The 288,358-nt window shown below is 38.6% G+C and overlaps 3 protein-coding genes across 8 annotated transcripts; 2 read left to right on the top strand and 1 right to left on the bottom strand.

Moving 5' to 3' along the window:
• Positions 1 to 82,938: 82,938 nt before the first annotated feature.
• On the bottom strand, positions 82,939 to 220,926 carry OXCT1 (3-oxoacid CoA-transferase 1). Its single transcript, XM_047860143.1, has 17 exons — positions 220,672 to 220,926; positions 211,735 to 211,843; positions 210,564 to 210,654; positions 200,377 to 200,512; positions 196,650 to 196,799; positions 192,296 to 192,402; positions 188,900 to 188,960; positions 155,783 to 155,890; positions 154,393 to 154,507; positions 150,962 to 151,056; positions 149,182 to 149,230; positions 142,836 to 142,908; positions 142,151 to 142,226; positions 109,175 to 109,264; positions 99,423 to 99,503; positions 89,000 to 89,101; positions 82,939 to 84,083 (listed from the first exon to the last, which is right to left on the bottom strand). Exons 1-17 carry the CDS (start codon positions 220,747 to 220,749, stop codon positions 84,042 to 84,044), a joined length of 1,563 nt encoding a protein of 520 aa, XP_047716099.1. The 5' UTR covers positions 220,750 to 220,926; the 3' UTR covers positions 82,939 to 84,041.
• A 24,200-nt stretch (positions 220,927 to 245,126) lies between these two features.
• RIMOC1 (RAB7A interacting MON1-CCZ1 complex subunit 1) lies at positions 245,127 to 265,175 on the top strand. The gene is made up of 6 exons (XM_047859483.1): positions 245,127 to 245,280; positions 249,182 to 249,288; positions 256,295 to 256,438; positions 258,916 to 259,047; positions 259,941 to 260,055; positions 263,813 to 265,175. Exons 1-6 carry the CDS (start codon positions 245,181 to 245,183, stop codon positions 264,097 to 264,099), a joined length of 885 nt encoding a protein of 294 aa, XP_047715439.1. The 5' UTR covers positions 245,127 to 245,180; the 3' UTR covers positions 264,100 to 265,175.
• A 7,992-nt stretch (positions 265,176 to 273,167) lies between these two features.
• FBXO4 (F-box protein 4) lies at positions 273,168 to 287,734 on the top strand. Of its 6 annotated transcripts, none has more exons than XM_047859462.1 (7): positions 273,168 to 273,625; positions 274,849 to 275,084; positions 277,915 to 278,135; positions 281,659 to 281,734; positions 281,845 to 282,020; positions 286,147 to 286,237; positions 287,424 to 287,734. In XM_047859462.1, exons 1-7 carry the CDS (start codon positions 273,437 to 273,439, stop codon positions 287,449 to 287,451), a joined length of 1,017 nt encoding a protein of 338 aa, XP_047715418.1. In that variant the 5' UTR covers positions 273,168 to 273,436; the 3' UTR covers positions 287,452 to 287,734. The 6 variants fall into 6 exon arrangements, with proteins under 6 accessions (XP_047715418.1, XP_047715411.1, XP_047715400.1 ...); XM_047859455.1 differs by having other exon boundaries at positions 273,170 to 273,625; positions 286,147 to 286,217; XM_047859444.1 differs by having other exon boundaries at positions 273,170 to 273,625; positions 286,144 to 286,217.
• The last annotated feature ends 624 nt before the right edge of the window (positions 287,735 to 288,358 follow it).

Below are 288,358 nucleotides of genomic sequence, written 5' to 3'. Positions count from 1 at the left end.
CAGCCACTATGGGAAAACAGGATGGAGGTTCCTCAAAAAAAATAAAAATAGGACTACCATATGATCCAGTAGTTTCACTTCTGGGTAAATATCCAAAAAAAAAAAATGAAAGCAGGATCTCAAAGAGATATTTGCACAGCCATGCTCACAGAAAACACTATTTACGGTAGCCAAAAGGTAGAAGCAACCCAAATGTCCATTGATGGATGAGTAAATAAACAAAATGTGGTATACACATACAATGGAACAGTATTCAGCCATAAAAAGGAAGGAAATTCTGTAACATGGTACAACATGGGTGAAGTTTGAGGACATTATTCCAAGTAAAATAAGCCAGTTAAAAAAGATAAATACAAATGAGTCCACTTACATGAGATACCTAAAGTCCTCAAATTCACAGAAGCAAAAAGTACAATGGTAGTTACCAGGGGCTTGGAGAAAAGGGGAATTGTTTAATGGATATACAGTTTCAGATTTGCAAGATGAAAATGCTCTGGAGATATGTTTCACAACTACACGGACCCTAGTGAACGCTACACTTAAAAATCGTTGAGATGATAAATTTTGTTATGTGGGGTTTTTAAACAAACAAATAAATAAATAAGACACATACTCACTTAAAAGAACAACGACAAAAACAAATGGAAGGCTCCCTGGAAACAACATGAGCACCAATGAGCCACACAGAAGCACCCTATGCCTGAAAAGTTTAGGAAGGGTGACAAAGGAGGCCTGGAAGGGCCCCTAAATGATTTGTTGTTTGTGGGTGCTGAAGAAACTTTACTCATTTCATGGTTTTGTCTCAAACCAACCCTAAGCCTGGTTTTGCTGCTCTGGTCAGAAGTCAGTACTCTGAGTGGGCACATTCATACATTCTCAGTTCATTCATCCACTCAGCAAACAGTTCCTGAGGCTTGACTACATGTCAGGCACTGTGCGGGCCCAAAGAACGCAAAAGCAAGACAAGGTCCAGATTTGAAGAAGCCCTTAGATCAAAGGCTGAACAACATTCCCAGCTAAGAAATGAGGTTGGTCTCCTACGCAATTGATGGACAAAATAAAAATGGTGCTATAATCCAAAAGTGATAAAAATCCAGAAATCTGTTAACTCAGTCCTTCTCTGCTTGCTGCCTTCCCTACTTCTCCAACCCTAGAACAAAATGAACAAGAGTTGCTACATCTATAAACTTTTCAAGAAGCATAAAAGTTCAGAAGCAGCCATTTACAATTGGAATAGAGATACACAGAAAATGGCCCTGGAATTGTGTACAGTTGCTGCACTAAACAGATTCTTGGAAAGTCCCTACAACTGAGGAAATGGGACTTTCTGAAAGCTGTTGCCATGGAGGTTGGTCTTTGCCTACTGGTATTTTCTTTGCAGCTGGTCTGTGCAGGGATGCCCACACCCACCCACACAAGCCACTTTTCCATCAGCACTTCCATACTATAAATGTGACCAAAAGCTATAACTGGGAGATGGAGAAGACCAGCTCTATGAGGCAAATGTATCAGAAACCACTGTTTGAGGGGCGCCTGGGTGGCGCAGTCGGTTAAGCGTCCGACTTCAGCCAGGTCACGATCTCGCAGTCCGGGAGTTCGAGCCCCACATCAGGCTCTGGGCTGATGGCTCAGAGCCTGGAGCCTGTTTCCGATTCTGTGTCTCCCTCTCTCTCTGCCCCTCCCCCGTTCATGCTCTGTCTCTCTCTGTCCCAAAAATAAATAAACGTTGAAAAAAAAAATTAAAAAAAAAAAAAAAAGAAACCACTGTTTGAAAAGCAGTGTGGAGTCAACTTTGCTACTGACTAGGTAATCTACAAATCACTGAAAATTTCTGGGTCACATTTATTTGCCTCTTTTGAAAAAATAATTAAAACTTTTATTCATTGATCTCTGTTGTTCTTAGATTCTATGGTCCTAGAGAAATGATCCATGAGGTTCACTTGGTTAAAACAGTGATGTCGAAGCTCTGTCTCCTTCTAAAGCAGCAGTTCTCAAAATGTGGTCCATAGGTTGGCAGCAGCTGCATGACCTAGGAGCTTGCTAGAAATACACTTCCCCCTGCCCCGAGACTCATGAATCAGAGTTGCTGGAGTTGGAGGCCAAGGAATTCATGATTCAACAAGGCCTGCAGGTGATTCTCTGCACACTGAAGTCTGAATAGCCTAGCTCTAAAGCTTCTAAAGTAAAGTAGCATACTTTAAAAACCTGTTTGGGTTTTACACCTCGTGGATTGCTGCTTGCAAAACATCTTCTCTTGACAGCCGACCCCAGATAGAATTAATCACTTTCTCCATTTTACTTACTACACTACTCCCTGTACATGCAACTGTCAGAGAATCTGCTTCATTTTGGAGAATTTGTTAATTAATACACCTGTCTCCAGTAGACTGTAAGGCCTTCGAGGGCAAGAAATAAGTCGTTTTCAGCTTTGGAGCTCTAGGAACTAGGAGAGTGTCTGGAATATAACAAATGCTATGTTGAGAATGGATGGATGGATGGATGGATGGATGGATGGATGGATGGAGGGATGGATGGAGGGAGGGAGGGATGGATGGATGGATGGATGGAGGGATGGGTGGATGGATGGATAGATGGATGGATGAATGGATGGATGGAGTGGGTACATGCATGTATGGAGTAGGTACATGCATGTATAAATACATGCATATAAATTATGTAAAGTCTTGTTTGAGTAAAAGGAAGAGTTAATATTGGGCAGCAAGAAATAATGTATTTGCATTTCAGTAATACAGTTCCACTATTCCTGTTCTTGGTCCCAGATCATTTTTTTTCCAGCTAATAATTGTGCTGATGAAAGTATTAATTCTGGGTAAACAACTGAGTTGTGCTCCTAAGTCATCTAACCATCCTCAGAACAGCCTGGCGGTCACACATTGACTTCCAGTTCTCACATGAACAAGGCAGATAACACCACCTGCCCCATGCCTGTCTCACAGGGACACTGAGCATGCTAATAATGACTATAAATTGCTTTTGAGGTTCTGGGGGATGGCTGCTATGTAGGCATAGAAGATATTAATAAAAAGATCAAACATTTGGCAATATCTAAAATAAACCTCACCAACTTTGCCAAAGTCAGGCAGGAAGCAGAAGGGCTGTATTTCTTCCCCTTACATGGGAATCAAGAATAAGCTGCATTCTGTGTCTGCTTCTTTCATAACACACTTCATGTGTGGGACTCATTATAAACCTTTCCTTTAAAATATGAATGGAAATGTTAACACTGAGAACCTGAGAGGAATAAGAGAAAAGAAATTAAAACATACAATTAAATTATCAAAATGGAATCTTTCTCTGGCATGATGTGGTAGGAAGAAAAAATAAAATCAAATGTCCTCCCCTAGACTTATGACCACTTTTGAAAATAACAAACATAAAACCGGGGCGCCTGGGTGGCTCAGTCGGTTAAGTGTCCCGACTTCGGCTCAGGTCATGATCTCACGGTCTGTGAGTCCTAGCCCCGCGTCGGGCTCTGTGCTGACAGCTCGGAGCCTGGAGCCTGCTGCCCGGAGCCTGCTTCAGATTCTGTTTCCTTCTCTCTCTGCCCCTCCCCCACTCACAGTCTCTCTCTGTCTCTCTGTCTCTCTCTCAAAAATAAATAAACATTAAAAAAATTCGTTTTCAAATAACATAAAGTTGAACTATACTTAGCTATAATTCAGCTTCTTTACTTTACCAGTTTTAAAACTGGCAAAATGAAACACATCCCCTGGGGATGTTGGGATGATAACATGCTATGGCGGCAGGGAGGCTCTTTATCAAACAATACCTCTGGTTTGTATGTTTCACTTGTTGATACTTCTCTGTGATGGAAAACTGTCCGCAGTATGATACTAATAGCCCCTTGGATAGGTAAAACATATTACAGTTTCCTGAAAGCTCTTACAAACATATTCTTGATTAATCTACTCAATAATGCTTTCCAGTGGATACTAGCATTCTCATTTTATATATTAAAAAAGTGTCAGAGAAGTTTAATAAGTAGCTCAAGGTCATGATTGTTAAGCGAGAGTTGAGACTTCTGCCCAGAACTTTTGACTGACCTTCAAAGTCAGCTGTTCTTTCTCCACAACGTGGGATGAAGGATAGTACCAACAGAGCGAGCATTTCCTAACACCTCATAAACCTACATTTACCTAGAACCATATTGTCAGGTCTCAGGTTGCGCTCTTCTAAATCTGGGATATTTGGGATATCATTTAAATCCTCATATTCTCAACTTTGATATTATTCAGGAAAAACTATGAAAAATAATATTATCTTATTAACTGGGCAGCCCTACATAAAATCTTATGGAAGATTTCAGAATCCTGGCGTTCTTAAAACCAGAAGTGATTTGATAATCAGCCCGTCCAATTCCCTCATTTTGCAAATGCAGAAAATGAGACTAAATGATGTCAAATGCTTTGCCTAAGGACCTTGTCCATTAAGGGCAGAGTAGGCTTAACATCAAATCTGTGAGTTTTCAGTCTTTTCTTCAATCTATTTTCCTACAGCACCTCTCTCAACCTGTATGCTGGTGGTTTATGAGAGGAAAGAGGATTCGATGATCCAGGAAGTTTATAAAAAGACAGTTACAAATTGTCAAATTACCAAAGCATTAGTATCAAAATCATCAGGTTGGACTGTGTTCCTCTGTACTGGGGAGGAATTACCCCTAATCACATCTGTGTTCTGCATGCTAGGAGTGGGGCTGGAACATGAAAGAGATTTCATCACAAGAACCCCTTTCCACATTTGAATTTTTGACTTCCAAGAGGGCTGCCATCCTCCAGTACTGGGGGGGGGGCGGGGGGGGGCAGGACCCATATCACATTTAGAGAATGTGGTGCCTTTGGGTAAAAAAAAAAAAAAAGGTATCCCTTCCTTAAGACTCTTTCCTGCCACCTTCTGGAAAACTGTCAAAATAAATATAAAGTCTATGTGCACGATGGGAAAGGCACTCCCTAGCCTAGATATGCATAATGCCCAGTTTGCACAACCACACACAGTGTCCCCGTGTCCAGGACAGTACTTCTTCCTTAAAGATCAATGATTCTTCTTAGGCTCATCCTATTCAGGAGCTCTTAGCCCTCCTAGTAATCCTAACCTACTCCGTCTAAGAGGTAAATGCTTTTTTCATTATGAGGGTGATCTGTGACCTCTCTTCTGGCTCAATCTTACCCACAAGGCCATTGCATCAACGTTTCATCAAAAACATACAGAACTGCATGAAAAGGCTACCATTGTTATCAGACAATTCCGGATAGTAAAGAAGCCAAGAGAGTCCAAGCGAGTTAAGTATCGGGTTAAGTTAGGCTTAGTCTTGAGTTTTTCTCCTCTTTGTAAATTCTCACTGCCTAGGGGATCCCATTTGGTTCCATGGCTTTATTTTTCTTAAGGTATATTTGTTTATTTTGAGGGGGGGGGGGAGGACGTGCAGAGAGACAGGGAGACAGAGAATCCCAAGCAGGCTCTGGGTTGCCAGCACGGAGCCCAGTACAGCCCAACACCCACAAACCGGGAGATCATGACCTGAGCCAAAACCAAGAGTCAGACTCTTAACCAACTGAGCCACCCAGGTGCTCCTGGTTCCATGGCTTTAAATATGCACACACAGGCCACCTCCACACTTGTGGGTTCTGGACCAAACACTCCACTAAAGCTAGTGTCCTATATATAAATACCAATTCAAAGTTTCCATATGCACGCACAAAAAGCAACTTAAATTTCTTATGTCCGAAACTAAATGCTCTATTTCCCTCCTGCAAACCTCTTCCTCATACAATCTTTCATTTCTCAGTAAATAAAATTCCAACCTTCTAGTATTTAAGCCAAACAACTAAAGGTCATCTCTGACCCCTCTATTGATTTCCTGCCACATATGCAATTCCTCAGCAAATCCTATCTACTCTGTTTCAAAATATATCTAGAATGTGACCACTTCATGATACTTTTGCCCCTAACACCCCCAGGAGCCAGCCTGTCTCCTCCAGGTTATTACAAGGACTCTCGGTCGGTCTTTCTCCATCCACCTTGCTCTCCCCAGTTTATTCTTCACACAGCAGCAAGAGCAATGTTCTTAAAAATGCAAGTCAGATCATGTCACCCCTCTGCTCACCACGTAAACTAGCTCTGCATTTAATCAGAATAGATTCCAAGCCTTTCCCATGGTCTACAAAGGGCTCACCTCTCCGGGCTCCAACACCTCTTTGACATTGTCTTTATCACTCTCCCTTCACTTGAGTTTACTCCATTCATACTGGCCTCCTTGCTGATCCTTGGGGACATCAAAAATGCCCCCTGATCAGGGGTTCTGTATTTAAAGTTCTTTCTGCCAGAATTTCTTTTCTTCTATACAAACACTGGTCTTGCTCCCTTATTTTGACAGGATTTGGCTCAAGTGCACCTTTTCAGGGAGGCCTTCGCTGAACATTTACATAAAAAGGCACCACACCTTCATCTCAGCTCTCCTTCCAACCTCTTACCACGATTTATCTTCCTTCATAGTATTTACAACCACTAGACAATTCTTGCCTATATGCTTATTGTCTGTTTTCATCCTCCACATTGGCACTATCCGATATTTAAGCCGCTCACCACATGGCTACATAAATTTATATATAAATTAATTAAAATTAAATAAAATTTAAAAACCAGTCCCTTAGTCATACTACCCCTAGTTTTACTGCTGAATAGCCACAGCAAGCCTTGAGACAGCTTCAACCTTCTCAAACTTTATTTATTTTTTTAAGTTTATTTTTATTTATTTTGAGAGAAAGAAAGCACACTCACAAGTAGGGGAGGGGTGGAGGGAGAAGAAGTTTCCCCATTATCAGTGCAGAGCCCAATATGGGGCTCAATCTCATGAATTGTGAGATCATGACCTGAGCTGAGACAAAGAGTTGGATGTTCCACTGACTGAGCCACCCAGGCGCCCTAAGCTTCCCAAATTTTGTATATAGAGTCTCCATGACAGAGGAAAAATAAGAAGTGACAAAAAAGAAACAATGAAAGAATATTTTTATATTCAATTCCAACTAAATGTGCAAGTCCAAAATGTTCAATGAACCCCACGTACAAGAAACATAAAGAAAACTACACTAAGGCGTATCTTAATCAAATTGCTTAAAAACAGTGATAAAAAAGAAACCTTAAAAAGCAGGCAGAGGAAAACAAATACATATTATACACATAGGAATAAAAATGAGAATTACTCCAGATTTTCCATAAGAAAAGCCAGAAAAGGGGTGTCTCGATGACTCAGTTGGTTAAGTGTCCAATTTCAGCTTAGGTCATGATCTCATGGTTTGTGGGTTTGAGCCCCACATCAGACTCTGTGCTGAACACTTGCTAGGAGCCTGGAGCCTGCTTCAGATTCTGTGTCTCCTGTGTCTGCCCCTCCTCTGCTTGCACTCTGTCTCATTCTGTCCCTCAAAAGTAAATAAATGTAAAACAAAAAAACAAAAAACAAAACAAAACAAAACAAAAAACAGAAAGCAGTAGAGCAACATCCTAAAGCACAGAAAGAAACAAAACAAAAGCTATCAACCTTGAGCTCAAAAACAAAGGTGAAGGGGCACCTGGGTGGCTCAGTCAGTTAAGCATCCTACTCTTGATAGTGGCTCAGGTGGTGATCTCAAGGTCCTAAGATTGAGCCCTGAGTTGAGCTCCATGCTTAGCTCAGGCTCCCTCTATCTCTGCCCCTCCCCAGTTCTCTCTCTCTCATTCCCGTTCAAAATAAATAAATTTAAAAAACAAATAAAGGCAAAAAGAAGACTTTTTCAGATCCAAAAGCTGAAAGAATTTATCGCCAAAAGGTGTGTATTACAAGAAATGTTAAAGGAAGTCATTCAAAAAGAAAAAAGATGGTTCCAGATGTAAATCTGATCTATGAAATGAATGAAGAACACTGGAAATGGTAACTCCATTGAAAAAGAGAAAAAGATGTTTTTCTTATTATTTAAATCTCTTTGAAAAATAATTTTCCATTTAAAGCATAAATAATAACAATGTGTTGTGGAGCTTATGACATATATGTAAGTGAAATGCCTGCTAACAATAGGAAAACACCTAGAAGTAGGGAATGGAAGTATTCTGTTGTAATATCCTCATACTAAATGTAAAATATCACATAAAGGTAAACTGTGATAGGTTGAAGATCTATACTACAAACTGAAACAAAACTAAAATACCCAATACAAAGAGTTACAGTTAATGTACCAACAAAGAAGATAAAGTAGAATCATTACAATTTCTCAGTTAATCAAAGAGAAAGCATAGAGAAAAAAATAAAGATGAGATAATAGAAAAGAAATAACAAGATAGTATATTTAAATCCAACCATATCAATAATCACATTAAATGTAAATGAAACTAATTTCCTTCAAGAAAAAAAATGCGGAGATTCCTTTTTCCGGGGTTTCTTTGGCTATTCAGGGTCTTTTGTGGTTCCATACAAATTTTATGATTGTTCTAGCTTTGCAAAAAATGCTTGGTATTTTGACATGTGTGGATTGCTTTGGGTAGCATAGACATTTTAACAATGTTTTTCTTCCAATCCATGAGCATGGAATGTTTTTATATTTCTTTGTGTCCTCTTCAATTCTTTCTTACGTTTTCTATAATTTTCAGAGTACAGATCTTTTACCTCTTTAGTCAGGTTTATTCCTAGGTATCTGATTGTTTTTGGTGCGATTGCAAATGGGATCGATATTTTTATTTCTTTTTCTGCTGCTTTGTAATTGCACTATTAGGTATTTACCCAAAGGATACAAAAATACAGATTTGAAGGTGTATATGCACCCCAATATTTATAGAAGCATTATCAACGATAGCCAAACTATGGAGAGAGCCCAAATGTCCATCGACTGATGAATGGATAAAGAAGATGTGGTATATATACACAGTGGAATATTACTTAGCCATCAAAAAGAATGAAATTTTGCCATTTGCAATGATGTAGATGGAACTAGAATTCACTTATTATGTTAAGTGAAATGAGTCAGTCAGAGAAAGATAAATACTATATGATTTCAGTCATATGTGGAAATTAAGAAACAAAACAGGTGAGGGATAACTGGGTGGCTCAATCAGTTAAGCATCTGACTTTGGTTCAGGTCATAATCTTACGGTTCATGGGTTTGAGCCCCACACCAGGCTCTGCGCAGACAGCCCAGAGCCTGAAGCTGGCTTTGGATTGTGTGTGTGTGTGTCTCTCTCTCTGCCCCTCCTCAGCTTGTATTCTCTCTCTCTCTCTCTCTCTCTCTCTCTCTCCCCACCCAAAAATAAACTTAAAAAAATAAATAATAAAAAAATAAAATATACTGAAAAAAATAAATAAAACAGGTAAACATATGGGAAGGGGGGAAAAGAAGAGAGAGGGAAGCAAACCACAAGAGACTCTTAATGATATAGAACAAACTGACAGTTGATGGAGGGAGGCCAGTGGGGATGGGCTACATGGGTGATGGGTATTAAGGAGGGCACTGTTATGGTGAGCACTAGGTATTGTATGTAAGTAATGAATCACTGAAGTCTACTCCTGAAACCAATATTGCACTGTATGTTGGCTAACTAAAATTTAAATTTAAAAAATTCTTAACAGGGGCACCTGGTTGGCTCAGTTGGACTTCAGCTCAGGTCGTGATCTTGCAGTTGGTGAGTTCAAGCCCTGCGTCAGGCTCTGTGCTGACAGCTTGGAGCCTGGAGTCTGCTTCAGATTTTGTGTCTCCCTCTTTCTTTCTGTTCCCCCACTGCTTGCTCTCTCTCTCTCCCTCTCTCTCAAAAATAAAGATTAAAAAAAATTTTTTTAATAAAAAAATTTTTCTTAACAAAATGTTATCAACAAAAATCCAATAACATATCAAAAAGATAATATCATGATCAAGTGAAATTTACCCTAGGGATGCAAGTTTGTTTTAACAAATGGAAAATGGGTATAATTTAAAATATTATTAATATATTTTTAAAAATCAAACATATCATTCTAAGAGATGCAGAAAAGTACTTGACAAAAATCTAACATCAATTACTGATAAAAATTCCCAGCATACTAGCAATAAAAGCAAACTTCCTCAACCTGATAAAAGACATTTACAAAGAAATCTACATCCAATATTGTGCTTAATTGTGAAAGACCAAATGCTTTCTCTCTGTAATATTAGGAACAAATTGAGGATGTTTACTGTCACCACTTCTATTCGACAACTTCTATTCCTTTAACCTAGCCAATTCAATGAGGCAATAAAAATAAATAGCTACTCAGATTATAAAAGAAGTAATACTGTTCTTATTTACAGACAACATGATCACCTGTGTAGAAAAGCTTATGAAATCTCAACAAATCTACTAGAGTTCATCAGCAAGTTTGGGGAGGTTCGCAATACACGAAAGCCAACATTATTTCTATGCATTAGCATCAAACAACTTAAAATTGAAAATAAAAAACAATATGGCTTAGTCGGTTAAGTGTTTGACTCCAGCTCAGGTCATGATCTCACAGTCTGTGAGTTCAAGCCCCGCATTGGGCTTGGTGCTAACAGCTCAGAGCTAGGAGCCTGCTTCGGATTCTGTGTCTGCCTCTCTCTCTGAGCTTCCCCCGCTCAAGCTCTGTCTCCCTCTTTGTCTCTCAAAAATAAATAAGCATTAAAAAATTTAAAGAAAAGAAAATAAAAACAATATGGTTTATAATAGCATCAAAAATCAAAAGACTTAGGGATACATTTGACAAAAGATGTGCAAGTCCTTCAAACTAGAAACTATGAAATATTGTTAAGAGAAATGTCTTTACAACTTAAAAGATAGAGATATAGCATATTCGTGGATCATAAGACAATATTGTTAAAATGTCAGTTCTCCTTAAGGTGATCTGTAAATACCATGCAAATACAGTTGAAATTTTAAAAGGCCTTTTGTAGAAATTGACAAGCTGATTCTAAAACTTGAATGGAAATGCAAAGAATCTATGAAAGCCGAAACTTAAAAAAAAGAAAGAAAAGAAAAGAAAAAGTAAAAGAAAGGAAATTTTAAGGACTTATACAGTCTGATTCCAAGACTTATTATAAAACCACAGCAATAAAGACAATGTGGTATTGGTATCAAAATGGACAGACACATAAGTGGAAGAGAATAGTGTCCAGAACTAGGCCCTTATGTTTATGGTCAATTGATTTTTTTTTAATGTGCAACGATAACTGGTGAAAAAATATTCTTTTTGACAAATGGTATTGGCACAAGTGGGTATAGAGAGGCAAGCAAAGAAAAAAGAACTTGAATCCATATTCATAGCACATACAAAAAATAACTCAAAAAAGATCATAGACCTAAATGTAAAATCTGAACCTGTAAAACTTCTAGAAAATAGGAGGAAATCATTGTAATTTTGAGCTATACAAAGATAGCTTAGATACAACACCAAAAGTATGAGTTTGATAAATCAAACTTCACCAAAATTAAGAGTGCAGTTTGCTCACTAAAAGGCATGTCACATATTGGAGAAAATGTATCCAAGGACCTTATATACAGAATATAGAAAGAGTTTCTTATTACAATAATAAGAAAACACATGCATGACTTAATTTTTAAAAGGGAGCAAAAGTTTTAAATAGGCATGTTTCCAAAGAATATATTTAAATGACAAATAAATTCATGAAAAGTTGTTCAAACTCATTATTTATTAGGAAAGTGCAACTTTAAGCCCCAATGAGATACTGCTACCTATCTATTAAAATATCTAAAATTCAACAAGACTGATAATATCAAGATTTGTTGAGGATGTGTAGCAATTGGAATTCTCACATACTGTCAATGGGAGTGTAAAATGGTACTTACTATTTCGGAAAAACTTTGGAAGTTTCTTAAAAGCTAAATATATCTCCCATATGACGCAATGGTTCCACTTCTAGGTATGTAGTGGTAGTGAAATAAAATGATATGTTTATACAAAGACTTGCATGAAGTTCATAGCCACTTCATTATGATCGTCAAAAACTGGAGACAAATGTCCATCGACAGGTGAATGGAGAAACTGTGATATATCAGTGGACTATCCTTAAGCAACAAAAGGGAAATGAACTATTGATACAAGTGAATGATTGATACATAATGGATGGATCTCAAAAATATCCTGAGTTAGGGGCACGTGAGTGGCTTAGTCAGTTAAGCATCCGACTTTGACTCAGGTCATGATCTCATGGTTCATGACTTTGAGCCCCACGCAGGGCTGTGCGCTGACAGCTCAGAACCTTCATCCTGCCTCAGATTCTATGTCTGCCTCTCTCTTGCCCCTCCCCTGCTTATGCTCTCTCTTTCTCGCTCTCAGAAATAAATAACCATTTAAAAATATACATCCTGAATTAAAGAAGCCAGACAAAACTGAGTACATCCTACGCAATTCCTTTATATTAAATTCTAGAAAATATAAAAGTAATCAATGCTAACAAAAAGTAGATTCATGGTTGTCTAGGGATGTCAAAGGGCTAGGGGTGGGCGGAAGTAATTACAAAGGGGTGATAGACATGTTTATTATCTTGACTTTGATTATCGATTCATGCGTGTGAAAACTTATCAACTTGCACAATTTAAATATATGAATATTACTGTATACAAACTGTACCTCAAAAAGCTATTACAAAATAAATACAGAGACCATACGCAGTATGCAACTATGCCATTGATAGTTTTATCAGACAGTTTTAAGGCAGAGCAATAGAACTATATATAATCACTTCAGGTCACTTCCAATTTCTTGTCTAGATGATCTGTTCCCTTAAGTATTTTGGTGGACAAAAGTGGGTGATTTTCAGGGCTGATGAGATTAGCTGACGAATGTTGTTGAAAGAAGCTTATATATTATTTAAAGTAGGAAATAGCTGAGTCTATGAATAAATGGCAGGATGAAAACCTTCAGTGTACTCATTCCAGATCCTATACCTTATCCTCCATCATGCAAGAGTCAGCCACTGGGCAATGGAATGACCATGGGGTTTTCAATCAGGTCTAGACTAAAATCCCAGTCTGCTACCTACCATCTCTGTGACTTTAGTCAAGTTACCTAAACTCAAATTGTTTACATCCATAAAATGAGGATAATAATAAGGTTTACCTGGTAGGATTTTGATAATTAAATAAGATACCAGACATAAAGACTTAGCTCAGTGCTTAACACTCAACGTGGCATTTCCTTCCTCCTTCCCCACCCACTCCAGCAAGATCTATTTCCTTCCTGTTCTCCAGAGAAGCCACACTCATCTCTGTCTCGTTTGTTTATGGCCTGATCATAGCTATTCAAACAGGCACATTGTATCTGATTTTAACAGAATAGAATACAGTGTACAGATGACCAAATGTATACTTCCGCTAAATTAGGGATGGCCATTCATGTGACAAATTGGTGCTCACTTTACCAAGAAATTGGTTACAAGTTTCCTCAAGATATCCCAAATCCTCAGAGTACTTAAAATGCCACTTGCTTAACAAACTTTTATTTATATGGGAAATTAAATCTAATCAATATCTAATTTTCCAGGAATCTCTTCATTTCTTAATCAGAATAATATTTTTATTTTTTTTGAAATTTTTTTTTCAACGTTTATTTATTTTTTGGGGGGACAGAGAGAGACAGAGCTAACGGGGGAGGGGCAGAGAGAGAGGGAGACACAGAACCGGAAACAGGCTCCAGGCTCCGAGCCATCAGCCCAGAGCCTGACGCGGGGCTCCAACTCACGGACCGCAAGATCGTGACCTGGCTGAAGTCAGACGCTTAACCGACTGCGCCACCCAGGCACCCCAGAATAATATTTTTAAAAAGCAAAATTTGCCCTATGATATGTTGGAGCAACTAATAATTTGATATTTATAGTGCCCTGAAGATAAACTCCACCATGGGACTCATTTACACTTTGAATGCAGAAAATCTGATCCAATAGGAAAAAATAGTTTTCTCTCTCACTGACTTAAAATAGGAGAGAAAGGGGCGCCTGGGTGGCTCAGTCAGTTGAATGTCTGACTCTTGATTTCAGCTCAGATCATGATCCCAGGGTTATGGGATCAAGCCCCATGTCAGGCTCAGTGCTGAGGGTGGAGCCTGCTTGAGATTCTCTCTCTCTCTCTCTCTCTCTCTCTCTCTCTCTCTCTCTCTCCGTGCCCTTCTCCCCAGCTTGCACCCTCTCTCTCTCTCAAATAAATAAATAAATATTTTTTTTAAAAAATAAGAGAGAAAGATATAGAGACAGGGGCACAGAAGACAGAGACAAACCTCTTAGGTTGGAGAAAAAAGTCCTACGAATTCCATTTAAATCTTAACTATTATCAAATATATTTTATTCTGTAGAATTTTAATAACAGAGAGGTAAACATGATAAAATTTTTTTTCTTTAAAATTTTGCTTAAATACAATCTTTGTTGCAATGAAAGTTCTGGTTTAAAGTTCACTTTGTAAAGCAATGTTTAGATACATATTTTTACATCTTAAAAATTCATTCAACATAGTGATAAGATAGTGGCAAGATTTTCTGACACTTTGCATTTAGTTTGTTTTTGTTTCATTTTTTAAAATTCTAAAATGGAAAAAATAAAGTACATAAAAGCAATGAAGCTGAAAATGGATTCAGATATTATACAATCACTGATAACTCCTTAAATTCGAGCAGCAAAAGCTAAAACTTTTCTCACAGAATATAGGCTGAGGACTCCTGCATCATAATTTTCTTGGTTCTTATTTAAAATGCTCATTTCTAGACTTACTTCAGATTTCTTGAAGGTAGGTTCTGAGAACCCAGATAGTTACCAAACACCCAATGTGATTCTTCGCACTGGAAATTCTGAGAACTCTTGTTGGACTTCAAATTGGAATGAAGGCCAGGATGTAAGCAGGAAGGAGAAAGAAAAGAATTAAGAGAAAATTTCCTGTCACTAGACAAAAGAAAAATTAGATGAAGTCACATGAAGGACCCTTTTCCACAACTCAGGAGATGCTATACTGAGCCGATTTTAAAGGAGCTGTCGAGTTGGCTTTGAAAAAATGTTCCAGCCTGCTGGAACACTATTGCCATTGGATTACTGTCTCTGCCCAGTTGGGTTTATGGTGTTTACTACTGTCCTACAGAAGCAGGATGTCTGAAAGAGCTGCCTCGGTTTCTGGGAAGGATGAGCAGCCTCACAGGGTAAGCCCAGGGTACTTCTGTGTTCACTGCACCCTGAATGGGATGGAGAGGACCAGAGGTGGTACAGTGCTACTAGGAACCAATGGAAAGCCATGCAAGGATTACTCTGGATAGAGAAGTGCTAGTAAAGACCTTAGCCAATGGGATAGCCAGATTCTTGGGCCCTAAACTGGCCCTTTTCAGCTAAGTCTAGACCACTTCTTACTCATTCTTGGTTTGGGAACACTAAAAACATTTTCCATATAAATTAATAGTAATTGCTTCTTTGGTTTACAACATTTTGGCTTACAAAAGATGCCATAGGAATGTTCTAGTTTTGGATAGTGGGGGAAACTTTCTCTCTATTATTTACCTATAATATATAAAGAGTTTATTTATTTTAAGAAATTGACTCATGTAATTACAAAAACCAACAGGTCCCCAGATCTGCAGGGTAAGTCAGCAAGTTGGAGACCCAGAAGAATCAATGGTATAGTTCCAGCCTGAAGACTGGCTCAGGAAGAGCTAATGTTTCAGTTAAGTCTGAATGCAGGAAAAGCCAATGTCCTAGTTCAAAGGCTATCTGGCAGGAAGAATTTCTTTTACTCAGTGAAGAGTCACCCGTTTTGTCCTATGCAGTCCTTCAGCTGATTGGATGAGGTTCACCCACATTAGAAAAGGTAATCTGCTTTACTCAATCTACCACTTTAAATGTTAATCTCATCCAGAAACACCCTCAGAGACACACCCAGAATGTTTCCCCAAATGTCTGGTCACCCCATTCCCCAATTTGACCATAAAGTTAACCGTCACAGTTTCCACCAGCTTAGGAATTAAAGTGCATTAGTAAAGATCACAACAACCTCACTCTTTAACAGTATGAAATCCTATATCAGGAGGATCTCTGTTCACTGGAATTGTAAGAAAAATAGTTGCCTGACACACCACTGATCCAGAGGTCATAGCCAGGGTGACATTCTTTTAGGAGAATGGATTATTGGTTAAATGGTAAAAGCTTTCCAACTATCATTTAAATGGGAAGATGGGCCAATTTCCTTCCTAGAGGTATGTGGAATTGAGGAGTTTTCCTATTAGAATATCTTTCTAACACCAGAGAACTGAGCAGCCTCCAAGGGTAAAGAATGGAGTGATAGGCCCATCTGTCCATGTAATTCTTACATTCCATGGCTCCTAATTGATTATATTAAACTGGGAGTGTACCTCAGTTCAGGGTTGTAGTAGTCCCATAGATGGTTTTGTAGGTGAAAGTCCTCCGGACTTTCCCGTAATGGTCCTCTAGAGGGAATATTGATCTTCATGGGAACACTGTTTGCATCCCGATACATGCTGAATTTATGGCTTTTATTTTTATCAGTATCCCCGGATCCCAAGCCAATCAACCTTCACTATGCAAACAAGACAAATACACTTAGGCTCTTTGACCATTAGCTTTTCCATATCAATCTTGGAGAAAACCCATCTGGCCTTTATGCAAACTTTCAAAAAAATAGGATCTACTTTCAATGACTAAAAAGTATACACACATGGATCTCAAGTTCCAGGGAAAATGAACAGAGGGAGCCACTCAAGTGCTCCTTGGACCTAGAAAGGTCTAGGTCACTTGGATGGCTTTGCCTGCATGTATATCAAGGATGCCAGTACACTGGGGAGAAAGAGGAATCCCAGGCTGTGATGGCAGTGAAATTGTTTAAAGCCAGCTCTGAGAGCTAAGCTTAAGCTCAAGGAATACTGGAAGGCCTGGATTCTATTGCAGTTGCATAATAAAATGGCAAATTGATTTATTTAAACATTACCTCACCGGTAATAAATACTCTAATATTAAAAACATTATCCTGAAGAATGGCAATAAATTCCCTTCAGAGGGACATGTTGTGGCCTCTTTGTATCCTCAGTAACCATGCCTTTGCTGCTTAATGTAATAACACACACCCAGCCCCCATACACTTCTCCAGCCCCCATACACTTCCCCAGCCCCCATACACTTAAACTACTTTTGGAGGATCTGAGGAGCTTATCTTCAGAACACTCAGTCGATAAGATTCCACTTTGAGAATCATCAGCATCCAAAAGAGCAGCTCACCCCTATTGATTCAAGTTTTAGATATTTATAGAACAAGACAAAGATTCATTGCTTAAGTAGAGAGCTGTTTTTGGTTAGTTTTTTACCTTTTCCTTTTTACTCATTTAAATGACAAGTAGCCATCCTTTGACAATATACAATTTTGTTTTAATATAACTTGAAAAATAAAGAATTAAGAAGCCATGATGTTTCTCAAGGATATGGAGAAAAGGGAAACTTGTGGACTATTGGTAGGAATGTAAATTGGTACAGCCGCTATGGAAAACAAGTTTTCCATATTTTCCTCAAAATATTAAAAATAGAACTACCATATGATCCAGTAATCTCACTTCTGGGAATATATCCAAAGGAAATGAAAACAGTATCTTGAAGAGATATTTGCACCCTATCCAAAGGAAATAAAATCAGTGTCTTGAAGAGGTATCTTCACTCCCATGCTCAGTGCAGCATTATTCACAATAACCAAGGTATGGAAACAACTGAAGTGTCTGTTCTTAGATGAGTGGATAAAGAAAATAGATTAATATCTATCTATCTATCTATCTATCTATATGTATATATATATTATCATTTATATACATATTATATGATAATATACATATTTATATGATAATATACATATTTATATGATATTATATGATAATATACATATATATGAAATATTTTTGTTTGTAAAAAGAAGGAAATCCTGCCATTTGTAACAACATGGATGAACCTAGAGGATATTATGCTAAGTAAAATACGTTAGAGAAAGATAAATATGTAAATAAGTATAAATATGTAAATAAGTATGATCTTACTCATACGTAGAACAAAAAGAGTAGACCCCATCAAAATGGAAAGCAGAATAGTGGTTGCCAGGGACAGGGTTTGTGGGAAAAGGGAGAATTTTGGTCAAAGAGTACAAACTTTCAGCTATAAGAGAAGTAAATTCTAGGGATTTAATGTATAGCATGGTGACTATAGTTGATAATACTGTATTGGATACTTGGAATTTGCTAAGAGAGTTCATCTTAAATGTTCTCACCACATACACACAAATGGTAACTATGTGAGAGGATGGATGTGTTAATTTACCTGATTGTGGTAATCATTGCACAATGTATATGTATATCAAATCATTGCATTATACACCTTAAATACATATAATTTTGTTGATTATATCTCAATAAAGCTAGAGAAAAGGAAACCAAGATGTTTTTAATACTGTTTTGTTATTGGGCATCAGACAAGAAAAAGGAAAACTGCAGAAAGTCTGCAGAATAATGCAGAGAGCTGCGTGTGCAGTGAAGATGTGTAGTAAAAGTGTGGGTGTGGAAAGAGGGAGCACAGCAAATGAATTGGCTAGAATACGTCTATGGTGTGGTAGAGGAAGGCAGGGACAGAGCAAAGGTTATAGGGAGGAGAAGGAAGAATTATCTGGAAAAATGAAGTAAAACAACAACAACCAAGAACTCTAGGAAACACACACGCAGTGGTTGCCAAGTAGGGGAAAAAACAAGATTCAGAATAATAAATTAAAGTGATAGTTACTCCTGGAACACCTCTGTTAATAAACATTTACTCAAACACTTAAGTCAAGATATCTAGTATTTGATCAAATCCATCCAAATATGAAACTGACTCTAGTTTTTGTCAGAAACAAATGTAATTTAGAAAAAAAAAATCTGTCTTTCAGGGATAGTACTCTCCTAGCAATGTTGATCCCCTAAAATTAAAAAAAAAAAAATCATCAATAAAACCCAAATTGAAAATGTCATTGGCAATGAAGTCAGGTCAAAAAACATGGGTTGAGGGGCGCCTGGGTGGCGCAGTCGGTTAAGCATCCGACTTCAGCCAGGTCACGATCTCACGGTCCATGAGTTCGAGCCCCGCGTCGGGCTCTGGGCTGATGGCTTGGAGCCTGGAGCCTGGAGCCTGGAGCCTGTTTCCGAGTCTGTGTCACCCTCTCTCTCTGCCCCTCCCCCGTTCATGCTCTGTCTCTCTCTGTCCCAAAAATAAATAAAAACGTTGAAAAAAAAAAAAAACATGGGTTGAAAACCACTTAATATTTCTGTTTTAAGAAGGGCTCCTGGGTGGCTTAGTTAGTTAAGCACCAACTTGGGGTCACGATCTCGCAGTTCACAAGTTCGAGTCCAGCTTCAGGCTCTGTGCTGACAGCTCAGAGCCTGAAGCCTGATTTGGGTCCTATGTCTCTTCTCTCTCTGCCCCTCCCCTGCTCGCGCTCTCTCTCAAAAATAAACATTAAAAGAATTTTTTTAATAAAAATATTTGTTTTAAGAATGTATGCTATACTTAGACATGTTTGGAAAACAAAACCTAAACATGGCTGAGATTTTACATCTCATGTAAACATGAAACAGAAACATTTCCTCAGCTAGAAGGATTTTTATGTAAATTAAATGTAAACCCCAGGAAGGAGATGAGATGCTCTGAGACGTAGCAAAGGCATCCTGAGATCCTCTAGCAATAAAAGACCATCTCCATAATTATTTCTCAAGCCCTAATTCTTCTACAAATTTACACACTTCACTGGGTATGTAATATTTATTTAGTTTAGGTTAACTGTTTTAATGAAGGATTTAATATTTTTTTGGTTGAGACTTCTCATGTTCTACTCATCAATGTAACTCTAATGCAGCATATTATCTGGTGGCCACATACCTAAACCATAGGTTCTGTATTTTGGAGAAATGAGTACATTCATTCCACAAACTGAAGTCATTAAAACAAGTAATAGTAAAGCAGGCAAATATCCTAAAAATAAATGTTTGCATAACTGGTCTCGTTGTAATGAAGATTTTCTTCTCTGTTCTTTTTTAAAGTTTTATTTTTGTTTATTTTGAGAGCGTGCAAGAGGGGCAGAGAGAAAAGGAGAGTGACAGAATCCCAAGCAGGCCCCATGCGGTCAGCTCAGACCTCGATGCAGGGCTCAACCTCATGAACCATGAGATCATGACCTGAGCCCAACTCAAGAGTCGGACACTTAACTGACTGAGCCACCCAGGAGCCCCAATTTTCTTTTTTCTTTTAATTTGTTTTCAGCTTTATGGTTATATAACTAGCAAATACAATGGTAAGATATCTAAAGTGTACAATTTGATGATTTGATATGCACATACATTTGAAAAATTCCCCCTATGGAGTTAATTAACATATCTACCCCCTCACATGTTTACCTTTGTGTGTGTGTGTGTGTGTGTGTGTGCATGTATGTGCATGTATGTGCGTGTGAGAGAGAAAATATTAACTTCTACTTTCTCTTAGCTAATTTTAATTATACAATACAATGTTATTAACTATAGTCACCATGTTATGCATTAGATCCTCAGACCTTATTCATCTTATAACTGAAAGTTTGTACCCTTTTTGCCAACCCCCAAGCTCCTAGCAGCCACTTCTCTCCTCTCTGTTTCTATGAGTTCAACTGTTTGTTTCTATTCCACATGTAAGTGATACTGTGCAGTATTTGTCTTTCTCAGTCTGGCTTAGGTCACTTAGCGTGATGCCCTCCAAGTTGTAAGTTTGTGATCCCCTAATCGTAAAAGCATTTTTTTTGTGCTAATGGTTGGATCTCATAACCTTTCAGAAGTTGAGGTTTAACCAAGGATTGAATAAGCAATGCTTTTTACCACTCTGTCCTGATTCATATTGATCCACCAAAAATATAGAGATATTTGTTAACCTGTCTTATAAAACCCATTTCGGTATTATCTTCAAGGCCTCCGGCATCAGCTGAGGTCCATAGCCTGCTGGTTCAAAAGCCATCTAGTTCCTAAATTCCCCTGATTAGAATCATTCCTCTGATACGAAGTATTGGCCACTAAAAGAAAGAGACATGATTCCAATTATTAGACTAAAGACCATTAATATAAGGCACAGATCGGTTTATCACACAAATACAATAGGAAGAGTTGTTAGACTTAAGCCAAACACCAGACTTTGGATTCTTGCTCTACCATGCCCTGTGTGACTGGAAGAAAGCCATTTAACTTCATCAGACTTCTGATTCTTCTTCTGTGAAATACTTATAACTACCATCAGAATGCTATACGGATTAAATGAGATGGTATGTTTTAAAGCTTTTATAACAGATTTTCTGATGCCTTTTAGGGACCAAATTAGTTGTTTTAAGAACAGAGTATTGAGCATTCAGATTTCATGAAGTGTGTGGCAGGTTCTCCTATTTGCTTAACCAATAGTTATTTTCTCCTTTTTTTTTTTTTAATTGATCCAATTAAGGAGTGACAACAGACCCAGATTAAAATAATCTTATCAGCCATGAGCTACCTTGCTCTGGATGTGAGAAAATAAACCCAGACTCGACCAAGCTAATGCAGTGGAGTTTTCTATTACCTGCAATCAAATGTAGTCCTGACTGAAGGAGAAACAGGAAGCCAAAGGAAGCATCTGGAGTATAAGTTGTTGACTAGAGCATATAGGGTGATTAAGATAGGGTGCAAAAGGGCTAGGAAAAATGTAAAAGGGAAAAGGGAAAAGTTTACTACAAAAAAAGAAAAATCTTGATTGGGTCCACACTTGTCCCAGACCCAGCCCAACCCTTAGAAGGCCTGATGGCCACTGATCACAATTGGGATTGAAGACAGGCTTGCATAGCAAGGACACTCGGAGCTGCCTTGCCCTGTAGGATAGGTTCCTTATTTCTCTACATCAAAGTGTTCCGTGTTGCCATGTTTCTATTTTATTAGGTGCTAACTCATTTAATAACTCTTAAATTAATTTTGAACCATGTATTATATTTATGTTTCAAAAGAGCTTTTTTATTGCCAAGCAAGCAGAGGATAATAAAAATGACTGGATTAATTTCAATTCAAGAGCAATGGATCCCTTTTCTTTCTTTTTTTTTTTTTTTTTCTTTTAATGCTAAATCGACCCATGCCTGGGTCATAGAACATGAATGGGCTTGGTTTCCATTTTTAAAGAAATTCAATTGATTTTAACTAAATTTCATATATATAAATGTCCTTGAGGAGATGGCCAATGCTTAATAGAAACCAAAGCCACAGATTGTTGATTACCATCTTACCATCTCATCTAGGTATATTGGCAGTAAGTTTCTGTCCCATACTACCTAGAGATACTATTCCCTAAACTCTATGAGCACCCACTGAAGAAACATCAGTTTAGGCTGCTACTGTTTAAATCATATTTTACGACAAAGGGTCGAAACATGAAACCAAGGTAATGCAAGTGAGGCACTCAGCTCAGGCAAAAAATTTAAGGGTGTCAATAAAACTCAGCACTTAGGATAATTTTAAATAATTTCTTGGGGGCGCCTGGGTGGCTCAGTCAGTTAGGTGTCTTACTCTTGATTTTGGCTCAGGACATGATCCTACAGTTCATAAGATCAAGCCCCACGTCAGGCTTTGTGCTGTCAGCACAGAGCCCGCTTGGGATTCTCACTCTCCCTCTCTCTCTGCCCCTCTCTCTCTCAAAAAGAAATAATATTTGAAAAGTTCATTAAAGATAATATAAATACATAAATAAATATTTGTATGCAATGCTTTTTAGAAAAGCACTCCCCCAAAATTCCCCCAAATGCATGACAAATAAAATCTAAAACTTTACATAAAAACAAAGTCTGAGTCTGCACTTGCATGATTCACCTTACTTGCTTCATTTTAACCCCAGCCCCAATGTCATGTTACATTGGAAAGTCTTCTTTGGATCAGATCTGATCCTGCCCTGATCCTGTGGGACTGGGCAGTTGCAAAATAGAAGCACAGAGAGAGATGACAACAGCCACTGGGGTAAGACCTTGGGAGGACAACGACTGCTCATGGAGGCTCTGAGGCCCTTCCTGGATCTTGTTAATGAGCTTCCCCAGACAACCAGTGTCTTCCACTCCCATGGCCACATCTCTAGAGCCATGATGATGGCCACTTGGCCCCTGTGTGTTCAAGTATAGCCTGGGAGATTTTCACAATACTGTGCACTCCCTTTGGATGGGGGCATTTGCTCCACTGGAATTGATGTGTCCACATGGATTCTGGCTGGGACTGAATGACACCAAGTGTTCTCTGAGCCAGACTTTGGTCACATCCCATCATGCCTTGTGCTCAAGCCCTCCTGGTTCTGACAGAGTATGGTGAAAAAAACTATCAAGTCAGTAAACAAAAATAAGTTGATATGTTTCTATTTTTCTCTATTTGAAAAAAGTTAAAGTTAACACTAAGTTTTTCCTTTCTATAACCAAGAGTAACCAAGTAATATGACCTTCTGTTAATAGATTCTCCATTCCTCCCTTAGGCGTGGCTAGAACCACCCAGGCTGTATTGGTCTTCATTGTGAAGCCCTCATTAGTGCAAATGGCACAGTAAGTAAAAATGGATCTCCACACCCAGGCCTCATTTTAAATATCATTGCCATATGTGCTCATGAGTCATGCATTATGTTTTTAGGCAATTCTGCCAGCAACAATACTTGATTCAGGAAGGTGTCTGACCTGAGGCATTAACTAGAGAAAATAATTTATTCCTTCAATTCTGTCCCAGCAGAGTACTACATTTTGAAAATGGAAACAACTCATGTGGATCACACAGAGCAGCATGCATTGCTACAGAAGCAAATGTTTCCAAAAATCTCTCAGACCACATTGGAGATGGTCTTCATTATCTCCTGATAATGGTTCTGAATGACACTATTTGATTGACACTAATGCCATTTGATGTAGGCAAAACTAATCCTCCTAGCCCAGGAGAGCCAAAAATATTTGTGAAGTTCCTTTTTTTGGAAGTGAGACGCCATGATTTTACATCAATTCAAGTTGAAATGGACCCTTAATTTGTTGTTTTCCTCCTGTGTCTTTTTATATGAGGTTTCTTGGTGTCAATTATTGAACCATATGCCATATTTATAAGGACTTTGAGCACTTGTTTCGTAGCAGGAAGGGTTTCAGTGTTGGTTTCCTTAATTTTTTTATGACACAGTGTCTATTTACTCTTCTCATATTTCAATCATCTTCTTGCCTCTGAAAAATTAGACCAAACAGAGATGGATAGGTTCACCTAAACTAGCCCATTCCTCCCTTTTTTCCTTATTCTGCACCAGTCTTGTCTCCTACTAAAGTACTTCAAAGAGAGGCTGGCTCTGTGTATACTGTGGACATCAGATGGACAGTGACTCTGTGTATACTGTAATGGTCATTTATTAGCATCGGAGGAGAAGAAATCAGGCTTTGAGGCTCACTGAGGGATAGGCACTTTGCTTTTTCATCGAGCACTCCTAGGAACCTGACTGCCCTCAGTGATAGTGTTCCAAGGGCTAGAGGTAGCAAGATCAATCTTGAGTGTGTCTTTGTGGATGAGGGTAAAATCTTTCCTGAAGGAAATTTTGTTGTCTGAGGTCAAGGATACGAAGGAAAGAAGAGTCTTTTGTTTTGCATGGGACCTTGTTCTAATATTTGTTTTTGCCCCAGGTATGCAAGCCACTCAGAAACCTGCCTCATTGTCCATCCCTCCTTCTCCCTCTGTGCCATTTTACTCTTCGTTTCTTCATCTCTCCCCATCTTTATTTCTTCTCTTTATTCTCTCAGTCAATATGGATGGTAGGAGAAAAGGCCAGTACTCTCAGGATCCAAGTGAGATGAGGTGCTGAGGATAAAGCTGGGGTGGGGTTGAAGCAATGCTACTGTTTTCAGCCACTGAATCAGGTTCTGGGATTTGTTGTATGGTGCACTTGTTCTCTGTAACATTTTCAGCAGGAAGCTTGAATACAGAACTTGAACAAACCTCCTGCTTCAGAAAGCAGATCTGGCATCATGATTGTCTGAAACTCTCAGCTCCCTGAGTATGCTAACTGAAGATACACAGGCAGTCATTCAAGGTTTAGCTAAGGTAAACGCCTGCGTTCCACCGCAGTCAGCCTGGCAGAGGCTGATCTCCTCAGCTGGCATGAAACTATCCTCACAGGCGGTGTCTGCTCTCACCATGACCCAACTCTGCGATCAAATATTTCCCTGAAGCCAGCTTCTCATTCTATTCTCTCATTCAACCCTAGGATCCCCACTGATATCAAAGGGTATTCCCACAGGGCACGGTGAAAAAGGCCAGGCTGGCCCCTCTAATTGAGCTAGCAGGACCGCAGGAGTGTGGAAGTTAAGATTCCTTTGAAATGTGTTTGGAACATGAGAGAGAGCAGGGGAGGCAGGAGTTCCAGCAACACAGTCATTTGTGCCTTACCTTTGCCAGTTTCATTCCAGAATTTCGGCTCCAGAGAAGAGATATATAAACAAATTTATTTATTTCATCAGAGTTCGAATAAGGAAGGGCAAACATCTTTTTAATTTGGCATATCATAGAGTTGTAGGCGTTTCCTGGTTTTCTCTCCCCCTTTAATGAAAGCAGCTTATCAATCTAGTCATTTCACATGATTGTCTTGATTAGACAGATCCTGATGCTAATCAGGTCAAAGACTTCATGCCAGAAGGACCAGTTAGTTTCACCTCATTTCGAGGCTTCATTACTCATGAATCCCAAACAGCTTGGAAATGTCTGCCATTGTCACATGAGGGACAAGAAGATGAATAGTTGCACACTTATCTCTCATGGGATCCATACTATCACCTTCACATCTGAGGGACAACGTTGATTTGCTGTTGTTAATGTTGTTGTCATACTGCAGCATTACATGATGCTCTACAATGGCCAAGAGAGCCAGCAGCCAGAAGTAGAAAGTATGGCAGACCCAGAAGGCCTCAGTCCATTTTTTCTTCTGCCAATACCTTATTGTGTAACTTTGGATAAGTCACTTTCCCTCAATTTCTTCATCTGTAAAATAAGGATGATACAACTAATTCCTATACTACCTTCCACACAGGACCATTTTGAAGTTCACAATGGATCAAACATTTGAAAGTGCTTTAAACACTAATGTCTTTTAAAAATTGCTCAGTAGTTACTTCTGTTCACCATTCTGAGCTACAATCCCTCCATCAATCATTGGTAAAAGCCAGCTGGGCACATTCTGAGGTACTACACGATAATTTCACTTCACTACTAGGACAATGCCGTCACTGACTTGGAGTGAGGAGAAGGTGGTCTCTCTTATTACTGAGAATCACATGGAGACTAGATTCCAAGAGCCTACTCCCTCCCAAAGCAGGTGAAGCAGATAAAGAAAAAGAAATGGGCTCTCATCAGTGGTGTCAGAGCTAGGAAAAGAACTGATATAAAGAGAAGCATTATTACCAGTAAAGTCTTGGACCTGAGATGAAGGAGTACCCACTGAATTTGTGGCACAGAGAAAAGAAAGAAATACTGACCTGGGACAGACAGGAGTTGAGTAGGATGTTTGTGAGTGGAAAAACTTTTTTCCATCAGCAAACCTTTGTCACAGTACTCCAGAGGCTTTCTTGACTTCTTAGAGGAGCTCAAGCTGTCATCAATAACTTTCATTCTTGCATCACTACAGATACATATCACACTGGACAGGCAGAAGGATTCATGAAAGAGGTGTGAAATGACTGAGACCCTGGGATTCTGAAAAGCTTGTGCTAAAGCAATGATAGGTGAGACAGTGCCTATGGCCCACCAGCACCTCATAGCCTCCCCCATGAGCTGCAAATTCCAAACAATGTGTTCAACAGACAACATGCGTCATTCCCAGGAGTGAATTTGGGGAAGCAGAGGTAAATGAGGAACACTGAGAACTTCTGACTTTAGCTTAGAATATTTTTATGTTGTAGGTTTTTGGTCCATAGTGCTAATTCAGTGTGTCTGGAGGGGATACTCAATTTGCCATGCTTCATTAAGTATCTACTTACAACCTTACAAATAATAATTTTCAAATCTTTTACTAAGATATTTGAAAAACAAAACAATTAATCCACTTCTCTCTGGGTAATTTCAAAGCACTTATCTCCATAGTATCCAAGAAGCCAGACAAATACAAATCTAATAACAAGGGAGGAGAAAATATCCTTGGTGTCTCCTACAGAGAAACCAGGTGAATCTGAAACAATGTATGCAGTATTCGAGTACCCTTCTGTTTCCCAAATACAATACTAATATGGTAAGCCAAACACTAGGATATTAAGGTTCTCTATCCCTGGTTTTGGTTGTTTAAATACAATTCTTCTACTGAAAACATTTGCTAACTGAGTTATTTGAATCTGTTGTTAATTAGACTGTCTGAAGTTTACACAGATTGTGGAGTATTTATCTTCCCCACAGCTTACCAAATGGAGGTAACCAGTCAGGTGCAAACATTTTGTATAGAGGATAGAGACCTTTTCGTTGTTTTCTTTCTTTTTTTTTTTTTTTTTTTGCCTTCCTGTCCCCAACACCAACTCCAGCCATTAATATTAAATTTTATTGAGGCAGTTTTACCTTATGAGTATTTCAGTATGTCTATGACATCAAGATTGTATTAGCTGTACTCTTCAACTCTTAACCAGGTAACGCACCTCACTTATTTGACATTATCACAATGTCAAATGGTGTTTCACATAAATGAATTTCCCAGCTAGCCATAACTTATCCATTAGAGCCTTTGAATATGTTTTATTTAAGCTATTTTATTTGAAAATACTTCTAACATATATTGAATGCTTATCTGCCTCATAAACAGAGGTTGCCTGTCATGATTTTGTCTCTTTATTTTGCTTGACAATTCAGGGTCAACACCATGAACATCCTTTTATCCTGCAGGGTTGTACCACGGAAATGCTTTCCATTATGAGCGGAGAGGGCCATGTTTCTGTACAAAATGGCTCTGGGCTACTGTGATGTTTGTTTATTTGAAATTCTTGAAACTGCCTTTTCTCATTTCTCTGTATCCTCCATCACAATATGACCATCATCATGACTTCTTGCTCATTCTAATGAGTTTTCCCTTCTGATATATTGTTTCTAATATATTATGAACTGGGAAACCATACTCCTAAGCTTGTTAAAATTTTGCACGCAGCAAGAGCATACAGAGAACAAAGTGAAGATCAGAGGGACTATATAAATAAGCTATATAAATTTAATATATGGGTATTGAGAAATCCATTTTGTTGCTTATAGGCCTTCAAAAGTATTACTTTCTGGCTATTTAATATCAGATAGAATAAGTGACCAATGAGAAAGGGAATGTTGCAGCATTTAGATGTGTGAGATGGCTTTGGGTCATGTTTGTTCATGGCATATTTTTTGTAAAAACATAGTTCACCAACCAACCTGTAATTGTGAGGTTGAGGCAGATGTTGTAAGGGACTTCTGTATTAGAAAAGGTCTCTTAAAGTATGCTAAGCATGCTAAGCATACGCTAAGTATGCTAAGTCTCTAAGTATGCTAAGTCTTTTTTTTTTTTTTAATTTTTATTTATTTTGAGAGACACAGAGAGAGAGAGTTAGTACCTGTGCACACGCACATGTGTGAGCTGGGGAGGGGCAGAGAGAGAGGGAGAGAATCCCAAGCAGGCTCCATGCTGTCAGTGTAGGGCCTGACATGGGGCTCGATCTCACAAACTGTAAGATCATGACCTGAGCTGCAATCAGGAGTCAGATGCTTAACCAACTGAGCCACCCAGGTGCCCCTAAGTCTTGGTTTTTATCATTTGACCATTGACAATATTAACTTGGCCATATTTAGCTCCTAGAAGATCATTCCTGATTAGGGAAGGATTACAGTTCAACAAATGTCCAAAGAAGAAAGTGGCTTTGACCATGCCAAGCTTTCTCGTCTCCATGATCTAGATGGAATGACCACGAATGGCCACATGATCTGCGGAGACAGTATGGGGAGAGGAACTGGAACCCTGAGTGTCTGAGCAGGATTGTCACCAGCAGTCACCTTGAAAAGATGGAAATTTGTCCTGAAATAGGTCAGAAGCAGCTAATTTCAAAGCCGCTAAAGTGCGGGTTTCTGAACTATTAGATAAATATCTCTAAAAACATTATCTTGCCTTTTCTCTTAAACATCTGATACCACAGGAAGCTGGAAATGGGGGAAACTGAGTATAGTCAAAGGACTCTCACAGAGAAACCCAACAGAAAAGGAAGAAATGTCCTTGGCTTAGCTCCCCACCTTCTCTTACTAAATAATTAAGGGGCTCAGACCCCAAAGAGGACATTGTTTTACCTCCAGAACCTGGAAAGGATCCTAGTGAAAATGTTTGCAGTTTAGTCCATTGTATTTGTATTTTTAAGCAGGAACTAAAAACTTTAATAATAATAATTTTTAAAAATGTTCTTCTCAGTCTGTGATAAGTTGACAGGTTGCAAAAGTTTGAAGGGATATCTGAACCACACCCCAGCTCTCCTTTAGCTATTTTGTGGCCATCAATTCCACAAAAGTCCATTTTGTCATCTGACCATGAGCTTCCATCCTCTCATATTTCTATAAATCAGAAAGAAATTAAAGCTGCAAAGAAGTCCAGGACAGGCCACAGCCCAAGGCATATTTTTAAAACATGGCCTCAGAGACCACAACACATTTCTTTTGATTATAAATAGTTCTTACTTCAGGCCTAAAAAGAGATGTAGTCTTTAAACTATGTCACTGCTCTAGCAAGAAAGGGCTCTCTCATTGGGGGGAGGAGCAGGGGGCAGGGTAGATAACCATTCATCCATTTAGTCTATCAACAAACATTTATTGAGTATCTAATGCCTACTAAGACTGTGCCACGATTTAGGACCATAATGGGAAGCAAAATAAATCCAAACTAGGGACTTAAAGAGCTTGCATTCCAGTGAGGCAGACAAGCATTAACAAAATATTATACAAATTAATAATTTAAATATCACTGTGAAAAGGGCCCTGAAGGAGAAGTTCAGGTAATTCTATAACTGGGACCATATCAAAGGCTGGGAGCCAATACAGGCATCCTGAGGATGAGACATTTAAGTGGAGTCCTGAGGCTAAGTGGCTGTTGACAGTAACCATGTGCAGAGGGGGAGAACATGCCAGCCACAGAGAAGGACAAATATGGAGCCCTGAGAGGAGCTCTGTTTGTTCACACCAAGCATGTGAATCATAAGTAGACATGTTTAGAATCTGCATGGTCTTTAAGTCCTCTTGAATCTACAGCCTCTGCCTCCTCCCCAATCCCCCCGAGTCCTGGGAGTCTTATCCAACGACCACAGCTCCTTAGATGACTTTCTCCTCTCAAATATTTATCATGTCCTTCGGTTAGTGCTAAGTACTTACTGCCTTAAACTACTTTTTAAAATTATCTTACTTGTATTAGTCTGCTTGGTTATGACCACAAAATACCATAGACTGGGTGGCTTAAACAACAGAAGTTTACTCCTCACAGTTATGGAGGCTGGGAAGTCCAAGATCAAGGTGCTGTCAAGGTAGATTTCATTCAGAGGTCTCTTCTTTTGGCTTGTAGGTGACTGCCACATTGCTGTGTGCTTATTCAACCTCTTCTTTGAGGGCACAGGGGAAAGAGAATGAGAGCAAGAAAGCTCTCTGATGTCTCTTCTTACAAGGGCACTAATACCACCATGAAAGCCTCATCTTCATGACCTCATTGAACACTTATTATGTCCCAAATGTCCCATCTCAAAATACCATCACATTGGGGGTTAGGGACTTCAACATATGCATTTGGAGGGGACATAAACATTCAGTTCATAACATTCCTCTACGCATATATATCTTACCTCTACAACTACACCGAGTAAGAGAGTTGTTGTTGTTTTTTTTAATGCTTATTTATTTTTGAGAGACAGAGGGAGACACAGTGCAAGCCAGAGAGGGGCAGAGAGAAAGGGAGACACAGAATCCCAAGCAGGCTCCAGGCTCTGAGCTGTCAGCACACAGCCCAACAAGGGGCTCAAATCGAACCATGAGATCATGACCTGAGCTGAAGTCTGATGCCTAACGACTGAATCACCCAGGAACCCCCAAGTAAGAGAGTTTTGTGGACTTGTCCTACATATCCCCAAATTCCCAAAGCCTCTTGTACATATCAATTGCCTATAGCAGCTAAGTGATTGCCAACAAATTCTTTCTGCCCCTATTCAATTAATCAAACACATGGAACTAATTAAATAAACTGAGACTTATTTAAGTAACTCATGTAAGGCTAACCACATGTCAAGTGATTCAATATTTGACTACAAACATAAACTTTTTCCTTTGGCTTCTTCAGTGTGTGTGTGTGTGTGTGTGTGTGTGTGTGTGTGTGTGTTGGGGAGTATGGAGGTTTTTGTTTTTGTTTTTTAATGTTTATCCTTGAGAGAGAGAGAGAAAGAGAGAGAATGGGCAGGGGAGGGGCAGAGAGAGATTGGGAGAGACAGGACCCATAGCAGACTCTGCGCTGACAGCAGAGAGCTCTATGCAGGGCTCAAACTCATAAACCTTGAACCATGAGATCATGACCTGAGGCAAGTCAGCCACCCAACCAACTGAGCCACCCAGGCATCCTGGGGAGTGCATTTTTTCTACCTGATGTTTTTAGCTGTTACTGGCATATTCTATTCCTTGCTGAAATATTTATTTCCATACCTGGTTAGGATTAGAATAATGAAGAAAAAAACCCCTGCTAAACCAATGAATGCTGAAGACATAGTTAGAAACAAAACAAAGGTAGGAAACAGGAATGTATAACACTATTCCAACTTTTCTATCTATCTATCTATCTATAAAAATCAGTCCATAGAGCAGAACGGTAAAGAATGGAACTCAAACCAGAATGCCTGATTTTGAACCTGAACTCCACCATTCACTAGATATGTGACTCTAGACAAATTACTTAACCTCTCTTGTTTATATGATGGGCATAATAATAGTACCTACATCATAAGATTGTTATGAGAATTACTGAGTTAATATTTATAAAGCATGTAGACCAGTGTGTGACACATTGAAATCTTCACATATGCCTTCATACATAAAATGAAATAAACAGAAATACAGCAAAGTACATGTGTCATAAAAGACGATGAATGTATATGCAAATAAGTTGACAGAGGAAATCTCTGATGATAAAGTTTTTTGATTAATACTCTCTTTAGGGAGGGAGGGAGGGGTCTGTATTTCCAAATTTTCTATAATAAACATATTTTTGGAGCAAAACCAAGAATAAAAATATATTATTCAAATATGCAATATATGTGTATAAAGGTATACATATATACACACATACATACATGTGTATATATATATATATATATATATATAATTATTGCACTGCTTACACATCAGTTTCTTTTTACGAAAAACTGGAATAATAATTATCTTACAAGTGTGTTGTAGAAAGGAAATAGTTTCTGTTTGCCTTTCTGCATATACTCCCACCCTTCTGTACCTTGGCCTGTATGGACTATACAGCAAGAGGCTCCCTTGGCCTCTGGCTTCAGGTTGTGTTGGGTCACTATGGAGCCCCAACACAAGGTCATAGGATGAGGAGAATGAGATCATGGCTTGTATTTCCTGAGCCCCTCACATCAAGGTTGCTTCAAAGGCCCAATGCCCTCCAGCTGAGATCAGGTTTGATTCCTACAGCTTGGGATAGGCTTCTCCCATTCTTTCATTCCAGGGGTAATGGCCCCATTTTTACTAGTCCAGGGGTGCTGCATTATTCCTCTGTGGGTTCTCTACACCCTGCCCAAACCTCTGTGCATGTTCTTTTGTTAGACCTTCCATTATTTATTCTAACTGAGCTTGCCATCTATGTCTTGCTGGAGACTGTAACACAGGGCAGACATCACCTGACATAGGGTGACTGTTCAGTAAGGCAAAGTTGGGTACTATTGTAGAGGTAAGAAAATAGTGCAAAAGCTAAGTGCCTGGGGCTGAAGCCTAACAATCTGCCAGTAGTACAAGTTCCTTGTCCTTCCCAGAGCCTGATGACATGTTCCAAAGAATAGAGTGTATATAGAGTGCTGATTACACACTGGTCAATGGCCTGAGTTAGGTTAGGACCCACCTATGAAATACTTAGTTTATATATGAGAGAACAGTGGTTAAATGTGGTTAATTAACCAGGTTAATTAGGATTAAGTAATGTTTGAAGTGTCTGGCTCCAAAATATGTGCTCTTAACACAAATTTAAGTGGCTCCCTGAGGCCAGGACATACAAAGCCAGTAGCGACTTCAGCCTTTTGGTGGGCATGCATACAGCAATTTTCCAAGAATACTGGAAGAACCTGAACCCCTCCAGTAGCAACTGGCAAGGGCAATCTTGGTCTGGAAGGGGGGGGCCATGGTAAGAACATATTATAGGCCAGGTTTCTTTCCACCATACAGACTGACAGAAGCAGCCCTTTGCTGGTGGAGAAGGGTTATAATTCTTTGTCATTTTCCAAGCCAAGTTGGTCTTACTTTCATAGCCTACATAGTGTACTTTATGACTTTATGCTCTCAGCTCTCCAGGGCAGGAAGTGGGCTCTTGTCTTACATAATCTCATCTATTCTTGATCTGCTTGTTTCATCATGATGCTACGAATAAATAAACTATTCCCATTTAACATGATTTGTTAATCATGCACCAAGAAGGCTTCCTCCCCACATGTTTTTTTGGCCTCCCTCTTAACATGCACTATTACCTCATGAACTAGATAGTTTCCAAATAAAGAGGCAGGTGCTATAACCATCAGAGAGGCAGTTGGTCTAGTGATTAGGAACACAAACTCTGAAGCCAGCTATCACTTTACTACATGTGCCTGTTTCCTTATACGCATCAAGAGGATAACTCTGGCATATCACTCAGAGTGCTCGTAAGGATTGAAAAAGTGAATATATATAAAGACCTTACAACAGCCCATGACACATATGTGCACAATAAACTACATTTGACCAGGAACCATAAAAATGCTTTTAAAACCTTGACAATGCATAGGGATCAGAGAAGATGGTGGAGCAGCATGGAGACCCTCAGCTTATCTTGTCCCTAAAATGCAGCTAGATCGGTACCAAACCGTTTTTGCACATCTGGAAATTGACCTGAGGATTAACACAATAATCTGCATAACCTGAGCCACAGAACTCAGCAGGTACACAGTGCAGAGAAGTGAACTAGGGTAGAGAAAAGCCACAGAGGGTAGGCAGCTGTTTTTGCTGAGAGAGGACAGAGAAAGGGGGAGAGTGTAGCACGTCAGGAGAGTGCAGAAAAAACACTCCCCTGCTGGAGAGAAAGAGAAAAGAAGTGCAAACACTCACAGGGGACTGAACAAGAAATCTATTCCCCAAAATCACTGACAGGAAGAAAGGAGAGGATTTCAATACCACCAGGGTTCTATAAAGGGTGGAGCACAGAGTCTGAAGTTCCAGAGCTCAGTGCCTGGCAGTACTCTGGTGAGGAATTAGGGCGAATCCCCAGGAGCAGGCAGTGCGGTCAGAGAGGTCCATGTGCCACACAGGGAAAAGCGGTTTCCCTGCTTGGAGAGCATTTGGTAGAGGCCATAAGGCCTCCACGTAGGCACAGATCCCAGTGGACCCCGGACAGCAGCCACATTTGCTGGTATTGGAACAAAGAAGCCAACATCCAGTGAAACCTGGCGCTGGCTGTTTCTTGTGATTTGCCACAATCTCTGAACCTCTGCTGTTATGTAATCACATGAATGTTTTCTGGGGCAAGCCAGCACCCAACCATTGCTCAGTGAGACCCTCCCCCAGAGAGTTGGAGTGGATCCAAACCACGGGGGTCTCTGAAGTGTGGGATTTTGAAACATAACCCCATCTGAGATAAAACTCTGGATGGAGATGCTGCCTGGAAGGAAGACAGCTTAGACTTGGACAGGGTAGAGGTGGGGATTGGATGGAGGCTTGAGACAAAGGAGGGGTGCTTGATCTTGGGTTTGTGAGAGCACAAATTTCCTGTGCCAGAGACTAGGGAGCTGGGTGAAATCATTTCCACCTCTGCCATGCATTCACATGGGCACCACAGTGATCCAGCCCAGTAAGCTAAGGGAGCTTACTTATGAAGGGAGCCATTTCACCAACCCCCACCCAACTGCACCCTCCAAGCACATCCCCTAGAAGACCAGCACAAGTCCCTCCACCTGCTTAGTGTATGGACTATATAGTGCTTCATAGTTTCAGTTCTAGGGGAAACTGGATGTACCTTCATTCAGGTTTCAGTCTGTTTGACAGTTCATTTATTAGTTCAGTTTTTTTTTTCTTTGCTTCTGTTTTTGTTCAAATTGTTTTTGTTTTTGTTTTCCTTTCTTTTCTTTTTCTTGGATACAAAAAGAGAAAATTTAATTTTTATTTTCTTTTTTCTCATTTTTAAAATTTTTGCTTACTTTATTTCTTTTTAAAATTTTTATTCTATTTCATTTATTTATTTAATTTTATTCTATTTTATTATATATTTTTTAATTTTTAAATTTTTTCTTACTTTTTTTTCTTTTCTCTCTTTCCTTTCCCTTTTTTTCTCTATTCTATCAAGTTTCTTTCAACAAACAGACCAAAACACACCTAAGATCTAGCTTTGATTTTTTGTTTTGTTTTTAATTTGTAAAATATTTTTCTTCCTCCAAAATGACAAAAGGAAGGAATTCACTCCAAAAAAAAAATCAGGAAGAAATGACAACCAGGGACTTAATCAACACAGATATAAGCAAGATGTCTGAACTAGAATTTAGAACCATGATAACAAGAATACTAGCTGGGGTTTAAAAAAGCATAGAATCTCTTTCTGCAGATATAAAGGAAGTAAAATCTAGTCAGAGAGAAATTAAAAATGCTATAATTGAGATGCAATCTTTTTTTTTTTTTTCAACGCTTATTTATTTTTTTTGGGACAGAGAGAGACAGAGCATGAACGGGGGAGGGGCAGAGAGAGAGGGAGACACAGAATCGGAAACTGGCTCCAGGCTCTGAGCCATCAGCCCAGAGCCCGACGCGGGGCTCGAACTCACGGACCGCGAGATCGTGACCTGGCTGAAGTCGGACGCTTAACCGACTGCGCCACCCAGGCGCCCCGAGATGCAATCTTGAATGGATACCACGATGGCAAAGTTGAATGAAGAAGAGCAGCAAATCAGTGATACAGATGACAAAATTATGGAGAATAATGAATCAGAAAAAAAGAGGAAAACAAGCACAATACAAGTCTGAGAGAACTCAGTGACTTATTAAAAAGGAATACCATCCAAATCATAGGAGTCCCAGAAGATGAAGAGAGAGAAAAAGGGGCATAAAGTTTATGTGAGCAAATTATACCAGAAAACATTCCTAATCTAGGGAAGGACACAAACATCAAAATCCAGGAAGCACAGGGGCGCCTGGGTGGCGCAGTCGGTTAAGCGTCCGACTTCAGCCAGGTCACGATCTAGCGGTCCGGGAGTTCGAGCCCCGCATCAGGCTCTGGGCTGATGGCTCAGAGCCTGGAGCCTGTTTCCGATTCTGTGTCTCCCTCTCTCTCTGCCCCTCCCCCATTCATGCTCTGTCTCTCTCTGTCCCAAAAATAAATAAACGTTGAAAAAAAAAATTAAAAAAAAAAATCCAGGAAGCACAGAGTACTCTCATTATATTCAACAAAAACTGACCATAACAAAGGCATATCATAGTGAAATTCACAAAATACACAGATAAGGAAAGAATTATTAAAGCAGCAAGAAAAAATAAGTTCTTAACCTATAAGGGAAGACAGAAAGATTCGCAGGAGACATATTCACAGAATATTCACAGAAACTTGGCAGGCCAGAAAGAAGTGGCAGGATATGTTCAACGTGCTGAATCAGAAAAATATGCAGCCAAGAATTCTTTATCTAGCAAGGCTGTCATTCAAAACAGAAAGAGAGATAGAGTTTCCCAGACAAACAAAAACTAAAGGAGTTTGTGACCACTAAACCAGCCCTGCAAGAAATTTTAAGGGGGACTCTTTGAGTGGAGAAAAGACAAAATGAAACAAGACCAAAAGCAACAAAGACTAGAAAGGACCAGAGAACATCCCCAGAAACACCAACACTACAGGCAACACAATGGCACTGAATTCATATCTTTCAGTATGTACTCTAAATGTCAATGAACTAAACATTCCAATCAAAAGACATAGGGTATCAGTCAGAGAAAGACAAATGGAATTTGATACAAAATAGATGAACATAAGGAAACGGAAGCAAAAATAACACAAAAACAGAGAGGGAGACAAACCATAAGAGACTCTTAAACACAGAGAACAAACTGAGGGTTGCTGGAGGAGTGTTGGGTGGGGAGATGTGCTAAATGGGTGAGGAGCATTAAGGAGGACACTTGTTTGGGTGAACACTGGGTGTTATATGTAAGTAATATGTAAGTGATGAATCACTGAAATAAATAAATAAATAAATAAATAGTGTAGTTAAAAAAAAAAACCCTTGACAATGCAGGAAAGGAGGTGTCAGGAAGTGGGAGGCCTAATGACTTTCTTGCTTGTTTTAAAATAAATAAATCCTAAGAGGAATAGAATAACATGGTATCTCAAGCAATTCATTTATCAAATACTTTTGAACACCAAATATGTGCCAGATATTCTTTACTAAGCATTGCAGATATAGCAGTGAAGAAAACAGGAAACAGACAACATGCATGTTATACTCTTGTGGAGAAAGACCAGCAGTAACTATATAAGTTTCACATTGACTATAGTCAGTCAAGGTACTTTGCCAGTCCTCAGGATTAAGACATATAGCCCTTTTTATTAGAGATTTCAACCTCTTGGGGGAGCCTGGGCAGTTACATAAAACAGGCACATACAAAAGGCCAGTGACGGTTACTGATGAGTACTGTTGAGGATAAGAAATGAAAAGCCTGAGAAGGAGACCTGGATGCCATACACTCACAAGGGCAGGACTCAGCAGAGTCACCCTGCTCCAAGGTGTGGGCTTCACGTGGGTAGATTCAGAAGTTCAGTTTATTTATGGTGGCCAGGGATGATCAGAAAGTGGAGAACTTACTCCAAGTAACCATATTCACAAGAGAGTAATGCATAAATCAGTATATCAAAATATGTATGAGGATATATTCTTTTCCTGTGACAAAACTCAGTTGAATCAGAGAAGGCAGACTTCGAGGACTCAAGATACCTAAAAGGGTGGGAGAAGAAGAAAGGAACCTGAATTCATAATCAGATGTGTAGTTAGTGAGGTAGGATCAAAGAGAAATGAGTTAGACAGTCATAGGTCAATGGAGTTAAATAGTCTCAGGTGAGATTGCCACAGTGTGGGCCACTCCCTTCGAGAACATGCTGGCTTCCTTTCATCCTTCACATTCAAGTTCTCTCTTCCTGGGCTAGATATACTCTCTACTAATTTTAATTCCTTCTTGTCTTTGCTTTATGCAGACCTCTTCTTTTTTATTAAAAGGTTCTTTCTTCATTCCCTTGACTAAGCAGTTTTAGCCTGTTCCTAGGTCTTTTCCCTTTCAGATCTGCTGTGATCCTATCCCTGAAGGTACTGTCTGCTAATAGTTAATACCACCCTTTGGATGATCTTTATAATTCTTTATAAATTCAACATTCAGAAGGGACTCTTAGAATACCATACCATGTAGCCTTCTGTGGACCACCCACCACCAGAGGGTGGGAAGGAGTTGCTGATCACAGCGAGATGAATAGAGAATCTTGCATGCAGGAGGACCACTTGGAGCAAAGGATGGAGTCAGGAAAGAGCATCTGAAGAACGAAGTGAAGCAAACTTCTAGCAGAGATGGGATCATAACAGGAGCATGACTCAGGACGAAAGAGATGGCAAGGACTATAATATGGAGTGCCTTAAGCTCCAAGTCAAGAGTTAGGAATATACTATATAAGCAGAAGGGGATCAACTGAACATCGTTGAACAGGAAGGTTCAAAAAAAGAGTCCTTGGAAAATTAATTTGGCAATAATGCACAGGGAAGAGTAGAGAGGTGGATTTGGAAGGAAGAAAAGGTGGCAGCATATCACTTTTTGGGCTAGGACAAAGAAGAGGACAGGATACCAAACCCTGAGTCCCTTCTTAAGCCCTAGATTCTCATCACCCTAAATAACTGCATTAGGAGGAAGATGAAAATGACAATATCAAAAGTAAGACATCCCAACATCTCCTATCGTTCATTCACCTAGAAATTGTTAAAAGTTATGGAAAACTGGCTAGTGATCAAAGTGAGCTAGTCTTCCTATCACCTCATTCTCAATTGTCCTTCTATGAAGTTCCTGTTCCCCGGCTCCTTCCAAAAACACCCAGACATAAACCAACTCTTTTATTCCCAGGTAATTTTATGTGGAATAGACCAAGGTGCCCTGGGGAAAAAAGAGGGTGGGGGGCTCAATGAAGAACCTGGAAACAGGCAAGGAGTTCTGCATACTTTCTCCTAAACTAGCATACCAAACCTAATCAGCATCAGGGCACAAGGCACAGTCAGGAATGTTAGCTCAGTCATCAAGTTTAGGATATTATTATGACTTTCTGCATCAGTAAGATAAGAGAGTTGAGCTAAAAAGCCTATAAGTCAACTTCTACTGTCTATATTCTAGAGTCTAGATTCCCTTTATTTTAGGAATTCAGGTCAGGCCACACCAGCATAAACTGAGGTCAGGAAAAGAGATTCATTCATCAGGATAAGAAGAAGCCAGCAATACAAAGAGCAAGGGAAAAAATGTCTTGGCAGAAAGAATAGCATCTCTTAAAGACTAAAAGGAAAACATGCCGGCAAAGAGGAAGACAAATGAGGAGGAAGAGTTAATCATGGTTTATATTTACTAGACACTCTTCACATGCTCTACTCTAATTGTTTGCACGTATTAGCTCTTCTAGACCTCACAATTTTCCTATAAGGTAGGTGATATTACCATTCCCATTTTACAGAAGAAGAAACAGAGGCAGAGAAACAAAGTTCTTCACCCATGATCATAAAGACAGTGGTGGTGGAGCTAGGGGTGGCTCCCTGGATGTCTTGCTTTCATGCCCACACTCCTAACTGCAGTGCTTGGCATATTTATGGAACTGGAAGATGGTAGTGTGGCTGGAGTACAGGGAGCCAGAAGAATGGCATGAGGTGAACTTGGAGGGGTAGGTGGGGGGCCAGCTCATGAAAAAGCTATGATAAATAACTTGATTTAATTCAATGTGTAATGGGAAGTGCTGAGGAGTTCTAGGTAGGAGAGTGACATGACACAATTTACTTTCTAAAAACCCCTCTCTGATCGCTGGGTATAGATGGCTTTGGATTAACCATATGACCATCACCCAGGAGCTATTAGAGATGCAGAACCGTAGACTCCAACCCAGGCACAGTGAATCACCATCTTCCTTTTAGCAAGTTCCCTGTGTGAGTGTATGCACATTAATTTGAGAAGCACTGGCTTAGAGATTCCACTTTGTAATGATTGGAGAGTGGAGAGGCCTGTAAATGAGACTGGGGTGGTGTGGCCGTTAAGGAAAGAGAAGGATTGGGAACAGGTAGGGGCGCAGAAGCCAAATGAGGAAAATATTTCAAGAGGAAAGTGTTGTGAGTAGCATCAGTGCTGCTGAGATGGCAAATAAGCTAGACAAGGATCAAGTGGATTTGGCAATAAGAAGGTCCTTGTGACCGAGAAAGAATAGGTCGAATGGACGGCAGTGATGAAATCAGAAATTTGCCTCTAATCTTGGGCAAAGAAGAACAGGCCTCAGGAAATCAGTCAGGGATGCATAAGGCTTGATCCAAAAAGATGTATTAAGGTCAGAGAGAGCAGATGTTTGAGGTGGAAAGAGAGAATCCCATCATGTCAGGGTCAAGATTTAGAAGAGAAGAGGTCAGAAAAACTAACCCCTATCCACGAAAAGATCATTAAAGGGTCTTAAACACCTGCTGCTATATCTACCTCTCTTGACCCATGCAACATACATGACAATGTCAAGCACATGGGAAACACATACACACTCCTAAGGTAGAGTCCAGGTCAGAAAGTCACAATCGCCTTGGGAATGATCCAGAGAATTTACTTATTCAGCTGCTACTTTCCAGGCATTGGTCTAGATGCTGAGGATACAATAGTGAACAAGAGAGACTTATCTGGTTCCTGTTTTCGTGGTCTTATAATGCGGGTGGAGAGAGGAAATGGGGATGTCCAGGGAAGGATAGCAGAAAAATACACAAATGGATATACAAATTGATGTCAAATAGTAACAGTACCATAAATCAAAGTAAACCAGGCTAAGGGTATAGAAAGGCATAATAGGGCCTGGTGTTGTGGATAAAATAATCCATTTTTATGGTGACATTTGAGCATTTGAAGAGAGAAAGAGGATAAACAGCAACCAGATTTATTTTAAAGCACTATATATAGAACCTATACAGATTGTTCTGGAAATTCTGAAAATTATTCAGCAAGCCCTTAGGCGGGGAAGTATCTTCCAAACTGACAATTACTTATAAATAATAAGGACCAAACCTTTAAGAAATTGTAGCAAGCCCCCAGGACAGTGGCTTGAAGATCTTTCTATTCATGTCTGAGGCAGGGCGAGGCCAGTGAAATCTGGAGGCTCAGGCAGGATGAAGGGGACAAACTATCAATCATTTCAGTCTAGACAGTGCAGAGTTGTGGGGTTTAGCAAGGCTGCAGGCTCCAGGTCGCTCCTGCTCTCATAAACCTCTTCTTTCTTCCTTCCCTATAATGCATCATTATAGCATTTTCTCCCAGCTGGTTCTCAGAACCACAGTGCTGCTCCAGTACTGTTGTAGCAATTCTCTCAGCAATGGCTTCCTCACTGCTCCACCAACCCTGCAAAAAAACCCTACAAGGCTGAAGAAAGCATGATCCAGCTTCTGTTAAAAGGGCAGTCTTTTTCCATCTGTTGGCTCCATTGCAAAAAATTCTTCCACCTGAAACCCACACCTAACTATATAAAACCTCCACTTAGTGGAAGCTGAAATTTTCTTCATGGAATGGCTTTTCCACCATCAGTTTTAGCATACCTGAAAACTCTCTCAGCAACTAGAACTCTAAGTCACTGGGTTCTTTCCTATTATGCCGCAGTGAGATTCTATTACAAGAAAATGCAGGCCCATTTTGTGAATCTTGAAAGCCAGTAAGGGAGTTTGGTTTTCTAAATTACGTACCACTATTTGGGCTTTTTGAAAGCAATTCCTTTCCTGGATTATGCCTTATTTTGAACAGGTGGCCTTCTTTATTCAGTTCATTATTACACTATTCCCAAATTGGCTAATAGAGCCCTTGATGCCCTTCTTAGATGTAACTGGCACAAATGTCTGCCTTAATAAAGCTGAATACCTAGAGGTGGGTTATTTTTCCCTTGAAAAATGCCATGTCTATGCTGAGTGCAACACATTTACTCCAAATTTCCTTTTTCAGCCAGCAGAGATTTGTCACATTGTGACATTCTGTACATTTCCTTATAGCATATCAAGACTATCTGGAAGATATATTACTTCAATTAGGTGTGTCAAACCATCTGCCACAGAAGATTCAAAATGCCCTCTCTGCCACCTGATGGAACACAGTTGATTTATTCAGAAGGTAGCTGGGAAGTTGGCAAAGGCTCAGTGCTTCGTGGAGGGAAGAGGTGCTGTCACGAGACACAAAAACAAAACCTCGCTCATTATAAAAAAAAAAAAAGGAATGCCTGCCGAAGGCACAGTGGAAGGGAACATAACAGATGCTCTTACTAAATTAGTTTAGTTTATACTATATTGCAGATCCCAGGTTGACTTAATATGAATGAATCTTGACATAATCCTTGGAAGTCGATCAGTTATTTGCAGCTGCTTTGCCACTCCACCTGCATATTTTTGTGTGCAGATGATATGCAGCTCCTAAAAGCCTCCTCATAAAGGCTGACATGCTAATTGCCACATATGAACAATTTACAATCCCTTGTGTATATGGATTGGGGGTGAATATGAATATAATGGCAATATGGTATGTCATGAATTTCTCTGGATTTCTTTCCTGCCTGAAAGATTATCAAGAAATGGGAAAGTAAATATTGAATGCCTTACTTTAGAGAATCAGCAGTGAACTGTAACAGTATTAATGTGGTCCCAAGAGGAGAGTTGGGGGCCTCACGTAGTTCTCAGAACAGGAATGTTCTGAATCATACTTTATCACCACCAAACATGACTTTTTTTCACAAATAATGTGGAGTGGATCAGACCCAGTCTTGTGGTTCTTTCTCCCTGTCAGCTGTCTCTGAAACCCTTTACCTTGAAACCTTTAAACACAACATTTCTCAGTCTCAGCACTATTGATATTTTGTACCTGATAATTCTTTGTTATGTGTAGATGTATATGTGGGAGGAGGAGGTGTCTTGTGTGTATTGTAGGATATTTAGCCACATTTCTGGCCTCTACCTACCAGATGTCTACAATCCCTCCCCAGTCACAACAATCAAAAATGTCTCCAGACATTTCTAAGTATCTCCTAGGGTGAGAGGGTTAAATCATTCCTGGTTAAGAACCACCTCATTAATGGCTTGGAGGAGAAGAGATGCCAGAGTTCCCCATGGCAAGTCACATGACAATTTCCAACCAATTGCAGATCGTTGGCATGGTCAAAGTGGTAGCTGTCTCAGTGACTAACGCGTGCCCATTGTGTCTTCACGCTAGTAATGGAACTACCAATGGGACCAAATTCTTGGGCATACGTGATTTGTGGATATAACACTATTAAAATCCTTTTCCCTAGCAGTCATGATAGAGATAAATATGCCACTTTCACAATCTGGAGTAAATTGTCTAAGGTCATGAAGTATCTTGTGGTTCTTCCAAGGAAACCAAGGCAGGGCAGATCAAGAACTCATAACCTTCATTTCTCATTGTCTAGTTAACCTCAACAAAAGCAAAGCACTATTCAGCAGTTTAGACTTCAATTATGCCTCCTGTGTGAGTGTGTCAGGAAACAGTGAGATGGACTTCCCACAAGCCCACAGCCCATAAAGGATGTGGGCTGTAAATACTATGACACTCAGGATAGGAGGAAGTTCACATGGCCAAATGATAATGTAAACTGACATGTGGAAAATGCTTTATGCTTTAAACAAAAAAAATAAAGTTTAAAGAAATTGGTATTTATTTTTGACAATCTCTCTCTCTCTCTCTCTCTCTCTCTCTCTCACACACACACACACACACACACACACACACACACACACACACACAGTTGTTCATGGCATATTTTAACCTGAGGTTTGGATTACTTTACTCAACAACAAATATGACCCTGGGCCCTAAATCACTGGTGTTTGTTACCTAGAAGCTGTCCTTTTACTATTATTCATAAAACTGATTAAAGACACTTTAAATACATACATACATACAAACATACATAAAATATTTTCTACAGTTCCACTTCACTCTTTATGAAGTTCCAAACATATTTCTCCAATGCAGAGGCATCCCCTTCTTCCATGCCTATTGGAGCTAAATTTTTATAATACTGTTCATATAGCACTTAGCACTTCTCGGCCTATCATCTCAAGTAATCCTTACAAATACAACTGTCCTCATTTGACAACTGGGAAAACTGAAACCGAAATTATCTTCGAGATCATCTGGGGAAGCGTAGAGTGTGGAGGATTAAACACTGCTCCTCTGGTTTTCATCAAAGACAGCTTTAACCACTTGCATTTGTTGAAATGTAAAAGGGACACACTAGCTGCTAAAATGCCATAAATTTAGATGTTGGCATCTGAATGGTGAATGACAAAATATTTAAAGAAGAAATGGTAATATCACATTCTAGACTGGCTCTTTGAGAAGGTAAAATGCTTGGTGGGTCATAGTCTTGAAGTAAAGCAGTACGGGTGGGCAGGTACAATTGCAAGGGGATAGGCATATCACACATGCGTGTTCCTCTTCCTTCATGAATTTACTCAAGTTAAATCAGAGTAACATGAACACCAAAGGTAGCCCTACAGTTAAAGGAAAATCTTAGAAAGATAAGGGAAGATAGGTTATATGACTAGAGAAGGAAACGGTCTCCATTACTGTATCTTGGAGATAAGAGGGTGTGTGGGCAATTGACACCCTGTCACCCTGAGGTCTTTTTCAGTGCTACCTTCTCTTTTCTCTCAAGCCAACTGCCTTTTTAAGTCATGGTCTTTTTAGCTGAAAGCCCAAGCCAGCCCCTACACATCACCCTACCCTCCTCCCAACCACCGATCCATGGCAAGTGTGCTTACCTTGAGATAGCCCTGACAGAGGGAGTAAAAAATTTAAAAATTGCTTTCTAGTTCAGCACTTAGGGAAGAATACGCAACAAGAGTTTCATGGCACCATACTCTCCTCTTAGGAACTAATTTACTCTAAGCTATGTTTTCATGTTCAGTGGCTTATAGGAAAATTGAAGGTCATCCTATGAGCCAGCCTCTCTAAGGTGATATGAATAGCTTATAACAAAACAATTTTGACTCAGCCAGTGTGGAGCACATAGTCATGAAGAATAGGGCCCAGGTGATGGGCACTGTAGAAACCTGAAACAGAACAGATTTAGGCATTAAAGCATTCAGAGCCTGTCAGCTGCTCCCCACGTATTAACATGTAGTCCTGCCAAACAGCGTGTTGTCCACGCTTGTTGTCCTTTAGCAGTCGCTGTGCACCAATTATCTCTGCAATTCATCCTCATTATCTCTAATTATAATAATGAGAATCTAAATTTTTGTGGAGCCTTAAGTTACTTTCTGATACTAAGGGAGGAACATTAACTCTTTCAAGTCTTTAAGGTGTCATTAAAGGCACAGCAACAATAGCATGCTAAATGACACCTACTGTCCCAGGAAAAAATTAATCTGCCTATTTCAGTGTTTGGCAGAAAACCATAAACTCTGTGCAGACGATAACATAAAATAGTGATACAAATAGTGATCCTAATCTGTGCGTTGAGTTACAATGAAAAATAATCTTGGGAGGCCTACCTGGTACAGTTGATGGAGCATGCAACTCTTGTTCTGAGGGTTATGAGTTCAAGCCCCACGTTGGGTGTAGAGGTTACTTAAAAACATTATTTTAATTAAAAAAAAAGTGTTATTTGTGGGCATCTCCTTGGGTACAGCTACAATTTTAATTTCCCCTAAAATGTTTTCACAGTTCAGTCAGAGTCAAGCTGGGACTTTGTTTCTTTTATACTTAATTCCATGACTGTTGCTAAATAATAAAGGCGTGGGCCCAATAAGTCAGAGTCTTGAATCTGATAACTCCAGCAAACACATTTTAAACAAGTCCAAGGCCTCCAAGAAGCCTGCCATGGGTCTAGGAACCAGTTTCAGTGAAAAGTTATTAAACAAAGAATCAAAACAACACCCCTGTCCTTCCAACAGGATCACCTGCCTTTTTTTTTTTTTTTAACCCCTCTGGCTTCTTTCTCAGTGCTGTGGGAATTCTAGTGTCTACATAAACTCAGCTTGTATCAGGGACCAGTTGTGTTCAAAACACTTTTCCTTGTGCCCAATCCTTTCAACATAGCAGATGTCATTCCAGTTTGTCTAAAAAACCCCGTTAGAGACTATGTATTTGCTCAGGAGACCCTGATATTTTGGCATATACACCATCACTACACTGTTGCTTATTTGTCAGTGAACCAGCCCCCCTCCTGTCCTGAAAGGGGGCGTGTGCTCGTTGTCTCTCAAACTTGATGCCTATGTACCAGCTGATAAAATGCAAATAACAGGATGGGAATTTTCAGCTTTTTTTTTTTTTTAATGTTTATTTGCTTTTGAGAGAGACAGAGTATGAGCAGGGGAGGGGCACAGAGCCGGTCGCGGGGCTTGAATTCACGAACCATGAGATCATGACCTGAGCCGAAGTCGGATGCTTAACCGACTAAGCCAGCCGCGCACCAACTGGAATTTTCAGCTTTTTAATTCAGTTTCTGACCATACTTCTAACATAAATGATTATATTCTCATTGTTGGATAAATGAGAATGTTTCTTCAACAAATAATGCCCTCGCATAGGTTAGTGGGTTTTTTTATACTATTATTGCAGTATAAAGTTGTATTTCTTCTGAGACCACTTCACATTTCAAATCGAGAAATGCACCTATCATATATACACAGAATAACTTCCATAGCAACTCTCCTGTCCTTTAAATTTTTAGTATTGTCATTTTTAAGTATAAATTTCCTGGTTGTTAGGATGTAAAGTCACAGGCCCCGAAAAATTGAAGTCATTAAAAATGGGCATAACATTGTGGACTGATGTCTTTAGAAATGAAAAAATAGTCAATAAAAGCCCAGTTTTTCATTGTCATGTAGATGTGTGCTATTCTTTGTCACAGCTTTAACCTCTGTCCTCTTGCCAAGAACAAAGAGACAACAACAAAAATCTACAAGAAAACAGGAGCCAGATGTAACAATTACTTTCAAAGCTGACCCTATCAGTGAGGTAGTTAGTTTCCATTCCTTTTACCTTACTTTATTGTAGGAGCTGAAGTGGGCTCTGGAGAGCTTTTCTGAAACTGCTTCCTAATAGATTCTAAGAGAGTTTCAGGTTATTGGAAGAATCCTTGACAGATATTGATGAAGAAAAAACACTCCATGAAACATACCATACACTTCCAATCTGGAGAGGGCCACGGGAACAATTACAATTCTATTTCAAAGTTTATTGGTGTGGAAACCTCACAAAAGAGTTGCACCTCCAAATAACTCTTTTTCCCCATCTCTGTTCTCATCTACCGCCCCTTATCACTCAAACCTTTAGGGAACAAGCCCTCCTAAGGCTTTCTTCCTGGGTGCCCTCGTGTTTCACTTGTCCCTGACCCCACAGGTCATCTGTGAAAGTTCTTTATGCAACACGTGTGTATTTCCCAGCGGCTTCTAAAAAGCCAGATTCAATGATTCTGCAATTCTTAAACCCCTTGTCAAAAAAAATTTTAAGACAAACTAATTTGTCAAATCCTTCCATTCAGGTATCCTGAGATGCAGATAGCAATACATTCCTGCAGAATAAAGCATCATTTCCCAGTAGTGCTGAACATCTTTTTTTCTTGCTCTTCCTTGTCTTTCAATTCATGATTCCAGAAATATTCACAGATAGGAGCAATATTCACAACAGTTGTACTTGGCTGAGGAATCCTTTGCAATATTAAACAATACATTGTTCCCTTAGATCTGTACATCTAGGCATAACATCAAGAAGCAGGATACTGTTTCTTTGCATTGGCAAATAGCTGGAAGATGAACAATATGATTGCAAATACTTTCATAAGAATATTTAGTAAAATAGAATATTTTAAAATATTTTAAAATTTCAGCTTCATTTCTTTTTATTTAAAATGTGGTATTTATTAGCTATAGTATATATTTTGCCTTTAAATTTAATTGATGTGAATTTCTCTTCTAGGCTCTTTGGATGATCTAATAATTAAATTGATCTAAGGTTGATTAGGAGGAGAAAAAGAAATTTAATTTCATACATATGGGAACTCATAAAATTAGGAGACTCAAGGAAGTGACCACAGCAGGCAGCTTTTATACCTTTTAGACAAAGAAACAATAAATTTGTGAGGAACTGACAAGACAAAGAAGTTTGGGCTTGGAGTAGCAGGTTAATGAAGCAGTAACAAGGTTTGTTTGTACAGCTTTCTTGACCCTGAATTCCCATCTCTGATGCCTTTTGCCCTCCAGGTGCAAGGAGGGTAGCCTTCACATGGGAAATTTATTTTCTGCTCTCAGGGGGACAGAGGAGGGTCAGAGTGTCCTTATTGCACTGGCCATTTCTTAAGTAACTTTAATTCAAAATAATCAGCATTCCCAAATGGCATATTTTGAGATGCCCTGCCCTGCCCCTATCATGGTACCATTTCAAGATAGGAAGATAAAACAAGTTTAACCATTTGTCAACTGATTTATAACTTACAAATTCCCAGGCCACATAAATGTTAGGGGCAGGCCTGTTTGCCTTTTCTCAAGAATTCCCAACTTTGGGGCGCCTGGGTGGCGCAGTTGGTTAAGCGTCCGACTTCAGCCAGTCACGATCTCGCGGTCCATGAGTTCGAGCCCCGCGTCGGGCTCTGGGCTGATGGCTCAGAGCCTGGAGCCTGTTTCCAATTCTGTGTCTCCCTCTCTCTATGCCCCTCCCCCGTTCATGCTCTGTCTCTCTCTGTCCCAAAAATAAATAAACGTTGAAAAAGAAAAAATTAAAAAAATAAATAAATAAAATAAAATAAAATAAAAAAGAATTCCCAACTTTGTGTTCAGTTTCACTTTACCTGGATGGCCTCTCACCAGGCTCTTCTCTGCAAACTACTCTTCTAGAGGTTTCTTGAACTCTCAGGTGGACATACAGATGATGCTTCTCCAGCTGCCACCCAGGATTTTATCTTCCATGTTCTCCCCTTTCTTTCAGCACTCATCAGTACACAAACGCATGATCTCAAGGCTCAGGGGAATGAACGCCATCAAATTCTGAACAGAAAGTTGGGGAACTACTCCCAAGTCTATCCCAGAAAATGTGTCCAAATGAAAAGAGTTTCCTTCCTCCCCTTCATCTTATGACTTTGTGACCCATTCCAAAGCCATAAAAGATTTATTCACATCAAGTATGCAATGTATATTCTGTGAGCAAAGCAAAATTTTCTGATCAGTGAGTCATTCTCTCAAAAAGAAAAATTACTCATGTGGGCTACAATTATTTGGTGAAAGTTTCTGGAATATTACTTTTTAACAATCCTCATATTTTTAGATCTTTGCCTTATGGTCTAAATTTAAGAAGTTCAACACTTTTTGAACTTTATTTGGAATAAACTACTCTTATATCATTACTTTAGGAATGTCCAGGATCTAGCTAATGCAAGGAGGACACTTCACAATCGATGCTCTAAAGTCTGCAGGGATCTGTCTCTCAAGATATAATACATGTGTAAGCTGCTATTAATAATAATTTGTCGTGATTAGAGAAAAAATTAGGTAGTCCTTGACTGTCAGGCTGTTATCCTAATGAAAAGCTGTCAAGATAATTTTATTTTACTCTGAAATGTCTCCATCAATTAACTTTAGCTGATTGCCAGAACATTAACCTTGATTTGCCTTTCAGATCTGCTGTTCCCAGAATGCTATGTAAATAAAGATATGGTATCAAATATGTCACTGTTTAAAGTTGATTTGTTGGATTTTTTCTATGCTATATAAATAAAATCGAACGTCCTAATCATGAAAATGCATTAAGTATTTTCCTGGGATTAAGAAAATCGGGGCGCCTGGGTGGCTCAGTCAGTTAAGTGTCCGACTCTTGATTTTGGCTCAGGTCATAATCTCACAGCCGTGAGATGGAGTCCAGCAGTATGCTCTGCACTGGGTGTGGAGCCTGCTTGAGACTTAAGATTTTCTCTCTCTCTCTCTCTCTCTCTCTCTGTCCTCCTTCCCCCTGGACACACATGCACATGTGCTCTCTAGAGAGGAAAGAAGAAAGGAAGGAAGGAAGGAAGGAAGGAAGGAAGGAAAGAAGAAAGAAAAAAAAAGAAAAGAAAAGAAAAGAAAAGAAAAGAAAAGAAAAGAAAAGAAAAGTATACCTAAATGTGTCAAGTGAACTCTAAATCTTATTGCAGGTGCAGGTACTCTGTGGGTTTTTCAATGTTCATAGAACTATTTTATGCTCATATGATCTGTAAAATAATGACCCCATGAGTGATACCCATTGTTATGATTAGTACTGGAAGTGACATCTATAAGATCTCCTTTACAATTTCGGTGATAGCAGGTTCCCCCAGAAGGGTATACTCAGGGTTCACAAAAGAGAAGCAGGTTCAGATGACAGGAGAGAACAGAACATATCAGCATTTTAATGGCCCCAACAAACCAGAATTTAAGCCAGTGGTAATATCCTTAGAACCCCCATAGCCACCCCAGTTCTGTTCTTCAGTCCACCCAGTTGTTCCTGAGTCCCCTTCTAGTGGAGCTCTGTTGTCTCCAGGAAAAAAAGGGGGGGGGGGTGTTGGTATAGAGAGTAATGATTCACAGGTCTCTCGCTACAGTGCTGAGTTCTTAATTACTCCAACTGCATTTGAGGAAAGCACAGGGATACTGCATTATGCACAATACTGAACTCCTCAACCATTCAGCAAAATTTTACCTTAAGTAGTCTTTATGCACTTCCTCCTGTACTTGATTGCAAGCTCATCAAGGACGGGAATAACATACAGGGCATTAACTGCCTCCCTCAAATATCCAGCATGGTAGTAGATGTTCATAGATGTTCAAATATTGTTTGTTGATTGAGAGAAAAAATGAATGGACTTCTGTTTCTGATCAAATGTTTGGTCAGGTATCCAACTGAAAACAACTATGAAGACCGAAGAAAATATTTGTTAAGCTTTATTAATTGCACTGAAGACCTTGCAAGATTGTGGGGATTTTTCACGCCAAATTCTATCCATAGGATAAAACATAGAAGTTTTTCCTACTAGGAAGCAAACTACAAGAAAAAACTATGGGTTGCTGGAAAGAAGTAGGTGGGAGATGAGCTAGATGGGTAATGGGCACTAAGGAGGGCACTTGTGATGAGTCCTGGGTGTTGGATGTAAGTAATGAATCACTGAATTCTACTCCTGAAACCAATACTACACTGTAGTTAACTAACTAAAATGTAAATTAAAAAAAAAAAGGCTTTCCTTATAAGAAGAAATCACTTTTCTTCTGAGAAAACACTGAGAGCGTTTGCTAAACCTGGCAAACTTAAACTTCAGTTTGCACAGCCTCACTGGTACAGGAACAGAAGCCATACTCAGAACCTGCCAGACGGGGACTTTAATCAGAGGACACTTCAAAGAAAGTTGCTTTGGTGCTGAACTAAGATGGGGAAAATGTCCCTAAAAAGTTATAAACAAAAGCTGGCCATTATGACAATCTACAAGCTAAATTTAAATTCACTAAGGAGGGGTAACAAATGTACTACACAGGTGCAGGATGTAGATAGTTGGGAGGTTGCATGTGGTGGGAGAGGGGATATGCTGGGAACTCTGTACTTACCATTCAGTTTTGCTGTGAACTTCAAAATGCTGTAAAAAATAAAGTCTACTAATTAAAAACATTATCCAGGGGAGTCCTCAAAAATATGAAACAGGCTTTATTTTAAAAAGGTTCCAGGGGCGCCTGGGTGGCGCAGTCGGTTAAGCGTCCGACTTCAGCCAGGTCTCGATCTCGCGGTCCGTGAGTTCGAGCCCCGCGTCGGGCTCTGGGCTGATGGCTCAGAGCCTGGAGCCTGTTTCCGATTCTGTGTCTCCCTCTCTCTCTGCCCCTCCCCCGTTCATGCTCTGTCTCTCTCTGTCCCAAAAATAAATAAAAAAGGTTGAAAAAAAATAAAAAAATAAATAAATAAAAAAAAAGGTTCCAGACTCAATGCTTCATGCTCCTCTCTTCAAGTCCTCTCTGAAAGAATTCTCTCTGAAAATTCCCACAAATACCCCAAAATGCACATAGTCAAAACCCCAAAAATGCCCAAGGAAATAATTCTTCATAGTAAAATTCAACAGAAATGGAGTTGTTAAAATTTCAAGTGATGAGGGGCGCCTGGGTGGCACAGTCGGTTAAGCGTCCGACTTCAGCCAGGTCACGATCTCGCAGTCCGTGGGTTTGAGCCCCGCGTCGGGCTCTGGGCTGATGGCTCAGAGACTGGAGCCTGTTTCCCATTCTGTGTCTCCCTCTCTCTCTGCCCCTCCCCCGTTCATGCTCTCTCTCTCTCTCTCTGTCCCAAAAATTAAAAAAAAAAAAAAAAAAAAAAAAAAATTTCAAGTGATGAAATAAGAAGACTCGTGATTTAAAATAAATCAGAGGCACCTGGGTGGGTCAATCAGTTGAGTGTCTGACTCTTGATTTCAGTTTAGGTCATGATCCTAGGGTGGTGTGACTGGGCCCTGTGTCAGGTTCCATGCTGAAAGTGTGGAGCCTGCTTGGGAGTCTCTCTTTCTCTCTCCCTCTGCCCCTCTCTCCTGCTCATGTGCTCTCTCACTATCTCTATAAAATAATAAAAAATCCAATAAATCAAATCAAACACAAGCTTGAGAATATTCTCAGGAAATAAGAAATATAAAGTATGATATATTGGGAATGCAAGCTGGTGCAACCACTCTGGAAAACAATATGGAGGTTCCTCAAAAAACTAAAAATAGAACTACCCTACAACCCAGCAATTGCACTACTAGGCATTTATCCAAGGGATACAGGTGTGCTATTTTGAAGGGACACATGCACCCCAATGTTTATAGCAGCACTATCGACAATAGCCAAAGTATGGAAAGAGCCCAAATGGCCATCAATGGATGAATGGATAAAGAAGAGGTGGTCTATATACACAGTGGAGTATTACTCGGCAATCAAAAAGAATGAAATCTTGCCGTTTGCAACTACATGGATGGAACTGGAGGGTATTATGCTAAGTGAAATTGGTCAGTCAGAGAAAGACAAAAATCATATGACCTCACTCATATGAGGACTTGAAGAGACAAAACAGATGAACATAAGGGAAGGGAAACAAAAATCATATAAAAACAGGGAGGGGGACAAAATACAAGAGACTCATAAATATGGAGAACAAACTACAGGTTACTGGAGGGGTGGTGTGAGGAGGGATGGGCTAAATGGGTAAGGGGCACTAAGGAATCTACTCCTGAAATCACTGTTGCACTATATGCTAACTAATTTGGATGTAAATCTTAAAAAGTAAAAAATAAAACAAGTTATAAGCATAAATAAAAGATAATTTAAGAGAGTTAATTTGAAGCCCAAGATAAATCAACAACGCAATTTTGCTGCTGAGAAAACAAATTCTATCCTAGGGTACGTTACTAGAATATAATGCCTGAGAAAAATGAGTGGACAGATTGTAGTTTCTGCAAGTCCATCAAACCATACCAGAAATATTGTGTTTAATTCCAGCTATGGCTTTTTGATATGGCCATTGACAACCTAGAAATGTTCCTATGTTGAACAGGGCAAGGGAAGAGTTCAAATTTACTGTAACTGTTATTTGTAAGAGGGGACTATGATGCACCCTCTGCCCTGTTCACCTACCTCTGCCCATGGATAGATAAGTAGGGAAATATGATAGATCTCTTAGAGTCAAACCATAAAAGCCAGCACAAACTGGATGAGAAGAGAGAGATCCTAGGCTTCATGAAACAGTATATAAAGTGCTACTTACATAGTATTAATATGCATTAAACAAGCCTGAGGAAGCAAGCATCTATTAGCGAGGTGGGAACATGGGAAAAATGAGTCATAGAAGAAACCATGAGGTATGCCTAGCCAAGCCCAGTCCAAGACAGAAGGGGTCTAAAGTTATGGAGTTTTGCAGATAGTCAAGGGCATTTCTATTGTGACTGAAGAATATAACCAGCTCTCATTGTTTGATGCCATTAAACATTCAAATCATCTAAAAAAATAAAATAAAATAAAATAAAAAATAAAATAAAATAAAATAAAATATGATGTAAGAGATTTGAACAACAATGAGAGAGCACCTTCAGAAATGATAAATCTAATTATTGCAATAAACAATTTAATAAATGGATTTATCAGCAGATTAGATACATGTGAACAAAGTCACTGTAAACTGGAAAAGAGGTCAAACAAAACATTTCAATATGTAGCACACACAAAAGAGAGGCAGAGTATGAATGAGCAACTATGGGGCAGAGAAGATGAAGTAGGAAGTGTAACCTACATATAACTAGAGGTGCAGAAAGAGGACAAAAAGGAAGAGACTGGGGCAAGATTTGAAGAGATAATGGCTTGCGTTTTCTACAACCGAAAAAGGACACTGATTCATGGAATTGGAATCTTAAGGAATCCCAAGCAGGATAAATACAAAGAAATTCATATCTAGTCATACCATAGAGACACTGCCCAACAACAAAGACCACTGAGAGATTTAAGGTCAGAGAGAAAAAGATGAATACCATCAACGGAGGCACATTTTGACTACCAGAGACCATGGAAGCTATAGGAGAGTGGAATGATATCTTCAACATGCAGAGAAAATGCTTGACAACGAAGATAAGGGAGAAATTAGTATATTTTCAGAAAAGAAGAAAAAAATGTTTGCCAACAGACTTTCACAGAAGGAAATTCTCAAGGAAGAAGGAAAGTGATCACATATCTATGATGCAAGAAGGTATAGAAAGCATAGAAACTGAGAAGTGTAAGCACATAGAAGTGAACATATTTAAGCATATGTAAGTGATAATAGAAATGTAAGCACATCCTGTTCAGACTACATAGATATTTTGACACTTCTCGCCACTTCCATCACCACCACCCTAAGCTAAACCAACATCATCTTTTGCTTGGATTGTTGCGATAAGCCTTCTAAAATGTCTTTCTTCTTCTTCCCTCAGCCAGACTGACTGGTTTAAAATGTAAATCAGTTGATGACGCTTCTCTGCTCAAAACTCTCCAATTGCTCCTATATCAGTCAGAATAAAACAAAGTCCCAATAGACCTACAAGGCTCACATGACCGGGCCCCACATAATTGAGCTCCCCACTTTGTCTCTGGCTTTATTTCGTGATGCTCTTTCTCACTATCTTTATTCCAGTGCAACTGGACTCCCACTGTCCTTGAACACACCAGAGTTGCTGCTGCCTCAGAGCCTTTAAAGGTTCTCTCCCTCTGCCTAGAATGCTCTTGCCTTAGAAATACATAGCTCTCTCCTTCACCTCCTATGGGTCATTACTCAAAAGGTACCTTTTCAGTGAAACATGATGGGACAAGGCACTCAGAGGGCATGATCTGGTAATGTTATATTCCTTGTATTACTTGGGTCCTTGATTTATAAGCATTCTTAAAAGTCATTACATGTGTTTTATACACTCCTCTGTGTATTTCAACATTTTAGAAATAAAAAAGATGGGTGCCTGAGTGGCTCAGTTTGTTGGCATCCAACTCCTGATTTTGGCTCAGGTCATGATCTCACGGTTTATGAGTTTGAGCCCCACATCAAGCTCTGCACTGACAGTGAGGAACCTGCTTGGGATTCTCTCTCTCTGCTCCTCCTCTGTCCTCTCTGTCTCAAAGTAAATGAATAAAAATTTAAAAATAATTTAAAAATGTAAAAGAATATTCAATGAGTAAATGAACAAACAAATGAACAGCCTTTTCTAGGAGAGCTCTTAACCTGGGCTTCCTATGACATTGCTGCTCACATTTTGGGAAAGTTAGTGGAACCAGACTCCTATCGACCCTCTTGAAATTGCTATCAGTCTCATGCTTCTTAAAAGAACACAAAGTTTTTCTTTTAAAAAATAACAATGACCATCCTTAGAAACTCATTCAATAGCATTTTTAAACAATCATGTGCCCCTTTTTAAAAGCTTTTTATCTTCAAAGTCGTTGCTAAAGCTTTGGATTTTGTTTGCTTTTTGTTCCTAAGCCGGGCAATCTGCATAACAACAGTATTTCATTTGAAACTCCCATGCAGTGTTTAGAAACCAGCTGCCTGACCACTATTTGTGACTTGTTATTGGTACAGCTGAGGATTAGCCAGCTAAGGTGATAGTTTTAATTATTTAGGGTATATGAACTCCTACTCCTTTCTCAAGCTTATGACAGGCTTTGGAACTAAACATGTCTGGGGTCAAATTCTATCTTTGCCATTTACTAACCAGTCTTGAGCAATTCCATGAACTTTTCTGAGCCTCTGCTTCTTCAAGTTTGTAGGATTGATGAAAAAATATGAAATAAGGTAAGTAGGATATCTCCCACCAATATCTGATGCATAACAGATGCCTACTAAATGGAAATAATTATTACACCAGAGTACATTTAGCCAATCCAGAGGTGAGGAATATGAGAATGGGGGTAGAGGAAGAGTTTAGGAGAGAGACAAAAATCCATTTCTTTCTACAAATGCTTTATTCAAAATGGAGGTTGGATTTAGGTCATTAGCCAGTTTTCATAGGGAACAGAGATTCATCTGTGATCACAGGTACACAGGAGCTAAGATAAGAATGCAAGGTTCCTGAGGGATCATCAGGCAAACAATCTTTCAAATAAAGCTCAGTGCCTCTAGAAAATCTAGCTATATTCTAGAGCTCTCCTGAAAAAGTGTGTTGTGTTTTATCTCCGTCCGAACCTGCAGCTGTGTCTGCAGCTGTGTCTAGGTGCCAGATCCCCCATATTCCCCAGGCCTGTCCATTGGCTCTGCCTTTAAGCCTAGTTCTCTTTCCGACTCCAACAGAACTTCATGGTCAAAGTTTCCCAGGGAACCCCAAATATCCCTTCAAATGAATAGCCATAGTTCTCTCAGCTGCTAGAAGTTCCTCATTTTTTGGTCTTATATTAGTCTTTTATTCTGTCACATACCTGTGAAGTTACACATTGATACTGGCCATCTCCTCCCTTGTATTAATTTAACCTCAGAACTAGTCCAGGTTTCTCTGTAAGATCGTGCTCATAATTTTTCTTTGACCTTAGTTTTGCCTATTTTTGAAAAATCTGATTTTTACATTTTCTAGGAGAAATAGGGCCATGAGCTGTGTTTCACAAATTATATAGTGCTTATATGTCCTATGATGTTTTGTTACTCCAACAGCTTCTTTCCAAAAGTTCCCTTCCCCACCCTTCGTGCTCTGTTTTCTGTCCTTTCTTCATGCAATACTTGCTCTGCTGTTATGAAAGAATGGGCGTATTGTGACATGAGTAGGTATGAATAGTGCAGTAGTTTCTCTCTTTCTCCAAATATTCTGCTTACCTAGAATAGGACCCTAATACAAACTTAGTTCTGCAAATTTTTACAAGAGAAGATGGAATAATGACATAAAACTGCTGAGAAGCAAAAGGAAGATCCTTCTGCAACAAAAAGATCCTTCTGCAACAACATTACTCTGCAACAAAAAGAGTAAATGACTTATGTCCGGAATTGCCTAAACTGAAGTAACTAATATTTAATTCATATTTAATATTAAGTTATTATTTAATTTTCTCTACCCTACCACATACAAAATTTTTTTTTCCCTGGTGCCTGGGTGGCTCAGTAGGTTGAGCAACCAACTCTTGATTTCAGCTCAGGTCATGATCTCATGGTTCATGGGATTGAGTCCTGTGTTGGGCCCTGTGCTGACAGCACTGAGCCTGCTTGGGATTCTCTCTCTGTCTCTCTTTCTCTCTGTGTGTTTCTAAATAAATAAATAAATAAATAAATAAATAAATAAACATTAAACAAACAAACATTTTTCCCATATAGATCTGAAACAGTGATCTCCTCTCCTGGCCCTTTCTATTTCCCCACTCCAAACAGATTTTGTTTTTATTCCAACCTATGAGAGGGGGATATTGTGTATGCCCTTAATAGTGCTATAGGGGACTTAACATAATTTTTATTGTATTTATGTCATTTCCCTAGCAGAACTCCAGCAGAACAGATTTATAAGTGAACACAAAATTTAAGATTATACAATTATTCTAAACAACAGGAGAAAGTACTCAATAATTTGAGGCAAAAAAAAATCACTTATTTATCTATGCCTTTAAGAAACTCATTATGTTACTGGAATAAGAAATAAACATGAGTGAGGATTTAGCAGAGAAAGAGATAACCCACTTTACAGAAGAGACACCATTGAGCTAGACCTTGAAGGATAGGCAGGATTTAAACATGTAGAAAGACATTCCAGAGAGGAAGAGAGAGAACAGCATGAGGAAAAGTTAATTTAAGTGGAAAGGGATCAAGACCATATGAGTACCAGTACGGTGTTAGTTGTTCTGCTCTCTCATCAACTACTCAACAAGTGCTAACACAATCCTTATTTCCAAAAGAATTTTCATTTCCCAAAGATTTACTTAAAACATCGAAGCCATATCACATTAGGAAATTATCATGTAAGCTAAAATTATGAATGCCATTTCGATCAAGTACTAAAAAAAAAACAAAAAAAAAAAACCCAAAAAACAAAAACTTTTTCAATTATTTCAATACATTTTTTCTACCAATTACTCATATCTTTCTTGATAAAGTAGTGAAGAAAGAGGCAGCAACACAGCTTAATTTCCTTTGCAGGTATTTCTGATTATCTGAACACTCCAGTGACCGAGAGTGCCTCATGCAGCCTGTAACAACATCAGGTTCTGTACTGTGGGAGGTGGGGATGGATTTGGAAGGAATCAAGTTGGCTGTTGAGGGTCTTGACTATCTGGGATGCAGGTTCCTTGGTCTAGCTGAACAGTTCCATGATATTAGAGACTGTGTCTGTCCTGTTCACTGAATGTTTCCAGTTTCTAGCATAATGTTTGGCATATTTGTTGAAAACATAAAATGTTTACTGGCCAGGTGGTCTCTTGAAGTTTGGTTTCTATGGTTTAAAATGAGGAACTGAAGACAGAATCAGGTATGATCTTCTCTTAACGCTCTCTTTTGATGGTATACTCTAAGGTTAGAGTTCACATAGTGACCCACAGACAGGCTTTGTTTGATCTGCACAATGATCAACAATTTTAAATTAAATACCCCAAATCTAAAGATCCACATATACAAATATACTTGAAAAAGCAAATGACATTATATTATTGTGCCAAGAAATTGGCTTGCCTAATGCCAGTTAGCTTGTTTAAGCTGGGCCTGATCTCTCTAATGTGCTACACTCCCCATCACTCCCTATTACTTACTCATTACCCTATTACTATAGCTCATTTTATCCATTTCCTTTAACTCTCTGGTCCCTGTAGACATTTGACTTTGTAATCTTTTAAATCTTTCATAAAATATTTTTCCCACTTAATACATGGGAATATAGACACACAAAAAATTGCATAATTACATTCAGGTCCCCATTAAGTATCAAAACCTGAAAATGGCAGTCAAATCTAGTGAGATTTGCATCCAAGCCATTACACACTTCTAGCTTTGAATTTCTCCTCACTGCCAAGGCTTTGCTCTCTCTCTAATGTAAAAAGCTTTCTCAAGAGAAAAAAATGTAACACTATATAATTGTAAACTAGTTTTTGTAGAAACTGTAGGAGCATCTATATTTTACAATTCTGAATCTGTAATTTTAAAGATTAATTTTATACTTACTCATGCTACTAAATTAATTTCCTTCTCCCTGACCCTAGATTGTTTTTTGTTTTGTTTGGAATGACCACTGTTAAGAGTCTGAGAGGCTTTCTAGTCCATTGTCAAAGGCATCTTCTATTGTGTATAGGGAGCTTGCTTTTAGAGGATAGTGGATGTCTCTGTTTTTATTAAGAGAAGAGGAAAACAGGCTTCCAAGATTTGGGCACATGCTAATGGTCACAGAGCAGGTAAGTTATGGACAAAACCAGAAGGGGAACTTAACTATATCCCTTAGCCTCCATTTGAACTGTTTCATTATATCATGCTTCCTGCACCTCCCCTCTTCCGTTTTCAATGCTACAGGGAGAACTGTTACTTTCCAGAACAATGGTGGTAATAAGTCTAATCAGGGCCCATTCTACCAAGCACAGAGATGTCAACACACTTGTGGAATTTCACAGTTTGCATAGCTCTCTGTTTATTTCTCTAGAATCCTTCCTATCTAAAAATTTAACTGTCACTCCTTGAAAAAAACACTGGTTAAAAATGGAATTTCACTGGAAAATTCCACTGCTTTAATATTGTCCAAAGCTAAACTTCAGTCGATATTGGAGAATGGTCAAATTGTCTCAGAAGCTCATCATTCTGTTATCAGTCTATTGACCAATTAATTAAGATTGATCACCACATTATGGACCCTGATTGTGTTGGGGGGGAGGGGGGAGGCGAGCATTATAGGGTCTCTAAAAGAAAAACAAGGCCTAGGGAAAAATTATTTTCTGTGTGAGACTAATTGAAAATACCGTAGGAATTCAGTAATGAGACTAGTAGAGTGCTCTGTATTAAACTGAGCAGGCTACTTGAAAGAGATGGGACTGTATCTGGGCCTTAGATGGGACTGTATCTGGGTCTTAATCTGGAGTAGATTACAGGTAAGTGAAAAGGAAGAGAGGTAGTGAAAATGCATGATAGGGGTGCCTGGGTGGCTTGGTCGGTTAAGCGTCTGACTTCGGCTCAGGTCATGATCTCACTGTCAGTGAGTTCGAGCCCCGCATCAGGCTCTGTGCTGACCGCTCAGAGCCTGGAGCCTGTTTCAGATTCTGTGTCTCCCTCTCTCTCTGCCCCTCCCCTGTCCATGGTCTGTCTCTCTCTGTCTCAAAAATAAATAAACGTTAAAAAAAATTAAAAAAAAAAAAAGAAAATGCATGATAATTTATACCCAAACAGGGGCAAGCATAGAGTGTCTACAGACTGCAAACAAGTGGCTCCTTAATTACTATAGGAGTCTGTGGGAAGTAACAAGAGAAAAAAGTCATAGGTAGGGTAGGACAAGACACTGTATTTAGGACTGAATGATTTTCAAGGATGTGTCTGAGTATCCAAATCTACAAATAACCAAATCAAAAATAAAAATAAAATAGAATTGGAGAAGATATTTGCAAATGACATATCAGATAAAGGGTTAGTATCCAAAATCTACAAAGAACTTAATAAACCCAACACCCAAAAACCAAATAACCCAGTGAAGAAATGGGCAGAAGACACCAGCAGACACTTTTCCAAAGAAGACATCCAGATGGCTAAGAGACATATGAAAAAATGCTCAATAACACTTATTCCATTCTAGGATAACCACTCCCTCCATCCCACCACGCCTACATGCTGTATTTGTCATTACAAACCTCAGTAGTGCTCACCTAAAAGAAGCTGTTTCCTATAGTAATTTGTTTACTTTCCAGGCTTTGAAATACAAGATCCAGGGATTTAACCTGAGAACTGAATTTCACTCTTAAATTCTTTCATGACATTTTGTGTCTTTCTGTTGACTGGGCAATGGTGAAATGGACCTTTACCCCATTTCAAGTAAATCACCTGCAACTTGCAGACTTGTTTTTAGGGCAAGTTCCCTTATTTGGTTTATTTTTAAAGGCTTATGATTTATGTTTATCAGTAGTGACATTTTCAGGAAGGAAGAAACAACAAATTCTATATTTAAGAAGGAGAGGAAAGGTGAGAGGAATAAGTAGATAACCAGCTCTTTTTCCCTGTTTCCCTTCCTCTCTTTCTTTCTGGCTTTTTTCCTTATCTATCTATCTACCTACCTACCTATGCATTACCTTATATTTGCTATTTAAACCATAATTGATTATAGTGGCTCTATTGACCCCTAGGGGAGAAGATGGCTTTTTGCTTGGTCAAATACCTTGATCAACTAGTTTGGGAATAAAACATGAGGTCCCCAGATAACAATCTGGAAGGAAACAGATAGGTAAAGAGAGAACCAAACTGTTCCACAAACCCAAAATAAAAAGGAATTTGAAGATAGAGCAAAAAATGGGGATTGGAGGGGAATGAAGGGAAGAAGGAGCTGATCATCATAATGGTAGGAGGGACCTCCAGAGCAATACCACATACAGAGAGACTTCTGGGGGCAGGGATAGCCAGATGACCATTCAATATTGCTAAACATCTCTTCTCTGTCATCCTGAACTTAAGGTTAATCTTTACACACAAAAATTACTTATGTGGGTGGAGATAAGGGGAAATTAAGGAAAGCAAGCTGTATTCCATGAATGTACCAACAGAAGAGAACAGCAGGTGAATATGAGGCATGAGTGAAATGAAGAGCTCAGAAGGAACAAGAAATTACAGCAAGAGCTGACCATGAGAATGTAACCCCCCTGGAATTTGAAGAAACCTCGGAGAGTACATCAGCATTTCCATTTGATGAGAAGAGGGGCTTAAAGCAAAGTTAATGAAACTCTCAGGATAAGGTAGTGTCATTGGACATATAGGAGGTATCTAACACTCAGCTATATGTCCACATCTATGTCTTTATCCAAAGATAGATACACCATCTCCTTGTGTATGTTCCTTGTAAGTTAGATCATGGTTTTATATACTTGTCACAAAATTTAAGTTATTAATATATTAATCGTCTCAGAGCTATTTACCTTGCAACTTTATTTAATTCTATGTTTTTAAATACCTAGAGGTCATCTCTACCTTGGCAAATATAATATCTCATAATTGTCCCCTCTTCCTTTCTTCCACATTTTGGTCTCCGGTTATATCATTCTTCCAGTCTAATTAATAGATTGAAGACTTTCCCTAGCTCCTCCTTTTTCTGCACATTCCTCAAGCAAGCCTTTGGGTATTTCCTTTATAATATATTCTCTATGAATGCACTAGTTTTAATATTCTTATTTACTAATAATTATATGTTCCAATTACTTTTATTCTAATGGTTAAAATATGTTAACTACTCTCACCACCTTGAGTCTCCCTTCTTCAACAACCATCTCTGGTTCCAGACCATCTGTGTCAAGTTTCTATTTAGCTAAACTGGAAGTATATTTCCCATAATTTCTTTCCCTGCATGCTTCTGGGTTAGCAACAAGAGAAATTTGTGTGAGGCTGGGAAAATGAAAGTGAGGCAGCTGACATTACATTCTGAAAGCTGGTGTATAATATGAGGTACGTTGTAGCTTGTGAAGTTGTCACTGATCTGCTGGTTCACATTACAGTGTGGAGAAGTGGCCAGGCCTCCAGGGGCTGCTGGATTTCCTCTCTTTAAGTTTTGAGTCCTGGACCAGATGTATTTGTAGCTCCACAATGACAGGTGTAAGCTTCTTCTGCAAGCCAATGATATTATCAGATTGGAAATGGTAAGAGACAGGTGCAGATTCCACTTTGTCCTCATAGTTGCCAGTTTGTCCTTTCTCTTTGCTGTTTAATGTCCAGATGGTCTTGATTACTGACTCTGCTGACCTACAGTGACTCCACACTCATTACCAGATGCAGAGGTAACAGTCTTCTATAGGATTCTTCACCAGCTCCCCCGTTGTTCCCATTCTAATTCCTATAATAAATTCTTTATTCCTTATCACTCAATATGGTTCTGCTCCCCTAATTGACACAGAAATTGGTACCAGAAGTAGTTCTAGGAGAATAGAACTATAAGGATGGGTTTTCTAAATTAGTTCTGGCAAATCTGGAAATGGTTTTTTGATTTGATTACGCTTAAAGACATTAATGGTTGTGTTTTCCAGAGGAAAAGGGAACACTGATGGTACATGGCAGGCAATAGCAGAACAGTCATTCAAATGATCACTCTTAGACACCTATAATTGAGTGCTTATAGAAAGTAAGGCATGGGGTGACCAACTGATGCAGTGATAGTGATTTGCGCTACATTGCCATTCAACTTATTTGGCTTGTGCAGACAACAGATAGATCTTGGAGAAAGACAACAGATTATCTTAATCAGATGGTGACTCCAATTGTAGCTGTTGTTCCAGATGTGGTTTTGTTGCGGGAGTAAATCAATACAACCTTGTAATGCCCGAAGTTCTGAAACCTCCCACAAAAGACCACCAGAGTTGTAAGTCAAAGCCAAGCGGCAAGGGTCGTTTATTGCAGGTTCGAACCTGGACCTCCGCGCATTCGTTGCCGGTGACGCTAAGAGGCCTCTATCAGGGTTGGTACAGCGTTTTTATAGACAGAGACAAATAGCACAGGGGAGGTTTCAAATTATGAGGGGCCTGATTAGTTGGTTTTAAAGTAAGGACATTTGTTGTTCTCTGATTGGGCGTCCTTTGTCTGTCCTTTGGCGGGAAGGCTTTGTCTGTTACTTATAGTGGGAGAAAAAGGGGGAAGGGGGAAGGGGGAAGGGGAGAAATGTGTTAAGCAAGCAGGTTTACAGAAGCGAGAAATGCCGGTTAGTTCATGTACAATCACTTATTCTATTACATACCAGACAACATTTAGGAAGTTTTACAACTTACTCTATTACATAGCGGGTTACATTCAGGAAAGGTTTCACAACGCTCGTAGCAAACAGCAAGTAAAACAGACTTCTCAGCAATTGTATTTTTTATCAAAGATCTATAATAAGCAGAAAAGAGAACTTAGCTTTAAACTAAGGCAGGGCTGTCATCTGGATTTAAAGCTGTTCTTTTCATTGGTATGATCAATGGCCAGGACTGAAGCTTTTGTAGGTTTTGTTCCATGTTGTCCTTCAGCTTCTCCAAGTCCTGAATCAGGTGTGTATGTCACTCCAGGGTGAAGGATGTTGGCTTCTCCAGGCCACACTTGTGCTCAAAGTTGGAGGAGAAATGCAAACAAGGGTTCTAGTTTATCTGCTTGAATTCCATGTTGTCCTCGTTTTCCCCAGCTTCACATTCAGCTTTTCTTCCCAAACGCCTGCCTTGCTAGCCTACTTTAGGCCACCACAAGACAGAGAGGTAACGTCTTTTCAGAAAATTCTACATTAACTCCCACATTAACTGTATAAATTTTAATTCCTATGGAAGTCTTATTCCTTTTTTCTCCTAGTGGTTTTGCTTCATTGAATAAACCCTAATTGAAACACTACCATTTTACTTTCAAACTGTATAGATCTTTTTAAAAAAACTTATTTAATTCAAGTACATTTAACAGACACTGTTATATTATTTATAGGTGTACAATATAATGATTCAACAATTTTATGTGTTACTTAGTGCTCATCACCATAAGTGTACTCTTAATCTCCTTTACCCATTTCACCATCTGCCCACCTGCCTCTCCTGTGGCAACCACCATTTGGTTCTCAATGTTTAAGAATCTGGGTCTTTTTTATATCTTTTTTTCTTTTTTTCATTCATTTTGTTTCTTAAATTCCACATGAATGAAATCATACAGTATTTGTATTTCTCTTATTTTGCTTAGCATTATACCCTCTAGATCCATCCATATTGTTGCAAATGGCAAGATTTCATTCTATTTTTATGTCTAAATAGTATCCCATTATATATATTTATATAAATATTATATATATAAATCTGCCCTTCAAACAATATGAATTGGACTTGCTAAATGGGAAGTTGAACGGTGAAGCCATTTATTACTGAGACCACTCCTGCTTTTGAAACCTGACTGGATTGAATGGAAGCCTACAAACTTGAATGGCCTAGCTCTGGGAGACATTTTCATATGATACAGTGCTAAGCTGAAGAACCAACCATGTCATTAGAGGGTTCCCAGACCCCTGGGGAGGGGAAGAGGGCTGGAGGTCAAAGTAATTGCCAATGGCCAAGGATTTAATCTATATAATGAAGCCTCCATAAACACCCCAAAAGAACAGGGTTTGTAGAGCCTCTGGGGTTGGTGAACACTTGGTGATGCTGGGAGAGTGGTGTGCCTCAAGAAGGCATGGAAGCTCATTCCCCTTATTCCATGCGTCTTTTCCTTCTGGTTGCTCTTGAGGTATATCCTTTTATAATAAACTGGTTATCTAGTAAATAAACGATTTCTCTGAGTTCTGTGAGCTGCTCTAGCAAACTAATTGAACCCAACGAGGGGGATCTTGGGAACCTCTGATTTACAGCCAGTCAGAAGTACTGGTAGAAGTTTGGGTTTGTGACTGGTATCTGACGTAGGAGAGTGGAAGCAGCAGTTTTGAAGCAACCTTTAACCTGTACAATCTAATGTTATGTCCAGAAAGATAGTGTCAGAACTGAGATGAATTGAGTTGAATTCTTTGTGTTGTGTGGGAACCCCTTCCCTATCCCCCCCCCCCGCCCCCCCGCCGCCGCGCACGCGCGCGCACACACACGGTGGAACTGGGTCCCAGAACCTAATACATTGGGGGTTTTTTTGTTTTGTTTTTTGTTTTTTTAAAGAATTCACTCTCCAATTTATTCTTCCCTTTTTAACGTTTATTTATTTTTGAGACAGAGACAGAGCATGAACGGGGGAGGGTCAGAGAGAGAGAAGGAGACACAGAATCTGAAACAGGCTCCAGGCTCCGAGCGGTCAGCACAGAGCCCATCGCGGGGCTTGAACTCACCGCCGGCGAGATCATGCCCTGAGCTGAAGTCGGTCGTTCAACCGACTGAGCCACCCAGGTGCCCCTATTCTTCCTCTTTTAAAAATAATTTGTCATTTGTTCCTCTGGTTGCTTTTAAGATTTCTCTGTCTTTGACGTTTAGTGACTGGCTGCTCATGTGCCTGGGTTTTTTTTGTTTTTAATCCTGTTAGGTTCAGTGGACCTTCTTTAAACCTGTGGTTTAAGTACTTCTGACCCTCTTGGGATAGTCTCGACCAATATCTTGCCCATTAAAACTTTAGCCCCATTCTCTCTCTTCAACCTTTTTCAGATATTAGATCTTTTTACTGTGTTTCATAGGTCTCTTATACACTTTTTAGTATTTTTCTTATCCTTTTATTCCTTCTCTGCTGCAGTCTAGATACTTTATCTTGTTCTATCTTCCAGTTTACTGATCTTCTCTTTCACCTTCTTGATGAGGGAGCATAAGGCAAGCTGACAGGTCACAAACATCCCCCTCCCTCCACGACTAGGTGGGATTTGTGTGATATTCTTTGGGCACTCCTGGCTGCCCAAGAACAAAGAAAAGGGGGAAAACAAATGGTTAACTGATGAGGATCATAGTCCTGCAGGACCTAAGTTTCCATCACCCTTCCATAGTGAAGTGGGAAACAAAGGCAGGCGGAAATGGCAGATAAAACTCAATTTTCTTATAACCTGCAGCCCATTGACAAATACTTGAGGCTGGCAGAGTAAAATGTTTCTTCTGAAACCCCTTACTGTCTTAATGCTAATGCTTTGCTAGAGGGAAAAACAACCTTAACTTGACAATAGCCAGGCCTCCAGTATCCTGGGAGTCTTCTTTAGCATATGAAAACCTCACTGGAAACTTCCCCTGGACTCTACCTCCCTCCCCCCATAAAACCAGTCTCCTCATGGTCCCAGGGCAGTTCTTCCTTCCCGTGCTTTAATAAAGTCACCTTTTGCACCAAAGACGGCTTCAAGAATTCTTTCTTGGCCATCAGCTCTGGACCCTATGAACCCCACTATCACCCCCCCAAAACCTCATCATTTTCATCTGTTCTTACACTCATCTATTGAATTCTTAATTTTAATTCATAAATGTTAGAATTTCTCTGGTTAAATTCTCAATCTTATCGTCTACTTTTCTGAATATATTAACCTTTTTTTAAGCCTGTGTCAACAATTCCAACATCTGGATTACCTGTCTGTTAAAACTTGTGGCAATAATTTGAGGCTCTTTCTGAGGTCCTCTTGAGAGCAGTTTTTTCTTTCTGCTGAATAGTCAGATCACCTTATTTCACTCAGGGACTGAAATGTTTTGAAGATGGGTTTTTGTCCTTACAAAGGCTTGTTTACTTCTCATCCATTCTTACTTCTTAGGTATAGCCCTTCTGGGGAACTAATTGGAATTTTAAGGTATTTACTGGTGATGAGGCAGCCAAAGACAAGATGAGGGCAAAGCACAAGGCAACAACACCCCTTCCCCCAGGTGGGATGTGTGTGTCATTCCTCAGACACTCCCCAGCTGCCCAAGAACAAAGGAAATGGAAAAACCAATGGTTTACTGATAGAGATCGCAGTCAAGCTGGACAGGAGTCTCCATCAGTTTACAAATGTCTTAGTAAATTACAAAAAAAAAAAAAAAAAAAAGGCAATCTTATCAATAGCCTAATCTCCGGAAACCATAGACATTTTCTGAAGCCCTAACATCACCTTCCCCTCCATGATGATGTGGGGAACAAAAGCAAAACAAAACAAAACAAAACAAAACAAAACAAACCCAAAAGCGTAGATAAAACTAAGTGTCTTTATAAGCAGCAGCCCATTGACCAACACTTGAGGCTGGCAGAGTAAAACATTCCTCCAGGAACTCCCTACTGTCTTAATGTTAATGCTTTGCTAGAGGGAAAAGTAACTTTACTTCAACAGTAGCCTCCAGTAGCTTATGAGTCTTCTTTAGCATATGAAAGTCCTTTTGGAAACTTTCCCTTGCTTTTAACGCCCCCACCTCCAACTCCAAAGCATATAATCAGTCACTCTTCATAACCCCAGTGCAGCTTTCTGACCACATGTCCTGTCCCCATGCTTTAATAAAATCACTTTTTTTTGCACCAAAGACGTCTCAAGAATTCTTCCTTGCCCATCCTGTTGTCTTGGGACCCCATCACTCCAAACCGCATCACTAGGACTTTTCCTCTTCAGCTGGCCCTGATTTCTAATTTTTGGCTCTCCAACTTCATGAGGCACTGTTAGCTCTTCAAAGCTTTTCAGACTCCTAGGCTGTCATTTTATATTTACTTTCTCAGTGCTTTGGACCCACAAATCTTATAAATTAGCAAATACCTCAAAGGGGAAAATGCCATGGAATGTCAAAGCTTACGAATGTTAAGACTAACTGCACTGTACTGCTTTTTTGCTCCAGAAAATTATGGTGCATTGTATACTCTTTGATAACCTCAGCATTTTTTTTGTTTGGCAGTGGTGGTGGTGGGGCGGTGAGGGTATCTTATTCAGCTTTCCTGGTTGCCTTCTGTGGCCAGTTTTATCTATGGCAATCTATACCATCATTACTAGAAGAAGAATGTTCCTTGCTTGCTTTTTAAAAGAGTAATTTTTTCATTTTACCTTCAAAAGAGGTCTCATTTTTGCTTTTTCATTGTTTGCTTCACAGAAGTATGTGGACTCAGAATGCACATAATTACCGATGGTGCAATGCTGGTTTTTGATCAGTTCTAATTACAAGGCCAGAACAAATTCTCAGTGAGTACTTTTACATTTTTAAATCAACAGGTGTCCTTGGTGATAAATGCAAACTGATGAGAGACCATCATGCAAATTTACATTCAACTTTAATGGCTTAATTGTTCAACACTTTAAATTGCCATTTAATTTCAATGCCAGTAATTCTTGATTTCATATGCTATACCTGGCCAGGAAGAGAGTAGATCATTCAAGACCACAGATAATCCAGTATCTCTTTTCTGGCCACTGATTTTAAACTTTCTCTCCAAACTCAATTTTCTTACACAAAGAGTTTATTGTACATAAATATTTTTCATGTTCCAGAGGACACATAAACACATAAGAAAATTTCCAAAGACGAAAGAGAGCCCAAAGAGAAAAGCAGGGGTCATAAAAAAAAAATCTAAAAATGAAAAATGAAGGGGAAATTTCTGAGTGGCTACTATGCACCAGGCACTTAAAATATATTTTTAATACCAACAACAGCCCTGTGAGGAAAATATGTCCATTTACATAGTAGAAAACAAGACTCAACGAAATTAAGAAACTTGTTCAGAGACATCCAATGGGTGACATTCCTAGATAAAACAAAGTAAATCACTACTTCCTATTATTAATAGGATGATAACAACTTTTTCTTTATTCTGAATGGAAAAAAATACGGAACATTCACCAAGGTTTTGAGCAAATTAAAAAGGCAGTTTTTGAACATTTAGTTATTTTTGCACTTATTTTTTCTTTGAAATTTTTACTGAGATGATTTTAATTTCTCATTCAGTTTGAATAAATAATATCGAGACATCCAAGTCCCTGGTACATGTTTTCCTCCAATGACATCCTCTTACAAAACCGTCTTACAATATTGCATCCAGGCTAATGACAATGCAATCCATCAATCTTATTCGCATTTCTCCAGTTTTACTTGTGCTCATTTGTGTATGGGTGTTTGTGTATATTTGGTTCTATATCATTTTATCACATATGTCATAGTCCGTACAGCCACCACCACAGGTAAAATACAGTTCCATCACCACCTGGACCCCTCAAATGATCCTGTTATGACCACATCCACCTCCTTTCCACTCTTCCTCCTAGGTCCCTAAGCCTTGGTAACTTCTATTCTGTTCTACATTCCTAAAATTGCATCATTCCAAATATGTTACAGAAGGGAAATGATATAGTATATAATCTTTTGGTATTGACTTTTCATTCAGCATAATTTCCTGGAGATACACCCTAGCTGTCACGTGTTCATTCCTTTTTAATGCTAGGTAGTATTCCATATTTGGGATTTGCCAGCTTGTTTTACCATTCACCCACTGAAGGACATCTTAGCTGGTTCCAGTTTTTGGCTTTTATGAATAAAACTTATAGACATTCATGTATGGGTTTTTGTATGAACATAAGTTTTTAATTTTCTGGGATAAATGCCCAACAGTATTTGCTAGGCCATATGGTAATTGCATGTTTAGTTTTAAAAGAAACTGCCCAACTGTTTTCCGGAATGGCTATATTATTTTACATTCCCAACAACAACGTAGGACTGGTTTAGTATGTCCACATCCTCGGCATTTGGTGTCGTCACTGGTTTTTATTGTAGTTATTCTGATACATGTGTAGTGGTACCTCATTGCGGTTTCAATTTGCATTCCCCTGATGGCTAATGATGTTGATTGTCTTTTCATGCTTTTTGCACTTGTTTTAATTCAATTAAGCACTGAGATCTGCATTTTTGGTGATTGGAAGAATAAAAGAAAACAATTTTTAAAAATCCATCCTCATATTGTCTCCTCCATTGAGACTCCAGTTCCTCTTGATTAAATTTCTCGTCCAAAATCCAGGAGACCATCACTAAATCTCCTTATTCAGAACTGTAGCTATGATAGGGGCGCCTGGGTGGCTCTGTCGGTTAAGTGTCCGACTTCGGCTCAGGTCACGATCTCGCGGTCCATGAGTTCGAGCCTTGCGTCGGGCTCTGTGCTGGACAGCTCGCAGCCTGGAGCCTGCTTTTCGATTCTGTGTCTCCCTCTCTCCCTGACCCTCCCCCATTCATGCTCTGTCTCTGTCTCAAAAATAAATAAACATTAAAAAAAAAAATTTTTTAAAAGAACTGTAGTTATTATAAAGATACTGAAATGGATATTCATTTATATACTTCCTTTGAAAGCCTTTTTAATATGAAAAATTCCATATAATTAAGTGAATAGTATAATGAATTCTCATGTACCCATCATGCTCAGCTTCAGTAATTGCCAAAATTTTGCCATCTGTCATCTCTTTCCCAATTTTTATTATTTTTGCCAGAGTATTTTATTTTAATTAAAAAAAATTTTTTTTTTTTTATTAGAGGGAGCGAGTGAGCGCACCTGAGTGGGGGAGGAGCAGAGGCAGAGAGAGGGACTCTCAAGCAGGGTCCGTGCTCAGTGTGGAGCTTGACTCCATGACCCCAGGATCATGACCTAAGTCAAAATAAAACTCAGACGCAGGGTGCCTGGGTGGCTCAGTCAGGTGTGTCTGACTCTTGATTTCAGACTGGGTTATGATCTCACGGTCATGGGACTGAGGCCTGTGTGGAGCCCCACGTTGTGCTCATAGCCCAGAGCCTGCTTGGGATTCTCTCTCTCCCTCTCTCACTGCCCCTACCCCTGCTTGCAAGCACTCTCTGTCTCTCTCCAAATAAATATTTAAAAATAAATAAATAAAAGTGAAACAAACAAACAAAAAAAAAGGTTTGGACACTCAACTGGCTGAGCCACTAAGGTGCTGCTTACCAGAGTATTTTAAACCAAATCCTTGCCAAATAACTCCACCCATGAATTAATACTTTTCCTCATGAGGTCAAGTCATAAGATTGTTTAAGCTAGAGAACATAAGTAGAATATGGGGCAAAGGTTCACATGCTTTCTTCTTGCACTGATGAAAAAAAAAAATCTGTGCTTTCAGAACATGATCAATCAGGCAGGTATATTTCTTGGACAGTCTCACTGAGTTATTTTTAATATAGTTACTCTTTTTCTAGACTATACAACCCTGTTCTATATAGATAGGTAGATTAACCTTTTTACTATGGTCTTGATAAAATGAAAAAGATGTTTCCTTATTAAATGGAAAATCATAGGAGATAAACATATGCATCTACTCTATGTATAGGGCCCTGACTTTAAACCCTCATTTTTTTTCCTCCCATAAAAAATGACTTTTAAGTTTATGCCTGAGTTAACTTTTGTAAAGATGTCCACTTCTACTACAAGCTCAGCTGTTCTTGGAACATTTCTGCTTCTCTGTGATACTATAGATGACAATGAGGTCATTTCACAATTGCTTCTTTTCTGGAGAACACAGCTGGTTCAGTCTGGTCAGCAAGATTCTCGTTGCTGCATTTCCTGAGTCACCACAGTATTTCAATTGACCCCTTTTCAGAACATATTACATCCATGTCATATCCTTCCACAATAAAACATCTATAATCAAATGACTACAGTAGCTATTGAGTGGTATGCCCTTTACTCTGGTCCAGAATTGTTTTGGTTCATAACTTTTTTTTTCTTTAAAAAAAAAATTTTTTTTTTTACATTTATTTATTTTTGAGAGACAGAGAAACAGAGCATATGTGGGGAAGGGCAGAGAGAGAAGGAGATAAAATCCAAAGCACAGAGCCCGATGAGGGGCTCGAACTCACAAACCGTGAGATCATGACCTGAGCTAAAGTCGGATGCTTAACCAACTGAGCCACCCAGGCGCCCCAGTTCATAACTTTTCAAATATTATCACACTGAAATTTTAAACTCAGATTTTCTTAAACCAAGCATAAGCAATGACTGATTTTTGTCTTCCAGCTGCTCCTTACCAAGAGTACTGCATTATTTGTGGCAGAATTCCTTCTGATTTTGTACAGATCATACCAATTTATGAGTTACTTTAGCTCTCTGTTTTTTGTGGAGTTTGTTTTGGTTTTGATTGTTAAGAGTCACTTTAGCTTCTTTTTTCCAAACACGTTTACACATTTTATTGAACAATCTGTGGTATATTTTAGGATGTGCTGAACAGAGGCAGGCAAGTATGAAATCTAATTTCAAGATCCCTCTAAACAGTCTCCCATGGTACACATACTTTTCCTCCACAGAAAAGGGAAACTCAGCACAATTATAACTTTACTCTTAAGTGTGATTATTTGATTAAGAGCTATATCTCTACATTCATTGCTCTAACCCTAGAACCTACTGCACTGCTGGCTCTCAGCAGGTACTTATGTCAGTTATGAATTTATTGCCTTTCAGCTCCAAATTCACCCATCATTGTCTTCTCCAAGATAATGGGAGCGGGCCCTGAAAATAGTATTCCTTTGCCAACTAGGATGACGTTAAGCTTTGTCAATACAAAGTTTGTAAGAGACACTTGAAGAGGAAGAGGTTTTTCCTCCTGGTATGATGTACTTCTCTTGTCAGCGCCCTGCAGCTCACTCTTTTCCCACTGTCCAGGCCCCTGCAGTAAACAAAGCTTCTCCAGAATCCAAAAACTGTGATACAACTGGCTTACCTAGTTCCTGACGCCTGCAGTGTGGGGTGGCCAGTGGGGCCAGTGCCTGCAGCTTCCCCTAGCACTACTTCAGGGAGTGACACAGGACACTTCCCTGTGAACATCCCTGTCATCTCTTCAGGTGGCTTTGTGGCAACTTCTGAAGTGTGGCATTCCCCTTAAGGACAGCTTCCTCTGGCTCCTCAAAGGCAGATTTCTAGCAAGGTCTGCTGGCATGGCACCAGAGCGACTTCTCTGCCATCTGTGAGCCATAGCTATGCACTTTCCCACAAGGTCTGGATCTCAGTCCTGTAAGCCTCTTCCTCAGAGGTTCCATCTCAAACCCAGGGTTATGGCGGTTCCTTAAATCCACTATTCACATGTTGTAGAGACTTCTCTTTTCTTCTAACTAGCTAATTCCTCAATTCTCAAATTCCCTGTTACAGTTAATAATTCTTTACGTTAGAATTTCTCTGTTCAATTTACCATGTAAAGTGTCTACTGATTGGACCCTACCTGATAAAGTGCTCAAAACCACCTATTGAAAGAACAGAAAAAAAAAAATTAAAAGGAGGGAGAGCATAAGAAATTTAAAAGACCCCCAAATTATTACTGTCATATCCCCAAACCAGTTGTATATTTATTTGCTATTATTTGGAGTTAGAAATGTATGATCCTGTGTCATTGGAGAAATTATTTTCCAATAATTCATCCACTCTGTGTACTCCATCACTAAAAATTTATTGAGCAACTAGTTTGCTGAGCATATGCCAATACATTTCTTGGGATAATGAGACAGTTGGTAAGTCTACAAAGAGAATCCAGACTATAAAACCCACAGAAATTTCCTTGAATATCAAGATTTCAGGAAACTAGATTTAAGACTGCCTTTAAATCAGACTACACAATATTTCCTCTGTTCTCTCCCTCCAACTCCCACCAATAAATAAATGAATGGGCAAATAATATGGTAAGTAATTTAATTCCTGTTCTTTAAAATCTCACTGTCAGGAAATGTGGTTAATGTCTAAACTAAATTCCTCGCCCCTCCTTTTCTTCTCTTTTCCTTGACCTAGGGCATCTTTCACCAGTTATACACAGTACTTAAGTTATTAAATAACTCCTTGAGCTTCTGTAGTTCAAGTTAAATATTCCATGTACTTAATTTTTTCCCCATAGTTTGAGTCTTTTTAAATTGTCTTCCTGAGCACTTTCCATGTTGATCACATGTGTCTTAGTTCAGGCTGCTATAACAAATACCACAGACTGGGTGGCTTAAACATGAAACATTTATTTTTCACAGTACTGGAGGCTGGAAAGTCCAAGATCAAGTTGCTGGCAGATTCTGTGTCTGGTGAGGGCCCTTCTCATCATTTGAAGATGGCTGGCTTCTTGCATCCTCATATGGCAGAGAGAAAATGGGCTCTTGTGTTTCCCCTTTCTTAAAAAGGCACTCATCCCACCATGAAGGATCCACCTGCTTAACTTCCTCTAAACCTAATTACTTTTCAAAGGCCCTATAATGGGGTTTGAGGTTTCAACATATGAATTTTGGCTGGGGAGGGGGGACAGAAACATTTATTCTATAGCAATTTCATCTTAAATGCCATTGTTCTCTCTTTGGCAATCTCATAATCTCATATAGAGTTTGATACTATGGACTTAAGTGACTCCTCAAATACTTTGGTCTTCCACATGTGTGTATCTGGGTAACTGTTATAAATTAAATGCCTTTAATTACAATAATAAAAACATTTCACATTTAGAGTAAACTTATGTTTACTTAAGACAGAAATTATGTTTATGGAAAGGATAAGAGTTGGGGGGGGGGGAGGATAGAAAGACAGAGAGAGTTACCTGGAGGGCAAATCATGACTGAAAGATTACATAATAAGCACTTAGACTGCTTCGAAGAACTGTTTTAAACACCATTTACACATGCACTAATATAATCACCAACTCTTTCCTATCCATAAAGCAGACATTATGCTCACTGAGAAAGGCCTTAGACAACCCCTTCCAATTCACTGCTTCTAAAATGAAGGATTTCCCACACTTTAACATCTTTGAAATTGGAATGCATTTCACAAATGACAGTATCCTACCATTGCCTTGGCTCCTTCAGCTTTTGGTAGCCCAACTGCTCTGGAAGAAGCTGAGGCAGGCACCTCAGCTCCCTCTCATCCTTCTTCTGACCTGACTCAACACCCCAACCTGTCTCCTGGACAATCCAAACCCTTATCAGTAAGAAGCACCTAGACTGTAAATACACAAACTTCAAGGCAGGTGGATTTCCTTGGGCCGTTTACTGCTCATGATGTCTATCAGCTGAATAAAGCCTCCATTAACAGTCCTTCTGTTTTCTAAATACAAAAAGGAAATACTAGGCAAACTTATCTGAGACTGAAGTCTAAAAATTCTTAATATGTATACAATAACATTTTATAAACGATAAAAAGCAATCATAGTGCATTTTAAAACTGATGGTGTTCGTGCTCTCTCTGGAGCGTCTGGGTGGCTCAGTTAGGTGTCTGACTCTTTATCTCAGCTCAGGTCATGATCTCAACGTTCATGGTTCAAGCCTCACATTGAGCTCTGCACAACAGTGTGGAGTCTGCTTGGGATTCTCTCTCTCTGCCCCTCCCCTGTGTGCACTCTCTCTTTCAAAAATAAATAAACATTTAAAAAAATAAAATGAGGGCCGCCTGGGTGGCACAGTCGGTTAAGTGTCCGACTTCAGCCAGGTCACGATCTCGCGGTCCGTGAGTTCGAGCCCCGTGTCGGGCTCTGGGCTGACGGCTCGGAGCCTGGAGCCTGTTTCCGATTCTGTGTCTCCCTCTCTCTCTGCCCCTCCCCCGTTCATGCTCTGTCTCTCTCTGTCCCCAAAATAAATAAACGTTGAAAAAAAAATTAAAAAAAATAAAATGAAATAGAATAGATGTTGCCTTCGGATATTTAGACCAACAGAATATAATAGCCCAGAAATAAATCCATGCAAATATAGTCAACTGATCTTCAACAGGGGTGCCAGGAATACACAATGGAGAAAGGACAGTCTCACTCAACAAATGGTGTTGGGAAAACTCGATATCCATATGCAAAAGAACAAAATTGGACCTGTATCTCACACCATACACAAAGATCAGCTCCATTCAAGATTTAAATCCATAAATCTATAAAACTAGTTTTATGAATCTATAAAACTCCTAGAAGAAAACATAGGGGAAGATCTTCTGAACAATGGTTATGGCAATGACTTTTTAGATATGACACCAAGAGCACAAGTAACAAAAGCAAAAATTGACTAGTGGGGCTGCATATTATAAGGAACTCCACAACTCGATAGTAAAAATTCAAATAACTCAATTAAAAAATAGGCAAAGGACTGAAATAGACATTTTTCCAAAGAAAAGATACAAATTGCCAACAGGTATATGAAAAGATGCTCATCATCACTACTCAAGGAAATGCAAATCAAAATCATAATAAAGCATCACCTCAATAATAGCTTAATAAGATAACTACTATTAAAAAAAAGAACAAGTATTGATGAGGATGTGAATATATTAGGACCCTTGTATATTGTTGGTGGGAATGTAAAATGTTGCAGCTGCTATGAAAAGCAGTATGGAGACTCCTCAAAAAAATTAAAAATAACCTATGATCCAGCACCTAAATGTCCACTGACAGATAAATTGATAAAGGGAATATGTTATACACATACAATGAAATACTATTCATTCATAAAAAGAAGGAAATCCTGCCATGTGCAACAAAATAGATAAATCTAGAGGACATTATGCTAAGTGAAATAAGCTAGTCACAGAACAAATATTGCATGATTACATTTAGATGGAAGTATCTAAAACAAACTCATAGCAACAGAGTAGAATGGTGGCTGTCAGGGACTGGGGCTAGGGGGACATGAGTTGCTGTTTAACGGGTATTAAGTGTCAATTACGTAAGATGAGTAAGTTTAGAGATCTACTGTATTACACTGCACCTATAGTTAACGATAATTTGTTAAGAGGGTAGATCTCATGGTAAATATTCTTACTACAATAAAAAAAAATGATGGTATCTTATATTCTAAGAAACAAGATAGTAACAAATGTTCTCATACTGTATGTGTCTTGATGGCCCTAATGCTTTCCCACCCCTATACCCCCCAAAACTCCACAGGCTCCAGTACTGTGACCAATTTTCTTCTCATGGACCCTTTCTTCCCCAGTGAATGGCACTAGATCTCACTGAGTGATGCTTTCTCCGTGTCACCAATAATATTTATTTTCAGGTTGCTAATGTCAACCTTATTCCTGGAGTTCAACTGAATGGGTCTGAGCCACAACCCTGACTTTGAACATGTGTTAGGTTAATATAAAGGAAACCAAATTTCAAAAAGGAGTTTAGTCACAGAAATGAAGCAATGCCCATCAGCCCCTCCTGTTGATGTCAGTTGAGCATTCTTACCTGCAGTTGCCTACACAAAGCCTTTCAGATGAGCAAACTCAGTAATTTCAAGTCTTCCACAGGGACATTTTGCCTGGTGGGTGCCATTATCCTTTTTATTTTGGCAACTACCCATTTCCTCTCAAACTGGGTTGTACACAAGAGCTGTGTGGACAGGGGAACAAAGCTTCAAGATCTGTCCCATTAGGTTTAAAGGTTTTGTACTCTGTTTTATAGCTTACCAGAGAGCAACAAATCTAGTTCTATTCAGAGGATTTAATTCACATCTCATTAACTACCTTGGCAAAACCCAACATTAGCTTTGAAAGGCTAATTTGATTAAAGAATTGATGGACATTACTTCTCTCTGACTAATGAAGTTAATTTTAATGGAGGTAATAATGTCTCCCTGGAAGATTACTGGGAGAATAAAAGAAGCCAGCTAGCATATTCTAGGTGTTTTGTAAATTACGAAATGCTAAACAAATGTAGATGATTATCACAGGTCTCTATATTCCTTTGTTGCAGTTTTTAGATTCTACCTCTTTTACCTTTCCCTTTCTTTCTCTAACTCTTCCTTAGAAGACTTGCTTAATTACTTAGCTGAGGGAAATCCTCAAGCCTGCAGGACTACCAACTCAGGTTTTCAACTAGTAAATTGGTTTAATATTGTATTTGGAAGCCTACCATGGACAAGTTGTTATACAAATATATAAGGCGTTAAACACATACACGATACATACTACGTTCCAGTGAGGCCATTATACACACATTATGAAGCAGTATCTGGCTTAGAACCAGTTAGACAACTCTTAAACCCTCACCCACATTGAGCACCTACAAGGGTTGGAAACTGGAGATTAGAGGAATATTTATGGAGAAAATCTGGAAGGAGCCGTTGGGGCACTCTAACTCCAAGAAGGCTAGGTGGGAGATGCTACCTCCTGTCCCCAGATCAAGAGAGAAGGGCTTCAAGTGGAACATCACAGAGTGTGTGTGTGTGTGTGTGTGTGTGTGTGTGTGTGTGAATCCATATCTCTGTATCTATAACTGTATCTATATCTGTATCAGACTGGTATCTGATTTCTTCTTGACAATTTTAAAGGGTAAGAGATGGAATGCCTAGGAATGAGCCAAAGAAAGAAAATGACTGTGTTGGGTCCTGCAGTTTGTCAGGGGAAATGGGAGGGTTTCCTAGGGACCCATGGTGGGTTATGCTACAGAAGGGCCAGGATAATTGCCTGAGGTAATTTCCAAGTGGCCATCTGGAGTGGCACCTCATTAAAGGTAATAATGACCATGATAATCAAGCACATTTAACCTCTAAAACCAAATATATTTTTTGTTTGATTATGGTTTTGAGGGAAGGAGCAGTCTTATCAATCAGTTACCTGGATTGGTATAGGTATCACTCTCATGGGACTTGGTACAGGGTCCATAAAGGGTGTCTTTGGATGATTTTACACAGACGTGTCTAACATAATGGAAGTAAGAGAATTCAAGTGTATGCCATACAGACATGCATTCAGATCACGTGACACTTAGTGATATTTATGCTTAAACCTACTTTGATATTTAGTACAGTCTTAGGTGGGAAAGCAGTGTAGATATTAAAAAATAAAAGGATGGGAACAATTCTGTCCCATGGTAATATTATGACATGGCATTTAAAAATGATCTGTCAGTATTTTGGCAACATTTTTCAATGTATTGATTTATACACTGCTATGTGTTCATTTTACAGATATATTAACTATGCCTTATAGAACCGTGCTGAAAAGCAGTACATTCTGCTTATTTTAAAGATGGGAAAATCTGAAAGTAAGTTTAAGAAACCGAAGATCATAGTCTGGTTGGAAAAGATTAGTACTAAGAAACCCATCCACTGAATAAATCTCTGCTTATATTTCCATTGGAATAATTTTCAAAGCTATGTTGAATATACTGGCATTGTCAGAAAAAGAACCTCTACCCACAACCTTCCTACCCACTGGTAATACCTATAAATGCTCTTCTATGTGTTCTCTGGGACCAGCTGCAGCAGTTTTACTCATATTCTGCATAACTTCTGTAGGAGACCCGATCCCTCCTGAGATTCATGAATTACAAAAGCTGTTTGAGTTCACACTTTGGTTGCAGATGAAAAGACCCACAAAGACCCAGCCGAAGGGAAATGGGAGACTTGTGGGCTCATGTACAAGCACGGCTGGAGGGAAGGTAGCCTTAGGCACATCAAGAACCAAGAACGCAAATACCACTAGGAAGCTCCTTACTTACAACTCAGTGTGCTTGTGTTTCAGCTTGTTTTGTCCAACTGGAACTCAGCTGCTAGGGTGTGCATGTGTGTAAGTCTGTATGTGTGTGTGAGTGAAGGGGGAAAATGGGGTGTTGGTGCCAGACTCACATTCTTATGGCTCAGTGACCAGAAAGGAATAGGAAAATTAGCTTCTCTTTCATCTCCAGTTTTTAAACATGGGAGAAATGACCTTACTGGTATATCCTGGCTCATAGCCCCCCACCCCCACCCCCCGCCGCAGTGTATGAACACTGTGGACAAAGAAGAGCTATCAAAACAGGCATATTCTGGGCACACACCCAACCCCTTGGCCAGGGCATGAGTCTGTCACCAGAGGAACAACACAGATGCTGGGCAGACTATACTAGAGCCACTTCAAAATGCAAGCAAACTCAACACGCCACTGGGAAGCTAATTAATTAATTAATTAATTCATTCATTCATTCATTAATATATGTCCTAAAAGAATGTAAGATAAAAGCAAAAAAAATACATATTAATACATGAAGCCTGGTAATCAATATTTATAGATAAATGACTGGTTCTGACAAGGAGTAAAATCAGAATTCATTTAGGTAAAAATTTCATTTGTTCTTTCATAAAAAACAGTATTTACTCTTTGGTAAGATAGAAAGAAAAGCAACAACTTGATTAGAAGCCATAAAGTATATAAACTATTTATTGTTGGTCTTTCCACCAATCTCTAGTGTATTATTCCCATGATTGGTCACACCATTCCCAAACAAGAAAGAAGACAATCACACTGATCTGTATCAATTCAGGATATTTACTGTATTTCTTATTGTGTTTTTATCCATGGCACCCTTTAATCAACAATATAAAGTCATCTACTTAGGTTTTACCATTCAAAGTTGGGGACACTCTTAGAATCACATTATCTTAAAGTAACGAAATAGAATAATAAGCAACTAAGTCTCAAATATAGCAACTGTCAGTAACATACATTTTACCAAATTATAATTCTAAGATATGTATTATTCTCTGGACCTCACAAATTCCAAGAAGAGGCCTTTTTACCAGTATTGGGACAGTATGCTTTCAACCCCGCAGCCAGCAAGACTCTTTTAGATAGAGAGTGTGATACAAAAAAAGCCTCTCTCCTCTAATACCATACATGACACAATTGTAGTTGTACCTAAACAGAAAGGGAGCTTCGATGCTAACTATCACCTAAAAATACACATCAATTCCTATATATATCTGGTGCCAGAGGAATGATATATTGCACTGTACTATGCCTACATCTGCCTGGAGAACAGCTGTCTGACCTGTCTTCAGGGTACCTGGTCTATTTCTCCCATTTGATACCTAGGATGCCTGGGATGCCCACAGGGTGACTATTTGGTAGGGAGGATACTTCTGAGGAAAAGTTCCTTACAAAACCCACTCTACCATGTTTCTTTTCTTTTCTTACGTTTATTTGAGAGGGAGAGAGAGAGGGAGGGAGAGAGAGAGAGAGAGAGACAGCGAGCATGCATGCGCACAGACACACATATGTGATCAGGAGAGGGGCAGAGAGAGACGAGAGAGATTCCTAAGCAGGTTCCATGCTGTCAGCACAGAGCCCCATGTGGGGCTTGATCTGATGAACTGCGAGATCAAGACCTGAGCTGAAATCTAGAGTCAGATGCTTAACTGACTGAGCCACCCAGGCACCCCTACCATGTTTATTTTCTAACACTAAAAGTTCCCTGCTCTTCAAATCCTAGATTTACTTATCAGTATTTCCTTTATTTGGATAAAGCTGAATTAAAAGTAGTTTGTTCAAGGAAGTAGCCTTGGCGGAAGAAAGAATAGTGCTCTGTAGAAAAAGGCATTCAATATTTAGAAACTTTTCTGAACAGGGGTGCCTGGGTGGCTCAGTCAATTGAGCATCCGAATTTGGCTCAGGTCATGATCTCACGGTTCGTGAGCTCGAGTTTCACGTCAGGCTCTGTGATGAGAGCTCAGAGCCTGGAGCTGCTTTGGATTCTGTGTCTCCCTCTCTCTGCCCCTCCTCTGCTTGTGGTCTCTCTCTCTCTCTCTCTCAGAAATAAACATTAAAAATTAAAAAAAAAAGTTTTTCTGAACAAAAATAAGAGATCCTGAAAAGAAAGACAAAAATATTTTAAACTCTGTTGTCACTGTGACAGGATTCATGATAAATTATCCCACAGCCCCTTGTGGCTTAAAAGGAAGTCTTGAAGGAGTAGCCCACTGTACCTCAATCACATAGAGAAAGCCTCTTAAGGACCCCTCTGGATACACAGAAATACTGCATTATTTTAAAATGAGAAAACTGACTAGATCAGTTAGGTTTATAGCCCTCTTCTCACAATAAACCTTCGTCTTTGGCAAAGCACAAATGGTTGCTTGGTTTATAAAGGTAACTTGTTGGTGAGACGTCAGCACCAGCAGACCCTACACCCTCTGGTCTCTCCCACGAACCAGTTACTTCTCCCACACAGAGATGTTCCTGTTTGCCTTACTGAACATCGATTTAGTTGTAGAAAGTGTGGGAGGAGAAGGGATGCTTTAGGGAAACAAGATGCAATCACAAAATCAGAGGCTCTAAAAGAAAAGTCAGAGGAGGCCAAAAGAAAAACATAATCATTAAGACAGCATTTCTCCTACTCAAAATTCACACAGATGTTATCATTCAGCACTAGTGCAATGCTGCCTTGGGTATACTCTGGGTGGAGTTCTTTATCTCCCTCATTCTTTTTTTCTATACGTCATGATTTAGTTGGGAGGGACAGCACATCAGTGAAAGTCTTCCTAAGGAACCATCTTGGTACAATTTTGTGTACATATCACAAAAGGTAAAGATAAATCCAATGTGAGCACCAATTGTAAAGATAAGCCTTCAAAGCAATCATAAAACAAGTAAGATAATTATTTATATTATATATATATATATTTGTCTTTCATTAAAACCTTATAGCACACTAGAGAGAATAAAGACTACATGGCTGCTACCGTGTAAAATGCTGGAAGAAAACTAGTCAAAACTGCTTCTTAGATATACAATTATGATTACTGATGTCTTTTCAATGAAATCCTATGTGGTTAAAATGAGAAACACACAACCTGGGAGAAATGTCTATTCCACATTTCAAGTTGTGATCTGCTGCATTGGTATGAGTTTTGGTGAAACCTGGTAAAAGAAAGAGAAGAAAAAATGACCAAATTGTACAAAACTTCATGGCATCAACATCTCTTTTCTGAATTTCCAAACCTGAATAATGTTGGCAACAAACAGCCTTGCCACAGACATCACCTAGACTTTCCTCATTATTTTCCATTCTAAACCAATGAGACAGAAAACTCTTTCCTGTTTACGTTGTGGGTATATAGTTCTCAACCTTCTTGCACGTTACAGTTCCTAAATTAAGCATCAGTAAGACTGGCAACAGCAAGAGGGTGGAGGAACAGACAGAGACGATAAAGGGTCCAGAAAACCAAGCTCTCGGAATGGATCACTGAGCTCTGAGATTGATGCCTCTGAGAGTACCCAAAACAGAGACACAGAGGAAGGCACAAGTCTCAAAATGCTCAAAATAAGTCTAGTCAATTCCCAATGTCGTTGACACAATGTAGTCTTTGGATTAACTGGGCCCATATTAATGAAGAGATACATGATCGATGATGAATTTTATCAGAAATATCATAATCAGAATGGAAATGATATGAAGGCAGTAAAAAGAATCCAAGTTATTTTTAAAAAGGAGGTAATAGCATTAAAAATATTAAACGTTGACTAGGTTTATGTTCAATATACAGAACAATACATGCATTCCTAGAAGACTTGAAGTAGAGAAAAATGAGGACAGGTCTACATTTAATGGTAGAGCTGGTGGAAGAATAAAGTTAAATGTAAGTGATTTGGCTTAATTATGACTGGTCCTTCAAGGCAATGTCAGGTACAGATGTCTTCATTCAGTCTGGCAAATATCCATGGAGTCCTATTAAGTAACAGTCCCCATGGAAAGCACAGTGGGGGCATATTAAAATCTAGATGATTTTTGAGCTCTTCAAGAATGAAGCGATTGAAGTGGGCCTAGCCTTCCAGAATAAGCAGTTAATATTTTGTTAAATTAATGAAAAAATGAATGAATAAATGGATTAAATAAGCCTTAAAGAATTAGAAGAAAGGTTTTAATAGAGGTTAAAACAGTATTAACAATAGGAGTAGACAATTATTTGGGTTTGATGAGGTTAAACATTTTTAGTTCACTTATAAATTGTTTCTGTATTAGCTCTTCACAATGTCAAGAGCTAATGCCCCCTTTTCCATTTTTCTACTAAAAGAATGACACGATCAGAGTAACAAGGATCGGTATGGCTTGGTATACAGCTTAAAATAAATGACAGCTCGTTCAGACCTGCCAGTTCCAAGAGCAGATATATAATAATAGACAAAATAATAGACATATAATAAATAGTCAAAAATCACAGCCCACATGTGCATAGATCTTCAACTCTACTGAAAAGAACAAAAGACATATGGGCTCTGAGTATTTAGAAAGTGTGTCTCACAAACAACCCATTTTCTTTTTTTAAACAACAGAGCATCTGTAGATGAAACTCTATTTTTCGGGAAACAGATCATTTCCAATAGATGCTTTATAGCATTTCCTTTAAAAGGAAACTGGACACTTTAATTTTATAACCTAAACATCTGATCACTTTCCTTGGCATACTGACCCTATTTTGAGCTCTTAATGTCATTTATATCCTCAATGTGGACTCTGACTTATATGAAGAAAGAAAGAGATGAAGCTTTATGTAGACTGACTTGGCCCGCCTATTTTTGTAATGAAAAACACCTACTAAATCACCATTTTTCATCCTGTTCTTGCTCAGTCTCATCAACATTTTAAGCCCATGCAGGCTGAAGCAGATCATCCTGCCAAGGTGATCTACAGGTAACACAAGACTATATGATTTAGGTGTAGAATATAAGCCAACAATTTGTTTTCCCAGTCCATTGAAATCCCAATGGTATACAATTTAATTCTGGTTATAATGCCAGTTCATAATAGATACGGAGTATAAATTTATTCAACTTAGCAAAGAATATGTACACCTGGCCTCTTCCAAATTTCACTGCAAACATATAAATAAGCTGTATTCGTACTTAATTTTTGCCAATGGTGGTTTAGATGTATTCCTGCCTGTAGAATAAGACCAAGACCCTTGGGAGTAGGAACTACACCAATTTGTTCTATTTTATTCACATTTCATAGCTCAATGTGGGACACAAATGGGCGTTCAATAAATAATCATGGTTGACTGGAAGTTTATTTTACCTCTGGAAGTTTATTTTACCATGTGATTTTCAAATATGGATTCAATTTTTTTAAATCTAATTAAAAAATAAAAACAGAAGGAAATAATGTTGTTTCAAAAAAGGTCCACAGACATATATGGTAAAGAAAAAAATATTTTATGTAACACAAGCATGCATTAGAAAAGAGAGAAATGAATAACCATTTGAATTAACTACTCAGTGGAAAAAGAGACTTTGGAGATAATGCAATTTAAGTGATGGCATATCACTTTTCCCTTTTCTTTCTACTTTGGCCCATCAAGTAACTGGCAGGAACACACTGAGTGAAATACAGGAATCTGACATTTTCATTAGCTTGTCACAGCTTTAATAGGAGAAAATGTTAGCCAACACATTTTCAAAATTACTCAGACCTAGGTTTTCACCCTTTTTTCTTTATTATGCAACAACCTGGTTGTCTAACTATTCCCTTCTAAAATGTTTATTTCCAGGTATACATTGAAGACTGAGTGGGCCTTTTCTCAAAAAGGAATTTTGACTAACTTGTATAAAGTTATATAGAGAGTAAAATGGTACCTATCCATTAATAACCACATGGAATATCTTCTAAATTATGATGTGAAACACTTATTTGAATTATCAAATTTGAATTTGAATTATTTAATTATTAATTTAATTTGAATGATCAAATGAAGAAATGTTACCCTCAATATAATTTTATTATTGTATGTATTTTATTGATAACCCAGCTATTACACAGAACATATTAATTAGAGCATTCTAGTCCCTAGCATTACAGAAAAACAATCTGCTACATGTGATTTCACCCATCAGAATCTAAAGAGATGCCACTGATCATCAGATCCTCAAAAACTAGCTCTTTTGTTGAGATGGTTCAGCTGATACTACACCTTTTCATTTTCACAACACTAATATGCAAATTCACATCTTATCTCAATAGCCTAATTTGGAGGAAATAAGATTACATGTCAATGTCAAAAGAGAAAGAGGGTGATATGGTATTAAATAAGAAACCACAGGGGCGCCTGGGTGGCGCAGTCGGTTAAGCGTCCGACTTCAGCCAGGTCACGATCTCGCGGTCCGTGAGTTCGAGCCCCGCGTCGGGCTCTGGGCTGATGGCTCAGAGCCTGGAGCCTGTTTCCGATTCTGTGACTCCCTCTCTCTCTGCCCCTCCCCCGTTCATGCTCTGTCTCTCTCTGTCCCAAAAATAAATAAACGTTGAAAAAAAGAAACCACAAAGATATTTTTCAGTGCATCAACACAGGGACACTAGCACTTAAAAACAAAAAGCAAAAAGCAAAAGCAAAAAGCAAAAACACTAAAACACCTTTTTCATCCTGACTTAACTACATAAATGGGAAAAAAAAAAGCAGATAACAACAAGGGTCCTTTCTTTGTATATCCTCTTTCGTGGCAAAGAAATGAAAATCATGAGGATTCGAAAATATTACCTGACGAAGAAGAGGTTAACTTACCCACAATGGGGAAAAATACAAAGAACAGCTGATAGGTAAGAAGAATTATTTGGTTCTACCACTGAAGTAAGGGATTCTAAACAGTGAAAAGTATAAACAGATCTCATTTATTCTCCCTAAGGTTACTAAAAAGCTAATTAAAGAGGTGGGTATTTTTTTGTTGTTGTTTTTTGGTTTTTTTGTGCTAGGTATTGCTGACAGACTTTTTTCCAAAGGGAAATTCAAAAAAGGTTAATAGACAAAGACCCTCAGACAGTACCATAAACAGTTATATGTGGATAATGAATTATGCAGCAAAACTGTTTTTATAGAAATTTGTTATGCATTAACAGGTACCAGCCAAGCATGTAGTACCTAAGGAAGAAGCGTATGAAATATATAACTGATTTATCAAATAGGTTTTGTTAAATTACTTTCTCCAGGATGGGTAGCTGCAACATTTCTTCCCCATTATAACTGTATTTCATTTTAACTAGTAAATCCCTTCTTAAAATGTATGTGAAAAGGAAATTCTTCTCCTTCAGCTTTTCAGAGACATTTCTCCTTTATTTTGATTAACTTCAAACAGACTGAACCATCCTCTCGACCCCCATTAGATGGGTGATCAGTGATTTATAAACAAGCACTTACGTTAAAGGGTGACTATATTATAATATTATTATTTTTGTTTTGAAAAGTGATTTGGGGATTTGTTTAATTATACTCCTCTGGCGTATTATGTGCTTTGTAAGTCTGAGTTTTTATGCACTACGTTTTTCTTTAAATGCAGGATATACCTCTTTTGTGACTGTAACTCAGTGTCAGAGCTCAACGTTCCAACATGTTCAATGGATGGAATAATCAAGCATCGAAGTTAATAAAAGAGAAAGCCCTAAGTCATAGGTGGATTAAAAAATAAGGGAGCATCATTTCTCCATGTGTGGCTCACATCTTGGAGTTAACAGAGTCTAGCCACAGCTCTGATAGGTAACCCAAGAACAGAAGATTTGCAAGGGACTTTACAGAAAGTAGCTTTGTGTTCAAGCTCCACCTTCTGTTTCCAGCAGCCCCTGGTGGTTCCTCCCCCTCCTGCTTCTGACTCCTGAGCCAAAGGGTGGCCGTGAGTCAGAGCCCGTTCCTGCTCCCACCTGCTCTCATCTGGAGGCACCCTTCCCTTCACTCCTGTTCTCTGTAAAGGTCAACTCCAAAAATGATCACAAATTAATGGTTCATGTCCTGTAAACACCCATTAATCAAGCTCATGATATAGGACAAGTGGCTGGATTTATTCACAGAAACACTTACTGCAAAATCACACCCAGTGCTCTTTTTGATGTCATCCACGGTCAGGCCTTCCCAGAGTTCAATCAGAGTCAGTCCTTTCTTGTTGTCCACGTCAAACACAGCCTGTCGGAATCAAGAAAACGACAATGACAATTTCCATCACAGTAATTATTTTACAACACAAAACAGAAACAACCTCTCAAGTTCTTAAAGGAGAGACAAGACCGAGGACAAAAGACTCTGAAAATCAGCAATGAGAAAATGTCAACTCTAATGGTTATATTTTGGTGAGAATAAATGCCAGCTCTCTAATCGGCAATTAGTTGTGGAGCACTGTTGATGTCAGAAGATAAATGAATGTTGACTACTGATGGCACATGCTACTACTGTAACCAGTTTTGGGTTTTTGTTTGTTTTGTTTTGTTTTGTTTAACTACTTTCCTTTAGTTAGGTCTAACACTTCTGGTCAAAATTTCAGTTAGAAGAATAATGATGATTTGAAGGAAAAAAGGAATGAAGAAAGGGAGGGAGGGAGAAGATATTTGGAAGGTGAATGTACAAGGATGGTGGGGGAGAGCTGATCAATGCTGCTAGGTAAAGAGTTACAGGAAATAAAAGAAAGCACTTCGAAATGGTTATGAGTAATTACAAGGGGATAGCTGTCCTGATCCTGAAGGCCCCCCCCCTCCCCAGGTAAATATTACAACTTTCCCTTTTAAGTCCTGCAAAGACACACAGGTCCAAGAGGACAGCATGAGAATCTCCCCCTTGGTATGAAAATCAAATGAAGATGCTCGTGTTTAGGACAAGCATGAGAAGGCTAACCTCACCTTAATGTTCCTTTACAACATTGTGGTTGGTAATGCCACATTGTAATGCCCATTGTGATTGTATTGGTACACTCACACATTGGTAATGTGATGGTAATGCCCATTGGTACAGTATGACCTCAGCACGAAGACTCAACTTGTTGTACCTGACTTAGGATACCTGCCATTTGTTACACTTAGCAATATGACAACCTGAGTGGAAGGGACTGACAAAGTCATTTAATATAACCTCCCGCTCAGGAATTCTTCCATTCTGAGATGGTCGGCTCTGCTGAGAGGCTTCCGATGCCAGGAGGCTCACTTGTCTCAAGGCAGATTAGATGGTCTATGAATGGGCAGCTCTAACTATAAGAGCCCAAAACTGCTTCCCTCTTTCACTTGCTGATTCTACAAGCAAAAGGCACTGTTCCCTCTCTTGGCTTTCACTACTAGTTTCCTCTCTCTCTGACTTAAAAATTATGCTCCTCATATCCTTCCCCTCTTCAAGGTTTACCTTACATTCAACTATTATTCACAAGCTGATCTTTATTTTCAGCTAGTTTGGAACTCAAACCCAAAATTTCCATTTTAAACACTCTTGTGGATAGGAGGCTAATATGAAGACACAGCAACCTGTAGAGGAAAGAACCCTGGCTTTCGAGCTGGACGGGAATTTCGGCTCTGCCACACACTAGCTAAGTGATCTTTGGTGAACCTGCCTTTGCATGTGTACATGGATATCAAAAAACCCTACTTCCCAAGACTGTTATACAGGACAAATATAACGAACATTATCTGGGCACCTGGCATCATGCCTGAGGCATAACAGGGGCACCATATACATGCATGTTCTTTCTCCTTAATAGCTTAACTTATTGTCACTTGTGTGTGAACTCAAATCAAAGCCCTAAAACGGTTATTAGTCTCCCGTTAACTGATTTTTCCCCCTTGAGCAAAACATTAAGAGGACATGATACCTGAATTCTATGTTTGATGAATTTACAGATTACCTGGTTGATTTTACTGGAAAAGATGATTTAAATTTTAGAGGAAATATTCCAGAAAACTTCCTTTTTGTTTGCACATTTTTATGTTCCTAAAAAATAAAAAAAACCTGTTTTTTCAGTAAAAATATGTGTTTTGAGAAGGAAGAAAATGGTCATTTAGGAATGTCTGTATGCTACATTAGCTTATTTGATTCCAAAATGACAATTAAAAAAAAATTTTTAATGGACACTTTTGCTTTGTAGAAAATGTGTCTGGAGCATTATTCATACTGATTTTCTTTTCCCTGCATTATGAACAACTGTAAATTTATCAAAATAAAACAAATTAAAAAAAAAGAGTCTCTAGATTATATTATTAAGAACAGGAAGGGAAGGGATTTGGGGAAAAGATAACTGTAGTGTCATGAATATAAGCCTTCAGTGATCAGGGAGAGAAAATCTATGGCAAATCTACTTACTGCTTTTAGAAAACTTTTAACACCTTTATCAAACTCTAATTAGCTCTCAAGGTCATATACTGGAAAGCCAAGCATCTATTATTAAAATGAAGGAAATTTACTTTTGAAATATTTAGGAAGATTTCCATTTAGCAGTATAAAGTATAAACAAAACCTTGATAAAAATGGAGACCACATTATAGATAAAGCAGTTAATCATAGCCCAGCTGCTGGCGAAGAAAGCATCTTTCATAACCTCATTCTAGCAGTACAAAACTAGGAAATCAGGGTCAAAAATCTCCAAAGCCTCTTTCAAAAGGCAAACTAATGGAATTTCTTTAAAAGTTGAAAATGGAATTCTAGGGGCATATCTGCAATGGCAGGGTGAACACATTTATTGCCCTAATGGCACCGCATTCTCATTCAGTCATTCAACAAATATGCATTAGAGCACCTACTATGTCAGAGCCACAGGGGTAAATGTGCACCGTTCCCTTCCTTGGGGTTCCCACAGCTGTCTTTCCCTTTGCCCATTTTTATCTATCCAAAGTCATCTACGCTAAAGGCTTCAATTATCCTTTACTAGGTTAATGACTTCCACAAGTTTGGTCCAATAGTGACTTTCCTTCTGAGCTCCACATCCACATCTCTGTTTATCAGAAATTTGACTGGACGTTCAGGATGTTAACATGTTCAAGAATATCAAACTGGGTGTGTCAAAGCTGAACCCAATCTTTTACTGCCTCCCACCACTCCTCCCTGTCTCTTCCTACCGTCTGGACTTCATTAGGAAAACTTAGGAAGCACCTCTGTCTCAGCAGCCTTGTCCAATTCATCATCTAGCTAGGTTGAGTCCATCTGGGTCTCTCGAATCTCTCCTTCTAACCTGTGGTTTAGAACCGTGATGCTTCTGGCCTAAATCACTGAACGAATCTTCTAACTGAACTCTGTCTCATCTCTTCTCCCCCTACTCTGCATAAAAGCTACAGCATTCTTTCTAACATGCAAATCTAATCCATCTAAAATCATTGAAGGGCCTCTACAAGCAACATAATGGCAATAAATTCATATCTTTCAGTACTCACTCTAAATGTCAATGGACTAAATGCTCCAATCAAAAGACACAGGTTAACAGAATGGATAAGAAAACAAGATCCATCTATATGCTGTTTACAAGAGACCCACTTTAGACCTAAAGACACCTTCAGATTGAAAGTAAGGGGATGGAGAACCGTCTATCATGCTAATGGTCAACAAAAGAAACCCAGAGTAGCCATACTTATATCAGACAATCTAGACTTTAAAATAAAGACTGTATCAAGAGATGAAGCAGGGCATTATATCATAATTAACCGGTCTATCCACCAAGAAGAACTAATAATTGTAAACATTTATGCACCAAATGTGAGAGCACCCAAATATAGAAATCAATTAATCACAAACATAAAGAAACTCATTGATAGTAATACTATAATAGTAGGAGACTTCAACTCCCCACTCACAGCAACGGACAGATGATCTAATAAAAAAATCAACAAGGAAACAATGGCTTTGAATGACACACTGGACCAGATGGATTTAACAGATATATTCGGAACATTTCATCCTAAAGCAGCAGAATATACATTCTACTCCAGTGCACATCGAACATTCTCCAGAATAGACCACATACTGGGACACAAATCAGCCCTCAGCAAATACAAAAAGATCGAGATCATACCATGCATATTTTCAGACCACAATGCTATGAAACCTGAAATCAACCACAAGAAAAAATTTGGAAAGGTAACACATACTTGGAGAGTAAAGAACATCCTACTAAGGAATGAATGGGCCAACCAAGAAGTTAAAGAAGAAATTAAAAAGTATACGGAAGCCAATGAAAATGATAACACCACAATCCAAAACCTCTGGGACACAGCAAAGGCAGTCATAAGAGGAAAGTATATGGCAATCCAGGCCTTCCTAAAGAAGGAAGAAAAGATCTCAGAGACACAACCTAACCTTACACCTTAAGGAGCTGGAAAAAGAACATCAAATAAAACCCAAAACCAGCAGAAGACAGGAGATAATAAAGATTAGAGAAGAAATTAATGCTATCGAAACCAAAAAAAATAGATCAATGGTAGAATAGATCAATGAAACCAGAAACTGGTTCTTTGAAAGAATTAACAAAATTGATAAACCACTAGCCAGTTTGATCAAAAAGAAAAAGGAAAGGATCTAAATAAATAAAATCAAGAATGAAAGAGGAGAGATCACAACCAATACAGCAGAAATACAAACAATAATAAGAGAATATTATGAGCAATTATACGCCAATAAAATGGGCAATCTGAAAGAAATGGACAAATTCCTAGAAACGTATACACTACCAAAACTGAAACAGGAAGAAATAGAAAATTTGAACAGACCCATAACAGTCAAGAAATCGAATTAGTAATCAAAAATCTCCCCCAAACAAGATGGCCTTCCAGGGGAATTCTACTAAACATTTAAGGAAGAGTTAACACCTATCTTCTTGAAGCTGTTCCAAAAAACAGAAATGGAAGGAAAACTTCCAAACTCTTCCTATGAGGCCAGCATTACCTTGATTCGAAAACCAGAGACTCCACTAAAAAGGAGAACTATAGACCAATTTCTCTGATGAACATGGATGCAAAAATCCTCAACAAGATATTAGCCAACCAGCTCCAACAATACATTAAAAAAATTATTCACCACGACCAAGTGAGATTTATACCTGGGATGCAGGGCTGGTTCAATATCCACAAAACAATTAATGTGATTCATCACATCAATAAAAGAAAAGACAAGAACCATATGATCCTCTGAATAGATGCAGAGAAAGCATTTGACAAAATACAGCATCCTTTCTTAATAAAAACCCTCAAGAAAGTAGGGAATAGAAGGTTCATACCTCGAGATCATAAAAGCCATATATGAACGACCCAATGTTAATATCATCCTCAATGGGGAAAAACTGAGAGCTTTCCCCCTAAGGTCAGGAACAAGACAGGGATGTCCACTCTCGCCACTGTTATTCAACTTAATATTGGAAGTCTTACTCTCTGCAATCAGACAACACAAAGAAATAAAAGGCAACCAAATCAGCCAGGAGGAGGTCAAACTTTCACTCTTCAAAGGTGACATGATACTTTATATGGAAAACCCAAAAGATTCCACCAAAAAACTGCTAGAACCGATTCATGAATTCAGCAAAGTTGCAGGATATAAAATCAATGCACAGAAATCGGCTGCATTCCTATTCACCAACAATGAAGCAACAGAAAGAGAAATCAAGGACTCGATCCCATTTACAGTTGCACCAAAAACCATAAAATACCTAGGAATAAATCTAACCAAAGAGGTGAAAAAATCTATACACTGAAAACTACAGACAGCTTATGAAAGAAATTGAAGAAGACCAAAAAAAAAAAAAAAAAAAAAGGACAAAGATTCCATGTTCCTGGATAGGAAGAACAAATATTGTTAAAATGTCGACACTACCAAAAGCAATCTACATAGTCAACGCAATCCCTATCAAAATAACACCAGCATTCTTGGGGCGCCTGGGTGGTGCAGTCGGTTAAGTGTCCAACTTCAGCCAGGTCACGATCTCGCGGTCCGTGAGTTCGAGCCCCGTGTCAGGCTCTGGGCTGATGGCTCGGAGCCTGGAGCCTGTTTCCGATTCTGTGTCTCCCTCTCTCTCTGCCCCTCCCCCGTTCATGCTCTGTCTCTCTCTGTCCCAAAAATAAATAAACGTTAAAAAAATAATAATAATAAATAAATAACACCAGCATTCTTCACAGAGCTAGAACAAACAGTCCTAAAATTTTATGGAACCAAAAAGACCCCGAATAGCCAAAGCAATCTTGAAAAAGAAAACCAAATCAGGAGGTATCACAATCCCAGACTTCAAGCTATATTACAAAGCTATAATCATCAAGACAGTATGGTACTGGCACAAGAACAGACACTCAGATCAATGGAACAGAATAGAGAACCCAGACATGGACCCACAAATGTATGGCCAACTCATCTTTGACGAAGCAAGAATGAATATCCAATGGAATAAAGACAGTCTCTTCAGCAAGTGGTGCTGGGAAAACTGGACAGTGACATGCAGAAGAATGAACCTGGACCACTTGCTTACACCATACACACAAATAAACTCAAAATGGATGAAAGACCTCAATGTAAGACAGGAAGCCATTAAAATCCTCGAGGAGAAAGCAGGCTAAAACCTCTTTGATCTTGCCCTCAGCAACTTCTTACTCAATATGTCTCTGGAGGCAAGGGAAACAAAACCAAAAATGAACTACTGGGACCTCATCAAAATAAAAATCTTCTGCACAGTGAAGGAAACAATCAGCAAAACTAAAAGGCAACTGACAGAATGGGAAAAGATATTTGCAAATGACATATCTGATAAAGGGTTAGTATCCAAAATCTATAAAGAAATTATCAAACTCAACACCCAAAAAACAACTAATCCAGTGAAGAAATGGGCAAAAGACATGAATAGACACCTCTCCAAAGAAGACATCCAGATGGCCAACTGACACATGAAAAAATGCACAACATCATTCATCATCAGGGAAATACAAATCAAAACTACAATGAGATACCTGTCAGAATGGCTAACCTTACCAACTCAGGCAACAACAGATGTTGGCGAGGATGTGGAGAAAGAGGATCTCTTTTACATTGTTGGTGGCAGTGCAAGCTGGTGCAGCCACTCTGGAACACAGTATGGAGGTTCCTCAAAAAATTAAAAATAGAACTACCCTGTGACCCAGCAATTGCACTACTAGGTATTTATGCAAGGGATACAGGTGTGCTGTTTCGAAAGGGTACACGCACCCCCATGTTTCTAGCAGCACTATCAAACAATAGCCAAAGTTTGGAAAGAGCCCAAATGGCCATCGATGGATGAATGGATAAAGAAGATGTGGTATATATACACAATGGAGTATTACTTGGCAATCAAAAAGAATGAAATCTTGCCATTTGCAACTATGTGGATGGAACTGGAGAGTATTATGCTAAGCGAAATTAGTCAGAGAAAGACAAATATCACATAACTTCACTCATATGAGGACTTTAAGAGACAAAACAGATAAACATAAAGGGAAGGGAAAGAAAAATAATATAAAAACCAGGAGGGGGACAAAACATAAGAGGCTCTTAAATTTGGAGAACAAACAGAGGGTTACTGGAGGGGTTGTGGGTGGGGGGATGTGGTAAATGGGTAAGGGGAATTAAGGCATGTACTCCTGAAATCATTGTTGCACTATATGCTAACTAATTTGGATGTAAATTAAAAAAAATAAAACTAAAAAAAAGTCTAAAAATAAAAAATAAAATCATTGAAGGGCTCCCAACTGCCTTCCAGATCAAATTTCTTAACAAGGTGTTCACATTCCTTTACAATTTAGCCCTTCACTGTCTTTTCAACTGTAACCTTCATAGTCCAGTCCTGCCCTCGCTCTACATTGCTCCGCTGGCAGGTCCTTGGGTTGGCTGTTTATTCCTAATAGCTCCACAACTCTGCCTATTTCCTTTCCTTAGCCCAGAAGGGCCTCTTTGGTCTTATTCTAACTTGTAAAACTCCTACTTACCTTTCAAGACTCATCACTGAATCTATCAATTTTCTCCATCAAGAGAAGTGTACTACATTTATTCAACAAGCATTCGCTGCGTATGAGCAAACATCATGCAAAGTACTGGATAAACATTGACGAGTGAGACAGGCAGAGCTGAGAGGTTATTTCAATACAGTGGTCAGTGCTGAATTAGGGTAGTACTAGGATTCAGGGAAGCACCCAGAAGACTTGTGGAGAGAAAGGAAAGACTTGCCAAAGAAAGAAACATATAGTTGAGACTTAAAAAAAATGAGCAGGAATTAGCTGGGAAGGGTGAGAAGAATATTCTAGGGAGGGAAACAAGATGTGCAGAGTCCCAGAAGAACATGGAGGGTAGGGAAGGCAACATCATTCACAGCATTTTAACAGATGAAGTGGGGAGAATTTAAAAGCAGAAAGAGAGAAACTGAGATTGGAGGAGAAAAGGTAGAGTCTGTGAATTGCCTTGCAAAACCCACTACAAGTCTGTATCTGATACCATTCGAACCTCTCCTGACACTCTCCCCAGGTTGTTAGGCAGACTTCTTCTCTCCTGTGTTCCTAACTCCTCACCTGGCATGGCTCTTCTCACATTTATTACCCTAGCCTCGGGTACTGCCAGATGCACGCTGTCCAGCCCTCCTGAATGTGCTCCCTGGGGGCGGAGACTGATCTCTTTTCCGTAGCACACTGCTGGTAATACTCTAGTTCAGACAAGATGCTCGCAAAATCCTTATTAAATGAATAAATGCATAAGACAACAATGTGAACAGGGAGAAAGGATAGATACAAGTTTTTATAAATGGCAGTAAAGTTAAATAATAGTCTGTTATATCATAAGGAAATGTAGGTATGAGATGACAGGTGTCCAAATGAATGGTGCATGACTGAGGATGAGGCACAGGCAGGAGTGCGAAGATGGCCAGAAACTTCTTCGTGATCAGGAGGAAAATTGCATGAGGCCTAAAGGATGGATAGGATTTGGGGAGGCAGAGTTGAGTGGAACGTATTGCAGCTAAGAGCAGTGAACTGGTAAGAACTAGGCCAGAGAGCACATGTAGTGGGGATGGGGGAGAGGGCTTACTTAGGGAGAAGAGGAAGATCAATGGGAAAATGTTGGTGGAATTATCCTTAGAAGGTCTACCACTTCATTAAAGAAAACAGGATTGAGGACTGCTTTGTCGTTATTTTCAAAGTAATAGAATCTTTTCAGTAAGTCCTGTCACCACAATTTTGTAGGGGTTCAAGAAGCGGTAAGACTCAGGGAATGAATGGTGAAATAAAATATTCTGTAGTTTTATCCAATTTCTATTCTCTACAAGTCATCTTTATGGAACTCCACATAAACAGTCCTAGGGGAAGGCAACATTTACAACACAATGCTCTTTAAAATGTGGGGGCCCCCAGGTGGCTCAGTTGGTTAAACATCTGACTCTTGATTTCGGCTCAGGTCATGATCTTACGGTTCATGAGACTGAGCCCTGCGTCAGGCTCTGCACTGACAGCGTGGAGCCTGCTTGGGATCCTCTCTCTCCCCACATCTCTCTCTGCCCCTCCCCCGCTTATGCATTTGCTCTCTTTCTCTCTCTCCAAATAAATAAACATTTTAAAAAATGTTTAAAAAGTAAAATGTGGATCTGTCAAGTACTATGAACCTCTGAACCTACTTCAAAGGGCTGCGTTAGGGTGCTTCTTACCACACTTCAGTGAGAGACAGCAAACCAGACTAATGCCAAGATGCTGTCCCTGTGGCTCTTGCAAAAAGAACAGCATCCAAACAAACCAACCCTGATACAGATAATTTTGTTTTTTGGTTTCATCAAGACACTGAATCAAGAAAACGGCACCCTCCTAGCTCACTTAGGAGAATTATGTCATTCCAACATTCTAGGTTCAAGTCTGGGTCAGAAAGATGACTGTAGACAACTGCCAGTGAGGCTTCTCTCAGATGTGAGCAGCTTTCAGTCACATCATTACCAACATTTTCCATCTAAGAAGAAAAAAATCTAGAAGAGCAGTAAAACGCCTCATGTGTTCTGAAGTTCTTTTTATAAAAGAGCTGAAAGCATGCAAGAACCACAGAATAGATTTCTTGGCTCACTGTGGGCCTTTGAACCCAAATGATGAAAACCCCAATTTTGACAGAGTTTCCTAAAATGAAATCAAACAATTTGTACTTGTGAGTGGGAAAGCAAAGAAAGGTAGGAATGATTAATATATTCTTAACTTTATATACATCATCCATCTTAGACATGTTAATAGTCCAAGTAAAAGGATGAATAAAACTTCTCTTTGATTATATATACTGTCAAAGTTACTAAGGACAGTAGTGCAATTGTGTATATGCTGCATGGTATACACACCAGAGAGGTGCATGTCAAGGATTCTACATATAGAAACATTAAATTGACAAATTTTCCTATTCAGTCTACCCACGGATTAACTTAATCCTATGACTACCAACATACCCTTTTAGAGGGTGATGAAAAAAAATCTAAGAATTCTTATAAATAAGAAAAAAAAGTGCTGGCTGACATTAGAGGAAATGAAAAGAGGCACTGTACCTTTTCAGTAATGATGCGGTTGACGCACTGCTTTCCAGTCAGTGGCAATGTACATTTCTCCATGATTTTATGTGTATTTCCCTGTTTTAAAAAGAAGGAACATCAAAAGAGTAGTTAGGGACCAATTCTTACTTAGAAGTGGAATAATGATAGGACACACAGGAACTATCAGAGAAAGCATCTCCTAAGTACAGGCTGTTTCAAAATCTTTGCACAGTCACGCTTTTGCTTTCTTTCTGGGGATAGCTTCTGTTCCTAACATAATTTAGGGAGAATACCAAATGGATAGCAAAAGCCAGAAATGATTTAGTTGGGAAACACCTTGTCATAAATTTAAACTCTCAAGTCTCAGTCCTTATATATAACATAAGAGAAATTTTACTTCTAGTATCCTGCTTCCTTTTCCTTTTCAGGGAATGGTCTCCTCGACAAACACGAACTATTATTCACCAAGGATAAGAAGCATGTACGAGATGCGAATGTGTAATACCTTTCTTAAAATTAATTTTGTTAGAAAAGTAAAACATACATGAAAACACCAATGCCTAGCCTCCTTTACTTACTTTTGGACCTGCTCTCAACAGGAATCAATTTTTTCTAGCATTTTCTTTTGTATCTATACATTTTCCTATTACCCCTTCTTTTTTACAAACTGGGTTCCATGCTATTTGTTTCTTGATTAATTGATTTTAGACACTATGTACTAACTTCTTATTGTGGTACATGAAGACTTAACTCTCTTATAAAACCCTGTCCTCCGTTGTCATCTGCACTTCTTCATTAGAGCTAGGCTGCAAACTGTAGTTAACTCAATGGTTAGAATTTACACCATTCTGCCTCAATGACCATGTAAAACTGTTCATCGCTGAGCCAGGCAGTATAGTATACCATGGTTTTATTTACTTTCTCATACCGCTGTTTGCTGTTCCTGGAGTTTGTCTGAGCCTCAGTTTGCTCATAAGTAAAATGTATGAGCTGTCCTAAATCTGTATTTTTCCTTTTAACTACTGTACCCTTTCTTCAAACATAAAATAAAAAGGGAGTAAGAATAGATAGAAAGCAGAGTATTTATACAAAGAAAAAAAACCCACGAATTCAGAGAGATGTATGAACCCCTATGTTTACTGTAGCCTTATTTACAAGATATGGAAGCAACCTAAATGTTCATCAATAGATGAATGGATAAGGAAGATGTGGGCACACACACACACACAGGAATATTGTGCAGCCATAAAAATAATGAGATCATGCCATTTGAGACAACACAGATGGACCTAGAGAGTATTATGCTAAGTGAAATAAGTCAGACTGAGAAAGACAAACAGCATATTTTACTCATTTTACTCATAAGTGGAATACAAAAAACAAACAAACCTGAATAAACAAACAGAAAACAGAACGAGACCTATAAATACAGAGAGAACTGATGATTGCCAGAGGGGAGGGGGTGGTGTGCTGGGCAAGGCTGGTGAAACAGAGAGGGAGATAGATGCTTCCAGTTATGGAATGAGTAAGTCGTGGGAATAAGAGACACGGCACAAGGAATATCGTCAATGATATTGTAACAGTGATGTATTGGGTCAGATAGCAGCTACGCCTCTGGGGATCACAGCATCATGTACAAATCTGCTGAATCGCTATGCTAAACACCTGAAACTAATATAACACTGTGTGTCAACTATACTCAAAAAAAGAATGGAAAGCAGGTTTTCACCCATTATACCCCTTCCTCCAGCCTACATCCCAATGTAGACATGGCCTCTGGGCACCTGTACGGAAACACAATTGAAACATTAGCTCTGATGATCTGATTATAATTATCATTAAGCTCCTTTCTAAGTATCAAGCAACAGGAGCCTAATTTAGTATTTCCCTTGAGGATGAAAGCTACTTCATCATATTCTAGATCTTCTACTAAAAAATGGAAAAATGCTTCTACTGATTCTTTTTGGGGCCTAAAGCCACCATACATGGTGGCTCAGTTGGTTAAGCATCCAACTCTTGATTTCAGCTTGGGTTGTGATCTCACAGTCATGACATGGAGCCCTGCTTAAGATTCTCTGTCTCCCTCTGCCTTTCTCCCTGGCTCATGCTCTTACCAAAAATAAACAAACAAACAAATGAATAAATAAATAAATAAATAAATAAATAAATAAATAAATAAAATTAAAACACCACACATGATGTCATAATCATCTTTCGACATCTTACTGTTTTACCACTAAAATAAGCACCTGCTATCTGGCTTATATCTCTCTCCAATTTCTGTCAGATCTACTGTACAGTCATAGGCAAGGAATTTCAGATAACTAGGTTTAATTAAAAAGATTTTGTTCCTCGCAATAAACTTTCAACTCTCCAATGCACCAGTAATTAAAAGGCTTTAGTGTACTTCACCCAGTGCATGGCACAAAAAGTATTATTTTTTGAATAAATGAATGGGAGGAAAATGAAAGGTCTACTGGAAATCCCAGATGGATTTCAAAAAAAGACAAACCCTACTATTTTAATTTAATCAAAATGAGTGCCAAATACATATAAAATGGATACACATTACGCCTTTAATAACAAGTTATATGCTTCTGGATCTTACTGTATAAGAAAATTTATAATTGTAGAAATAAAACCTCATTTTCACTTCATTTTTAATGCTCTACTTTCCTTCCCAGTTTCAAAGGAAGTTTGCACGTGTCACAGAAGCTTAATTAAGGAGCTGAAATTAATGATGAATATTCAAGCTTGTACAATTGTCAGGTCTCCTTACATTGAATATAACTCAAATAAGGCATGTCACAGTGAATTCCAGGCCTGCCTGGGTACAAAGGGAGCAATCTGTGGGCCTCTGAAGAACATTTTTTGCAGGGAGCTCTTACTTTGTTCTCATTATTTGAGCAAGATCCACATCTGGTGTGAGCAAAACTACTTGGATTTTAATGAACAACGAACTCCATTTTAGGAGGAATCAGGAATTTCAACTGACAGGACTAACAGAGACCTTTCATGGACTATCTGCTATATAAACAGGATAGCGTATGGTTAAGAGTGTGGGCTGGAGCCAAAGGGCCTGAGGGTAAAGTCTGGCTCTGCTCCTCCCGGGCTGTGCAAAGTTCCTGGGCCTGGGCTTCCCCAGCAGCCCTCCCCCCATGGGGCTACCACAACGGTTCAATGAGATCCAAGTGTCCAGCACTTTGCAAGCGCTCAATAAATGTTAGCTACCATTTGTTTACACAAAACCTATTTGACAATTCCACAGTCTACCAGGAATTCTTTAGCTCTTATGTCCCTATAAGAAGTTAGACATGTGATTATGCAGAAAATGGCCTAAACCCAATTGCTGAGACCCACAAAACTAATGAAACCACAAGACGTTTTTGGGGACACACCATACGGCTGGCCTAGGAAACTGGCACCGGGTGTATTCTTGCAGTGAGAACAATGTAGCTAGATGACTCCATTCACATTTAGCTCTAGCACATAACACAGATAAAGGAAAAAGAGAAAATGAGAGGCAAGAGATTAAAGAATGTCACAATTTCAGTATTCAACAATAGGTTAGCTATGAAGCCAACATATAACTAACTCCCACTTCAGGGCTCTATTCTAACCATGCCTGGCTGAGCCTTCCAATGTGGCATGGCGGCTGCATAGATTAACGATTCACAAAGGAGGAACAATTGCTGAGTTTTCAGCATTTAAAATTAAATCCTAAAAAAGAGAGGCAGTGTAGTGTGTGTGGCAGCAAAGAACACTGTACGAAGAGTCTAAAGAGCCATTTTTTTTCATCTTATTATCTGCCATTTAATGGTCATTTGATGCCTTCAATTCTTTGTGCTGTAGTTTTCTGTATGGTTGCCTTGTCTTCCTCACCTGGTCACCGTAGGAATCACACAAAATGTTCTGAAAGTGTCATAAACTAGGAGAGGTAGAATCTACACACAAATATTTAGGGTCCGTGAGATCTGCTTCATCCTTACCATTCTGCTTCTTTCTTTCTTCCCCAAGAAGAAATGCCAGAAAAGGCAGAGGAACAGATACCAAGTACAGCATTAAAAATGCTTTGACTAGTCCCGAGGGCTCCTGATTTCACTCGGTCCTTATTTGTGAACTTCATCAAAACCTTGATGAATCGCTAAATCTCTTCCTCTACCTGCCTCTCCACTTTTTCTCTTCCCCCCCCTTGATCACTTACAGGCCTCATGGCAACACCGAGGAATTTACCTTTTTCTTTTTAAATGACTTAGGGCCATAGTACTTTGTATTACTTGCTTCGTGGTGATCTCTCTTTAATTCTTTTGATATTTGTGTAAAATCCTGGACCTAAATTCTTCAGTAACGAGTCTGGTTAAGTGATAATAAATCCCCCTGGTTATCACTACAGTAAGCTTCATGTTATCACAATAAACTTAATCCCAAATAACAAGCTCTCTGTTTCACAACATGATGATTTTTGCATTTGATGTCAGCATTTATTCACCTGAGGCAACAGAGCATGCATGTAATAAGATTGTGCTTTACATAAAACGCTATTGCTCATCTTTTCTGTTAAGTGCTTATTTTAAATGTGGCTGCAACATATTTCTTCTTTTAGGAAACTTCTTTGGGGAAAGCCCTAATGACCAAGTACAAAAGAAAGCAAATTCTAGAAGTTGGTTGTTCCTTAAAGGACCAAGTCTTTAAGCCTTCATTCATGCTACCCAAAATACACACCACCACACAAGCACCATATTCAAATGGCAACACTCTCCCTGTTCTTCAGGACTTGCTGTCTGAATATTATAATTCTAACTGAAGGAACTCCAACAGAGCTAGAGCTGTAAAATACCATGTGACTGAGTATCTAAGGACCACTACAGGCTGCTTTCTAGTCCCAAGATATGTACTTACACATTCCCAACATCGGTGAGCTCACTAGGAGAAGCACAGCGAGCAGAAGTATGTGAAGGGACTTACAAGACTTTGGGGAGATAAATAAAGGCATGATCAAAGGGAGAAGCAAGACATCTCAAGACTGCAGAATGAAACACACACATTTATAAGTCAGGAGAGAAGCAGAGTGAATTATGCCTGCTCCCTCTTAAAGCTTCAGGGCTTCCAGTAACTTGCTGAAAAGATGGGCTACGTAGGCTGAACTTTGTAAGAGAATATTCAGTACTTTGGAAGCACAATGAAACCTATGACAGATCTCTCTTTGGGCTTTTGCCAAAACATCATAAAAGCCTGAATGTCACTGCCACTTGCCTTTTCTTCTTCCCACTGGTCTCAATTCTTAAACCAGGTGAAAAAGCTTCTATACACACACACACACACACACACACACACACACACACACACACACACCCCACACACCACAAATACAAACTATTCAGGAATGCTGTATCACAAAACACATGACTGTCCAATCACCATTATGACTGGTGAGGTACACAGAACAGAAAAATGGGACTGGCTAATGAAAGACAATCAAGGTATGAAGGGTAAAAGGTCAAGATGATATTACTCACACTGAATTCATAATCATGGGATATTTTGGCCTTTACACAGCACCTATTTGCTAGGGATTCCAACAATCCACAAAGGACTCGAACAGAAAGACTCAGCTAGCTCTGAGAACAGTTGCTATTACAAATGGTGTTTCTATGTGGATGTAATAACTGTTTGTGGCTACAGGCACATTCTCAAGGGGAAGACTAACCAAATGAGATGATACGCATAGCATGGCATTTTTTCTGAAAACAGCCTTCAGGGCTTTGAGATCTTAGAATACAAGGCCATTTTTCTGAAATGTAATATAAAAATCTTTATCATGGCCTTTTATTTTCTCTCCAAAGACTGCATCCTATGATCTCCAGCCTAAGGATGGCACAGCCCAGGTATGAACAGGAATGATTTTCTCTTTCCATTCATGAATTGTTGTGGTACCTCAGAAAGCTTCTCTGTGAGTCAGTTTTCCTTTGAAGAGCCACGGACAAAGTCTCAGAATTTAAACTTATTAGCTTAATTAAATTCTATAAGACATTTTAAAGAGCTTTAGTTGGACTGTGTTCTGCTTTTTTTCCCCCCATTATAACATTTTTTTTTGGCAGGCATTTCTATCATTAATGAAGAAATAAAAAGGCAAAACCATGTAAGCATTTCTATTTTTTTAAGGTAAATATTTTTTCTAAACAGATCCTAGCCACAAAAGTCTCATTAGCAAGTTATAAAATATTGACAAGCTTTTATAAATGAAAAAATATTACACCAGCTGAAACTGTGTTAATTATAAATTATCCCAACAAAGAAATACTTTATTTACCTTGGGATACTTTTCAATGCTGTTGAAAAGTATTCTAAGAATGTTTCCCAGGGAAGAATTTTTTGTTTAAAAAAATCTTTCACATTTGTTGGCTTTTGGTAACACATTTGGTATAAAATAAATAGGACTAAGAAATCTCATTTACTTTTTATAATTCCTCCCCACAAAAAATAAAGACAATGTAAAACTACATTCAAGATTTCTATATGATACCTTTGCTATCAGATATAGATTAGACGTTATCGAAAGATATTCACAAAGATTTATTCCCAATGTCATAACAATGATGGTTCCCTTTATCCCTTCAGAATCCAGACCTCCTACTGTAATAAAAATAAAATCTAAACCTCTTTTAGAAATAGAGCTTTCGTTTATGTTCTCTAAAATAGGTACCCAAGCTTTGCTTGTTTCCAATAAATGACAACTATGACCGAATTTCCCTGCTTTTGTGCTTTGAAAGTTTTACCCTTAGGAAATATATCCAGTACACAATATTGAGAACAAAGTACTTTCTTTTATGTTGTTAGCGGTGATGGTACCTGCCAGACAAAAAAGGTTATTAAAAAAAAAAAAAACCCAAAAAAACAAAAACGGAGGCCCAAAGGCAGAATACATGGGTTCTTGGCTTGCTTTTGCTCCAAATTTTCAACTTGACTTCTATCAGAATATTTAACCTCTAGGAAATTGTTTGTTTTTCTTTGCAAGGGAAACAATGAGACCTACCTCACAAGAGTATCATAATGATAAAATGTGGAGGCAGTAATCTTGCAACTGCTTTGAAAAACTTAAAGGTGCTCTACGTGTTCAAAGTATTATTATTTGAAGAATTAATAAATTCAACAAGTATTTATTGAGTCCTAATGGGCATCAGACATGATTCTCTTCACCTGTTATAATTGATGGAGTCCCTGCCCTCATGGAACTTACATTCCAATGAAAAGGGGGATGAAGGTCAGGAGAGGGGGGACTTCTGTTTTATAGAACAGTCAGGGAAATGCTTCTGTGATATTGAGCAGAGATGTGCGTGAACTGAGGGAGCAAGCCATGCAGGTATCAGTGGAAGAGCATTCCAGGCATAAAGAATAACAAGTATTCTGCTTTGACTCACCAAAGCAAGGAGAGCCTTAGGGAAGATTTAAAAAGGGAGAGTGATCCTTGTGCAACCTGAAGCTTTCAGAAAAGGGCTGGTTTTAAATCCTGGTGCGGAGATGGCTCTGGTGAGGATGCGGTGCGGTGTGGTGTGATGAACACATGAACTGAGTGAGACTCCGAACTCTATAATACACCTGGACAAGTTTCTTAACCTGCCCACATCCCAGTCTTACTGAAAAGGGTCCCTGAGAAGCTAGCGACATGAAGTATGTACAATGCCAAGCACAGGGCCTTGTAGCTAATAAGGACTCATACTGCTACTGCTTTCCTTCATTTTCTTGCCATTCTTAGAGGGCAGAAGAAGGCCACGTCAAGAGATGAAGAGAAGCCTAAGAACAAAGGTAGTCAGACACCAAGAAAACTTTGCCTAGAAAGAAGAAAACAGGAAAAATGTCTGCTTCTATAAAAAGCTTTAGTTAGGAATTTCTAATGAAAAGTTTAAAGGATGATTTCTTTTCCTCTTTCAGAAATTTTGGCTGAGACAAAAGACTTGGGAAAAACAAAAAGAGAGAGAAAAAGAGTTTGTTAAATACAGGCCTAACACTTTGAAAACAAATGCATGAAAAAAATCTAAAATGAGTCGGACTTCAGCATCTGTGCACCAACATTAAAGTAATAACAAAAGGGAAGTCAGAAATGTCTATTTATCCAAATAGACATTATGTTCCAGAAAAGATGTGGATTTGATTTGCATGCTTGGCATCCTTTTGCCTCTGAAACGAAGTATTTTGGATGCTTTCACAAGGCATCTCTCAGAAGTCACCTGTGTGGGTTTCATTTCTATTGTTCCGTATTTACGCTCTACTGCCTAGTTTCCACTGTTTACAAACCAATTTAGGATATTTTCATATTTATTACACTTTTCACAACAGAACAATTTCATGGCACACTTCACTCTGTAACAGAACTCCCTCATGGGAAGCAAGCTCCGTGCTCTCCCAAGATGCTGATGCTGCATCTCTAAATTAAAACAGGGCAGATGAACTAACACTTCCATTCAAATTAACAGGTCTCAAGGTGAGAACAGGTAGATTTTGTTTTAAACCTAAGAATCAGGGCCCCTTGGGTGGCTTTGTCAGTTAAACATCTAACTCTTGATTTCAGCTCAGGTCATGATCTCATGGTTCGTGAGTTCCAAGTCCTGCGCTGGGCTCCATGCAAACAGTGCAGACCACTTGGGATTCTCTCTCTCCCTCTATCTCTTCTGCCCCTCTCCTGCTCACTCACATGCTCTCCCTCTCTAAGTAAATAAATAAACATTAAAAAAAAAAACCCTAAGAATTATTTGATAATGAAGGGAGTACCACCCAGGATCAATTTTGCAAATCATCAGAAACCCACGGACTCAGCTTAGGAAAGCAATTAAGCTCAGTTAGTTTAAAGACACTGAGCTGGGAACAAGGAACAAAGTTGTACTGATTGCTCTATAGTTAGAACACTAGGCTTTGGAATCATAGATACCCAGTTCTAATCTCAGTGCCACTAGTTTAGTGACCTCAGGCAAGTTACTTAACCTCTCTGAAGCTGTTTTTGAAACCATAAGAAAATACCTGGATTAAGTTCATTAAGCTTATACATGCAAATACACAGAGAGGGCTTAATATACTGCCGGAATACAGGAAGCTCGATAAATGGTAGTTATCATTATTGTAGGATGATGATATATCATCATCATCACCACGACCACCACCACCAAATGTAAGCTCCACGAGGTCAATGATCTTTGAGTAGTTTTGGTCATTGCCAAATTATAGAAGTACCTAACATTATAATCAGCACTCAGCAAATATTCAATGATACATCAAAATAAAGGTATCATACTTTACAGAATAAGGATACTCTTTATCACCAAGTCCACCACTTTCTAACCCTTCCCAAAATGGCATCTCACAGCTTTGGTAAGAGACCACACCATGCATTTTAAAATAACTGTTGTTAAAAGGCCACATTCTGTTGTATTTTTCATTTTGCAAGCACAGAGCAACCATTATAATCATCTTTAAACCTAAATCAAAACATCTGCCCTGACATATTTTCACTGAGTTTGAAGACTTTATGGCTTTAACTTTTATTGTGTAAGCAAAGTAAATAAAGAACACCCCCCTGTTTGTTTCACTCAAAGTTAAAGAACTGTCTAGCTGAATGACAATAAGTAACTACTTTTATTTGCAGCCTTTCTCTCTAAAATATAAATGCTATCAATTTGAATGATCCTGAGAAAACAATAAAAAAAACATGATTGCATGACCTGGAGTATGTACAGGATCTTGGCATACTGTGAATTTCCAAAAGCAGCACACATTACCTTTGCAGAATGCTCCATGGTGACCACCACTTTGGTCTTAGCACTGGACACGAGATCCATAGCCCCTCCCATTCCTTTCACCATCTTCCCCTACAAAACAGAAGTGGGAAATGAGATGTAATTCTCTTTCAATCCTTTAGTATGTGGCAGAATAAAATTAACTGGTAAGAATAAGTCACTGGAATAAATGAGCGAGAAAACCTCATTGATCTTTACTGCTTAGTACTAGAAGCTTTACAATATTAAAATTCTGTTACTGTATCATTCTGTGATTGAAAGATAACTTCCGGACAAATATTATGATGTCAGTTTTATTACATTGTGGCTAACATTATTTTGTTGATGATATATTAGCAATAAGACAATCAGTGGATGAGAAAAATATTAAGAACCTTTTCAGAATTCTGGCACTTTATTATGATTATAGTAATAGCAGACTGAAATCCACATACCCCTGACATCCACTTTCTTTTTAAACACAAAATCAGCACCACTGAGTCTTCAATTACAAACACTTTCTAAAGCACTCTCTTGGATTTCCTGCAGATTAAAATGCCATTACGTAGTAGGTTAAGACACTCTTGGTGTTTCCCTAGTAATGATTAATATGAAAAGGTGGGTCTGTCTTTCTAAACTTGGCATTTATCTCACTCTTAGAAAAATAAGCCAAACAAAACAAAAAATATATTGCTGTCAAGCAAAAACAAAACAGAAGCAGAGTTCAGGGCCTCTCGCCGTTCCCATTCTATTTTTGTTCACCTGTCCATCTCCTCATTCATTAAACATTTACCAGCCACCTTCTGCACGCCATACACTCTGAATATTTCCCACTGTCTGTTCTGTCTCCTGGTTACAGAGTTTGGGAAAAAGCAGGTGTTTCCAGAGATGATGAAATAAATTCCTCCTCAAGTACATGGAAGAGAAATGTCATCTAACATCAAAACCTCCTTAAAATTTTATTTTTAATCCGAGTCCTCTTGCTGATTTGACGGTAAACTCTTAGCTCCTTCCCCAAAATTTCATAGCTACAAGGAGATTAGGCAATGTACTCATACCTGGCTTTAAAACATAGAGGGCTCAAATCCTCTGATATCAAGAACATTTTAGAGGTCAGTGCAACACTGCATGAACATGAATTCGATGTGCATTATGTAAAGGAAAGGATCAAGTGGTCAGGATGTCTTCGTGATTTGGAGCCTGCCACTAAATGAGATGGGTAGCAGCTGGCAATGGCTGGAGGGTGGCAGCGGGGAGCGGAGATGGAGAGCAGGAAAGACGCAGAAGGTACAAAGTCAGTCCGTCTTCAGACATGTAAGTTTGAAGTGAAACAATATCTATGTGGAAATGTGTAATATTATACTTCAGTGAGCCATGCCATCATCCTTAGTTAGCTGCAGTTTTAATAAATTAGGTATATTATTTTCATAATATTTCTGTAGAGAACACCAATACCTTATGGGATGAAATATGAGTAACATTTCTGTAGAGAAATATATTTTCTCTATTATTATGGGATGAAGTATGAGTAATTTGGAGACAGAAGCAATGAATGTCTATCATTAACTCCAACACTAAGGAAGCTTGAGATTTTTAGAGCATCAAAAGACACTAAAGCAAGTCCATTACAGAATGTATTAATCTGTTGTGATAAGAACATCCAGCAAGTCTCAGCTTCCAGATAGTGTCCTTAGGAAGACTGTAAGGGTATAAGTGTTGGTAGAACGAAGAAGGCAAAGAAAACCAGAAGCTAGCTTTTAACAAGCTAGCATGTTAAAAACTTCTTGAATTAAAAAAAAAAAAAAAAAAAGAAAAGAATCCTTGAATTAGAATATACCAGAGGCAAAATTTCTCACCTGTGGCACAATGATTATAGGTAAAAGCTTATGCCAGTCTGTTACAAAAAGCTTGTCCAATTCAGGTGAATCTAATTTAGACATTTTTAATCATTGTCAATTATTTAAGAAATATTTATAGAGCACCTACTGAGTACAAAACACTGTGCTGGCAGGGATATAAAGAGCTATAGAACATGGTAGAAGAACCGTCTCTTTGTCTTAAAAAGAACATTTCTTGGGATCTCATCAATATAAAAAGCTTCTGCTGTCCAACTTCGGGTCAGGTCATGATCTCACGGTTTGTGAGTTCGAGCCCTGCATCAGGCTCTGTGCTGACAGCTCAGAGCCTGGAGCCTGCTTTGGATTCTGTGTCTCCCTCTCTCTCTCTGCCCCTCCCCACTCACGCTCTGTCTCTCAAAAATAAATAAATGTTAAAAAAAAAATAAAAAAAAAAAGATAAAAAACTTCTGCCCAGTAAAGGAAACAATCAGCAAAACTAAAAAGCCACCAACAGAATGGGAGAAGATATTTGCAAATGACATCAGATAAAGGGTTAGTATCCAAAATCTATAAAGAACTTATCAAATAATCCAGTGAAGAAATGGGCAAAAGACATGAATAGACGCTTCTCCAAAGAAGACATCCAGATGGCGAACAGACACATGAAAAAATGCTCAACATCATTCACCATCAGGAAATACAAAGCAAAACCACAATGAGATACCATCTCACACCTGTCAGAATGGCTAAAATTAAAAATTCAGGCAACAACAACAGATGTTGGTGAGGATGTAGAGAAAGAGGATCTCTTCTGCATTGCTCATGGGAATGCAAACTGCTGCAGCCACTCTGGAAAACAGTATGGAGGTTGCTCAAAAAGTTAAAAATAGAACTACCCTATGACCCAGCAATGGCACTACTAGGTATTTATTCAAGGGATACAGGTGTGCTGTTTTGAAGGGACACATGCACCCTAATGTTTATAGCAGTGCTATCGACAATAGCCAAAGTATGGAAAGGGCCCAAATGTCCATCAACAGATGAATGGATAAAGAAGACATGGCGTATGTATGTGTGTGTGTACACACACACACAAACACACACACACACACACACACACACACACACACACACACACACACACAATGGAGTATTACTCGGCAATCAAAAAGAATGAAATCTTGCCATTTGCAACAAGGATGGAACTAGAGGGTATTTATGCTAAGCGAAATTAGTCAGAGAAACACAAATATCATATGACTTCACTCATGAGTGGAGTTTAAGATACAAACAGATGAACATAAGAGAAGGGAAGCAAAAATAATATAAAAACAAGGAGGAGGACAAAACATAAGAGACTCTTAAATATAGACAACAAACTGAGGGTTAATGGAGGGGTTGTGGGTGAGGGAATGGGCTAAATGGGTAAGGAGAATTAAGGAGGGCACTTGTTGGGGGGCGCCGCCTGGGTGGCTCAGTCGGTTGAGCGTCCAACTTCAGCTCAGGTCATGATCTCACGGTTTGTGAGTTCAAGCCCTGCATGAGGCTCTGTGCTGACAGCTCAGAGCCTGGAGCCTGCTTCAGATTCTGTGTCTCCTCCTTTCTCTGCCCCTCCCATGCTCATGCTCTATCTCTCTCTGTGTCTCTCAATAATAAATAAACATTAAGAAAAAAAAATTTTTTTTTAAAAAGGAGGGCACTTGTTGGGATGAGCACTGGGTGTTATACATAGGGGATGAATCATTGGAATCTACTCCTGAAATCGTTACTGTACTATATGGTAACTAACTTGGATGTAAATTTAAAAAAATTAATAAATGGGTGTGGGTGAAGGGGGAACGGAAGGAAGGTGGTCAAAAGGGCAAACTTCCAATTATAAGATAAATAAGTACTACAGATGTAAGGTACACATGATGACTATAACTAATACTGCTGTATGATATATAGGAAAGTTAAGAGTGTAAATCCTGAGTGTTCTTATCACAACGTTTTTTTTTCCTTTTCTCCTTTCTTTATTGTGTCTATAAATGATGGATGTTAGTCTGAAAGTACTGTGGTACTCATTTCACAATATATGTACATCAAATCATTGTGCTATATGCCTTATACAGTGATGTATGTCAACTATTTCTCAATAAAACTGGAAAAAAAGAAACTTAAAAAAGAAACAGTCTTGTGGACTCAATGTAAAGGAGTAGCCTTTATCACTCAATGAGATTCTGATGTTTTATCTTCAAAGCAGCACATGCTACAAATTTCAAAGCACTATTTTGATACTGAAATATCTGTTTCCAAGAGTGAAGAATACACCAGATTTGGCGCAGAATACCTAAGATCTATTCTATTAACCCGCTGTACAACATTGGCAAATTCTCTTGAATTGTCTCTGAATCCATTATCTATAAACCAAGACTAAGAATATCCATCCACCCACCAATCATAAAGCTGTTATGAGGAGTGCATGAGACAATGCATGGAAAATTATGGAGTAAATAAAATTTACAAATTCATTGACTTATCTTGTCATCTAGTCTATTCGGTTTACTGAGTGTCTAGTATGAGCCTGGCACTGTTCTGGGTACCAGAGTTAGAGATTATCATAACAGGCCTTTTTTCCTCATAAATTTCATCATCTGAGGGAGGAAGAGCATTGGGAGTAATTATGGGGACTTGGACCAAACTTCCTTCCTCTACAAGAAGGAGTACCACGGTTCCCTCATCCCCAAGAACCTAGTGCTAATCTCCTCTTCCCTGCATCCTTGCTATCTAATATATAACTGTATCACAGTGAATTTCAACCTTGTTTTCATTATAGGTGCTTGGGTGAGTGAGGAGCGAATGAGTTAAACTAACATGGGCATGTTCAGGTCCTAGCAGAGCACTCGAGGATACAAATGCTAACTGTGCCTGGCTGGGGAAGCAGAGGCGGGAAGAGGCAGGCAGCTCAGGGGGATTTCACAGAAGAGATGTTTCACAACAGCAGTCTTACCAGATGGCAAAAAGAACAGCAGCATCGCCTAATAGAAAGCATTTCTAGCAAGTTAACAGGTAAACCTTCAAATATTTGGCTTTCCTATTTTTTAAAGTTAAGTTCATTGTATTGGAAAAAGAAAATAACATATTTCCTTCCATTTCAACTCCCAGATGATTTCTGAGACAGAGTCAATTACTAAATGAAAACAATTCGTTCTGTCTATACCGGCAGAAAGAAACAGGGTTATATGAGACATGCTCTCCAATGCAAGTGGGAAATTCATCACCGTCCTTCAACCTACCTTAGCAGCCACTCTTTTGGGACTCAATTACTTGCGTTTCCTGGTTCTGTACTGCAGGGAGGGGTGTCCATGTGCCTGAGCTCTAGACAGTGGAAGGAGGGAGATGATATCTATGGTTTCCAGCCTCTGGCCCGTAAACACTTCTCACATGAAAGCCCTCATGCCCTTTTGCCTTCTGGAATCTGGATACTGGCATCCAAGGCGACCTTGGAAGATGCTAAGCTTCCTTCAGGGCCCTTCAATGACCGCGTGCAGCAAAGCCCACTTACCCAGAAACATGCTGCACCGTTCAATATAAGTGAAAAATAAATGCATAGGGTGCTAAGCCACTGAATTTGGGAGCCCTATTTGTTACAGCAGCTCGTGTGACTAATATAATGATGTGGTGACCAAATGAATTCTATAGAGGGGATAGAACTGAGTATAGAATTAGAACTGTTTCACAGCATGGAGGTTCCTCAAAAAATTAAAAATAGAACTACCCTATGACCCAGAAATAGCACTACTGGGAATTTATCTGAAGGATACAGGAGTGCTGATGAATAGGGGTACATGTACCCCCAATGTTTATAGCAGGGCTCTCAACAATAGCCAAATCATGGAAAGAGCCTAAATGTCCCTCAACTGATGAATGGATAAAGATGTGGTTTATACCACAATGAGATACCACCTTATACCTGTCAGAATGGCTAACATTAACAACTTAGGCAATAACAGATGTTGGTGAGGATGTGGAGAAAGAGGATCTCTTTTGCACTGCTAGTGGGAATGCAAGCTGGTGCAGCCACTCTGGAAAACAGTATGCAGGTTCCTCAAAAAGTTAAAAATAGAACTACCCTATGACCCAGTAATTGCATTACTAGGTATTTATGCAAGGGTACGCTAGGTATTTATGCAAGGAGCACATGCACCCCAATGTTTATTAGCAGCACTATCAACAATAGCCAAAGTATGGAAAGAGCCCAAATGTCCATCGATGGATGAATGGATAAAGATGATGTGATATATATATATACATACATACATACATATATATATATACATACATATATATATACATATATATATATGTATGTATGTATACACACACATACACACACACACACACACAATGGAGTATTACTTGGCAATCAAAAAGAATGAAATCTTGCCATTTGCAACTATGTGGATGGAACTAGAGGGTATTATGCTAAGCGAAATTAGTCAGAGAAAGACAAATATCATATGACTTCACACATATGAGGACTTAAAGATACAGAACAGATGAACATAAGGGAAGGGAAGCAAAAATAATATAAAAACCAGGCGGGGAACAAAACATAAGAGGCTCTTAAATATGGAGAACATACAGAGGGTTACTGGAGGGGTTGTGGGAGGAGGGATGGGCTAAATGGGTAAGGCGTACTAAGGAATCTACTCCTGAAATTATTGTTGCACTATATGGTAACTAATTTGGATGTAAATTTAAAAAATTAAAAAAAATTTTTTTTAAAAGAATAAAAAAAAAGATGTGGTTTATATATACAAAGGAATACTACTTGGCAATGAGAAAGAATGAAATCCTGCCATTTGCAACAACATGGATGGAACTGGAGGGTATTATGCTAAGTGAAATAAGTCAGTCAAAGAAAAGACAGATACCATGTTTTTACTCATATGTGCAACTTGAGAAACTTAACAGAAGGCCATGGGGAAGGGAAGGGGAAAAAATAGTTTCAAACAGAGAAGGAGGCAAACCATAAGAGACTCTTACATACAGAGATCAGACTGAGAGTTGATGGGGGCAGAGGAAAGGAGGAAAGGGGCGATGGGCACTGAGGAGGGCACTTGTTGGGATGAGCGCTGGGTGTTGTATGTAAGCGATGAATCATGGGAATCGACCTCCAAAACCAAGAGCACACTGTATACACTATATGTTAGCCAACTTGACTAATATAATTTAATAAATTATATTTTTTTTAAAAAAGAGCTAACTGATTCAGCTACACAACAGAGGAGGGAGCAGGCCTTTGAGGGGGACGTTTTACCACTGCTCCTTGAAGGAGGGGACTAGGCAAGATACTGAAATTTACTTCTGTATCCAAATGTCCAACACAAGCTTGCCATTTTACAGAGATGAGATACAGACCTCACTGCCATCTCTAGCTCCCTCCCCCAAATCCGACATCCTATTCGACATACAAAACAAGAAGCTGCTAAGCAGTGAAGTTATGAAGCTAAAAATGTACCTTTAAATAAATCACAAGAGGGAAAGTGATTCTCCGAGAAAAATAGGCCTATGCTGAAGAAGAGACTCTGGGCATGATTGAAGCACGGGGCCAGGGTGACACAAAGTACGGCTTTCTTAAAAATCTCATCAGCAAACATACATTTCTTGAATGGTGCAACTTTAGTTCTGAAATGTATTCTGGCTATCATAATGGAGAGATGATTGCTGGATACTCATTTCATGGCCAACTCATCTTTGTGCAGTTGAAGACTGGCTCCGGTATCAAGTATGCGAAGAACACAGCAGTATGATGACTTAGAAATGCTGCATGCTATATTATGACACACTTACAGAACTTTTCTGAAAAGACACTAGCTCAAGTATTATCCTCAATTCATGAATATTTGCTCAAAATCTATTACAAACTGGGTACCAAAATAGGAATTAGGAATAGAAGAAGAATGAATATGGTTATCTACCTTTTTTCTAGAAAATAGATTTAAACTGAAAGCAATATTTTAAATATATTTTACTTACTTTAATCCTATTCCCTAATATGAGAATTTGAAAGAAAGTAAAAGAAATGTTAATAATATAACATTAAAAAATAAACCTCAATGCAACAAAGTACAAATATTAAATTGCACTCCCAAAAATACAGTAATTCAAGTTCTACATGTGACATTTGGTGATGTTTTAAGGTTTTTACAAAAAGGTAAAACGAATACAGTGAACAGTTGTGTGAAATGCTGTTTAAAACACAATATAAAACATACTGAAAATGATTCTTGCTACCTTTACCATTAGCGTGTGTGTGTGTGTGTGTATATATACACATATATACGTAGTAATGGCTGATTTGCAGATTTGTTGCCTATATTCTGTTCTTAAGTGAGAAACCAATGTACAATATACAGAAACAATTTTTAAAACCTCTTAAATTAATGCTATGTGCCTCACTGGAAAATGTTAATTGACTGGAAGAAAAGGGAAAGATAACTGTAGAGTGATTTATTAATAAAACTAGGGCTTGCTGCTCAATATTAAACACCAGAACATTAAGTACGCACCTCAATCCAAATGTAAGCCTCTTTATTTCTGTCTCACTTCCCCATTATTAAAAAAAAAATGTTCTAAGAAAGAAAAGGACTTCTAAAAATGCTCCTTGCTAAAGAGTATAGGAGTGAGGGAAAATAAATATAATATCAGTATTTGTTTAAACATAAAGGAGAGGTTATAACTCGGTTTTAGAGAAAATAAAAAATACATAATTTGTCTTAGTTTTGCCTACTTATAACAAAGTTACAGTAGTAATATTTCTCTTTTCTGTACTATACTTTGTATTCAAAACCAAGAAAAATGTGATTTTCCTTTCAAGGATTAACTGTATTTCCCAGGGTGGAGTGGTCATGTAAACCAGCTAATATGGAGCTAGAAATATAATTACAGTCTCTATTGCCAGGTAAAGTAACAAAATTGCTCCTAACAAATATCAGTTATCAATCATTGTATGGGCTAAAAAGAAGAGCATGTCAAAAAGCAGCACTTGGACAAACTCAAAACTTCATTTTAGTAAGCTCTCTTATTCCTGTTCTCTCGGGGACTTTGCTTCATCAACTACCCCCTTGCTCTGATTTTTCCATCCCCAGCCCTTCTCTAGCTCCTCTCTGTTGATACCTCAATGCACTAAAATCTGGTTTCTGCCTTGACTATGCCTTTGAAATGAGAATTACTCAATCAGGTCTCTAACATTTAACCATCTGATGCCTTATGGGTTTACTTTACTATATTCTTGGACCTGTCGACTACATTTTACACTATTTTTCACCAACTTCTTGAAATGCTCTACTCATGGGTTTCCATGATACAATATTTCCCTGGTCCTCCTACTTCAGGGTTTGTCAAGCTCCTTTTTAGCATCCTTTTTCCCATCCCAGCTTTGTGTGTTGGCCAACTTAAAAGCTCTCTCCTTGGCCTACTGCGCTTGTCATTTTCTCTGAGAGTGACTTCATCTGCTCTTATGATATAAACTGCCCCAATTTCTGATGACTCCTAAAGCTCAAATTTTCAGCTCAAATCCTTCCTCTGAGTCTCAGACTTCAATATCCAAAAGTTTCCCAGTTATCATGTGGCACAATCTGTCAACTGATCCCCCAAATAATTTCCTCTTGTTCCTGGGCTCAGTTAGGCTACTTTTTCCAGCCTTCCTTGAGGTTAGGGTTGGTCATGTGAATAGGTTCTGGCCAACAGAAAGTGGGTGAAAGTGACAAATAATAATTCCAGAGTCGGACTATAAATGCTTGCAAGAATTTGGGTGCCTGGGTGGCTCAGCTGGTTAAGTGTTTGACTTTGGCTCAGTCATGATCTCACTGGGCTCTAGGCTGTAAGCACACAACACTCTTCAGATCCTTTCTCTCTCTTTCTCTTTCTCTCTCTCTCTCAAAACTTCCAAAAACTATGGTCCATGTTCTTCCCCTTTCTGCAAACTATCTGTTGAAAATAGTAGAGCCACAGATGGAAGGAATGTCAGTCCCCAAATTACTGCATAGAAGAGAGCTTCTTGCCAATCAGAGATACTAATCTTGATTCTGTTAGTAAGAAACAAAAACTTCTTTATGTTAATTATTACATACCTCAGCTCAGTATGGTCCATGTTAAATTAAGTATTTTTATCAAAGCAAATCTTATTTACCTACTAAGTCCTGATCTCAGTTACTGGCCAACCATCCACATCAAGGTCCAACCAGAAACTTCCTTATCTCTTGCCTGTCCTTCGTTATCTATGTGCAATCAGCCATTCAATTACAAAGAACTCCAATTTTTCCAGTATTTCTTGAACTTGAACTTTTCTCACCCAAGATTCTTGTGATTTCTCCCTGAGTATTGCAATAACATCTCTACTGCCAGCCTATGTCCAGCCTTATCCCTCCCAAACCTTTCCAACCCACATGAAAATAATCTCTCTCAAATGAACGTTTTATGTTACTCCTCTGCTAAAACCTTTCACTAGTTCCCCAGTGTGCCAGGATGGAGTCTAAGCACTTCAGTTGGGATACAAGGCCTGTGACAACCTGGCCTCAACCCTCACTCATTTCCTCACACTCTAGTATCCTGTTTCTGTGCCAGGAATAGTGAGTTGCCTGTGCACAGCACATGGCTTCATGCTATGCCATAAGGTCCCACCCTCCTTCTATAAAGTGTACACCAGCTTACTCTTTGTGTGTCAAATCACGACTACTTCTTCGAGGAAGTATCCACATGCCTCTACCCTAGCCCACCAACTTGGTGTGATATGGGACCTCTCTTGGGTGCTCTCACAGCATCCTTCCTTATCCCTATTGTAGAATCTGCCAAGTGATCTGCATTAAGATCAGGGTTGGTGTTCCACTGGCAGGTAGTGGCCGGGCCATACAGGTAGTTATAACTTACATTCTTCCTTATGAGAGGCATGCTATCCCCTCTCTGAGCAAGCTCTCCCCAACTCCACCACCATCTAGCAACTGAAAATACAACAGCGGGCCTCCAAGACCCTATCTGGCTATGACTACCTGCTGTTCTGATTGAGCACATGTATGCAGATTAATCAGTGCCTCTAACACTAAGAAATCAATTAAACCCAAATAGAAAAAGTGAGTTCTGTTTCTAGCTATTAACTACTCTGAATTTCCCATTTTGTAAAAATATAAATACCACTCAGTAGGGTCTCCATAGTTCACTTATGAAACCTCATCACTCCAAGTGAAGAAATAAATCGCAAGCATATAAAATCGATTGCAAGTCGTTAACTACACCTTTGTATAGGAGATTAGTAAGCATTTATTAGGTGAATAGTTAGAAGTATGAAACTGTCCTATTTTCTTTTCCTAAGTTATAAGAAATGTGTGACTAGGTTTCTTCTGGTTATAAATGAGGCACTTTGGATAGGTTAACTTCTTTGTACAAGATCAGATAGACTAACAGTCCATTCTATTTTTTGGATTAATAAAATGGATTGGAGAAAAACTGTGTTATTCTTAGCTCTGCTTTGAAGCTATAATTTCAGTTTTCACAGAGTCAATTGGTAATTCTACAGAGATGAAAACATCAAACAACCTGGTTAAGTGAGTTCACCTTGTTTTATCAGGCCTCCTACAGAAGACATCGATGGAAAGAACTTGAGCAAGTGCTCTAGGATACATATAAGGGAATCTGCTTTTACTTAAAATGATAAAGGATTATTACATATAAATAAGTTATTTAATTGAATTTATTAAATACAACTAAGTACTGGAGCTTCTTGTCTTGTACATTATCCAGAAACAGAATAAGTGCAATATTTAAAATCCAAGGATAAATTATTTTCTGCATTAACAATACTTCCTTCCCTTGGGTCACTGACAGAATGGTTTTAGAATCACATGGAATTGCCACATGTGACTACGTGTCACCTACAAACACAGGAATTTCATATGGTTGGTTCAAACTAATGTTATAATGATAGGAAAACAGATTTCATTTACTATCACACAGAATTTATTTCAAAGGCTTATATTATTTTTAGGAGATCTCTAGATTATCACAACAAATATGTCTGCTAAAATACAAATTAAAAGGTAACAATCATTTTTATTTACCTTCAAGTGATGAAGTATGTCAATTCCTTCATAACTCATTCACATGGAATACAAAACTATTACTGTTTCTTTGGGAAATAGAAAATGGGTATTCTCAGAAATTTTACTTTCTGATTCTTGAAATGGGACGTGGGTTAGTTGGGATGAAGGGGAAGGTGTGCGAACAAGAACCGTGGGGTGAAGCATGCTTGCTCAATCGCCTCCTCCCACCATCTGCAAGCTGTAAGGCATAGAGTTACAGAGTTATTGTAATTACACTGCCATCTCTCACAGCTGGATGGAACTCCCAGAGAGACATATAGTGACTGAAGGAACATTATTAAGGAATACATCAAAATAATTACCGTGGTTTTAATCCACAGTAGCAAAGATAAAAAAAAAAGTATGTAAAAGATCATTTAAAAGTAAAAAACAAAACAAAAAACCACTTAAGAGCAGTTGTGAAAGAGTATGCTATGTATATTAAATGTGGATGCCCTATTAAGCAAGCATTAGAGGGTTAGATGGAAGAACATAAGACCATTTTGACTCTATTAATAAGTACTCTGTTTATCCCCAAGATGTCCTCCAGATTCAGCTGATGACCCAGTTCAATGACTGCCACATACCTCCTGGGAGCTAACAGCTATGAACATTCATAGCGAACTGATAACCCTTTGGTCATTAGTGAAGAGTCTTTTAAGTTTTTTCCTCCTGGGCAAGACCTGATCTGTAACATGGGGACTGGATGCCTCTGACATGTGAAGAAAAGTCTCACCTCTGGTTTTCTCAGAAAGTATACTCCACCTCAGGACTAAGGTAACCATGGGCAACATCATTCCACAGAGATTTCAATCCTAGGACCAGTATGAGGTCTGACCCGGAAAGGGAGAAGCACAGCATCTTTGTGAGAATGACCCCCCTCTAGGGATAGAGAAAGCTAAGAAGCCATGCCCCTGTGTGGGTGGGTGGGGAGAGTGGTCCTAATATCTTAGGCATCAGAAATCAAAAGCACAATTTTTCCTTTGAGGACCCTAGATCTGAAAGTACATAAAAGGTGAATTGGCTCCCCCTTGAACTGGGGAGAATCAGGTGGAAACAAAACACTTTTTCAAACTCTAAAATAGGTCAAGAGAGCTACTTCAAGGAATTTGCCCAAAGTTAGTATTCTTGAAAGATATATAAAAGGTGATATTACAGGAGCATTAATTTCTACCTTCTATCTTTTCAAGCCAACTATGCCAGAGCCAGCTCTTAGATGACTAAAAAAAAAAGAGAGAGAAAGAGGGATGACAGATGAAAAATAATGCCGAGAATAAAAATGAAAAGTGAGGGGTGCCTGGGTGGCTCAGTCAGTTAAGCATCTGACATGGGCCCAGATCATGATGTCACGGTTCGTGAGTTTGAGCCCGGCATCAGGTTCTCTGCTGACAGCTCAGAGCCTGAAGATTCCCTCGGATTCTGTGTCTCCCTCTTTCTCTGCCCCTCTCCTGCTCCTGCTCTGTCTCTCAGTCTCTCAAAAATAAATAAATGTTAAAAAAATTTTTTTTAAATGAAAAGTGAAGTGTTTTAAAGACAAGTAACAAAAAAAAACCTTTTGGGGAAGATAGTGGTAATGTAGAAATCAAAATACTGAGAATCAAATAAAGAATAAAAAACTATTCTTTTGAAGTACAATACAGAGAAAGAGCAGAAGAGGTAGAAATAGAAACAAATAAACTGTAACTCATTTCTTGATATGCCAGTGTTTTAACTCCCTAAACTGCATAAGTTGATGTTGTGATAACTACTTGTCCATAAGACTAGAGATGATATTACATACATGACAAAACAGTATGAAAAACCAACGTGTGAGTAAAAAAACTTGATTATTTCAGACACACTTTATATGGAGCCTCAGTTGAGGGGTGTTTTAAATCTAGTACATTCTCTGGAGAGTAGCAAGAGCCACAGTAAGTGAGAAGAATTTCATTGCTTTTATGGTTACAACACCCGGTGGCAGACATGACTTCATTCACATTCACCTGGAATTCACGCATGGCAAACACTTGGAGCTGGGGTCTACCTGCTAAAAATTATTTTTATTCCCAAGAATGCTGTTTCTTAGGCCCAGTATTTAGAAGGAAATAGTCTCTTGATAATCACCTTGACACAGAGCTATTCAGGAAGGAGTTGCTTTTTTCCTCTAACCTCAGGGAAGCAGTTTATCTTTATTATTCAAAACTGTGTGAGTATGGTTAGTACAAGCATACCTCATTTTACTGCACTTTTCACATGCCGTGTTTTTTACATAGTGAAGGTGCATGTCAGGCCTGCATTGAACAAATCTACTGGAGCCATTTTTCCAACAGCATTCTCAGCTTGTGTCTGTTTCACATTTTGGTAATTCTTGCAATACTTCAAACTTTTGCATTATTGTTATGGTGATCTATAATCTTTGATGTTACTATTGTAATTGTTTTTGAGATGCCATGAGTCCTACCCACATGAGATAATGGCCTTATTTAATGCTGTAGGTGTTCTGACCGTTCCACCAGCTAGCCATTCCCCCATCTCTCTTCCTCTCCTTAGGTCTCCTTATTCCGAGACACCACAATATTGAAACGAAGACAATGAATAACTCCACAATGGCCTCTAAGTGACCAAGTGAAAACAAGAGTCACACATCTCTCACTCTAACTCAAAAGCTAGAAATGATTAAGCTTAGTGAGGAAAGTACGTTGAAAGCTGAGACAGGACAAAAGCTAGGCCTCTTGTGCCAGTTAGCCAAGATGTGAATGCAAAGAAAAAGTTCTTAAAGGAAATTAAAAGTGCTAGTCCAGTGAACACACAAATATGAAAGTAAAACAACCTTACTGCTGATATGGACAATGTTTTAGTGGTCTGGATAAAAGATCAAACCAGCCACAACATTCCTCTTAAGCGAAAACCTAACCCAGAATAAGGCCCTATCTCTCTTTCATTCTATGAAGGCTGGGAGAGGTGATGAACCTGCAGGAGAAAAGTTCGATGCTAACAAAGGTTGGTTGATGAGACTTAAGGAAAGAAGCTGTCTTCGTAACATCAAAGTGCAAGGTGAAGCAGCAAGTGCTGATGTAGAAGCTGCAACAATCCAGATCTAGCTAAAGATAAAAAATGGAAGTGGCTACACTAAACAGTAGTCAATGTAGATGAAACAGCCTTCTCTTGGAAGAAGATGCCATCTAGTACTTTCATAGCTAGAGAGAAAAAGCCAATGCCTGGCTTTACAGCTTCAAAGGACAGACTGACTCTCTTGTTAGGGGCTAACACAGCTTGTGAATTTAAGTTGAAGCCAATGCTCATTTACCAATTTCAAAAATCCTAGGGCCCTTAAGAATTATGCTAAATCTATTCTGCCCGTGTTCTATAAATGGAGCAACACAGCCTGGATGATAACACATCTGTTTGCAACATGGTTTACTATGTATTTTAAGCCTACTTTTAAGACCTACTACACAGAAGAGAAAAAAGAAAGAAAAAGGTTCCTTTTAAAATATCACTGCTCACTGACAATGCACCTGATCACCCAGGAGTTCTGACGGAGATGTGTAAGACAAGACTGGGACACATTCTACAGGACATCTGGCCAATACTTCTGAAAACTATCAAAGTCATGAAAAACAAGGAAAGACAGAAAACTTCACAGAGAAGTCTTTCTCTCAGAAGAAACTGTCTTCTCCCAGAGGAGACTAGGGAAATGGGACAATTAAATGTAATGTGGTACACTGAATTGTATCCTAGAAAAGAGAACGCTAATAAAAAAATTGATAGTAATGTACCTGAAAGATTTATACAATGCAAACTATAAAACATTGATGATGAAACAAATTAAAGACACAAATAAATGGAAAGGCATGCCCTGTTCATGAATTGGAAGTCCCAAAGCAATCTTGAGAAAGAACAAAGCTGAATTTGTTCTCCTGAAATCCCTCCCTGATTTCAAAATATATTACAAAACTATAGTAACTAAGACAGTATGATATTGGCATTAAAAACAGAGAGAGCAATGGAACAGCATAGAGAGCACCAAATAAATCCAACTGATTTGAACAGCCAACTGATCTTCAGCATGGGTGCCAAGAATACACAACAAGGAAAAGGCATACTCTTCAGTGAATGGTATTGGAAAAACTGGATTATCCACATGGAAAAGGATAAAATTGGAATCTTATAAAGTGTAACAAAAGGGGACAAAAGCAAAAATAGACAAGTGGGGCTACATTAAACAAGAAAGCTTCTTCGCAGCAAAGGAAACAACAAAATGAAAAAGCAACCTAAGGAATGAGAGGAAATATTTGCAAACCATACATCTAATAGGGAGTTCATGCCCAAAATATGTAACTCCTACAATAGCAAAAATTCAAATAACCCAACTAAAAAATGGACAAAGGACTTGAAAATATATTTTCTCCAAAGAAGACATACAAATGACCAACAATTGTATGAAATGATGCTCAATATCACTAGTCATCAAAAAATGCAAATCAAAACCACAATGAAGTATCACCTCATACCTATTATCCAAAAAAAAAACCAAAAAAAAAAAAAAACAACCCACAAAAACCAAAAAGATGAGTGTTGACAAGGATGTAAACAAACTGGAACCTTGTACACTACTGGTGGGAATGTAAAATGGTATAGCTGCTCATAAAAAATAGTAGGGTAGTTTTCCCCAAATTTAAAAATATTACCACCATGTCATTTAGCTATCCCACTCCTGAGTATATATCCAGAAAAACTGAAATCAGGATATCAAAGGGATATCTGCATTCCCATGTTCACTGAAGCATTATTCACAACAGCCAAGATAGAAAACATCATAAATGTCCATTGACGAATGAATAAAGACAATGTGGTATGCACACACAACAGAAAATTATTCAGCCTTTAAAAAGAAGGAAAGCCTGCCATATACTACAACATGGACAAACCTAGAAGATACTACACTAAGTACAATAAGCCAGTCACAGAAGAACAAATACTCCATGATTCCACTTACATGAGATGTCCAAATAGTCAAACTCATAATAGCAGAGAGTAGAACCATGGTTGCCAGGGACTAGGGAGAGTGGGAAATGCAGAGCTGAGTATAGTTCAACGAGTACAGAGTTTGAGTTATACAGGATGAGAAAATTCTAGAGTAGAGATCTGCTGCACAAAACTGTGCCTACAGTTAATAATACTGTATTGTGCAGCTAAAATTTTAAGAGGGTAGATCTCATGTTAAGTGTTCTTACCACAATTAACAACAACAAAAAAAAGACAAATGCCCCCCCCACCCCAAAACAGTAACATATCAACGTGTGTTTCTTAGTTTTGACAAATGTACCAAGGTAGCAGATGACTGTAATAATGAGGGAACTTGGGTGAGGGAATACGAAAACTCTTTGTGCTGTCTCAGAAACTTTTCTGTAAATCTAGTTATTCCAAAACACAGTTGTTGTTTTTTTTAAATCTCAGTATGTGGTTCGTTCCTGTGGTTTTTATTTCTTTATCAAAATAAAAACAAAACGGAGATTAAGTTCTCAGATTTCCCTCTGTGAGGGCCTCTCCTAATAGCTCTTCCAGCTTATTGCTAAAAAAACTCTGCAAATACTAACTCCCTAAAAACAAGTAAATTTATGAGAGTTAAATGAATCTGTGCTTTGTTTCTGGCTACAATCTGTTTTCCTGTTGTAAGTGAACGTTATTTCTTTGCAGAACCCAACACTTAACCAATACGGAGTATACTAGCATAAAGAAAGTCACATTAGTACCTGGATAAAGATTAAGATGGTTCTGAGAACTGCATATGTGGGCTTTTCCTGTTGTTGTTGCTGTTACTGTTTTTTAAATTTTACTTTTTATTTTTACCTTTTGACCCTCCTCACCCATTTCTCATAGTCCCATCAACCACCTCTGGCAACCACCAATCTGTTCTTTGCATCTATTAGATTGCTTTTTGTTTCTCTCTCTCCCTTTCCCTTCCTTCCTTCCTTCCTTCCTTCCTTCCTTCCTTCCTTCCTTCCCTCCTTCCTTCCTTTCTTCCTTCCCTCCCTCCCTCCTTCCTTCCTCCCTCCCATCCTCCCTCTTTCTTTCTTTCAGTTCCACATATAAGGAAGATTATACAGTATCTGTGTTTTTCCTGTCTCACTTATTTCATTTAGCATAATGCCCTCAAGGTCCACCCATGTTATCACAAACAGCAAGATTTCATATTTTATGGCTGAATAATATTGTATCTATACCACAATTTCTTTACCCATTCATCCATCGATTGACACTTAAGTTGTTTCCATATCTTAGCCACTGTAAATAAAGTTGCAGTGAACATGGGGGTACATATATCTTTTTGAGTTAGTGTTTTTGTTTTCTTCATTTAAATACACAGAAAGAGATCTGCTCATTTATATGGTAGTTCCATTTTTAAAGTTTTGAGGAATCTCCATACTGTTTTCTACAGTGGCTGCACCAGTTTGCATTCCCAACAACAGTGCACAAGGGCTCCTTTTCTTCCACATCCTTGCCAACACTTGTTATTTCTTGTCCTTTTGATAGCAGTCATACTAACAAATATGAGGCAGTATCTGACCGTGGTTTTGATTTGCATTTCCCTGATGATTACTGATGTTGAGCATCTTTTTACATGAGTGTTGGCCACTTGTATGTCTTCTTTGGAAAAATATCTATTCAAACTTCTGCCCATTTTTAATCAGACATTTATTTATTTATTTATTTATTTATTTATTTATTTATTTGCTATTGAGTTGTAGAGGTTGTTTATATATTTTGGCTATTAACCCCCATCAGATACATAATTTACAAATACTTTCTCCCACTTTGTAGACTGCCTTTTCATTTTGTTAAGTTTCCCTTGATATATTTTATTTTTCCCAATAAAAAGACTTTACTATCCAAGTAATCATTTTGATTAGCTTGTCCTACTGATAGCTTAGATTTCTGAGAAAGTACTTTTTTAAAAAAAATCAAACATGGTAATGGAAACCTTTTAATACAATGTTCTGCAACCATATTATTACAGGTTTGTAAAAATTAAGAATACAGACTGGACCTTTGTTATATAAGCTATCGTTTCTATCTTTTGCTATTGTTATTTCATTTTTCTCATTATGGTTTACTTTTTCCATACTGAGCATCTTTTCATAAATACAATTTTATGAAGATAATTCCTCATTACCTAAACAGTACTTGCAGAAAGTAAGGAGATAAAATTCAAGCTTTCCTTTACAAAGAGAGAAAGACCAACAAGAAAAAGTTAAATAAATTACCTAAAGTTATAGAACAAGTCAGAAAAAGAACTGGATAAAATCTTTCCCTAGTTTCCAGAAAGAGGTAATTGAATCCCCATAGAAGATGTATTCTATTTAAAAATATCCATTATGTTGAATTTATTGCACTATTTTTCTTTCTTATTGTTCCTAATGTGCTGGACGGTGTTAATAGATTTAGTTAAGAAGCAGACAGCAAGCCCTATGTAGCTTCAGTTTAAACAACTTCTAAAGATACAGTCAGATCCTTTAGGATTGAAATTACAAAACTTTCTAAATGTTCTTCTAAACAAAATGTGCATCTTTTTAGCAACCTGAAAGCTATGATTTAAAAAATTAAATTTCCTAGAAACTACATGATTATGAGAAGTCACATTCAAGATGGAAATATGTTAACCAATAAAGTTTCTCAGTGCCAAAGTAATACATTTATTTTTCATAAAGTTCTGAGAGTAAGAAAAGTGATTTTTTTAAAGGAGCTATTCCTATTTTATTTGTGGATTAGCTTTTTGGGGTCTGATTATTTAGATGATATGCTATTTGTTTTCATGCTAATGTGCATTTATTTGCCCCTTAGTATTTGATAATAAGCACATGATCTTTACCAAAACAAAAGACCTAAATCATAGTAACGACACACCAACCAGAAATTCCTTATCCAATACTAATATTAAAGAGGTTATAACTATAATCCCAAAAAATGCAAAACAGATAACAAATGGCTAAAACATGTCAAATCTCATGTCCCTGGTTTAGAGATTATGAGTCTCCCTCAAAGAATTCTGTACCAGGCCTTCGTGCAAAATATATTTACCCAACTATAAAAAAGTCAGTAGTCTGTTTTCCATCCAATTTTTGTTGAATTTATTGGGTACAATAAAGTTTAAAAACACTACCTGTCTTTTAGTTAGGGAAATGCAATTATATTGACTGAAGAGGAAAAAGAAAGGAGAAGGAAAACTCCATGTAAAATGCTGCTGATTTTGCTTGGCATTCTATTTAGATAGGGGAGGTATAAAAAGAGGATAAGATGTGAGATGGGAAACTGATATTCACTCAGTCTCAACTCCATGTGCCTTTCACAATGTGAATTTACCAAGGTAACTAACTCTAGGGTTTAAAGATATGTTGTTATATCTTATGACCTCCAATTAGAAGCCAACTGCTCTATCTAGTTCTTATAGTTCTTATAGTTCTCTATCAGATCAATATCCATGATCTGATCTGGCACTGTTCCTGAGGGTCTTATCAATACACATGCCAGTGCTAATATGATCAAAAGCTGGAAGTCTTTCTAAAAAATTATGGAATCATGGGGCATCTGGGTGGCTCAGTTGGTTAAACGTTCAACTGCACAGGATGTAGTTTATCCAAACCTGCATAGAATGTCTAAGAGAATTCTAAAAAATATATATACTAATAAGAGAATTTTAAAAGTGAATAAATATAAGATAAATATACAAAAACCAATAGTTTTACTTTGTATTAGCAAGACCACTTAGAAACTGAAATGAAATACCCAGCTTGAAACATTGGCAGAAACTAAAATATAATTAGGAATAAGTATAATGAAAGAGGTAAAATGAGACTTGAATAAATGATAAAATCTGCCATAATCCTGGACCAGAATTACAATAGTTAAGTTACCAGACTTACAATAGTTAAGTCTATTAAGTATTCTTAAGTCAACATATTTAATGTTTAGTGTACAGAAGGGTTTGCACAGTACCATCATTCACCCCTATTTTTACCATATTCACTACAGAAAAAAGATTATTCAAAAGGAGGAAGACTGTACTGAGTTTGTTCACCACTCTACTCACAGTGACTAATATGCCTAATACCAAAAACAAACAAACAAAAAACTCCTAATGAATTTGTTGAATAAAACCCATCTCATTCACCACACCTTAAAAATAAAGAGCTGAGGTCTAGAAAGGTTAAGACACTTCACAGAGACAAAAGGATGCATCAAAGTGTATTTGAAAGAAAAATGGAAGGTTCTTTATATTTGGATGTTGTATTTCAAAAGTAAACTTTTCCTCATGTCATGGAAACAATTATTATACTATAAGACAGGAGAGACAAGCTCCAGGATTGGCTTAGTTACTAATTTTACGACCTGAGTAAGGTCACTTCATTTTTCTGGATTCAAGTTCTCCATCAGTAAAATTAGGGTGCTGTATAGCTGGATGTTAAAATTATATTCTTAATTCCTTACCATTAATGAGATAACAGATTTGTGGTTCATAAAAGGAATCCTTACCTTTTAGTGATAATACTAAAATATCAGGGTATAGAATAATATATGTGGGATTTGCCTCAAAATAATCTGGGGCAAAGAGGAAAGTGAATAGGAGTATAGATGAAACAAGATTGGCCACAAATGGATAATTGTATAAACTGGATATGTGCATTTTACTATTCTATATTTGTATATATTTTGATATTTTCTCTAATAAAAATTTTTTGTTAATAAAAGTGCCGACCAAAAATTATTTCTAAACCAAAAGAGTAAAGTAAGAAGTAAAGATTTCATCAACTAGAAATGCCAAATCCAGTTATTTAGTAAAATTTAGTCTTCGAGATTCATTTGCCTTTGGTGGCAGGGTCATATTGTCTTCAGCCTTTTAGCTTTATTCCCTGCTAAGTTATATCAGCAGCACCACTATTTATGAAATTACTAATAATGGGTTTCTAAGAGACATCATCTATCATTTTTAATGTTTCATCCCTTTCTTTTAAGTGGGCTGTTTAATGAGAAGGGGCTGTTGAGTCATACAAATACATCACTAGCCAAAGGGATAATAATTGAAAATATCAAACTTATTCATTGCTCATTCTCTCTGTAAAGAGAAGGAGAGAGGAGGAGGAGGAGGAGGAGAAGATGACAACCAAACTCCCATTCTATGCATATTAATCCGCTTTCTGACACCAAAGAATATGGAGGGTATATGGTCAAATTCTTACAAGAGCTGCTGGGAGGCTCGGTAGCAACATGGCTCAGAACCAGTCAGATGTTTAGCTCATCTTCTTTTCAGTCTCTGGTTTGAATACATAGAGGAGTTCCAGTACACAAAGTTCTTAGGACTAAGCAGTTGTTCACAAACACATCATATGCATCATAGCAAGGAGGGAAATATTTCCTTCCTCCAGAGCCAAAAAAGACTCAGACAGCAATAAAAAGACAAAATATATTTAAGATCCCTGAGAATTGGTATTTCCAAAAAGAAAAATCTATTTCACATTCTCATATCTCTTTGCCTACTCACAAGATTGACACTGGGGGCTGGGACCTAGGCTGAGTTAGCTGATTTGCCAGTGAATTTGCTATTGCTCCTTTCTGATCTTAATTTTTCTTAACTTCTATTTAGGATTTCTGTTTGCAATGATTCCAATGTTTCTACAGTTATGTTTCAACTTTTCCATTTAAGAAATATTAAAACTAAAACTATAAAAATCCTAGTAGAAAACCTGGACTCTTCCAAAGGACTCCTCAGTTGGTACATTATAAAAAACAAAATGGTAAATAAAATGGATAAAATACTTCATACGTGAGATTTATGTTATTTATATGTGATTAGGTAGTGGAGACTTTAGAGATTGAGTGAGAACTTAAAATATGATAATATACAGAAAACAGAACATGCAAATGCTCAATGCAGCACCTTTCAAAACCCCGGCTTGAATTAATATCATATATACAACATGCATCCTTCCTGTTGCAATAGGTTTTATCCCACACAATGAAACAATAATTTCTTTAATCAAGTTTACATAAATGCTGTAAGTATATTTATTTACTTTGCAGTTTTTGTTTTTGTTTTGTTTTTGTTTGTTATTTATTTACTTTGTAGTTTTATTTCCATCATGAAAGGCATTAGTTAATGCACTTCCCAAATGAACCTTGTGGTAGAATACATAATACATAGATCAAAGGAAACTATGATCAAATCCCCACTTTGTAACTTGGTTACAGATGTAAACTCGAATAGTTAACTCCTGATCTGTCTCTTTATCTATAATAACATATATTTAATTGTCAATATTCTATAAGGATTAAATTACAATAAATATACAAACAAATGGTACCTGGCCAATGGCATGTACTTAAAGCTATTAGTTCCTTCCTTCTAAAAATGTTAGATTTATAATTTAGCTGTGGCTTTTAAACTTTAATCATAGCTTTTAACCACCAACAATATCCTCCAAGTAAGAGGAAAATTCCTTATAAAACTAATGTATCAAATAGGTTAGTCTATAAATATACTTTTAGTCTGAAAAATACTGGATGTAAACAACAAAACTAGGGATTAATTTTCAACATGTTTTCCAGATAGTCACAGATAAAAAGTATTTTTAAATAACTAAATATAGTACCCACGTAAAGAGCAATAATAAACAGCTTATGTTTCTAATAAATTTCACTAATATTAACTTGTCTTTTTAAAAATGTATGCTCATTTATTAAATGGCTGTACCAGAAGGAATCATTCTTTGCTCTTGGAAATTCTGCAAACATTAAATGGGTCTTTAAATTGGCATGGGAAGTAAAGGTCCATCCGCTGGGTCAGAGTAGTTTTGTTTTGTTTTTTGTTTTGAACACTCCTCTCTCCCCCTTCCACTTCCTCTTCTCCTCCCCTGCCAACGAGGGGTCAGTGCAGTTTTTATTCCCCAGTTAGAATAAACAGAGCTGGGCTAGGTTCTCCCATGGTCCTCTCTTCTGTCTAGGGCAGCTGGGAAACAGAGTAAGCTGGAGGACCACCTTAATGTACACGATGGAAGAAATCCCTGCATGTATGAAGGCTTAGCTGAATATGAGCTCAGAGGAAGGAAACTGTGGTAGTAACCAGATATTAAACTGGGACTTCTTTTATCTTGTTTTGATGGATATACAAGTGTGACAGTTAGGAGATACCAGCATGTAAGATAGATCTCAGAAGCAGAATTTACAGAGAAAATGGTCAATAACAAATTCCAAGATTCTTGGGATGCCTGGCAAGATCATGGGGTACAGCAGGCCATAGCAGAGAACTGTGTGTGAAGGACTTCGAAGAAAAGCATGGTGTGGTCCCACTCCCTCTGCCCCAGCAACCAAGGACAGGGTCAGGTGTATACCTGCCCCTCATTCAACTGACCACATAGCTTGTATGACAACTTCAGAGCACCTTGCCTCCAGGAGAAGAGTCAGGACACAACTAGGGAATGGCACACCTAACTTCTACTAGAGAAAGTTGAAGTGACTGTTTGGGGAAAGTAACTACATGACTACCACCAAAAGTGGACAAGAAATGAGTGAGAGCTTCCCAGGTGTGGGTCATAAGAAGGCCAGACTAAAGATGCTTTAACACTTTCTCAACAGGATGCTACGCGAGGGAGGATGTGTGAAATGGACCACAGGAAAACCAGGAGCTGCAAGGGAAGCATCCAGCCACTGTTCTTCAGGATGGATGCTGACCCAGAAAGGGGTCTCCAAAGACCACCCCCCCCCCCACACACACAGAAAAAGGAATCAGTTTTGTCTGCAAGGACCAGAGAGCAGGGAACCAGCTCATAGCATTACTAGCCACTTAAGACCTTTCCCACCCTATTTCCTCTTTTTCCCATTCCCCTGAATTTCTACCTAGGTAGGTGCCAAACAGTGAATTGGGGGAGGAGACGAGTGAAGAAAGAAGCCGAAGAACACCACACAACCTTTCCCAAAGGCAGGTAGCCAGTCCTGTCTATAGTTGGAGAGCCAGAGAAAGAGGAGATGTACTGGTTTTAAATGTATCCTAAAGCAATGGTCACTATTTTTAACTGGACTGTAATTCTCGAATCAAAACAGAATTGGTGAATTAAACTGATCCAGTGACAGTTATTATATTATTGGAGAATGAGCTGAAATATCATTTCAGAAGGAAAGCTTCCCTAACTAAATAAAGTTAAAGACACCACAGGAGATAAAAATAGCTCTGTTTTTATTTCATCCCACATGTAGAGCTTGTTCAACATATTGGATACAGAAAACACACACACAACACACACACACACACACACACACACACACACACTTCTCACAGCTGGTCTGTTAAGACACATTCACAAACACTGAGAACAGCCACCATCAATGTGATCTTTAAAATTAGCAAAGATAGCAGCATTGGAGCAATATTGGATAAGAGGTAATAACTGCTAAAAGCCAAAAGGAAGGCCTCCAGAATAAAAGAGAGGAGGAGTAAGGGCTCCTTCAGAGGAGTAAGGTTCTGCTGGCTCTTTAAACAGTCACAGATGGCAGTTTTTAAAGAAATGAAAAATGAAACAATAGAAAAAAATACCAGCTTTGGTAAGAGAATGAAAACAGTATGAGTGTGAATTAGGAAAGTTTTTCTGGACCATAATTCATTAAGCATCAAAACTGTAAAAAGTTGGCCAAGGTATTCTACTTCTGGGGATTTATACTAAGAAAATCATCCAAGAAATATATAAAGACATAAGTTCAAAAATATTATTAATGGTATTAAACAATACAGGAAAAAGTAGCTTTCAGATATTAGCAAAAAGGCAGTACAGGACTGTCATCTCTGACAGAAGGAAAGCCAATGAGGTGGGCCAATAATTGCCCCAGCCGACTGCCTGGAGAGAGGAACCCAGTGCAGGGAGAGAGACTCAGGTGGGATCCTGTAGTCCTGCTGGGTTCAGAGAGACCAAGTCAACTAGAATTTGACTATGTATCTCAAAATATCAGAACAGAGGTTGCTACACAGAGAAAGAGCTCACAGATTTGCAGAAAGGATTCATCTCAAGCCTTTGGTAGAGTACTGATGTGTGTATATAGGAGAAGAAATTAGTCAAGGCCTGGAAAAGAACCACTAGGAAATATTAAGCAAAAAATGTCCAGTACTCATGCAGGTTTGGGAACAATTCACATTCCTACTAGCCAGAGGGGAAAGGCCTCATAATACATGGTAGAGCCCTCAAAAGGAAATAACTTTAGTAGTGGGGCTAATTACACTGAAACTAGAGGCTTCTCTCAACTAAATTTAACAAAGTTGAAAAGCAAATATTGAAAGAATCAACTGGAGTGACATCCTTAAGATTTGCACTGTAAGAAACATCAAAGGATGTCCTTTAAGGGGGAGGAAAACAACATCAGATGGCAATTTGGATCAATGTAATGGAAAAGTGCAGGAAAGAGCAATATGTGGGGAAATATGCAAAATATAGAACTTTTATATATAAATTATATTATATAATAAAAATATAAAAAACACACTGTTTTTCTTATTTTCAATCTCTTTAAAAGAGAATTGGCTATCTGGAATAAAAATAATAACAAAATATCATGAGGTTTAAAACACACGCAGAATAAAATATATGACCAACAGCAGCAAATAGGATAAGGGCAGAGAAGAAAAGTTTACAGTTGTATGGTTCTTACATTATATGTAAAGTGATAATAAGATAATACTTAAAGTAGACTGTGATAAATAAAAGATGTGTATTGTAAATCCTTGAGGACCCACTGGGGAAAAAAAAGAAATCAATAGTGAAGATAAAATGGAATCATAAAAAATACTTAGCTGATCTAAAAGAATGGAGAAATAAAAACTCAGATGGACAAATGAGGAGAAAAAAATTGTGCTGACAGATTTAAGCCCAACCAGGTTGATAATCACATAAATGTAAATGGCCTAAATCTCGAATTAAAGGTCACAGATTATAAAACTGGATAAAAGAACAAAACCTAACTATATTAACTACAAAACTCACTTGAAGACATTAATAGGTTTCAGGTAGAAAAATGGAAAAAAATATACCATGCAGAGTGAATATATTAATGTCAGACAGTAGACTTCAGAATAAGAAATATTACCAGAGATAAAGTACAATATAACAATAGAAGTTAATTTGTTAAAAGAGCATAACAATTTTAACTGTGTACTAATACAACTAATAATGGAGCTCTAAAATCTACAAGCAAAAGGTGACACAACTGAGTTGGAAATTAACAAATGCACAATTATAGCTCAATATTACATTACTCCTCTCTCAGTAAACTGACAGGACATAGAAAACATGAATGCTATCTACCAACTTGACCTTACTGACTGATAGGACACTCTCCCCAATAAGAGCAGAATACACATTCTTTTCTAATACAGCTGGAACAGTCCCTAAGTCTATCACTAAGATAGACTATATTTTAGGCCATAAATAAATCTCAAATTCAAAAGGATGGAAACTATATAAAGTATGTCTTCTGACCTCAAGATAATTAAACTAGAGATCAACACAAAGTTTTGTGTTAATGGATCATCACATACCTGAAATTAAATGACATACTTCCAAATAACCATTAAGTCACAGAAAAAAAAAAAATCACACGAGAGATTAGTAAATATTTTGAAGAGAAAATGAAAATGAAAACACTATATATAAAAATTTGTGGATCTCACTAATAGTGTTTAGAAATTTATAGCATCACATGCTTATATTAGAAAAGAAAGGTTTCAAACCAATGATCTACGGCAGGAGTTGGCAAACTCTTCCATAAAGTGTGAAATGGTAAATGTTTTAGACTGACAGGCATACAGTCTCTGTTGCAACTACTCAACTCTGCTGTTGCAGCATGAAAGCATCTACAGGTAATACATAAATCAACAGATGTGGCTGTGTTCCTGTAAAACTTTATTTCAAAAAGAGGAAGTGGGCCAGATTTGGCACATGGGCCGTATGTGCTGACCCCCACTAGAACATCAGCTACCTGAACACAGAGAACTTCATCTGTTCTGTTAACTGCCGCATCTTTAAGAGGCAAGAACAGTCATGCCCCTTAATACGTGCCTAATAAATATTTGTTGAATGAACTAATTTAATCCCCATCACAAGCATATGAGTTAAACATTATCATTTTATAAAAGAGTATACCAAGATAAAATGATCTGCCATACCACCAGTAAGTGACAGAACCAGTATTTAATTAAGCATAGATCTGTCTAATTCCAAAGTTCTGTATACCTTTCACCTCATTACACTGATATGGCAAAAGCATTACTGAATAATTATATAAAAGCATAATGCCACACATACATATTTTCTCCACCATTTTCCTTACCCATAGTTTGTAGTTTCCTGAGCCTTAGGGCCAAATAAGACAAATATGCGTTAAATCCATATCTATATCTGTAAGTTTATATCCTTATTCTTACTTTAATCTTTATATTTTTATATCTGTATCTATGGATTTAATATTTGGACTACATTTGATGCACTTAAACCACCAGATTGAATCTTTTTTTTAACTTTTAAACTTTTTCCCAGCTGTAATGAGATATAATTGACATAACATTGTTTAAATCTCGAACACAAAATGCCTTAGTTGTACAAGTCAGAAGACTGGAGAGTTAGCTTATTTAAAAAAGACACAACTAGAATTATGAAACCAATTTTATGCACTCAGATATGTAGCATACATGAGTACACCAATTTGTATTTCTTCTTTTAAAATGCATAAAGAAAGTTAAAAATGTGAGGGAAAAACAAACATAAAACATCCTGTTCTCCTTTGCCCTAAGAATCCCTCATTAAAAAAAAAAGAAAAAAATCCCTCATTTCACTTCTCCCCACACAGAAGCAACCTCGGCTGTCATTTCGCTCACACACAGCAACGCTGTCCGGCAAGCCCCTGTTGCAGGCTTTCAACAACCAGCTCCCATCGCTGCTCGTACACACCTGCTTCCCTTCACAAGTCAATAATCTATGGCAGCTGTTTTCTAAAAATAGGCACTAGGAAAGCCAGAGAGGTTCTGAATGCAGATTCAACGGGCTGCACATCTGTCCACATTTTCGTAGCTTGCCTGGGGTTTTACCATCATCACGATAATCAGGGAACTCGAAGGAGCCAACTACTATTCTGTCGCATTTTCTCTCTTCAGATGCTCAGGGCAGAATTTTTCAAAATCTGTGTACAGGAGATCAACACTGCATACTAAAAAGCTATTAAAGGATAAGACAAACAGCATCCATACAATTTGCCTGCCTTAAAAGCTTAATGTTTATTGTAATCTGACATCGTGATGATGGATGGGGATGCCATGATGCAGAGAATCTCAACGCTTTACAACCATTGAAAGATTATTCAACTCACTAAAAAGATAAAAGCAAATGAAAAATGATATAATAAAGCTGAACTTTTCAGCTTCTTAACTGCCAGATCTTGCAATAAAAATATATCTACATTTTAATAATCAACATAAATCTTTGAGACAAATAGAAATAGATTGCTCCCTGAAACTATAAGAAGGATAGACTGTACCTTATCCATAACCAATAAGAGCCAGAAATATGTCCTCAAAGGGCTTAATTTTGGGCACCTGAACATGAACTGAGGATAAGCAGGTAGTACTAGTTACTGTAAAATATAGTCTTGCTTACATCAGTGTAATTTAAGGCAAATATTCCCTCTTCAATGTTAAGCAATAGAGGAATGAAAGAGATAACAGTAATAGCCACTATTTAGTGGAATTCTTTTAGTGGCCACTTTAATTTTCTTCTCAATTAATCCTAACAAAAATATGTACTCCAAATTGTATTTGTTAGAGGGAGAACTAAAATTCAAATCAAATTTATTACAAACTAAAGTTCATGGTCTTGACTCTTAAACTCTTCTGCATTTAAAAGAAGCAAAAACATACACTATGCATCACATATAAAGAATCCAAGAAGTGATTATGAGTTATTAAAGGAAAAAAAGAAAAGCTCATCAGAAATGACATTACCATTTCTATTACCAAATGAGTGGAACCAGACACAAGAACATTTTTTATGCTTAGTTTCTGTTCCTTCAGAACTCCAGAGTTCTCCATCACTGCCCCACTAGGTCCAGTCATTTGGAAATGCATGAGCTCCAATTGTATTAAGACTATTTATAAAGTTAACAAACACTGATATTTTTTAATCACTCACAGGAATCTTCACAGGATATATAAAAACGTGATACGTGTTGAAAAATCTTTCCTACAAATGACAACTACATAAGGTATACTCTGTGCGAGCTTCCAGCCTCACTGGGTGCCAAACCATAATATAAACAAGACATACACTGACTTTTTAAAGATGCCTATGTTCCTTAAAGACAATAACGTGTTGAACATATTTCTGCTCCATACTCGGGACCACTGTGCAAATTGATTTCAAACTTGTTAAATTTTGTTTCAAACTTGTTATCTCTAGACTTAGAGATACAGACATATTTAACACTCTATTGTTTCTGTTCATAGTAACTAATTCTATTCCCTTCTCTGCCAGGTACCTCCAACTTTTCCTTCTTGTCAAATAATAACAACCCATTTATTTAGCTTGTACTATGTTGTCAAGCTCTATGATATGTACTATGTATATACTATATCATTTATTCCTTTATATAATCCTATAGAGTAGGTAGTATTATATCCTTCTCATTTTACAGATGAAGAAAAAGTAGGCAACTGCCTCAGTTACACTGCTAGCAAATGACAAAAATTGGATTTCAATGCAGGTCTATCTCACTCCGAGGCCCTTGCTCTCATCCATGGAGCTAGGAGAGCCCAATGAGACACCAAAAATTAGCTAATCTCAATTCTTCATTTTATAGATAGGGATGCTTTAACCCAAAGAGTTTAATTGACATGTTCAAGGTCACACCTTAATTAGTAGAGTCAGGGTAGAGTCAGGGCTAAAACCCAGAGCTTACTTTTTTATGCTCCTTCTAACTATCCCATGTGGCCTTTTTCTAAAAATTTGAGAACAGAAATGTATTTTGATTTTCTACACAAGTAAGTATTCCCATAAACTGTCAATCTGATTCACTGTACAATATTCAGGAGATCCTCCCTGATTTCTCTGAAGCCTCCAAAAGCTGCCAACTCTTATAACCATGGCTGATTTAGAATGATGAACATTTTTAAGCTAAAATAACAATACACTCCCTAATATCAGTAGTTCAATGATGTTTCTCCCTTACATTTTATTTTTTAATTACTTTTAATTATTTTTTATCACTTTAAGTAAACGCTATTCCCCAATGTGGGGCTCAAACTCACAACCCCAAGATCAAGAGTCACATGCTCAGGGGCGCCTGGGTGGCTCAGTTGCTTAAGCGTCTGACTCCGGCTCAGGTCGTGATTTCACAGTCCGTGAGTTCGAGCCCCACATCAGGCTCTGTGCTGACAGCTCAGAGCCTGGAGCCTGTTTCAGATTCTGTGTCTCCCTCTCTCTGACCCTCCCCCGTTCATGGTTTGTCTCTCTCTGTCTCAAAAATAAATAAAGGTTAAAAAAAAAAATTAAAAAAAAAAAAGAGTCACATGCTCTACCAAATGAGCCAGCTCGGTGCCTCTCTGCCTTACCGTCTAACTGTGATTTACGATCATTCTTTAATATGCTGGTTCACAAACCTGGCTACAGATGGTAATCATCAAAGTTGCTTTTAAAATGCCCAGTGCCTAGGCTACATCCCCTATTAATTAAATTGAAACCTCTGGGAGTGGGATCCAGGCATCAATAGTTTTTAAAATACTCAGGTGATTTTAATATGCAACCAAGTTTGAGAACCAGGGTCTTAATTATTCAAACCTTAAAATAATATTTCACAGTATATTAGATCAAAAGAGCTAAAGACAATCTCTAACACTGTCATCAACTATATTAATCCACCTCCTCAAAGATTACTAGAGGAAAATATCTAAGTGATTTCAGAAAAACTCTCAAATCATAGAACACCAGCATCAGTTACTTAAACAAATTCCTTGTAGCTGATGATATAGAAAAACACACAGAAATCCTGAAGTACACATCCAGAAAGAGTAACCTGAGCAACCAGCCAAAATGAGTTCATAATCATGGACATGCACTCATTATTGTTCCCACAAACACATCACAAAGCAACAACCTGGTTTGTAACAAACCACACTCATAAATTAAGTCAACTGATTATAGTCCTTTTTCCAAAGCTAATTCTATGCTTTCTTCCCTGATTTAGGTGATTAGTAAATAAAACTTTGCATTTCAAATACATGTTTAAACATCACAAGTTTTGAATTCCATAAGAGAAGACAATGTGACTGATTACCTATGAGGTCACATGACCAATTGGGAGGGTTTTTTTTTTTAATCACTATGAATGAGAAAATACAGAATTAACATAAAATTAATAAATTTATTTTTGCTCTTTCTAGTTATAAAAACTTAGCTATAATATTTGTATTTCTTATTTTTATCAGAATTAGCCCATTTATTTTTATTTTTTTAATTTTTTTATTAAAAAAAATTTTTTTTTTTTACATTTATTTATTTTTGAGACAGAGAGAGACAGAGCATGAACGGGGGAGGGTCAGAGACAGAGAGAGACAGAATCTGAAACAGGCTCCAGGCTCTGAGCAGTCAGCACAGAGGCCGAAGCAGGGCTCGAACTCACGGACCGCGAGATCGTGACCTGAGCCGAAGTCGGACGCTTAACCGACTGAGCCACCCAGGCGCCCCAGTGCATTTATTTTCAATCTTCCCCAATTCTCTGTTCCTCATGGAAAATTGTGTTTTAGCCCTGATCCTGCCTTTTTAGTCCTCTAGCAAACAGGCAAAGCCAAATAGTTCTCAGTAGCTGTTTTACCAAAATTTGACCAAAATATTAAATGTTATGAAAATGTTTCATTTTTGTAATAATTATATTGTGCTCTCATAGCAATTCAACAAGACTTTTCTTAGTATTTCAAAAATAACTCTCTGACCCAAGAGTAAGTCAGAAGAAAAATGTGTACTTACAGGTATCATCCAGTTAGCCAGGTCACCATATTTGGAAACCTGCATTGCTCCTAGCATTGTTAGATTCACATGGCCCCTGAGAGAGAAAAAAGGAAATATAAAGCAAACTTTGTAAGCTTTATGTCCCATTTGCTTGAAACTGCCAGCAATTAAAATAATTCTGTAGCCACCAAAATAAATTTGCTTTCTCCTACCCAACACCTGATTTCAAAATCAACCAGCTCAAGCTGATATACAGAAATAACCATTAAGAGTTCTTTTTAAAAAATTATAGTCTATATTGTCTCCAAAAACAAATAAAAAACAGGTGTACACAGTGAGTCTGTTTCCTTCAGTAAGGGAGAACGTGGCTTGATTTGAAGGCAAACGCTAGCTAGAAAATGAAAACAATTTTGTAGAAAATGTTAGGATCCTTACAAAGAACTTTAAAAATATTTACTTTGGTATACTCAGCACACAGATATAAATTCCATGGGGGGGGGGTTCTTTTAATAACTGTGAGCTGAATGTTCCAATTCCCAACATTCAATGTGAATAATTTCACATCTTGGTGCAACTGAACGAGCCCATGAACATTTGCTGGCTGGGAGACGTGGCTATGTTTCGGAGTCTTGCTAACACGCTCAGAGGATGACTCAGTTCATTCCACGCCATGTAAAACACGAGGGGCTCCATTGTTACATACCCTCTAATCATTGCAAATGATTCATCACTGGAGAAGTAAGAGGCTCCTGGAAGAACAGTAACTGTTTCCTTGCCTAAACACACATACACAAGAAAGGAAACAAAGGAAAGAAAAGGCTATTAGATTTCTAAGAGTGGAAATCATGTAGAGAGAGGTCTATACTTTCTCCATTTCCTAAAGAACTAAGACCTCTTTAACCAAACAGCAGTGGCAGTGGGGTTGTGGGAGATCCACTGGGAACTGTCACCCTGTGAAGAGGAGTATTTTGTCACAAGTATTGTTCAGATTTGCCCTTGCATGGTGATAATAGAAAGACCAACTTTGAATTTTCTTATTGTTTTAGTAATTCTCTACAAAGCACCCCCTATCACCTCTAACCATTTCTGCCTCTCCCCAACCCCCACTCCCTCCACAAGCCCCTGCTAAATGCTGATGACCGTGAGGGAAAAAGGAGCCCCTGGGATGCATCTAGCAACACTCTAAGTCACTGGAGCAAAGAGATTGTGTGCAAAGATATGCAACTTGGAAGGAAATGACACAAGAGATGCTCCTCAGATATTTCTTAAAAAAAAAAAAAAAACAATAAATAACCTAGAAAGTAAGGTTCCCCCCACCTAATTCCTTAACATCATCAGGCCTGAATCTCTTCTTTTAATCTCTCTCTGTCTCATATTTCAACTCTCTTGTTCCTCTAAGTTTCTGTTAAAATCATAGGACTTTGATGAGATCAGGGAATAACATCCTAATACTGGCTCATGTATTTTAAATAACTGTTTTTTTTTAAGGGTAACTTCTAAGAGGTCCTCTTGGAAAGATCTCAATCAAAATGTACACCTCATAATTAAAGAGCTGAAAAGGATCTTCAAGTTCATCCTGTCCTCACACAACCAACAGTATCACCTGACTTGTATTTCAGCTGCTTTCTTTTTGTGCTCTATTTCCTGTGAGTACGGTGCCCAGGAGAAGAATCTGGCCTCAACCAGAAAAGGACTCACATGCCATTTTGCCAAACAGAAGTCAACTGTATGAGAACACCTCATGCATTATCCCAGTGTAATAAAGTAGTCAAATAGAAGGGGAAGAAAAGTTATGATACCAGGGTTGGAAAAGAGAAAAGCTCCCAGACACAACAGGACTAGGGTGGTCAGATCATGCCCAGCTGTGCAACACAGCTGTACCCTCAGCTTCTCAAGCCTTGCCTGAAAGTTAAGTTCTCCATCAATATCCCTCTCTATTTGAGCTTGAGTAGAGAGAAACAGTCTATTTATATCGTGCTGAAATATTTATTCCCAAAAGGAATCTGATTCTAAACAAGGGAAACATTTTCACATCTTTCAAAATACTGTAAGATGAAAATCTTTGGAGAATACTTTCTGGTGTGGTCAGGAGGGGCTTTTTGGTTTAGGATTTGGAGGATTAAATGAAATAAGGTATGCAAAGTTCTTACTCTGGTACCTGGCACAGAGAAAGGACTCCATAAACACAAGCTTCATTGTTGTCACTACTATTATATTCCTCACTCCGAACCTACTTGTAAAAGAGATAATGCCATCGCCCCTCTAGGGATAAATGCTACTCAGCAACTGGCTTACGTGGCAGAGTTATACCGCCAGCCTGGGAACTCTAAGCTTCAGGATAGGCATGATACAACTAAACTTCATCCTAACACAACTTCCATATCCAGTATATTTGGTTCCTGACCAGTCCTATGAGGTGCAAGGGGCAAGAATGTATAGGACAAAAAAGCAGAGAAACATAAAAATCTCAATTCTTTGTTCTTCACGTGCTAAATCACAATGACTTCCAAAGGGCAATCTCCACCAGCTGACAGTACGTAGAAGGCATTATTTATCGCTCACAGGAAAGTTGGAGATCAGTGAGAGAGTCTTGGCTCTCCCCATGTGATTTATGAAGCACAGTTTTATTTAAGAGCCCAGAAAACAACTCTCATAAAATATAGTTATTGTCAGGCACCTGCTAATACATTCTGCAATCTTATAAATTACATTCTCTGGAAGCCAAGTTAGTTGTCAGTATTTTTAAATATCTAATATCTAAGTAAAAATAGATATCCTAAAGTTGAATCCATGCTTTCCAAATACAATGTCCAAATTTGGTCAATAAGTAACTGTTATCAACAATACAATCAATATTTTAAAGGAAAAGAACTTTCTTATTTGCCTATTCCTTATTGACTTCTGTTTCCTCCAGTTTTTCTCTGCACTTGTCTAGATCCTTTCATAATATTCGAGCAAACACAGTTATTCAATTTCACAGTTACTGAGTCCTGGGGCTCATGATTTAACGTGTTGTTTATTCAATATCAAGTAAAATGTCTGCTATGTGCCTTGAATGGTGTTACAAACCAAAACACAGACGTCGTAAGCTAATGGTTCTCAAACTTTAACACCAATTAGAATCACATGGAAGGCAGATCTCTGAGCTAAACTCCCAGAGTTTATAATTCAGTGGGCTTGTGATGAGTCCTGAGAATCTGTTTCTAACAAGTCTCTGGTGATGCTGATGCTGATGCTGTAGGTCTGGGGTCCACACTTCGAGAACCACCACTTAAAGCAAAAGGAATATACTATTCAGCTAGAGAGACAAATATACACAAATAATTATAAGGCAAAATGAAAGACACTAGATGTGTTACAGGTTCAAAGCAGGGGCATTTCTGAGGATTTGGAGAGGACAAATGAACTGGAGCTTGAAGGACAAGTGTAACACATTTCAATAGGAAATTACTGATAAGGAGATGGGGATGCAGAAAGAAGGGGACAGAACAAATGAATCTGATGATGCATGCAGGAAGAGCAAAGGCATGGAAAAGGGAAAGCATGAGGCATGATCAGAATAGACCACTTGGGGGCGCCTGGGTGGCCCAGTCGGTTAAGCATCCGACTTCAGCTCAGGTCACGATCTTGCAGTTCATGAGTTCAAGCCCCGCGTTGGGCTCTGTGCTAACAGCTCAGAGCCTGGAGCTGCTTCAGATTCTGTTAACTCCCTCTTCCTCTACCCCTCCCCTGCTCATGGTCTGTCTCTGTCTGTCTCTCAAAAATAAATAAATGTTAAAAAAAATTTAAAAAAAAAAAAAAAAGAATAGACCCATTAGTCCAGTATGGGTGGACACAGAAGTCCTTGAAGGGTGTAGTGGAAGATGAAGCTGGAGAGGGCAGTCCCAGCCATTAGATACATCTTGAACGCTGTACTATTCGTTCCTTAGTCTGCAGGCCTACGATTCTTCAGCTGTGGCACGAGGACCTCAAGAGAAGGCACTACTGACATCTGGAACTGGGTAACTCTTTGAGGGGAGCTGTTACATTATTGTAGGATAATTAATAGCATTCCTGGCCTCTACTACTTGCCAATAATACTGGCAATCGAAAATGTCTTCAGACATTGTCAATGTCCCCAGGGGAATAAAATCCCCCACTTGCTCATTCAGAACCACTGCGCTAGAAGCACATGACAGGGGCCAAGGATATTTATAGGCCATGGGGTTAACATGGTGGTTCTTTCTAAAGGAGTTTTAATCAAAGGTAAGTCATTTAAAACATTATCTGATACTAAAATAAGAAAACTTGGGGTGCCTGGGTGGCTCAGTCAGTTAAGTGTCTGACTGTTGGTTCTGGCTCAGATCATGATCTCACAGTTTCGCAGGTTCAAGCCCTTCACAGAGCCTGTGTGGGATTCTCTCTCTCCCTCTCTCTCTGACCCTCCCCCTACTCATGCTGTCTCTCTCTCAAAAAGTAAACTTAATAAAGGAAAAATTTTAAATTAATTAAAATAAGAAAACAATTAAGAAGTAGAGAAGAATGTGAAATGTACATTCATACGAAAGCTAAGGGGCACCTGGGTGGCTCCATCGGTTAAGCATCTGACTTCTGCTCAGGTCATGATCTCATGGTCTGTGGGTTCGAGCTCCACATTGGGTTCTATACTGACAGCTCAGAGCCTGGAGACAGCTTCAGATTCTGTGTCTCCCTCTTTCTCTCTGCCCCTCCCCCACTCATGCTCTGTCTCTCTCAAAAATAAATGTTAAACTTTTTTTAATTAAAAAAAAATAAAGCTAAAACATGAGACTGATTGAAAGTTGCACAACTGCATTGGAATATTGCAAATCTTAACAGGACCTCTGAAATGCTGCTGTCAGCACTGCCTTCTGAACCTTTGTAAAACTCAGGTTAGGAGTGGGTTCAACTCAATGTGTAGAGGAAAAGGCCAGGGGCCAGGACAGCAGGCTGTGTGTGAGTCCAGTCCCTAGCAATGGGATCTTGAACACATCACATCACTTTTCTGTGCCCCAGTTTCCCAATCTGTACAATAAGTTTTTACTTAAGGCTCAAATGGTATATAACACGTGTGAGAAAGTATGCCACAAACCAAACAGTGCTATGCAAGTGGCAATCCATTTTTACATAACCCATGAAGTCATTATTTAGAAAAAGGGATCCTTAGAAATAGTTATCTAAAAATTTTAATACACTGATTACACCCAGAAATGTAACTCTTGGTATTCATTCCAAAGGATTTCTGTAAAAATCCTTTCAAATTAACACAAACAATGGCTCTTGCAGGTAACTTCCAAATCTGAAGAGTTGAGGAGACCACAAATATATATTCTGGGTTCTTTAGCTCAAACTATTTCTTCCCTAAATTAGGCAGCTCCAAAATCAAAAGCAACATAAATCCCAAAAAGAACTTTGATGAAGGAGCTGAAATATTATTAAACTGATTTGCAGCTTGGCTTCCCAAAAGCAATGAATTATTGTTTTACAAAGCAGTCAAAGATTATACAATGTATTTCAGAAATTAAATAATAAAACTAGTGGCTTCATTAGGGTTGAGCTACTCTTAAGCTCATGGAATCAGAAATAGGGCTACTGTCCAAGAGTCACTGAAAAGATTAACTACTTTTCCAAGGGAAGTGGGTTTTATGAACTAAGGCCTAAAATTTGGAAAATGGGAGTTATTCATTTTGCAAATAACTCACTAACATCATAAATTAATTAAACCAAGCAGCAAATATTTTCACAGATCAATGAGCTATTGCTAAAGGGTACAGTACAATTAAATTACAGCCTTAGTTAAATGTCATTGCTTTATCACAGTGGGCCTTTCAGGGTTGAGTCGTGTTAGCTAATTCAACTATTCAACCAGAAGCAGTTTTACTTCCAAAAATTCTAAGTATCAAACATCAATTCTGCTTGGCAGCTGGCCTTTATGTTCAGCTAATACTGCTTCTCTTCTGAGATATACATGTACTATTTTTGAATGTGAAATAATACGTTTGTGGGGGTAGAGTGAATAAGAGTAAAAGGGCAAAGAAAATCATGCTAGGATATAAAAATCAGCTTCTTATGAGCAGCCCCAATCTAAGGATAATCTTCAGCCCCAACAGGGTGGCAGTGTTACCTTAAGCATGGGCAGTGACAATGACCAGATGGTCTGGCTTGTTTCTTCTCCTCTAGGCTGCTACCACATGCAACTCTATGTCACAGTCAAATTAAAAAAAAAAAAAAAAAAAAGGCAAAGCATATGCATATGGGAATAAAGACAGGTTGAGTCCCAGTTCAAAAAAACTCCATTACGCACATCACTGGGTCACACTGAGTGGCAGAGTACATCATTCAGCACCCTTGAACTCTTGAAGAATGCTCTCCTACTCCAATGACAACTAGGGGGACAGTAAATATTGCTCAGAACAAAAACCCCAGTGTGCCAGATCTTTCCTTTTGCCTAGATGGATCCACTTGTCATCCCATCATAAAAAGGCAGACATATTTCAACCTAGGATTGGCCAATGGAAGGCACAAGCAGAAGATTCCAGAAGAAGAGCCTCCATCCCTCACCCAGATTTCTGCAAGATGGCTGTTTCTCTATCCAAGACCATTGCTCCTATTAGGTGGCCCTCTCCCACTACTGTCCCTTAAGGCCTCGGGGTGACAATAACTCCCTGTGGTGCTTCACCATCCTTTCCTGGTTTCCCTCAGTCTTGTTCATACCCTTGTAAACTGTTCTTTCCTTTAATTCTATTCGTTACCCTATTTGGGAGTGCTCTATACATACAGCCAGGACCCTGACTGATCTACCCACCAAAGCTCTTGCCACTATATGTAACCCCACCTACAATTTCTCCCTTATCTTATTCTTCCCTAAACAAGAGACGATAAGCACACCAGACAAAGAAAAGATTAGGAAGTCCTCTCTCCCCTCCTCAGTGAAAAACACAGTGGAGCACTCTCCAAGAAAAGATAAAGAATCAAGCCCAACTCCTTACTCTTATTTGCCAAAAAAACCCTAAATTAACAACATTGGAAAATCACGTAATGAAGGAGTTTACCTGCATTGATTAGATCTGCATCAACTTCATTTTGTAGCGGGTATGGACCCTGTCAAAGCACAAGTTCAATTAGTAAAAGAAGTTCTTCACTGAATCATACACTAAAATTGTAATATAAATGACTTCTCTAAAAACGTTGGGAAATTACTATCAAAAGACTCGAGGTGAACCTTTTAAAAATAATTCCAATGTTTTCATGGCTGTTTCTTCTATTGATTAGTCTTTCCTACACTAATAACTGTGATAAACAAAAACTATTTCCTAAAAATTACCAAAGTTTGAAAGAAATGTTAAGCTATTAGAAATATAGGTCAGTAAAACAAAAAGTAATTATTTAGTACCTATTATGCAACCGATGTTATCCATAAATCTTCCTGGTAGTAATCAGTGACTATAAACAAAATGGCTGCCTACTGGACTGGAAGTATCTGAGGCAAAGTTTCATATTTTTTGGTGTGCAGCATCTAACAACCCTAATTTGGAGTCCTAACCTTATCTCTCACAACACCTAAGTTGTGAAGCTTTTATTTTTCCTTTGCCTGATTACTCTCAATTTTGCTTTTTAATTTTGTATGTGTTTTTACAAGGCACCTCTATATTACTTCAATCGGGTGAGTACTTTAATAACATAACATATAGTAAACAAAAGAGGAGGAAATAGAAATAGGGGAAAAAGGCACAAGACAGAACCAAAAATGAGGAAATTCTAACATACTTTCAAAAAGAGGGACCAAACATATATCATTTAAATAAACTGAAGTGGCAACTAATGTTTTAGGACTATGTAAATTTTCCTTCAAACATTGACCATGGGTAATATACACCTTGTCTTCAAAATGAGGGAACTAGTCACTCTATAAATAATCACATTTTGAAGATATGTGAGTCTTTGATGTAATATGAATCTGCTTTTATTCAGACTCATGTAAGTTTTGTGCTTTTGAAATTGGTCAAGATTACTGCCTCGATTATGTCAACTGTATGCTCATGATCATTATTCATGTTTTAAAGACTGGATATACATCTTATATATGGACAGTTTTTATTGCACTAACAGTTAAGATCTACTGAGAACAGAAGATTAAAAATCTTATAAATTGGCCAAACTATAAATAACCTCTGCCACAGTTAATATTATATACAAAAAATGTCATCCAGGAAGCAAAAGTATTTCTTAATATTATAATAGTGAATAAAAAGTATGCACAAATTCTATGAGAATATTGAGCTCATCTGGAAGATTAATCTTGAGGAAGAGAAAAATTCTTCCCTTTCGAACAACCTGACCTTGAAATGACAATTAGGTGAGATGAATTTTTGAAATTCATCAACTGTCAAAAAATGTCCCCGTTCCTCAAGTAAAAACCTTACTTTTCAGTTACTCATCCAGAATCTTATTGATCATTATAATAATACAGAATTTTTAATGACCTTCATTATCTTGTCCAACCACACAAAAGTTAGAAATAGTTATCTAAACTGGACACTGTGAGGTCTCTCTGAGGCAGGTACACTAGGGGAGGTAGACAATGACAAGCTAACATAAGAGGAGCAGTCAGAAAGCTCACATAGTCAGGGAACTACCATCTCCTACATGAAATACAACACTACATGCTCACAATTACCACTGTTTTATGGGGGGAAATATTTTATTATGATGTTAAAAATATAAAAAATAAGGTGGGGAACTTTAAGCTAACAACTCTCAGAAGATTTCCTTGTATAGACTACTTCACTCTCCATCGAGACTGGATAAAGAAAACTTTAATTTTGGTCTTACCAAACCCAGGATTCCATTTTCACTTTGCAGATGAACTGTGATATTTGGGCTGATAAAGTTGCTGGCCAGAAGCGGGATTCCTATGCCCAAATTAGCTGGGGAAAAAAGATGTTAAGGTCCACTGCAAAACAGGTAAAGAGATTATGCCATAAATCTCCTACATATATAAACCTGAACTTCTCAATTCTAAAGGCACTTGCTCTGAATATAATCACTGACTACATTCTCCCATCATCCTTGAGGCACTATTTTCTAATTTTTTTTTTTTTTAGCGTTTATTCATTTTTGAGACAGAGAGAGACAGAGCATGAATCGGAGAAGGTCAGAGAGAGAGGGAGACACAGAATCCGAAACAGGCGCCAGGCTCTGAGCTGTCAGCACAGAGCCGGACGCGGGGCTCGAACTCAAGGACCGCGAGATCATGACCTGAGCCGAAGTCGGACGCCCAACTGACTGAGCCACCCAGGCGCCCCTCTAATTTTTTAAAAAAAGAAAATTTCTAATTTCAATAACATTAATATGCTTTCCCATAAAGATAACAAAGTAGTGGCTTCAGAAGACTAGCCAAGAGGTCATTTTTATTGTAAGGCATATTTTATATTCATTAATGTGCTTAGCAAACTTGAACTGATGTTATTACTACTTATTATGACTGATATATTATTAAACATGGCTTGACCTTTGTTTAAAAGCAATTTTCACTATTTAAAACTCCAACTAAAAATAATGATTTAATATTCTCAAAAAGGGCTATCATTTTTAAACTAAAAAGAAGTTTTCTGACAATACCAATGTCTGCCCAAAACTGTAACGATTCCTTTGGGTCACTGAGATAACATTCATTGTTAAGTGAATCTTCTCTAGGACATAAAAGAAGGGGGAGGCGTGTAAGTTTTAGCGAATATAATTGAGACCATATAAAGAGTAGCTGAGTATTGAATCTTCTTCCTCAAATGACCAAAACTGGGTCCCGATTTGTATGTGATGGTGTAGATTTAATCTTGCCTCTCAACACAAGCAGGCTCCTCAGATCAGAGATACACTGTGCCTGGAACTGCTGTCCATGCTCTCCTCGACCACCACACGCAAGCCAGAATTAGTGCAGAGGATGACAGCACTCTGATGAGATTCCAGTAACAGTGAGATCTTTGTGAATCAGAGCCGGAAAAAATAAAGTTTGTATGTGCTGCTGTGTTACAGACTGCGAGGGGGGCAGGATGACTCCATGAACCAGGTCACTGCTCACAGACACAGGAACTCGATGAAGCTATGACAATAGCTACTTAACTCATCTACAAATCACAAGCTAGCATAGTTTGTACTTTATTTCTCACAGTGATGTACAGACCACATTGAGATATTATTTCCATTAGGAGTGAGTATTTTCAGATAAAGGCAACCTACACTACAATGCTTCTACGTAAATGCTTTCATTGTATTCTATAATTTTTTCAGGACGTGACACAGGAGGAGTATTCTTCAATACTTTTTAGTGGGTCGAATGCCAGGGGTAAAGAGGTCTATGTACTCTGGGTTGAGAAAGAGCAGGTGATATGGGAAGACCATTTATATGAACTGACTTGCAAATATTTTTCATAGGTAATAGAGTAACGGTGAATAAAGAACACCTAGAAGCCATTAGTATCTAAAATTAAGTGTTATCATACAGGAAGTATTTAAATATCAATGGGTAACCAAATGGCTGGAGGGGAGAAGAAATCCCAGGGCCTATGGGGTGCCTGGGTGGCTTGGTCGGTTAAGCTCAGGTCATGATCTCATGGCTCAGGTCATGATCTCACAGTCCATGAGTTCGAGCCCCGCGTCGGGCTCTGTGCTGACCGCTCAGAGCCCGCAGCCTGTTTCAGATTCTGTGTCTCCCTCTCTCTCTGCCCCTCCCCTGTTCATGCTCTGTCTCTCTCTGTCTCAAAAATAAATAAACGTTAAAAAATAAATAAATAAATAAATAAAAAAAAGAAAGAAATCCCAGGGCCTAGCTTTTACCTGCTAAGTTAACTTGGTTGGCTCTATATCCTGCTGATAGAGGAGCTGAAAAGGAGGCACTATTATATTCCACTCTCCTATGTGAACTCTCACCATAACACAGGGCATCAACTGGAAAACAGAGAAAAATGAGGTGGTGGGGGTAAAAAGAAAGTTTTCCCAGTCAGTATCAGTCTGAAAGATGATATTCATGGACAGGGAAGCTCGCAGAATGTAGACTCTTGTCATGTTTCTAGTTCCTCCTGTCCTAGGCCTTTAAGTAAGGCCATTCAACAAATACTAATTTTATCAAACACTATTTGTTTGTAACTGTAACTGTATGAATTATATAGTTCAATGTTTGATGTACTGAAAACTAGCAAAATGGTGAAGAGGCTCTCACATCCAAAATATGAATAATAAGGGACACCTGCGTGGCTCAATCAGTTGAGTATCCAACTTCAACTCAGGTCATGATCTTGTGGTTCGTGGGTTCAAGCCCCATGTAGGGCTCTGTGCTGACAGCTCAAAGCCTGAAATCTGCTTCGGATTCTGTGTCTCCCTCTCTCTCTGCCCCTCCCCTGCTTGCACTCTCGCTCTCTCTCAAAAATAAACACTAAGCAAATTTTTTTTAATCTGAATAATAATTGTACTACATTATCTCAACCTATCTCTTTTTTTGACAAAGTATCTAAAGCAGAATTTGCACTGTCCATTGAATACCCTTACAAAGCATTAGACATAAAAGGGTACGCTCATGGGATCTTTGCAAAGGAAACAAGCGGTTGTTAAGAAGTTGAATCTTATGTTTCAATGAGTATGCAAATGTCAGAACACAGAAAAAGTAAATAGCACTGTTATAACTAGTACTTCAGAGATTTGAAACCTTCATCTTGGGTAATCTCTTTTCCCAATAACCTTTAGCCAAATGCCAAATTGTACTGAAATCCATTGTATATTAGAAAAAAGCTAAGCAAATTTTAGTTGCCATTTTGCTTTAAGAAGGCAAACAGATCATAATTCTAATTTCATATATCTTGATATCTTTACGTTATATGCCACATTTTGTAAAAATTTATCCATTGTTTTAAAAATTACAATGGACAAGAAAAGAATCACTATGCAGGAGGCCTAGGCACCTGATGAATATAGAAAAAGTGAGGGAGGTGCTTCTGAGTGGATCAGTTGGTTAAAGGTCTGACTCTTGGTTTCAGCTCAGGTCATGATCTCATGGTTCGTGGGTTCCATCCCCACCTTGGGCTCTGTGCTAACAGCACTGAGCCTATTTGGGATTTTCTCTCTCCCTCTCTCCATCCCTCCCCTGCACATGTGCACTCTCTCTCTCTCCCTTTATTTCAAAATAAAAAAATAAACATTAAAAGCAATTTTAAAAAAAGACAAGAAAAAGTGAAGGCTAGGTCTCTGCCCAGTCCCAGAAAGAGAAAGGATACCATACATGCCATCCTCAAATTCAAGAGCTGCCCGCTTGATGATACGTTCCCTTACATTATCTCCAGGTTTACCGGATTTGGCTTTTACATCTTCCTCTTTCCGGACTGATAAACGCTTTAAAATAAACAGAAATTATTCATGATTGAGGTATACCCTGTATTTTATCACTGCCGAAATCTAAAATTTTATTGGGAAAAAACGTAGGTCTCTCCCTTTACTAAAACTATGAGGCAAATCTACAATAGAACAGAGTTGGTTTTTTTTTTTTTTTTTAAAGAATACCATGGGTGGTATTTGATTTTAAGAAGTGAAAGAGGCCAGATCTGTTTGAAGAGAAAGATGTATCGGTTCTGTCTTTTTGAAGCAAGTAATCCCTCTGTTGCCGTCACACTGACTGCTACTACTATTAGTCTTAAGACTTCTACAGCTGAATTCTTCTCAGGTGCTCAAGGATTGAGCCAGAGCAAAGAACAAGGAACAGACCTTGGGACTCTGTTTTTGCCGGGCTGTCAGAATGTGTTTACCAGGTGTCGCTATTGCCAATTGCGTATTTCCACCTGAAGAGTCTGGACTGGTTTTGCTACAAGCGCATCAAAGAAATCATAAAAACATCCAAAAACCAGCCAGGAAACTATTTCCATTACTAAATCTTCTTGACATAGACTCTGGTTTGCTATTTGCAAATGTCCCACATCCTCTCTTCTTAGTCCCCTGAACTTAGTTTTAGATTGCAAAATGTCTTTCTGTTTGATGCAAGGTAGAGGGTATCTCTGATTCCCCAGTATCTCCCGCTGCATGTCTATTCTGTTGCTGAATCCTAAATAATTATGAATTTTGATACCACTTTTGGTCCAGCTGAGCATTCTTCATGCTCTCAGTAGCCTTAGAACATCTCCAATGCCCCTGATGCCTACCCCTTGCCTACCCCTTGCCATGATCTCATATCCACCCAGCTGCCCAGAGCCCAACACTGAGGGGAATGACTTTCTGGACTTTATATACTGCAAAGCAACTTTAAGATTGATAGACATTTCTGAATAATCAAACACTAAGAGTCCAGCAGGGCTAAAGCCTTCCCTACCCTGTAGAACGGCCAGCCAAAACTATGCAGTGTAATAAATTAGGACAGTTACAGAAGCCTGGAAGACACAGCCTAGAGAATCATGTACCTTGGTGATACACACTTTCGTAAACACAAGGCACTAATGGGCTGGACAATAACATAGATGATCATGTCCCCTTAGGATGGACACATGAGAAGCTCCTACTAAGATCCAAAGCAGGACTTTCCATTCAGCTTTAATTTCCTATCATCTGGAATGGCCCCAGGGGCACATAATCTCTGATAATCAGATTCATAAATTCTAACAAAGAAACTAAGTCAATTACCTCAATCCTTTTCTCATATTTTTCTCCCTTTATAAGGCGATGTACATAAATCTTAGGAATATGGATGTCTTCTGGGGCAAATGATCCAATATCCACAATTTCTTCCACCTAGGCCAAGAGAAAATAAATTAATTAGTGAGAGCTTAAACTGAAAAATTTTCCATTTTGAAAAAAGTCCATGCATCTTTATCTCCAACTTAGGTTGGATATACAATGTAAAATACACATACACACACGCATATGTGTATGTATGTAGGTGTGTGTGCATATATATGTGTGTATGTATGTAAAAGAGAACATATATGTATAAACATACATATATATGCATGTATACAAAAGAGAGAGAATACACTACACACAGACACTTCTGGACCCACAAAAAAGAAGAAATTCAAATACATGTGTCTGAACATAAAATACAGAACATAAAGCTCCAGAACTTAGTCTCTGCCTAAAAGAGCCTCAGTTACAAAGTTGTCAAATGGTTTCCCAGTACAGCTGCTTGAACTTTCACAAATTGCAGCTCAACTATGGAAAACTTGAAAGCACATCCCTTAAACCCTGATTTCCAAAATTAATGGGAGATTTATCATATCAAAGACAAAAATCTGTAACAACATCTGCTTGGTCAATTGAAAAGCTTTTTAAATATAGATACAAATGCTATCTGTAACAGTTTTTAATTATTTGTTATTAGCATCCTAGGATCGTGATAGAACTGCAACTGCTGAAACAATTTTAAAGACAGATCATTAATTTCGATATGAAAATTCAAAAAGGAAAATATTAACTAATGACTAGAAATGCTCAATGTGATTAGAATTAAAGTCATTTACAGAGCAAAAGGGCATTATATAGCAGCATGAAACGCTCCTAGTTAGTCTGCTACTTTATAATTCATTTTAAAAAGGACAAATGAAGGGCACATTGTATACACTGTATATTAACTAATTTGACAATAAATTGTATTTAGAAAAAATAAAAATAAATAAATAAACATTAAAAAAATAGATGTCAGCTGGGGGAAAAAAGGACAAATGAAACAGTATCTTTACGTCAACATAAAAAGAACCTCAGAATAACCAGGATCAAGAAAAACTAAGGTCAAACTAAGGTCAATGTTGTTGGGGTCAAAGAACTATCTTTCTGGTGCCAAGAAAAAATATTACCTTGAAGACTGTTGGGTGCTTAGCTTAGTAGATGTCATATCCAAAGCAAAGAACGATTTCCTTAAATGAACTAACTTGCGCAAAGTGACCTGTATGAAACGTGCCTCCTGAACTAAGAACTGAACTCTCCAGAGGTCTTTGAGGTCAAGTAGCACTCTTTATGCTATTCTACCCTGTATGCCCACGCCACACTCCTCCTTCCAATGAAAGCAAACCAGGAATCACAAGAATCATTTTGGTTATTACGCACTGCTCCCAAATAGCTGAGAAAAACAGAACGTGGTAGATAAAAGCTATCTTTAATGATAATTAGAAGGATCTTAATAAAAATCAAACAAAAACTCCAAGGAGGAGTCAGTAAACATATGGGCATCCAAGCTGAAATAATGGGTAGAGATGCACAACTGCATTCATCTGAAAATGAGTTAGAGGGAGGCTAGGGGACTCCCCATCACTGTAATCTGTACCTTCCCTCAAAAACTTCTCTATGCTCCGGTAGTTCCCACTCAGGGTGGTGACCAGGTAAAGAGGAGTAGATACCGGAAATGCAGAGCAGCTAAGCATTATGCTACTTCTTCAAGTACTTGGAACTTTTAGCCGTTAGGGCTAATTCACATCTTTATACTTATTCAACTCAAGCCTTCAAAGAGTTTTGGGACTTAAACAATTTTTTTTATACATTAACCCATTAACCCTGAGGATATATATGAAGACTTAGTATTCAATAAAATATTGGCCATACCACTTGTTACAGTAAGAATGAGCTGGAAACAACCTAAATCGTCAACAACAGGATAACGGTAAAATACATAGGGTACATCCACATGATATATCAATATTACGCTTTCATAATACTTAATGACATGTCATAAGTTAATGCTTAATAAAAAGTAAGATTTTGTATAAATAACTATTTATAGATATGCTCTTTGGCATAATTGTCTCTCTACCCACAAAAAACAGAAAGGAAATACACAGAAATGTTAATAATTATTATCTGAGTAACAGTACAAGTTATTTCTTTTCATTTTATTTTGATAATCAAGGGGTGAAAAACTTAGGTTTTTAAAGATACAATGGAAACTAAGTAATTAGTTTCCCAAACCAGAGAATACATAAATGGAGGATGTCATAAATCCCTTAATTAGTTAGACATGTACCAAAAGGACACATTAAAAAAAAAAAACAAAAAAAAAACAGGGAGACTCAAAAAACAAAAATAAAACAAAACTGTGATTTCTAAACTCTAAAAGCACTTACAACTTTATGAAATGAATTAAGGAAACTCTTTTGTCTACTTTTTTAAAGATAATGCCAATTATTCTCCACGACTAATGCTGTTCCAAAAGTCCAGACCCTCATATCTTGTGCTTGAATTATTGTAGCAGCTTCCTAATTGGTCTCCCAGCCTTTATCCTTCAGCAGGAACAAGAAACATAAAGGAAAATAATAACATTTATCACTTAAGCTAGAAATGCTGATGGGAACCAGTCACTTTTCTTCTGATTCCAATAAAGAAAGTTTTGACAAAAAACATCAAGGTAAGACAAAGTTTCTTTACCAAGGGTAACGACATCATGACTTTCACAACAAATAGGATGAAAGAACGTGTTCTGGTAAAACAACTGACGAAAAGCAGGAATCTGGTTGAGTGTCATCAGTTCTATGCTTTGTCATCCTAATAGAAGTGATTTTCACATCGTAGAAAATGCAAGTACAGCATTTGTCAAAACAGTATCAACACTCCACAGTACTGAAAATTTCTATACAAAACTCAAAGCTTTCTTAGAGTTGGTTAGCAGAGTTAATAGCAAAGGAAGAAAATATTTGAAGTACAAACCAAAAGAAGAAAACATATGTTTTCAGACAATCTGTGAAAAGTTTTAAAAAACTGAAGAGGCAGAACTATCTTAATGCTAGCTATCGAAGGGACTGAAGCCTTCTGTGCAGGCTTTGTGTGATTTTGAGAAAGAACAGTAAGGAAGAACCAAAGTGGGGGAAACAAGTCTAGTGAGATCAGGTGATAACATAAGAGCTAAAAGAAATCTGAAAAGAAAGAGATGAATAAAATGAGGCTGTAAAGAAAAAAAGTAAAAAGCTCACAAGAACACTCACTAACAATGGCAGAAATGTTCCTCCTGAAATCAGAAGTGGGGAAGACAGAAAATAAAGAACAAAGAAAAAGTCTCAGTGCAAAGCAGTGAGCATATTTAAGTTTAAATATGCTCAAGATGGAGGAAAGGTAGTTAAGAACAACCCAGACCTCTGGCTGGCGCTAAGCATAGTTCTTAGGCAGCACCATCTGGTTCATCTAGAAACCCAGACACTTGAGGCTTCTCTAATTAGTACATGTCTTCAGTCATTAGCAGGAAAATAGAGGCTAGGAAATGTTATTATTGATTTGAACTTTGTTTTAAAAGGTTGCTTTCTCTGCCCTATACCCTTTCTACTTTATAATTCTGAAAACTTTTATTTTAAAGCTCAGACAAGGATAAGAACTCATCCTTGGGTGACAATGTCTTTGTTTTCACTTGGCAAATATTACTTATATCTCAGGTAAGGGAACAGAGGAGCTACAAGGCAATAACTTTCTCATGTATTTATTTTATTTTAGTGGCAACCTGAATCTGTGATAGCCACAAAAAAATTGGGCCCTACGCTGCAAACCTCACAGTGATACTAGGTGAGAGCTATTTGATACTAGGTAAGGGCTGAAGGGAAGGGATCACACTGAAGGTGTTTTTCTGGAGTCATTTTAACTTTCAAAACAGGTTAGGATGAATTTCTTCTGGCAAGAAAGAAAAAAAGCCAACAACAACAAGCATTAATGTCTAGAATCATGAAAAACACGAAGTGATCCCAAATTAGGAAAACCTGTGGAAGACTAGAAAAATGGAAGAGGGAGGCAATGAGCCATAAGAGAGAACATTACAAGTTAGATGCAGAGGTGCTCTGGATGTCTCTGGGTCAGATGAAGAGAAAATGTGGAGAAAAAGGGAGGTCAGCATGCAGGGCATACTTCCCAAGAATCCAAAGGAGCAAATCAAACAAACAAACAATAACAATTAAAAAAAAACAATTAAAAAATCCAAAGGAGCAAGAAGGTGCATATTGTATTAAGCTTCATGCTAAGAGATGATAAAATCAGTACAAAAAATATAAGATAAAATGGCATGGAAGCTAAAAGGACCTGAAACAAATTACAAATGGTCTTAGATATCTATATATAAATGCACAGACTGAAAAGATGAGTAGCTAGGCTATTAATGAATTTTCAACCTTAACGACAGTGGTAAATATGATTGTGTAGCCATGACTGAAACCTTGTTGACTGGATCTCATACCAATAGATACTCTACAATGCCCAGTGAAAATAAGCTCACAGAACATGTTATGTCAAGAAAAATATGCACATGCCTGGGAAGCCACAGACCTAGTGATGAAATGTGGTATATTTACTGTGAGTTTAAAAAGATATAGAATATCGCACTAATGGCCATATAATCACAGTGTTCTCCAAACTAAAGATGTAGAGGATGTATTTTTAGTAGGAATGTCAAAACTGGCTCAGAAATAAGACAGTCATATCATGAGAGACACTAATTATTTGAATATCTCTGATCATCACATTCCTCTGAAAATTTCTATAATGCCTTCTGACAAGTTCTGTATTTTAGAATGAACAAGTGAGAGAAATCATGATTCTGGACCTCTACCAGATAAGGGTAACCAATAAGGATAAGCTTGGTAAAGTAGAAATGATGGAATCCCTGAGAGAAAGTGACAATGTAAAATTGGAATTTGCAGTGGCCTGGGAAGTGAATCCTGGACATAAGCAGAAATGTGTCCTGGTCTTTGAAGAAAAGCAGACTGGAAAAAGTTGAGAGGAAAAAAAAAAAGCAGAATCAAGTGGTCAGAAACTCTAGAAGACAAAGAGACTTATGAGGCTTTTGAAACCCCCATTCTGATAATACAAAAACGGATCGCCTTGATAATGAAGAGAATAGCATATAAAGAAGAGTGTAAGAGGTATAACATGGCTAGATATGTGTTTCCTCATATCTTACAAGGGCTCATACAAAAGAGAGACCAGCGTGGTCTAGAGCAATGGGAGTCACATGAAACTCTGAGAGGTGTGTCAAAAGGTACAAATCGGAATGAAACGAGTCATGTCCAAAATGTTACAGATGATGAAAGTGGTTTCTGGGATGATTTTGCTGTTGCTGATGGAGAATTCAGAAATGATAATCACCACTGCTTGAGAGACGACAGAAAAAAAGTGCCGTAGTTCAATTCCATTTTGCTCCTGACTTCCCCAGTAAGGAGAAGGAAAGGGCAGTACTAACAGGGCTAAGGAGGAATTGAATTCCAAGAAGAGATAGATAGATTCTCTGAACTAATACTAGGCTGCAGACCCACAAAAATTATAACCCAGGATTCTTAAAGGGCCTGAAAATATGGTCAGAGAATTACAGCCAAGTGAAAAATGGTAGCAGTGTCAGCAGATGGAGAGAAGCATATAGACTTCTTTCTGAAAGAGGGGCTCAATTCACAACAGTATTCCAAAATGGATTATTGCACAGATAGTCTGTAAGGTTATTAAACAGAGAAAAGACTATTGTGAGACAGCAGTACAAGTTCCCCCCAGACCACACCATGCAGAATGAACTTCATTAACTTGCAGATCAGGCTAGCACACTGGAGAGGAGAAAAGCAGAGTGTGATTTCACAAAGAACCTAACCAAGTTCGTCACAAAAGTTTTATAGACTCAGCAGGGAAATAGGACTTGGATACATTCACTTAAAATCAACAAATACGAATTAAGCACATACTAGATACAGCAATGAAGAAAATAGATAGGAAGCCTGCTTTGATGTGCAAATAGTAGAGAAGTACTTGAAGAGTCACAGAAGTATTTGCCGGCCTGAGAAATCCTTAGACATCTCTAATGCTGTAGTTTTAACTCTGGGGGAAATGCGTAGTTCTTTATGAATCCAATGAAAGCCACACAAACTACAAAATCCTTCATGAGATTTCAGGTGTTTGGTCCATAAACACCACCCTCCCGGCCCCTGCTCCTACTCTTCAGTGTCAGCTAGACCCCAGATCAGAAGAGAAGCCCTAATCTAATGGGCTGAGGTCTTTGGTCCTATCCTGTTCAACATCTTTATCAAGGCCTTCAATGAAGACAGGGAGCACATTCTGAGTCCACTGTGGTAAGAGGAAAGGGTCTGGGTGCAACAGGCAATTCTGAACAGATACATTTCCATCTCTGTAAGAGAAGACAATCTCAGGCTTAGGACTTCCAAGTATGTTGCAAAAGTCTGGGTGAGAAAAACAATATTCAAGGAGTCCAAACATTCTTTTTTTTTAAATTTATTTAATGTTTATTTACTTTTGAGAGACAGAGCATGAGCAGGGGAGGGGCAGAGAAAGAGTTCAGACACAGAATCTGAAGCAGTCTCCAGGTTCTGAGATGTCAGTACAGAGCCCAATGCGGGGCTCGAACTCACAAACGAGGAGATCATGGCCTGAGCTGAAGTCAGACGCTTAACCGACTGAGCCACCCAGGCACCCTGTTTTTTGTGGGGTTTTTTGTTTTTTGTTTTTTTTTTAATGTTCAAGGGGGTCCAAACATTCTTAATGCTCCAAGAAGAGTCTGCCCCTGGGGCAAACCAATAGCTTTACACCATAGTTACAAAGAGTCAGTTTCTCCCTCTTACAATCAAAGGAGTTCTTTCTTGCAATTAAAACACAATGCCTAAGATAAAATTCTGTCTAGTTTTCTTAGCAAGAATAGTTGTAGTTCGCCTGATCTGATTAGTTTCTTTTATATGGTATGTACTATATTTTTACTTGACATCTTGTATTCATTCATGTTTGCCACGACAGTATGATTTTTCAGTCCAATTCCACCTCCATTTTATTTTATTTTTTTTTTCAACGTTTATTTATTTTTGGGACAGAGAGAGACAGAGCATGAACGGGGCAGGGGCAGAGAGAGAGGGAGACACAGAATCGGAAACAGGCTCCAGGCTCTGAGCCATCAGCCCAGAGCCTGATGCGGGGCTCGAACTCACGGACCGCGAGATTGTGACCTGGCTGAAGTCGGACGCTTAACAGACTGCGCCACCCAGGCGCCCCTCCACCTCCATTTTAAAGCCCTACCATTGCTTTTCTTTCTTCTTATAGCTGTGCTTTTTTTTGTTGTTTTGTTTTTTTTTAATGTAGGCTCCACATCCAGTTGGAGCCCAACCCGGGGCTTGAACTCACAGCCCTGAGATCAAAACCTAAAATGAGATCAAGAATCACATGCTTAGTTGACTGAGCCACCCAGGTGCCCCTAGCACCTTAATTGATGTTATGTTTGTATATATTCTGTGTCTTCTAAGCTACTTTATTATCATTTCTAGAACACAATGGGTAAAAATTAAACAGTGCATTGATCAAATTGGTGAATGATACAAGGCCAGAAAAAAGAGCTGATACTATTAAGATAGAAAATGGTCTCTACTGGTTAGGAAAATAAAAAATGATATTCAGCAGGGTACAAATGTTGCAAAAGAATACCTGGTCTAATAATTGTTTGAAGAGGAAATATAAAAGGGCTTACCTAAGCACAGGCACAAAGACTATACCCAAAAAACCCAGAAGAATCTTCCTTTCTCCCCTTGCTGTCCAATCTCAGAGCTCATAACCACCTTCAACCTGATGTCCCTCATTGCAAAACAAAAACAATCCTTCCTCTCTATGATGTCTCATTTGAAACATGGGATGAGAAGGAAAACAGGTGTAGCAGCTTGAACTTTTTAGAAGAAGAACTTTTTAGAAGATTAATTTACTAAAACTATGATTAGCAGCAAAATATGCCATATTGATCCAAAAAAAGTAGGAATATTACTTTCTTCGTGAACTATCCCAATAGTTTTTGAAATGGAGAAGACTATTTTTTTTTAATTTATTATTTTTTTAAAGGTTTATTTATTTTTGAGAGAGACAGAATGTGAATGGGGAAGGGGCAGAGAGAGATGGCGACAGAGGGTCTGAAGCGCACTCTGCGCCAACAGCAGAGAGCCCAACGTGGGGCTCGAAACCCACAAGCCGCAAGATCACGATCTGAGCGGAAGTTGGACGCTTCACCGACTGAGCCACCCAGACGCCCCTCAAAAGACAAATTTAAAAGCAGTTTATGGTAAGTGTTATTTTCATTTCTACTGACTCTAATACTATATCCAAACAGTCTAGTCCGTGCTGGTATTTTGCTAGCATTTTTTTTTAATTGACCAAAAATGTCAATCTTCACTAAGTATGTGATTTAATAACATTCAGGCAGTATTACAAATATCCAAATTTTATTTGTCATGTCTTCTTCGGAAAGGAAATTTTATTAGGGCTGTAGCAAATCCAGAGAAGTAATTAAAAGGAGTACATCTACCCAAAGGAATTAAAACACTTCTAACATGTTCATTCAAAGCACCAGTCTTATCTACAACACTAAGGAAAAAAAATTACACCATTATCACATACCCCAAGGAAAACAAGGAGACATGATATAATTAAAAGAATTAAACTAGGAACATTTTTCAATGAAGAGAGTTATGGAGAAACAGGAAGAGAAAGAAAGTCTGTGTTGGGTTTTTACAGCCACCAAAAAACTGCCTATTAGTGACACCAACTAGAACTTTGAAAGGTTACTCTTTTAAGACTGTTTCCTTTAATTTCGAGCTGTTAATCGTCCTTGGAGCTTTTCATAATGTAAGAATCCAGTATTTAACACATAAACTGCTAACTAGAATTGGGTTAATCTCTAGCATTTCCAGAACACAGCTAATGGCTGCTTAATCTAACAGAAATTGCAACTAGAATTCACCTTGTGGATGACTCAGTAATTCCTAAATTTAAAACCCTTCACCATGTGGGATAGAACAAGAGCTTTCTTTCTTCATTTTACCTTTTAAATGTTCTCTGTACATTTCATTTCTATAAAGCAGTAACCGATGTGGAATCTTATTAATTTCATTAAGAACATTAAAATGCCATGTTTCTTTTTCCTGATTTAGTATAAGGTAGACATACAATGCAAAAATAAACTTCAAAACAAGATGCCCTTCCCACCGCTCAGAGTACCATTTCCGAAACTAGATCTTTACGTCCTAAAGAAATTCAAACATATTCAAACATTCTCAGCTGTGATGTTAACAGTAAGAGCAAATGGCTGTTCCCTTCATACAAATAGCAGGTACACACGAACGGTTTTGTGGCTGGCATCACTTGGCTCCAGTTTTTCCCCACAAACTGAATTTCAGTCTCTGGTCATCACTAGGAAAGCAGGTCGGTCCAGACTCTGAGGTCATCATTCACAGCAATGACTGAAAAACTTACGGTGAATGAAGCGGAAGTCTCACATCTAAAATGTCTTTTATGGCATATACAGCTCATCCCTAAAACTTAATGCCATATTTGAAAAATGAAGAATGACAATTAAAAGACGTACCCTGGTCTTTCAGAATTTCCGCCATTAAAGACAAGTGGCTATGGGCGATGGAAAACAGTAATTTGTTGATGCCAGTACTTTGTAAGGGAGCAACTTTGCCATCTGACTCCAATGCCATGTATTTCACCTATGCTTAAAAAACTGAGACAACAGAGGATAATACAGAGCACTGGATTTGGGGTCAGAAGATGCGGATTCTGGTTTTAACCCTAATGTCATCTAACACTGTGTTCTTATGTGTACCATTTAAGCTCATTTCATCTCTAAAATGTGAAAGTTGAGTTTTAAATAATGCCTAGTATTCCTTCCAGCCCTTACATGTTGTAAGTCTACATTTGTTCCTCAATGTGCTATAAAAAGACCTTAAAGTATGCAAATTAATGTATCTTTTTAATTACTCTAGGTTGTCGAACACTACATCATTCCCCTCTTATGCAACACATGATTTTAATTCCATACCTTCAATACTCTTCTGTACTTGCGTATTTGCTATGCCAGTTCTTGCCTGAGTCAACAGGCCATTGCTTTTACAAGGCCAGTTTATTTGCCACCATTTGATAACCCTCTGCATATCTAGTTAACTACCATATGGCTTCTTCTGCTTTAACTGCATAATAAAAGCCTATTGAATGAAACACACTATCTATTCCAGCCAGCATTAAAAGGCACACCTTGAGATAAAATGATCCCAGGGAAGTCAGAGGAAGCTAGTCACAGTAATAAGGAAAGGAATTATAGAACAGCTGGCAGCAGATTATCAAGTCTCTCAATTCAGGGTCTGACAAAGGCCTCAAATAAATATAAAGCTGTCAGGAAGAACCACTGAGTATAAGACATTTTTGCTTCCTTAGACCATGGCAGGATAATGACGCCAATCAAGTAGAATGGGCAGAACATTTCTAAAACTGCAAAGCGATGCTTATATTTTAAAATTGCTGGCTCAGTGAATCAAAGAGCATTTAATGATCATCTATTATGTGCCAGGCATTGTGCCAGATGCTGGGGATACAAAGATGAGTAGGACAAGGTCCCACGAAGTGCTCCCAATCTAATGGAGGAGATAGGCAAACAGCTAATCACAGTACCACGTGGTGATAAATGCTGTAACAGAGGAAAAGCTCCCCTCAGAAGGCAGAAACAAAAAAAAAGGATGGGGAGGGCATTCCGGGCAGAAGAAATGGTAAGGGCAAAGTGCTGGAGTCAGGAGATCTTGTGGTCTGGGGGGATGTGGCAAGAGGGTACTTGTGAAGAGATTTAGGGCATGCAGGAATGGGAGCGGCGGAAAGAAGTCTGAGAATTTTACTTCATGAAATGAGGAACCTCACTTTGGAAAAGCTATCAGAAATGGCAACAGCTATCCTGAACCAAAAAGAAATGCGTTTTCCTTCATATTTCAAAAAACTCACAGGAGAGTTCACCTGAACTAATGCTGCTAGGGCAGTTTTTGATTACTGTGGCTTCTCTCTAGAAAAGAAAATTTTAACAACCGAGCAATTACATTCTCTCACCGTTACTAATTTTTGGTTGTGCACCTGGATTTTCTAGGGGCCTAGTAAAGGCCACTGGGAAATTTGAATATATTCTAATTTTAGAAGGGTGCCATATGCTATGTGCTAAAACTATAATAATGATACATGCTGACATGTGTTCATAAGAAATATATACAGTAACACAAAGGGGGTCAATGAGTAATGTTTATCACTTTTCCTCTCACACATTTCTTACTTAAATCATTTATGTAAGTTATGACTTTAAAATGCCTTCTTTCTAAAGCTATATTCTTGAACAAGAAAGATTTGGAGAGTTAACTCCTTTAAAAAAAAAAAAGCAGCTAATTTTTAAAATGAAACAATCTTGCATAAGCCCTAATTATCACTTCAGTATTTGTAGACTAGATCTATATTTGAAGTGGAAAAAATAACATTTTTTGACAAGGTCTCTGGAAGGAGTGAGGAAAGCCACTATTATTTTAATAGGAGTGACTTTAAAATCACAAGCTAAATTCTTAACACCAACACGGAATAAATCAATAAGTAGGTCAAAAGATGTTAGGTAAACTAAAGGAGAAAGTAAAATTAGTAAAAGGAATCTTTGTCCTTTTTTTGCAACGAGATAGTTTTGTAAGAGAGTATCGTTGATTTATGTTAGTCACACCATGGCTTACTATTCGGTAGCCTTCAGGAGAGAATATCATAGGTAAAGATTCCCAAATCATCATATTATGTTAGAAATCCCCCCTGGCCTTTTCTTACCTTCTCTTTCTCAACAGAATATATGCCCTCATTTGCAATGAGACGCTTTTGTGGGAAATCACAGGCATAAGTTTTAGAGAGCTGTCTCAAAACAGTGAATCAACAGAGCACTTGACTCACACCTTATTTTAGGAATAGGTTCTGTGGGTAGAGCTGCCAGTCATGGCTACGTCTGAGAGCCTTATCCATCTTTACTTCCATAATTAAGTCACTGCTATGGGTTCAAGATTCTCTTCCTTTTCTGGTCTACTAGCTAGAGCCAATCAAGTTTTCCCCCAAGGTGGGGCAGCTAGGAAGATCCTCCCAGAAAGCTGGGTTCAAACCCATAAGCCCAGCTCCAGAGTACACATCAGCTTCTCTCTTTTATAATTCTTCATCTAAGTGGGAGATTCAAGAACACCTAGGAATGAAATGCTAGAGACATTCCCATTAAAATAACGATAGTATTACCTACAACAACACATAAAATCACAAAGGAAATATAAATAGCCAATAAATATTCAACTTCCCTTGTCATCCAAGATACACAAATTAAAACCACAGGACAGCATTTTTCACCTAGCAAATTATCAAAAAAATATTAAGTATAATATTCATGTTGTCGAGAATGGTTCAAAGCCATGCTTTTACATATCACTATGGGATTATAATTGAAATTATATATTGTTCCTAGAGAACATTTTAGCAGTATTTATACATAATTCTAGGAATTTTGTCAAAGACAATAATCAGATATGCACAAAAACAAGGATACTCATTAAAGCACTATTGACAATAGTGAAAGGTGGAAAACACCATAAAAACCCAACAATAAAGAGTTATTAATACATATTTGAGTATAACTATGGAAATAGCCTTTTGGGGAGAGGGGATATTAATGAACTGCAAAAACACCCTTAATGTTTTGTGTAATGAAAAACATATATAATATGGTCATAATCTTACAATATATATGAACAGGAATTAAGGAAATCAAGCCAAGAGACATCCAATTCCCTCGTTGCTTCAAGGCCCTTGGTTCCATGCAGGAAGGGTCTCCACATCCAATTTTGGCCCATTCACACCTTAGACTGTGAGCCAAGAGTGAGTGTGTAAAACACCTGGAGTCCTAACCTTCCTTCACAATCCACCATATACAAATATCTGCAGAAACTAGTCCAACAAACAGAAAGAGGTCCTGTGGGGTCAGAGGCACAACCCCACAGCCCACAACAGCAGGCAGGATCCCACAGCAATTACTATCTTGATCGTTAAATTTAGAACTCACTGGTCTAAATATCTAGGTGAGCCCTATCTCATCAACTAGATTGTGAGACAGTCTAAGATAATCACTGTGTCTTATGTGGCAGATCCCTATCATATGTGAACTTATATCTTTTGCTCTATTTCCAAACAGCTCTGAAGGTGGCAATTTGTTGATTTGGTAAGCTATGAACTTAACTGAGTGTTCACTTAGAATGGATTTCTAGCTGACTATCCACTTCCCCACTTAAGTGAAGTATTGTTTTTATCTCTACATGGTCACACATCCAGCAGCAACTTCTTCAAAGAATAAAACTTATATTTCCTTATGAAAGTCTGCACACAGGACCAGAAAAGCAGTGCTTGGATATTTGGGACACATACAGGAAACCAAGTATCAAATTCAACAATGGCTCACATTGACCACGTAAACAAGCCCACTATACATTCTATAAGGAAACAAACAAAAACAGGCAATTTATGACTCTTTCAGGAAGAGTTCAACCAGTAGAATGGGTTAGCGTCCAGAGCGCAATTGTAAGAGGATGTTCAGTTTTGTTAGAAACTGACAAACTGTCTTTGAGAGCAGCTGCTTGACTGATGTTAAACAGCTACTCCAGGGTTAGGTTGATTAGTGCTGGCATAGTCATAGTTTTTCTTTCGCTACCCTTTTACTTTTAGTCTATCTGCATCTTATATTAAAAATGTTTTTTTCAGGGGCGCCTGGGTGGCGCAATCAGTTAAGCGTCCGACTTCAGCCAGGTCACGATCTCGCGGTCCGTGAGTTCGAGCCCCGCGTCGGGCTCTGGGCTGATGGCTCAGAGCCTGGAGCCTGTTTCCGATTCTGTGTCTCCCTCTCTCTCTGCCCCTCCCCCGTTCATGCTCTGTCTCTCTCTGTCCCCAAAATAAATAAACGTTGAAAAAAAAATTTAAAAAAAAAAAATGTTTTTTTCAGAGATAGAATGCTGGATGGGGGAAATGAAAGATTTTAGTCAAAGTGTACAAAATTCCAGTTATAAGTTGTACAAGTTCTGGAAATTTAATGCTTATCACGGTGATTTATAGTAAACAATATTGTATTATATATGTGAAAGTTGCTGAGAGTAAATCTTCAATGTTCTCATCATAAAAAAGAAATGTAATTATATGAGGTGATCACAGTATTAGCTAATGCTACAGCAGCAATCATTTTATAATATATAAGTGGATCAAATCAACAGGTTGTATACCTTAAATTTATGCAATGTTATGTCAATTATATCTCAAAAAAGCTGGAAAAAAATAAAAGTGGGTTTCCCATAGATGACATATATTTGGGTCTTGTATAATCCACTCTTGAGAGTCTGTCTTTTAATTAGCATATTTAGACCACTAACTTTTATTATTGTTTTAACAGTGCAAACAACAATCTTTTTTTAATCTCCAGTTTTAATTTACATTCTAGTTAACATATATGGTAAAATTGGTGTCATGTATAGAATTTAGTGAATCGTCACTTACATATAACACCCAGTGCTCATCACAAGTGCCTTCATTAGTGCCCATCACCCATTTAGCCCTTCCCCCACCCACCTCCCTCCATCAACCCTGTTCTCTATAAAGAGTCTCTTATGGTTTGCTTCCCTCTGTTTTATCCCTGCCCTTCCCCTATGTTCATCTGCTTTGTTTCTTAAATTCCATATGAATGAAATAATACAGTATTGTCTTTCTCTGACTTATTTCACTTAGCTTAATATAATCTAGCTCCATCCATGTCATAGCAAATGGCCAGATTTCATTCTTTTTCATGGCTAAGTAATATTCCACTGCATGTATGTGTGTATACATATGTATAAATATACATATATGTGAAAAACATAAATACATATACATACATACATATACACACACACACACACACCACATCCTCTTTATCCACTCATCAATTGATGGGCACTTGGGCTCTTTTCACAGGACTCTTTTCATAGTTTGGTTCTTGTTGATAAGGCTGCTATAAAATAAACATTGGAGTGCGTGTATCCTTTCAAAATCAGTATTTCTGTATCCTTTGGGTAAATACCTAGTAGTGCAATTACTGGATCATAGGGTAGGTCTATTTTTAGAACCTCCATACTGTTTTCCAGAGTGGCTGCAACAATCTGCATTCCCACCAATAGTGTAAGAGGGTTCTTTCTCCACATCTTTGCCAACATCTGTTGTTTCCTATATTGTTAATTTTAGCCATTCTGACGTGAGGTGGGATCTCATCGTGGTTTGGGTTTGTATTTCCCTCACGATCAGTGATGTGGAGCATCTTTTCATGTGTCTGTTAGCCACCTGTATCTCTTCTGTAGAAAAGTGTTCATATCTTCTGCCCATTTCTTAACTGGGTTATTTATTTTGGGGGTGCTGAGTTTGGTAAGTCATTTCAAGATTTTGGATATTTACCCTATATCAAATATGTCATTTGCAAATACCTCCTCCCATTCCATAGGTTGTCTTTTAGTTTTGTTGATTGTTTCCTCCACTGTGCAGAAGCTTTTTATTTTAATGAAGTCCCAATAGTTCATTTTTGCTTTTGTTTCCTTTGCCTCTGGAGACATTAGATCACTAACTTTTAAAGTGATTATTGATATAGTTGGATTAATATCTACCACAGTTGTTACATTTTCTATTTCTTGCCCTTGTTCTTTCTTTTTTTGTGTTCTACTCTTTTTCTGCCTTCTCTGGCTTTAATTAAGCTGTCTGATTCCATTTTTTTTTCTCCTTTCTTAGTGTATCAATTATATCCTCTCTTTTTCTAGTGATTGTGCCTGAATTTGTAATATACGTTTACAACTAAGCCAAGTCTTCTTTCAAATAACACTATACCACTTCACAGCAGTGTAAGTACCTTTTAACAGAGTATTCCCACCTCTCCATTCTGTCCCTTGTAACAGTGCTATCATTTACTTACCCACAAACTATAACTATGGGTCACATTAATGTTAGTATTATTGTGAACAAATGATTATCTATTAAGAAAAACAAAAGATCTTATTTTACTTTCACTTATTCCTTCTCTCATATTTTTCCTTCCTTACTGTTGACCTAAGTTTCTGACCTATATCCTTTTCCTTCTTCCTGAAGAATTTTTTACAACATTTCTTTCCAGGCAGGTCTATACTGGCAACAATTTCCTCAACTTCTGTTACTCTGAGAAAGTCTTCATTTTTCCTTCACTTTTGAAGGATAATTTCACTGGATACAGAATTCTGGGTTGGTCACCTTTTGTTTTCAACCCTTTAAGTATTTAACTCCACTCTTTCCTTGCTTGCTTGGTTCTGAAGAGATATCTGATGTAATTCTTATTCTTGCTCCTCTATACAGAGGGTGTTTTACTCCCCTGGCTTCTTTCAAGACTTTGTCTTGGATTTTCTGCAGTCTGAATAGGATATGCCTAGGTGTAATTTTTTTTTTTGTACTTATGCTTAGTGTTCTCTGAGATTTCTGGATCTGTGGTTTGGGGTCGATCATTAATCTGGGGAAGCAGTCATTATTGCTTCAAATATTTCTTCTATTCCTTTCTCTTTTCCTTCTCCATCCAGCAGTCCCACTATACAAGTTACACCTTTTATAATTGACCCAGTTCTTGGATATTCTGTTCTATTTTATTCTTTTTTTGTCTATGCATTTTAGTTTTGGAAGTCTCTCTTGACATTTCTTCAAGCTCACGAATTCTTTCCTTGGCTGTATCTACTCTATTAATGAGCCCATCAAAGGTATTTTTCATTTCTGTCACAGTGTTTTTGATTTCTAGCATTTCCTTGTGAGTCTCTCTTAGAGTTTCCATCTCCCAGCTTAATATTACCCATAAGCTCTTGCACACATTGCCCTCTTTTTCCATTAACATTCTTATTAGTCATAGTTATTCTAAGTTCCCATTCTGATAATTCCAACATCTATACCATATCTGAGGCTGGTTCTAATTGCTCGCTTTCTCTCTTCCAACTGTGTCGTTTGCCTTTTATATGCCTTTAATTTTTGTTGAAAGCCAGACACATGTATAGAGTAAGACAAATTAAGGTAAATAGGCCCTTAATGTGAGGTTTTATGCTCATCTAGCTGGGGTTTAGGCTGTGCTTACTGTTTGCCGTAGCTACAGGTATCAGAGGCTGAATTTTTCTGTGGTGTCCTTGTTTTTGTCTCCTTTGTCGTCTTTGGATTTCCCTAGAGACTTTTTAAATAAGGTGCAAGACAAGATCTCTCAGCTGTGTTTCCCAATTATGATACAGGAACTCTACTGTGTGGTGGTCGTTGTGAAGGTGGGGAGGACAGGGAAGCATCCACAGTTTTATGATTAGGTCTGTCTTCTAGTGAGCCTTCCCCTACCCCACCCACTATCGTGACTTTCACTAGTACTTCTCAGTTTTGTTTTCTCCCCACTTAAGTGAGACAAGAAGAGGAGAGGAGGGCAGGGCTGGATATTCTCCTTCCCCCACCTGAAAGGCTAGAGAGCTGGAGTCGGGTATTTCTTTTTCCCCAGGTCAGTTTGGCTCTGGTGAAAAGGTTTCTCTTGAAGGCAGACCCTGTTAAGAAGAAGAGAATGAGAATGCTCTGGGTGTATTTCAAAATGGCTACTTTCCCCTCCTCCTGTCAGAAGCGCAAGGAGATTTCTCTCTAATCTTCCTTGAGAGAATCTGGTAGAGATCCTGGCAGTAAAACCAATGAAAGTATGCCCCCCACCTACCCAAGATGGGGCCACCCCAAAGTTTTTCACTCTCAAGCTTGCCCACACTGAGCTTCCAGCAATTCACCAATGAGTTTAGGGTTTCCTACTCCAGTGTTGGTTCCCACAGAGATGTCTGCTCCTGGGCTTGTTCTCCAGTATGCTGTGATTCTCTGGATCAGCCTATCTGTCTGCCTAATTTTGGAGGCAATGGTTTCCCTCACAACCTCAATTCCCTGATAGTTCTCTAAGAAGCACTGTTGATTTTCAGTTTGTTCAGTTTTTTCTTATTGTGAGGACAGGCTTGGTGACTTCTAGGCTCCTTAGATGCCAGACCAGAAACTGGAAGTGCCCACAGTCATCCCTTCCTATCCATGAGGATATGCTTCAAGACCCCTGGTGGATACCGGAAACTGACAGTAGCACCAAACCGAATATACACTATGTTTTTTTCTATACATGCTTACCTATGAAAAAGTTTAATTTATAAATTAGGCATAGTAAGAGATTAATACCAATAATCAAACAGCACTATAACAAAATACTGTAATACAGGTTATGTGAATGTGGTCTGTCTCTTAAAATGTCTTAATGTACTGTACTCACCCTTCTAGTGAAATGAATGATGTAGGCATTTTGAAGTAGCATTAGGCTACTACTGACCATCAGAAGGTGGTCATCCACTTCTGAACTACAACTGACTACAGGTAACTGAAACCGTGCAAAGTGAAACCGTGGATGGGGGGAGGGGGAACTTCTGTACTCTTTAATCATTGCCAATATTTATTACAGAGTCCTAAAATTTCTCAGAATCAAACTACTATATAACATGTTTCACCTCATTTTTAATTGGAGAAAAACCATTCTAGCTTCCCAAGTGTGAAGGCTCTCATTTTATAGCTTTTAGGGGGTTATCTTATTTTATAAGCTTTAAGAGGTTAACGTTACTGAATGATTTCTCATTTTGTGTTCATGGACGTATTACCTCTGTCCTACAGCTACATTTAGTTAACTGAAAAATTCAATTTGCTAAATAAAGATCTAAGATTCTGCCAGTATGGAGGTAGTAAATTATAAAAGTGGTAATACTGCAAAGTATAAAGCAAATGCACCTTAAAATACACCTTCTATCCTTTGCTTCTGGTTAAGTATATACGCTCTGGAGGCAGAAAGAAATTTGTTTAGATCTTAACTGTCCCCCTTACTGGCTTTGTCATCATAAAGTTTTTCCCTATCCTCATTTTCTCCCTCTATAAAATAAGGATAATAAAACTTAATTCATTGGATAATTACAATGGGTGACGTAAAGTGCTTTGCACTTAAGTGCATAGTATAAATAGTACTTGCTTCTGGTGTCATTGCTATTTTTATTATTACAAGGCTACAACTCCTTCACCTGCTATTGTCATTGTTGAAAATATTTCAATTATAGAGTCTACTGCACTCTGTGTAGGGCATACTTTAGCTGTATTCATTGTACTTAGACCATTATATTGTCCCTTCTACTTCCTAGGAATAAATTTCTTGAACAAAAGTTTTCCATTCTATTTTCCTATATCCTTATAAAACCTAGCTCTCATCAATCTACTTGTAAAATGCTACTTTGTACATTAAAAATAGGAACCAACAGGGGCGCCTGGGTGTCTCGTCAGTTAAGCGTCCAACTCTTGGTTTCAACTCAGGTTATGATCTCATAGTTTGTGGGACTGAGCCCCATGGAGGGCTCCATGCCCACAGCACAGAGCCTACTTGGGATTCTCTCCCTCTCTCCCCTGCTCACACACACACACACACACACACACACACACACACACACACTCTCTCTCTCTCAAAATGAATAAATAAACTTTAAAAAAATATATGAAACAAGAAGAAAAATAAACAAAACCTTTTGGGTAAAAACATAATGCCAAAAGCATCGGGGAAAAAAATCTATTAATAAATCAGCAGCTAAAATACTTTTTATAGCAAGTGTTGATTTATGGAATTGCTTTTAAAATTCTATTTCATACTTCCTATATTTCTAAAGGTCTAGTTCCACTTCTGAGATGCCAATTCTCAAAATGAATGAGGGTTGTAAATTCCTCAAACTGAGAGAAATTTAAATTAGACCAAAACTTCCAAGTTCAACAGCCTTAATCCTGTAGCGTTTTATAGTCAACCTGTATTTGTCTGAGTTTGGTAATGATGAATTTTTCTTCCCTGAGTTTTGTCTATGCCAGCTGAGCTTTTCCAAAAGTTAAAATGAAATTCTAAACTGAAAAGAACTTTTCACAATACAAGGCAAAACTTGTATCCTTTCCCCCCAATTATTAAAGAAACTAAAATAGCTTCTTTAAATGAATAACACAGCTCCTTTTCACAGGAAAGCACATAAAAGGTACTAGGTTCGTCACATTCCTGTTTAACTTCCCTCCCATGGGATTTGGATTTAATATTCTCTTCAAAGCAATGAAATGTGGACTTAGTTATTCAGTGACAGAACCACTAGTGTCCCAATGTCAAGATTCAGAAGCTGAGTGGAAGAAGTGACCTATATTCTTGGGCATGAGTGGTCCTGGTTTCTTCATGGAATGCACCTCAGAGTAGAAAACCGCTACTTTCTAATAGTTCAATCATTCTTGTTTTCTTTTTTAAAATTTTTTTTTTTTTTCCAACGTTTATTTATTTTTGGGACAGAGAGAGACAGAGCATGAACGGGGGAGGGGCAGAGAGAGAGGGAGACACAGAATCAGAAACAGGCTCCAGGCTCTGAGCCATCAGCCCAGAGCCCGACGCGGGGCTCGAACTCCCGGACCGCGAGATCGTGACCTGGCTGAAGTCGGACGCTTAACCGACTGCGCCACCCAGGCGCCCCGAATCATTCTTGTTTTCTAATCTTTCATGATTTCTCCCAAATTAACCAACTGTTTCAACCCTTTTCATCTAAAAACAAACAAAGTAAAGCATACTTTTTTCATGAGTTTGTGAAAATTCAGTAAGGCAGAGCTTTCATAAGGAAGCAGTGAAAACATACCTGCAGCCTAATTTATTTATATGTAACAGTGTGCTCCATCCTAAGGAATATGGAAAAAATCTACTTTGAACATTTTGTCCCTCTAATGTTTGCAGGCAGTGGTGTGTCCATGGTTGAACATAAATCATCCATGAATATCTGAGTCCCTCTTTATTCCTTTTGTTTCTCTTGCTCCCAAAAGAATAACAAATGTTACTTTCATTCAAAAGAAGTCAAGATGGAGAGTCAGCACAAGCAAGTTTCCTCAGGGAACAAACTTCAGTTTTCAACCCAAACCAAAATATCTGAATCTTTTGAACAAAAGTATAACAAGATAAGTAGGTCATTGACTAGTGATCCATTTAAAACATGACAGCTAAGAGAGGTCATCAATATTTGAGCATATGCAACTTAAGCTAATGAAATGACAGATTCGTAAGAACCTTCCTTTCTTCAAGGTGTCCATGGTGGGTGTTCCTCTTAAAAGTCATCATAGTTTTTGAATGAAAGGATCAACATATTTAGATTGACTTTAATGAACCTTAAATATCAGGTAATTTACTGATGATTAAAGCTAACAATATATTTGAAGCATAATTTAGGTTAGTTTTTTTTTTTGTTAACTCACTAAGATTTTAGAAATTGGGAGTGTTATGGAATTTTCATTCCCTTGCAACTCAAGAATTTTGGAAGACATGGAAAGGGTAGGGAGGGTGAGCCATGCCAGGTGTCACCCACTGCATAGAGTTCTAAAGCCATCATCCCTGGGTCAATGAGAACAACAGCAGTCATCTGAGGTTTATTAACTAAAGCAGCAGGAGGGATCAAGGTGAGAACATAGCACTTGAGAGCTTTACAAAACATATTCAAATGCCCTGTCCCACTGGTGATCAAAATAGACCCATGAAATGGGCAGACAGGAAATATTATAAAGAAGCTGGGATTCTTTTTTTTTTTCTTTTTTAAAATGTTTATTTATTATCGAGAGACAGAGAGACAAGAGCATGAATATGGGAGGGGCAGAGAGAGGACAAGACACGGAATCCAAAGCAGGCCCCAGGCTCTGAGCTGTCAGCACAGAGCCCAATGCGGGGCTCGAACTCAGAAATTGCGAGATCATGACCTGAGACAAAATCAAAGGCTTAACTGACTGAGCCACCCAGGCGTCCCAAGAAGCTGGGATTTTAAAGTAATTTGTCCAAGGTCACAATGCTAGTGAGAAACAAAGATACAATTCTTAATCTCAGAGTCTGTTTATAAAAAAATAAAGAAAGAAAGAAATATAGTGAGACTCCTAAGGGCTTAGTCCCAGGGCTTCTTTCCCTAAATGGCCTTTTCTATTCCATGACTGATTTATCAAATATATGTAGATTATTCCCAATAGTAAAACTCCCTTCCAGAGGATACTCGATACAACATTGCTCGAGTCAGGCTAAGGAGTTAATCTCTGCCTTTGCTCTAACCAGCACACCATATCCAATGCATCAGCAAGTCTGAAAGATTCCTCTTCCAAAATACTGTTTACCTCGATTCTGTCAGCCTTCCCCACCTATACTCCACCATCACCTCATGCATGGATCAATGCAACTGTCTCCTTACTGGTCACCCTGTCTCCCTTTATGCCATCGTAAAATCCATTCTATACACAGTACCCAAGCTACAAGCATGACCCTTTCATTTGCACTTAAGTCCAACCTTCTGTAAAATCCCACATATCTACCTACCTACGTTTTCAATTCTACAATTCTTCTTATTGATGAGCATCTCAAAAATAAAGCCTTAGTAGTTAACGTCTTGCCAGAGGCAGATGGAGCATGCAAAGTCAGGACCAAATCTTCCAAGTGTCCTTTTCATTAAGACCATTCAACTTCCTAGTGATCTACTCCCAGGAACCTACTCATGTCTCAGTTTTCTCATTTGTAACATTATAATAAAACTGCTTCTTCTCCTATGTCACTTGGTGATTAAGAGGATCAAATGAGTTAATATATGTGGAAGTGCTTTGAAAAAGCATTATACAAACAGAAAGGGATATAAAATGCATGCTACTGCAGAAATGGTGCTTAAGTACAGAGTTTAGCTTCTGCTTACAAGAAAGAAGAGTTAAGAAAATCTAGCTAAAATAATTGACTTTTGCCTCTTGTCACTAAAATACATTAGGCTGGTTCCAGCCTTTTCTTTTGCTTCAGAGGACTCGTGCTATACAAGAAAGCACATGGCTTCCTGATTTCCATTACCTTACCAACAAATAAGGAATAACCAGATAAATCTGTTTCTGACTGAAAACAGGAAGTTTAAAAGCCACAGTTCAGAAGGCTGAGAAAATCAGGCTCATCAGGCCCAAAGCCTCCCTGCTCCTCTCCTTCCTCCTCCCTCTCTGCAGGATGCGGAGGGTATAGCTCCAGAGGAGAGTAATAGGGCCCCTCCAAATGACAGGAACACAGAACAACTGCAACTCCAGACCACTTCCACAGCTCCTGGAAACCGCAGCTCCTGCCAGCCAGCAGGAGCTGTACCCGCATGGGAGACATGGCTCAGGTGGCAGAAGTCTTGAGGTACCGACATTCACCTGGCTGTGCATCTGTGTACCCAAGAAACTAGTCCTCAAGTACGAAACAAGTGAAACAGGCAGGAAAAGGCAAGATGCTTCTAATAAAATCAGTCCATCAATTCATGCTACTATTAAAGTCAGATTTACTGACAAAAGCACTGGGATTTTAAAGAAATGGCACCAACTGTGGATGGATACACAAGTTGTTGTATCTGATCTTCCTTTCTTTATGGTTGCTCCCCAAAGGGTCTGCCAAGTTGCACATTCATTTCATTACTACACAAATTCTTGTGATTTAATTTTTTATTGATTCTTCTCAAACCACTTGCTATTGTTTCAGTTCTATTTGAGCTCATTGGTCTTTTAAGAAAAAACAGAGTGGGGCGCCTGGGTGGCTCAGTCGGTTAAGCGTCTGACTTGAGCGCAGGTCATGATCTCACGGTTCGTGGGTTCGAGCCCCGCATCAGGCTCTGTGCTGACAGCTCAGAGCCTGGAGCCTGTTTCAGATTCTGTGTCTCCCTCTCTCTCTCTGACCCACCCCTGCTCATGCTCTGTGTCTCTCTGTCTCAAAAATCAATAAACGTTAAAAAAAATTAAAAAAAAAAAAAGAAATAACAGAGTGACATTTAACATATTTGGACTACAAAAATAGAAATTATACTGTAAATTAAGGGCTGCAAACTTTTTCTGTGAAGTCCAGTTAATATTTTAGGCTTTGTGGACTCTGTCACATATTCTTTTTTTAAATAGCCCTTTAAAAATATAAAAAATTCTTGGGGCACCTGGATGGCTCAGCCAATAGAGCATGTGACTCTTGATCTCAGGGTTGTACGCTTGAGCCCCACAATGGGTGCGGAAATTACTTAAAAAAAATAAACTTTTAAAAAAATAAATTAAACAAATAAAAATATAAAAACATTCTTAACTTTATGTGGTACAAAAACAGGCCATGGGCTATAGTTTTGCAATTACTGTGAGGGGCGCCTGGGTGGCGCAGTCGGTTAAGTGTCCGACTTCAGTCAGGTCACGATCTCGCGGTCTGTGAGTTCGAGCCCTGCGTCAGGCTCTGGGCTGATGGCTCAGAGCCTGGAGCCTGTTTCCGATTCTGTGTCTCCCTCTCTCTCTGCCCCTCCCCCGTTCATGCTCTGTCTCTCTCTGTCCCCAAAATAAATAAACGTTGAAAAAAAAAATTAAAAAAAAAATAATTACTGTGAACTAATAGTATATAGAACATATATGGCCACACACAACGTAAATCAGCCTTTCATTTAAAATGAATCATAGCGGTTCCACAGGTTTCCTTTTCCTGAAGCAGGCACTAAACTAGGAATTCTTTACATTAGAGAAGGATGAGGAATATACTCTGATGATTTTTCATGAGGCAAAAAATTCTGCCCAGATAGTTTTTTCTCCCCTCCTTAGGTGGTCATGGATAAAAGATGCTCACCAAGAATTAATGAAGCTTCCCTTATAATGTCGTACCTTTATAATAAATGTAAAAGCCTAGGTTTATACAGTTGATACACATTGACAAAATGCAAATTTGTGAAGCCTCAAAAATTATAAATAGATACAAACTCAAAAACCTAAAAATAGAATAAAATTCACCAGCCCATCAAAAAAAAAGGGAATGTGTTATTAAATGACTTTCAGGATCTCTGCACTGACAATAAAAAACAGCACCTAAATTTTGTAAGGATAATGGCACACAAATGACTTGCTGTAATTGGTACTGCTACCCCACAATGCAGTGAAGTCCATTGTACCCGAGATAATGGAACTCTCTCACATAGCTGCTGCATTGTTACCAAGCAACAAGAAATAAAATGTCAGGATTAGCACTTGATTTAATATATTTTTATCATCAATAAACCATGTTTCTATTCTGCTATTCTTCTGGATGTAAATGGTCATTAGTCTAAGAATTATATTTAGTAATCTATAAGAGTGTGCAAAAAAAAAAAAAGTGAAGTTAACACCAGGCATTCATCAAGTCCATACTTTTTTAATATTTACTGTTTCCTTGGTAGAAACAGCAGATATTAATGTAATAGTAATTCTACTACTGAGAAGGTTATTTTGCCAAAATACTCAACTCGTCTTCATTAATACAATTTGTCTTCATTAAATACATCTTCATTAGCATTCAAATATTTTCAAACCAATGTAGCATTTCATGAAAATTCAATGGCCTTTAATAGCCACGAATGGTCTTTAAATACTTTAATACTCTGAAATAAGTAAAGTCAATCACTTCAGTTAGTTTAGTGGTGTGAAGAAATTATCTGTCAAAGCACTGTTTATCTGGCTGAATTTGTAGCATAAGAAACTTACAGATACCTCTTTCAGAGTGATTTAGTAATAATTATAAAATGAAATATAAAGCATGAATAAAATCTTGTCACTAAAAACCTGTAAGAAAAAGAAATGTAAATTAAAAGATATAAATTAACAGGTCTAACAACAAAAATCAATGTAAATGATATCCATTGCTTACCACATCCATCCCGAAAGTTAACACGTGGGCAAGTGACTTCATTCTGCCTTAGGATCAAGGGTCACCAGGGTTCATGGGGGGGTTGGAGGAAAGAAGGTATTTGTTCTTTTTGTATTGTATCAAACAGCTCTCTTACCTCCTCTCACCTTTTAAAAAGAATTTGTGTCGAATGTTCAACTCAACTGGCCCATGTAGATGAAGTAAGGAAGACTGGAATAGTTTCTTGCTGTCCTCATTCTAGTTAACTAACTGAACCAGGGCTTTACCAGGTAAATACTTAAGGGCAGTGAAAAATACTTAGCATATTATGCATCACACAGTGACTATCAAATTTGACATTCTAGCCAAGTTCTCATAAATACCACGTTTCCATAGGTCAATCAGAGAAGTGTGTGTGTGAATGAATTCCATACAGGCATGACCAGTAGTTGCCTGGGTATGGATGTGTGTGCTTGACACTGAATCTGTCTAATGAGGTCTCTTAACTGATTAGAAGTACTTGTCTTATGTGGAGAGAAGTTTTAATTTTTTCTATTTATACCCATGTTTTTTCTTTTTACTATTTCTTGTAAAAATTGTGAGTTTCACTGCTTTAGAAGCTGTAATATCATAAGGCATTTGCAATGTCAAGATTAAGAAGAAAAGACACTTAGGAGGAAAGGACTTATGTTTATCCCTGGGGCATTTCTGTGTTCTCTAAAGCAGGAAGGAAGATAACCAAAGTCTCTAAACCACGGATACATTAATTGGCCTGCTTGGTAGAGATTAAATGTTCACAGAATCCACTGAAGTGATTAAGTCATGTCATTAAAATCCACTGTGTTCCCACCTTCTATTGTAAAGTAAAATAACAACCAGTTTGATCACTTCTGCTAAGATAATTCACGGGGTGTTATCAATGCAAAGTTCTGCAAACAGGGCCAGAGAGTCATAAGAGCCAAGAGGTTCCAATCGCAAAATCATCCTCCATTCATCTCAGAGTTTTTTTTTTTTTTTTAATGTTTATTTATTTTTGAGACAGGGAGAGACAGAACATGAACAGGGGAGGGTCAGAGAGAGGGAGACACAGAATCTGAAACAGGCTCCAGGCTCTGAGCTGTCAGCACAGAGCCCGACGCAGGGCTCGAACTCACGGACCACGAGATCATGACCTGAGCCGAAGTCAGACGCTTAACCGACTGAGCCACCCAGGCGCCCCCATCTCAGAGTTTTAAGGTCAGATTTAGGCCTAATCATCTCTCGGGGACTATTATGAAACGAACTAAAAATACAAATCCTATTTCACATAGCCTCTGAAGGAAACCCGTTGCTCTCAAGAAAGCTGCCCTCATGCAAGGCTCCTTGGGCTGCCTGCCGTCCAGCACTGAACAAGAGAGAGTAGGTCTTCCCTGGTCTTCAAACCCACCAGGAATGTGCTCCCCCTACCGCCTAGACGGCTCCTCCTCACAGGGCTGCCGAGCTGGTGCCCTGACTTCCTGGGGAGTCTCTACTCAGGAGTCAGCTCACTGCGGCCTTTTACTGCCCACCTTCTCTAAAACTTCAGTTTCGTCTCCTGGCATTTCAGGTTCCTTTTCATGCTTTTTGGTTGTCTTTTCTCCTTAACGTTTATCAATAGATAGCACACTGCCTGTGTCCCTTGGGTATTGCCTGTCACGTCTTAAGCATCAGAACGTAAGCTCTGTGAGGGCAGGGGTTTTTTGGTTTTGTTCACTGCTGTGCTTCCAGAACCTAGAAAAGTGCCTGGCACCCTAGGATTTAGGAGCTTTTTTGAATTCTCTTTAGAATGTGGTTGAGGTATAAAATCTGGTGGTTCTTCCCAGATAAGAAAGGAGGAGAAAAGGGGAGACGGGGATGTAGAGGAGGCAAGCATGAGCGTCACTGCAGCTGAAGGATGAGCTCGGGGTGGGGGTGGGGGGGGGGCTTCACTATACTCTCCTGTTTACTGCTGTATATATGTTCATTGTCCTTCATAATAAACATCAGAAACAAACATTTTTTAATATCCTTTATACTGCAATCACTCTCTGCCCTTCCTCACCCACCAGTGTGTCTGCTGGGCAGGATGGCAGATGTGCCTCTAATCTTTTCCTCTAGTTAATCTCCTAAGGAGAGATGGCACGTGCCAGCCATTAGGACAGAACGCAGAAGTCACAGTTCCCAAAGCCTGCCTCTTCTGACACAAGTCTTAGGATAGCACTTTGGGAAATAAGTTTCAATATGTCCATACCTTATGACTTAGAACATTTTTTTTAAAAGCAAGGAACTGATAAACACAATATCCCTGACAACGGTTATGGCCGCAGTGGATGCAGGCAGACGAAAAGGAATATGAGCAATCCGCTAATTCTTACCTTGGGTGGGTTCACAGGTATTCAATTTATTATTATACTTCATAACCCACACAGGCTACACATCTACAATATTTGTACGCATCAAGTATTCTAGAATATAAGCAATTCTTTCATAAGCAAATATAGAAATACGCCATGATGTGAACAAAATAAAAATAATTTTATTCAAGTCGTGATAATAAATATACTATTTTCACTAAAAGCTGAAATGAGCTAAAATAGAAGAGGCCCTGTATAAACCTAACACCAGCCATGGCACAACCCTGATGAAACCAGCTGGGCTATTTTGGTCTCAGGCAGCTTGAAGAGCCTTCGGTGGCTGAGTCAGACGACCTTTTCTGACAGAGCAGGCACGCCAGGCTGCTTGCAGGAGACAAAAGCTTACCAGTCTCCTGAGTGAAGCACTCCAAATGCTCCCCCTGAGTTTTCTATTATAAGCTGCTTTTGAAAAAAAATGCAGAGACAGGTCACTTCCAAGAAAAAAACGCGGGGCGGTGGGCTAAGCACTGGGGAGACTGGCAGAGGGATCACAGGGAATTGAGGGGATAGCGAGACCCTTCCAAAAGCCAAATGAGTTCCCTCAGGAAGACGCGACAGTCCTCACTTCTCCTATTATACACGCAGAATGTAACACCAAGAGTCATTCCCTGGCTGGTTTTGCACTTAAACGTGTGAAGTTTATCAGGGAAGACGACTTCACCCACTCAAAGAGAAGGAGGTCCAGAAATAACACTGTCTGGGCCCAAAAGAGAAACATCTTTCTGGCATGTGTGCCAATATGTGCACCCACGTGCACTATTTTTCCCAGTAGCTACCCAGTTCCTTACGGGGGTGAGGGGGAGGGACACAGCCAGCATTCACTATATCACAACTTGGTGGTGAAGTATGCAAGTGGTTACAGGTTTTAAGAAATATGAATGCAATATTCATATGGATTGTAGTAAAGGGGAAAATGACCTACTTGGTCACCTCATTGGCTTTATATAACTCACGAGCTTGTGCAGAACACATGTGAAAGGGGAAACTTTTCTGAAAAAGAGGATTATTCCCCTTTTAGAGAAAGTAGAAAGAATTCATATTGAGGGCAAATTTGATACTCTCTTTAATTCGAGATAAACACACTGGTTTGCTTCTTCACATAAAATATTTACTGTAAATTAATAAAAGAAGAAACAAACAAACAAAAAGCAAGAAGACCACCCTGCTTCTAAGTCCAAAAAACAATTTTGAGCGGTCTAAGGGAACCATCATTAATATTATAGACAGTTATAGTTCTGCCCTCCTTAAAACTCAAGTTACAGGATGGAAACAGGGATAAAGGCTGCAGAGATGCAGCCATGTGGAGCGACACGGGGCTTCGGAAGAGAGGCTCTAACCCAGATGCTGAAGCTGCTGCTGAAGAGTCCTCGATTTCCTCCTCCATAAGAGACAGGACACGAGCTGAGAGCTCTAAGAAATAGCTTCTGACTGTCTGCAAGTACCACAACAGACATTCAATCACCATATTTAGGGAAATCTGTGAAAAGTTGCAAGGTTCAAAGAGGCTACAAAATAGAATGAACTGAGTCTAAGAGAAAGACTGAATGGACCCCATACAGCTACTGACCACAGGGTGAGGCTTTTCTAAAGCCAGCTCCAAGGCATATGGTAGTGGAGGAAAAAGGGACCACGATCAGAATAACTGGCAAGGAAGAACAGAATAGAGGAAGAAATTAGCCAAAACACTCTGCTCGATTCTAAGAGTTAACATTGAAATGGTCTACTTCCAGAGATTCAGCATCTTTCACAAGTTTGAAAAACCATCCATTTATGACAGTTTGAGAGTATTTCATAAAATAATGGAAAAGGGCAGACACCCTGGAATCAATATCTCTATTGCTCTGTTCTAGCTCCACCTAGCTGTGTGACATCAGGTCACACACAACCTGTCTGTGCTTTAAAGTCCTCATCTGTAAAATAAGGATAAAAATGGTTCCTACCTTATAGGACTATCTTGAGGATTACAAAAATAATAACGTAAAGAGTACAGCAGTGACTAATACATAATAAATATTTGATTAACAGTAGCTATTACTGTTGTTAATAACTAGCAGGCAAGAGAAAATATGGGTAATTTATGATCTCTGAGGATTCCTGTTAAATACAGCACTTCAGTGGCCAGCTTGTAATCACCCATCCCACTATGATCACCATAAAATAAAGTAGGGCAGGACTAGGGAAGAATTACAGAATCCTGGAGGTCAGTGCAAGTGAACAGAGTACACAGAACTCTGAGGAGTTGGAGCTGGAGGTCAGGGTACTCACTAGACTCAGAACAATACAAAAATCCCAAAATCAAAATGGACTTTTCATATCAGAAAATACCCAATCTACTCACCATCCCCAAGTCCAAATTATTTTCCTCTTTCAAGAACACAGTTCTTCCAATTCAACTTATGAGCATGTGGACTTCTACTATTGAGCATGCCGAGGAGATAGGCTTATAATAATCCATTATCTACAAGCTGTTTTGCTTAATGAGAAAGAACGAAATATGGCCTTTTGTAGCAACACGGATGGAACTGGAGAGTGTTATGCTAAGTGAAATAAGTCACACAGAGAAGGACACAGATCCCATATGTTTTCACTCCTATGTGGATCCTGAGAAACTTAACAGAAGACCATGGGGGAGGGGAAGGAGAAAAAAATGGTTAGAGAGGGAGGGAGCCAAAACATAAGAGACTCCTAAAAACTGGGAACAAACTGAGGGTTTATGGGGGGTGGGAGGGAGGGGAGGGTGGGTGATGGGTATTGAGGAGGGCACCTGTTGGGATGAGCACTGGGTGTTGTATGGAAACCAATTTGACAATAAATTTCATATTAAAAATAAATAAATAAAAGCTGTTTTGCTTAGATTCCTAAACTAGAAGGACAAATTAGATTTCATCTTGATCATTATAAATAACCCTGTGCAATAAAACTTTTCACAGATATCTATGTTGATCAAAACAGTAGTTGCTAGTTATATGCAGCTACCAAAGAGAAAATGAATTTTTATCTTGTTTAATCTTAATTAATTTAAATTTTAAATGTCACATATGGCTAGTGGCCACCATGTTGGTCATTGCAGACAGAGTCAATTGGGAGTGGCTGTCTACAGCACGTTATTGAAAAGTATCCCAATGTGAATCTGAGTCTAGCAGAAATGTGTGCAGTGATAGATCAGAGACGTCTGTTCCCAGGCAAGGGAGGCTAGCCTTTATCATATTTTCAGGATCAGTTAAAGGATTTTATCTCCCTTTTCCTTATGCCAAAAACAAAACAGAACAAAACCAAAGAAAACCTCTCTTTTCTAATATTTACAGTGATTCTCAGACACTAGAAGGTCATTTTCTGTTCTTAGAAGAAGACTGGCTGAAAAGGACCAGATTATAAAGGAAGAAAAAAAAAAGAAAAAGAACTTCACCCAGGACAATGTATAATATCTCCTGGTATTCGGAGAAGGAACACTGTTGCAGGAAGTTTTATAGAAATATATAAAATGAAGAGAGGGCTAAACTACCAATTATTTTAAGCTATGTTATATATAGGCTTTTATTCAGTAATATTATGTATCTGTGTCACAGACAGATCATTAAGATGATTCCATAAATAAAAAACCAGATTACACAGAGTCAACCACATTGTCCATTTTAATTTTTTTTTTTTTAACATTTTTATTTATTTTTGAGACAGAGAGAGACAGAGCATGAATGGGGGAGGGGCAGAGAGAGAAGGAGACACAGAATCGGAAGCAGGCTCCAGGCTCTGAGCCATCAGCCCAGCGCCCGATGCGGGGCTCGAACCACAGACCGTGAGATCGTGACCTGAGCTGAAGTCAGACGCTCAACCGACTGAGCCACCCAGGCGCCCCAACACTGTCCATTTTAAATGCAGAATATATACTGAAGTCATTGCAAAGAAACCACCAGGCCTGGGGTGAAGGTACTACATCCTCCAGAACTTTAAAAATAAAAATAATACACTTCACTTTCCAAGAGATGAACTGAATTCTAACATTTGATTTTTTAAAAATACCACCGTACTGATTCCATGAAATACCATCTTGGCCAAATGTATGCAGAAGTCAAAAGATGCCACATACAACACTACCATCATGAGAAAAACCCAGAACATATATTCTCATTTCCAGATCCCACGATGGGTTCCTATAAAGCTCTCCCAAGGAAAAACTATCTCAAACTTTTGTGAAAATTTGGTTCCAAGGCGATTCTCAAAGCCTCAAGTTAAGAATCATTACAAAGTCTCCTCTCAGGTTCAAATACATGTAAATAAAATGGGTCATTATACCCAACAAAATGGGTGTAAGTACCTATTTCTGTCACAGAGTGTTAACGCTAGCAATGGTCTCCCACACCTTGAGATGTCCAAAGAAGAGTCAGTCAGTTCCTTAATTCAACTGTTCCAAACAGCCACAACAAAACAATTATTTGTACTACCCCCTCTTTCTTCCTTAAAGAATTCACAGTATCTAAGATAATGAACTTCTGACACAACTTACTATATTTTTGGGATTCTGTATATAAAAATTCATCTTGCAATTTTACCCAACATGGTCTATTTCACTCAAGTACCAAAGGACTTTTATAAGCTGGTCAGTCTCATAGCTTGATCTCAAAGAGAGCATTCTAGTGAGACCCTAGCTAACCAGAAAGTTGCTGTTACAGTAAAATTTCAACTACTATACATCGAAATAGAATTCTTCGATATCCAAAATTTTAAACTTGTCATTGTTTATCCTCCAGAAAACAAATGAACTGCTGTACATTTTCTGAACTAATACATAACATCAAGTTTAAAAAGTAACCTCTGGAAAGCAGAAAAAACCTCTTCTCTTACCTCCACCACTGTGGTTTCTGCCGCTTTGCACATCGGCAAGTTGAAATTCCTTGCACTTTTCCTATATTAGGAGTGGGGGAAAGTGGGGAAAGAAGACCAAAAATAAGAAGAGCCTCTCTCAGCTTTCATTATAAATTAAAATAATTTCTATAAACTAAAACTCTGTGAATTTTTTAAAAGAATGTATCAGATTTTCCATAAGTATTAAAACTATTTTATAAATAAAAACAATTTAATGGTCACTTCAGTTATATAGCTTTTATGGAGGAGAAGAGGGACTATTTTTCATGTTCAACATATGATTATACACAGAAAGATAAAATAGATATTAATAAATCTACTCTATTTCAAACTGTTTGCCTGAATCTTTTAACTGAGATGCCACTTTGTTTCTATAGTTATGGATTTCGCTAAACTTGGTCTTGTTAAAATATTAAGAAAAGTAGCAAGTGCTTTATATGAGAAGGTATAGTAATTATATTCTCTGTTAAAGAGAAACTTACTGCTGAATTTAAACGAAGCATTCACTGGTAATGTGTGAATCATCTATAAAGATCATTCCAGGGAACCAATTTCTAATGAAATTATTTGAAGTATGACACCCACATCAGACCCTGAGGTGTAAAAACTTCAAGAAAGTGCCAATTTTGCTGACGGTTTTGCATTCCCAAGTTCTTAACTTAATGCACCACCACTATCCATAAAAAATTTAATGTATTTTTTGTTTCTGAGAAGGTAAGTTGGTAGAAAAACTCATTTCATAAAGGGAAATGAGTTACAGCTCTCTTTTACTAGCTCTTTTAGGCCACCAATGTTTATCTCACTGGGATTCAAGGATAAATATAAACTCAGGCATGTCCCAGAGAGAGAGGTCCTTGGGTACTTCCACAAGTTTCTGTGTTGGATTCCACTAGACGTCAAAACAGCACTGAAAGCTCCAAGAGCAGTGTGGCCAGAGGCAAAGGCAGGCAGGGCTGTTCTACCAATGGCCTAGACAGACCTCTCACCAGTTGTCCCACTAAACAAGAGGGTCATCCTGGAAGCCAGTATCCTAAGAATCTAAGTCACTTGACTATTACTGATAGGCGGTCTCATCTCATATCAAATCTCAAGAGCCACAGGCATAAATAAATGCTCAGAACAGCCCTTGTGCAGTCTTTAAGATAGTAGAGCCAGGCAGTGAATCACAGGACAAACGCATGGAAATATTTTAAATCATTCATTTCCATTTGCTTCTATACAATTTCTTTAATATCTTCTTTAATTTTTTAAAGTTTATTTGTTTTGAGAGAAAGAGAGAGAGAAAGCACAAGAGAGAGGGGATGAGAGAGGGAGAATCCCAACTAGGCTCTGCACTGACAGCACATGGGGCCAGAACTCACAAACTCTGAGATCATGACCTGAGGCGAAATCAAGAGTCGGATACTTAACCGACTGAGCCCCCTAGATGCCCCAATTTCATTAATCTCTTTAAAAAAGCAACTAAACTTTGCAAACATTTTACCAAGGTGTCAAATAAGATAGGATGCAAAATGTGTAACTTCCAAAATTAACTGGTTGAATTCAAGAAATCAAATATATGGGAATACAAGCTGGTGCAGCTACTCTGGAAAACAGTATGGAAGTTCCTCAAAAAACTAAAAATAGAACTACCCTCCAACCCAGCAATTACACTACTAGGCATTTATGCACGGTACACAGGTGTGCTGTTTTGAAGGGACACATGCATCCCCATATTTATAGTAGCACTATCCACAATAGCCAAAGTATGGAAAGAGCCCAAATGTCCATTGATGGATGAATGGATAAAGAAGATGTGGTATATATATATACAATGGAGTATTACTCAACAATCAAAAAGAATGAAATCTTGCCATTTGCAATTACGTGGATGGAACTGGAGGGTATGATGCTAAGAGAAATTAGTCAGAGAAAGACAAATGTCATATGACTTCACTCATATGAGGACTTTAAGAAACAAAACAGAAGGGGCGCCTGGGTGGCACAGCCGGTTAAGCGTCTGACTTCAGCCAGGTCACGATCTCGCGGTCCGTGAGTTCGAGCCCCGCGTCAGGCTCTGGGCTGATGGCTCAGAGCCTGGAGCCTGTTTCCGATTCTGTGTCTCCCTCTCTCTCTGCCCCTCCCCCGTTCATGCTCTGTCTCTCTCTGTCCCAAAAATAAATAAACGTTGAAAAAAAAAAAATTAAAAAAAAAAAAAAAGAAACAAAACAGATGAACATAAAGGGAAGGGAAACAAAAATAATATAAAAACAGGGAGGGGGACAAAACATAAGAGACTCATAAATATGGAGAACAAACAGCATTACTGGGGGGGGGGGGTGGATGGGCTAAATGAATAAGGGGCACTAAGGAATCTACTCCTGAAATCATTGTTGCACTATACGCTAATTTGGATGTAAATTTTAAAAAATAAAAAATAAAACAAGTTATAAAAAAAATCAAATATAGTATTAATATCATATAAGGTCTTCAAAAATCAACAAAAATGACATGAGAATGGTCACTGAGAATTTAATTGTGATCACACCAGTGTTGCATTTGGTAAAGATAAAAAACCGCTAAAACAGTAAATGACCATATTATAAAAAAGAAACTATTTCTGTAACCTAACAAGTGAAGTCTTCAAGACCACACATCTTGGAAAATTTGCTTATGTATATTCAAAGGTGGTACAATTTTCAAAATACAACCACATAATGTATAAATCCAAGATACTAAATACTTAGTATTTAGTATGCTTAGGGTAATCAAAAGATCTTGAAATCTATTAAGCCTGTGGCTTAATATCTGTGGCTATCCAGATAACAAGAATGAAAGTTCAGGATTATCAAGATTAAACAACTTTTCATTAGAACCTACATACGTATTTCCTAGTAGACACCAACAGGACTGGAAAAGAACTGATCTAAATGGTTAGGAGCAGTATCTTTCCAGAATATCAAAATCACATAGGCTGTTTAAGACAATGCATATCAATAACAATATCAAAATTAAATACAATTGTGTGTTTTTGTCACATTTGCTAAGCATGTCTCAACACTGTACCTTTCCTGGCAACTAAAACACACATGGAAAAATCGTTTGTATGTAACTATATACAAGGGTATATAGATTCAAATGCCATTCAATGTGGGCACCAGCCAATCAGAACAGATTCCCAGAAGCACACCACATCTCAGCAAAAGCAGTTGCCTTGCACACACACATACATCACTGACCTGTGGGTTGGTTTGATTGTAAGCCACTTTTTAAATGAATTTTTAAACACCAAATACGCCAAGATATTTATTTTGTAAACATAATTCAGGAAATGTAAAGTTGCTAAAATGCAACTTTGCATTAATTGCATTGCTTTGCATAAAACCATCATACTACCTGAAAATCACATTTCCTGCTTGGTCTGCCTTCCAGGCTTTCACCAAAGCAAAATCTCCTGTAATTGCTTCCTCCAAAATAAAATGCTGGCCATTAAACTCCCTCACCTGCAGGAGACAAAGAGGGCACTGTCAGATATTTGCAGAAGTCTTGTTTGGCTGTGGTATGTGCTCTGATAGAAGCAGATAATAAGGATACGAGCCTAGTCAGGGAAGGTTTCTCAGAGGGAGGACAATCTGAACTTGAGGACTCAAGGGTGAGGAGTGGTAGGCAATTAGGATTTGATCAAAGTGGTGGAAGGGGAACTGGGAACAGCATGTGCAGAGACTCAGCAGCAAGAGAGAGCTTAGTAAACTGGAGGAACTGCAAGTTCTATATGCCAAAGGCACAGACTGTGTTAGCACTCATTATTTATGTGCATAAGTTATATACGTTGAACATTTCCTCCACCCCAGGAAAAAAAACTATATAAGCCTCATAAAATCGTCAATGTATTTTGTACATAAAATAGTTATAAAAATCCATTCATCTCTAATTAATCTATAACCATCTGTTGAGATATTAATTGGAATTCCCAGAACCTGTAGATGACATTGGAGAACTGACGTGCCACATCGTTCCACCCGTGAGTTAAATACACGCCTATATTTTTTGAAATCTCCTTTTACTTGTTTGAATTGCTTGATAATTCTTCCCCCAAAAAAACTTTGTATACGTTTTTTAGGTTTATTCATAGGTACTTCATGGTGTTTTTATGCTACTATGAAAGTTCTATGTTATTCTATTACACTTCCTTTTCTATCGTTACTGTTTAATGGAATGCTACTGACTTCTGTATTGTATTGCCTTTTAATTCTACTACACATGGAAAGGGGAGCGGGAAGAAGCAGCATAAAGTAAAACTGTGCCATGGCATTTTGTTCCTTTTTTCTTCTTGGGTGTTTAGCTCTGGGAATTGAAACAAAGAAAAGAAGAAACAACGTCAATGCTGTGCCCCATTCTACACGGGATTGGAGCCATAGGAAGGCAGAGCTCCACTCTCGCTCATACCACACCCTCTAGTGGACAAACTGCATGCATATCACAGAAAACTTCAGGAGAAAGTTCCGTATAGTTACTTTTCTTTATGGTTTAAAGCAGAAATCCCTTCTTAATCAACAGCTTCTTTAAAGGTTTTATCCCACTTTCTGCTAGAAAATATTAATGAATTTCGAGGATCACTGATGGAGGATCTTATTAATATGAAACTTAGATAAATCATACAAAAGCTATTTATAAACTGCACATCAACATACAGCTTTTTCAAGAGCCTTGTGTATTTCAAAGTCATTACTGTAAACACTAATGATAATAGATGAGAGTATGTTGCATACAGATCTGGAAACCTACATACAGATCTAAATATATGCTAACCCAGGGCAATGTGAAAAAACCGACTTTTTTTGCCTTATTCCAATTATACAATTTTCTGATGGGTCTACAAACCAGCAGTTACTGAGTGCTGACATTCTAAAATTTTAAAACAGGGAAGGGATTGGTTTTGCCACACTATTACACTCACTTGAAAGAGTTCTGTGGGCCCCGGTTGCCACTTCCTCTTTTTTTAGCCCTTTCTCAAATCCACTCTGATCAAATTTCTATCATTCCAGAAAAATCCTCCCATCCAGAACAATCTTTTTTTTTTCTTTTTAAGTTTGTTTGTTTATTTAAGTAATCTTTACACCTAATGTAGGAACTCATGACTCCGAGATCAAGAGTCACACGCTCTTCTGACTAAGCCAGCCAGGCACCCCTAGAAAAATCATTCTTTAAGGTCACCAGGGCTCAATGCCCCCTCCTGTTACACCACCTCTTCTCAATGGGACAGTGCTGATCACTCCCCACTTTGTAAGATCTCCCTTGTCTTTCAAGTTGCCACACTCCCCTTGATTTTCTCTTCACAGACTAGATACTTTCCCCTTCTTTGCTTCTCTTTTCGCTCTTCCCACCCTTCAAATGCAAAAGAGTTTTCTCTACCTGCACTCCAGCCCTAGACACTCATCCAGTTCCACAGATTTAACTACTACACGCTGATGGCTCCAATCCCCTATCCCAGCTCTAAACCCTCCCCAAGCTAGAGACTACCGAGCAGCTTCTGCTGGAGCCTAAAGGACATGTCAAACGCACCCAGTCCCAGACAGGGCTCTTTGATCACCCCCGTACTTCGTCCATCTCAAAAAGCAGCAGGCTTGGTTCTTGTCTTTCCTCATAGCCCACAACCAATCCATTGGTAAATCCTACTAGCTCTGCCATCAACGTATGTCTGGATTCCAACCCCTTCCCTACAAGTTCCATCGTTTCACCTCAGTCTAAACAACTTCCACTCCCACCTGGATGGATACAACAGTCTCTTAAGCTCTCTCACTGCTTCTGCTCTTGTATCCCTACCAGAAAACTACCCAGCAGCCACAGTGATGCTTCCAAAATGGAACTTGGACTACATTACTCTCCCACTTCGGAACCTCTCATTGCACTCAATAAAACCCAAACTCACGATCTGGCTGCAGCCTCGTTTCAGCCTCCCATCCTACCACTCTCTGCCTCATTTATGCTGTTCCGGTCTCACTGTCCTGCTGTTCCACAAACTGGGCTATCCTGCTGCAGGACCTTGTCTTCTCTCCTCCTCCTGACCAGAGCACAACCCTATAATCCTCGCCCGACTCATTCTCTTGTTTTATTTCTGTATCTACCAACTGTCACTTCCTCAGAGAGGTTTCCCTGGACCCAATCTGGAACACAACCTCCCTGGCCACTGACCATTCTCTCTGCCCTTACACTACGGGATTTTTCTTCACAGCACTTTCATCACTGACATTACGTGTTTGTTAATTCATTCCTTGTCAGTTCTTCCACTAGAGGGGGCCTGGGTCTAGATCATCGCCTTTTCTACCATACTTAGGCTAGTGCCTGGCAAAGAGTAGGACCTTAATAAATGTCACTGAATTAAGGCATTTACTCACCTCCTCTTTCTACCACAAGTAGGGGAAGTAAAGAGCTAACAAGAATCATTTCAAGAAATTATTTGTCACATTCCTAAGTAATTGAGACAAAAGTACAAAACTATTAGGTTTGTGAACCTGACTCCAGGCAACAATGAACCCAGGCATTCAGGACAGACTCTAGTCTAGCCTGTGTTTTCCCAAGGCGAGTTAATGCTGTAACTTCTAGCAAACTCTCGAAGTATTAACCCAATTTTTCTGAGCATCATTATCTACATCACTAAGATCCCTTTTAATAATTAGACTCCTGTCTTACTTTGTCAAAAACTTTTTAAACCTAATTAGGTAGTAAAGGAGCAAGATAGAATATAAAAAAAAAAATGTTAATCAAAGCTTTGAGTCAATATAGGTCATTCTAAGCAGAAAGGCAAAGCTCCAGATGGAGGACACTGCTAGAGACAAACAGTGAACAGCAAGAGGCATGTTCAATGACCTTTTATCTTCTCTCAAAATATGGAGGTGCAGAGCTAACATCCCTATAAGCAAAAAAAATGTTTATAAAAATCGCCGTAAGTGATAAGAGGTCCCTTGATTTACTAAGTTGTCACTTCCTTAGAGCTAAGCTGAGCATTTCTGCAAACCGGTGTTACTGCTCTTGAGCCATGTGGCCAGAAAGAAGCAAGACGTACTGAAAATACAGTAATGGAATACCGGCCTGTGTAATTTTTAAAACTGGCTCAAATCTAAGTATCTCAAATTCCTATATCTAGAGTTCCATTCTTTTCTAGTATGTGAGTGAAGCTACCTAGCGTACTCCATCCTACCCAGCACTGTAAATATAACTGAAGTACTCTATCAGCTCCATATGTCCACTATACAAAATGAAGGATAAAGGAGACGGTATAAATGTTCTATTATGTAATTACAACTGCCCCCTACTTTTCAATATTGCATGCAAACATACGATGTCTTTTTTTTTTTTTAATTCCTTCATCCACATTCAGTAGGGGCTTGAGCATGAAGAGTTTGCTATGATATATATCACACATCTACTCTATCTTCCACATACGCATAGTCAGAAGTTATAAATGCTCTTACATTTGTTAAAACTTATCAGAAAACTAATCTTGGCTCACACATCTTATGTAGATTACAGTTTCTTTTCTTCTCATTTATTTATTCGAGTTTCTCTATGTAATTTTAATTACTAGAGGATGCTCAATTTTAGCTAGAAATGTTACCTAGCGTATTCACATAAATGAAGGACAGTGTCTTCTCACACCGAAGTGATTCAATCCTTATCTACCCACTAAGTCCAGTTGGAATCCTACACTGAAAGAGAGTCCCAGCGCTACCTGGACCAGAGTCCTTCTTACCTCTCTTGGCTTACTGGCAATGGCAATGCTGCCATCCTTGTTGTATTTGATCGGTGACCCTCCTTGTTGCACCAGGGTCCCGTACCCGGTGCTGGTGTAAAATGCAGGAACTCCAGCCCCACCTGCACGAATCCGCTCCGCAAGCGTGCCCTACGAGTGAGCAATCGGCACACCATAAGAAGTTCATTAAGCACACTTCTGTACGTGGAAACAGAAACATGTACAGACATGATTCCTCTCTCTAGAAGTTTATCATCCTAAATCGGACCGAGCATTGTATATTGCTGTATTTCACGAACACTGTATGCTATATTAATTTAAAATAAGTACTGCACCTCTAGACAACAATCTCTCAGTTCTTTTTTTTTTTTTAACATTTATTCATTTTTGAGAGACAGCGTGAGTGGGGGAGGGGCAGAGAGAGAGGGAGACAAAATCTGCAGCAGGCTCCAGGCTCTGAGCTGTCAGCACAAAGCCTGACGCGGGGCTTGAACTCACGGATGGCGAGATCATGACCTGAGCCCAAGTCGGACACGCAACCGACTGAGCCACCCAGGTGCCCCAACAATCCCTCAATTCTTAACCCACATTCAAATGTAACTGCTTGTTTGTATAATCAGGATCTCAGCTTTCTAGCGCCCACTGCTCTCCTGACATCATAATCTACATCAGTCTATCTGTAATGTGTTAAAATCAATTTTTAAGCCTGAAGTATGTAATTTACATTTATTGAAAAACATGTATTTAAATGTTATGTTTTACTGTGTGCCATATGTAGGTATAGCTGAATCTTATCATTGATAACAATGCCATTATTATATAATAATATGTTCACTTTGTTTTATTCCAAAACATTCTTATAAGCATTTCATCTAACACATTATCTAATGAAGAAAAAATCCGAAGTTAAGCAAAGATTATACAACATATAGGTAATTTGTTGGTTTTTCTGTTTGTTTGTTTGTTTGTTTGTTTGTTTATTTATTTATTTTTGAGAGAGAGAGAGGGAGACAGCAAGCAGGGGAGGGGCAGAGAGAGAGGAAAACGGAGGATCTGAAATGAGTTCTGTGCTGACAACACAGAGACCAATGTGGGGCTCGAAATCATGAACTATGAGATCAAGACCTGAGCCCAAGTCGGACACTTAACTGAGCCACCCACATGCCCTAGTAATTTGGTTTTTAAAAGCTAAGAGTACTTTAAATTCTACCTCCGGGTAGAAACGGCTGTATGCAAAGTTTCTTGTACCCTCTTTTGATCATCTTTATCACATTCCTAGGTACCAGAGATTTAAACCTGATTTCCCTAGCTCCCTCCTTCCCCCAACTACTTTTCCACCCAATTTTCCCCACAGGGGAACAACTCTGGCCCTGAATATTTTCCGATACCCTCCCTAACACTGAAACCTATTGTTATGGTCTAGCTACATCATATTCATGCTAGATAACTGACTGGCCATTCAGTAGTAAGAATTGATTTAGGTATTAATGACAATATGTTAATACAGAAAACAAATTTCTACTTGATCTGTGAAAACAATTTCTACTTTAGCTGGGGCCTTCAAATACTAAACTCAAAGCAGGCACTAAAAGTTGGGACTTCAGACATTGAGTCATTGAAGTAGGTGGGATAATCTGGGGAAGGTAGGATATGAGGCACAACTGAAAATCTTCCAGATAACTGTTTCTCTATTCCATTTAATGGACAGAGATAACTCCATTTTGTTTTAAGTTAATAACATTCACAAAATTAAACCATCAAAACAACCATAATAACAGCCCCTACCATAAAATATTTTTTATGCCCACCCTTCTTGAATACTTTTATTCCTTCTCTCTGTCCATCTGGGCAAGAGCCTAAAAGTGGACAATTTCTACATACAGGCCCTCTGCAGGTACCACCAGCCCCCTGCATCCAAACCCCAAAGGGAGTCCTCACCCCTACCACTTTATCAACGCTTCTCTGGCTCACAGGCTGCAAAACAAGGTGCCAGAGCCGATGTCTGTGTACCTGGCACAAAGTGGGCAGAGAGACACCGACCTCTTTCAGCTTAAAGAATATAAAAGAAATACTAAGGAACACCCATGTACATGCCTCTGACAAAATAAGGGGTAATGCAAAAGATAAAAGAAGTAATTGAAATCATTTTCAAGGGCTCCACAACCCAGAGGAAAAGGGATCTCAACCTATAACGTGAAGAGGAAAAGTATATGCTATCGACTGAATTGTGTCCCCCGCAAATGCGTATGTTGAAGCCCTAACCCCCATGTGACTGTATCTGGAGACACAGCCTTTATGGAAGTCATTAAGGTTAAATGAAGTCATAAGGATAGGGCCCTGATCCAATAGTATTAGTGTCTTTATAATAAGAGAGCCCAGAGTCCTCATTTGCAAGTGTGCGTCCTCTGTCTCTCCCCGCCCTCCTCCCCTCTACCAAGAATCACATCAGCCTGTACCTTGATCTTGTACTTCCCACCTGCCAGAACAATGAGAAATCACTTTCTCTTGCGTGAGCCACCTAGTTTGTTACAGCAGTGCAAGCAGACTAAGACAGGATACCTTTTGTTATTTTCATTTTAAAGGAAAACCAGATAAACGCCAGGCACAGTGGGAGGCTGTGACAAACACCGCTCCCAACAACACTGCAGAGTGACAGAGCGTGACCCACGTAATGCTGTATAGCCTCAGGTACAAGACGGTTCTCCCCTGCATTGCTGTCTCTAGACAAGCATATACTGAGAGTTAATTATTGATTTTTTTAATTCTGCTAGATCACATCATTACCAATGTAGTGAAGTTAGCGGTAATAATGATTCTGTTGACAAAAATAAAGCAGAGTGGTGGGTTCAACTTCAGAGATGAAGGCAGATGATGTCAAATTAGAAGACAAGTGCCTAGGGGCACCTGGGTGGCTCAGTCGGTTAAGTGTCCAACTTTGGCTCAGGTCATGATCTTGAGGTTTGTGGGTTTGGGCCCCACATTGAGCTCTGTGCTGATGCTGCAGAGCCTGCTTGGGATTCTCTCTCTCTCCCTTTATCTGCCCCTCCCCGACCCACCCTTTGTCTCTCAAAATAAATAAATAAACTTAAAAAAAAAGATGACAAATGCATATGTAACCTGTAGAGCCCTGTTTTACCCAAATGACTTCAAAAAGTTTCTTCTATGACAAACTCTTCAAGCAGTTAAGACGTAGTGTAAGAAGTGAGTGGAGACTTGCTAGATTAACTGCAGTAACTGGCTTGTTTGATAATTGACATCAATTCCCTGGAGACCCGGGCCCTGATTCCAGCACTTATTCTGGGACATACCCAGTTCTACTCTCCATGGGCTCCACTTTCCTGATGTCTCAGCAAGAATATATTCCTCACAGATTTCTAATTCTATGATTCACAGGAACGGACTCTCAGGACAATCCCCCAGCATCTCAGCAAGTCCTACTGCAGGCTTCCAGCACAATGTATATCATAGTGCTGAACTTAAAAATTTATCCTGGAGCCTAGATATTTTTACTAGAAATACCTCCCCCCCCTTTTTTTTTTTCCATGCACAGCAACAGAAAATAATAGTCTAGACATCAACAGGTGTGACCTAAAAACAAATTTCCTTGGTCTGGCAAAACTGAATCCTCTCTACCTTACCTCTCTTGCAAAGGAAAATTCCCAAAGGGGAAAAGGTAAATTTTAAAATAAGTTACTGCTGTGTAAGAGAAGCAGAGAAATTTTCTTACCTGAGGTGTCAGCTCTACTTCTAATTCACCACTCAAGTACTGTCGTTCAAATTCTGCATTTTCTCCAACGTAGGAAGAAACCATGCGTTTTATCTGCTTGGATCGGAGTAAAAGGCCCAAGCCAAAGTTGTCAACCCTAGAAGAAAAATGCAAGCAGCTTGCAAACAAAGGAATATCAGAGACAACACTAATATCCCAGACTTCACAAACATGAAATGTTATTAATTTAAAGGATTCCCTCCTGCCGGGCATTTCACACATATTCTCTCAGTTCCCCACCACCCAAAGAACCTTGCAAGGTAGCTATTCTTCCCTTATTTTACAGCTGAGGAAACTAAAGCTCTAAACCTTTAAGTGATTTCTGGCAAGATCTTGGGTGACACAGCCAGTATCCAAAGCCACACCAATCCTACAAGTCTACCCTGCACCTTTCATTCTTTCCACTGCTCCAAAGTGATGCCAGGGTAGAAGACAAGCAGAGATGAATTGGATCTTGCCTTCCACTTTGAAGGCAAATGTAGAAGCAAAAGCAATGCCACGCTCCTAATCTGCACTAGCTCCAAATGGAGAAATTCATTCTGTCCTAAAAAGTGAGCAAGGCATTCTCATATTTAAAAGAAGGAAGAACAGCATACTCTTGAAATTTGGACCCAAATTATAAATAACTATGAACATTTTCCCTGTATCACAGATATTTAGGTCAAGAAGATTTAAACACTTAAACTTTATTTTTAATAGCAATACCAAAAAAATCAGGAAATTAATCACAAACCAGTGAAAAGATTATAGGCAGCAAGAATAACGCTGTTATCCGTTATCTAGTAAGTTTTTTTTTTTTTTAATTTTTTTTTCAACGTTTATTTATTTTTGGGACAGAGAGAGACAGAGCACGAACGGGGGAGGGGCAGAGAGAGAGGGAGACACAGAATCGGAAACAGGCTCCAGGCTCTGAGCCATCAGCCCAGAGCCTGACGCAGGGCTCGAACTCACGGACCGCGAGATCGTGACCTGGCTGAAGTCGGACGCTTAACCGACTGAGCCACCCAGGTGCCCCTGTTATCTAGTAAGTTTTATATAATATGGTTTAATATTTCTATTAAGGTTAGAGTTCAGGGGTGTCTGGGTGGCTCCGTGGCTTAAGCGTCTGACTTTAGCTCAGGTCATGATTTCACAGTTCGCAAGGTGGAGCCCTGCATTGGGCTCTCTGCTGTCAGCACAGACCCCGCTTCAGATCCTCTGTCCCCCTCTCTCTCTGCCCCTCCCCTGTTCATTCTCTCTCTCTCAAAATAAATACATAAACTAAAAAAAAAAAAAAAAAAAAAAAAAAAAAATTTCTAAGGTTGGAGTTCAATTTATTCTCTTTTAAATTTTATTTAAGACTTTATCTTTTTTAGCGCAGTATTAGGTTTATAACTACACTGAGAGGAAGGTACAGAGATTTCCCAAATACCCTTGACCCCACACATGCATAGCCTACCCTATTATGAACATCACTCACCAGAGTGGTACATTTAGTTACCACATATGAGCCTATAACTGACACTGGAGTACAATTTCTTCTTAGAAATGGTGCGTATAGTATTGGCTTTTTCATTAAGAGAAGGTCTCTAAGTTTATGCCTTTCTTATTTATGTCTATTCTTTTTCAAAGCAAAATACACCTAGAATTTCAAGTAAAGTCAATGTGACAAGACAGATTAATAACCGAATGAATACTTCCCTGTTTTTAGTCACCTTATCCCTCTCTTCAAGTGTTTCAAAACTGCTCTAACCACTAGATAAACATTTCTAAGATAATGAAGAATGCTTAAACTTAAGCTATAAAACTATTTTTATAAGAACTATGGTAAAAACCACAATGAGAACCACTGTAAACATGAAAGAATGGCTAAATTTAAAAAAAGGAAATACCAAGTGTTGGAAAGAATGTGATACACCCAGAACTCTCACATATGAGGAGGGGAATGTAAACTGATCCAACCACTTTTTTTTTTAAGTTGATTTATTTATTTTGAGAGAGAGAAAGAGAAAGATATTGCAAGCAGGGAAGGGGCAGAGAGAGGGAGAGACAGAATCCCAAGCAGGCTCCATGCTGTCAGTACAGAGCCTGACATAGGGCTTGACCTCACAAACCGTGAGATCATGACCTGAACAGAGATCAAGGGTCGGGCGCTTAACCAACTGAGCCACTCAGGCGTCCCCCAACCACTTTTGAAAAATTATTAGCAGTTTCTATTAATGTTGAACATAGGGATATGCTATGTCAGCAATTCCCCTCCTGGGTCTATATCCAACAGCAATGCACACTTATGTTCATCAAACAACAAAAACAGTAGCACTGTTCCTGATGGCCAAAAAACTGGAGCCTCCTCAATATTACCCAACAGCAGAACAGACAAACTGTGGTATCGCCACATGTTGGAATGCCACAGAGCAAGGAGAATGAATCATCTACAACCCCTGGCAACAATGGATGACTCTCACAGATAGACAAAATGTCAAGCAAAAGAACCACAAAAGAGTACTTACTGAATTATTCCTTCTATATGAAGTTCAAAGTCAGACAAAACTAATGTATAAGATCAGAAGTAGGATAACGGTTAAGTTCAGTGGTGGGAAAGGAAAAGTGACTAGAAGAAGCATGAGGAGGGCTTTCTGGTATACTGGTCATGTTCCATTTAAAGAAGCTGGGGGTTGGTTACATGGGTCTGCAGCCTATAAAAATTTTTCAAACTTTACACCTGTGATATAAGCACTTTTCTACGTTACTCTGTATTATGCTGAACGAATATCGTGATAAAGCCAGAGTTCCTCCCAGAAACAGAAGACTTCATTCATGATCTCTCCCTCCTAATCCCCTTAGTGCTCCGATGGCCTCTCCCCTATGGAGCGTGGGTCTTCTACGTGGCTCACTCATCCAACAGACATTTACCAAGTTGTTCCTGCACCCCAGGGCTATGTGGGTCCTGGGCCAGGGGAAACTCTAAGATATCAAGAAATAAACAAGTAACCCTATGATTACAATAGAGGGAGGGATATGCTAAGAGAGGTCTACATCAAGTGTGATGAGAACACTGAAGGTCACCCAACAGAGAGGAGTAAGAGGTCAGAATAAGCTTACGGAAAGTGACGCTGGAACAGACTTGAAGAAAAAAGTCTTTGAGAGAGGAGTAGAGGTGTGGAAGTGATGAGCCACAGAGGCAGATGGGAGGCTTTGCAAAGGTGCACAGTGGTGTGACCGGCTGCATGCTGAACGCGACCGCAGTATGGATCGAAGGCGGAAGTGAGCAAGAGAGGTGCATGGCAGGCCAGCTTGTGACCTGTCACATGAGTCACACCAAGGAATTAGGATTGCATCCTGAAGGACATGGGAGACCTTGTGAATAATTTTCAGTGGAAAATGACAGGGTATACAATCAGAGAGGTTCAGTGATTTAAAAAAAAAAAAAAAAAAAAAAGGCAGGGAGATCAGTTAAAAGGCTCGAAATAATCCAAACAAGCAAAGACGGGGTTCTGAACTAAGTAGCAACAACAGAAGTGGAGAGAAAGAGACAAATCAAGGGATAATTAGGGTAAAATCACTCACAGACTTGGTGTAGATATAGACCCACCCCAGAATTCTGACTCTGGCAATGGAACATAGTGGGAGAATGGACTGGTGTGAAATTAGTCTACTGATCCCTAGTGACATCCCCTTGTTTGACTAGGACAGGGATAAGTACATACGGTTCCTTGTGTGACAAACCACTGACGTTTCTTCTAACAACCTCCTTTTCTCCCACCTCCACTTCACTCACCCATCCCCCCACTCCTCATGCTCACAAGTGCCCATCCTGCTCAGCTGACTCTTAATTCTCAGCATGTTGCATTTCCAAGCCTCTGATCTCCACCAGGCAGCCCGGACACACTGAATTCCTCAAAGTAGTCCAAGTAACCATTTGCTAAACGTGTTTACAGTTCTAGCCTCCAGTAATGAATCTGATAACATTTCCGATGCACCAGGAGCATAAAAGAATAGTTACGTGATTTATCCTCGCTTGATTCAAAAGAAAACTAAAGCCTAAAGAAGTATTTTCAAGAGTGTACTTTTGAGATATGGAGCCGATCCCCTCAAGACTAATAATGCGATTGGCACTAGGGGGCGCCAATCACCTCAGATTCCCTGTCTCTTGGAAAGGTAGTTCTTCCCCACACTCACACACAATGCATTCTCCCTGTTTGCCCCCTAATACCTAACCGGGCCTTCACTTCTTCAGGTTAATAATTCCATTCCCCTACATTCAGTTCCACCTGCAGCCTGCCCCATCCTAACAGATCTTCTGTACAAAAGTAATGACCTGTCACTTCTCTTTCATACTCTACATCAACTATATTGGAAAATCCTGACTCTACTTTCAAATCTCCTCCAGGATCCAAGCATTTCCCACTTCCTCCTCCATGACCTGCACCATCTGCTGTCTCAATCCTGCAGCAACCTTCCCTGCTTCTACCCCCGCACCCTGTAATCCACTCACAAAATGGTGGCCAAAAACATAACTATAAAAACAAAGTATGTCAGATCACATTACTGCTCCGTCTTAAATGCTGCAATGGCATTCATGTATTTATGTGAAAGCAGAGATCTCTAGAGTGGCCTGCAAGGCCTCGTAAGATGGGATGCCCTTTAGTCTCAGACCTCATTCCACCCATTTCCTTCTTGCTCCCTTTTCTTCTGCTGACCTCCTCACTATCCCTCAAAACCCCAGGCATACTGCCCAAGGCCTTTGTGCTGGCCTTTCCCTGACTCACAAACTCCTCCCCAGGTAACACAAGGTTCCCCCCTCACTTCTTTCAAGTCTCTGGTCAACTGTCACCTCAATGAGTCCCTCCCTTGGTTTTGTTTTTTTTTTTTTTAATTTTTAAATGTTTATTTATTTTGAGAGAAAGAAAAGGGAGAGGGTGAGCGGGGAAGGAGCAGAGAAATGGGGAGAGAGAGAGAATCCCAAGCAGCCTCTGCATTATCAACACGGAGCCAGAAATGGGACTCAAACTCGGAGCCCAAACCAAGAGTCTGATGACATTTAACCGATTTAATCGGTTTAACTGACACAACCACCCAGGTGCTGCTGATTGCCTGATTTTATACTGAAAACTGCGGATCTATTTTCACGCTGCCAGTCCCCCTTTCTTGCTCTTTTTCTTTTTTTTTTCCACAGCACTATAATCTTCTAACATACTGGAAAATTTACTTGTTTGTTATGTTTCCTATTTATTGTCTGCCTCTCCCCATTGGCATGTAAGGTCCACAAATGCAGGGAACGTGGTGTCTCATTCACTGCTGTACTCCCAAGCACCTGAAAGCCAATGCAACACACAGAAGGTACTACATAAACACAGAATGTTTATTGAATAAATTTATTGCTTGATTTCACTTTCCCCCTCCTTACTAGCTCATCTCTAATAAAAATGAAAATCACCAAGTCCTTATGCTGGATATTTTCTATATGCCTGTCCAGACCCATTCTCTGATCTCCTGCCTTCCCTGTGCCAGGATGGCTGACTCTAGACTGAATCAGGGGGCTCCCCTGCCCTCTGGCTTCTGACCAGGTAAGAAGAGAAGGATATCGGGATTTATATTACCCCGACTCTCCCTGGCAAGCTGCAGCACATTGATAGCCGTCTCCATAAAGTTTTCTCCCAGGTCCTAGCAGCCCCTTCCCCTCATTCTTCAGACCTAAGGCTGGTGGTAACAGTTCTTCTGTTATTAACTCCAGGGAAATTCAATACTCATGTCGCTTTCCCTCAACCTTAACCTCTCCTTTAGAGAGAGTCCCTTTGGTAAACTCTCTTCAATTACCCAGTATCAGAGCACCATCGATATCCCCTGGAGCCCTCTCTAAATAAAGTTGTAACAATAAAATAATCCATGAAGGTGAATATAGTCCATTTGCTTTCTGTAGTTTTAAATACCCAAAATTCCCTTCAACTATATAGGTCCATATGATAAACTAGAATGTACTTGCCCAATTCACTGACTTCGGAAATTTTTCTAGCCACTCTCTCATGACTCTCTGGCTTTTCAACCCATTACACATTTGAACTTGGCTCTGTCTGGAGATGAATTCTCTGTATTTGTTGATCTTGGCTCTGGGAACTATGTATATTTGGCCTTTGCTTTCTTCCTGGATTAACAACCTGGCATGGCATCAAAGCATAAACTGAGCATAAAATGCTCAGCCCAGGCTACCCCTGACCAGGTATAGAGTTAGTGCATATACCTCAAAAAATGCTGTTAGATAGCTTATAGTAAGAGTGTCTTCCTTCCACATATTTTCTAACTCCCCAATTCAGCAAACATACATCCCTTCTTCCTGTGTATCAGACACTGACAATATAAAAATGAAAAAGGCAAGACCTTTACAATATAAAGAGAAAAGAAATACACATGTTGTCTTTTGCAAATGAGAAATATACCATTCCTAGTAGAGAAACATGTGTATTAAGACACCTCGCAGCTCTCTGATATTAAAGGTCATTTTGATGGAATTTAAAAGAGATTATCTTGCTTGCCTTTAGAACCCAACATTTTTCTAGCATACCTAAGGAGAGAGAGATTTGACCTTCCTCCTATAGTACAACAAACTCAGGTTTCAAACATTTCAGTGGTTAAAAAAAAGTCTAAAACCAAGAATTCAGTAGATACATTCATGTGTTTCATGGAAGACATAAATGTTCCAAAAGTATCTTTCATTCTTTGAATCTAAAATTTCATTTTCTGGGGGCGCCTGGGTGGCTCAGTCGGTTAAGCGCCCGACTTCGGCCCAGGTCACGATCTCATGGTCCGTGAGTTCGAGCCCCGCGTCGGGCTCTGTGCTGACAGCTCAGAGCCTGGATCCTGCTTCGGATTCTGTGTCTCCCTCTCTCTCTCTGCTCCTCCCCCGTTCATGCTCTGTCTCCCTCTATCTCAAAAATAAATAAACATTTAAAAAAAAAAATTTTAATTTTCTGAATTTTAATTTCCTGAAATCTCATTAATTGGAAATTCTTGCCAAAACAAAACTCTAATAAAAATTAATTTGCAACCATTTACCAAGCTGTATTTCTCTTCTTTGCTCTCATTTTAGGCATACTTAAATCTCAATTACAGTTTTTACTTTGATAGTATCAAGAATATCAAAAGAGAAGACAATGCTATATTTGGACAAAACATTAGTTTATGACACAGTTATATGGAACAAGTGAACATTCCCTTCCATGAGCCAAGCAGAGAAGTTCAAGTATACATCCCAGGAAGTGGTTAGCCCTTCCCAGACAAAATAATCAAATCTTAGAGGAATGCTTATAATCAGACAAGATGGCACATTCTCTCTCCATTGAGCCCTACAAAGCTGCAGCTGCCTCAACAAATAATAAAGTGGCCACTGTGAAGGAGCCACCTGCCTTTACTTTCTGGTTCAAAATCACTGGTGCAGAAACAGAAATTTTATTTAGAGTGAAAAACTGCTCATTGGGCCCTCACAGAGTTCCTATACCTGACTACTATAATACCACATATAAGCAACAGTATTATAACCACAAGCACAGGGGCATATATATCTTCAGATAGTATTTACTCCGCTTCTGCACGTAAGCTGGACTGTGCTTGGAGTTGTCTAAATTCCCACCCACGAGAAGTGTAATCTAAAATAATCGTCATGGGGCACCTGGGTGGCTCAGTTAAGCATCCCACTCTTTTTTTTAATATACGAAATTTATTGTCAAATTGGTTTCCATACAACACCCAGTGCTCATCCCAAAAGATGCCCTCTTCAATGCCCACCACCTACCCCCCCCTCCCTCCCACCCCCCATCAACCCTCAGTTTGTTCTGAGTTTTTAAGAATCTCTTATGCTTTGGCTCTCTCCCACTCTAACCTCTTTTTTTTTTTTTCTTCCCGTCCCCCATGGGTTTCTGTTAAGTCTCTCAGGATCCACATAAGAGTGAAAACATATGGTATCTGTCTTTCTCTGTATGGCTTATTTCACTTAGCATCACACTCTCCAGTTCCATCTACGTTGCTACAAAGGGCCATATTTCATTCAAGCATCCCACTCTTGATTTTGGCTCAGGTCACCATCTCACAAGGCTGCTTGGGATTCTGTCTCTGTCTGTGTCTCTCTGTTCCCTCCACTCATGCTCGTCCACATGCCCTCCTTCTCTCTATCTCTCAGAATAAACTTAAAAAAAAAAATAATAAAATAATCTTGTCGTGAGGAAATGAGTGTGATTAATATAACATACCTAATCTTCCCTTACTTTTGAATTGATTGATATATAGTTTATTGTAAAACTTTTTGCTCATACAGGCTTGTAATTCATATATCAAAGTCTTTTAAAAAATAATGAAAAGCATGTTTTCAATTTTTCCTACCTTCCTAATCAATCCATATCAAAGTACTGATTCATCTAAGTGATCATGAGGGGGAAAGTTTATCTCATCAAGACTAACAGTTAATGCTACATACCAAGGGAGGTAAGGGGTACCTCATGGCAACAGGTCCCTTTCATAACTAAAAACAAAATAAAAACAATCAGGAGTCCTGACCTTTGAAAGACTTCCAATGTGGGCAGATCCTTCCATAAAAAGCCTTTTTCTAAATGAGAGAGAAGTTATTACTTCTAAGTTCTCTCCATTTACTCAACATTTCAAACTATCTTTGGTTCTCCAACAGAGCAATGCTAAGTTTTCCTTATTTGTCTGACTCTAATGGCCAAAACAAAGCCCTCGTTGCCATAGGCCTCTAGGATTTAAACCCACCTAATTGAGAGAATCAACTGCCAATGAGGATATGCAAAGTGCCTTCTTCATGTTCAAGATTTGTGTGGTTATCAGTACTTACTCTGCATCAAGAATTTACACTGATTTATACCATTTCTTGTAAGCACTGAGCTAGCTGGAACACCCAACAAAGTACTGATAGTCAAAAGTATTTTAATAATTACAAAGTAAGTTCACAGGGCATGGGACAGGTTTAAGAAATATCAAGTGATCATGAACAAGTCACTTCCCTATTTACAAATGAGTTTCCTCTGTTAAATGAGGGAACTAGAACAGATAACCTCTACAAACCTATCCAGTTCCAGCACTTAGTGACTCTGTGCCTCAGGCTCAGCATAATACGGAAGAAAAAACTACTTTAAGCAAAAGATCAGTCTGTAATATACCTCAGGGAATAAATACAATTCAGTATACAAAGAAATGCTAGAAGTCTCCAAAGGAACCCAGAAAGGGGCAAAATCAGTAAGTCTAGAGAAGTTCTTTAATTGGATAAGGTTTCTTTGAGGATGTACAACCTGAGTTGGATCCTGAAAAATGGGAAAGATGTGGATATGCAGAGAAAAGGTGGGAGAACCTTCTAGATGAAAACAAGAGCATAAATAAACTCAGCAAAGAAAACATGAGCACAAATGTAGGATCTGTCTCCTGTCTTAAACAATTGGTACAATTTACTCTAAATTGCATTTATGGTACTAGGCTAAACTGCAAATTTAGTTAATTTTTCAGTTTTTTTCTTCCAAGTCGTTCACTGTTGAAAGAAAACTGATAACTTATTGCTTTATATAAAAATACTTTTTTTCTTCATAACATATTTTAATGTGCATGCCATTATTAAAATGTGATGGCTTATTGTTGACCACTTTGATTGAGACCCTACTGCCTTAAGTCCTGGCTGCGTATCCTCCTCCTTCTACCAAGACCAGCAACATTTTTAATGATTAATGATAACCTTACATATCATCTAGAATATGGTATAACCAAAGGAAAGACTTGAAGCATATTTCAAACCGCTTGAAATCTTCCACTATACAGAATGATCTATAATAACAAAATATAAAGGGACATCTCTGAATTATAAAATCAAAGATTCAATTTGAAAATACATATCTTAACTTTAATAATATATTTGAAATTTAGAAAAATAAAAGCACATCAGATTAAGAGACACATTTATGCAAGTCTGCTTTACTTATGATTATGAAGAATGGTACCAAAAATATTTGAAGAAATGTAACCTCTAACTCTTGAGCTTGTTAAAAAACTATCTTTTGATACTTGAGCATGTTGCTCATAAAATGAGGAAAATTTTCATTTCATTCTTAAACTTTGTATAAATATTATAGAGAACTGTCATTTGTTTCAAGCCAATTGTTTTAAAAATGCACACTTACCCTGCATTGTTGCTGACTGCAGTCAGCCCTTTTACTCCAGTCTTTAGTAAAGCTCCTATAAGGTTCTCTGGAATCCCACATAACCCAAAACCTACAGTAAGTGAAAAAGACAAATGATTTGTGAAGAGGATAATGTTCTTTCAGAGAAATCTACGTGTTACTCTTTTCCCTTAAAAAAGAAAAAAAACGCAAAGCACATTATTAGATCTACTAAGTGAAATATAGACATATCTCAGCAACTCAGTAAACGGCTACACAGCTGTATCCAAATGTTCTGGACCATTGTGTAGCACCAGACATCACCGTCAAATCTTTGAACCTTAAGAATAAAGACAAATGCAACCTGCTAATATGGTTACACGATGGTTACACATTGCATATCTTACACTTTACTGCATATCTAGAGTTTAGAATTCAACCTTTATGTAGCTACTTATTCAAGCATGTTTGTTTTATATGCCTCAGTAGAGTTTTGCAGAATCAGAAGCCTAGACTAATGACTTTTACTTCTTTGTATCTTCCACAATTTGTCAAATAGTATTAGGTTTAAAATGGACATTCAATGACTGATCAGTTGAATGGATGAAGAGCAGCCCTAAAAATAAGGTTAGCCTACAACCAAGGCCTAGAAATTAAAAAAAAAAGAAAAAAAAATCACAAGAATCAGGCAGCAAGTTTAATGAGTGTGAGACCGTGGTTCTAAAAGACATTCCAAGCAAGGTGAAACAATAGAACTCAGAGGCCTCAATAATAGATAGGTGCATTTATGCTTTCTATCTCCTAAAATGAGGAATAACCAGAGGAGTGGCTAGCTAAGGGATGACAAGATCAATGCAGATGTTTTAAGTTAAACAGAATTCCAAAGGATCTAGGAATGTTTTCAAAGCTACTAATAAGACATCCATTTTAAGCTTCAGCTTTTCAAAATAATAGAAAAAGAAACACAAAAAGAAATAAAACGTACAACATTAAGTACTATAACTTAATAAACCTTTAACTAATAATTACATAACATGCTGAATTTATTATGAATAATAAAAATAAAATAATGAATTAATAATAAAATAATTGGCATTTTTAATCTACATAGCTTTGCCACTTTGATTTCCCTGCTTTGCTAAAAACATAAGAATGTTACCATCACAAAAAGGAAAACAATACTATTACTCACCACCAACCAGAATCGTTGCACCATCAGGAATGTCTTTTACAGCTTCCACTGGATCTGTATAAAATTTGGTATGGCGATGTGTACTGGTTGAAAAGTAGCCAACACATCCCTAAAATATTTTTAAAAATTTTTAAGTGAATAATCATTTAGAGACATATCTTTGCATACACATTCACTTTTTATATATGCAATGATAATTTCACTATCTGCTCTTTGAAAGAAAGAGTGGGGCTGCAAATAATTCACTGTAAGAGTAGAAAGGACATACCCTATCCACACACTATCAACAGACTTCCCTTGTGATCATGATGGATGCATCCCATTATATAAAGGAAAATTCTGTGTCATTTGTGGCTACCCAAAACACTGAAAGTTGATAGCCCATACACTGGGACTCAGATTCACAATAATGATGTCATCAAGCATTAGTTTCTGATAGTGAGCTAACCTTCCATTCGGTCAACAAATATTCATTGAGAGCTTACTATGTGCCAACTACTATGGTGCTTACTTCCATCCAGTAAATGCTAAGACATGACTGCTGCCCTGGAGATCAGGTATGGTATAACCCATATACAAATACGTAGTTGGGCCCTGACCCAGTCTTAGGTCAGCGAATGCCTCCTAAGAGGACAAGTAATGACCAGCACACAAAAAGATCCATCCCCCTATGGTGCTTGGAGTTTATAGATGCTGCAAAAAATATGAGACTATGACCTATGAGAGAGGTGTGCCTAGTCTTACCACAGTGATCTATTCGGTGCAAAACGGGTTATCTAGTGAATATTCACAATCAGTTTTAAACGGTTTCTCTCTTTATGCTTCATACACAGTATGGACAGGAGAAAAATCAGAGTTCACTGTGTTGTAATCGTTCATAATCAATGTCACTTATCCTTTTATTTCTTATTATACATTCAACCTAAAAAGAGAAGGAGTAAAGAGCATGGCTCTTGATTCCTCATATGCTGCCATGTTAAAAGGTCCATAAGTGTTGTAAACTCACACGCACTGCCTTACCAGTCTTTGACAGACGACCTATGGGGTCAAGGTAATGGCATTAGTAAGTTTCTAGCATTCTTTTCTTCCTCTATAAACTTCTTTCATAAAACGTGTCAATTACTACAAAAGCCTATTGCCTTTAAGAGAACTATACTGAAAGCCAAATAATATCTGCAAAGGTTACACAGATGACTTTTGTCCCTTTAAATTCAACCTTCAGCCAGGTCAGGCAAACACAGGGGGTAGGACCTGGCACACCACCCAAATGCCAAAAATAAAAGGAGGCAGAGCTAGAAAGGAAATAGGCTGAGCTGCAGACAGCTTACTTCTCTGTCCCATCCTCAGCAGCAAGGATTTATTGGATTCTATTTGAACACCGAATATTTTTTTTAAATCCTGGAAATGAAAAGTTCAATAGCCTCAATAAAGAGGCCAACAGATGAATCACAAAATAAAGTTAAGAATGTCTCCTTGAAATTAGAAAAAAGAAAAAGACACAGGTATTCTAATCCCACCAATTCTTTTTTTTTTAATTTTTTTTCAACATTTATTTATTTTTGGGACAGAGAGAGACAGAGCATGAACGGGGGAGGGGCAGAGAGAGAGGGAGACACAGAATCGGAAACAGGTTCCAGGCTCTGAGCCATCAGCCCAGAGCCTGACGCGGGGCTCGAACTCGCGGACCGCGAGATCGTGACCTGGCTGAAGTCGGACGCTTAACCGACTGCGCCACCAATTCTATTTACAGGTCAAGTTTCTGAAGCGGAGTAAGATTTTGTAATTGTAATGTACCCAACACTGTGTTACAGCAAGACCAGATCCCAGGTTTCGGCCTTCATCACAGAGTCCTTCTACCACAATATGCTCCTTTCCCTGTTTTTTAAAAGCCCTAATCTTACTCTATTTCATTATTTAGAGACAACAAATCATTATGAATACCCTATTTTTTCACGAGGAACTCTACTGTCATTATCTTCACTAAACAGTGAAGGACAAGTCAAGTCATTGCTCTGTACACCTTAAACTTAGTGTTGTTTGTCCATTATATCTCAGTAAAATTGGGGAAAAAGTGGAAAAACATGAAATATATAAATTAATGCTAATCCTATCTCTTACCAAAAAAAAAAAAAAAAAAGTGGGGGTGCTGGTGAAGAGTCAGGGCCTCAGCAGGAGGAGGAGGAAGAAAATAAACGAATTCATCTACACCCAAGCAGTCTAGGGGAGAGGTCACCCTGAACTACTTATCTATAGACTAAGAAACATGAATCCTATAGAGAGGAAGTCAAAAGAAAAGTCATTTCTCCTACAGATCCAGGACACTTTTGGGGTTCACAACGAGAAACAAAAGATAAACAGACTTGACAGGTCTTCTGTTCCTCTGTTTCAGCTGAAAACTAGTATCTTCATTAGTCAGAAATTATTGAAACACTTGCCCCACACCTTGAAAAAAAATACCTCAGAAGTATTTTAGAAAAGACTCAAGTGTCTCACATTTATCCAGATAATGAAAAGCTAAGCACAAATAGATGCTCAATGTTTGCAGGGAATGGGAGAATGGCTCAATATACTTAAGAATTTATGTCCAACTTTGTTTTTTTCATTTTTCACACATTCGGTGAATGTTTGTTGACTTTTGCTACCTGTTACATTGACAGTTGATATCTACTTGCTGAGAAATCAATAGCGTGGCTTAATGGGCCACACTCCAGTAATCCCGGGGCCAAAAATACCCTTGTTTCAAATTCCAGTTCAACCACAATTGCAGGACACTGAGAAAATTGCAAAATCGGGGGGGGGGGGGGGGATTTTAAATTTACAAAAGGATGACAGTTGTTTCTCAAGGATACAGTGAGGATTAAGTAATGGTATAGCAGAAACACTCAGCCCTGGCCTCAGTCCTGGGCTTGGACTACAGAAGATACCCTGGGGATGTTTGCTTCTTTTGGAGAAGATTAACTTGTCATTGATTGGAGTTTAGTTCTCATTTAAAAAAATTTTTTTAAGTTTATCTATTTTTGAAAGAGAGATTGGGGGGGGGGAAGCCGGGGGGACAGAGACAGAGAGGGAAACACAGAATCCGAAGCAGGCTCCAGGCTCTGAGCTGTCAGCACAGAGCCCGACACAGGGCTCGAACTCATGAACCGTCATGAGATCATGACCTGAGCTGAAGTCAGACGCTTAGCCGACTGAGCCACTCAGGCACCCCAGTTTTCATTTTTAACCTCCCTGCTGTACCCTACTCATACACACATGAATGTACATATTACTGATTTGACAAAGAATTTTTTTTAGCATGACCCATGCTAGAGCAAATTAATCCACACCATTTTTGTTGAGGGTTTGAAAAATGGGTCCTAGCTTTAAGATTACTTGAACACGTTTATTTTATTTGTAGTCAAATTTGCCATTCTAAGTATTCAAAGATTACCAGGCAAGAAGCTAGAAGCATGCATGCAGGTAGGGAGGCAAAGAGGAAGCACGGTGTCTGAAACCAGTTGCACCAGAATGTTTCCTGTGTATCTTTAAGGCTTCAAGTCTTGGGGGGGGGGGGTGGGGGGGGGGGGGGGGGGGGGGGGGGGGGGGGGGGGGGGGGGGCAGCATCCTAGGGAAAGCCTCTGGGTTTGTTTTCTGAACAGGCTTTCTCCCTGCCCACATTCTCTCCCATACCCCCAGCCTTTGGGAGTCAAGGAGCATCACTGCTAACACCCTCTAAGACTAAGCAGGAGAGGTGCCTTTTTTCTTAGGTAACTGAATTCAAAGTGAAGCTATACGCTGCTCATAAATTGGCATGTCTTCTAAAATGCTAGAACAATGAGGTAAAAAGACCCAAGTACCATCTGCTAATAGCCTTCAAGTTTGCAGAGGTTACCAAAAGAACAAAGAGCGATGAACTGCTCAGCTTCAACATCTATTTATTCTGAGGATAATTTTTTTCACCAAGGTCTTCTTTTATATTCACCTAGTGTATTTCATTTTGCTTTTCCACTCTCCCACCTTCTGCAAAATTTCACTTTATGTTGCCACTAGTTTCTGCTATTACTACTGGAGGAAGGAAATAAAAATGACTGTACCGCAAAAGATCAAAGTACTGAAGTGCAAGAAATAATCAAAATGCTTACACTACAAATTTTTTTCTATTTAATCTATTTGTCTTTTTAAAATCCTCTCCATCATCACTCTTTGTCCTCTGGTTCAAATTCTTGCATTTAGAATCTGAAAACGGATTTCACAGTTGAGCCTAAATTTCATCTCATGACTTCCCAACTCAGAATCTCCTTCCTTTCTTACCACTTCTACCAATACTTCTTGTGCCTAAATTTCTTTTTTTCTTGTCATTCAATGCTCCAGAACCTCAAAAAAATGCACTTCATTTTGAATTCCTTTAAGGGAAACTCAACACAGCATATTGCTTTTTTATCTTTAAATTATCTTATCTTAATGATATAGAACTGTACACCCAGGTGATACTGACCTTGTCACCTTACAGTTACATAAATCAGGACACAGGAAGACTGATACTGCCCACTTCAGTATGAAAGTTTGATCCACAGAAGTGGGGAACAGAAGTCATATGGAGAGAGATGAAGAGGACCCTATTGGAAGGAAAAGACAGTAATACGTGGGTGGCTAAACACACACACTTGGCAAGGAGCATAGAGTACCACGGCCAAGCAGAGGTGATGATGTGTTGAAATGCTTTAGTGCGTTTAGTGTGAAATGCTTTGATGATGGTCCATTACGGGACAAGTACCTGTCAAAAGGTAGAATGTTCACCTTAAACTAAACACTACCAGTTACACACTTATAACATGAATAAATAACTTGAAAGGAGGTCACAGGGAATTACTGACACTAGGCAATTCTCTAAATCAGGAGCATACTGTTTCTGAGGGAACATACATGTTCTATTCCAATGATGGATTGATACCCAGCACTTTAAAGGAGCACAGGTGAAGGAGTGATGCATTCTGCCTGGTATATCAGAAAGCACGAGGAGCTTGCCAAGAGTTAAAATACTAATGAGGATGGGGAATCCAGAAAGAGAAGAAGCAGGAGTAAAGGCATGGAGATAGAAGGCTCTCACTGTGTTTGCTCAAGAACATGTGGGATCAGGTCCCATGGAGAGAAGCTTGTGAAGATAAGGCTAGAAAAGGAGACTGAGACAGGTTGTGGAAGGCTTTAAGGACCATACTAGAATTTCAACTTCATCCTTCAATGAGGAAGGGACAGCAGAGTTTTTGAAACCCAGATGTCACAACTCCTATAAAGCCTGAGACATGAAAGTGGCAGAGGAAATCATTCTTTCATTCACCCATTTGATCAAAAAAATATCCATTTTGCATCAAACATACTAAATACTGGAATACAGGATTAAACAGAAAACTACTCAGGGGGCACTTGGGTGGCTCAGTTGGGTAAGCACCTGGCTCTTGGTTTTGGCTCAGGTCATTATCTCATGGTTCATGGGTTTAAGCCCCACATTGGGCTCTGAGATGACAGTATGGAGCCTGCTTGGGACTGTCTCTCTCTCCCTCTCTCTGTACCTCCCCCATGCTCTCTCTTTCTCTCAAAATAAATAAATCTTAAAAAAAAAAAAAAAAAGAAAAAGAAAAAGAAAATACTCTGGCATAGTCCCTGCGCGGATGAAACTTATAAACTACTCAGGCTAATAGTCATTAAATAATTACAAAAACTTAAATACAACTGTAATATCCGATCAGGGAGCCGTAAGGAATAGATGGTTGCTGGGAAAGAGTACCAAGGACAGACCCACAGAAATTTCAGGAAAGGTACACACATGGCATCGCTTATCAACTGGAGGTGGAGGGAAGAGGGGAGGAAAGAAGGATACCAAGACTTCTAGCTTACACACTGGATGGATAGTGGTACGGTTAGCCATAATGAAAACAAAACAAAACAAGGGAGGAAAAAGCCACTTTGTGGCTGGGTCATTTTGGGTCAGAAAAAGCTTGAAGCACTAAGTGACATCCAGGTGGAGTTGACCAGCAAGTTGTACCAGGACTGCAGCTCAGGGGAGAATGGAATTGAAGGAAGATATGGGAAAAAATAAGTTCAAGAAAGAAAGGTAAATAAAGTATTAATGGTAGTTTGAGGACCTTTTCTAGTAATAATTTTCCCCAGTAAATGGAAAATAGTATTAAATGCTCCCTCTAAAATAGTAATGGAGAAGAAAGATAACTTCAGATAGTCTATTCAAATCTAAATCCATGCCAATGGCTCTGAAATGTAGTCCTCAGACCCAAAGCATCAACATCACCTGGGAACTCATTTATGCAAAGTGTGCTTCAAGCCCCACCCACCCGGCTGGTTGCAGAGGACCCTGCAACCTCTCTGATAAAGCCTCCAGGCAATTCTGAGGCTCACTCAAGTTTGAGAGACTTGCCAAACACACACACAACACACACACCATCTAATTTGGGCTGTTGGTTATGTTTAGCAAAAAAGTTCTCAAGGTTACTATTTCTGTTTGTCCACAGAGTTCTTTCATCCATATATTAAACATGTATTGAGTGTCTATACTATGCCTGATAGTATATAATGTTGAAAGGGATGGAGGGTGCCTGTGTGGTCATATCAGGTGAGCGACTGACTTCAACTCAGGTCATGATCTTGCGTTGGTGGGTTCGAGCCCCACATCGGGCCTCCCTGCTATCATTGCAGAGCTCACTTTGGATCCTCTGTCTCCCTCTTCTGCCCTTCCCTGCTCATGCTCTCTCTTTCTCTCTCTCAAAAATAAATAAACATTTAAAAATTTTTTAAAAAAGTGTTGGAGAATAAGGTATATGATATTGTTCCTGACAACCAGAAACTTTCGTCTTGTTAAGCAGTCAACGTATACATTTGAAAAGTTAAACAAGCACCCAAGTGTTAAAGTTTAAGGGAAGTTAGAGATGAGAACTCAAGGACTAAATAATCGTAATGCCAAGTGCCAAGCCTGAACAAACACCTGCATGCAGGCACTTGGATCTATGACAATCAAACTGGAAAGGAAGAAACTTTAGACCCTCATATGAATTTTTAATGAGGTACAGCCTCTAATTTTTTTTTTTTAATGTTGGTTTATTTATTTTGAGAGAGAGAGAGCCTGAGCAAGAGCAGAGGGAGAGGCACAGAGAATTCCAAGCAAGCTCTGATTTGTCAGCACGGAGCCCAAGGGAAGGGGAGGGGCAATCCTGATACCATGACACTGAGCTAAAATCAAGAGACAAGAGAGGCACCTGGGTGGCTCAGTTGGTTGAGTGTCTGACTTCTGCTCAGGTCATGATCTCATGGTCCATGAGTTCAAGCCCCACATGGGGCTCTGTGCGGATAGCTCAGAGCCTGGATCCTGCTCTGGATTATGTGTCTCCCTCTCCTCCAACTGCTCATGCTCGGTCTCTGTCTCAAAAATAAATAAACGTTAAAATTTAAAATAAAATCAAGAGACAAGAGTAGGAGGCTTAACTGCCTTAGCCACCCAGGCGCCCCACAAAGCCTCTAATTTGTAACTGCCACCTGAGAAGAGGTTTGCTGGGCTTCAGAAGTGGTTTAATGCTATACCTAAATATGGAAAGTGAGTAAATTACACTTAGGCAAATAAGTAACTGGCAAAAGAGCAAATGTTTTTAACCTCCAGGCAGGGTATCACAGTGTCCTGGCATGCATTAGTTTCAAAAGCACCTGCAGCAATGTGACTGAAGGTTACTCAAGTGCCCTTCTAATAATGCTTTATAAACCCAAAGCTACCTGCAATTACCAAAAAGCTTCCTTTCCTAAGAGGCATTTATGAGTAAAATGTTCCAGTTCTACATCACCCCCTAGCATTTACCTAAGAGGCTTAGTGGCCCCTGAGTTCACTGTTGTCAAGAGACTGGATTTGGGAAACAGTAATGGGGCGGGGCAGTCTGTGAGTACACCGTGTGCAAGGTATGTTTTTCAAGTACAAAACTATCATTTAATACGCTACTAAGTTAAAAAGGTCCCTTTTCGTTGTTGTTCTCTTGCAAGGAAGAGGTTCCATGGTTACGATGGTAGCGGAGATGCGCTACACTCCACTCACTTCTGGGCCAGTACTGGCCTCAGGGAACTCGGAACACGAATTCCACCTGAGCTTGGGCTACATTTAGGGACAGAGCAAGGCAAAAAAAAAAAAAAAACCTATCAACTAACAATCGCCGCGAAGAGTGTCTCAGGATACCACTTGTTGGCGAATTGGCAGTAAGGGCGGAACAAGATTTTCTAAGGGTTTGAAAACGGAAATCCTCCAACGCGGATGCCGGCGCCCCAGACCGCGCGCGAGCCACGGCGGGCCGAAGCGCTACAGGCTTCTCCGCTGGATAGAGAAGATGCCCAGGCGTGCGCTCCAGTCCGGGTTCCCTTTCCCACCGCCGCGGTGCTGTGCGGCGCAGCCAAAAAAAGGAAGACAGGGAGGGGACGGCATTCCACCTCCAAGGCACCCGGCATCCGCCCCCTCCGCGGCCGACTCGTGCTAACCAGCCCTGGATTCTGGGCCTCTAGAGGCCCCCCAGCCCTCAAATCCCAGTGCGGGGTGCAAACCTGCCCCCTGCTGCCGTCACCCCTACCCCGCCGTAGACACGCGCGCCCTCCCGGTGCCCCCCTGAGGACGCGATTGTGCCCTGAAGGGCGTCTCGCCGCTGCCAAACGCCGTCCCGCCCGCTTGCAGCCCCTTGGCGCGCCTCTACGCCTGGTCTCGCCTGGCTCGGGGAATCGGCTGCAGAACCGCGCAAAGGCAGCCACCCGAAGGAGCAGAGAGGCAAGGCAGGCGTCGGTGCGTCTCGGTGCCTCTGGACCCGGCGCCACGGATGCTAACTTGTAGGTTGGACAGCGTGGGTGCGGGCAGGGGAGAGGACACGGGCACACGCGGGGTTTCGTCTGCTCTCTGGCGGAGCGTGGCCTTCTTCGCTTGCACTTTACCTTGGACCAGACGCCGCCGGAGCGGCAGGTGGAGGCGCAGAGCCAGGGCCAGGCGGAGAGGCGTTTGAGAGCCGCCATGTTCGGGGCTGGGCTGGGAGGAGACGGCGAGCTGCAGCGCGCGCGTGAATGTGTCGGAGCGCTGCCGGACCGTCGCCGCGTCAACGGGAAGGGAGCGAGAGGCAGGCGCGCGAGGGGCGGGCTGGAGGCTCGACCGCGCGTCGCTGACGTCCTCCTGCCTCCAGTGCCCTCTGAGGCTGCAAGTTTATAGAGACGCGAGGCTGGGAGGGGCCGGGAGCGTAAGCCTGCGTTGCTAGCGCGGGTCGCGGGGGAAGTACCCCAGTCCTTCGGCCCCGGAGTCTTTTCCCAGTGCCCGCGGGTTTCGGGCAGCTGTGCCCCATGCACGCACTTGCCTAGGCAGCCCCTTGTCGGCCTGTTAGCTTTGAGGAGGCGTGGGAGTCGGCCTTCGCCAAAGTCTTTGGTAATTGTTGGCCTAGCATTGGGGCAGCGCAGGGTCTCTCGGAGCCTGTTGCTTTTCCAAGTCAGTGTCCGGCACGTGTGTGGGCGGCACGTGTGTGGGCTACCCCCTCGAGGTCCCCTACATCTGTTCCTCCTCCCGGACAGCTTTCATTTCGTCCATGTATCAGTCCCCTCTCTCCACCCTTGGCCCTGACTTGAGTAGAGCACGTTTGCAGTAAGAATCTGCCACAAGCCAAATGCCATTAGGTGTGACCAGGAAAGCCTGGTCAAGATTGCCCGTGGACAAGAGACAAGGTTAGGACTGGGCCTCTAGGGCCTTCTCTTCCTTCTTTCCCTTCTCCCATCATCCAAGTCTGTATTTTGCAAGATCTTTCTGGCACTGGAGTCCCAGAAACTCCAGAGATTACTCAACAGATGCAAACATTCAGGTGTATATCCTTTTGACTGTCCTTAGGTTACATAACTTATCTAGGCCTAAGTGTCCTTACCTGAAAATCTTAAATGTCAGAATTGTCATAAGGTTTACCTGAGATTAATCATTCAAAGCTTCTGGCCCCGTTATAAACACGGAACAATTAAATGTTAGGCATTATTCAAGTTGCAGTTGTGGATTGGTATCGTACATACATTCTCTTAAAGCCTTATCTTTTGACCAACCCCTTGAGGACATGAGCCAAGTCGGATTTCTTTTTTTTTTTTTAATTTTTTTAAATGTTTGTTTATTTTTGACAGAGACAGAGTATGAGCAGGGGAGGGGTTAGACAGAGAGGGAGACACAGAACCCAAAGCAGGCTCCAGGCTCTGAGCTGTCACCACAGAGCAGACGCAGGGCTCGAACTCACAGACTGCTAGATCATGACCTGAGCCAAAGTCGGATGCTCAACCGACTGAGCCATCCAGGCGCCCCAAGATATTTACAGAACCATCTATGCGTTTAGCAGACTGGAAGGACCAAGTGGAAACTCAGTAAACGTTTTAAGTGCTGACCAAATCCTGGGCTTATGGCTCTTTTGAACCAAAGCAAAGCACACGACTAAATTAAATGAGACCTTAGCTTCTTTAACAAGCACACTTAATACAATCAACCATCCAGTTTCAAGTCTGTCCATGAAAGCATTTGCCCTTTTATGGTATTCTTTTAACTTTTTTTCCTTATGAATATTATTATTTTAATCAAAATCAGTGAGAGAACAGGATGCCAAGTTAGACTATCCAATTACATTAGGAGAAATTATGTTAGTAATGCTCTGTGTTTTCAACATATTTTAAGAAGTTGAATAGAGGGGAAATTCAGGTATTAGAACTTAAGTCCCATTACTAGTCCTAATCAGCATATAGTAGCTGTCCTACTGTAGCTTATTGAATGTGGAAAAGCTAACATTCACAATTGGGTCTGCTTTTCCACTTTTGCCCTTCTAAAGGACATATGAAATGGAAAACAACTTTGGCAACTTTGTCTAACTGTGGTCATATGACTCACTCTTCTTGGCTGGTCTCACTCTGTTGCTTCTGACTGAAGAGAAGACACACATTTCAGGCTTGTACTCCATGTGACTTTAATTCTTGTGGGAAAAAAAAATCAGCCTCATTACTCTATGGTCAAGACACTGTACTATTTTTTTTACAGCTCTATGGCTGTGTTTTATCCTTTTTAAAATATGAGTTTCTTGAATTTGAACAAATTATAGAAAAGTTCTTCTATACAGATTTCCCTCCTGGTTCCAAAGTCATTTCAGTTTTAGTCTGTGTAAAACCCAATTTTTTTTAATATCTGAATTTTTCTGAATTTTGAGAATAGTTCCCTCTTGCTTTGGAGGACAGTTTGTGGCTAATATATTCTGGAAACTATTCTTTGTGTAATATTGTACAGCTTAATTTACACATTCTTGAAAGTTGAGATTTTTTTTTTAATGTTTATTTTTTGAGAGAGAGAGGGAGCTAGTGCACACAGTGGGGAGGGGCAGAGAGAGGGAGACAGAGAATCCGGAGCAGGCTTCACACTGTCAACATAAAGCCAGATACGGGACTCAAACTCACATATCTGGGAGACCATGACCTGAGCTGAAGTCTGACATTTAACCAGCTGAGCCTCCCAAGTGCCCCAAAAGTTGAGAGAATTGAATTGAATTCAAAGCTTTTATTTTTTATTTCATTTTATTTAATGTTTATTTATTATTGAGAGACAGATACAGAGCGTGAGCAGGGGAGGGGCAGAGAGAGGCGAAGACACAGAATCTGAAGTAGGCTCCAGTCTCTGAGCTGTCAGCACAGAGCCCGACACAGGGCTTGAACTGACAAACTGTGAGATCGTCACCTGAGCTGAAGTCGGTCGCTCAATGAACTGAGCCACCCAGGTGCCCCATTTTCTGAATTCAAAGCCTTTAAACAAAAGGTCTGATTCCAGAGAGGCAATAGGAAAGTTTCTTTTGTATTATGTTATTTTATGTATGTGTGTATGTATGTATATCATATGTTATGTTTTATATATATGTGCATACATACATTCATTTGTGTGTATGTTTACATACATATATATACTGCATATCCCCTTTCTATCAAATGAATGCAATTTGTCAAAGTTAGATTGTAAACTTTCTAAATTGTCATTCTCTGCTTGAGGGATTTTTAAAGATTTTTTTTGAAGTTTATTTATTTAATTAGAGAGACAGAGAGAGAGAGAATCCCAAGCAGGCTCCATGCCCTCAGTCCAGAGCCCAGTGCAGGGCTGGATCCTCCAAACTGTGAGATCATGACTGAGTCAAAATCAAGAGTTGGACACTTAACCAACAAGCCACCCAGGCATCCCTGCTTGAGGGATTTTTGCTTAAATTATCCTAAAATACTATTTATTAGTATCATCTCTCATTACTGAGATATAGGACATCCTGCCCTCACAGCTGATAGAGTATTCATTTACTCCTCCACATTGATAAACAGGGGCATCTGGAAACTTGTTTTTCAAAGGTTGTTTGACTGGTTTAACTAGTAATAGTTCTTAACTAGATCATTTGAATCAGTAAAAAAATGTATGCATGCTCCATTTTATACAATGGTTTATTAATATATGAGAAACAAATTCCTTCAGATATTTTCCTCTAATGTATTTTAAAGACATAAATTTGAAATTTTACATAAATATGTAAATGTATTATTTTATAATGCAAAGTATCTCTTAATTTACTTCTTTTATGTGTTATTTTCATAGATTTTTGGAAACAGTGCATTGTATTAACTAATGTGCTCCTAATATTTATTTGATGGGAGCGCCTGGGTGGCTCAGTCGGTTGAGGGTCCGACTTCAGCTCAGGTCATGATCTCACAGTCTGTGGGTTCGAGCCCCGCGTCAGGCTCTGTGCTGACAGCTCAGAGCCTGGAGCCTGTTTCCAATCCTGTGTCTCCCTCTCTCTCTCTGCCCCTCCCCCACTCTCACTTTGTCTCACTCTGTCTTTCAAAAATAAATACAAAAAAAATTTTTTAATATTTATTTGATGGATAAAAAATGAAATAAATTTTACTTACAGTGTAGAGTGGGTGGCACAAGATGTTTGGAGAAAGTTCAATTCCGGAAATGGAAAAGAAAAATATGTTCAGGTGCTAAAGAAATTTAAAGAAGCAAAACACACCAGAGCAATTTTGTATCATTTCAAGTCTGGATGTATTACTTCTGCTTAAACTCTCTCAGTGGTGTGGGGTGCTGAGGTGACTCAGTCTGTTAAGCAGTCAGTTCTTGGTTTCAGATCAGGTCATGTTCTCATGGTTTGTGGGTTTGAGCCCTACATCAGGCTCTGTACTGGCAGTAAGTAGCCTGCTTGGCTCTCTCTCTGACCCTCCCACTCTTTCTCAAAAGAAAAACAAAAACAAAAACAAAAAAAACCTCTCCATGTTTTTAAGATACAAAGTTCAAGCGTCTTAACCTGGCATACAAGGGAGATTATCTCTTCTGGTTTTCCTTTCTCCCAGCACAATACCTTTATATTTCAATCTATTTGGTATTTGCCTCTTCAATTCCACAGGATGAATTCACACAACCTCAGAATCAAATGTTGATAGCAAATGGTAAAGAACATGGACCCTGTATGTAGCTAGGCTGCCTGGGTTCAGATCTCAGCTCTGCTATTCTCTAACCATGGGGGCTCTTGTGGTTAATAGTTTAAAAAGAGGCACAGAATAGCAAGATGGAAGATCATGTCCAGACCAGATTCTGTTTGCAGTTTTCAGTATCTGTTTGCAAGAGGATTATACTTTGTGATGCTTTCTGTATTTTCATAAACTAGAATACATCAGGCAGGATTCAAACCCTGGACTAGATGGTAGTATAGATTGCTTTTATCTTTATGCTTCCCTGTTTTATAAACTGTCTTTGACCCTGACACCCAAGTTTCACTCATTCTGCCCAAGCTCAGGACTTCAGTGTCCATTTCTCTCATCTGCTTGATTGGAGTTGCTTCCTAAATGAATTTCCTTTCTCTCTCAGAGTTCACCACCTCTTAAATGATCATGTCAAATACACATCTGGTCTTTGCACAAGCTCTCCTAAACTTCAAGAATCCTCATAGACTGCAGGTTCAAGTTCAAGTTCTTATAGCCAAGATCTCTCTAATCAAGGCTTAGAAAACCATATAACCTTAACGGCTTCACTGAAGTACTTCAGAGGCTCCACAAACATTATACATATTTTTTAAGTTTATTTATTTTTTGAGAGAGAGAGCGCGAGAGCGAGCGTGAGCGGGGGAGGGCCAGAGAGCGAAGGAGACAGAATCCAAAGCAGGCTCCAGATTTTGATATTAAATCTTAAATTATAGTTGAACTACCCAATCAATTGTAACAAAGCAATTGCATGTACACTCAATTGTGATGTTTCTCTGATTTTAACATACTGAAGGTTACCAGATTGTGCAATTGGGAATAATGTTTCTTTCTTTTCTGAACACCTGTGTTTCAACTTGCAGAATAAATCAGTGATTGAGGTTGAAGGGCGCGTGGGTGGGTCATGTGGTTAGCAGCAGGCTTTGATTTCCGGCTCAGGTCTTGGTCTCTGGCTCAGGTCTTGATCTCAGGGTCTTGAGATCAAGCCCCACCTCGGGCTCTGTGCTGAGCATGGAGCCTGCTTAAGATTCTCTGCCTTCTGCCCCTCTCCTGCTCACTCTCTCTCTTCAAAAAAAAAAAAAAAAAAAAGGCTCTGTACTTCTCTTTCTATCATTTTCACTTCTGCATGTTAAATCACTTAAACTTGTATAGCTGTATAATAATTGGATGCCCTGCTTGGGTGGATCTACTGCCTAGCATTATTTCTCATTACAGCATAGCAGTTGTTCAACAAGAGCACCTAAAACACTTCATGGTAATGTACGATAGACAGCATTTGAAGTTGTTTTCAATTTTGGTTACTTCATGTGTGATATTTGTATGTATAAACAAAAGCAATCAATATTATTAGTGACTGACTATTGAAGCAAACACTTTCTGCTACTTTTCTTTCAAGCTTCTGATATTTTTTTAAGTTTATTTATTTATTGGGGGGAGGAGGGGTGGACAGAGAGAGAGGGAGAGAGAGAATCCTGACTCAGAGCTTGATCTAACCAACCCTGCCATCATGACCTGAGCCAGAATCCAGAGTCAGACACCTAACCAACTAAGCCACCTAGGCACCTCTGATCTACTTTAATGGAAGCAGATTTTAGGGATTTTAGGGCAAGCTGCAATACAAATCAGGATTTTCTTAGTATTGTGCACCCAAATAGAAAAAAAAAAAAAAAAAAGAAAACAATCAGACATTAATCCATGGTTGCAAACTTTTTGTTCATCAAAAGAGCCTTATTATCATCATTGATTTCATTTATAACAGAAAAATATTATGCAACTAAAATGAAAAAAAAAGACATTTAAATTATAAAGTACCACTTATCTATTTTATATTATTTGTGTTATAAATGCAATTTTATTTGAAAGTAAATATTTACTAATTGTGTTTGGAAACTATGGCTTTGACTATCTCAGCCCACCTTCTGCTCCACATGCATATCAAGGGCCTTCTGACATGGAGTCTTTGTTCATGCCTTCTTTCCTATTATTAAAATAAAATGCAAACTGGAGACCAAACTTGAAAATTCCCTAAGGAACCAAAATCATTTAAGCCCTGTAAACAAAACTAAATCTTATTTCATGAACGTTAGTGAAATTTAGGTTATTTCTTATAAATGCCTCTGATAATCATAAAATACACAAGTCATCTTCCTAAAATGGTGTAAGATAATCACTTAAATTTTTTTATGAAGATATAATTGACATATAACATTAGTTTCAGTTATAGAACATAATGATTTGATATCTGTGTATATTGCAAGATGATCACCACAATATATCTAGTTAACAGCCATCACCACACATAGCTACAATTTTTTCTTGTGATGATATCTTAAAAGAGATATACAATACAGTATTATTAGCTATAGTCACCATGCTGTGCATTACATCCCGTGATTTATTTATTTTATAACTGGAAGCATGTACTTTTTGACCCCTTAACCCATTTGCCTACTCCTTACCCCCTCTGACAAGCAGCATTCTGTTCTCTATGAGTTTGGAGATTTTTGTATGTTTTTCATTTTTAGATTCTACATGTAAGTGAGATGATATGGTATTTGTCTTTCTCTGACTTATTTCACTTAGCATAATGTCCTCAAGTTCCCTCCATGTTGTAAATGGCAACAATGTCTTTTTAATGACTGAATTTTATATACATATAATTATATATATAATTACATACAATATATAATTATGTAACACATATAATTATATATAATCATGTAGTTATATATAATATATAATACATATAATTATATATAACTACATGATTATGTAGTTATAATATGAAACACATTTTCTTTTTTTCTTTTTTTTTTAATGTTTATTTATTTTTGAGAGAGACACAGAGTGCAAGTGGGGGAGGGGCAGAGAGAGAAGGAGACACAGAATCTGAAGCGGGCTCTAGGCTCTGAGCTTTCAGGACAGAGACGAACACAGGGCTCAAACCCATGAACCATGAGATCATGACCTGAGCCAAAGTCGGGCACTTAACCGACTAAGCCACCCAGGCACCCCATACAGACATATTTTCTTTATCCATCCACTCATTGATGGACACAGGTTGCTTCCTTGCCTTCGTATCGTAAATAATGCTGCAGTGAATATACAGATACATATATCTTTTTGATTTAGTGTTACCATTTCCTTTGGATAAATACCCAGAAGTAGAATTGCCGGATCATATATTTCAATTTTTAATTTTTTGAGGACCTTTCATCCTGTTTCCCACAGTGGCTACACCAATTTGTATTCCTACCAACAATACACAAGTGTCCCCTCTTGTCCACATCCTCATCAACACTTACTATTTTTTGTCTTTTAGATTCTAGCCATTTTGACAAGTATGAGGTGATAGCTCATTGTGGTTTTGATTTGCATTTCCCTGATGATTAGTGATATTGAGCACCTTTTCAGATACCTGTTGATTGGGTGATTTTTTTTGCAGCACAATCCTGCTAATTGTGCTCTAAGACAACTATTAATGCCTGCAATAATATATTTGGAAAAAAATGCTGACGAGAGACTGTGACACCCTTTAATTATTTTCATATCATGTTCCAAGTTCATTATTTTAGCTGCTCAGTAGAGCACAAGTCAGGGTCACTTATCCAGCCATAGGGAACCAACTCATTACATTATAGTATATCATGTTTTGTTTTGTTTTATTTAATGTTTATTTTTGAGGGGCGACTGGGTGGCTCAGTCGGTTAAGTGTCCGACTTCTGCTCAGGTCATGATCTCACAGTCCGTGAGTTTGAGCCCGCGTCGGGCTCTGTGCTGACAGCTCAGAGCCTGGAGCCTGCTTCAGATTCTGTGTCTCCCTCTCTCTCTCTGCCCCTCCCCTGCTCATGCTCTGTCTCTCTCTGTCTCAAAAATAAATAAAAACCTTAAGAAAATAAAATAAAATAAAATAAAATAAAATAAAATAAAATAAAATAAAAATAATGTTTATTTTTGAGAGAGAGAGTGGGGAGTGGGGCAGAGAGTGAGACACAGAATCCAGAGCAAGCTCCACGCTCTGAGCTGTCAGCCCAGAGCCCAACACGAGGCTTGTACTCAAGAACTGCGAGATCATGACCTGAACAGAAGTCGGACACTTAACCAACTGAGCCACCCAGGTGACCCTATAGTACATCTTTTTGAAAAACTATTATGCTACCACTAAAAAGTAAGACTTTTAAGTATGTGTGGAAATGTTTAGAATAATCATAAAAGGCAGAATTCAAACAGTATTCTATAATGATCACAGCTGTGTGTTATATAGTTTCACATAAGGCCAAAACTGAAAAAGACCACTGAAAAATGAGAAAAAAAATACATACAATGAAAGCAGGACTTTAGGTATTTTCTGTCATTGCTTAAAATATTGTATAACTTTTAATTAACTTTTAAAAGTACTGTACGTATAGTTTCATTGTGAGTTTAAAATATCCGTTTCAGGATTTCGAAGAGGTATTTGTACTCCCATATTCATTGCACCATTATTCACAATAGCCAAGATGTGGAAGCAGCCTAGATGTCCATTCACAGATGAATGGGTAAAGAAAATGTAATATATACATACCTTACAAACGAAGGCTATCTTGCCATATGTGACAACATGAATGAACTTGGAGGACATTATGTTAAAGTAAGTCAGCCCCAGAAATACAAATACTGTATGATTCCACTTGTATCAGGTATCTAAAAGAGTCACATTCATAGAAGCAGAGTAGAATGGTGATTTCCAGGGGCTCAGGGAAGGGGAAATGGGGAGTTGCTATTCATAATGGGTATGAAGTATATATAATATACCTTTATATTCATAATGGGTATGAAGTTTCGGGTGTACACAATGAGTAAGTTCTAGAGATCTGTACCACACTGTATGTAGTTAATAATACCGTATTGTGCAATTAAAAATGTGTTAAGAGGGTCTATCACATGTTAAGTGTTCTTAACACAATATATATATTTCCAGTGTGTTATATTTAAGTATATTCCATATATATGTATATTTATACAGATATGTATTTCCAATTCAGTTACCAACTTTGCCTTCTCCAGTCTCAACCTGGGAATCCAGGGGAGTGTTTTAGGAGACTAGATGTTGTATTTCATATCACACACGAATCATTCCTGTGGCAGCCCCCAGTGGAATAGCAATGATAAATCTTCTAATGTGTACTTTTCTATAGATGAATTAGGGTGGCGGCCTTCAGTGAAATAAAGCTATTTGGTTGGAAAATAAATAAATTAACAAGATAAACATTTCCCCACTTAGATACCGCCCCCCCCCCCACTTAGTTATCCCCACAAGATAAACATTTCCCTAAATGGACACCAGCCAGTTCCCAGTGGTCTTGAGCTGTGACTTGAAACATTGCTACTCTTCAGTCATATCTACACTGTGAGTTTTCTGCCTACCTCAGGGTACCCTGCGGTACCTGTAATGCATCAGTTCCATTTACTGATGTCTAACAAAACACTTCCAAATGCTGAAAGGATAGAATGGACTAATATATTGAGTAATCCTAGAGTATAATCAGTCTAATAGCATTGAAGTGCTGTTCACTGGAATGCAGTTGGGAAAGTAGTGGGAGGAAAGAAAGGGTGACAGAATTTAGAGATAGCTTTTAGTGACCAGATGTAGAAGGAAGGGAAAGTAGATTTCAACAGGCAGGCTTTATTTCCCATTTTGTATAAGAACCTGGAAGAAAAATTGGTTTTATATAAATATCTTGTAATAATTAATGATTTTTCACTCTTTTAAAAATTTTTTTAAATGTTTATTTTTGAGAGAGAGACAGAGAGACAGAGCATGAGCAGGGAGGGGCAGAGAGAGAGGGAGACACAGAACCACAGGGCCTGACGAAGGGGCTCCATCCCACGAACCACCAGATCATGACCTGAGCCGAAGTTGGATGCTTAACTGAGCCATTTTAGAAGGCAAAACATAACATTTTAAATATCCATCCCCTTCAATATATTATATCTTTACCAGGAGAAACACTACACAGCAATTAAAAACAATGAGAGATCTACATATACTTACAGGAAAACTTCACCAGAATATATTGTTAAGTAAAGAAATCATGTTGCAGAGTAGTGTGTATGATGTGACTCCACTTATGTAAAAAAGAATAAACCAAAATTATACATTTGTGGTATTTGTATAGAAATTCATAGAAAAATATCTGAAAGGAAACTAAACTGTTAACGGTGGTTATTCTAGAATATTAGAGAGAGTAGGAGTCCAAAGTAAAGGGGGCTTTTTAATTTTCCATTCTATATGCATTGCCTTGGTTTAATTTTTACTGTATGTAATTACATACTATTTGTATAAATTTTTGTTTTAATTAAGAATCAACAGGGGTGCCTAGGTGGCTCAGTTGGTTGAGTGTCTGACTTCAGCTGAGGTTATGATCTCACAGTTCATGAGCTCAAGCCCCGCGTCTGGCTCTGTGCTGACAGGTCAGAGCCTGGAGCCTGCTTCCAATTCTGTCTCTCTCTCTCCCTCTGCCCCTCCCTACTTCACGCTCTTTCTCTCTCTCTGTCTCTCTGTCTCTGTCTCTCTCTCAAAAATAAATAAGCATTAAAAAAATCAAAAATTATCCAGTAATTTATTAAAATTTTAATTGTGTAGGCCCTGCAATATTAAAAAGAATGACACATTTCAATATCTTCAACATTGACAAGTCAAAAAATCAGGTTAAAGCCCAACGACAGTATGACTCTATGGAAAAATTTGCTTTTGTTTATGCATAGATGCTTGGAAGAATATTTATAGAAAATTCGATAGTAATTCATTCTTTTTCAGGTGATTTTTACTTTATTCTTTATGCTCTTATAATTAATACTCATTTTTCTTTCATTGTGGATAGAAAGGCATATCACCTCCACCTTCTTTTTTAAATATCTGTGTAGATATCTGTTCCCGAAGAGGTGATAAAAACATTCTAAAATTTCAAATCATCAGACATTTGTTCTACAGCAAGCTCTCTTCTATACAGGAGAAATATAAGAAGGAATGAGATATATTCTCTTCTTTCAAGGGACTAGAAGTCTAGTGTTTGTAAGAAATATTTTTTGGACTTTGCCTAAAAAAGGTTGTTAGAATCTAATGATTTGGAAACAAGAGAGTCACATTATTGCTGTTCAAAACAATATAATGGATAGAATATAAAATAACATCTTTTGTGTTTTAGAATAAGTAATCTGTGGCTCTCCTTTCTGATAACAATTGAATAGCTATGCCAATTATCTATTAGAAGTCAATCATTGGGGCACCTGGGTGGCTCAGTCAGTTGGGCATCTGACTTCAGCTCAGGTCATGATCTCACGGTCCATTAGTTCGAGCTCTGCATCGGGCTCTGTGCTGACAGCTCAGAGCCTGGAGTCTGCTTTGGATTCTGTCTCCCTCTCTCTCTTCCCCTCCCCTGCTCACACTCTGTGTCTCTCAGAAATAAATAAACATTAAAAATTTTTAAAAAATAAAAAATAAAAGTCAATACTATTAATAATAAAACTAGACTCTCTGCATGTAAGAGAAGGCTTATTTTTACATCCTTTCAGTTGAGAGGTGCAGGAAAAGGAACAGAGGTATTTCCCATAGCCAGATCATTCATAAGTGTACCCATCGAATCACAATAAAATGAAAATCCATTAGGAAGATATTATAATTATAAATATGTATGCATCTAGCATCAAAGCATCAAATACATGGAGTAAAATACAGAAATGAAGGGAGAAATAGAGACTTCAATATTCAACTTTAAATAATGGATAGAATAACTAGATCAACAAACATACCAACTGATTTCCAACAAGGGTGCCAAGTCTATTCAATGGGCAAGAAATAGTGTTTCCAAGAAATAATGTGGAGACAGTTGGATATCCACATGCAAAGTATGCAAAGGAATAAAGTTGGATCCTTTCCTCACACCATATGCAAAAATTAACACAAAATGGATCAAAGACCTAAGTAAATGTGCCAAACTATAAAACTCTTAGAAGACACAGAAATAAATTTCATGATCTCAGATTTGGTGGGGGATTCTTAGATATGACACAAAAAGCATGAGCAGCAAAAGAAAAAGAACACCACTAAGAAAGTGAAAAATGATGGGGCACCTGGGTGGCTCACTTGGTTCGGCTGCCGACTCAGCTCAGCTCATGATCTCGTGGTTTGCAGGTTCAAGCCCTGCATCCTGTCAGCACGGAGCCCACTTCAGATCCTCTGTCCTCCTCTCTCTCTGCCCCTCCCCTGCTTGTTCTCTCTCTCTCTCCTCTCTCTTTCTCTCTCTCAAAAATAAATGAACATTTTAAAAAAAAGTGAAAAATGACATATGGAATAGGAGGAAATATTTGCAAACCATACATCTCATAAGGGATTTATATCTAGAATATATAAAGAACTCTCGCAAGTCAATAATAAAAATGATAAAAGCCCATTTTAAAAATGCACAATGGATCTGGATAGACATTTTTTCCAAGGACATACAACTGGCCAATAAACCCATGAAAAGATGCTCAATGCCATTATTCATTAGGGAAATCCACATCAAAAATTCAATACAATACCACTTACACCAGGTAGGCTAGAATCAAAAAGTGAAATAATAACAAATGTTGGTGAGAATGTGAAGAAAATGGAACACTTATGTACTAGTGGTAAAGGAAAATTGGAAACAACTTGGCAGCTGGTCAAATATTAATTAAACATAGAGTCGCCATGTGACAGCCATTCATTTCTTGCCCTAAAAAAATGAAAATATATGGTCACCCAAAAACTTGCATAGAAATATTTATAGCGATACTAATTGCCAAAGCTGAAAACAACCCAAATTCATGTCAACTGATGAATAGATAAACAAAATGTGGTAAATCCAAACAATGGAATCTTATTTGGTAATAAAAAGGAATGAAGTACTGATATATGCTCCAAAAATTGATGAACCTTGAAGATGTTGTGCTAAGTGAAAGAAGCTAGCCACAGAATACCATATATTATATGATTCAATTTCTATGAAATACAGCATAAGTATAGACCATATCCATTATCACAGAAAGTTCTATTGGGCAGCTCTGGTCTGTACAATGGTAATTGAAAAGTTTGTTGTTCTTTAGGCATGAATAATTTCTAACAAGTCTTTTTTATTAGTATTATTTATTTTTGAGAGAGACAGAGACAGAATGCGAGTGGGTTAGGGGCAGAGAGAGAGGGAGACACAGAATCGGAAGCAGGCTCCAGGCTCTGAGCTGTCAGCACAGAGTTTGACGCAGGGCTCGAACTCACGAGCAGTGAGATCGTGACCCAAGCCGAAGTCAGACGCTCAACCGACTGAGCCACGCAGGTGCCCCTGTAGCAAGTCTTTTAAGAGTTGGCAGCAAACAGTTAGAAGATGGATTCTTAGCAAGAATGGGATGTAAGGAGATTTGACTTTAGAAAGAAGGTGATGTGATAAAAGCACAAAAAGATTTGAATCTGCCACATTACTAGCTCTGAAGACAGATGAAGGGGCCATGAGTTAAGGAATATAAAAAATACAATTCTAGAAGCTGGAGAAAAACAGGAAATAGATTCTTCCCTAGAGCTTCCAAAGGGAATATGGCTCTGTTGACACATGTTGAAACTGGTTTTGGAATTATAAATGTGTGTTGTTTTAAGCCACTGATTTGGTGGCAATCTGTGACAAATTAATATAAACCTAATGGAGGCTTTAGGGGAGAATCTGTTTCCTTGCCTTTTACAGCTTCTGGAGGTTACCCATATTCCTTCTGATAAGCCCCTTTCTCCCTCTCCAAAGTTGGCAAAGGCGAGTCAAATCCTTCTCATATGGCCTCCCTCTGTCTTCTGCCTCCCTCTTCCAATTTTGGTCCTTGTGATTACAGTGAGCTCACTCAGATAATCTCTATTTTAAATTCGGTTGATTAGCAATCTCAATTCCATCTGCAACCTTAATTTTCCTTTGCCAGGTAACATTCGCAGGTTCCAGAAATTAGGATGTGGATATCTTTGTGGGGCCATTGCTCTACCTACCACAATGGGTCAATCATCCTCTTAATAAAATTGAAGATATTAATCAAAACTTTGGCTTGGAGAGTTGCTCACCTCTACCTGGAAATGGAAAAGTGGTAAAATATTCAGAACTTTGTGTCTGATGGGATGAGATTGGAATGGAGTGAGTAATAGGATTCAAGGATGATTCCAAGATAAGAACTGAGGGATCACAGAAAGGATAGGAAATGATGATTCCAGGTTTGGACGTTTAAAATTTTAAACGTCTATGGCATTTGCACTTGAAAATGCCCAGTAAGCAGTTTCATATATGAGTATATGGAAGTATGAAGCTCCGTGAAGGTGTTTAGGTTGGAGATAGGTTTAGGTGTCATTATATACATTGTATACATGGTAGCCAAAGTCATGAGAGTGAGAAATGTTAAACAGGGCCGAAAGGATGTGAGAAGTAAGAAGATGAAATGGTATTTGAACCCAGGTCTCTCATACATAGTCCGAAGGTGCAGTTGGTAACTAGTATAATATAGAGCATCCCCCAGAAGGGTCAGTGGTAAAGAAGTTTTGGAAAGTGGAAAGATGGGGAAGAAGATGAGGGTGGTAGCACACGTGTGGAATGATCAGGGATCTACGGGCCAAGAGGAAGGAGGTTCAGATCTCTAATCTGCCACTAGCTCGTTGTGCTAACTTAAGCAAGTCATGTAACTTTTTCTGAGCTTCAGGTTTTTACCTGTGAAATGTGGAAAATAATACTTACATCTATTTGTTTCACAGAGTTGTTGAGATTTAGATAAGGTGCAAGAATTCTCTGAGAAGTTAAAAGTGCTACACAAATATCATTTATTTGAACAGTAAAGTAGTTCTTATCTGATCCCACTACCATTCTGACTTACGATGTGAGCTAAAAGTCATGCTGTATGGACCAAAATGTTTTTTTTTTTTTTTTCAAAATGTGTTTTTGCCTTACAGAGTCTGAATTAGAAAAAAAATAGATGATATGTTATATTAACATCATACACACTCGTAAAATATATTATGCAGGATATATGAGTGGGTATGGAAGAGGGGTTTTGGTATGACTGCAGAAACCAGCAGAGACTATCTGCATAATACCACTGGTATTAAAGTATAAAATGTGGTCAGATTAACTAGACAAATGTGTATTAGCCCTTTGGATAATTTTCTGTCGGGGACTTGAAGAATCTGAAGTTTTTAATCTCCTGTATCCACTTAGGAAAACTGGTTAAAACTCATTGACTGGGAATAAGTAGTAGATTAATAAAGACCATGAGGACTAGGTAGTGTTGCATCCACGCGACTCCTGAAACAGAATGCTACGGGCACCAGTGACAGTTGCAACAAAGTTTATTACAATGAGAGGCAAGGCAGACCGATCGGGACCAACACTCTTGATAAGAGTGTTGGCCCCGAACAGCCGGGGTAAAGAGTTTTTAAAGCCGATCACATCGTTTTATCATTATCTGGGAACAGAACAGATAAACAGTTCCCAGATGAGTTAGAAACAGTTGCCAGATGAGTCAGAAACAGTTATCGAATGAGGTGATTATTTTAGACTTTCTGCTGCTAAGTTGCAACCAGTGGATCTCCTTGACCTTGTCTCTGATGCTCTTTTTTGAGCTTTTGTTTCCTTCATTGGTAAAGCCTAATTCACAAGAGTATGAAGTATGATTTACAAGAGTAAAAGCAAGGCTGTTATCTTTTGACCTTTAGTGTCAGAACAAAGTTGTTATCTTTCAAGCTAAGCGTTAGCCCTATAGTACAATTTAACCCTTACAAAAGCCAGACAGAAGAGGTTGTTCAAGACCGTTTTATGGCATCATCTAGACTTCCTGTGCATGCATTGCTTGTTAAAGGGCAAGATTTTCTTTCTAGCAGTGGTCTGAATCTCTCTGCTTTTCAGCCATGTGGGCATGGCTGTCTGTAGCGTACATTTGCATTTTTGCTACTTGGCAGCCTCCAGCCACTCTTTTCCTAGTACTGACAGTTTCTAAAATAAAACTCCCTTTCTCTGTTTTCAGGTCTCATAGTTTGGGGGAGGGGAGGGCAGTGAGTGGACCCACCTGCTCCAAGGGACAGTCATGCCCTGAGGAGAGTAATGGGCTCAAGGATGAACACCTGATCAAATTCAGGCGCATGAGGACCAGGCTCTTAGATTTGGTTCTGGTTTTTAAGAGAAGATATTGCTCTTCTTTTTGATGGGTTTCTAACGTGAGGTTGGGAACCCAATGTTGCTGCCAGCCTTTGGTACCACCTGTTTGAGAATGGAGCCAACAGAGAGACAAGGGGGATAGGCAGTTCGTGAGAGACCTGGTTCTAATGATTTTATTTTGGCCTCTGTTTTTCAGTTACACCAGTCAATAAATTATATATATACACATATATGTGTGTATATATATACATATATGTGTATATATACATATATATATACACACACATGTATTTATAACATATATATTTATATTTATAAATTATATATATATATATATATATATATATATATAGCTTATGCCATTATTTTAGGTCTAATTTCTTATCGGTTACAACCAAAAAAGCCCCAGTTGATTGTGGTCCCAGTGTTGGAAAATATCCATTCTCCTTTCCTTCCAGAGTAATAGAACTATGGCAACCAACTGTTCAGCATTGAAAATCCGGTGTCTCATAAAAATCTAGTCTCACTGGTTACCCTAGAAGCCATATGGGCTGCTGGGAACAAAGCCTACATTTTCTAGTTTCTTCTAGTCTGGTATGGCCCTATGACTAAGTTCTGGCTAGTCGGATGTTAGTGGAAATGGGCAGTGCAGCTTCCAAGAAATGCCCTTTAAAGGAAGGAACATGATCTGCCTTTATTCCTTTCTGTTGGCTGGAATATAATTACAAAGGGTAGACTTCCACAAACCACCTCAGATCAAGAGGAAACCTTAGAAAGGAAACACTTGTGACAGAGCAATAAGATGGAAGAAATCTTGCACCCTGACACCATGAATTCCTTCTACAACTCTGGACTAAACATTCCCAGACTTCTTGAATCTGAGAGAAAAATGAGCATCTATCTTAAGCTTCTGTGGTTTTGTTTATAACTCATGATTAATCTAATTCACTAATGCAATGTCTAATTGAAAAAAAAACTCTCTGTAATGTGTGTCTACCTCTCCAAACATTACACTGCCTATAAACTCACTTACCAAACTCGACTCTCTAAGATGGTCACATTTTCAACATGAGAAAATTCTCATCATTATAAATATAAGTCACCATTTTTGGCATTCCCAAAGAGATCACAGAGGTAATGGGACTTATTTATGATCCATGCCACTAGTGGATGTTTTTGCTTGCCTAGTTGACATTCACTCCTTTTTCTCCTCATAGAATCCCAATTTTGTACAGGTTTGCATTTCTACCCTTCTTCAACACACTCCTCACAAGTTCAGAAATGGAACTTGTGATAGTTTTATGTGTCAAACTAGGTAGGCTAGAGTATTCAGTTACCTAATCAGGTAGTAATCTAGGTGTTACTGTGAAGTATTCCCCCCCCCAAATGTTTATTTATTTATTTTGAGAGAGACAGAGAGAGACAGAGGGGGAGAGAGAGGGGGAGGGCAGAGAGAGGGAGGGAGAGGATCCGAAGCAGGCTCCACACCGTCAGGACCGAGCTGATTCAGGCCTCAAACTCCTGAACCGTGAGATCATGACCTCAAACAAGATGATGACCTGAGCAGATATCAAAAGTTGGAAGCTTCTTAACTGCCGATCCACCCAGGTGCCCTGCGGTAAAGTATTTTGTAGGTGTGATTAGCATCTAATCAGTTGACTTTAAAGAGATTATCTTTGTGGTAGATATGTAGATGTAGATATAGATTACCCTTTCCGTCATTGATTCAGTTTCTCTGGAGAACCCTGACTGATACAGACCTAGTCAGTATAAGAGTAATTTTAACCTTGTGTTTGCAATTGGTTCTAGACCAGACATGTGACCAGATTGGACCAATGAAATACGAGGAAATGTTTGATTTGAATTCTGGGGAAGTTCTTCTTTTTATAATTCTATGAAAGCTTCTAGCAGCAGCTGCCTCTGTCTTCCTTTGACTTCCTTTGACAGTAGTTTCCTTAGATATGAGGCCTACAAGGGCTGCGGCCTTTTCGAGGTCAGGCTGAGGATAAAGCCAGCACACAAAAAACGGCAGAGCCAGGAGACTTGCAGAGAAATGGAGCTAGGCTGTTGGTTGAAGTCAGCACTGAAGCCTGTCCTACCTCTGGGATTTTCCAAACCATATTATTTCCTTATTGTTTAGGTTGTAATTGAGTTTTCTGAGAACTGTAGTCAAAATTATTCTACCTAATATAACGCTTTTCCTTAAGGTAAATACTTTAGGATATTAAGAAGCTAGTGTGGCTGATTTGTCAGTTGAAATCCATGTTTCGTGTGGGTATGGTTTAAACATGTTTAATTATTAGGGATTAAAAACTAGTAACATAAATCAAGTATAGTTTTTAATAGATTCTTTGCAAGTTGAATAGCAATTATTTGTAAGGTTTCAATGTGTTCTATTACTTTGTTTTAGGAGTATTAAGAGTCTCAAGATTCCAGTGAACTTCTAATAGTATACTTTATCTTTAAATGTCATGTCCCTGAAAAAAAACATAGAACTTGGAAATTACGTGACATTGCAGCAGTAGTGCATACTTATTAGCATTAGTTTATCTGGCAGATACATTTTTTAAGTAATACGAATATCATTACAGATACTAAAGGAAATAGTAAAACAGGCTGCCTGTGAAATATGGAAAATGATTAATTACCTTGGGGAGTGGAGGAGGATAAGTAATTTCTTGTAAGATAAAATGAGACCTAAAACCCAAATGATGCAACATTTAATGACAGAACATTCCATTCTGTTTCAGGACCATTTATTCTAGAGCTTAAACTGTATAAAGTTCTTATTCAGGATGTCTCTAATTATCATGTCCTAAGTTCTTTCACATAGAGCAGCTTAGTTTACATTATACCTATAGGGGAATTTTCTCTCCCCCCCCCCTTTTTTTTTGTCCTTCTCTCTCGGCAGATGTAAAACTCAAGACTGAATTGCCAAGGGCTCCTGGCTGCTCAGTCAGTTGAGCATGTGACCCTTGATCCTGGGGTTATGAATTCAATCCCCATGTTGGGTTAGAGATTACTAAATAAGTATATTTTTTTAAATGTTTATTTATTTAAGACAGAGTGTGTGTGTGTGTGTGTGTGTGTGTGTGTGTGTGTGTGTGTGAGCAGGAGATGGGCAGAGAGAGAGAGAGGGGGAGAGAGAGAGAGAGAGAGAGAGAGAGAGAGAGAGAGAGAGAGAGAGAGAATCCCAAGCAGGCTTTGTCAGCGCAGAGCCCAGTGCAGGGCTCAAACTCACAAACCATGAGATCATGACCTGAGCCAAAATCAAGAGTTGGACGTTCAACCATCTGAGCTACCCAGGTGCCCCTTCAATTTTTTTTTTTAAACAGCTCAGTGTGGAGCTATGGTAGATGCAGTGAGAGAAGCATCAAAGGAAAAGACTTCGAAAGGGAAAGGCTGGAGAAGGTGCAAGGCCTTAGGACATGGTTACATAGCTGAACACAGCTGTGGCTACTAAGGAATGCCTTGAGCCATTAACATTGTCCAGGGCCAGAGCCTCCTTCACACCTGACCCTTCCTAGTATCATAAAAAACAATTATCCCAAAATTCAACCTTGAAAAGCAAAATCATTAAGTTGATTACTTCACTTGCCTAGTTGACTTTATGCACTTAGTCTTTAGCAATTATCCTAATAAAGAGAGGCTTCATTCTGGAGTTGGGGCCTCATTCCCACTGAGTGTGAGGACCTTCACTTAACTGCACTTTGTTTGCAGACTCATCTTTTGCGGCTCTGGCCATACTCCCTGCAACACAGAGCCTGATTATGATTCTCTCTCTCTCTCTCTCTCTCTCTCTCTCTCTCTCTCTCCCTCCCTCCCTCCCTCCCTCCCTCCCTCCCTCCTCTCCCCATTCCCCCCTGCTCCTCTCCCCTACTCTGTGTCTCTCTTCTCTCTCTCAAATTAAAAAAAAAAAAACCTAAATAAAAATTAAAAGGAAAAAATTGGATTGCTAGTTAGATGAATGTAAAAAGTTACATTAGATAAAAGTTTTATTCAGCTTGGGTTTACATAAAGACCTCTAGAAATCAAGAAGACTGAATTCTTGCTCTCCTTCACCGATCTGCTCCTCCTTCAGATTCATCTGAATCAGTAAATGTCACTGCCCTTGGCCAAGTAGCTCTTGGCAAAAACCTGGACCCATCCTTGATATCTTTCCCCTGCACCTCTCATGTCCAATCCCTTCCCCAAATCCTACTGATTCTACTTCTATAGTGTATCCAATTGAATCACTGCTTTCCATTTCCACTGTCCCTATTCTAGTATGAATTACTTTATTTCTCATCCAGAGAACTAAATGGTCTCCCAGGTGAACTACCCACTTCTCTTTCACACTCTGTCATTCCATTCTCTTCACAGCAGCCAGAGTAAGGTCCTTAAAATACAATCTGATCATATCACTTCCTTGCTTGTAAGCAAGCTTCAATAGCTTCTTGTCCCATGTAAGATAAAGTCTACAGTCTTTTAACGTGGTACCAGAAGCCCTGTCTGACATGCCCCTACCAACCTATACCCATTCTGTATTATTGTTTGTTGATTTCAGACAACAGGAACTGGCACTAATTAGTTTCAGGATAAAGATGCTGGAAACTATCGAGGAAACGTTGAGCAACCAAGACTTAGGGAGATAAACCAAGTGCTTCCCCAGGAAACTCCACAGCAGCAGAATTCTCTCTGGACTGCTGACATTAATATGATTAGTCTTGTCTCTGTGCTTCTCTCTTCAGTATTTCAAATTACCAGGGGAAAGAATTTGATTGGCTTGGCTTCTGTTAAGTTTTTACCCCTGGATCTATCTATTATCCCCAATTTGATCTATCTCCACAAAGGCTACTCTGTCTTATTTATTACCATACACCTATGCCTGGCATCCAGTAGGTGTTCATTAAACATTGAATTAATGACTACATAATTGAATAAATAATTTGGTCATGGCCAGAAGACAAGGTCAGTTAATATAGACATGGCCAGTGGGAGCTTACTCCAGGTTTTGGAGTTCATTTCCATGGTTGTGAGTGAGGCATCCACTTCAAGAGATAACCTCCACCTGTGCTATTAATCCTCACCTTGTTTCACTCCCCCCCCCCCCCCCATACTAGGAACCTTTGGCCTCCTTCCATTCCTCCAAGCTCTCAAGCAATTTCCAAACTCAGAGTCATTGCATGTGCTATTCACTGTGCCAGATATATTCTTCTCCACTGTGCTGGTTATAGATTTATTGCTCCTTAGCTCTAAATTTATGCTTTTTGCCATTTTTATGAAAAATATATGGGCCCTTTAAATGTTTTTTTTTTTTGTAAACTGATACAATGTTAAATATTGTCAATAGAGGGAACTAGAGAGACATTGCAGAAAGCACAAGGTCTTCCTGCTTGTAAATTTAATTTAATTTATTTCTTCTCAGTTAATTGGATTTTATCCAATTATATATCAGTGATGAGGACAATGGTACAAATAGATCAATTATTTATTTTAGAAGATATTTTTTGGTAGATTCATGATGACTTACTAATTTCTCTGAAAAGTTTTTTAAATTAGCATTATATTTTTATTATATTTATGTGAGTTTTTAAAGTAAAAATAACAAACTGTAAAATTGGAGAAAATTACTCACATTTTTTTTAAGGCAGGGTTTCTCTGGCTTTAAGCACTTTCTTCAGTGCCTTTCTTGGTGAGGGTTGGCTGTCTCTGTTTACCATGAGACAGTCTTCTTCAGGTGCTTACTTTGGTATAGTCTTGGACAAATCACAGAATCATGTACTCTAGGGTTTGGAGCAGTTCATAGACAAATTCTGTCCAGTTTCTTCATCTGTATATGAAGAGTTGTACTATGTGCTCTCAAATCCCTTCCAAATATCTCTGAAGACATGCACACATGACTATCAGTTGAGCAAATAATTTCCAGTTTCAACTATGCTTCCTACTGAAAGTCCATGGTTGTTTAATGAGTTACTGAAATTGTAAATTTTATTTAAAATATGCACTGAGTGAGGTTTGGCTTTTTTGAGGTGTGAAATGCTTATTAGAGTTTCTTTTTTTTTTTTTTTTTTTTTAATTTTTTTTTTCAACGTTTATTTATTTTTGGGACAGAGAGAGACAGAGCATGAACGGGGGAGGGGCAGAGAGAGAGGGAGACACAGAATCGGAAACAGGCTCCAGGCTCTGAGCCATCAGCCCAGAGCCCGACGCGGGGCTCGAACTCACGGACCGCGAGATCGTGACCTGGCTGAAGTCGGACGCTTAACCGACTGCGCCACCCAGGCGCCCCGTGAGTTTCAATTTTTTTTTCAAAGCTTATTTATTTTGAGAGAGAGAGAGAGAGTTCACATGTGTGTAAGCATGAGAGGTGTAGAGAGAGGGACAGAGAATCCCAAGCAAGCTCCAACCACACTGTCAGCACAGAACCCAAAGTGGGGCTTGAACTCACACTCATGACCCGTGAGATCATGACCTGAACCAAAATCAAGAGTTGGACACTTAACCAACTGAGCCACCAAGGTGCCCTTAGAATTTTGATTCTTTAGCCCACATTGATCATATAATGCAAACTTCCTGGCCTTTAGCTTCCTGATTAGAAAGTAATATAATGAGAAGATAACGTGGGATTTTTGTTTAACTAATAAACACTTTCTGAATACTTACAATGTGCCAGGCACTATAGAAGGCACTGAGGAAACAACATTAATATGTGATTCCTGTCTGTCCTCTATATTTAGGGTGACTTGGAGGAAGAAACTGTTGTTATAAAGGTCAGCTGGGAAGCCTTTGTGGTGCATCACTTATAAATTACAACACAGTATTTCCCTATTTTTAATGTTTCCTATTAGATATAAAACTATCTTTCATAAAAAGTAAGATAGGATGGAGATCATTCAAGATGTGCTGTGTCAAACTGAAAAAAACTTGAGTTAAGATTTGATAAGAGGCAAGAATATAGGGAATGCAAAGTAGAAATTAGACTTGTTGGCGAAGTACTTTGAAACTCACACATGAGAGGGTGAACTTCACACACTATGAGCACTTTGAGGGTGTTGAGGTGTATGGCAATAGAACTTCTTGTAAATGCAAAATTTTGGTACCACTGGACGCGAGATGGTTAAAGTACATTAATACGGGCTAGCCAAAGCAGATCAGAAAGAAATAAAACAAACTCAGGAGCTAAAATTAAGATTTAGAAAAGCGACACTCCAACACCTAGACTAGAAACACACACTAGCGCTGGGAGCTCCCCTCCCAGATGCACAATAACCTCTCCTCTCAAAGACTTAGATGTGCTACAAGGGGGCTGTCAGGCTTTACCATTTCTGACTAGGAGATTATAGTCATTTGATTTCAGGCAACGCTCTCGCTACAAAGGCCAAAATCGGACAGGGGCCAAAAACACAAGGCCAGTCAACCACCACCAGCCAGTCGCTGCCAAGCTCTTCTCCCAGCGCCCCCTCAGAGAAAGCTGGCTTCCTATTGGACCAACCTGAGGGTGTGGGCCGCTCCCGATTGGTTTAGAGGAGGGGGCGGGAGAGAGGCGTGCCCTGATGTCATGCCAGCCCCTAAAGTATCCCTACCGCTCAGGATTGTGGGAAGGAGAGGAAGTAACCGGAGACGAAAAAAATATAAACCGCAGCAACACTTACGGGCCTGGACCGGCCCTGTTGCCGAGCTGGGGTTCCCTCCCACCAACCGGGTGAGCTCCGCCCTTACGCCCCGCCCAAGCCGGGGAATCAGGTGACCGCGGCCCGGCAAAGTCACGTGGCTGGGGCGCGCCCGCCCGTCGTGGCCATGGCGGCCGCAGGTTCCAGTGTGGTAAGGCGAGTGGAAGAGCTCGGGGACCTGGCTCAGGCTCACATACAGCAGCTTAGCGAAGCCGCCGGCGAAGATGGTGAGGGAGCGGAGGAGAGTGGGGCGGGCGGGCTGGCCGTAGTTCATAGCTGGCACTCGACCGCGGTACGGGCTGGAGGCTGCGGCCTGTGCTCGGTGTAGATCCCAGGCCAGAGCTACCGAAGGTGTTGCACTTGTGACCCTCGCTGCACCGTCGATTGTCCACCTCCAGAAACTCACGTTGCCTTAAGCTAAGGCATTTGCGTCTACACTGCGTTTTTCATAACCCATGAAAACCGCTTACATCTCAGTCAAATCAGTGCTGCTCGTCTTTATGCCTATAGCGATTGGGAAAAGAGTAGAATCTGGATAAAAGTACAAAAGTTTAAATGAGTAGTTAAAGCTGACTGATAGTACACTGATAAGTAATGATTGGGGTGCAGTAAAGATAGCTAGGCATGTGTAACAGTTAAACTTTTTAATTGCTGCCTTATAAATTTTCGTCTTCTGTTTTGGATTCTAAATCCAACTGTAAACAATACTCTACAGAAGAAATTTGCATTGGTATAGTTTGGACGATTCTTTTCTGTACATCGCCTCAGTTCTCACCACGGCTCTGTTAGTGTTAGAACACTTGTTTGGAAAGGTCCAAGTGTTTTCCTTAGGAAAGACAGGCTTAGAGAATTTTGCGACTTTTAAGTTTAATTGTCTTATTACATCTCAGCTCCCTATAGGTTCTACATTATTTTATTTTTGAGTTTTGAGCATTTAGTAATACAGATAGGCTTTTAAATTCTGGTGGTCTGACTCATTGTCATCAGACTTATAGGAAAATAGTAGTGGAACATTTTGCCAGATTATTGATTGTTGGTGAATTTATTGAATAGGGTCCACAATGAAATGGCTCAAGTTCAATAAAGATTATTTGCTTGATTATCTTTTCTTTTAAAAAAATTTTTTTTTTCAACGTTTATTTATTTTTGGGACAGAGAGAGACAGAGCATGAATGGGGGAGGGGCAGAGAGAGAGGGAGACACAGGATCGGAAACAGGCTCCAGGCTCCGAGCCATCAGCCCAGAGCCCGACGCGGGGCTCGAACTCCCGGACCGCGAGATCGTGACCTGGCTGAAGTCGGACGCTTAACCGACTGCGCCACCCAGGCGCCCCCTTGATTATCTTTTCTTAGAGCATGTTTTTCAAAATCCACAGACCACCTTGAAGCTGACTTCTTTTTTGGTTTCTGACTTCTTTTTTGGTTTTTTGGTTGGTAAGTGAATCCCAGGATTCACATGAATAGTTTATCCACCGTAGTGGCTATTACCTGGAAGTGTATCCAGATTACCTCTAAATAAGCTATACAGTGATCTTCACCCCACACCAGCTCCACTTAAACCAGACTAAAGAGATCAAAGAATTTTTTATTCACTTATCACTGAGCCCAAAAGTCATTCTCATTTTTCCATGGAAGAGTTCTTTACTCCAGACTAGAATAAGGGGTGGAAGTAAAAGTAAAGTGGTGGGGCACAGAAGTGGCTCAGCTGGTAATCATCCTACCTTGGCTCAGGTCATGATCTCATGGTTGGTGGGTTCGAGACACCATTGGGCTCTCCACTCTCAGCAAGGGGCCCGCTTCAGATCCTTTGTCTCCCTTTCTCTCTCTGCTCCCTCCCCTGGTCACTCTCTCTCTCTCAAAAATAAATAAACATCAAAAAAATTTAAAAAGTAAAGTGATGTATGTCCTTGTTGAGAGACATTATTTGATTTTTTAATTTTTAAAGATTTTAGTTTTAAGTAATCTCTGCACCCAGCATGGGGCTCAAATTTACAATCCCAAGATAAAGAGTCATATGCTCCACCCAATAACTAGCCAGGCACCCCTTTTTGGGAGACTTTAAAGTTGTGAAGGTTTACTAAAAGTAAAATAATAGTGATCTTCGTTATGAGCTATTAATGAGTATTAATGGCAACATTTTCTTATTTTATGAAGTTAAATTAAAACATGGTTGCAGATGTTTGAATGGAACTTGGCATTCTTTTCCACACAACAAAAATAATATTCACTCAAAATGTGTCCTTTCCTGTAACAGCTACATATTTGTATTACATTATAGGAATTGATAGTTTTCTGTTTTCTACTTCAAATGAGATGAGATGCAACTAGACATTATTCTAAGATTGCTCTCCTTTTTATTTCTGGTCAATTTTTGTTCTTTATTTCTCATTGTACAAGCACAATATGTTCAGTATATAGAAATATGCCATGAGAGGGACTTTTTCCAGAGGTTATGTAAGAGTCACTTGTCTTTGCCTTGCCAGTTGTCACTTTGAATGGTTCTAGTAAAAATATTATATTTTATAAAAGTTTGCTAAAATGTGAGCCATTATCCCCTCTCCCCTGTACTTAGGAATTCATGTGAGATACTCCTTCAGCAATGGTTTAGTGAATTCAGTACAAGTCTTTACGTTTAAAATAATCTTGCAAATTAAGAAGAAAATGTCAACTCAGTTTCTAAAGCACATATAGAGTGCCATGTTCCATTCACAGTGGAATTTTTTTTCCCCCCAGGTTGGGAGATGCTACTTCTGGGCTGAGAAATTGGAAGGCAGTGCTACAGAAGTAGCTTTCAAAGCAAAAAAATAGTGGATCTTAAATCAATCAGAATCTGGTTTAGATACAGGCTAGTCCTCACTTGGAAAAACTTAAGGTCATCGTATGGTTGCCAACAGACATAATGAAGCTGGTGTTGCTTTCACTCCAATATTAAACAACTTACTATTTGTATAAGTGCTAAAGCTGGATCAGATGGGCCTGCAGTAAGTTCTACATTTTCTGTCTGTTGGCTAGTGTTGGAAAAGATACATATTTCTGAAGGGAAGCACAGAAGGGGCAAATTCAGGGACTTTGAAGTCTTGATGGTAGGCATGTCTAAATTTGACTACATGAGATGGTGCAGAAGGGTAGATAGATAGCACCTTGGTATGGACACTTGGCGGGTTAGGGAGGAAAAATCTATAAGAAAAAAGTGAAACCATGAAAACAAAGGGAATATGATACTGGAGACAGGGAAGAAATTAGACAACATAGGGGCGCCTGGGTGGCTCAGTTGGTTAAGCATCCGACTCTTGGTTTCTGCTCGGGTCATAATCTCATGGTTTGAGTTCGAGCCCCTCATTGGGCTCCAAGCTGACAGTCTGGAGCCTGCTTGGGATTCTCTGTCTCCCTCTCTCTGCCTCCCCCCCACTTGCGCTATCTCTGTCTCTCTCAAAATAAATAAAGAAACTTAAAAAAAATTAAAAAAAAAAAGAAATTAGACAATGTAGAGGGGAGAGAGGGTGAATTGTTTTTAGAGGGCATATTAGAATACTCCTTTCTTTGAAAGAGGTAATTTGTTCCACTTACAGGTTTTTAAAAGAATAAAATATGCAGATGGATTATGTAATTTTTTAGATTATGTAATTTTAATTATAACAGCTATTTACATACATAAATACATAAACAGGATAAAGTTAAAATTGCTCAGAGCTTACATTTTTGGCGCACTTGATTTAATCAGTCATGTTCTTTTAGGAAATACATTTATAAAATTATAAGTTTTTAGTGGAAGCCCTTTCTGTAGATTTATGTATATTGTTTGTACTATTCGAATACAAGTTTTCAGTTTATTATTTAAATATTTTGAGTACGTCAACATCATAAAAGCAGCACTATGAAAATGAACATACAAATTGCATTTAAGAAATGGCAACTGAACCTGGAGAAGTTCAGTCTAGCTATTGAGAATAAATTACTGTGATGAATTTAAGTAGGATTAGGCATTATGATGTACTTCATGGTTTACATAAGATATTACTACCATGCTGCGTCTTCATGCTGTAACATAATATGATTTCAGATACACCATTTTTTTTTGTTTAAAGAACACCTTGAAACTATATGAAATTCATGTTTTTATCTCTTACAGATCACTTTTTAATTCGGGCTTCTGCAGCTCTAGAAAAATTGAAACTTCTGTGTGGAGAAGACAAAGAATGTTCAAACCCATCAAATCTTCTAGAACTTTACACACAGGTACTGAAACAGATGTGGTTTCTGAGATGATATGGGGACAGATTGCCTATATAAGATGATTGAATCTGACTCCAAAGTTTAGGTGTAGTGAAACCAATTTATTCTCTATTTAAAGTGTTTGATTTTTGGGGCACCTGGCTGGCTCAGTTGGTAGAGCATGCCACCCCTAATCTTGAAGTTGTAAGTTTGAGCCCCACGTTGGGTGTACAGATTGCTTAAAAATAAAATCCTAAAATAAAAAAAAAAAAGTATTAGGGTACCTGGGTGGCTTAGTTGGTTAAGGGTACAACTCTTGGTTTCAGCTCAGGTCACGATCTCACATTTTGTGGGATTGAGCCCCACATGGGGCTCTATGCTGACAGTGGGGAGCCTGCCTTGGATTCTCTCTCTGTCCCTTTTTATCTGCCCCACCCCCACTCACATGCTTATGCTTGCTCGCCCTCACTCTCAAAATTAAATAAACCTAAAAAAAAAAAAAGTGTTTAATTTTGGTCAGAAAAACCCCTTTATGTATAAAACATATAGACTTGAAACTTTGAAACTATAGAAAGAAGATTTCCAAGCCTTTGAAAGTTATTCAGAGGGAATAAAGGTCTCTGTAAGGTCCCTGATTATTTTTTTTCCCTGAATTTCATCTTTTTTTGGGATCCTCCACATGACTCTCCTGCTATTGTCATGCAACTGTATAAAATTTTTCTGCCTCCAGTCTCCACCCTGCTGCTTTTTTTTTTACTTTCCTTTCAAATTCAGGTCTCTGTATGGGGAAGACCTAGTTTGGTTTTCTCAAACACTGCTGAGGCAAGTTGACATTAAGAAACATAATTTCATTATAGTAACTAACGTTCTTATAGCACTTTATAGTTGACAGAGTGCCTTATATGCTTTACTTGATAATGAAGACGAAGTGGTTATGAAGAGTAGAGTAAACATAGTTAAGCTTTCAAAGTACACATGTATAGCATTTAGGGGCCTGGCACTCTACTTCTTATTGGGAGGTACATAAAGCTGGTTTCTGCCTTCAGATATCATGGTTGACTGAACCTATAACAACTACTCATAAAACCCAAAGGGCTGCTGTTATTTGGCAGAGCGCTGCCTGGCTTTCTTTCCCTTTGGAAGACTCCCTGCTTGTTTCATTTCTTTCAGTGAGAGAGTTGTAAATATTTTTTTTCTCTTCAGATTTTTGTTTAAATTCTAGTTACTTCACATACAGTGTAATAACTGGTTTCAGGAGTAGAATTGAGTGATTCATCCCTTACAACACCCAGTGCTCATCATAACAAGTGACCTCCTGAATACCCATCACCCATCTAGCCCATCCCCCACTCACCTCCCTCCATCAACCCTGTTTGTTCTCTTTCACAGCCTCTTGTGCGTTGTTACCCTTTCTGTTTTCGGTGTTTCCCCACCTCCCCTATGTTCATCTCTTTTGTTTCTTAATTCCACATATGAGTAAAATCATATGGTGTTATTCTTTCTCTGGCTGACCTATTTTGCTTAGCATAATATACTTTAGTTCCATCCGTGTTGTTGCAAATAGCAAGATTTCATTCTTTTTGATCACCGAGTAATATTCCATGTGCGCGCGCGCGCGCGCGCACACACACGCGCACACACACACACACACACACACACACACAGACATGTACCACGTCTTCTTTATCCATTCTCAGTTGATGGACATTTGGGCTCTTTGCATACTTTGGGTATAGTTGATAATACTGCTATAAATATTGGGGAGCATGTGCCTCTTTGATTCTATATTTTTGTATCCTTTGGGTAAATACCTAGTAGTGCAATTGCTGGATCGTGGGGTAGTTCTAGTTTTAATTTTTTGAGGGACCTCCGAACTGTTTTCCAGAGTGGCTACACCAGTTTGCATTCCTACCAACAGAGTAAGAGGGTTCCCCTTTCTCCGTATCCCTGCCAATACCTGTTGTTTCTTGTATTATTAATTTGGTATCTTATCATGATTTTGATTGATATTTCCCTAATGATGAGTGATGAAGAGCATCTTTTCATGTGTCTGTTAGCCATCTGTATGTCTTCTGTGAAAATATGTTCATGTCTTTCGCCCATTTCTTCACTGGATTATTTGTTTTTTGGGTGTTGAGTTTGATAAGTTCTTTATATATTGTGAGTACTAACCTGTTATCAGATATGCCATTTGCAAATATCTTCTCCTATTATATAGGCTGCCTTTTAGTTTTGTTGACTATTTCCTTTGCTGTGCAGAAGCTTTTTATCTTAATGAACTACTAATTTATTTTTTCTTGTTTTCATTGCCTTCAGTGATGTGTCTGGTAAGAAATTGCTCCAGCCTAGGTCAGAGAGGTTGCTGCTTGTGTTCTCCTCTAGAATTTTGATGGTTTCCTCTCTCATATTTAGGTCTTTTATAAATTTGAATTTTTGCATATGGTGTCAGAAAGGGGTGCAAATTCAATTTTCTACATGTTGCTCCAGTTTTCCCAACATTTTTGTTGAAGAGTCTGCCTTTTTTCCATCAGGTATTCTTTCCTTCTTTGTTGAGGATTACTTGACCATGTAGTTGTAGATCCATTCTGGACTTTCTGTTCTGTTCCATTGATCTGTGTGTCTGTTTTTGTGCCAGTACCATACTGTCTTGATGACTACAGTTTTGTAATATAGCTTAAAGTCCGGAACTATGATACTTCCAGCTTTGCTTTTCTTTTTTATGATTGCTTTGGCCATTTGGAGTCTTTTGTCGTTCCATACAAATTTTAGGATTATTCTAGCTCTGTGAAAAATGCTAATGGTATTTTGATAGAGATTGCATTGAATGTGTAGATTGCTTTGGGTAGTATGGACATTTTAACAGTGTTCTTCCAATCCATGAACATGGAATATTTTCCTTTTTGCAGTGGAGGGGGGGGGGGGTCCTCTTCAATTTCCTTCGTAAGTGTTACACAGTTTTACTGTTACACAGTTTTACTGGTTAGGTTTATTCCTAGGTATCTTACGATTTTTGGTGCATTTGTAAATGGGATTGATTCCTTGACTTTTCTTTCTGCTGCTTCATTATTGGTATGTAGAAATGCAACAGATTTCTGTACATTGACTTTATATCCTGAGACTTTGCTGAATTCATGTATTCTAGCAATATTTTGGTGGAATCTTTGGGTTTTCTACATAGAGTAACATGCTTTCTGTAAATAGTGAAAGTTTGACTTCTTCCTTGCCGATTTGGATGCCTTTTATTTCTTTTTGTTGTCTGATTGCTGAGTCTAAGACTTCCAGTATTATGACAAATAGTAATGGTGACAGTGGGCATCTGTCTTGTTCCTGACCATACAGGAAAAGCTCTCAGTTTTTCCCCATTTGAGGATGATATTAGCTGTGAGTCTTTTGTATATGGCCTTTATGATGTTGAGGTATGTTCCATTTACTCCTACTTGTTGAGGGTTTTTATCAAGAATGGATGCTGTATTTTGTCAAATGCTTTTCTGCATCTATTAAGAGGGATCATACAGTTTTTATCCTTTCTTTTATTAATGTGGCGTATCATATTGAATGATTTGCGGATACCAAACCAGCTCTGTAGCCCAGGAATAAATCCCACTTTATTGTGGTGAATAATTCTTTTCATGTACTGTTGAATTCTATTTGCTAGTATCTTATTGAGAATTTTTGCATCCATGCTTATCAGGGATATTGACCTGTAATTTTCCTTTTTATTGGGTCTTTGTCTGGCTTTGGAGTCAAGGTAATGCTAGCTGCATAGAAGGAGTTTGGAACTTTTCCTTCCATTGCTATTTGTTGGAACAGGTTAAGAAGAATAGGTAGTAACTCTTTAAATATCTGGTACAATTCCTCTGGGAAGCCATCTGGCCCTGTACTTTTATTGGGAGATCCTTCCTTCTTTCCTTCTTTCCTTCCTTCCTTCCTTCCTTCCTTTCGAGAGCATGGATGGTTGACACGGGCGGGGGGGGTGGAGAGAGAGAGAGAGAGAGAAAGAATCCTAAGCAAGCTTGATGTTCATGATGTTCAGTGTGGAGTCCGACATGGGGCTCAATCCCACAACCCTGGGATCATGACCTGAGGTGAAATCAAGAGTTGGACGCTCAACAGACTGAGCCACCCAGTGCCCCTGTTGGGAGATTTATTTTTTTAACTATTTATTTTGAGAGAGAGAGCTAACAGGGGATGGACAGACAGAATCTCACATAGGATCCGCTCTGTCAGCATGGGGCTTGAACCCACAAACCATGAGATCATGACAGAGCTGAAATCAAGAGTCTGATGCTTAAACGACTGAGCAATCCATGTGCCCCAGGAGATTTTTGATTACTGATCAATTTCTTTGCTGGTTATGGGTTTGTTCAAATTTTCTATTTCTTCCTGTTTCAGTTTTGGTAGTTTTTATGTTTCTAGGAATGTGTCCATTTCTTGCAGATTACCGAGTTGATTGACATAATTTTTCCTAATACTCTCTTACGGTTATTTGTATTTCTGTGGTGTTGGTTATGATCTCTCCTCTTTCATTCCTGATTTTATTTATCTAGGTTCTTTCTCTTTTCTTTTTGATAAGTCTGGCTAGGGGGTTATCAATTTTATTAATACATTCAAAGAATCAGCTCTTAGTTTCATTGATCTGTTCTACTAGGTTTTGTTTGTTTGTTTCTACTTCATTTATTTCTGCTCTAGTCTTTATTATTTCCCTTCTTCTGCTGGCTTTAGGCTTTATTTTCTGTTCTTCTTTAGCTTCTTTACACATAAGGTTAGGTTGTGTCTTTGAGACTTTTCTTGCTTCTTGAGGTAGGCCTGTATTGAATATACTTCCCTCGTAGGACTGCCTTTGCTGCGTCCCAAAGGTTTTGGACTGTCATGTTTATATTTTCATTTGCTTCCATGTACTTCTTTATTTCTTCTTTAATTTTCTGATTTACCCATTCATTCTTCAGTAGGATGTTCTTTAACCTCCATGTATCTATGGTCTTTCCAAATATTTTCTTGTGGTTGACTTCAGGTTTCATAGCTTTGTGGTTTGAAAATATGCATGGAATGATCTAGATCTTTTTGTGTTTGTTGAGGGCTGATTTGTGACCCAGTATGTTTGTTGCACTGGTTCTCACTACTTGCCCCGGTAGAGATGCATATGCAAGGTGCTGGGGGGGGGGGGGGGGGGGCGCAGGGCTTAGTGTAAGCACCTGGTCTCCACTTGGTGGTGCTCTTTAGCTCATTGAGGTTGCTCAGTACTGATGGGCGGTTGGGGGGGGGGGGGGGGCGGTAGGGAGAGTGCAAAATGGCTTCCCCTGGCTCTCCCATCCCCAGAGCAGGGAGCTTGTACCTGCCACTTTTCGTGTAGTCCTCACAGAAAATCACTTCTCTTGTGTCCCTGGCTTTCATCAAATCCCTATCTTCATGCTGTCTGTGTCTGAGCTGTTTTATCTCAGGTGTGTGGCTTGATTTCTAAACTCTGAATTTTAGGGACTTGTGCAGTAGGGCCCTGTGCTGATCCTCTGGGGGAGGGTCTCGCCAAGCTGTTGCCCCTTGCCAACTGCCCCAGGAAAGTGTTTGCAGGACCGCACAGTGGTTTTGAGTTCATGGCAAAGTGGAGCAGAAAACTGGCATCAAGACTCGCTGTCCTCTGTCAGTGTCCCTGCTCCTATGCCTGGGAATTGTGTAGCACGTTAGCACCACCCTTTCTTCTGTCCCCTAAAAGGCCTTGCTGCCACTCCCAAGTGCACTCCAAGCAGGGGATCTATTTCTCCCCCAGCAACCAGAGAATCCTCAGACCACACTGTCTTCTGCAGAGTCTCCACCCTCCTTCCCCACGGGAATACTGCTAAGCCAGGCACGACCTTGGTAGTGGTGGACTTCTAAAACTTGTTGCACTCTACTTCTTATAATACTTTGCAGTAGTCTTTTTTTTAGCAGGGCTCCCTCTCCTCTGGAGCACCCTCAGTTCTTATCTCCCCCAAATCAACTCTCTGCAGATTCTACCTTCCACAATTTTACTTGTAGTGTTATTTTTTCAGTCAGTTGATTTCTTGGGTGTTCAGAATGACTGGATATTTATCTAGCTGTGTTCAAAGGAAGAGGGAAGCTTCCGCCTATCCCTCCATCTTAATTAACTTCTACCCTCTAAACATTTGAATTTATTTCTAAAGATAAGATGAAAGACCTAGAGATACAGATTTGAATTCCCCAGGCCCCCTTAGACCCTAATTATGGTTCTGAATCAAAGTTACTATTCGTAGGATAATGATTTGCTCTTCCTGACTTAGGCCTTCAATACAAGAACACTTAGCACTTAAGTAGCCCTGTATAATTAATATTCTGTGTGTTGTACATATGTTAATTCATTCTATCCTCAAAGCAAGGAACTTTGAAAAGCAGTTTCTTTATTTTACCAATAAAATTGACTGTCCTTGGTTAGTTGGGTGATTAGTGGAAGAACTCAGTTTCCTTAGTCTTAGTCCAGTAGATTAAAAAAAAGAGAGAAAAGGTTGTGTAGTTTTAAGGTACTTGAACAGAGCATCTTATATTTAGGAATGCTAGGGATTTAGTGTTTAAATTGCATAATGTTGGTTATATACTGCCTTTATTGGGTGGCAGAATACATATTCCCCAAATGCTAGGTCTGCATTTGAAGAAACAAATAAACTATTTGAAGATTCAATATATAAAACTAGAGGTAGTGATCTTAAATTGATATAGCAGGCATTTAGAAAATGTTCAAGAAGTATGTATGTGTAAATTGCAAGGAACATAATATATTTTTCATAATTAATGTCATATATGATTAGCTTAAAGTCTTATTTATTTACTTTTTTTGAGAGAAGCAAGATTATCATTAATTCAATATTTTACTATAATACCTATGAGGTTTCCTATGAAGCCCATCAGAGACTATGTGTACAGCTAGACATTTTTCCCACTTTTCAAATTTAATTGTCTAATAAAGCATCTGTATATGTAAGGTTAAAATGTAAGTTATTCACATTTCAATCATTAATGGATACTTTTGTTTGTTTTACTGCAGGCCATTTTGGACATGACATATTTTGAGGAGAACAAACTAGTAGATGAAGATTTTCCTGAGGACTCTTCACAGAAAGTAAAAGAGCTGATCAGTTTTCTTTCAGAACCAGAAATTTTAATTAAAGAAAATAATATGCATCCAAAAGTAAGTTTTGTACTCCTGTGAATTATGGTGGAATGCTGTTTCTTCCTCTTCTGCTCTTTAGAGTCTGTCATTTCTTCTTCTGGAATAGGTCTTTGTCTCTGTTTCAAATGAAGATTAAAGGAGAGATGTATGAGACTTTAACACCTCAGACCAACATCACAACTAAAGTATCACCTATATGTTTTAGAATATTTGCATGATGGAATTGTATTGGAATTACTGGTGCCTGATCATTTTCTAAACACAGATATTTGCTATTTCTGCTCCCTTTACTTCTGCAGATTTAAGGTCCTGAGGTATCTAATTAACACATCTCTTGTCCTTTTTACAGTCTTTTTCCTCCTGGGCATTTACTGCTTTTCTTCCTATTGATCACCCCATCCCTCTGAGGCCCTCAGAGCCTGGCTCTTGTTCTTCCCCAAACATCTGCCCTTTCTCCCATCCTGGAAAGATACACCCTCACCAAGGATATCTTAATCCTCTGATTTTCTCTATTCTGTCTGCTTGACAACCTGTTCACATGCTTTTTATTGTCATCTCTATTTAGATGATTCCAAGATTTTTGTCTAGCCCTGGCTATTCTTGCAAGCAAATAATTTATTATCTTTAACTGCCTGCTGGCTCTCTTTACCCAGATTTTTTTTTTTTCTCTATGTGTTTATCAGGGGATGTTAACTGTGGGAACAAATAATCCCAAGTTTTAAATGATACAACACAGTAAAAGTTGGATATATTAAAACCTTATATATATTTTTTTTCATTATTTTATTCTAACAGTACTACAAGTGTCATCTTGTTTCAAGTAACAGATTTCTAAAAAGTTACCCTTTTTTAACACTTATTTTTTATTGAACTGTTGTTGACATACAATGTTACATTAGTTTCAAGTGTATGGTATAGTGATTCAACAATTTTATATGTTATGCTATGTTCATAAGTGTAGCCTCATCTTCCAAGGCAATTACCATACCATTGTACCCATTTTCCCTGTGATTTACTCGTTCCATAACTGGGAGCCTGTATATCCCACTCTCTCTCCTTCACCTGTTTCGCCCATTCCTCTAGCAACCATCAGTTTGTTCTCTGTATTTATGAGTCTGATTCTGCTTTTTGTTTGTTTATCCGTTTGTTTTGTTTTTTAGATTTCACACGTAAGTGAAATCACGTGGTATTTGTCTTTCTCTGTCTGATTTATTTTTCCTAGCACGATACCATGTAGGTCTATCTACGTTATCACAAATGGCAAGATCTTTTCTTTTTTATGGCTGAATAATAACCCTTTGTATTTACCACATCTTTTTTATCCATTTATCTATTAATGGACATTTGGGTTATTTCCATATCTTGGCTATTATAAATAATGCTGCAATAAACGTAGGAGTGCATATATTTTTTTAAGTTAGTCTTTTTGTTTTGGGTAAATACCCAGTAGTGGAATTACTTGATCATACAGTAATTCTATTTTTAATTGTTGAGGAACATTCATACTGTTTTCTCAGTGGCTGTACCAATTTACATTCCTACCAGTAGCATACAAGGGTTCCTTTTTCTCCACATCCTTACCAACACTTATTATTTCTTGTCCTTTTGATTCTAGCCATTCTGACAGGTGCAAGGTGATATCTCATTGTGATTTTGATTTGCATTTCCCTGATAATTAGTAATGTTGAGCATCTTTTCATGTGTCCGTTGGCCATCTCTATATATCTTCGTTTGAAAAATGTCTATTCACTTCCTCTGTTTGCTTTTTGATTGGATTATTTGGGTTTTTTTTGGTGCTAAGCTATATAGATTCTTTATATGTTTTGGATATTAACCCCTTATCAGGTATATCATTATGTTATTTGCAAACATCTTCCATTCAGTAGGTTGCATTTTCATTTGTTGATGGTTTCCTTTGCTGTGCAGAAGCTTTTTGTTTTGATGTAGTCTCAGTAGTTGATTTCTTTTGTTTCCTTTGCCTCAAGAAAAATACCTAAAAAAATATTGCTAAGGCCAGTATCAAAGAAATTACTGCCTGTGTTTTCTTCTAGGCGTTTTGTGGTTTCAAGTCTTACGTTTAGGTCTTTATTTTATTTTGAGTTTATTTTTGTGTATGGTGTAAGAAAGTAATCCAGTTTCATTCTTTTTCATGTAGCTGTCCAGTGTTCCCAGCATGATTTATTGAATGAAAAGTTATCTTTTTAATTAGATTATGGAATACTTATATTTCAGATATATTAGAAATGGCTACTAAAATACTTAAATGTTATTTTCTAAAAAATTGTAAATTGGAGTAATTATTTTCACGTAGCAATAGATTTCTAAACTTATAATTGATTCAAACAAAGTAAGGCATTCATGAATAATAAGTAGCCAAGTAAAGGGCAAATTTTGTGAAATGAAAGTGTTTTGAATTGCTCAATATGTTGGAATTTAATTTTTATTTTTACAGATGTGAGGTTTATTTTTTTAGCTAAGTCTTTGTTGTATTTCAGCCCTGCGATTTGCTTGGGGATGAACTTCTGGAATGCCTCTCTTGGAGAAGAGGTGCTCTACTCTATATGTATTGTCATTCTCTGACCAAAAGGAGAGAGTGGCTCACAAGAAAATCCAGTTTGCTTAAAAAGGTAAAAAGGTGTTCCTTATACATTTTAGATTGTTGACTTTACAGGTTTCAAAAAGCTGTCATTGGTGTAGTACGAAGAGTAGTGGAATCAAAGGGTCTGGGTTTGCACTCCAGGTTTCAACTTACTAGCTATGTATTCTTAAGCATATGGGAATTATTGTGAAGATTAAATAAGATAACATGTGAAAGCCTTTGTAAACTGGGAAGTTTACGTGCTGTTTTTAAGTTTGGGATTTTTTTTTTAAATAGAATATAGACTGTCTGTATTAATTTCGAAGCATATTTATGGCCTGAAGGAAACAAACTTGGCTGTGACCCTCTGTCAGCAGATTACTCATAAAGAACCTTGTGACCCTACTGTAGAACACTGTAGCCCTCTGATTTGTCTTGTCTCTTCTGACCAAATCTGTAAATCCAAAGAACCTGTCTTACATTGTTTTATTAAGAATTCAAACTTGAGTTGGTTGTATACATAGTTTATGCGGGCCTAGAAATGAGAGGTTACCCTTGATGTAAAATTTTGTTCATAGTATTTCTTAAATTATAATAAGTACATGTTTTAATAAATTGTTTTTGAACAATTCATTGTTATTTTATCTTTTTCTTCCTCTGTTAACATCTTTGACAAATATATTACTGAGTCATGTGTTCTTGGTTAGTTCTTTCTTTTTTTATCTCCCATACTCTTTTGCTAATTGGAGCATTTGGAAGGTTGTATTTATAAAAGTTTTGGGATGGGGTGGGTCCTTCTACCATTGTGATATAATAACCACAAGATACATTTACAAACTAGTCAATTTTCTCTTAAGTAAAGAATGGGGGGAAATTAACGTTTGAGGTTTCTACAGTTCTTCATATAATACTTACAATTCTTTGGCTTTGATTTTCATTTAGTATCTTATTGATGGAATCAGTTACTTGCTACAGATGCTAAATTACCGGTGTCCTATCCAGTTAAATGAAGGAGTTTCTTTCCAAGACTTAGACACAGCCAAATTACTGAGTGAAGGTAATGTGATCTCTTTTTGCAGTTTCCTGTTTTAAAGGTTTTTTTTTTTTCTTAATTTTTACGTTTACTAGACTTTACTCTGATTTAAATGAATTTCAAGGTACATTATATACCAAAAAATAATAAAAGAGCTTTTAAATATCTTCTCATGTAAAAAATAAAAAATACTGCTATTCCCTTTATAGTAACTTTGAAAGAATTATATGTCATGCTGCTTTTATTTCGTATCCCCAATTAGCCCAATTAGGCACTAGATTCGGCTACTTGAAACAGACTGGAAATAACTTTTTTTAAGTTTATTTATTTTGAGAGAGAGATAGAGCCATGCACGCAAGCTGGGAGGGGCAGAGAGAAAGGGAGAGAGAAAATCCTAAGCAGACTCTGCACTGTCAGCATAGAGTCCGACTTGGGCCTCAAACTCACAAACCTTGAAATCATGACCTGAGCCTAAATCAAGAGTTGGATCCTATCCAACTGAGCCACCCAGGTGCCCCGGAAGTAACTTTTAAACAAGTAGAAATTTACTGCTCTTTCACATAAAAATGGTCTTAAGGGGCACATGGGTGGCTTAGTCAGTTGAACGTCCGACTTCTGCTCAGGTCATGATCTCGCGGTTCCTGGGTTCAAGCCTCATGTTGGGTTCTGTGCTGACAGCTCAACTTGGAGCCTGGAGCCTACGTCAGATTCTGTGTCTCTCTCTCTGTCTCTGCCCTTCCCTCACTCGCACTCTCTCTCAAAAATAAATAAACACTGAGAAAAAAAAACAACCAAAACCAGAGCTGATTATGGTGATTCCTATCAGGATCCTACCTTTTTCCTCCATCATCTTCAGAACTACAGCCTTACAGCTTCAGAGGGAGGCATTTATACAGAATACATGTAAATAGTACTTCCCAGAGTTGTGCAACATGTACCTCTGTTGAGGATATTGCATTCTCAGTGTCTCAACATGCTTCTGGAGGTCTTTTCGTCTCACCTGTGTTTCAGTCTATAGGAAGGGCAAAAAGATGTTTCTTTCAGTCAACACTGCTCCTTTGGAAAACCTTCTTAGAAGTTTCTGACACTTAAAACTTCCAGCTACATTTCACTGGCAATAATTTAATCACATGGCTTCAAACAGCTACAAGGGAACCTGGGATTACAGTATAGCCCTTCACCTGATACATTGCCATCCCAAGTAAAATTGTCTCTTAACTAAGAAAGAAGGGAAGAATGAATACTGGGTGGAAAATGTTAGCTCCTGTCATATATATCCACCTGAAAATATTAGGAACTGGATATAGAGCATCATTTGGGTTTTAGACTGAGGTGTGGGAGGGAAGAACCACTTATTTTTGCCATCTCTTTATAAGTGGAGGAACTGATGTCATGATAAGCCAGAAGATGTGTTGAAGGTCACATAGCTGGCAAGTGACATTAGATTATATGTGTAAACTTTCTTTTTACTTCATCTGAAATTTTGATGGGGAGAAATCAAATACGGAGAAGAAGAAAACTTAGGGAAAATTCTATATTTCAATTTTATAAGTATATTTTAATTATCCTTTTTTCTTTGTTAGCTTTTGTAGGTTTTTGCATTTTATTTGAAAACACTGCTTAGAAAAAGCAGCATGATTTAAGCTACTGAAAGTTGTTATGTTCAGTTAATTCAGGTACGTAGCTGTCCTAAAAATTGCAAATACCAAATGCTCCTCCAGTGGGCCTGTTTTGACAAACATGGTGTTTTGGTTTATTTGTAGGAAGTATTTCTTGCGGATAACTAGTAAACTGATTAGCTGCATTGACAGTGGCCTTTCTAAAATCTCCTCACCCACCAATATGGATTGATGTAAAAGAAAAAGTAGGGATGGGCACGAAAGCCTATTTAGAACCAAAGAAAGTAGCAAGAGTCACCAATTTCTCTTATTCTCTCATTTCTAGTCATAGGGTAGTATACTCTTACAGCCTGGGATTTTCTCTTCAGGATGTTTGTGGTACTAGTGTCTTCTCTTAAATCATAATTTGATTGCATTAGCCCCTAGCTTCCACTACTTCTTCCACAGGAGAATCAAAAGGGACAGATAGGGTCTCTTTTTTCCAGGAAAAAAAAAAAGAAAACAGCATCCACTTCATAGCACTTTTGCCACAGGGCTAGGTCCTCTTCTGGTGTTGGCTTCTTGTTCTCATCTAAAGCAGTTTGTTCCTCCCTACTTCATCTCTCTCAAGATGTAGGTTAGGAGCCAGGAAGCCTACCTGGCTGAATTACTCCTGATACCCCATCAGAGAGGTTCTAATTATTTTTTTTTCTTCACTTAAAACATTTATTCAAAAATGAAAACAATGTAAGTGTTTTGACATGATAGTTTCTGTATACTTAAATCTGTATATTTTTATACATAGTATGGTTTTGAAAATTAGTTCTTAGTATTCTGTAAGTGTGAAAATTTTATTTTAGGTTTAGGAAGGATCTTAGAGATTTTATTTTATTTTATTTATTTTTTAAAAATTTTTAATGTTTATTTATTTTTGAGACAGAGAGAGAGAGCACGAGCAGGGTAGGGACAGAGAGAGAGGGAGACACAGAATCCGAAGTGGGCTCCAGGCTCTGAGCTGTCAGCACAGGGCCCGATGCAGGGCTCGAACTCATGGACTGGGAGATCATGATGTGAGCTGAAGTCAGATGCTTAACCGACTAGCCACCCAGGGGCTATTTATTTATTTATTTATTTATTTATTTATTTTAAATTACAAAAAAAATTTGCATCCAAATTGGTTAGCATATGGTGCAACAATGATTTCAGGAGTAGATTCCTTAGTGCCCCTTACCCATTTAGCTCATCCCCCCCTCCCACAACCCCTCCAGTAACCCTCAGTTTGTTCTCCGTATTTATGAGTCTCTTCTGTTTTGTCTCCCTCCCTGTTTTTATATTATTTTTGTTTCCTTTCCCTTATGTTCATCTGTTTTGTCTCTTAAAGTCCTCATATGAGTGAAGTCATATGATTTTTCTTTCTCTGACTGACTAATTTCGCTTAGCATAATATCCTTTAGTTCCATCCATGTAGTTACAAATGGCAAGATTTCATTCTTTTTGATTGCCGAGTAATACTCCATTGTATATATATACCACATCTTCTTTATCCATTCATCCATTGATGGACATTTGGGCTCTTTCCATACTTTGGCTATTGTTGATAGTGCTGCTATAATCATGGGGGTGCATGTGTCCCTTCAAAACAGCACACCTGTATCCGTTGGATAAATGCCTAGTAGTGTAATTGCTGGGTCGTAGGGTAGTTCTATTTTTAGTTTTTTGAGGAACCTCCATACTGTTTTCCAGAGTGGCTGCACCAGCTTGCATTCCCATCGAATTATTTTTTAATATTTTATTAGCTAATATTAAACATAATTCTGAATAATCCTTAATATTAATTTTAAAAGTTCTACATGAATTCAAAATATTTTTGTGGCCAGATCTTAGTGATAATTTAACCACCTTTAGAACTTAAGAACACAGTGACCTAAATGATTCTTTAAAAAAAATCTCTGACAAACTGTTTTTTGGGGGGTTGGGAGTGATGGACCTCTTTTTATAGGTAAAATAGAGAGAAATGCCAATTAAATGAGGATTATATTAGGGATCATTTGGTTTTTCTAGTGTAACTGAAATGAGAAGGAAAAACGCTTAATGGCATAAAAGGAATTTATTAGAGTTTTAATAACCAAGGTCTCTTTTTAAATATTTAAATTCTAATCTCTCAACCTAAATGATTTTCCCAGGAATATTTAGTGACATTCATTTGCTGGCTATGATGTACAGCGGAGAAATGTGTTACTGGGGATTGAAGCATTGTGCAGATCAACAGCCAGAAAATCATGAAGTGGATAGTGGTGTTTCCGGAGCAAGCTACACGACACAGAAAGAACCCTTGGATTTCCGAGAAGTAGGAGAAAAAATTTTGAAAAAGTATGTATCTGTGTGCGAAGGACCCCTGAAAGAACAAGAATGGAATACAGCAAATGCAAAACAAATTTTAAACTTCTTTCAGCATCATACCAACCAGTAAGTTCAGCTATTCTTTTTGAAACAGAAGAACAAAACAACCCGTGAAATGGAAAAAGTTCCAGAAAAGAAGACATATTGACACTGAGCTTAAGAATGTTACACTATGTAAAGATAACCAGCAGGGTTACCTATTTTTAAATGCCATCGCCATCTTTCATTACATGTTTTTAAATCTATGAAGGAACAATTCTTTAATTTCTAAGATGGCATGTAATTTTAATTCAGCCATCCTGTAACTAATACTAAGTAGTAATCCAGTTTAGCTTTTTAGAATTTTTTTATTACTTTAGGTTTCTTTTTTTAATATTGTGACATAAAATTGACCACTTTAAATATCTTCAGATTATTTTTAGGTCTATCTTGAAGCTACGCTTCAGCGATTAAAATCAATTCACCTCATTGCTTTAGATGGATAAAAAATGGGCAAAATAGAAGATTGTAACTAGTATTTAGACTCCCATTTCCAGAATAAGATAAATAATGCAATGCCACAAGAGAATTGTTTGATTTTTTTTCACCATGTATTACTAATAGAATTTAAAATTTTTATGCTATTGGGCATTATATAACCATTTTCAAATGATTTTCCTGTTTTGTTAAAAGAAAATGGATGGCTTATGAAATGAGTAATGAAGATGAAACCAATTTAGGTTAGTCCATCATTAGCTCATATGTGTTCAGAGCACACCTTTTTGGATGTATTGAAATTTTAATATTTTTGTCTTTAATAATAATAGATGGCCAGAGAACCTAACTTTCTATCTTGCTTACAGTATTTCTGTCTACCTCAACTCCTCTTGTCATCTTGGGATGATCTAATACCTTGCTGATATCCTTGACTTCTGTGCCAGTGACTTCATCACATTCCAGGAACTTACTCCCATGGCTACACCTTGAATGAAAATCACCACCTTGTGTTCTCTTTCTGAAATCTTAAATTGCAATAACCAATAACAATTCCTATCTTTCCAGCTTTTTCACTTCCTCATTTTTGATTTTTCTTTCCCTGTATTTCTATTCTTTTTTTTTTTTTAATTTTTTTTTTAACATTTATTTATTTTTGAGACAGAGAGAGACAGAGCATGAATGGGGGAGGGGCAGAGAGAGAGGGAGACACAGAATCAGAAGCAGGCTCCAGGCTCTGAGCCATCAGCCCAGAGCCAGACGTGGGGCTCGAACCCATGGACCGCGAGATCGTGACCTGAGCTGAAGTCGGACGCTTAACCGACTGAGCCACCCAGGTGCCCTCCTGTATTTCTGTTCTATCTCTAGCTTCTTTACGGCCTTCTCCTCTTGACTGTTCCTCTTTCTCCTAAACCATCAGCCCGTTTCAGATTTTCTTCCTTTCCTCCAGCTTCAGCTTTATAAGGATCACCGGTTGAAGTGCTCTCCACAGCCCCTTCAAGTCTGTTGTCCTCGTGTCCTTCAGTGTAACCATTCTGCACATCTCACCATTGAATTTATCCTGTCACCCACCTTTTCTGGAATGCTGTGTCTCATGTGAAGTTCATGTAACCCTTCAAGGTGTAATCCCTATGAGTGTCTCACCTTCGACTTTAGAAGAGCCCTCAGTATATGCCTCTTGTTTGTTCCTGCTGTGGCTCCTCTCCTTTTCTCTTGGTGGCTAATCTAAACCTCACTACTTTTTTCATGTCCTCTATCTCCTCCCTTAGCATATGGCACTTGGTCCGCTCTTACAGAAAATTCAGACTATGAGGAGTTTAATTTCTATTTCCCAGCTTTGCCGAACTCATTTTCCCCATTTTTAGAAGAAAAGAGGTCACCTGCTTCCTGTGTAAAGCTGATCTCCACCTCTCCTCTTTTCCCCTGGAGCTTCTTTTTTTTTTCTGCTTGCCCCTTAGATATTGCTCTTCACTGAAGGTCTGTTTTCTTTTTCCCCTCCCCCCCCTTTCCTTCTCTCCCTCCCTCCCAATCTCCCTCTCGCTCTTTTTTTTTTTTTTTTTTTTTAACTTTAAATACTCTTAGGTGATGTCATTCATAGCCCTGGCTGCTTGTGACAGCTATAATGTTAGGCTGACTTCTAGACTTGCAACTCAAATCCCAGCTTCTCCTGCTCTCTGAGCCTTCTTTCTAACTGCCTATTAAATATCTTCACTCACAATTTTGGTAATTCAGTATGTCCAAACAACTAACCCTCATCTTTTGTTTAAAATCCTTTTTGGTTCATGTTTTTTCTTTCTTTCTTTCTTTTTTTTTTTTTCTTTTTTTTGGTCTTTCACAGAGCAAGGCAACAAAGAATGCCACAATCTAGTTTCTGTCTACCTTCCCAGTTTTCTCTCTGCAGTGCATCCCATGTTATCATGTTCTAGTTCAGTGTTCCTCAGCATTTACAACCCAGGCTGCTTTTTGATAAACATTCTGATAGAACATCTTGGTATAAGGAAAATCTCTCCCTATCCCTGCCCCTGTCTCCTTGCTTATCCTTACGCAACAGAGATTTTTATTTAATATAGCTTTTTAACCAGTTTCACTACAAAAATACCTTTGTGCTTTCTAAGTATAAAAATTTAGATCATTTTTAGTATGGTTTTAGAACCACACGCCCCTTTACCCCCACCTTTTGGAGCATGATGATCAATTGCAAATACTTCAGTTCCTTTCCCATTGGGCTCCCCTCAGTACTCTGCAGATCTCATTTCTTCTGCCGGGAATACTTTGCCCTTCTTTGTGGCCAGGTGAATACTTACTTGTGCTTTAGGACTCAGCTCCAGTGATACTGGATCCATAAGGTTTTTTCAGCCCTTTTCAGTCAAATGTTCCTTTGCTTCTGCTCCCTTAATGTTCCTTCCATGTTATCAAACAGGTAACACTGCTTTATAGTTCTTTTCCTTATGTGTTGGTGAACTCCATATTTAAAAAATGCATCTTCATACATTGTGCTTAATGAATGGTAGGCCCTTAGTAATGTTTTTTGGTTTTGTTTTGTGGGGTTTTTTTGCCTTTTTTTTTTTTTTTAATTAATAAGAGACACGGTTCTTAAGTGCCGAACTCTGCACAAAAGGGTTGCTGCTATTGGATTCCAAACTGCCATGCTCTCTACACCAGTGGTTAATAAGGCAAATAAGAAATTAGTTCTCAGAGAAGTAAAGTATTATGTAGATTTGGGACCTGAGAAAACCATAACTTTCTCTTCAGAAATGGGAACTTCCATTTTGCCTTTACGACCCTTGGGAACCACTTGGGTCTCTCACTGGCTGGTGTAGTTATGAGGGTGCTACTGGGTGCTTTTTGTACAACTTTTCCATCCCCCACATAATTGGAGAATGATCTGTAGACCATAACGCTTACAGTGCTTTTTACTTGGGTGTATTACAAAACAATGAACAACAGATTTTTGTATGTATGTGTTAAACCTAAGTAAATTTTATTTCATTTAAGTGAAGTATCTTCAAGGTAACAAACACTACATCAGCAAGGCACTATAATTCCCTCATCAACAATTATTATGTGCCTACTACATGTCAGGTTTCATCTTAGGCATTGATGATACAGCTTTGTAAAACATCATTTTTGGGGGTTTATATCCCAGTGGAGGAAGTTAACACATTTTAAGAAATACATGTATCGTGTATTAAGTGGTTAGTGCTATGAAGAATAACAGGGTAAAGGGCTTGTGTGACTCTGGAGAGGAGTGCTGTTTCATGTATCGTGGTTGGGAAGGCGTGCCTATCTACTTTAGCATTAGCGTCTTCAAATTCTCTCCCTTTGGTTAAATTCCTTGCTGCACATTCAGTACATCCATAAAGTTTCTTTCATATGGAAGTTCTGATACAGAATTAAGGAACGAGTCAGTCACTATGTAAGACCTTTTTCCTTTGATTACATTTAAGACGTTTTCCAGTATGGGCTTTACTGATGAGTGAGTGAGAACCTAAAGGCCTTGTTGTGTTATTACATGGGGGTTTCTCTCCATTTTGAGTTCTCTGATTGTTACTAAAACTGTTAAAGGATTTTTTTTTTATAATCCTTAAATTTGTGTTTCTTTTGCAGTGTGAATTTTTTTATGTTAAGTAGTTAAGTTTCAAAGTAAGCTTTGAAACTTAAAGGCCTATCTGTTTTGTGGCATTTATAGGGTTCCTGGCTATTATGAGTTGTTTGATGCTGATTAAGTTTCAAATCATGACAAGACTTTCCCTCATACCTTTGCATACAGTAGAGTGAAGTGAGTGAGGGTTGTGGCTAAAACTCCACAATAAAATTACATTCCTATCTTTACCCTCCCACTGTGGGTTCTGTGATGTTCATTGAAGTGGAAACTGTATCTAAACGTATTCTCAGCTTCATTTTAATGGCATTCTTAAAAACACACAACTGGATAACATGCTAGTTTTGGATGGCTTGGCACTTTTCTCTTGCCACCTATGAGGGCTCCTTTTTTGGCTCTAATAAGGATACCTTATCTGCAACAGAATCCAGGATTCTGTAGTTCTCTAGTGTCACTTCCTTGTATTATTTTTAACACAGTATGAGATAACATGTTAGGAAGTATTGTATTAAAATGCATTTACTGTATCCATAAATAAGTATGTGATATGTATTCATGCTGAAGTTCTTTATTGTTTTTTGTTCTCTTACTTGTAGTGAAGATTTCCAAGTAAAATGTTTTGGAGCATATAAATTTTTTTTAATAAAACCATATTCCCATATTTGTATCTTGGTCTTTATTTTCTATTATATCTGAGTGTTGTATCAGAATGAAAACTTTCATTGTCTCAGTTTACTTTGACATCTGAACATTATTTCTTATGGTTCTAATAAATGTCATACAGTATAGTATATTGGTTAGGAATATGGGCTCTGGAGCCAGAGATCTGAGGTTAAATATTAGCCCTGTCGTGTCCTAGCTTTGTGGCTTCACATAAATTACTTAAACTTTCTGTACCTTAATATCCTATTATTTAACAAAGGAGCACTGTTAGTGCCTACATCATAGGTTATTGGAGATTAAATGAATTAATGTTCGAAGTTGCTTAGTTTAATGCTTAGCACATCCTAAGAGCTCAAAAGACTAGTTTTTATTATTTTCTTTAAGTCTAGTTTTGTGTATCAGTTCATCATGCTGAAAATATACTTATCAGCGAGGATAATTGAGTGACAAACTCTTGTTCTGGCCAGTGAGCACTCACTCACTGCCTTGTCAGTTCAAGTGGTGCTGACCTTTCTAAATGGAAAGCAAGTTTCAGAGAAGAAATTACTGGCTAGATAGACATTTTAAATGTTTGTTTTAGATATGGCTAGAAGGAAACCTACAATTTTCAGAAATTTTTCAGCCCTAGTCTCACAATGTATATATATATATATCCCTGTATACCAACATCAACATTTACCTATCAGCTTGATTGACTTGGCTTCTAGTACCTTTAGGTCACACTGAACTGACAAGTCAGAGGCATTTAATGAAATATTAGTCTAATATCCTTAATATCCTGTTTAAAAAATAGATTAAGCTGGGAAATCCACATGATTGAATGGTATGTAGCTATAAGAAGCAAAAGCAAATATTTCTGTATAATGCTATGGAGTCATCTTAAGTGAAAAACAAGGTGGAAAAGAGTGTATAGTACTATTTAAGAAAGGGAATAAATATGTGTGTATAACCTTGTTTGCTTACATATATATGTATATTATGTATGTATGTATATGTATGTACATATGTATGTATGTATATTATGTATGTATGTATATGTATACATATATATGTATATTACATGTATACATATACATGCATGTATATATACATATATACATACAAATGTAATGTATACATTATATACATATATGTACACATATATACATATATGTGTATACATATATGTATATATGTGTACATATATATGTATACACATATATGTATACACATATATATGTGTATATATACATTTTTTTTATTTAAAAATTAAAAAAAAAAAGTACTTCTGGTGGGAGGTATGGAGAGAGGTACCAGATGGAGGGGACCAGGATGGAAGCTAGACTTCTCTGAATATACCTTAAGTTTTGTACATTTGACTTTGGAGCATGTACTACATTTTTACAAAGCAAGATTACATCAAAATTAAAAGCAACTCCTAAAATTCCAAAGCAAAATACAACAAATGAGCTGTATTGTGCTTCACGTTGGTGGCTTAACTACACAGGAATATTTCAATTATTTTTAAAGAACAATAATTTGCATTCCCCTAGTGGATATCCCCAAGGGCTGTGAAGAAATCAAACTCCTCAGTAATTATAGTATTAATAACTCTGCTGATAGCATTAGAAATGTGGATTTTCAGTGTAAGGGAAAAGAGACTAAATTGGAATCAAAGAAGGTAAGTAAAAATTCTGTAATTCTGAAGTTGAATAGAAATTAACAGCATGAACTCTTATTTTCTCTACATAAAGACCACCAAATAATGTACAAATACCATTTCCCATTAAAATGAACCAGGGCTCTGGGGCACCTGGGTGGCTCTGTTGGTTAAGCATCTGACTTTTGCTTTCAGCTCAGGTAATGATCTCACAGTTTGTGAGTTTGAGCCCCTTGGGATTCAATCTCTCCCTCTCTCTCTGCCTCTCCCCCAACCCCATATATAACTAAACTTAAAAAAAAAAAAAAAAAAAAAAAGAACCACAGCTCCCTGGAGATAAGGCTGAGTCTATATCATGGGCGGGACAATCAAATGGTTGATGAGGGACAACTTTTATTTAATCATCTAATCAAAGAGATCATAAAATTAGAATAGTAATACTTTAAAACTTGTAAACAATAATCATTGATAACTCCTAAATCCTTGAGATGAAAAACTTATGATGAACTTGATAATAAATGGATCAGAATTTAGAAACCATTGATCAGTTTGAACATTAGAAAATGAGAATGACAATTTGAGTACACAATACCACTTAGAAATATTTTATAAAACCTATCTAAATTTGATCATGCCTTCCAAGAAAGTCCAGAATGTCCTGAAGTCCAGAAAGACCAACCTAGTTTCTTTTAACAGTTGCCAGGAAAAATAAAGGAGAGGGAACCTATAGAATGAACAAGTTTTAGAAACATGTCTACCAGATGTAACATGTGGATCTTGTTTGGGTCATGATTTTAAAAAGCCAATTGCAAAATATAAATTAAATAAGTATATATATTTGAGGCAGGTGAGGAAGTTAAGCCCTGCCCAAGTATTTGGTGATTTTAAAGAAAGGTGATAATGGTACAGTGATAATGGTACAATGTTTCTTAAAAGTTACCTTAATTTTTAGAGACATATACTGAGATATTTAGGGATGAAATGATATATCTGGGATTTGCTTAAGAATAATCTTGATTTGGGGATGTGTGCGTTGGGTGGAGACGGTGATGGAGCAAGATAAACTGGTAACTTGAATTAGCTAGTGGACACATGGGATTACATTATTAACTCTAATAATTTTCACAATTAAAAAATTATAACCCATGGGGTGCCTGCGTGGCTCAGTCAGTTGAGCGTCCAGCTTCAGCTCAGGTTATGATCTCACTGTTAGTGGGTTCAAGCCCAGGTTATGATCTCACTGTTAGTGGGTTCAAGCCCCGCGTCGGGCTCTGTGCTGACAGCTCAGAGCCTGGGACCTGCTTTGGATTCTGTCTCCCTCTCTCTCTCTGGGCCTCCCCACTCACGCTGTGTCCTAGAGTCTTAAAATTATGTATTTATTACTTTAGATTGAAATAATCCTTTAAGGAACCGAGATCTAGCTTTTGAGCAAAGTAGTTTTTGGATTAGATTGAAGTAATCTATTTGAAAATGAATGACACAGTAGTATTTGTGTCCTTATCAATAGAGACCATAGTCAGTTCAATATAATAGGTTACCGTTGTTGAAAAGAAAACCACAGGCCCCAGATGGAATCTCTTATTTTAAGGGCCCCACTTCAGCAAACCAAAACCATAATACCTAACCTACCTGCAGTTTCAGCCACCTGAGGAATGTAACCTTTAACCAGTCAACAAGGAATCCCTGGTCAGCACTAGGAAATTTACTGATAGACCTCTTCCATTCCCCTTAGGAGGGTGACCTTGTCTACAGCAGTGTACTTTTTGCCAATAATTTCCTTTTTTTCCATTTTTTTTTTGCCTTTAATGATTTTTGTTTATTCTCTACACCCAAGATCGAGGGTCTCATGCTCCACTGACTCAGCCAGCCAAGCACCACCACCGCCCCACTTCTGCCTTTTAAAAACCTTCCTTTTCCTGCAGCTCAAGAGAGCTCCTTTCTTTTTGCCAGATGGGATGCTTCCATATTCATGAATTGGGCAATAAAGACAATTTGATCTTTTAAATCACTCAGTTGAATTTTTGTTGTTTATTACCTTGTAATGTGGCCTATGGCATAGTTTCTTAAAGCCCTTTCAAAGTAAGGCTGGACAAGGTGAGTAAAATGGGTAACTGTTTTACAGATAAAAAAACAACAACAGGGGCGCCTGGGTGGCGCAGTCGGTTAAGCGTCCGACTTCAGCCAGGTCACGATCTCGCGGTCCGGGAGTTCGAGCCCCGCGTCAGGCTCTGGGCTGATGGCTCAGAGCCTGGAGCCTGTTTCCGATTCTGTGTTTCCCTCTCTCTCTGCCCCTCCCCCGTTCATGCTCTGTCTCTCTCTGTCCCAAAAATAAATAAACGTTGAGAAAAAAAAAAACAACAACACTAGCAGGATTTCAACAGTACTGTATCTGGCTTCTCTTATTCTGGCCCTATGTTGCTGCCCTTTTGTGAGATGCCTACCTTCAGGAATTTTTAAATGTACCTATATTTTTAAGTAGAGAATACAGACTCCTCACCTTGGCATAAGGTCTTTCGTGATTAGGCCCCTGGCCACCTCTCTACTCTCATTTCTGCCAATCCCCAAGAACACAAACAGTAAATCCGAGACTGAAAAACAATTAGAAAAAATCTCCACGCCTGGCACGGCAGTGCTGAGAAGGAAGCAACTGGTTATTACGCCTAAGACAGCGGAGGAGGGCAATCTATTGAATAAACAGGGATCACCTAGGCCCGGATGAAGTGTAACCGGGTCCCAGACAGAACGTCTTTGGGTGAAGTAACCAAGTTACAAAGGGCCGAGAGATTTCATGGGACCGAGTGAGGTTAGCAAGGCTGAGGTCTGAAGTGAATGGGGCAGTGAGCGGTGCTTCGGGCTCCACTCGAGACGGCACCTCACTGGGCCACATCTCGATTCCCTTCCGGGTGCGGAGGCTGCCCGCGGGGAGACGTGGCAGGGGCGAGACGGGCGGTGCGGGGCGGGTGGCGAGCCGCCCGGAGGAGGACGCGCAGCGCGTGGCCCTGCGGCGCGTCACGTGCGGCGTCGGCGGCCATGGCGGGAAGCGAGCCCCGCAGCGGAGGCAGCGCCCCGCCGCCGCACCACAGCGACTGGAGCCGGCTGGAGGCCGCCATCCTCAGCGGCTGGAGGAACTTCTGGCAGTCGGTGGGCAAGGAGAGAGCAGCGCCCAGGGCCTCTCAAGAGGAGGCGGACGAGGAGGCCAGTACCCTGACGCGGCTGCCGGTGAGTGGCGGCCACCGGACGCGGAGGACCGCGGGGCCGGGCCGGGAGGGGCGTCCCGCTCGGGCGGCCTTGGGGGCCTCGCCGCGCCCGGGCCTGGGTCTATCCCGTCCTGCAGCCATTCCGGGCCGTGTCGTCACCTGGGAATAACGGTAGAGCAGAGACGCGGAGGCGTTGACCTTTGGTCCTCCGCCGCGGGACCGATGGTCGCGGCGGAACTCACCGCAGTGGGGGCGCCCCGCTAACCGGCCGGGTCATCCTCACGTCTTCAACCCCCCAAAGCGAGTTTTGGTACTGGAACGCCCTGACGTCATTCAGGAAAAGAGGAGACCACGCCAGACTTTGCGGGTAGCCTGGGGAAGCCTTCAGCGACTGTGTTCTCAGCGGCTCTCACCTCAGGTTCAGGGTCCAGAACCCCTGGGGGACCCCCCCCCCCCCCGGAAACACTCGGCTATGACGCTGTGGCTCTTCTCCCACCGCGCGTTTCAAGCACCGACCCTCACACTTCATTGAGAAGAAGTTACAGGCGCCTCGAGGGGCGACAGGCCACAAGAATTATACACCTCATTTATTGTTAAACTCTTCAGGCAGATGGGAAAATGGAGAGACGAAAAATTTCTTCGAAATTATTAAACTCTGTATCTCGGCTGAACTCTTGACACCTGCCTGTGACATCTATCAGAAAACTGCAGGCTTAGAATGCCTCCAAGGGTCTCCCTTTTGTAGAGGTTCTTGGAAATAATAGATTTTATGGAGGAACTCAGATGACAGATTTATTCTTTGATCTAATGACAAGATCAGAAGTTTGTCAGCTTCATAAAGATTTTATGTTGAAGGCTAGATTATTTCCTTAAGTAGTTTGTTCAAGTGAACGGTGTGGCAAAATATCCGTGAGAAATTAACAATCTGGTTATTTTGCTTGAAAAATGAATGTTTCGGTGTGTCAAAAATTAAGTGTTCAGTTACGTTTCTCTTTTGGTGGCAGGAAATTAACTTCCAAATAGTAGATTTCATTATTAAGAATACTGACACACCGATCTTTGGTTATCTAGTATAATTCTTTACAAGTTTTGTAATTTATCATGATATAATCATTAAAAAGACAAACTCTTTGGTTGACCTTTGGTTTCCTAGTATAATAAAATAAATTTTATAATATATTATCAGAAAACAATTTCCAAGATACGTTTTTCATGCCTTTTACCTGTTTGCTGTTTCCATTTCAGATTGACGTACAGCTATATATTTTGTCATTTCTTTCACCTCATGATCTGTGTCAGTTGGGAAGTACCAGCCATTATTGGAATGAAACTGTACGAGATCCAATTCTGTGGAGATATTTTCTGCTGCGGGATCTTCCTTCTTGGTCTTCCGTTGACTGGAAGTCTCTTCCAGATCTAGAAATCTTAAAAAAGCCTATATCTGAGGTCACTGATGGTGCATTTTTTGACTACATGGCAGTGTGAGTATCTAGTTTTATGAATTAAAAAGAAGATATTATATTTGACTATATTACAAGTCAATAGTGTAAATTAGTCTTGGCTCTGCCACTAAATTGAGGATTAAGTTAAATGACTTCCTTCATAGGACCCTTTCGTTTTTCACATGTTGTTATTTGCCTGTGGTGCCTGACTCTAGACTATTTGAATAATTGTAGATAGTTCATATGCCAAGAAGTAAAACACTTGTTAAAATTTTCATTATCTAGGGGTGCCTGGGTGGCGCAGTCGGTTAAGTGTCCGACTTCAGCCAGGTCACGATCTCGCGGTCCGTGAGTTCGAGCCCCGCGTCGGGCTCTGGGCTGATGGCTCAGAGCCTGGAGCCTGTTTCCGATTCTGTGTCTCCCTCTCTCTCTCTGCCCCTCCCCCGTTCATGCTCTGTCTCTCTCTGTCCCCAAAATAAATAAACATTGAAAAAAAATTTTTTTTCATTATCTATAGAATACTTGTTATTTTGTTAAATGATAAATACTTTTCTGTGTCCAAAGAAAGAATGATCAGCAATTAGAGACCAGTTCTTTAGCAGGAAAGAACAACATTCTCAAGATTCTGGGAAGTAAGATTTTGTTATCATCCAAAAGCACTGACACTTTTAAATATCATGTAGCTGAGAGAATTAATGTTCTTGAACAATTGTAATGCATTGGATTCTATGAGGGGTGCCCTTTGTATGTTTACTTAACATGATTTTCACACAATAAAGAAGGTATTATCCTTGTGTTACGGATGTGGAATTGAGGTTCAAAATGGTTATGGATTTGCCTAAGGTCATATAGCTTATAAGAGACTGTTCTGGTTGGAATCCTATCATGCTGCATTAAACATATAATGTCATTGGGTCTGGATATAATCTCCTTTATTGAGGGCCCCACATTTAAGGCATGGTAAATAAAATTAAAAGATATTTGTGTTTTAGGTAAAGATTTTACTATAGTATTTTTTTCATATTTAAGGTATTCATATCTTTCCTTATTCTAATGCAGATGCTAAGTCTTGTGAAGCTACTTGATTAAAATGTATGTGTTATGTTATATATAATTTCAGTAAGTGCTACTGTACTCTCACTAGCTAGTTGTTATTTCTACATTGTCCCACAACCAAGTATATCATGCTGTGGAACCAAATTTTCCCCAGGAATAATCATAGTAACTACCATTCATGATCATATAAAGTGTTTTTTTTTTTTTAATTGAAGTATAATTAACATACAGTGTTATGTTAGTTTCAGGTGTATAATATAATGATTCAACAATTCTATGCACTTTTCAGGGCTCATCTTGATATGTGTACTCTTAACACCTTTTATATCACTCGTCTCCCTACCAACCTCTCATCTGTCAACTACCAGTTTGTTCTCCGTATTTAAAAGTCTGTTTTTGGTTTTTTTGGTGTCTTTTGTTCATTTGTTTCTTAAATCTATAAATTAATTTCTGATCCATACAACCCTGGGTTAATTGTTATTGCTTAAATAATGCAGATGAAAAAAACTTAAATTTAGACTATAAGTGGCTTATATAAATAAAGTGGTAAGGTTTGGCTAGATCTATCTAGCCTCAAAGTAGATTTTTTTTTTCCTTCTTGAATTACAAGTTTCCTAAATAAAGATCATTATCTTGTTAGGTTAGTGACTGTCTCAACCAGCTTGATTTAGTTAAAGGGATTTAGGTTTTATTTTTATTTGGGTACTATGTTTTAATTTTTGCTAACATGTAGAATTGCTAATTTAGAAATTTATAGCTATTGAAAGAAACCGTTGTTTTTTTCACATGATTCTTAGCTGGCTAGGTTATCAATAAGGAACATTTGAGCTTCTGTGTATATGTAACACTTTTTAAACTGTTCCATTAGAGGCTGTTAATAAGAGTACTTAAGAAATTTGGTTAGGGGCACCTGGGTGGCTCAGTTGGTTAAGTGTCTGACTTTGGCTCAAGTTACAATCTTAAGGTTCATGGGTTCGAGCCCCACGTTGGGCTCTGTGCTGACAGCTCAGAGCCTGGAGCCTGCTTTAGATTCTGTGTATCCCTCTCTCTCTGCCCTAGGCCACTCATGCTCGCTCTCTCTCTCTCTCTCTCTCTCTCTGTCTCTCTCTCTCTCTCTCTCAAAAATAAGTAAGCATGAAAAAAAATTAAAAAAAAAAGAAATTTGGTTATATTGGTGGACTTAGTGATTTTTTTCTTTTTCTTTTTTCTTTTTTTTTTTTTTTTTTTACATCTAGGGATACTTATGCTAACTATCCACGTAGTTTATCTTTAGTGTGCGGTTTTTTCAATCTTGGCACTACTGACATTTCAGACCAGGTGTTTAGACCAGTTGTCCTGTGCACTGTAGGATGTTTAGCAGCATCCTTTACCTCTGTCCACTAGATACCAGTAGCACCACCCGCTGACCCCCAGTTGTAATGACAAAAATGCCTGAGAGTCATAATGACAAAAAAAGGCTGAGAATCACTACTCTATGTAGTGAATTTTTTACAGCTGTAACAAGTGTTAGACCAAGTATTCCATGAGAAAAATCTAAATGAAAGATTAGAAAGTAAGTAACTACTTCCTGGGGAAAACTTTTTCAGCTTCTGGACCACTTCTACTCCCAGAGCGCCTTTGTTTTTTCCTGTCTGGCATTCAGCATACATATTATAATGGTATCTGTCCTCCATGTCCCTCCATGAGGATTCTAACTACATAATTATTATATCTCTTGTGTCTAGCAGGTTCTCAATAAACTATATATTGTTGAATGAATAACTGCCTAGATTTTTTTCTGTCCTGATTTTCTAATTGTGACAATTTTATATAGCTATAAAATGTGCTGTCCATATACAAGAAGATCCTTGAAATCTAGCCGTCCTATGTATGGAGCTGTCACGTCATTTTTACACTCATTGATCATTCAGAATGAACCACGATTTGCTATGTTTGGACCAGGTTTGGAAGAACTGAATACATCTTTGGTATTGAGCTTGATGTCTTCTCAGGAGCTTTGCCCAACAGCTGGCTTGCCTCAGAGGCAGATTGATGGTAATTTTCATGTTAATCTATAGCATATAATAACTAAAGCACTTTGAACTTGATACTTATGTTGAATAATAAATTAATTTTTAATTAATTACATCTTTGATGTAATGAAATAATAGTAATTTGGTGAATAGGAGCCCCCTCCTTGGTCCCAGTGGGTTGAAAGAATTGATTTACTTTTTTATAAGAGGTGAGCTTTCCTTTATTTTCTCAAGTTTGTGTAATCCAGAATGTAAGATTATATGAAAGTAAGTTATATGTTATCAAGATGTTTGTACAGTATTTACCATATGTTAAAAGAATGTTAACAGCAAAAATCATTCAGCATCTACTGTGTGCAAAGTACTTTGCTATATATTGGAATTTTTAAAAAGACCTCAATTAATACTTTCCTCTTCTTTCTATGAAAACGATAAGTTAGTTGGCATGCAGGAGATATAATAAACATACCTAATAATATAATCTAGCTTATGCTTTCCTCATTCATTTATCGAGAGCACTTATTAGATACTAAAGGTGCAGAGATTTAAAACAAACATCAGCAATCTTTGTCCTGAAGATACTTAGTTTAGGTAAGGGCAGAGACAATTATGAAGGTGATTCGTGTATGGTATAATTAGCCTCCTGGGTAGAAAGATAAGGGTCAAAGAAGGCTCCATGTTGAACATGATGCCTTATTTGAGTCATTAAGATGAATTAAAAGAGGCCATTAAAATAAGGGTAAAAGTATTATGAGCAGTGAGCACTACATTTCTAAAAGCACAAAATTCTGGATACATGTGACCTTTTGAAGTAGCTCTATGTGTCTACAGTGGGGCTAGGTGAGAAGACACCTGTATGTCATGCTTAAGCATTTGGGAGCTGTCAAAAGATTTTAAGCAGAAGAGCGAGATGATCAAGATTGTATTTGAGAAAGATCTGGCTTCTAAGTGGAAAATTGATTAGAAGAGGCTATAAAGATGTGGAGACTCATTAAGAAACCACTATAATATTGTGAAGAAAGTATGAAGGATACAGTGTTGACTGATTATGTATTGGCAGTATTTCTGATGTGGTTTTCATATTGGATGATGGTGCCATTCACTAGGATAAGGAAACACAGGAGGAGGAGGAGAAACTTTATAGAGATCTATATAGGGAGAATGACAGCCACTCTTTGGAGTATGCTGACTTTGATAACTCTGGGAGATATAAGTAGAGATGCCCGCTATAAGCAATCCACCTGTGTGGAAGCTGCATTAGGGCAGGCTAGCTTTATTCTTGGCTGTCAGGCATGTAATAGACTGTCAACATGTATATTTGATGAATGAATGAAAAATTACTTTGTGGATTATTCTATGCATCCAGATCTTAAGAGTAAGATCTGGGTTAGAAATCAAGATTGGGAAATCATAGGGTGTCTGTGTAGACTTGAGAGTTTTTGAATATAGAAAGGAATATTGTGAACTAGGTGCTGAAATCTTCAGTGAATGTTTAGAGGAAGGGGTTGTCAAATGTAATAAATAACATCCTAAATGTCATGGATATCATAAATGATGAGGCTGAGGAAGGGGAGATGGTCCTGCAGCTGAATGGTGTGTCCAAAAAGAGATGAAGTTTCAAAGAGAGCTGGTGAGTAATAGGACATGGAAGTGAGGAGTAAAGAGAACATTGACTCCACCTCTTTGTCCTGAGATATGAGAGGATAAGCAATTTTGTTAATTGATAGTCTTCTGCAAGAAAAGCAGCATTTAAGGGCAGGCCAGTTTCAGATAAGGTGGAACACTTTAAGAAGAGGTTGGGGATATGGGGAAATTTGCTGATGATGAAACGTTAATTTTATTCTTCAGACAAGAGCAGAAGTGTTTGTTTTGAAAATGCCAATCCAATTATGCCTCAGACGCCACAAGATCAGGGAAGAATAGAGAGATGGGTCATTGGCAAGGTGGTACAGAACAGCATGGAGATCATACTGGGCTGAGGTTAGATGTATTGAGAGGGTAATCTCTGGAAATTAAACTGAGAAAAACAAAAATCAGAGATATAGTAGAATTTGTTTCTTTGATCTCTTTGGGGATCTCTTTGGGGATCTCTTTGGGGAATTTGTGTACCAGACCTGGTGGCCAGGGGACTAGGGTCATGCTTGCAGTCTCAGCCACCAGGATCTCTACCTATGTGTTGCCTGGAATGGTGACATAGGATGGCATGGCGGGTTTATTTAAGTAACTAGATTGGCTGTGATTCATGGATCGATAATATGAAAGGTGGAGTTGTCCTAAAGAGGTAAGTAAACGTGAGATTATATTAAGTTGTTTTTGAAGAGCGATGGCTTTGAAGGAAAGAGAAATAATTAGATAGGCATTTTCAAGCCATCTCTCCAGTTGCTGTCAGAAGAGTGGACAGTAGGGGACGAAAGTGGATGTAGGAGACTGGTAAAAAGTGATTGCAAAAGTCCAGGTGATAGGTATGATAATTTAGACTAAAAGGAGGGAGTGAGGATGGAGAGAAATAGATCTAAAAGGACATTTACATAGCAAAAAGAAATAGAGCCACAGAAGAAAGAGGGATCTTTTCATAATGCAAGAGGAGAATCAGCTCCTGAGTGTTAACACATCCAAAGAAGGGAAGATGTTAAGAAAGAAGGACAAGTGACAATGTTGAATGATTCAGGTAAAGGTAGTAAGAAGCTAGTGTTTAGCTAGGAATTTTACATATACAGTCTCATTTAATGCTTACAGTATCTCTAGGAAGTATGTATTTCTCTATTTTGATGTCAAAACTTTGGCTCACAAAATATGACAATGTGTGGCAAATGCAGATTATAACCCAAGTCTAATTCCAAATTTCACTATCTGCATATTTCCTCAATTTTCTGAGGTGATACTGGTGAGTCCCCATCAATTTATATGTATATATATATATTTAAAAAAATTTTTTTTTCTTAATGTTTATTTATTTTTGAGAGAGACCGAGACAGAATGTGAGTGGGTTAGGGGCAGAGAGAGAGGGAGACACAAAATCTGAAGCAGGCTCCAGGCTCTGAGCTGGCAGCAGAGCCTGACGCAGAGCTCAAACTCACGAGCGGTGAGATCATGACCTGAGCCGAAGTCAGACGCTCAACCGACTGAGCCACCCAGGTGCCCTGACTCCCCATCAATTTAAAAACATTTTCAGAAGGAGAAAAAAGCCATTTCACTGAATGTATACATGGAGTATATGACTAATGAGAAACATAAAAATTGGTAAATGAATCTTGAGGATAGATAGTAGCTGTTATGATGCAGCTGCTACTGATATGATACAGAAGGGAAAACTCTAAGCCTAGCAGTTCTTTGTTCTTTATCCATATTTTTATTGCCATATAAATGAAAATTGCATACGGTATCTTTTCTTCAACATAAACATTTCATTTTATTCCAAAGCTGTGTGTAACTTGTCATGGACTTTTTAGTTGCTCATTTTGCTTGCACTGGGTAATTTTTTTCAATCTGATGTTTTTCTATATTTATTAATGACTTGTTTTGATAACTGAAATTTTCTTCTTTAGGTATTGGATCAGGAGTCAGTTTTCAGTTGAGCAACCAACATAAATTCAACATCCTGATATTATATTCCACTACCAGGTAAGGCTGCCTACTTGGTGGCCTACCTGAGGCACCAGGACTTCGATACTTTAGGGGGATGGTGCTTGTTTAGTGTCTGTTTACATTTTATATTTACATTTTTCTTATAGAAAGGAAAGAGATAGAGCAAGAGAAGAACATACAAGTGCTGTTAACAAGATGTTCAGTCTACAGAATGAAGGAGATGATCAGCAAGGAAGCCGGTATAGTGTAATTCCACAAATTCAGAAGGTGTGTGAAGTTGTTGATGGGTTCATCTATGTTGCAAATGCTGAAGCTCATAAAAGTAAGCATTATCTTATTTTCTTTTTAAGAGCACTTTTTTTTTCTGTTTTTGCAAAGCAAATAAGACATTTTTAGGCTTTACTGTGACTTTTTAAGAATATGATGGTTAATTTAATAAATGTGATTCTATGACCATTACTGTTAATAGTGGGCTTTCAAACTTTGATGTGCATTACGATCACTTGGGGAGCTTGTTAAAAACATACCTGCCTGATTCCTACTTTGATGGATTTTAATTCATAGATTTGGGTTGGTTCTTGGGTATCTGTTTTTTTAATGAGCACTTACAGAATTCTGATGCATATCAAAGTTTGATACTATAACTACATAGTATTTCTTTGCTGTATGCTTCTGCACTTGTTATTGATGTTTTGTCTGCTTCTGGTTCTGTTCAAATAATTTATGCAGATAACTGAAAAATTTTTACCTTTGTTTCAGTTGTCCAGATAGATGTGTGGGGTGGAGTATTTAATTAAGTAGATTAGTTAACACTCACTACATATTCAGAATAATTTCCCTTCACATTGTTATTTGGGCATAAAATCAGAGTATTACTGGGTCATAAGCGAGTATTATAATTTTTCTCCAAAATCTTTTGTGAATAAGTTAGGGCATGAATATATAATACATTGTCCTCACTCAGAACAAGGTAGCAGTAGCCACTCAACTGCTGAAAGAATTTAAAGTTTATGATGCACTGAAGTTAACCACAGCAGCAAAAGCTAAGTCCAGCTCAACTACTGACTGGTTGGACTCAACCACTGCATTAGTCACCTAACAGAAGAAGCAGCATGCCCATGTCTGGGAATAGATTTTCTTTACCTCAGTCTCTACTGTTCTTTTACATAAAACATTTAACATTAAATTAAAAATTATAAGACACAAAAAAATAAAAAATGACCCATTGTCCAGAGACAAAGCAATCAGTGGAATCAGACCCAGAGATGACCCAGATGTTGCCACTCTCAGGTACATTGAAATAACTATGATTAATATGTTAAAGGATCTAGTGGAAAAAGTGGAAAATATGTGTGAACAGATAGGGATTTTCAGCAGAGGAGGAGGAAGTTATGAAAACATAAAATGGGAATGCTAAATGTGAATATATAACAGGTGAACGGGAAACAGGTGAACAGTTTCCTTAATAGATTTAAGGAAATAAATCTTTGGTGAACCTGAAGATAAATTAATTGAAATTATCCAAATTAAAACATAGAGAAAAGAGGAGTGGGGAGCATCTAAGAACTGGAGGAACCCATCAAGGGAAACAACTGAGGGGTCAGCATACTTTTTCTTAAGAGGCCACATAGTAAATATTTTAGGTGTATAATAAGCCATATGATCTCTCACAGTTACTCGGCTCGGCTGTTAAAGTGCAAAAGTAGCCATAGGGAATTTATAGTGAATGGGCATGACTGTTTTAGAAAAAATTTATATTTATAAAAATAGATCCATAGAATGTAGTATTGCCAATCCCTGATCTAACTCATGTGTAACTGATCTTCCCAAAACATGAAGAAATAAAATAAGGAAAAAGAAATTTTTGAACAGATAATGGCCAAATGTATTTCAAAATAACTAAAAGACAATAGACCATAGATCCAAGATACTCAGAGAACTCCAAATCAATCAATAAATAAAATACATAAGTAAAAAATACATCTAGATACATTATAGCCAAACTGATGAAAACCAAAGACTAAGAGATTATCTTGAAGGCAGTGAAAGCAAAAGGAAGCATACATAGAGAGGGCCAAAGATAAAGACACAGAATTCCTGAAAGAATTGCTGAAGGCAGTGAAGGGAAGTCTTTACAGTATTGTAAAGCAGGAAAAATCTTACATCCAGCAAAGGTACCTTTCAAAAATGAAGACAGAATCAAGACTTTCAGACAAAACCTGAGAAAGTTCATTATCTGCAGATTTGCATTACAAGAAATATTAAAGAAAGCTCTTCAAGCAGAAGACTGTGATACCAGATAGAAAATTGGATCTTAAAAAAAAAAAAGAAGAGGAGCCCTGGGATGGCTACACTGTTTCCATATATGTGTGTGTGTGTGTGTGTGTATATATATATATCCATATGTATATATGTCCATATATATATATGTCCATATATATATATGTCCATATATGTATATATATATATCCATATATATACTTTCCCTTAATTTAACTTTTTTATAATTATGTGAAGGAAAAATAATAACAATTATCGTGGGGGCACCTGGGTGGCTCAGTCAGTTGAACGTCCGACTTCGGCTCAGGTCATGATCTCATGACTCGTGAGTTCGAGCCCCACGTCGGGCTCTGTGCTGACAGCTCAGAGCCTGGAGCCTGCTTTGGATTCTGTGTCTCCAATTCTGCCCCTCCTCTGCTTGCATGCTGTCTTTCTCTCTCTCAAAAAAAAAAAAAAAAAAAAAAAAATTAAAAAATTTAAAAAAATAATGTATTGTGGCTATATGATATTTTTAAGATATATAATAATACAAACAGCATGGAAGAGAACAAATGGAAATTCACCAGCACAAGGTTCTCCTATATGTAAAGTTGTATAATACTAAGTAGACTGTTACAAGTTAAAAATGTACATTGTAAATCCTTGAGCAACCACTAAAAAATGTGTGAGAGAGGTACAATTAAATAAGTCGGTAGTTAAGGTAAAATGGAATCATTACAAAACACAGTCCAAAGAAGGTAGGATAAAGGAACAAAGAACAGATGGGACAAGTAAAAAAATCTAAGAGATCTATGATAGATTTAAATGGACCCTGTTGATAATCACATTATAATGTTCATTCATTTTCTATTAATATATAACAGATTCTCTCCAACCTAGTGGCTTAAAACAACACCTGTTTATTAGCCTATAGTTCTCTATATCAGAAGTTTGCACAGCATGGTTGGGTTCTCAGCTTAGGGTTTTACAGGCTGAAATCAGGGTGAGATGGGTTGCATCACTTTCTGGTGGCTCTGGGGAAAAATCTGCTTCCTAACTCACTGAAATTACTGGCTGAATTCCGTTCCTTACTGTTGTAGGACTGAGCTGTTTTCTTACTGACTGTCAGCTGTGGCTGAATCAGCTTTTAGAAGCTATCTTCATTTCTTGCCTTGTGACTCCCTCTTGTCTTCAGATCCAGCCAATACAGAATCTTTCTCACCAAGAGAACTTCATCTCTTCTCTTAGGTCAGCTTCACTGAGGATAATCTCTCATTCTTTTTTTTTTTTTTTAAATTTTTTTTTTTCAACGTTTATTTATTTTTGGGACAGAGAGAGACAGAGCATGAACGGGGGAGGGGCAGAGAGAGAGGGAGACACAGAATCGGAAACAGGCTCCAGGCTCTGAGCCATCAGCCCAGAGCCTGACGCGGGGCTCGAACTCACGGGCCGCGAGATCGTGACCTGGCTGAAGTCGGACGCTTAACCGACTGCGCCACCCAGGCGCCCCTAATCTCTCATTCTTGAAGTCATATTTGTCTTATCATGTAGTCTGCTCAGGGCAGTGATATCCCATTACTGATTCTAGATTCCTCCCACACTTAAAGGGTAAGAGATTATACAATGGTGTGAATCATTGGGAGACCTTTTAGAATTTTGACTACCTCACAATGTCAATGATTTATACACTCCAAAGAAAGGCAAAGATTGCTAGTTTTAATAAAGAGCTGGATTCAACTATATGTTTAAATTGTTTAAACTAAGGCCTTTGAAAGAAAGGGTAGTTTTAGCTACAAAATTTGTGAGAGGAAAATATCTATATCAAAGTATTTTTATTTTCAAACTGTAAAGACATCTGAATGGTACTGTGACTATTTTTGCCCTCTAATATTACCAAAATTCCTATCCTTGAAGACTACTTAATGTAATTTTATGATAGATCGTAAATGAACAGCTGTTAATAAACAGCAATATAGGCACTTTATTATGTTTGGATCCTGGTAATTTTTTTTAATTTCCTTGTTTTGTTTATTTTAAAAATCACTATAAGTAATGCAAATTAAGGGTTTGACTACATTCTCTAGGACATGAATGGCAAGATGAATTTTCTCGTATTATGGCAATGACAGATCCAGCTTTTGGATCTTCAGGAAGACCTATGCTGGTTTTATCTTGTATTTCTCAAGCAGATGTAAAAAGAATGCCTTGTTTTTATTTGGCTCATGAGCTGCGTCTAAATCTTCTGAACCACCCATGGATGGTAAGGTCTTACTTTCTCTGGTGAGAAAAATCTTTTTATTTTTCACTATTCTCTATTTGATTTTATTCTTTCCTACTCATTCTCTTTAGTGAAATCACATTCTAAAGTTAGTTTTAATAGCTTAATCAGTGGGAGATAGTTGGTATCACTGTTTCACCTGATCAATTTGTTCTCTACTTGCCTTTCCTACCATAGATACAGTAAATCAGTTGGCCATTGTTTTGATTTGTTTTTTGACATTGGTGTCATGTTTTTTTTAAACATGAATTTAATATGCTCTAACGGTCATCAAAAATACAAGTTCTATCTTACTATTTCTTGCTTTCCAAATTTTATTTTACTCATGGAACCCTTTCTTCAATGAAACCTTACATGAAAGCTCCTAGGTAAAATAAAGAAAAATTAAAATTGGAAATACTTATGCTTAAAAAGTTACAGGATTTTCTTCCTTCCTCCCCCTACACCTTTCACGGAGCCCTGAAGACTCTTTGGAACACAGTTCGAAAACAACCGATAAAGGCGTCCCTTTCTGGGTGGTGGGAGTTTTCGTTTACCATTAAGAAGAGTGGGAGTCTTTTAAAAAAAATTTTTTTTAACGTTTATTTATTTTTGAGACATAGAGAGACAGAGCATGAACGGGGAGAGGGTCAGAGAGAGAGAGGGAGGCACAGAATCTGAAACAGGCTCCAGGTTCTGAGCTGTCAGCACAGAGCACGACGCGGGGCTTGAACTCACGAACCGCTAGATCATGAACTGAGCCGAAGTCTGACGCTTAACCGACTGAGCCACCCAGGCGCCCCAAGAAGAGTGGCAGTCTCAAAGACACGTTTTTGCAACTGGATATCACATTTATCATCTGAGTAGCTGGATTCTTTCAAAAATGTTTTAGTTTTCAAAGTGGATATTTTGGAGAATTTTTTTTTTTTTTCTGATACAAACAAGTCATTGAAATGATAGTTCTTCCCATTCCCAAAGCTGAGTTCTAAGATACGTAATAAGCCTTATATTGGTAATAAATTATAGACATAAGAGAAGATCATATTTTTTTTATCTAAGTTACATAGAAGACAAAATTTGAATGACTCACCCAAAGTTTATTGGGATTTTTTAAACTGTATTCTTTTGTTAGTATCTAGAAAAATGTTTCTTTTAATCATAAGATTTTGGACTCAGTTTCTTACAGTGATCTCTCTTATCTGCTCATAGGTCCAGGATACAGAGGCTGAAACTCTAACTGGTTTTTTGAATGGCATTCAGTGGATTCTTGAAGAAGTAGAGTCTAAGCATGCAAGATGATCCTTCTTTTAGACCTTGAGAACTGAAACCATTTGAAACCTGTTACTGAGGTCATGATGTGGATATTTGTTCAGTCAGCTCATTTTGTCCTGCCTTTTTGCAGGTGGGCTTTATGTTGGAACAGCTGTAGCTGCTATGTTTTTTACAAAATTTTTACTTTTTACCTTAAATCAATTACAAGAAAAAAACTTTCAGTGCTAGTATTTAGCCCCAAAATGAACCCTTTAAGATTTTTTGATAACTTTTATATTTTTCTTTTTTAAAATATTACATTCTAGAAAAAACAAGTTTGTACCTCTGTCATTCCTTGTGATTTCTCTTTTCAGTTCAGAGATTGCCCTGGTGGAAAATACCAAATTTGCCAAATTTTCTATAGGTTCTTTTCAAGGGTCCTTAACTGGTTATCAGAAGTTTTTATGTATTCTTAATAAATATATTGCTTGTAGGCTGGAATATTCTTTGGAATTGCATTTAATATTATGGTCATACAACTTCTGGGTTTTCTCCTGAGACAGTAGAAATTAACTTGGTATCATATTTAATACTAATTAAGTGAAAATAACTTTCCTGGAAGTTCTTGCTATTTCAGATAACTTTGAAGGCTCATAAGGTTCTAAAGTCAAATTGTATTCCATCCTCCTAGAGAAAACATTCCATTATGACATATTCATAAGACTTCCTCACAAATTGCACTTTGCAGAGGAAATGTTACAGCTTTCCTGTCACATTGGAAGTGAGGAATTTTAAGATTGTAATAAAAAGAGCATAGTATTTGCGTTAGCATTAGGGTTAGTGTTAAAAAAAAAAGTGTAGTAGTATTAGTGGCACTGGACCCAAGATATAGC

Source organism: Prionailurus viverrinus, chromosome A1 (assembly GCF_022837055.1).
Source record: "Prionailurus viverrinus isolate Anna chromosome A1, UM_Priviv_1.0, whole genome shotgun sequence".
Taxonomy (NCBI): Eukaryota; Metazoa; Chordata; class Mammalia; order Carnivora; family Felidae; genus Prionailurus; species Prionailurus viverrinus.
Note: the sequence above shows the minus strand (reverse complement) of the source record. Positions and strands in the feature narration are given on the sequence as shown.

Bases quoted from the DNA above. Each gene is read 5' to 3' on its own strand.
- OXCT1 (XM_047860143.1), bottom strand. From the start codon at position 220,749: ATGGCGGCTCTCAAACGCCTCTCCGCCTGGCCCTGGCTCTGCGCCTCC. The intron at 210,655-211,734 runs GTGAGTAATAGT...CACTTACTGTAG, and splicing joins TGCAACGATTCTGGTTGGTG to GTTTTGGGTTATGTGGGATT. The intron at 192,403-196,649 runs GTAAGAAGGACT...TGTCTCCTGCAG, and splicing joins TTGCCAGTAAGCCAAGAGAG to GTGAGGGAGTTTAATGGCCA.
- FBXO4 (XM_047859426.1), top strand. From the start codon at position 273,437: ATGGCGGGAAGCGAGCCCCGCAGCGGAGGCAGCGCCCCGCCGCCGCAC. The intron at 275,085-277,914 runs GTGAGTATCTAG...AATTTTATATAG, and splicing joins TTTTTTGACTACATGGCAGT to CTATAAAATGTGCTGTCCAT. The intron at 282,021-286,041 runs GTAAGCATTATC...TACATTCTCTAG, and splicing joins AAATGCTGAAGCTCATAAAA to GACATGAATGGCAAGATGAA.
- RIMOC1 (XM_047859483.1), top strand. From the start codon at position 245,181: ATGGCGGCCGCAGGTTCCAGTGTGGTAAGGCGAGTGGAAGAGCTCGGG. The intron at 249,289-256,294 runs GTACTGAAACAG...GTTTTACTGCAG, and splicing joins TTCTAGAACTTTACACACAG to GCCATTTTGGACATGACATA. The intron at 260,056-263,812 runs GTAATGTGATCT...TGATTTTCCCAG, and splicing joins AGCCAAATTACTGAGTGAAG to GAATATTTAGTGACATTCAT.